Raw genomic sequence first — 202,227 nt, forward strand, 5'->3', positions numbered from 1 at the left:
GTACAAAAGGACGGAAAACAATAACAAAGGCATACAATAAAATAGCCAAAGGGCACAAAATAACTACAAAAGAACTAAAAATTACCACAGAGACATGCAAAATAAACACAGAGATTCAAAGCAACATCAAGTGATCTACAAAAGACTACAAAGGGAAGCAAAATGAGCACAAGTGAACAAAACATAACAACAGGATGGACAACACAAACTAAGGGACACAAAACAGCTGTAAAATAATTACACATGGATGTAAAACAACTCATGATAAAAACAAAATTACGCAAAATAATCCCAAATGCCTAAAAAGGAATTAAAAGCAACAGCAAAAACAAGCAATATGACAACAAAAGAATTCTGAAAACGTCTAGGGTAAGCAAATTTACCGCCAATGAAAGAATACAAAATGAATTTCAGCAGATGCAAAACTATCGAAATGATCAGAAACATGGCCACAAAGGCATGCAAAAGCTCTCCAAGAAATTTACAATAGACTAATAAAGGGACACAAAATAAGCACAGACAAATAAAAAATTACTATAACAGGACGGGAAGCAGAAACAAAGAGACACGTTAGAACCATAAAAGGATGAGGAACTACATATGTAGTATGTGCTATATAACAGGTATATATCTATTGTTTTTGATCATTTTTAAATTTTCTAATATAGCTCTAATTAATTTTTCTCGCTGGCTCTTGTGCTGCTATAACGTGAGTTTCCCCAATGTGGGATTAATGAAGTCTATGTGTTACAGTGGCAGAAAATTACTACAAAGAGATGTAAAATATTTTTAAAAGACTACAAAGGGAAGCAAAATAGAAACAAAATCATTACAAAAGGATGGAAAGTAAAAGCACAGAACACAGGAGCACTGGGTTACACAATGTTTTTCATCCATTAAACATTATATTTGTTACCAATAAATTAGTTTAAGGTGTTGATCATTCCCTCCAAATTCTTTAGGCAAAACAAAGTGGCCATCAAAGAAAATTCTAGTTTTTAGCACCAGAGGTTGCCCCAGTTTGATCAGAACAATTTCAATGCCAAATTTTTGTACCACAATAAGGTGTATCTTTTAAGTGACGCCTAGCAGACAACTAGTAGCCACACCTCTAACTATAACCCCTAACCAAAGTCAAAACGATGCGTTGAACAAAGTGGAGGTGGTAAGGGGAGTTGTTCCAAAAGGGGAAATTAGCTGCGGAGACCAAAACCATTCTTTGCAGGAGGCTTTAAACATGTTTATTTCTGCTGTAAAGTGGGATGTTTTAAAAAGCGGGTCGGTGGGGATGGACTCACTTTTGGAAGCAACCTTAACTGGAGACTAGAGGAATTGCAATTACGGACTTGCAGGATTCATTTTTCAGCTCTGGAAGTTGAAACTTGGTGAAAACTGATTTAAAAATGTCACATTAATTTCCCAGAGACTTACCCCAGCCCTTACTCTAAACCTAAACTCCCTTAAACTAGGTCTTCATGATTAAATGTAATGATTTACATCATAGGGACTCACTTCCTGACCTCAGAAGCAAGGACAGGTCTCCTTAATGAGACTGTTTAAACAGCAAATTTTAAATTTCCCTGTAACTTCGGCTAATGTCAGAAGGTAAAATGTAGTTTTAATGAAAACCTCTCATGTCACTGTGGCTCTTCCTGCCCTGCACAGCTGCTCCATACATCTCTGCTGTGCCTAACGAAGGAGCCAGCGGGCTAAAGAGCAGATAATAAGGCGATAATAAGGAGGTCATTATTTCCATTTCCCTCCTTGGCACCAGCCACCTCTGTCCTTATCTGCTCCGGCAGTGTCGGCAGCCTCTCAGACAGAGTCCAGGTCTCGGCTCGGGATACCTCAGAGACACGTTCAGTGCGACTGCAGCCGAGCAGAGGGAACAAAGAGCCCATTCACAGGAGGAAAACAGGAAACAGCCATGCATCATGCTTCCTCGCAGACTGTGTTTTTCTGCAACACATTCCCACTCACTGAATCTCAGTTTTCCCACACAGATCAGCTCATATACCAGGTGTAGTATACTCACAGTTTATTTAAAACCCAGCTTAAATGTTTATGAATTATTAGATTAAGCTCTCATGCTGTTTCCAGAAAGTAAACACTGCAATAAATTTTCTTCTGGTTTAAACCAAAACCAAATTAGTGAAGATCAACATCCTGCTTTGATTTCTATGTGTCAACTTGTAGCCATGTGAGCTGGCCTGACTCTTAATTCATAAATAAAGCCATTAAAAATGAGCAAACCTGCAGGATCCAAAGAGGCACGTTTCATATTTCCCCAGGATGAGGCCGCCATCTGTTGAGTAAATAAACCTCTGCGCTGGGTGTGAGGTAATGCAATTTAATTTGATGTAATGTGATAGTCATCTGTAGGAAATTGCTTGTGAGCATCAAAAGCCACCGAGGCATTATGAGAGAAAGCAGCTGGGTGACCAGATGAGTCTGCAGCTCAGGAGCAGGGTTCAGTTTCTGTAACATTTCCTGTCCAAGTTCTTCACCCATCAGCATGGTGTGAAATAATCACGGCTTGAAAATACTGAGATGGAATTTAGGCGTCCTTCTGTTGACTTTATCCAACAATTCAGGAGTCAGTCTGTTTGAAATGCAATGACTTTACTGACAGGAGGGATACTGGATAGCCTACATACTCACAAATCAGCTCTTTCTGTAGAAATTTACCATCAAAAAAGAGCTAACTAGAGGTTCATGCTATCGCTCGGGCCACAATCTAGAAATGTTATTCTATATATGCTTTGTTAATACAAGCAATTCATTTGTGTAGTACTTCAAAGAGATACAAAGTGCTTAAAAATTTAGACAAAATTCACTAAATTAAGGCAAGTTAATAAATGCAAACAGGCTGGCTCAGTGTAAACCACAGACTGTATATAAAAGATGGACATAGCCAGCCATTGGTTTAGTCAAGGCATAAGATGAATATTTTCACCATCGCCATCTTAGTGTCTTGAAATGTGGTGTTTTGGATGTGATAAGAGAGAGATGGATCTGACTATGAAATTTTATCAAACAACATGCTTATTGTCTTATAACTTGTCAATCGAAGGTTACTAGCCAATGAATGTACCATGGATAATTCTCTGTTCTGAATCTTAGAATGACCAAACTTGACTAACTTTCCCACAGGACTAAATTAAACACTGTAAAAGAATAGAGTCAGGTTATCAAAATTACACCAGAAACATTGCACAAGCACAAATGCCTGACCTGCTTCTGACTACAATAAACAGTTCGCTCCTGACCATGGTGGTCACAAGCATTTATTAGCAGGCTTAGTTATTGGGCAGGTATAACTAAATATATGGTTTGTGGGGTCACTCCTCAGACTGGGCAGGATTCACTAAAAACAAATGAACAAACACAGATTAAACATAAAAAGATAAAAATAACTTCGCTGGCTCAGTTTGTTAACAAGGCTGACTAATGTTGGCTAATGAGTGTTTGCAGACATTCCTTGGAGAGAACTGGAGAGGAAGTCAGGAAGTTTTGGTTTTGCTCTTGTGGGTTTTATGAATATAAAATGCAGCTTCCTCTTTTAAACTTATGAATCATGTACAGGATCATTCATCATTATTACAGCCGAAGACAGCTGAATAACTCATTGAGTGCTGCACTTGCTGTTTTTGTTTTCAGTTCCTCTTTAGTCGCAGCCTGAAGTAAGTGCTGTGGCTCTAAATAGAGCCAATAAAGTTTTGCTCATGTACCAAAGCAGCATAAATGAGAAAAGCATACCTAAATGTTGCTGTGTCCACACTGGTTGCATTTTTTCTCAGCCCGCTGCTGAGACAGGCTTAATTGACTCTCAATACCAAGACCTTCCAAAGCCTCCCCCTCCTTTCAGCGCTGACATTAAATTTAACGTGTTTATTATTAGGATTAAATGGGCCCCGTGTTGGCTCGGCCTGTGGGTTTGTGCAGCTTTCATCCTGAAGGCCACTGAGAACATTTAAGCCCACATATGTGAGCAGCTGGGAGTTTGGTTTGGCTGCGCTTGTAACACTTGTGTTAGCAGTAAGCAGCAGTAAGCTGTTTGCAGAGACGGCTGCAGGAGGACTCATCTCATAGAGGGACAAGGAAGAGGACCTATTGGTCTATCAGGAGCTAAATCAGTCACTGACTTTGACATGGACGTGATCTCCTCCACCTCTCAGTAATCTTATTTTTGTCAGTTTGTGCAGTTGCTAGTTAGCAAAAACTAAACTGAGAAGACTCTTAAATATTTAAATGAATTAAATGGTAATTTTTGCCTTCTAGTTATATTTTCTTTGTGAAAATTATAGATACTATAATTTATCCAAGAGGTCAAGTCTTATAAGAGTTCTTCCCTTATAAACTTTTATGCCAAGCAGGTGAAAAGCCCATAAAGGAGTGAACAGTAACCAAACAAAAATATGGCCAAACCTCTATTGTTCTGCTCTAAGGACAAAAGAAAAGGTCAAAACATAGACTGTATTTCAAAGATGGGTGTAACTACCACCAAGCTATTTATTTGTTTTCTGCATTTTGGCTGTCCTGTTTTTTTGGAGACACAACAACCACATTTAGATGAGAGTGTGGAGCGCTCACATAAACTCCACAGGTGCATCACACAGTTAATGCATCCCAAGAAAACCCTAGAACTTCACCCAACCTGGAGGTTTGAAGTTCTTGGATGGTCTGTTGGTAAAATTACTTTCAGACTTTCTAAAAAAAAAATTTTTAAGGCCATCATCTGATGACCTTTGGTGTGACTGTACAGGTTTTTATATTGGGGTATCATATAGTGTTATTTTGTCAGACCCTGCTTGTGCATGTAATTAATTTTACCCACTGATCACAAATGCCCCTTATTCACTAAAGAGGAAAACATTTAGACCACTGAAGACTGATACGGGCCTCCTGTTGTATCTGCCCTCACCCTGCACTGATGGACGGAAAGTGAAGAAAAGAAGTTTACTTTTCCACTTTGACAACAAGTAAATGTTGATGTACAAACAAGACTTTTTGTTTTGTGGCCTCTGGTCTTTTCCCTGAGGGGAAAACATGTGCACGCTGAATGTTAAAAAGCATTTCCAAATCCTGGCAAAAGGGTCTAAAAACACCAGCAATAAAGGGCAGTTGTCCTGTTGGCAGGCACAGCTGGCCACCAAGAGGGCACTCTTTACTGACTTGGCTGATAGAAATCTGCACTGACATTTCCCTTTCCTTTCTATCTGAAAGAGGCCAGGACTGACATTACAGCTAAATGTTTCAAAGGCCCCAGTCAAATTGCTCTTTTTTGATATGCAGTCAAGGCCAGCACCCTCGGGACCCGCAGCGTGGGGAATCATATAAAAAGAAGAGATGACAAGGAGTATCTAAGATGGAGACACTTTTCAACAAAAGCAGGGGAGGAGTGACCAGACCTCTGTGAACTTTATGAACCCAAATAAATACTAATATAAACCTGTGATGGCTTTGAAAGACAAACACTTTTGTTTCTGCTTTCTACTTACATTTTCATATTGTTCCATACATTCTGAAGAACTCTGACACACAACCATATCAGGTGTTTTTGATTTATGTGATTTATTATTAGATCTATTATTACTACTGATTTACATCAGCAGCACAAAGATGGACAATATATCCAGTTCAGTGGCTGTAGTGGCCTCTGTAAAGCCCAAACTTTAAGCTGTAATAAAACCTAAACAAGCGTGTACAGCAAGCTGTAAACATGTTTATTTCTGCTGTAAAGTTTGACACATTAATATGGCATTATGAAGGGACTGACTCGCTTTTGGAATCTCTAGTGGCCAATAGAGGAACTGCAGTTTTGTTGTTTCCAATGTAGTTAGATCTAAAGCACTTTGAAGCTGCCATTCAGCTGTTCATACTTCTGTTTCAGGTGTAACGATACAGAAGGCAATTTGCATTGACCAGAGACCGACCATCAAATCACTGCTGACGGATCCTACACTAAACTTCTCTCAACTTTCAGGTGAGTAACTGAAGCAACTAATCAGAGTGAAGAATAACCTTTTTTGACATATGACAGGGTGATAAAATTAGAGTTGCCTAGGTAACAATAGCCTAGAATATCCATCAGTACAAAGTAATGCCAGATGACCGAATCACTTCCTGTATGGATGTTCCTTTAGCCTTAAATCAGGTTATTTACCTCTTGGTTGACTCCTGAGATGATTAACTGATGACGGCTCAGTTTTATTTATGTAGAACCAATCCACAATACTTCTCTAAGGGTGAGTTATATGGCGAGGTAAACACTGTGCGATACTGGAGAGGAAGCCCCAATGATTCGATCCCCTATGGGTGACGCTTGGCCATGATGGGAAGGAACAACTTCTTTTTAAAACAACCTGGATCTGGGACGGGCAGCCATTGGAAAGAGAATAGAGTGCTTTTGGTCATGGTTTTTGGGGGGTCCAAACCCTACCCTGCCAGGACCCTGTCAGAACATCTTGTTCAGGTGTATCTCGTGTTCTTGTTATTTGCCTTTTGACGTGAAGTGGTTTGGCTGGTCAGTAGGAACAGGAACATCATTCTTTAACCCAGGGGTGGGCAACTCCAGGCCTCAAGGGCCGGTGTCCTGCAGGTTTTAGATATCACCCTGGGTCAACACACCTGAATCAAATGATTGGTTCATTACCAGGCCTCTAGAGAACTTCAAGACATCTTAAGGAGATAATTTAGCCATTTAAATCAGCTGCATTGGATCAAGGGCACATCTAAAACCTGGAGGACATCGGCCTTTGAGGCCTGGAGTTCCCCACCCCTGCTTTAGCCCATCCATGTGCATGCGTCTGTGCTACGATGCTGGTTCAGCTTGACATGAAGTACCTCTAGCTGGATGTCCAGTGTCCTGATCCTGTAGGAGTTCGAGTTTGATGACTATCTAAGGCTCTAAGGGTTTTATTTAACAGCTGTGGACCACTGATAAATGCACTCTCCTAAAAACTGTGTGTTCCAGTTTAAGAAAAGATGGTGGTTTGGGTTAAAATGAGACTGCTCAGAGCAGAAAAATGAAGAGTTTGTAGTGACAGGCTTGTCTGACAAATACCAGAACCTGATATGCCGCTAAAGGACACCTTGGCAGCTTTGGCAAAACAATATTATTGGATGGGGATGATAACAGGCTGGTTATGTAGATCCTGTCTCAGCAGATACTCGACATTATGAGTGTGGGATTTGGATCTGAAGCAAAAGACATCAGGCTGTGCCTTTTGTCTGGGCTCTTTGACTTTCAGACAAGAAGTGCCACCTCCTGCAGACTCTCTGGCTTTGAGGCTGCCTGATCTCTTGAGCCCAGAGGCTGTGCCAGCTGTTTGCTAATCCACCTGGATGTTTGATCACATCTAAAGCATGGCAGGGATATTTAAGCTGCTGTTTCTAACCTATCCCATGACATCCACACTGACGTGCTGTCTGCGGTCAGCTTACTCCACACTGCTCTCTGCTGGTCGGTGATTACTAAGGAGATCCAGTCTGTTCATACTGAGAGGACCCTTAAAAAACACGGTGCATCCTCCTGACTATTAGCATATTATCGTATTATGAAACTGTTACATCATCATACCATCCAGTGAGAGATGATGCACAGTTTTTACACCACAGAAAGACCTTAAGTCCAAGTCTGTGAGCACTCTGTGAATTAACACACATTTTCCACTTCCTTTTCATCCTTTTCAGATCTCCCACTTTAAAACCCATAAATCATCATCTTTCTCCACCTTGCTGACAGATTGCGTCATGCACTCCTGCTCCATCTTTTCATTTGCTCTGCTTCTCCCAAATGTTCTTCTTTTTGACCCAAACACCTCTGGATCTCTCTGTCCATAACACTCTTTTTCTCCCTCCATGCTTCCTCTGTCTGTGTTCTCTCTCCGGTCTTATTATTTTCCTTTTATTGGTCAGCTCTGTGTTCTTCTTTGCAGCTCTGCCTAAAAGGCTGACATCCCAGAGTCGCCTCTTCACTGTTCATGTCAGGACTGGTGTTTTGCAGGTACCATTTAATGAAGCTGGCAGTTGAGGACCTGTGAAGCGTCTCTCTCTCTCAAACTAGAGACTCAAACTCGGATGTACTTGTCCTCTTATTCCTTCTTCTTTCTCTGTTCTGGTCAGAGCCGGCATGCACTGTTCTGTGAAGGGAGTACACACCATTTGTATGAAATCTTCAGGTGTTTTGGCAGCTGGATAGCCATCATCTGTCAGAACAAGACGGCGGGATTGGTGAAGATGCAGCAGCGTCTTTAAGGACTGTGTAGAAGAACCACCTTACTCTTTGTATGACTTTTACGAGTGAAAAGAAGATGTTTGTTCTGCAAAACAGGATCCTCCACTTTTCAATCCATAAACATGATAAGGTGGATATGTGGGGTGGAGTGGTTGGCTGTGCTGTCATATTTTATTTACAATATAGAAAACATATCAGATGTTTAACCCGAGACATTTTGAACTTGATCATAGCAATGACTCTCAACAAGGATAATAGTAGACTGAAAAAGGAAAGGAAAGAAGTCAAGAAACATTTTGCAACTAACAGAGTGACCGGGCATAACAAATAGCATCTTAGAGAGTTTCTCATAAGTAAAGATGGGTAAAGGTTCAAAAGTGTGCAAAAAAAACCCTGCACCTACATGTTATGAAACAACTTCAAAATAATGATCCTGATCTAAGTAGATAATATCCATCCATCCATCCTCAACCACCTATCCAGGCAGTAGCCTAAGCAGAGAAGCCCAGACCTCAGTCTCCCCCGCCACTTCCACCAATTCATCTGGGGTCTGTCCCAGGGCCTCCTCCCAGCAGGCAATGCCCAAAACACCTCACTCAGAAGGTGTCCTAATCAGATGCCTGAACCACCTCAGCTGGCTCATTTGATGTGAAGGAGAAGCGGCTCTACTCTAAACCCCATCAAATGACTGAACTTCTCACCCTCTCTCTAAGGCTGAGCCCAACCACCTTTCAGAGGAAGCACATTTCCACTGCTTGTATCCGAGACCTCATTCTCATTCTTTTCTCTCTTTATCCAGAGCTCATGAGCACAGGTGAGCGTGGGGATACAGACCAGGACAGCATCCACACCACTCTGTACAATGCACCAACTCCTGTATCAATCTCACACTCCCCTCATTCATAAACAAGACCCCGAAATTCTTAAGCTCCCTCACTTGGGGCAGCAATTTGTTCCTGATGCGGTACATAATATCACAAGATTTTGAGAATCTAGAGAAATCTCAGTGCACAAGGCATAAAGCCAAAAATCAACATTGGATCCCAGTGATCTTCATGCCCTCAGGCAGCACTCTTTTAAAAACAGAAATGATCCTGAAATTGAAATCACTGAATAGGTTCAGAAACACATCAAGGCATCACTGTGAACACAGCTCACTGTGCTGTCCAAAGAGAAGGTCAAAGCTCTGTTGTCCAAAGAAGACGCCGTTTGTGAAAGTGATCCAGAAACAGTTTTTCTTCTAACTCTTGCTAAACCTGTTTTTCATTAATGCCTGAAAACTAAACTTCATTGTAACACTTAGGCGAGCAAACACACTGATCATTTTATTGGAAATGAAAGAATGTGGGCAAGTTTTGACTGTTTAAAAGAAAAAACAAAACAAAACAAAAAAACAGAGGAAAATCTAGAGCGACCCCTTGTTTCAGGCACCACTGAAACGAGGGGTGTTTGATTGGGACCTGCAGGAGCATTTGGATCTGTAAGTGGTTAATGACGCAAGACTTAACAAGCAAATTGCTTATCCAGATTTTATGCAGGAAACGAAGCACCTTAAAAATCCATGCACACAAATGTGGTGACACCGTGGATGTGCGGTCTGGTCACCGGTGTAGAAACAGGTTGGTGGTTGTCCAGGTGCTCCTCTGTCCTCAGGGGAAAAAATGCATCATTAAAGTTATTGAATAAAAAGAGAAAAACAGAGTTTCTCCTTTTATAACACCAATTGCTTTGAGCAGTGTAACACACACAGCGCACGCCGGGATTTTGACAGCTCCTGTGTGTGTGCCCTTTGATTGATGAGCCCGATTCCAAATGTTTTTTCATCCAAATCAGTGGGAGTTTAAGTGCCTCGTGCATGTTAATATCAAACAAAACATTAGCCCGAGCGGCAGTCCCGGTGTGAACTCCCTCTCTGCTGATTTCATCACTCATCTCTGCAAGGCGCCACATGACTCCGGGACACACTGGGATGTAGGGAAGAGAGAAAGGCGGTCGGCAGTAGAGGTCGGTAATTTTGCACACATGCTGTTTGGAGATTTCTGCAACTGTATGTGGAAGCTGTCGGCCTGCATGTGTGACCTAGGTCAAAGGGTAACCAATCAAGTTCATCCAAGAAGAACTGAGGAGCAGAAAGGTTTACAAATTTGGCAAATGTGGGTCAGGTATAATCTTACAAATTAAAGACAAAAGTCATAAAGATGCCCAAAAGCCACAGATGTGAAGGTCACAGAGCTCTCAGATGACTGACAAGCTGGCAATTAAACAGACGATAAAGGACCTTTGCATTACAACAATAACGATGTGCACTGCTAACCCTATAGCACCAAGTGCATCACATACATACATACATGATGTCATTTATTAAGGATAAGTTGCAAAAAACAAAGTCAAACTCTCCTACATCAAAGAAAACAATGACTTTTCTCACTGCTTCTCTTCTGTTTTGCCCTCTCTGAAACGGAGGATCTGTTTGCTATATCTGTGGGAAACTGAAGCACTCCATTGGACTCTGTGCAGTCCAGTGACAAACTAACTACACCATGATGATCCATGATTCAGTAGCTTGTAGAACCACCTTCAGCAGCAATAACTTCAAGTAATCATTTTCTCATCAGTCTCTTATATGATTGGTGCCTCTTCTTTACACTGATGCTTCAGTTCCTTGAGATTTACGGATATTTGTTTCTGCACAGCACTCTTAAGATCCCACTCCCACTACAGCATTTCAAGCAAATTAAGATCTGGACTCTGACTGGACCATTGCAGCAGCTCCATTCTTTTCTTTTTCTTGCTTGGGTTCCCCGTCCTTTCGCTACAAGAAGAAAGCCCAATTCATCAGGCCTCCACCACCGTGCTGACTGTTGGTATGAAGTGTTGTGTTTGGACAAATATCTCCACTTTGATTTTGTCTGTTTTGTCTGTCCGAAGGCCACGGTTCCAGAGGTCTTCTGGTTCATTCAGATTCAAATTTGCAAACCTGACCTGTGCTCTCTTCCAAACAAGCCATATTTAAGTCTTTTTCTAACTGTACTCTCATGAACTTGGTTCCATGGGCTACTCAGAAACAATACCGCATTTCAAAGAAATCCAGAAAAGGGGACCACAGTTTATAAAATTTGTTTTTGGACCCAAGAACTGCATATTGATTTTTTTCTAAATCCATACAGGACATATCTTTTACCCATTGCGCATGGGAGGGGAGAGAACAGTCTTTCCACTTGAGTAAAATAGCTCATCTTGCCAGAAAAGTTTAATGCTCCGAGTCTGGATATGGGCAACTTCACCCATTCTGTGCCGCAGCAAACAAAGCACAGAGTGGCTCTGGTTTAATCTGATACCGCAGGACTTCAGACATTGTTTGGAAAACAGAGTTCCAAAAGTTGGTCAACAAAGGACAGGACCAGTACATATGAAGTAATGTACCAGGAGCACCCCCACAGCTTCTACAGGTTGGGTCCACCTCTGGGTATATCTGTGCCAGCTTATCCCTGGACCAGTGCCCCCAATGAACCATCTTAAATTGAATGAGTGTGTGTCGAGCACACATTGATATATTGTGAACTGGGCCCAGGATAGAGTCCCACAGTGCATCGATGATATGAAAGTTAGGATCTTGTTCCCATTTAGATTTGATGGCAGCTACTGAAGAACATTGTAAGTTGGAAATTAAATTGTACAAGGCTGACTTATGTGTCCTTCTACACATAAGTCTGCAAAAGATTTTAGACCCTTTCTGTGCCAGATGTGAAAAACACTGTCATTGAAGGAACAAATAGGTGGTTTTCTGCAATTGGGCTTTGAAGGTAGAAAGCCCAAAGACCAAGACTCTTCCCAAACTGAGACCAGATTCTAAGAGACTGCTGGACTACTCTATTATTACTACTGGCAAGGCCAGAGGGAATGATGAGCCTAAAGTTGCGGGTAGAGAAATTATCCTGCTTGAAGATTCCATGGTGACCCAAACTGGTGATGCCGGGTCAAGGTGGTAGTGTCTCCAATACAAGATACACATGATATTGGCGGCCCAATAGTAATATTGGAAATTAGGGTGGGCTAAACCTCCCACAGGCTTGGGTCTTTGAAGAATAGCATTTTTCAATTTTGGATATTTACCATTCCTAATAAATGAAGTGATTCGGGAATCCAGAGATATAAAAAAGGATTTGGGAATCAGGATGGGAAGGCATTGAAATATATATAGGAATTTTGGAAGTAGCATCATTGTTACTTTCATTTACATCACTGTAAATGGAAGTAAAACTCCAATTTAATCCCAGACACCACTCAGAAACTTGTTGCACAGTTTGTATTTAACGCCATGTGTTTGTTAGAATTTAAATACCACTAATATCATTCTTTGGAGTTGATGTTTTGTGTTAAAAACTCCTCTGAGGTCAGCTTTGAAGAGGCAGCCTCCTGTCTTTTACCAGAAAAACATCCAGCCACTCAGTGTGGATAAGCAACTGGGAGCTGCCATTAACTCCCCACAGCTCCACGAAAGAAAAGCCGCATCTGAAATCTGTCTCTGAGTAGAAGCAGAGGGCTGGAGAGCTACTAATGGCTTGATGTGGCCCCCTCGCTGTGTTCATTTCAGAGCAACCCAAGCTCATCCTATCCCTACTGGGCAGATAATGCAATTACACCCTCGCATCTGCAGGGGGCTCCCTCTGCCTCCATCTCCACCTCTCCTCTGTCACTGAGTGTGTGCGGTGTGTGTGAGCAGAGAGGTAGGAGCTGCGACTGGTAGGTCTCATGCTCGAGATTTAAGTTAATCAATCATCGTGCCGCCTTAATGACACCCTGCTGCTTCCCTAATGTCTTCTGGCAGAGGCAGCCCGCCGCTGGCATGGAGCTCATGCCGGCACACATATGGTCGCCTCGAGTGAGTGACAGGACCCCTTTCATGTGTGCTGCCCTGCACGCCGGATGCCATCAGCCACATACAGCCGCAGGACTGAAATGGTGTTAGAGGAAGGGGGGGGCAAAGGAAAGAGAAGGAAGAAAGCAATGAAAACAGTGGAAGAGTACACAGAGGCCTCCCTGAATTTGAAATGTGAAAGTGAAACTCACAGCTTCTAATGCTGTGAAACCAACATTTGAAGTAGGCTGGAATGAAATTAGAGAAACTGATTATTTCCAAGCTTTTACAGACAGAAAACAAGCAAATCAAGAAAGAGAAAGTTCAATTAGAGTTAAACACATGAGCCAGAAAGCTGAAAAAGAAAAATCAGGAGGAGCTCTCTGATGAATCTATGTCTTACAGCAGCTCCAGAAACCATTACATGAACATGTTTCCCAAAACAGTGATGAAACGCACGGGTTTATTGGACCACCTTTAGCTTTGATTCATTTAAATAACCTCATCCAATATCAACATTGATTTCCATGTAGAGTTGCATTAAGCTGTCACTAAGATCCTGCATCGATGATGGGAGAGTCACACCGTTGGGTAAACTCTTCTACAGCACAGACTTTCAGTGGGGTTCGTGTCTGGACTCCGTGGTGGCCAGTCCAAGTGTGAAAATGATATCTCGTGCTCCCTCAACCACTCTTTCAAAATCCGATCCTAATGAATCCTGGAATTGGCTTCATTTCCCTGCCATCAGGGAAGAAAAAAACTGATCTGATCTGATCTACTGAAGCAAACCCAGATCCCAACACTGCCCCCACCCCTAAGGGATCTCAGGACTGTGCTGCAGGTGGCTGATGGCTGGTGTTGTAAGCCACCACTTCAGTTCACGGATGGTCATTCACTTCTTAATCCGTCTGCCTTCTCAGTCCAGAATGTGAACGCTGGCATCCTCTTCTGGACAATGATTGACTTCTTTACTAAAGAAGTTTCTTGGATGAGTTGGGAAACGTTTCTTTCATTGAAAACGTCCAGATCAACAGAATTAACTTTCTGGGATTTCCTTAGCTGAATGATTGAGCATATATCAAGCACTTTACCTGTTAGTTTCAGGTGTAAGGCCGGTCTTGTCCTGTTGAGGTGGCTCATCTGTGTTGTGCCATTTGTGTAGTGGCTTGTGTAGTGGTTTGCCCAATGCAAAGGTCCGAACACTCCTCGCTACAAAGCACCATGTTGTTCAGCTTGTGTTTGGATGTTTTGTCCTTCAGATAAATCAGAATCACCTAAAGACAATGATCTGAATGACTGAGAGCCACACCCTTAGTTGTTTTCTGTGTTTGATGGAGCAAATAAATTGAACCTTTTAGTCTGGGACCCAAGAATTTAAAAGTTTTTTTCTTCCTTCTCTTCTTGAGCATTATCTGTGTTCTTTTCTCCTTTTTAAAATTATGTTGTCAGTATTGTTTATATTTGTGTTTTTTTATGTGTTATACTTTATTCAAGTCTTGCATTTTAGGTCATCTTTGATTTGGGGTTGTGTTTGTTTGGGTTAGTGTTCAGCTTGCTATTGATATAACTTGCTGTTTTTTCATTTTGTTCCTTCCACCTCGGTGTGTTGTCTTTTGTCTTTCACTGTTCCCTGTTTTCCTCTGAATTCCCTTTGTTAAGTTAATCTTAATTTCTGTTTTATTTTGGTGGTGGTTTGTTCTCCTGTATCTTGTGTAGTTTAACTTCCCCCTGTTCACTGTCTAGATTTTTTTCAGCTGTGTTTAGTCCCCCAACTATTTCATCTTTCCTCGTTACCACTGGTGTATATATCGTTTCAGTCTTCCTTTGTCCTTTGTTGTGTTGTCTGCAAACCCATGTGGCTTCTAACTCTGTTTCTTTTGGGACTTTGTAATTCCTTCAAATGTTCAAAGATGGTGCGGCCGCATCCAGACCGCTTTTTTTAGTTTTTTTAAATGTATTTATTGTTTTGCTTCATATTCCAAAGTCAGGTTTTTCCACAGTGAAGAAGCCGTTCAGGACACATTTCACTGTGTATTGTACTTGCATGACTTGCATTTAAGTGCATTTATGTGAGAAATAAAGAATCTTGGAAGCTTGCTTTAAATTCTCTCTTGTTTCCTTCAGCCTGCATTTGACTCTCGCAAATTAATCCACATCATCGCAGGCTTTTCTGACAGAATCGACCCAGCGAATGCACACAAAGTTATGCAAACAGAGATTCTGAAAATGAACAAAGTAGGACAAGGCTATAAATATACACATGAGGTAATCAAGGGAAGTCTTTGTTTCCCTGTTCCCTACTTTCAGTTATTCATTTTCTCCTTTACTTTGGTAATTATGTGTCTCTGGTCTGTTTAGTTTTGCTTCCTCCCCAGTTAGTCTTTATTGTCTACACCCTGATTAGCCTTCTGTGTGTATAAATAGTCCGGTCTCCTGCCTAACTTTGTCTTAGTCAGTTGTACTCACCAGCTTTCTTCCATGTCTGTTCTTTGGACTGAGTTTATAGTTTCCCTCTTGGCTTTTCACTTTGTTTTGCTTTTGGATTGAGCAAATAAAAGACATATTTTTGTTACTCAGTCTGTATTTGGCTCCTTATTCAACAAGCCATCTTTGAGATTCAATCCAGAATTCTTTGATCATGATGTCTCTGCTACTACTTATATCTAACCTGTGCAGTGAACCTCTGAACATGACATTAAATACAATTAAAATAAACCTAACCTTTAAATTTAATCTTTCCAGTTTATCAAATATTGAAAGTAAGGTGTCTTCTTCCTCTCTTTCTCTGATATTACCACACATTAATCTTTTTTGTCACTCTTTGAGTGGGCAGTTTGTGTACTTGCTGATATGTTTTAGCTTTTTCAAAGATTTTAAATTATCTGCCACTTATAAAAAGTTACTGAGCTAGTCCCATATTGAAGTACGGTGTTGGTCTGGACACATCAGCACATGAATGGGATGATAATGGATAAAAGTGTGTAGGCATGACCACACGATGACTCACCTGCCTCTGTCTCGTCACCTGGAAGGACTGCCAGGCTGCAGCGCCATTAAGAATGAACTTGGTTGACATCATTTTGTATTAAATTGCCCGTCAGATTTAATCACACATTAAATGAAGGTGCCGGAAGACCATATGGGATCATTTCGGCAACAACTTTAACACCTGGGAGCGTATATACGGGGCAGTGTGACTAGATAAGTGAACACAGGTGAGACTGGGGAGGGCAATTAAAAGGGAAATGTGGAACAGGAAATGTGATAAAAGCAGGAAGTGAACCTCACAAGGGTGTAAAGTGAGCCAGAATGAACTTCAAGCAGCTTTGGCATGTGGTGGTGTGTACCACCCTGTAAATCACCTGTTATACTCTAAATGGGACCACATTTTACAAAATAAGCATCATGTTATATTCGGTAAGACTTAAAACTAGCCTGGACAGTGTTTACTGAGGTCAGATAATTTCCTTAATAGACAATTAGATTTTGGCTGAAACCAGAGTACTCGCCCCCTGCTGGCTGTTAGAGAATGCAGCTTCTTCTGGGATTTTGCAGAAGATAAAACAGGAGAACGGTTTTCTTAATGCATATGATGATGAGTTCCTGACCTGGAGACTGTGAGAATACAGAGCATGCATTAGTATTTCCACATTAAATGAACTCCACAGAGCACAGCCACACCAAAAAACAGCAGGCCTGTCACATGGAGGACTCCATGTGAGGTGACATTTATCCCAGTCTGACATGGCAGTTGCCTCTAAACACCCCCTGACCCAGAATATCATCACATCAGTGTGCAGAGCCTTTGGAAACAGTTCACAGTCAGTTCTGATGAGGCTCAAACCTGGCACAGCTCAGACCATCCACCTCTCATCCATACAGATCATCACCATCAGCAGCAGCGGCAGGAGCAGAGAGCCGGGAGTCCATTTGCATGCAGGCGGCTGCAGGAGTCAGAGGCCCATCTGTCCACTGGAGCGCTTTCTAATTTATGTTAGTTGTTGTTGTCAGCGTTGTCTTCACACCCTCCTCTTCAGGAGAAGTGACGGGGAATGAGCTCTGGAACTAAAAGAGCAATCCATCATCTGTAAAGCTCTGCTCTGACAGCGCACACAGACTGCTGTTAGGCTGAGGGGAGGGAAACTACCAGCCCAGAGTGGGTTCACATAAACACACAGCAGATATACATGCATATTAATAAAGCCTTCCTCTGTTGGCTTCATGTAGAACATCCATAAAACAAATCAACCACATTTTCAGTTGAAAACAAATGTAGTTAATTAAGGTATAAGATTATACATTTAGCACTTCTTAAATTATATTTCATTTTCAAATTATATTACAAAATATATATTATATAGATTATTATATTATAAAATTATATTATATAAACCCACTTTCTGCCACCAGGCTTCTGACTCGCTGGATTGCTGTAGGTCACTGAAGTGAAGAAGACGCATCTTATTTCTTTATATTTTGCTTGGGAAATGGGGACTAGATTCAACGATTTATTATAGCCTGTTTGTACAATTCTTGTGAGCTTGAAAGTGAATGAGCACCTTTATTCTTCGACACGGCCGGATCTCTGAGGCAGCTTTTGTAATTTCTTTAAGTGGTATCAGGAATAGTTCTCCAGGCTTCTTTAAGGACATTCAAAGCTCTTGCTTGGACTTTTCTGCCTTTTCTTCTGTTCTCTGTCAGGATTGTTTCATGCTGTAACGTAGTTCGTAGCAAAGTTCACGCTCAGTAACGTTGAGATCCAGGCTGTGGTGTGTTTTTACTACACTGACAGTGTGTGTCAGATCACTGTCATACTGAAGAATGAAGCTGTTGTCAATCAGATGCTTTCCAGATGGTTCTACATGGTGGATCAAAATCTGTTGGTACTTTTTTGCATTTATAATTCAGAAACACAAATGATGTGTTTCTGTGACAGGCTGCGATTATCCAAGTACCTAAAGATTTTGTAACTTTAGGGTTTCTTATAAGTTTGGACAAAACGCAGGTTCATCCCCCAAGTTAAGACGCCCGTCTTGGTGAAAGAGCAGCCAATGAAAGAAGTTTAGAAAGCCTGGACAAGAGCACTTTGGAGGAAAGTTTAAGGAAAGTCTGGCTCATTGGACAACTTTTGCACACCGCTGCACTTTTCAAATTTCATTTATGAGCACTCATGCAACCAGAAAACTTATTAATCTAAGAGAAAATCATGTAATAAAGGAGATATCCACAACTTTCACAGGGAAACAACACATTTAACATATTTTTAAGCATAAAAAAGTAACGATCCTGGGTCCATGTAACACATTGTTCTTTTAAGTGACATTTAATTCCTGCTTCCTGCTGGGTATCATAAGATATTAGTTTCAAAGCTGGTTGACAACATTAGTTATTTATAAAAAAATAAAATACAATAAAAACCTCCTGCTCCTGACCAAAAACCAGGTATGGTATTCTGTAACCATTATTATTAAAAAGGTAGTCAGGAATCAGATTGTGTTTAAAATATTTTATTGACCCAAAATTTCACATTCGAGGCACCGACAGTTCAAAAACACTTTTGTTCAGCGATGCTGGAGTATAAAAAGTTATGTACATGTGCTGTATAAGGATATACAGCGATATGATGCTGCCCCCTGCTGGAGGTACTGCAGTCTTTCAGTCACTTCTTCACATCCTGAAGGTATAGTCAGGCCACACGTGTCAGATCACATGCAGCCAGGTACATTTAAGAAAGAAGAAGAAAAAAAACAAAACAAACAAAAAAAAAAAAACAACACTTTATTTTAGGTATAAATGTCCCTTTGTGTCAGAAGAATAAGTGATCCTGTAAGTGTGTCTTAAATAAAACTTTAACACTGTCTTTATAAATAACTCTGTAATACAGAGAAATGAGTAGCTGTTAAAAAAAAAAAAAAAAAAAAAAGAAGTTTTGCCTCAAACATGCAGTGAGGACAAGGGGAAAACATTTGCTCCCAGTTAATCCACAGACATCTAGAAGGAAAATTGGACTGCCAAGCGTCAAGAACCTGGTTTAAAACACGCGGTCGAACTCTGTCTGGCTCGTGGTGGCCGGGTTCCGGTTCTGATTAGGCTGCTGCTGGGGCATGTGTCCTCTCCGCCGAGGTGGGGCCAGGTACTCAAACATGGACGTGTTGTGGGTGGAGAGCATGTTCTTGAGGTCTGACGGCATCGGGTCTGACCAGAAGAAGTCGTGGTTGAGGGCGTCGTCACTGTCGATTCGCTGTGCCGGGTCCAGGACCAGCAGCTTGTCAATGAGGTCCAGGGCATACGGGTCTTTGACGTAAGCTTTGAGGCGGTCCTTCACTTTCCTCTTCTGACCTTTGGGCAGCTCCATCTTCTGGTACAGCTCATACTTCTTGTCTACACCGGGCCACACCTGATGGGACAACAGAGGGTTAGTTAAGTTAACACAGAGCTGAGAAACAGAACAAACAGAGTGCGAGAGAAAGAATGAAGGCTCACCTCTGCCGTGATGGAGCCGCAGAGCTGGCTGATGAGGGTCAGCTGGTGCTGCTCCGTGTTCCCCTGCATGATCGGACTCCGTGTCCACATCTCGGCCATGATGCAGCCAGCCCCCCACAGGTCGATTGGAGGCCCGTAGTCTCGCTCACCTGCAAAAACAAAGATAACACAGAAATTAAAAAACTGCACCAGGAGTAGATTTGAAATATATTTTACTTTTTTTTTTTCCTTACCCAACAGCAGCTCTGGAGGTCGGTACCACAGCGTCACCACGCGGTTAGTGTAGCGGTTCCCCTGGCTGTTCTTGGCCAGGCTGAAGGCTCGAGCCAAACCAAAGTCAGCCAGCTTCAGGACGCCGTCTCTGGTTATGAGCACATTAGCTGCCTTCATGTCTCTGTGAAGGATCTGAGCAAAGAACAACAGATCATCATTAATATTCTGACAGTGGAATTTCATTTGGTTTAAGTACACACTGTGTCTCTGAGAGTCTAACCTTGTTCCTGTGGATGTAGTACAGCCCATTGAGCAGCATCTGCATCACCTTCTTGATCTCTGCCAGCGTGAACTTCACGTTGGCATTGCTCAGCAGCCCAGCCAGGTCATGCTCACAGAAGTCAAACACCAAGTAGATGCTGCCTTTGTACCTGTTAAACTGAGTGGCTGAAAAGGAGAACAGAAAATTAAAAACAGACCCCAAAAAACTGAAATCCACACAAAACATGCACTCGTGTCACACTAACCTTTGGTCCTGCAGATCTCGATCAGATTGACAACGTTCTCGTGCTTGAGCAGTTGAAGGATTTTGATCTCTCTCAGAGCTGTGATTGGGAACTAAAGGGGAGGAAAACCAGCTACATTATCATCCACACCAACTTTCAGCACACTGGATTTTAAATGATGCCAAGACTCTGGTTTCTTACCCCTTCTTTCTCGTTTTCCATCAGCACTTTCTTCAGTGCAACTTTCTTCCCTGTCTGTCGGTGCTTCGCTTTGAACACCTCCCTGTACAAGAGACAATTTTAGACAGTCGGCTTTTTAAACTACTCAACTCAAATGGTATATAGCCTAACCTATAGTAGGGTAGAGAAACAACACTGCTGGCATTTGTGTGGTAGACATGATCTCAGTCCACTTCAGACAAGAACTGCTTCATCCACAACATCATGTAAGTGGTGCAGTGCCGCCAGGAGTACTCAGACCTTTACAGACTAAACACTAGGGGTGGGTTTTGATTATCGATTTCCCAATTAAAATCGATTCTAGCTTGAATAACACAATATTGATTCATTAAAATCCTGAATCAATTTAAAAAAAATTTAAATGTATTTTACCCGAAACGCCAGAATCTCAGGTTAAACCTCACAGAATTTCGACAGCCACCAAACAGCTAAAAACCTAAGTGCGAACCCACCGACGCATCAGAATCAGTGAGATGTCCGCTTTCTCACCCGATGGCAAGTACACTGACACCCCGTCTGGGCTGAAAGCCGACAGCTCAAAGACTCTGATGCATCGGCGGGTCTGGATCCAAACTACGCTTCACATAAACATCGTCACGAATTCCCTCTTACTTTTGCTGTTTTGCTTCCACCACGACAAAAATGGCACTTCATGCACAGCTCTCTTCATCTCTTCTCTTCCCATCTAAAAATCTCGGTTTTCTGCATTATTCGCTTGCTTATTACGCACAAGTCTACCGTTATGTACAGCGCTGTTGGCCGCTGTTTTTTGTTTGTGTGGGGGTTTTTTTCTTCAACCGACTTCCAACAAGAAAGCCTCATTTCTGCTGTTCAATACTGAAGAAATTTAAACTTTTTAAAATTATGCAAAATTGCTAAATGTTTAGCTGTGTCTCTAATTGAACCTCTGTAACTTTGCTCGGCTTCACTTCAGCCGCATCAGGTAATGTTGATATGTTGATTCACGGTTTTCTTCTGTTTTTGTTCTACTGCAGAATATCTTTAAGGTGGTTATCTGCTATAAAAAGACAGGCGGGGAAAATCTTCATGTTTTTCTGTGTTTTATGCTCTGTTACTTTGACACAAAGGAATCTGCTGTGATGCTTACACCTCTGATAAAGTCTCACAAGTGTCAGCTTTTGGAATCGAACTGTGGATCGAATCGAATCCGGACCTTGTGAATCGGAATCGAATCAATTCTAGAAATCGGTGACGATACCCAGCCCTAGAATAAACACCCACAGAAGCATGGCACAGCATCGGAGAATCAGCTCATCAGGACAGAAGTCAAGCTGCCTCCCTTCCATCTCAGGGGAGAAGAGTTGTCCCTCATTGAGAATAGAACGCAAAGTCTTTTTTGGTGCTCTATGGATAGAGCCTGGTTTGTCTTCAGCATGTGGCTCATTTAGCCAGTCACAAATTATTCCCGTGCCATATCTTTGTGCCCTGTTGTTTCAGTTGATCGCAGCAGAAGACCATAACCCATGAAAGCTTTGCAACTTTACAAACTAAATACGTTTTAAAAAATATGTCGAAACAACAGGTATCAGCTAATGCCTTCCTTAATAAGCAGCTGGACTAATACAGGAAGGGAACTTCCGTTGTTTACTTGCTCTTCATTCACTCCGTGCGGCTAGCAGTTAGCACAGCTGGCGTTTATACGGAATTCGCAAAGCAGTTAAAGATTTAGTCAGACAACCAGCCTGCTGTGTACTACTCACCCAAAGGTTCCTTGTCCGATCTTGGCCATTTTCTCGTACTTGGAGAACTCGTCACAGAAAGGGAACTCCACTCCGTCGTAGTACTTCGACATGATGGCGGCCTCCCGATCGGGCCTGGACAAAAGGAAAATTCACGAGACTTTAAAGTGGTTACATCAAACAAGGCTTGCACAGAACGCGCCTCAAATGCAGGTGAAACAAACTAAAGCAAACCCGTTTGTTAAATTGAAAAGTAAATAGATTTAGTCTTACTTTTCAGCCCCGGTGGCGTTGCTTGTCTTGTCCCGCTGCATCTTGTCCAACTCCGCGACGCAGTTACGTGTGGAGCGTCTGCGCACGGCGTCACCTCTAGAGCTCAGCGACGCCCCGCCCACTGATCCGGGGGCGGGCTTTAGTTATTCTTTTTTTATTTTTAAATTTATTGTACCCAAAATCAAATACAAATGGGCAAAAAGCTAAAATAATCCCAAAAGAAGCGACAATAAATCAAAACAAATGAAAAATACTTAAGGCGTCTGGGAATGGATCTCAAAACTGGATTATAGATGGCAGACAGTTGGTGTCGTAAACCACCGCCTCTGTTCAAAGATGGTCGTTCACAGTGGACATAGATGGCTTCTTTCACTCCTCTTTCAAACCATCTGTCTTCTCTGTCCAAAATGTGAACATTGGCATCCTCGAAAGAGTGACCTTTGTCCTTTAGATGCAGATGGAGCTGAGTTTGTCCCATCGAGGTGGCTCTTCTCTGTTGTGCCATGCGTTTATGCGTGGCTGTTTGGTCTCTCCAATGTAGGGGTTTGAGCATTCCTCACTACACTAGCCTATACTACATTGTTAAATTTGTGTTTAGGAGTTTTGTTTTTGGGATTAACCAGTTTTTTTCTGAGTGTGTGTTGAACTTTATGTTTTTAACCACTAATCAAAACCAACGAACGAATCCTTCACTGTTCACATCAACTCTGTGGATAAAAACACCACAGTTCACCAGGGAAGACACAAAGGACAACAGTTTGCCATTTCTAGACTGTGCTGTGCACATTGAGGAGAATGAAAACTTCAACATGTTTGTTCTAAAACATTTGTTTTACAACATTTATAACATTTGTTTTACAACAAAAATGGAAGCCACCTTCTTCCCCTTCTCCCAGCACCAATCATCAGATTTGAAAAACTAAATAATTAGTTTTTTAGTTTTCACTGTCAGATCAGTCTTTTAGGTAAGATCCTTAGTATATTTCTGTCTTACCTCCCAGGGAAAACAGCAAAACAAGCAAATATTTTCATATATTGTAGTCCCAAACTCCTGAATTTTATTACAAAATGATGGCATATGTACAAAAGACTCAGGATTTTTACAGTAGTATCATACATAATCTGTATGGTGTCCAATAAAAGCAATGCACAATCTTAAAGTGAAGAAATTATCCCTCGCATCACTGGAAAGTATTTGAATGTTTCTAAATATCCTTCCCCACTCTTTTATTATCCCATTTCAAACTTAAATGACGGTCCCAGGTCTTCTTGAGAGCTAAAAGCTTCATTACCCAGTTTCTGAATCACCAGAGAAAATACACAAAGTATTTTATCAAACCGACTGTGCACAGGTGATAATGGAGGAAAATGAGGCTGTTAAATACCGTACTGAAGTAGAGCTGGAGGTTAAGTGCATAATAATAAACAGGATTTTAGGTTCTCCCGACCCCACCCATCATCAGCCAGCCTCTGCAGTATGTAAACAAGATTATTTCGTAATCCCATCAAACCTAAATAAGAAAGGGGGATCCTGAGGAGTGATGTAATGACTGGTACTAATTTTTAAGATGTTAACAATCTCAACTACTGATGAGTTTAGTGCTGCCCAGCAAAGAGAAAATGTGTGTAGTAATGGATCAAAGTTTGTGCTTCTAACCAGATCTAAAACAAATGCTTTACCCCAAAATGATCTAAAGTTTTTTTTAAAAGCTTTTATGACCTGAAAGTTACTTCTAGCAGACAAAACAGAGACAAATTATCCAAAGGATCCCCCTGAAAACCTGTTTTTGACCTTCCAATTCCTTTTTTAAAGAAAGGCAGTGAATTACTGTTCACCAGGGTTTAGCCCTGAATTTAAGGGTAAAATCTTAGAAAACCGACATAACTGTAAACGTTTGATCAAAACTATGAGTCAAGATACAGTACAAATTTGGGTCTCCTTGCTTACTAGTTTACCACCACATGGGGGCGCTCTCCGCACCAAACCGGACTGATTGATAAATTAATAAACGTGAAAATACAAACCAAGACATTCTGACGACCGCAAAGCAGCAAAAATGCTCATGTAAATTAATAAATAATGATTATGTGTCATAATGAAAACATATATCAAACTAATTTAAGGAAAAAAATACTGATACTGATCTAATCTCAGGTCGTTCTGAAAATTTCCACAGCTAAAAATGAAAGCATGCCATTTATAATCTGTAGATACAACCGTGCCAAAAACAAACAAACAAACAAACAAACAAACAAATGAAAACATTTATCAAAATTAATAGTGTTATAATGATTTATTATAAGCATATTATTGCGTATAATATATAATAATAATATAATATATTATATACTAAATAACTCCAACCAAGATTCTCAGCGGATCATCTTCCTCCATCTCACCCTGTACCTACCTACTATCCTTCACCACATCCATGGCCCTCATCTGTAGTCTTCCTCTTTTCCTCCTGCCTGGGAGTTCCATCTTCATCATCCTTTGTCCAATATAGTCACTCTCCCTCCTGTGCACATTTCCAACCCATCTCATCCTTGCCTCTATAACTTTGTTTCTAAACAACTCAATCTAAGCTGTCCCTCTGATGTACTCATTTCTAATCCTGTCCATTCTGCTCACTTCCGTTAAAATTATATATTTTATTTGCTCATTATTATTATTACTTACGGTTTTGTTCTTTTCACATTCATATTTTCCAAAACCGTAGAGTAGGTCGGATTGGAGACTGTCAGCCGATTATGCCCCCCCTGGCCTTATCGAACACGCTTACTTTATATTTTCTTTTTAAGAAAAGCTTATTTATTGTTTATTATTGTTCGTGTTTTTTATTTGTTTGCGTTTTCACGTTTTTTTTTATAAATAAGTAAAAATGACGGGGGCGTGTTCTGACGTCATTACGCTTGAAAAACGAGCCTTCCATATTTGGTGTCCCCTTCCTGGAACAGCTTCACGCTTCATGATGCTGTGCATGTCGCGCATGCTGCGGCGGGGCTCGGGCATCGCCGCGCGGCTCGCACGGCGGGACCGGGCGCTCAGTTTGGCGGGTCTTTCGTGCCGGCACTACAGCACCGAGACGGCTCCTCACATCCCGGGAATGGAGTATCAGGTACGCTCCGTGACCGCCGCCGCTCGTGCTCCAGCGGCTAACGAGCTAGCTAACTGAGCAGCGAGGCTGTTTCCGAAAGTTTGGAGGTAGTTTTTGGGCTGTTTGGAGTTTAATGGAAACATGGCTGACAGGAGCGCGCTTTGGCAGCAGGGGGAGGAGGGCAGTTAGCTGCAGGCTGCCCGGAATCTGCTGTTACACGTTAGCTTGGACAGCTATTAACAGGTCGCGATGAGACTATCAGTGTCAGTGGCTAAAAGTCTGCGCTGGCACGTGCTGTGGTATTTCTGTGTAGCCATGTTATTTCTGTTAGTTTGACTCGTGCCAGGCTCACCTGACCTTTTCCTGGATGAACTCAGGTGTTTTTGCTGTTTCCTGTAATGTTAATGTGAGTTTTCCGCAGTTTCAGAGCTGGGACTGTCAGAGCTGTCCGTAGTCTGACCTCCACTCTATGCAAAATTGAGGAGATAAGACCCTTTTTATCTCCTCTTGCTGCTGCTTTCACGAGCATTTGGAACATGAAATTTTACACTTGGCGTCCATCATGGATTTCCTTCGGCCAGATATTAAAGAGACTCAATGAATGAGTTTATTGTCACTGCAGCAAAATTATCTTTCAGGATTTTCTGAGTCTGTTTCAACTGTAGACTGTATGTGAAAGATGGAAGTAGCTGTCCATTGACCTCTTGGTGTTGTTATGAAACCCGGCAGGCTCAGGGTGGATCAGACTGCCTGCTCTTTGGTTTATGATTGACGAGGCGCATATCCTGCTTTAGGCTCCACTGTGACTGTAATAATGACCATAATTCATAAAATAAACGCCACATTTTCTTATGTAAGACTTTAAACTCCTGATTGGCCCAGTGAACTGATCAGGAATGTGTTCACTGCAGTCACAAATCAATTAATGCTGGTTTATAGAGAACCAGAGGAGTCGGAACCTGGTGGCGATTAAACAAGGTTTAAGCCACTTCTTTATTGGTCTCAATATGTAGATTATTTTTAGACACAATCTGTCATAATTCTACAGAAATAACTGCTAAAAAAAATCATTTTTTATTAAACAAATAAACTTAAGTATACTTTTTGTAGTTGCCCTCTGCAGATTTAAATAATTTGGACACTTCAGATGTTTCCAGATGTGTGCTGCTATGAAGTAAAACCCTATATAAAATTTTTACAAAAAAATTTAACAGAATATGAAGAAATGACTGCTATGACTTCATATCCTTTTTTTTTTTTGCATGAATGAGTGTGGACCAAACCACTCTGATTCATACAAAGGTGGAGTTCATGTTTTGTAATTAAAAATGTTTTCTATCACCTTTTACCCAGAAGCCTGTAACCACTAAGATTACACCCATACCTGCAGCTAAACACAAGATTTCTCTTTACATTCCTGATCTATTGCTGGACTCAGCTCCCTGGGATTCACACCTGTTGTGTTTTTGTTGATGATGATGTTGTTGTTGTTTGTTGTTTTTGTTGATGATGATGTTGTTGTTGTTTGTTGTTTTTGTTTTTTCAGAAAACACAACAGCACACCTGAGTTGTAGGAGACACCCACCTGGTGGTGGTATTGAAGGGTGTCTGGTAGCTCTTTTTTTGAAAGGTTAACGGTCTCCTGTGGCTGTTTTTAAACATTTCCTCCTTCGTCTTAATCTGTCTTTACCTCTTGTTGCTTTAAGTTGTCAGAACTCCTCCACACCTACTTTTCACAGCGCCTGTGTTTCGGACTATGGCCAGGAGAACAGTTCATTTGCATGCAGAAGTGAAAAAGGAATGCGGCGTCTGTGAGGCAGGGAAATGACATGGAGTGAAAGCTTTTCAAAGAAAGCAGTGGTTGGAGACATAAATGTGTTTGTGTTGGAGGTGGATGGGTGCATACCTGCTATAAAAGGTGATCAAGCATTATTAAACTAGAGGCAGTGATCTAACCATGGATAAAGACAGGACAGCATAACTGCAATGGTGAGCTGTAAGACTTTATTCTGCTTAATTTCCAGCATTTCTGCTGGCGTTTTTTCCTTTTTTGTTTGTTTGGGTTTTTTTTTTTCATTTCTGTGTCTGTGATTTATATTTATTGTTTTTAAAGTGGAAGGCTTGAGATGTTTTTCATGCTGTGAATCACTATCTTTTAAAAGTACTGGCTTTTTTTTTTTTTTTTTTTTTTGGCTTTTTTTTTTTGTTTGTTTTTTTTAATTGAGTGTTCGAACTCTGATACAGAGGAATTAGGTAAATGGGATTTCGGATACATGCTGAAGTTTCGCAATGTTAATATGACGTCTCAGTTGTAATTTGAGAAATCTGTGCTTGTTTTTATTTGCATATCTCAATAACAGTTCATCCGATTGGCCTTAAACTTGGCTGTTTAGTTGTTGGGGTCTTGAGTTAGCTCGGCGCTGAGATTGAAGTCATTCAGCTCTCATAATGTAAGGAGCTTGGAAAGAAAGTTCTGAATGCTTTATTTTCTTTAATCATTAGAGTGGCTGCTGCCTGCTCCACTCTGTGTGTAGGGGGAGGGACTCACCTGTGAGGACTCACACTGACATTAATGCATTCCTGAAATTTTAACTCCCAAAGTTTAACTGATAAGATTTGGATACTGAAGCTGTCATCAATTCTGCTTTCAGGTCTGATTATTTCATAGATTCCTGCATTGATTCCTGATCAAAGCAAACATTTATCTCTAAAGACAAAGAAATTTGAAATGATGTCAGAAAACTCTCCAGCTCTGATTAAAGGAATGAATGAGTTGTTAGACACGTGAATCTCATGGAGTGGACAGTTTGAAGCTGACTCTTCATTCCCATCCCATGTGACAGGATGGGAATGAATGAACATGTTGTCCAGATGAAGACGGGTGGCTTGATGCATTATGTCCCTTCGGGGTTGACGAGGACTAACTACACATGACTAGTTTAATCTCTAATAATATAGAATAAATGATACTGTGGCCATGTTTTGATCCTTGTAATTTCCATGTTCATGAGTCCTCTAGGGCCAGAGTGATGTAAATTTCATCATCAGACATTAACCATGTGGACTTGTGAAGACCTGTGAAGAAGTAGCTTTACACTACACCAACTACTGTCTACAGTGGAGCATGAGCTAAGCATTAGACCCCGCCCACACCCCCACATGTTGCAGGTATCTCTGTTACAGAGTGACAGAAGAGCTGCTGAGAGCTGCAGCAAAGTTCAGAAGAAATCAACCTGATTTATGTATTGTAATTAATCTTTCTGTACTGGAGTTCATGGCAGCAGCTAAAAATCTCACTTTTCTGTCCACACAGGTGATTTGAAAGACATTTGTTGGCATTTTAATGTTAAAAGCTCATCAGTGATAGTTGGTCTCAGCCGGTTTGCCTCACGGGTGTTGTTGGGCAGCTGTTTATACCTCTGACTCACTGACCATCTCCGCATGAAAGATTTCTTAGCTCTGCTTGTGGGAAAGTGTCATTTTTTTTATTTATTTTTTTATCTTCTGACATGTGCAGAGGAAACAAAGCATCTGCCACTCTTTAGGTCAGACTGATCCTCATCCTGTCATTCAGAAACTCTTTCCTGCAGATTACTGTGATTACATCTTTAAACATTTTTCTTTCACCTCAGGACGCCATTTGCACTCTGAACACGTTGCAGACAAATGCCAGCGCCTTGGAGCAGGTACGACGAGAGCGCAGCAATCCTCAGCTGCAGCTGAACGCCATGAGAGCCTTCCTGGAGCGAGCCGGCCTCGCGGTGAGCCAATCAGGGCGGAGAAAACATTGAGAATTACAGTGTTACAGTAGATACGGCCTTCAGTCTTATCTGATGTGTGTGTCTGTGTGTGTCAAAGGTGGACGAACTCGACCATCTCAATATCATTCACGTGACAGGAACAAAGGGCAAGGTGAGTTGATGTGGCACTTTTTTGGGGGGGGGGATGTCAAAAACAGAAAAGGTTACATAACTGTATAAAGAGGAGTATTTCTTTAGAGCTATGTTTTATTGTTCTTGTATATCAGTGTCACTCAATACTCAGTCATATCTTGAAATCAGATTTAGGTCTGATATAAAGAGGCAGTCCTGTACAAACACACCCTGTAATTGGACTTATCTTAAAAGGAACTCTATAAAATATGTCTAACAATGGGGGGGAAATAACCCTCTATTGTTAAAAAAAAAAAAAAAAAAAAAAAAAAAAAAAAAAAAAAAAAAAAAAAAAAAAAATTATAGACAAATTTAAATGGATGAAGTAAGGTCCAGGAGCTCAATATTATAAAATGCTATGGAAAAAAATAATATAGAATTTGTGCAAAAAGATCATGTCAGTATTTATAATTTATGGAAAAAATGAAATGGAACAACTTACAATGTTAAACTTTAAAAAATAAATGCAATAAAATATATGTAAATACAATATAAATTCATGTAACTAAAAAAGAATACAATAAAAAATGTAAACAAAAATTAAACATGATTAAGTTGCATGATATTAAGTCCCCTGTAAAACCTAATGGGTACAGGTGTGAAATGTGTTTTTTAGGGCTTTTATCATTAACTTGGTCTCCCCTGGGTCTTTTCCTGTGTTATAGTTCTGTGTCTTATTTTGAAAAAAAAAGTTACACGTTACCATAGCAACCAGAGAGCATTAAGCGGCAGAGAGGAGGATGTTACTCTCAGTGTTGTTGGCGCATTTCAGGAGAACGCTGATAAGTTACAATAAACTTACATAATTACACAGTGAATTTGTGTTTATTAATAAGATGATGATAATAATAATAATAATAATAATAATAATAATAATAATAATAATAATAATATTATTATTATTATTATTATTATTATTATTATTATTTACAAAATACCACAGTTTTTGTCTTGGTGCTATCATTTTATTTTGTTGTATTTGTTGTATCCGCGGCACCTTAAAGGCCGGACCGTGAAAATATTGTCTGACATTAAGCCGGTCCGTGGCGCAAAAAAGGTTGGGGACGGCTGTTTTACAGAGTTGACTTAAATTTAAGTAAAAAGTGTAAATTCAGCAAGTCAGAATAACATAAAAGGAGGTTTTTCTAAATACAAAAACAAAATTTAAATATTGGCCTTCCAGTTTTAATTAGGGTTTAATTAATTTAAGTATAACTTTTTACTTATAGTAAACTATAAGTAAAAAGTTTGATTTTTAGCAGGAAAACATAGTAAAAGTGATCAGTTTGTAACATTTTAATATTTCCTGACTCACAGAGAAGGTGAGGGACACAATTTCATAAATTTCCTGGATTGCTTTCTCCGTTCAGGGAATTTTGCTCTGTCATTCAGATGTTTCTGGTGTTTTTGGTACATTTCCTGAGTCTAAAACTCTGAATTCATGAGCATAAGCAGGCCTCATCTGTCTGCACACACGTTACCAACAGGATGTGATGCCAAAGGTTTACTGACAGTGCGAGTCCCATCCAGCCCTGCAGATCTTTGTAGGGTTTGTAGTGATGTGTGGGACTCTGTTTAACCTCGCTGTCATCTGTCCTGTCAGCACCGAGCTCTCGTTGTGTAACTTGAGAGCAGAAGGTCAAACAAACATGTTGGCAAATGTGTATTCATTAACCAGCTCAGTCGAGGGTGCTTTCGGACTTCACTTTTCATTTATTTATTTATTTTAGAGGAAATTTACAACAAAGTGCTGTTCTGTCCCGATGGAAAAACCCAGCAATGACTGTTTTGTCTTTCAGGGCTCGACGTGCGCGTTCACAGAGCAGATTTTAAGAAATTATGGCTTCCGCACAGGATTTTACAGGTAATCTAAGTGTTATTCTTATTTTGTCAGGGATTTGACTTAAAGCATCCACCATGTAAGATTAAAGATGTGATGCACAAGATTCAGCTGGGACGTACACACAAGATTTAATAAACAATAAAATCCTTAATTAGCCGTGAAGGATCACTGCCCTTTCCCTCCTGAACTGATCCTCTGAAGCTCTTTAAAATGTGATCAGGCCGTATTGATGGTGCAGGTGGGTGCAGGATTTAAAGGTGTGTAATGTTAGTTTGACTGGTTGTGTTGAAGTGTTTGTGTGTCTGAACCTGTGCGTTTGTGTGCAGCTCTCCACATCTGGTGCAGGTCAGGGAGAGGATTCGGATCAACGGACAGCCAATCGGAAAAGACCTCTTCACTAAATACTTCTGGCAGGTTTACGGGCGACTCGATGAAACAAAGGTGGGTCTGAAAACGGGAGCGCAGACAGTCACTGACCCTACTCGGGAATGAAGTGTGCGTGTTTGTGTGTAATCAGTGTCACAGGTTGTAATTGAGTTGGTTTTAAAACGAGGCTCCTCACGTCAGGATGAGCGTGAGCCTCATGTGACGGGCAGCACGTGTCGGTCACGTTACTGCCCCCTCAGTTCGACCCTTTAATGCACGCAGCTGCAGGGTTTCCCACAGAATCACAAAAGCAGTTTTATTTATTTTATTTAATTTTGTCCGTTTTATTTTTGCTTGTTTCAAAACTCCAGTTCTTAATTCAGATAAGTTTTTTTTCCATCTGCTGATTCCTGCCAAGGTTATTATAGATGTTTATTATTAATAATAATAATAATAATAATAACAACAACAACAACAACAACAACAACAACAACAACAACAACAACAACAACAACATAGGATATTGTGTTCTGTGCAATAACTGCATTACATAGCCAAGATTAGAATTATGGATCAGAAAGTTCATTTTATTATCTTTTGGCTGTAATCAGGCAGTCTTAGTCTTTCTGTCTTCGATCTCCAAAGGATGCCCACGGAGGGACGATGCCGGCGTATTTCCGCTTCCTCACCATCTTGGCCTTCCATGTCTTCCTCCAAGAGAAGGTAACTTCAGAGGCAGGCTTTTTTTTTTTTTTAATTCCTCACTTAAGTGGTATTAATGTGCCTTAAATGCAGACACCTGTGCAGTTTCTTTTGTCAGTGCGTGAAGTTTAAAGCTCTGATCTCAGATTTACTCCTGGTGTTTTCTTTGGATCTAAGTAACTCTTCTCTTTGCTCAGGTGGATTTAGCTGTGATTGAAGTTGGCATAGGCGGCGCGTACGACTGCACCAACATCATAAGGTGAGATTTTTTTCAATGAAACTCTTACAAGAGTATCATTCAGGCCACAGGGAGTTTTTATTTCTAGCACAAACTGAGCACTTGTAAAATGGGCCCACTGCCAGGCTCATGGTAAATAAACATTAGCATGTGGTGCCATGGCTCTGATTGTGCGCACTGGCGTGTATCTTTGATAGAAAGGAATATGTCTCATACAGTGGTTCCTCTTTTATCGTGGGAGTTGCGTTCTAAAAATAACCCACGATATGTGAAATTCACAAAGTAGCCAACTTAATTTTTTTACAATTATTATAGATGATTTAAGGCTATAAAACCCCTCACGACACACTTCATACAATTTTCTCACACAAGCATAAACATGTTCACACTTTTCTCTCTTGTTTAACACTCTCAAAGTTCAAACCTTCGTAGAAAAAAAGTCCATTATAATAGAATGAATACTCGACTAGACAATCAGGATGCAGAACACAATGCGCTGTTTAAAAACAAAAAAAAAAGAAAACATGGTTGTGCTGTTTATGCCTTTTGGAGGATTTTAATGCAATTATCTAACAAAGAACATGGCTACCTTGTAGTTAATTATGTTATCACAAAACGGTGGGTGACGTCATTGTTTCGATTTTATTTGGAAAATTTTTATGAAAACGTGCGAGTCTGTGGGGGATTGGGGTTTCTATTTCTGCAGATAAATTAATCCACTTGCGGTGCTCCAGAGAATAATTTCGGATATATGCATCTTGTTTCATTTTTGTTTTCAGTGGCTTCTGTTTCATACATTGAGGTTCTTTGTAGTAGGATACAGTTAGTGTTCAGAGAAGGAAAATAACAATAATACAAAAAAATCGACAGATTTGTCCATGAATTACTAAAATATTCCACCATCAGGAAGCCTCTGCAACACACACATCTCCTGGTAGAACTGTGCTCTGCTGACTATAGGAGTGTGTGCAGTCATGCAGATAATATGCTTCTGACAAGAAGTGCATTTTGTGCGTTTGGTTCATTAGAACTGAACAACAGTGCAGTGAGCCTGAAGGTAAAATAACACGTGATCGCTTGCAATTTGAGTTCTAATCTAAAGGAAGTGAGTTCCACAGACCTTAGAAAGACTTGGAGCAAAATTGGGGGCAAAAAGTAGGCTAGCCTTCACTTATACAGTTAGACTTCTTTTTCATTTGTTTATATTTAGCATTACTTTTACAGTCCATTTTTCATGAGCTAGAATAAAAAACACTTTATAGTCTCTTGAAAAAGTTTGCAGCGCTTTTAACCAGCGTTTCTCGTCCTGTGTGGTTCCACAGGAGGCCGTGGGTGTGTGGCATCTCCTCTCTCGGCATAGATCACACTCAGATTCTTGGAGACACCATCGAGAAGATCGCCTGGCAGAAAGGAGGCATCTTCAAGGTGTGTCTGTGGTTCAGCTTCAACCCGTTATTTCTTTTTAGTTTCTGTTTATTATGTTGGTAACTCTGCATTATTGTGTTTGCAGCCCGGAGTCCCCGGCTTCACCGTCAGACAGCCAGAGGGCGCCATGCCCGTGCTCAAGGAGCGGGCCAAAGAGATCGGAGTAAGAGTCCTCTTTCAGTCACATCACACACTAAAATTAAGCTTCAGTTTTATCTAACATGCTCTAACTGTTGTCACAGTGCCCACTGTGGGTGTGTCCACAGCTCGAGGACTACCAACCGGACTGTGGACCTTTGCACCTGGGCCTTGCAGGGCAGCACCAACGCTCCAACGCCTCCCTCGCCCTCCAGCTGAGTCACACCTGGCTCCAGAGGAGATGCCTACCAGGTGTGAATAACGTTTATACAAAAATCCTAATATTGAATACTGCCCGAGCCTCGTAACCATGTAGCTGAACTGTGATTTGTTTTGTGTTTTTTAAATGTAAAATCAGTGAGAGAAGGTTAGTCTACATTGTTTACCGTGAGGCAGCTGACATCAAATTGTGCTGCTGTCACTCACTGAAGAGCAGTGTTCCTGTGGCAGAAAGTAGCTGATGTCTGTTGTGCTTTCAAAAAAAGTTGCTAAAGAAGTTGGAAAAGTCTCTGAATAAAACTGACAAGGATGAAGGGGGAACTTGAGGTTCACAGGGTGAGGACAGGTTTGCATGATGAGATCCACAGTATATAACTTACAGGACCCAGATGTAAAGGTCCTGCCTGTATTTTAGCTCCATCTATCTTCACATCATCTCCCCTATCCCTGCTGTGACATCCCCACAGCATGACACTGCCTCCATCATGCTTCACAGAGGAGATGGTGTGTTCAGGTTCAGATGCAGTGTTATGTACCCACCACACACAGCATTTGGAAGTAGGTCAAAAAATTCCTGCTTCCATTTGTTTGCTGTGCTCCCTTCATGGCTTGTTGCAAACGGGACTTTCTTTAGGGTGGAGGGGCTAGGTGATGAGAGCGTTAATAGAAACCTGTCCTCTCTCAGCAGATCACAGCTTTCCCATCACCACTGTTGAAAACAACGGTACACTTCAGGCGCCTGCGTTCAGTCCCAGCCCCATCATGGTTAAAGGTGAGTCCTGCTGGGACAGTCAGCTGCCATTACAACCAGATTGTCATCCAGTGAGGTAACTGTGTGTTTGTCCTCAGGGCTGGCAGATGCTCAGTGGCCCGGCAGGACCCAGACCCTGAAGCATGGAGAGGTGACTTACTTCCTGGATGGAGCTCACACCATGCGCAGCATGCAGGCCTGCGTTCAGTGGTTCAGAGAGACTGCAGCTCAGCACGAGAGGAGCGCCAGGTGAGCAAGACTTGTTAAACTCCATGCCAAAGACCACATCAGACAGCCACGCCCTCTTTAAACCCTGGAAGTGTTTCACCATAAACGTTTGTACTTCACATGCTGATTTGATGCCTCAACATGTTTGTTTTAGTGGAGCTGTAGCCAGAGTGCTGCTGTTCAACGCAACAGGAGAGAGAGACTCGGCTGCCATGCTGAAACTGCTGGTGGTGAGTACAGCTACTTTAATACGCAGACGTTCATGTAGAGAGGAACTGACCCCTATAAATAATTCTTCTGCCCTTTTTACTGTTTTCTTTTTTTTAAATTTCTTTATTTTTTCCTCAGACGTGTCACTTTGACTTCGCTGTCTTTTGCCCAAACATCACTGAAGCCATTGCTTCCTGTAACGCAGGTGAGTACTCTGAATGGGATAGAATTTCTGAAAGGAGAATAAAGAAACTTCTTCCATTCACAGTATATTTAAAAAAACAAAACAAAAAAACATTAAAACTGTAGAAATTAACTTAAAGAAACAAGAATCCTAGAAACCTGACCCAGACCAGGGATCCCAGAGTCCCAGCATGGAGGTACGCACGGCAACTGGGCCTTAACCCATGAAAACTGAACGAGAGCAAGTCACATGGGAACAGTCATCTGTGGCAGCAGTCTATTAAAAATGACATTTGACGGCCACTCGGTACCCTTAATGACGATCTGTGACACCTCACTATATATCAATAAAGACGTGGTTTAAGAACCTTTAGGATAGTGTCCGGGTTGTTCCGAGTGTAGCTTCATAGGCAGAGACCAGCCCCACTAACTTGTGATGCACGTCCAGTCATTTTGTTCATAAGCAGCTTGAAATATAATAGAAACTACTCTATTCAGGAAAGGGCTTCAAGATTACTCCCAGTCGGCTTTCAAGGGGGAGAGGGTTAATGTTCACCTGCACAGTGGGAATAAAACTTAACACGGCGCGATCAGGAGGGACAGCCTGTGCATGCAGTTTGTCAATAATAAACATGATGTTCAAGGATCAAGGTGTCCAAAAGAACAGCAGGACACACTAGTTCAACTCTCAATCAAACCTCACATGTCTAGAACAGTCGGGTGAAAACAGGAGCCGAGCTGGTGGTGCTGTTAGATCAGGTAGTGGGACATGATGCTGGACAGGCCTGGTGTAATCACATGCTATAGTGAGGATGCACTGGGAGTGTCTCAGTCCAGGAAACTGAGTGGGACATTGAGTGACCCATGTTCCACACCTATTGCCAGATGCCAGAGATAAAAGAAGCTGTTGAGGTGAGTCTTAGTTGGCTTGTGGGACTCTGTGGAGGCTGCTGGCAGCGAACGTGGGCCAGTCTCAGGGGGAAAAAAAAACAAAACTCAGGTGTAGGAAGAGTTCGGTAAGGGCAGGAGCAAGAATTTAGTCTTAACCTCTTCCTGCAGATTTCAATACCACAGGAATTTATCAGACTTGTTGTTTCCTTCTCAGACCAGCAGAACTTCAACGTGTCCGTGGAGAACATGCTGACACGCTGCTTGGACAACGAGAGGAGCTGGCGACTTCATAACCGGCTGGGTGACGACAAAGGCACCCAGTTGCTGATCCAGGACAGTCTTCCTCGTTTACCTGAGCACAGAGGGGACACCTTGGTGTTCCCGTGCATCCTCAGCGCCCTCCAGTGGATCACGCAGGGCAGAGACTCTGTGCTGGCCGACCCGGCCAAGACGACGTTGGCGGTTAAACAGAGTGTCACGGCCAAAGCCGCTCCCCTCCGTGAGGCCGCCGAGATCCACGTCCTCATCACCGGAAGCCTCCACCTGGTGGGAGGAGCTCTCAAACACCTGGACCCAGCTTCCTCTAAGTGACCATTTGTACATGTTGACACTACTGTGGGAAACTTACCTGGACAGAAGGTTTTTCATGCTTTTAACATTTCAGACTTGGGGATTTGTTTCTCTGACAGCTAATTATGAGGACCGAGGCAGCTCTAGCTTCACCCTGAGCCTTATAGCGCAGACGCTCCAGAGTGTCTTACTTGAAGCCGGATGTGTTTACATGAGCTGTAGAAGCTACAAAGAGCTGAGCTGGTCAAACGGAATGATTTAAACTGCATTAATTGTTTCTGACCCTGTTGGGAACGTTTAATTATCACATTTCAGAGATCTTTAAAAGTTGAGAAATATTTGCACGTTTTCTTTATTGTGTCACTTTGGTTGCACAGTGTGCTCCGTACATGTGGCCTCCTTTGTAAATGTATAAATCTGGTATCAGATGGATTCACGAGTTTAAAATCAGTGTTATGTTTCTACGTCTTATTTAAATGGGCCTTAATTTAACTTCATGATCCGACTGTGATGCATGCAGTCGGTGTATTTAAAGCTAAAAGGTTAAGACCTTCAGCCATATCCGTTCAGACTCTGACTTTTATGAGCACAAAATGAACATCACTGTTTTAAGTTTCACCTGTGGAAGCTCTATGATGGAGTCCGCTCACATCTCTAAAAACTGAGCCGGTTAGTTTATGGAGACGTTGTGCCAACCATGGTTTAAAACTTTGGTGTCCTTCTTGGTCCTGCTGATGGGAAATGTTTTACAGACACAGTCCACGTCTCCGCAGTGTGATCTACAATAAAAATGGTTACAAAACAACACCTGTGAGCCGTCTCGTATTATTAATACATACACACACAATTAACTGATCTGAAGTCAGCAGGTAGCTCATTCCAAAGAACAGGACCACTTTATACTGTATGCAAGATTTGTCAATATAATCTATACATCAGTGATGTGTAGTGACTTTAACAGAGTAAGCCACCCCCCCCCGCATACACAGTTTAACAGGATGAACTAGACCAGCTTGCTGCACTGAGCAGGAACGTCTTTACCTTCACTGAAGAATTAGTGCAATTGTTAGAACTGGAGTACTAGAGGGTTTTCTTTTATTTTTAAAAACCATTCACTGAAAGAAAGCAATAAATCACCATGAAAACACCTCAATGCACACAAAACTGTATAGATATATATAGAGAGAGATCAAAAGTTTAAGACTTGAAAAATGGCATAAAATCATATTTTGCATGGTTTGATATGCAACAAGAAGAAATGGGAGTGAGACCAAACATTTTTTTTGAGCATGCAATCTATTGAAAACACGCTTAAACTGAAACAGGCTTTTTACAGCTGATCAAAAGTTTAGGACCACACTTCCAAAAAAACCCCATAAACCCCTCCAAAACAGAAATCGAAGTTCCAAACATGAACTCAGGAATGAGTTGTCCATTTTTGTAAACTTTTGCCATCCATCCCCAAAGGTTCTGGATTGGATTTAGATCAGGGGAACACGCTGGATGGTCCAAAAGAGTGATGTTATTCAGACTCAGAAGGGTAAATTAATTCAAATTAAATCAAACCGAAATAAATTCCTAAAAACAACAAAGAAACTTCTTGTAAAAAAATAAATAGTTTTTCATTCCACTGATTGATTTACTGCCTGGCTTTGCTCCTGGGATTCATCCGGTTTGTCGGGTTAGAAAGTTGCCACATAGAGTAGAGATCTGTCAGTCACTACATGCTTCCACACCTTAAACACAATAACACACACATTCTTTACTTAAGTAGAAGTGAAGATATGTGTATTTAAAAAAATGCTCTGGTGAAAGTCAAAGTACTGAATCAAGTAAAAGTGAAAAAGTACCAACTCTGAAATGTACTCAAAGTAATTACGTAAAAAGTAGCTCTTTAAATGACAATGCTATCAGACATTATTATGCAAAGCTAACTGAACCTCATGCTGTATTAATATAATAATAAAATAATATTAATGCATGGAAGTATGAGTGGGATTCAGCAGGTGGAGGAACCCCAAGTTCAGTTGCAGTAGCTCAGTGTGGGGACAAGAATCGCTGCTCAATCATTTCTACTGTGAGCTCCAGCAGGAGGTCTTAGCGCACAGCCTGTGATCACAGCTAAATTCAAAAATATTTCATGAGCTATCTGGGCTGATGTCCTTCCCCTACACTCACAGCATACAGTTAAATTCAGTGAGTGAATCTCATCATCAGCTTATGTTTGAATTCATCTTTGCATCTCTCATTCAGTGAAATCCAGCAGCTGGACCTTTAACTCGCAGACACGGTGTGGCTAATAGTTTGTGTGTTTGCTGATTTATGTTGAGCTGATAGAAACGTGCTTGCTCCTCTTCAGTGCTGTACTGCAAACACAGCTTATCAACATCTGCACAAAAAAGTGCCGTTCAGGATTGTCCCAACCTGATCCAAACCCCCAGTTTATGGTGCTATGATAATGCATAAGTTATGTGGGGGTTTTTTTTTGCCTCTTTCATCTTTTTGAATGTGAGACGCCTCACTGATGGATACACTAATAAATTTGTCTATTTATTATTGTTACCTCCTTTTAACCTCACATCAGTTTGAAGACTCACAGTAAAAACTTCCCTCAAATGAATTCAAGCTAAAGTAATGAGCCTGATTTGAAAAAGTAAAGAATAAAAATAAAAGGTTGACAGAAAAATGAATACTCAAGTAGAAATACCTGAAAATTCTACTTAAGTATAGTGACAAATTATTCCTACTTCATTTCACTACACACCTCGGGCAAAAACAAATATGAAACTGAGGAAAAAATTATGCTTTTCTAAGGTGATAAATATCTGAAAGCCCCAAAGACAGAGGCGGGGTCTTAAAGTGGACGGATGAGTGCATACCTGCTGTAACAGAAACTGTCACAAGAGTGTCAGACTGCAGCAGAGCCACCATGGATACAGAAATGGTAAGCTGAGGTTTCTTCTGTTTTAGTTTTTTATAGCAGCTGTTCTTTTATTGTGACTGTGGAGCTGCTGCTTCAAGGCAAAGGCTGGTGCTGTCCAGGGGTTTTTGTTATTGGAGAGGGACACGGCTCTCCAAAAGTCTGAAATCTGTGGGAGAATTCTGCACTGGCAAAAATGCTGGAACCTCCAAAGAAAAAAAATATTGTTTTAAAATAGAACTTTAAAAAAAATCATTATTAGTATTATTATTATTATTTTTAATTTTTTACAATTTTCCAACTTGCTGATCATGAAGCATGAATCATTCCTTGGTTTTCATTTTGGAAAGGTTCCCTTTCCACCTCCTAAAATCTAGTAAGAAAACAGAGACTTTTCCACTTTCTGTCACCGTTTGATTTTAGTTTCAGTCAGACTGTCCTGACATCCTGATTCTCAACATTTCATTAAGTTTTCTGTGCAGATGACACCTTTTTGTTTCTTTTGAACTTTTCTGTCCTTCCTTTTGCACTTTTACCACAGGACGCCATCGCCACCCTGAACACGTTGCAGGTCTATGCTGCCGCCCTGAAGGAGCTGCGGAGCAAATGTCACCTGCAGCTAAAGACCATGAGAGGCTTCCTGGAACGAGCCGGCCTCACGGTGAGCCAATCAAAGCAGCAGTGACATCAGAGATTACACACAGTTACAGTAATTATCGCCTTCAGTCTTACCTGAACTACACGTGTGTTCTTGTATGCATATCAAAGGTGGATGAACTTGACCGTCTCAACATCATTCATGTGACCGGAACAAAGGGCAAGGTGAGCTGACATTTAGCTGTTCTTTATATCAGAAAGGTCCTTTCTGTGGATTCATTAGAATTAAGTTCAATTCAATTTCATTTATATAACACCAAATGACACCACAAGGGGCTTTATACTACAAGGTAAAACCCTACAATACAGAGAAACCTCAACAATCATATGACCCCCTTTGAGGAAGCACTTGGCAACAGTGGGAAGAAAAAACTCCCTTTTAACAGGAAGAAACTTCTGGCAGAACCAGGTTCAGAGAGGAGCAGCCATCCGCTGCAACTTGTTAGGGTTGAGGGGACGAAGACAGGACAAAGGACACACATAAGAAGGACCTCATGTTTATTTACACACAGAAATCTCCCATTTGTCTTCCACAAAAAATAAAGAAAATCTCTGAAACAAATTCATGTGCTGTGTAAAAATCAGAACATAAAAGCTATGTGAGAAGAGTGTGTGGTATATAAGGTATATGGCTTTAAATTTTATATAGCACACATTTACATCATGAATCCAGACAATGACTGTTTGTCTTTCAGGGCTCGACATGTGCGTTCACTGAGCAGATTTTAAGAAATTGTGGCTTCCGCACAGGATTTTTCAGGTAAACCATGGTGCTTACTTACTCAGGTGGTTACCGCAGTGTTATTGCATAAAAACATGCTTTGTTTCAGATTTCTGTGCAGTCCTTGGAAAGGTTTAAATAAGCTATAAAACACAAATACACGCCCATACTTCTATACAGTCTTTTCTTACCCTACATTTTAATGTACCAGCTGTCCAGATGTCGGGGTTGTGCTCTTCTCAAGTAGTCTGAACAGTAAAATGGGTTGTTTAGTTTCTGTAATCAGATTACTCTGATATCTTGAGCAGTTTGAACATACACACACAGAAGGAATTGGATGTAGACACTGACTGGTAATAACAGGCTTCAAGTATTTTCCAAAGACCTGAACATGCATTCTTGGGTGCAGCTCTCCACATCTGGTCCAAGTGACAGAGAGGATTCGGATCAACGGGCAGCCAATTGGAAAAGAGCTCTTCACCAAATACTTCTGGCAGATATACAGACGGCTCGATGAAACGAAGGTGGGTATGAAAAGAGAAAATAGAAAACTAAAATGCCACCTGACACCGCCCTGTCCACTGGACCAAATGTGACACACCTTTATGGTGATCTAGTTCTGGTAATAACCTGCCAACCCGAGAACCCGAGTTTTGTTATAGGAACAATATCTCTAAAACTGGGCAAATCACACCAAACCTTTCTAAATTGAAAGGCAAATGATGTAAATTTAATTTTGGGGATGAACTGACTTTTTAATGTGGATTCAAAGCTCTTAAAGGTACTTTCTGTACCGTATTTTTCGGACCATAAGGCGCACCGGATTATAAGGCGCACTGTCAATAAACGGGTCTGTTTTCAAACATAAGGTGCACCAGATTATAAGGCGCATTAAGTGAAACAAAACAGTCAGATAAGTCAAACTTTGCTCAACTCATTCTTCTTGCTTTTTTCACTTCCATACCATTGATTCAGTAATGTTGAATTCTCTCGCAGCTGCTCTATTCCTGTGTTGTTGAAGTATATTAATGACTAACCTCATATTGTCGGTGGATTATCTCAGTTGTTCTCCTGACTGAAGTTTGGTCATTCACAGCATCCTGCCATGCGATTGCATTTGTCCCTAACCATCGGGAACCCTCATGTTCCCATGTGGAAAAAAGTTAGTGTTTATCCTCCAGCTTCACTGTATTTATGTTATGCTAACATAGCTGTGTTGCGAGCAATCACATAGCACATCATCATATACCAGCTAGCCTATGGCGTTATTTTTGTGCCACTATTCTGAGCGCACGTAAAAAAACATTTGAGCGCATGTAAAAAAAATTTGCAGGTGCAAGTGTTGCATTTTGAGAAGAAATTTATTTCGAGCGAAGAAAAGCTAAATTTGAGTGAACAAAACTCATTGCTGCGTGCAAAAAATGTATTTCAGTGTTTGCTATTATCCATCACACACAATAGCAGCCCCTCTCGCTCAGTTTTTGCATTTGCGCTTGCTCGCAATGTGTTGCTTGCGCTCTCAACATTTCTGCCCGTGCACGCTCAACTCTTTCTGTACACCGTTATATTTGTGCCACAAAACCAGCCAATCACAGACTTGGATGCAAAAAAATCTGATTGGCTGTTTTCGTCTCCAATCAGCTCGAAATGACGAAATGCAATATCTCAGAATCCATTTCATCCAAAACTCAAACGAGGAACACAGAGTGGCGGAGTTTGAAATATTACTCTTTCTGGGTCACAAAATAAACTTTTAAGATATTTTCATGTGAGAATGGTACCGTGTAAACTTCAAATATCTGCTCAATTTATCAAGACATCACATATTTCCATAAGTGCTCTAATGTTTTCGGAGATGCCTGTTACCCACCAGCTGACTGCATAGCTGTACTGGCCATGCCCGGTGGGCCGATGGTGATTTTTCATTTTTATGTTTGTTTTTGTAACGGTATAAACAATGAAAGGTGGTGGATTAGCCAATTGGTCATGATCAACTCTGGGCTGGACCAATTACAATACATCCGTATTGAGGGGAGAAGGAACACGATTCGTCCCGTACTTCAGCAGAATGAAAAAGACACAAAGCTGGAGTTATTCTGTCTTTACGCTGTCAGCTGCCTTTTCTTCTCTCATTCTCTCCCCTCCCTCTCCTGTTGCTGCTTCAGTTATGAAACTGATCGATGATCAGCTGATCGTCTCTCTTGTTTGTTTATCGCCCACTTTGCCCCAGAAAGAAGAAACCAGCGAATGTTGCGCAAAACAACAGCAGCACGTTCAAGCTTGATAAGCTGTTGTTATAATTTATTTAATATTACCTTCTAGTATCAGCTGATGTTTGCTGGAGCCACGGCTGTAAAAGCTGCTGGTCATGATATCGGTTTGGATATGTGGTGAGAGGGAAACATGAAGGTGATACAAATCATACATATATACCAACAAGACAGTGTACATCACTATCACAACAGCATTTGTTTTAGTTCAAAGGCTTTATGATTTTTCCTATAATACCTGGTGGTGTAGTCGGCCGATTTTTTTGTCAGTTCAGCATTATATATTATGTTTAACCCAAGTGACCACCCGGTCAGCTGGTGGGTAACAGGCATCTCTGAAAACAGCTGACAGCGTAAAGACAGAATAACTCCAGCTTTGTGTCTTTTTCATTCTGCTGAAGTACGGGACGAATCGTGTTCCTTTTCCGCTCAATACGGATGTATTGTAATTGGTCCAGCCCAGAGTTGATCATGACCAATTGGCTAATCCACCACCTTTCATTGTTTATACCGTTACAAAAACAAACATAAAAATGAAAAATCACCATCGGCCCACCGGGCATGGCCAGTACAGCTATGCAGTCAGCTGGTGGGTAACAGGCATCTCCGAAAACATTAGAGCACTTATGCAAATATGTGATGTCTTGCTAAATCGAGCAGATATTTGAAGTTTACACAGCACCATTCTCGCATGAAAATATCTTAAAAGTTTATTTTGTGACCCAGAAAGAGTAATATTTCAAACTCTGCCACTCTGTGTTCCTCCGCCACTGCCTCGTTTGAGTTTTGGATGAAATGGATTCTGAGATATTGCATTTCGTCATTTCGAGCTGATTGGAGACGAAAACAGCCAATCGGATTTTTTTGCATCCAAGTCTGTGATTGGCTGGTTTTGTGGCACAAATATAACGGTGTACAGAAAGAGTTGAGCGCGCACGGGCAGAAATGTTGAGAGCGCAAGCAACACATTGCAAGCAAGCGCAAATGCAAAAACTGAGCGAGAGGGGCTGCTATTGTGTGTGTGTGTGTGTGTGTGTGTGTGTGTGTGTGTGTGTGTGTGTGTGTGTGTGGTTAATAGCAAACACTGAAATACATTTTTTGCACGCAGCAATGAGTTTTGTTCACTCAAATTTAGCTTTTCTTTGCTTGAAATAAATTTCTCCTCAAAATGCAACACTTGAACCTGCAAATGTTTTTTACGTGCGCTCAAATTTTTTTTTATGTGCGCTCAGAATAGTGGCACAAAAATAACGCCATACTAGCCCAACTTCAGTAACCCTACAAACGTCACTGCTGTTTAGTTTTCTGTCTTCATTTATGTTGGAAGTGATAGCAGAGCTGTACGTTTTAATTTTTTCAGAAATCTCTGTCAGAACATGCTATATCATGTTTAGGTGGAAACTAGCGAGTTAACTTCCTGTTAACTTCTAACTCTGTTAAATTTAATAAATTCTGTTTTCATGGATGCCTGGATGTTAAACTTAATTGCTACACCTGGTAAAGCAGCAACGCTGATGATTTTATTAAAGATGAAAGAGTTTAGACAGTTTTTAACTCTCAGTGATGTTGCAGTGTTCGTTTGACTTTGGGACCTGAAGCACACGGAGTTTTGGACCCAGATTACCCCGAGTCCGCGAGGCTCCTGACTACAGTAGCCGTAATGCTCCAGCAATCCATCAAGCGGTGCGGCTTTGTAGCTTACCAAAGTCATACTAAAACATTTTTTTTGACAGATTTTTGAGTGCCGTGTACCACATAAAATCGGTTCGAGGTCAGTTAGCACAACCAGAATTCATACATAAGATGCACCAGATTATACACTGCCAATTTTTGAGAAAATTGAAGGATTTTAAGTGCGCCTTATAGTGCGGAAAATACAGTAATTACCCACCACAAATTTTTACCACAGCTTTCGATCTCTCTAACATAATACAGACATGCTTTAGATATGAAAATCAGACCAGCCCCTTCTTCACTTCTGTTACTTCTGGAAGGTTTCAAAGTATTTTTAAACTCTGGAATTTAAAATAAGTGACTTTAAATGATGTTAAGATTTTAACTGAGAGTGAGCAAGATAGACCGGATTAGAAAATGAGTGCATCAGAGGGACAGTGCAGGATATATTGGACAAAGGATGATAATATGGAGCTGCCAGGCAGGAGGAGAAGAGGAAGACCACAAAGAAGATTCATGGATGAAGTGAAGGAGGGCATGTGGAGGGTTGGTGTAACAGAGGAGGATGCTGGGATAGGGTGAGATGGAGGCAGATGATCCACTGTGGTGAACCCTGAACAATTCAGTTGAAAACAGAAGGAGAAGAAGCCATCAAGGCTTTTAATAAATTTGAGATCGTATTTGAAAGGTAACATCTTAAAATTAATTAAAATAAAACTCTCAGACGGGCCACTGATAACCTGATGTGATCATTTGGAAAAAAATAAGATGAATATATCATCTTTGGTGTATAAACAAACAGACTGATGATTCTTTACTTTTTCCTTTGACCCATCAGGATGCTAACGGAGGGACGATGCCGACATATTTTGGTATCCTCACCATCTTGGCCTTCCATATCTTCCTTCAGGAGAAGGTACACTGTCAAAAGCAGCCAGAAAATGTTTATATGGAATTTATTCCTGACACATGTTATGTACTCATTTATCTGACTTACATGCAGGCAGTGGTGCAGGTCTTATTTACTATAAACACTCCTTGGATCTAAATGGCTCTTTGTCTTTGCTCAGGTGGATTTAGCTGTGATTGAAGTTGGTATTGGAGGAGCGTACGACAACACCAACATAATACGGTGAGATTTAAACTTAGCACAGCATAAGTCTTTAGCATAACATGCGAAATATCACAAACAATGGAAAAGCTTCCAAATCAAAACACAAACTAACGCCTTTTGGTGAAATGGTACCAAGTGGACACATTTAAAAAGCCTTTGTCATAAGAATCACTGGAGTCTGTCTGTCTTTATACAGTTTTTGCACCACTTTATGCAACATTACATCTTTTTTTTATTTTATTTTTTTTTACAGTATTTACATTTCTTATTTATATTAGATTTTTGTTGTTGTTGCTGTTTTTTCCAAACATAATTTGCTCAGTGTGACTCTTTGGGTACACAGACCATTTATTTGTGTTGTACAGAGAAATTTGATCAGTGTACAGTCTCGGTTGTCACTATCATGCCTGTGTGTTTCGACAGGAGGCCGTGGGTGTGTGGCATCTCGTTCCTGGACATAGACCACACTGATATTCTGGGAGACACCATCGAAAAGATCGCCTGGCACAAAGCGGGCATATTCAAGGTGTGTTCACAGTAGTGAGTGAGTCACTGATTCAGTCTGAATGCGTGCTTTTTTTAGTAATGCTGCATATTTGTGTTTGCAGCCTGGAGTCCCCGCCTTCACCATCAGACAGCCAGAGGGCGCCATGCCCGTGCTCGAGCAACGGGCCAAAGAGATCGGGGTAAGTCCACTTTCAGTCAGATCACACAGGAAAGTGAAGCTTCAACTTTCTATAACTCTCTCTAACCTGTTGTTGCAGTGTCCACTGTGGATGTGTCCACAGCTGGAGGACTACCAGGCGGAATGTAAACCTTTGCACCTGGGCCTTGCAGGACAGCACCAGCGCTCCAACGCCTCCCTCGCCCTCCAGCTGAGTCACACCTGGCTTCAGATGAGGGGTCTACCAGGTTGGGCTTATGTTTAAATATATGTCCAAAAATAAATTAATAAATATTACAAAATAATGCAAATAACAACTGCAAGCTTTGGTCAGTGTACCTTCAATGTACCGGCCCTCTCTGAACAGATAACAGCTTACCCTACATCACTGTTAACAACGGCAGGATGCTTCAGGCGACTGCCTTCACTCCCAGCCCCATGATGGTGAAAGGTGAGTTCCGCAGAGCCAATCAGACAACAACAGGACCCAGCCGAGGCCAGCTGAGGTAACAGTGAATGTGTTTACTCTCAGGGTTGGCAGATACCGAGTGGCCCGGCAGGAGCCAGACCCTAAAACGTGGAGCGGTCACCTACTTCCTGGATGGAGCTCACACCCTACACAGCATCCAGGCCTGTGCTCAGTGGTTTAGAGAGACTGCAGCTGAGCACGAGAGGAACGCCAGGTGAGCTAAAAAAAAAAAAAAGATAAGAAGAATTTTTAATTAAACGTTTAGCCCGGTCCCCGTTGTTAACAAAATGGACCAGAGAGTGTGTTCCAGTTGTTGGTGGATCTACAGGAATATTTTTACATCAAATGCTATGTGATGTGACACTTTGATGTGTTTGTGTTTTAGTGGCCCTGTGGCCAGAGTTTTACTGTTCAACGTTACAGGAGAGAGAGACGCAGCTGCTTTCCTTAAACTCCTGGTTGTGAGTAGTTTTTTGAACCTGAATGCATTTGTGGGTATGTTGGCATGGACGTGATTGTACTTATAGAGTTGTAAAACAATTTTTTTTTGCTATTTCTTGTTTCTTTCCAGCCGTGCCACTTTGACTTTGCTGTGTTCTGCCCATGCATCGCTGAAGTCGGCACTTCCAATAGTGAGTTCGCTGAATCTTTTTGCACCTGTACAGATCGTTCTATATAAAATCAGTTTGGACACTGGATCTGAGTGTCCAGAGGTGTGCAGGTGTAATCTAATTCTATCTGATGCACATTTTTAGTTTTTTCTTGTCTGGAGTTTGTGTTGGAGTCTGTTTCCAGATGGAGATTATCCAAGAAGAGCTGGTTTTATCCAGTGAATGATTCTGAACCAAAAACTTTGAAGTTATTCTTTCACCTTATTCTTCCTCCTCAGTTCAGGAGAAGAAGTTTGACATGTCTGTGGAGGAGATGCTGAGTCGCTGCTTGGACAATGAGAGGATCTGGCGCCTCCATAACCACCAGGATGACAACAGAGATAATCTGCTGCTGATAGAGGACAGCCTTCCTCGTTTACCTGAGAACAGAGGGGACACCTTGGTATTCCCGTGCATCTTCAGCGCCCTCCAGTGGATCACACATGGCAGGAACTCAGTGCTGTCTGACCAGGCCAAGACGACGCTCCCGGTTAAACCGAGCGTCACGGCCAAAGCTGCTTCTCTCCGCGAAGCTAGCGATATCCAGGTACTCATCACTGGAAGCCTTTACCTGGTGGGAGGAGCTCTCAAATACCTCGACCCAGCTTCCTCCAAGTGAACAGAAGTGTTTTGTATTTGCACAACTGCGAGAGATTTGCTTCCAGGGAAGAGGGTTGTTTGTGGTTTTAGTTTTTCCTGACTTATTTTCCTGAATTTGATTATTTTGTCTGTGACCAAGGTATGAAGGTGATTTTACTTTTTGGATGCTAATCATAAACAACGTTTGAGTATATTTTTGTAACAGTGGCCAAAACTCAAGTTTGTAAGTTTGACTGGATTGCAAATAAATGATCTTTTAATGATCTTTTTAAAATGTAAAGTTTTTGATCACAGACTGGATAACGTTGCCTTCAAAGCTTTTCTCTTATTTGCATCACTAAATTCATCGGCTTCCTCGTTGGTTCCAAGTCACAAAGTTTTGCAAGCTGGAGTCCATGGGTCATTTTGACCTTGAGTCTCAGTATTTGATCAGAGTAAACATGAAACTGGACTATATGCTGTGATACACGGACGTAAGATGACATTCTGCTGACCTGCAAACGTTTTCACTAACCCATCCAAATGATTGAATTCAGGTGTTCCAATTATTTCCGTGACCACAGGTGTATCAAGTCAAGCACCAAGGCATGCAGACTGCATGTTCTCTGCAGTGATGAGTCAAGCTTGTCTTTTTGGAAATCTGATGTATGAACCTAAAATACTGAGCTGGTTTAAAAAAAATGCTTACAAACCTAAACTGAAAAAAGCAATGGGAAAATGAAAAGGTGCCAAACAAGTGCAAAAAAAGAAAAAAAAATGGTTTAACACGCAAGGTTCCACATATGATGTGGGGTAATACTGAGGTACAAATAGTACATTAAAAGTAGTGATGGGGAAAAACAAAAAGGTTGAAGCTTCTAAACCAAAGGAACCATGACAAAACAGCACAATATAAAACAAGGTAAAAGTTTGAAAAAAAGAAATAAAGTACTGAAGTCCAAACTTTTCATGTAGTGCAGAAACAAATAGTTTTTTACCCTGAGACGTAAAAGCAGCTTCAGAGCTGCTTGATTTGTGTCGGTTTCATGATAATTTTTAAGTTCTTGTTTTGCCTCTTGTCCTCCTTTTTTCTTTATGCACTTCGTCTTCTACCTTCTTCTACCTTTTTTTGTATTTGCACTTTGTTTTCTTGCTTTATTTTGTCTTTCATGCCCCATTGACAGATAGTTTTTCCTTTTGCTTTCAAGCACCTTTCTTTGTTACGGTATTGGTGACAGTCCCCATGAGGGTCCCTGCACATCATGTGGGAGGCCAAGGTTCAATTCTCTGATAAGGCACTGTTACAATATTAACAAATATGAATTGACTCTTGAGGAAAAAAAAATCTCCAAAACACTCACATGGTATTTGTTGCCATGTAAACTACAAGTTTAAACACAAAAAGAGAAACATGGGGCACAAGACTCTGTTAGCTTTTTTACTCCTTTGTTCTTAGGGCAAACTGTTTCTGTTGTGTATTTGTCATTGTGTTTATCACACGTGGAAAACATTCTTTGTTCAAACGCAGATGGAAACAAAGTTGGTGGGTAGCTCTAGAACCAGCTCAGTTTTCAGTGGTTTCTTTCAGTCTGAAGAACAGATTTTGTTCCCCTGATCAGGAAGCAGAGTCCCATTGAACAGACTGAGTGAGCTTAACATATCAGAGCTATTTAACAAAGAAGAGATTAAAAAATGCGAGTTTCACCTACAACAATCTGAAGGAAAGAAGAATCCTCCAGACGGGAGAAAAACCATTATCGAAAAACTCTGACCAACCTCAAGCAAGACAGCTTCTCTGCATTTCACTGTCAAATCATTAAATCAAGACACTGAAAATTATATATTATATATTAATATAATTGTAATTCTGAGGCTTTTATTTCATGGTGTCTTGGAAAGCTGTAAATAATGAGAGGTTACAATAATTATAATATTGATTATTAGTAGTAGTATTCAGTTTAAAGACGTGTTTAGAATTGTTACCTTTTAGCAGCAGTATTAAAACCGTGCTGTTGATGAAGCAGTCATATCCCAGCTCACGTTTCCCCTTAAGTTTTCTTTTTTACGTTTTAAACGTTGTTTTCGCTCAAGTGTAACTCGGAAAAAAGCGAGACAACGGTAACATTTCTTCTTTTTTTACTTCGTCTTTTTGTTTGGCTCGTTGAGTTGATTGGCTTTTGTTTGGTCCAATAGTAAGAGAGAATACCACATGACCGCGAGATCCTCAACCAATGGAAGTCTCAGTGGGCGGGGTTCCGTCCTTCGTCTAACGTAAGCGTCGTTAGTAGGAAGAAGAAGCCGATTCTGGAAGCCATTACGTTGCGCACATTAACGGAGTAAATCCTACTATTTTTGCGTACAATACGCACAATTACCTGCCGTAAAGACGCTTTTCTGCACTTATGGCATCGGTGGCCAAAAAGAGAAAAATGAATTTCTCGGAGAGGGAGGTGGAAATTATAGTGGAAGAAATAGAGAAACAAAAGCACACACTGGTTAACCACTTCAATGCCGGAGTCACACACATGGCCAAGAATAACGCGTGGATGGACATCCTGAAAAAGGTGAACCAGGTCACCACCTGTCCGCGCGAGCTGCCCGAGGTGAAGAAGAAGTGGTCCGACATGAAGACGGAGGTCCGGCGGAAGGTGGCCCAAGCGCGGGCTGCCATCGAGGGAACGTCCGCGGACTGCACTCCAGTTCCCGTCATCCTCACCGCCATGCAGCAGCGGATCTGTAACCTGCTGGGAGAGGCCACCATCATCAGCCTACCTGCGGGAGACTCGGATGCTGAGATCTCCTTACCTGTAACCGTCAACGCCGCCGCCACCGTCACTCTGACGGAGGGTGAGTGCCGCACGGTGATGTACGGAAAGTGATGCGTGCCGAAAATAACTGTGCGTGTAACACTAAAAAAAACCCAAAGTGTGAAATTGTTATAAGTATTTTCTGAAACCACTGAAAATTCAGACCAAAATAGTGAATGTAAATGTTATTAAATGTAAACGTAAGCATTATAGTTTAGTTACATGTATGTTTCTACCTGAAAAGTAAATGTAAAGGTAAAAATTGGTCTAAATTAAATATTTTCAAGTATGGGTTAATATTGCATTCAAATTCAAAATACTACATGAAGTGCAAAATAACTAAAACTACGCATTAACGACACAGGCTCAATGTTTAATGTAAGTATTTTTAAATGTATTATTACATGTAAACAAAAAAGTAATAGCTTATTAAATTTACATTTAAAAGTTAATAGGTTAATTAAATCTTTTAAATAAATCTGTGAGATACATACTAAAAAGTAGGAATTACATTCAAACTGCATACAAACATAAATGTACTAAATTCTAAATGTTAAATCTCAATATTAAATGTAAATTTAAATTATTATCTATTATTATTAGATACTTTAAAACATAATATATAGTGTATAATGTATGATTATGAAAACATTAAAATATAAATGCAAAATGTTAAATCTAAATAATAAAGACAGACTGGATACTACCATAGTTAGCTATTGAAAGCCAAGTGGGCTGAAATCAACAGCAACATTTGACACCAAAAATGTAATAAATGTTAAATCCTAGTGATTACTTATTAATATTTTAATTAAATACTAATTTGGACTGTAAATATGAAATCTGATCATATGAACATAATAATACATAACAAAAATGTAACCCTAAATGTAACACTTAAATTTAGAGTTACATTTTTAAAATAAAAACTACATTGTAAAGATTTGCTGATAGTTTCATTGAGTCTTTAGCTTCTTCCTCTGGTTGTCTTTCAGCTCTTCCAGCCGGTGCCGGGACAGTCTGTGACAACTCAAAGCAGCTGCACGGTACGTTTCATTTCTTTGTAAATGTTCATACTTTACCCGTGACACTTGCAGAGCCATCAGGGTTTCTAATCACAACTCTACTGGACTGTGTGGTGTTGAACTGCTGCGCTTTAAAAGGTGCATTTTAATCACCACTAGGGATCAAATTTTAACTTTTACTATTAAATGCAAATTTTTTCTTTTTGTCTGGTTAAATGAATAAAGGTTACACTGATTCACTGCGCCGTCTTGTGATGGTGATTGGTATTACATGACAGTACAGCCAAGCCCTAATTCCGCTTCAGCTGATATTTCTTCAGCACAGTAGAAAGATGTTTCAGACATGCATTCAGAGCAATTGTTTCTTCATGTTCTTTGTAAGGCTTTTAATAAACATCTGAAACTGTTTCTTGTTTCCAGCTGAGACGACATACCACACTCTGGAGGATGGCGGCGTGGTGGAGTACTGCACCACCACTGAGGGCGATTCCGCCCCGACTGTGGTGGCCGCGGTCGAGGGTCCTGTGGAGATGCTGGCCTCGTCTTCTGCTTCCCCACCACCGCCTCAGAGTCAGGCCAAACCACAGGAGCTGAAGAGCCGCATTGCTCTGAACTCCGCCCGCCTGCTGCAGGAGCAGCGAGTCACCAACGTGCACATCCGCCAGATTGCCCAGCACCTGGAGGGCCAGAATGAGCTGCTGCAGATGATGCGACGCTCCCAGGAGGCGCAGGCGTTTGCCCAGGAGAGGCAAGCTCAGGCACTGGAGGGCACGCAGGCCGCACTGCTCGCGTTGGTGCAGATGCTCCGACCGGCTCTCAAAGACCTGAGGAAGTTTCTGCAGAGCGGGTCTGAGGCGGCGAACGCCAGTAGCTCTGTGGCGACGCCGGCGACTGGAGCAACCATTGATGGAGCGGCAATGGAGGAGCAGAGCAGGCCCAAAACACCTCCACTTCCTACACAACAGACTGAGGAGGCGCAGTAGACTCTGTGCGTGCTTGTGTGTGTGTGTGTGTGTGTGTGTGTGTGTGCGTACGTGCGTGAACCATGATTACAATTATGCCTTATGAAGAACATGTACAGAAGCAATGGAGAACTATTATTTTTATTTTTTGCCACGACTTCATGTTATTTAATACCCTGAATCTGGTTTTCTGATCTTTTTATGCAACTATTTCGTCAGCCTGATGGAAAATTAACGGGTTGGTTTTTTTAGACCGTGGCGAGCCAGGTTTGTCCGTGAGCTGCACTTTAACCAGCATGTGTTCAGACCTGAATAAAGTGAAAAAGAGGCCAAACTCTTTATGTCCTGTCACATCTCTCCTGTCCCAGGGGCAGATGTTCATGTTAAACATGGTAAAAGAAGTCAGTGTGTGAACCAATGATCCCCATGAGTCAAAAGTTGTAAACACTTATTTTCACACAGTTTTTTCTACTGTTAGATCTGTATCATGTCATAGAGAGCAGGCTTTCTATAAAATACTTGAAACACGTCCAAAGTTCCACTCATCTCTTGGTATCGTCTTCTTGTGCAGCTCTAAATTGTTTTCGGAGCTTCCATCCGCTGCAGTGCTCTTATGTTCCTCCTGTACTGTTACTCTACAGTGTGTGATGGATCTTGTCCAGTGCGTCCAAATGTTTGAGGGAGGTGATCGTGATGGCGTGCACCACAGTTCATTTCCTCTGATTGTTCACTATCAGATGCCTCAGAGGACTTCACAGCAGACCTCAGCAATGATGGTCTCACACTGGGGGATGATTTCATGGTGCAAAACTCGTTGAATGTTCAATAAAATGACAAGCTCTTGAAGGCGTGCCTTCAGGCTGGAAAACTGGATTCTGGGTGGATGTTTCGATATATACTAAATAAAGCTAACTATGAAACATAAATCATGAAGCCTACTCTAAAAAAGCCAACAGTTTGAAAGATGGAAATGGAAATAAACAGAGCAGGATGTTTTTTTCTGCTGGCTGTAGTGCTTACAACCAGCCAGCAGAGGTCAGTGTAAGTCAGAGTTTCATTACAGGTGTGTGAGCAGTGACGTTTGAGGTCCTGAGAGGGTGAAAGGAAGGAAATCCGTCTTTTAGTATCAGTATCAGATTAACTTTCACAAATGAGGACACTGTAGTACTGCAGGGTGTACTGGAGTTTAATTTGATGTTTTCATTTAAAAACCCTTAACAAATCAGTTATTCCTGAAATAATTAAAGTATTATTACTTTATAGTTCATCATTTCTACTTAGGGTTGTTTGCTGAACCTCTTTTTCCTTTTCCAGTCATGTGACCTGTCCCTAACAAAGAGAGGTATCTAAAAAAGCCCAGTAAAGCACATTTTACTATGAGTATTCCTGAGTTTAGAGCAAACATCGGCAATAGCTCCTCGACCCTGTTGGCTGCTGACACCATAAGATGAGATCCATTGATGTTAGTTCCTGATATTTATCAGTTTTTAATCGATTTTTTTAAGACGGCGTCTTCGTTTCCTGAAGCAAAGAGGGCACGAGGCAAACCACAGTTTTGTATTTAGTTTAATTAGTTTCTGTGTTAGTATTATTGCATGGGGGGCATATGTCAGAGGGAAGATTTGGGAAAGTTGATACAGGTATTACAATAAAAACAGTTTTTAAAGCAGTGACTCGCAGTCTTGCATCCAGAGTCTCAGTAAACACGTCCATCAACGTCTCATCAGGGACGTTTTTATCAAACTACTGATGTACTAAAACTACTATATTAATAGTTTACTTTTTTCAAAGGTGTAGTTTTTATTTTTATTTTAGTCAAAATGTTTTTTCACATCTGGTTATAATAACCTTGCTTATTACATAGCCAAATGGACGGTGTTTTCTGCGTTAAACCTGGTCACAAAGTTGTTAACTTTTATAAAGCTTTAAATCTTTATATGTCTAAATGTACTTGTCTAAATCAAACCTAGCTGTTTATTAAAAGTGCAAACACATTTTTCCTTTAAATATAACACTTATGACATATAGGAAAAAAATGGGAGTTGGGCTCTGAACCAGCTGCATGTGACACCCCTAACAACGCAAGCTTTGCCCCTGATGTCATTTAAACAGGTGAGTTTTTAATAAATTCATCCCTGTACAGATGTTATGATCATACGTTCCTACAGACTGAAATAGTTTGTGTATCAGGCTGTAAAAATGTTTATTCCTACTGTAACTCTAGACATTTTAACAGGGGAGTCTACGGAGGAACAACTCACTCACTCAAGTAGGACATTAGAGGAACTGCAGGTTTTTTTTGGTGTTTTACATGTTTATAGAGGCAGGTCTGTCCACAGTTAAAGCCATTAGATCTAACTGAATTTTCAGACGGTTTGATTTAGGATTTGTTCTTATATTTAGGATTAGAGCATCTGTGAAGGAAAAAAGTGGGATCTTTTGGAAATTTCTTTCTAGAATTTTGAGGAAAAAATATCTGAATTCTGACTGTGTTTTTATACTATATTTTTTTTCTATTTTTCTAAATATTCAAAATAAGTAAATAAAATTAAAATCCAAAAGAGCCCCCATTCCCTTCCAGTGGCCTTCCGCTTCATGTTTGTTTTTAACGCCGTTCTTGGCCCCTCCTCCTCTTCACATGCGCCTCTGCCCAGACTTTGCGGACGGTCCCTGACTTCCCAGTGAGGCGTTCAGGGAGACTCACTGCCTGTCGAAGTGTGAGCAGCAGGAGGGGAAAGTTGGTGTGTTGGGAGAAACCACCCAGACCCCAGTCCTCTGCAGCAGTGTCCAGCTGTGCTGTTGTGCGCTTTTTATTTTTTTAACCATGTATGTGGAGCAGCTGATCGTCGGAGCGGTAAGCTTTGTGTGTGTGAGGAGTGGTGTGGGTGTTTGCGTGGCAGCTGTTTTCACCGCGAGAGTCTGATAATGTTAGAGAAAAGGCACAAAAATTTAAAAAATCCACAGATCTGCAAGTGTTTAAAATCACATAGTCGTCAGTTAGGAGTGTGATAAATTGTATTTAAGGGATATTTTTGTGTTGTGGGGAAGGAAAAAAATCAATAAACTTGATCTTTCCAGTTCTAAAAACCTGTAAATGAAAGCGAGAGACTTTCTCCTTCTCTTTCTGTTTCAGAAATGATTAACCTGCAAGCAAAGAAGGTTGTTCCTCCTCCTCTTTAAAGCCCGAGTGTTTGTTGTTTATTCATCTTCAACCATGAGCACCCTCCAGCACCTGGGCACCATGGCCTTCCTCATGAAGAAGAAGAAGTTCAAGTTTCAGGTGCACTTCACTCTGGAGGAGCTGACAGCGGTGCCTTTTGTGAACGGAGTGCTTTTCTGTAAGATCCGCCTGATTGATGGTGGGGACTTTGCCATCTTATCGTCCAGGTATGTAGGACAACGTCCTCGTTGTAAACCACTGAAAGCTGCACTGCATGAACTGACTGCTGTAAATGTCATCCCTCTTCGAGTCTGAGTGGATGTCTCCGCTCTGTCTCTGTTTCTGCCGGTTTTTCCACCTCAGATGAGCCTGAACAGACCTTAAACTGGCAGCCATGTGTTACTTCACCCTTGGCTGTCCTGGGAAAGTCTCCCAACTGCACCTTTCACTACACTCACACTGGGATTTACCCAGAAGTAACACACCCTTTGGTCCTTTTGGCTCATCTCTGGGGTGGTGCCGTGGTGTGTTGTTAGTTTACTGAAGGGCTCCTGGGCAAAGGGGACTGAGAAGCTATAACGTCAAAGGCTGAAAAATGATGCCAGTGTAGTGGATTCCTATAATAGACACTTCAGGTTCCAAAAATGAGACACTCCCCCATAGACTATATATTTAAACGATAGTTGTAAATAAATTCTCCTCCCGCACATTTGTTATTAAGTTGGAAAGCTTTAATTTTTTTTTATTTCTTCCCCCAACATTCCCAACCTGTCACAGCAGATGGTTGGTTCTGCCGGAGGTTTCTTCCTTTTATAAAGGATTTTTTCCTTCCCACTGTCGCCAAGTGCTTTGTCATAGGGAGTTGTCTGATTATTGAGGTTTTCTCTGTATTATTGTATTGTCGTTACCTTACAGTATAAAGCATCTTGTGGTGACTGTTGTCGTGATTTCCACGATATAAATAAAACTGAATTGAATTGCTGTAAATTTGGACATTTTAACATGGGAGTGTGTAGGGACTGATTCACCGCTGGAGCCAGCCTCAGGTGGGCATTAGAGGAGTTGCAGTTTGTGGATCTTCCAGGTTTACATCAGTTTTGAGCAGCTGAGGTTGTCATTGAAAGACTTGCTAGACATTTTAAAAAACCCACTTGGTCCCTTTGTTTCTCAGAGTTAGTTGAGTAGAACATTTCACCATGTTTACATATAAAAGGTGAGACTGTATAGCGAGCAGGCGATAGTGGAAAAGCTTGTCTGTCCAACAGCCTGGCGACCTGAAATGATCCAAACTGGTTTGGTCAGGAATTAAATCTGCCACAAACTCCCCATCAAACCACACCTATTCTTTATTATTGTGCTTCTCTGGGTGGGTTAAACAAATGAAATATAACACTGTAGTGGATACACAGTGTGTTGTATCCAAAATGTAACCCCTGGGGCTGAAAAAGTGAGTCTCTGTAGACTCATGTGTTACAGTGTCCAGCAGAAATAAACATGAGACAAAAAACTGTTTTGGCCTCTGTGGATAATTTCCCCCTTCATAAAAACTCCATGGGGGTGAATCATTTTCTAACTCTTCTGATTGGATACTGAAAGTAAAAAAAAAAAAAAAGATTAGAGGTCAGGGGCAGTAAAAGCACAGGTTTAGTCCAGTCTTGATTTATAGCAGAGTTGGAAAAGACAGAAGAAGACAGTGACATGCTAAAAATACCCCGAGCTGAGGGGGAGATGGACAGAATGACATAAAGAAACACAGAGGAAAGACTTTAACACCGAGACTTTGAACCTTTGACCTGGAAACAGGGAGTGAGCATCAGGAGGATCGACAGTTCAGACAGATATCTGGGCCAGGTGGATAAAAACCATTTAAAGTGATCTGTAAAATCTCCAGGCCAGTGCTGCAGTGAACTGAGAGAACGCCGAGTCAGCATGTTTACTGCATGCAAATAACTCTGTTACTCTGTGTTCCAGGTATTCATGTATGACAGTTGCCTAACTTCCTGTGAATGTAAATGGGTGGTGCATTAAGGCTGCAAGACAAACAACAGAGCAACAGGGCAGAAATGTTATTGTACAAATATATTCATACAGATATTTTGATTGGAGACTTTTATTTTAAAGCACTGTTTGACTCTAGTTTCAAAAGTAAAACTTTCCTTTTGAGTACCTGATTGTATGTACGGGCATAAAACTAATTTATTCTAAATTTACAGAATACAATAATCAGAACCTGCAATGAAGCGTGCAATAGTGTTAGGTTTTTTTTAGGTTTTCGTAGCACATCTTCGTGCATGTAGCCCTTATCAAACCACTATCAGGACCCAGCCTATGAGGTGACGGAAAACATGTCAGATAAACAATAATAATCTGACATATTCTCTGTTGCTGCTGCCAAAAGCCCAAAGAAGGGAGGCTTGTTTATCCTACCGCATATAAATGTCATACATATATAATGTGCATCAGTAACACATTAATGTAGGTCAGTAAAATCTAAACTCTACTAACAGTAAACAAAGGAGAATACATGGCCCAAGTTGTATGTAGCATTATTAACATGGATATCTTATCTTTGGGTTAATTTAAGCATGTCAATAGACTGCATTGGTCTGGCCCTTGATGTGTACCCTGCAAACATGGCAGAATCAGCGATGTTATCACTGACGTCAAAACTGGTCATAATGTGATGGTAAAAGCTGCGCGGCTGCTGCTGGTGTTTCCATGCAGAATAGAGGTCAAGAAATAAATGTCAATCAGATCCTTTCAACAGCCAAAACAAATGGAAATGTCTTTGTTCTTGAAATCAAATTCACTGACATTCACAGGCTTGTATTGCCGGACTTTTACGCTACTTACTTATACCAGCGTGTAAGCTTTGTGTCATTGTGTTTTTCATGGGAAACTTACTTATCTGGCCTTTCACAGCCATCACCTCTCAGCCTTCGTCAGTGACATAAACACCATGTTGCCCCCGGGGTCAGTGTCTTTATCGGCAAGCTCAGGAGGAAAGGTCAGGGTCTCCAGAGAAAAAGGTCAAGAGTTTCTTACTCTTCGCTCAGTGGTGGAGAGTGTTTTCTTTGTTTCATTTCATTCTAACTGATAAAAGGACAACACAACAACATTCCTGTACATAATTTTGCATTTGACTAGACGCAGAGAAAAGGTGACAGTTATTCAGTGCTGGGATGGTTGCTGGGTATGCATGCATGCATATGTGTAAAATCATCATGCATGGATCTTTGAAAAGAAATGTAGATATCTTTCCATCCCCAGAAAGAGAAGACTTCTTGGCTAAAAACACATTGGAGTGTTTTTTAGGTTAGACTGAGTGTGCCACAAGAATGAAGACATTTTAAATGTTATTTATAAGGAGAGTCCTTACAGTTCTTTGTTTTGGCTTATATGTGTACCTTAGGAAGAGGCACTCCTTCTCAAAACACTGCTCTCGTTCTGTAGTTATAAAAACAATTCCTTATCTAGTCCCAGGTGGTCATCCAGTAGGCATCCATCCAATCATCCATCCATCCATCCATCCATCCATCCATCCATCCATCCATCCATCCATCCATCCATCCATCCATCTTATTAACTGCTTGACCAATTTAGAGTAATAGAGTGACTCGACCCTGTCCTGGTGAGGTGAGGTACACACTGGACAGGCCAGTAAAACCATTAAATGTACACCTAACACCTGCCCACTAATAGAAAATGGTGTATAAAATGACTGCTCTTGGAGTCCTGCCACGGGATTCTTGCATGCATTTTCACCTTAAAGTTTTTTCATTATAACATTTGGGTGTGACAAATATGTAAAAATTGCATATAAAAGGTAGTAGATGTGGATCTGAGCCTAACCCTGAACAGGTGAAGGCCAACCTTGTGCGTGCGAGGAGCTCGAGGAAGCCTCCCACATTCATTTCCAAAGAATAGGCTGAGTAATATCAACCACCATCCAACAATCACATAATTCACTCATCATGAATCAGAGTAGCCATGAATGGGCCATTTTATCGCACATTTGTACATGTGTGGAACGTATTTGTATTTTGGCGTTATATCAAGTCCATTGCTCACCAAGTAAATACCTGTGGAGGTGTACTTGAAGGAGGGAGAGCATCAGTCCAGTCCGATACATGCTTTTGTCCTTTTGTGAGGCATGTTTTCGCTCGCATAACTTTTCTTTCTTTCTGTGTTTGCTGGTTTTTGAATGTATCCTCCCTCACAGAGGTGTGCCTCTTTGCTCAGAAGCAAAAATCATACACTGTTATTGATTCTTTGAACTCCTTACCAGTTATACAGAGACATCTTGTACTTGAAGGCCATTAGGGATGAACTGTGCGTGATAATCAGTTACTCTTTGTTCTTTGTGATTTGGCTGGAAATTAAATGGTTATCTGTTTGTGCCATTTATCAGCTTCCAAGAACAAAGTCAAGCTCGCATTTAAAGAAATTTCTCTCTTGTACTTTAAACAATAGAAAACAGACGTCACCCGAGACTTCAGCCAGTGTTGCACAATCGACAAAGAACCGATTTATTGAAGACCTCCAGCTCCACAGCACAACAAGTGGCTGATTTTATCAGCAGGGTCCTTCAGTGTTGTTCAGGCATTCCTCTGTGGCCTACAAGGTTAATACTCCAACACTGAGACATACCTTTATATCCACAGATTTGTTTTTCCTACAATCTGCAAAGGCACCAAATCTTTTGGCACTTTCAGCTTTACTGAGATAAAACAGCCATGCTGTCTACTGCTGATAAGAAAGTGAATTAGGCCTCTTTATCTTTTGAGCCCTGTTATGCACTTGACCACATATTCATTTTTTTACACTGCAGCAGCCTCCAAATATCTCTACACCATTGACCTGGAGTGGTACTCCCAATGCACTGCATTTCATTTAAAAAGCCTTAAAGTATCTTTAAGATTTGGTGCTATGTGTAAATTGAATTGAATTGTTTTCTAAAAGCTGGTAGGCACTTCCTTAGCATGAAAGCCAAAAGCATGGTGAATGCTTAAAAAAAAGCATAGCTATACCTACAAGCACCTCTATGAAAGCTCGTAGATATAACCATAGACTGTATATAAGAACAGCATCTACTGATTTTTGGACTGTTTGAAGGTTTGAAGTTTCTGTGACATCCATAGAGATGAATTAGGATGTTTACTGTAGTTATTAGCTATTAGCAGCTAATTCTACTTTGGTTCAGCAAGCTGCATGTGTAAACTTTACATAAAGTTTCCATCACCGGAGCACAGAGTCACCAAAGGGGAAGATTATCTATAGAGACTGAAGTATTTTATTTTATATCAGGATGCAAACATTGTTGATTTCTCCTGTAAATTTGGACATTTAAACTTTGGAGTCTATGTGGACTGACTCACTTTTGGAGTAAGCCTCAAGTGGACATTAGAGGAACTGCAGGTTTTGCCACTTCTGTGTTGGCTGCCTTTTGTTATCACTATTTTATCATGTCTCATTTGCTTTATCTGTACAAACAGATAGATTTAAAGTGAGGTGTTTCATGTTGGATTCAACTATTGACCGGATTAGTTTCAGGTCTTTTCAGGTCACTTGGCAAAAAGTCATGACTGTTGGACAGACAAACTTTCTTCTGTTTCCAGTCTTTAGCTAAGCAGAGTGCTTGCTGGTTAGAACCTTTCCTTTTGCATATAAACATGAGGATAAATGGTCTATCTAGAAAAGTGACCAAGTGGAAGTTTATGTGTCGTTGGTTGTCTTGGAACGGGATTACAAGTGCAATCAACCCAAATAAAGAAGACCCAAATGCTGACAAAACACAGAAGGGCTAGCAGAAAGGTAAACAAGAAAACGCTTCTCTTAAACATGTCACATGAAAACATATCGGCTTCTTTAGGGCTCAGTCTGATATGAATTTAATTAATTAATGAATCTTGAATTTATTGTCCCACAGCTACATTTTAGCCTGTGGTGTCCAGCATACAGTGCTGTGAGGAAACCTCAGGAGGCACGGTTTCTAGTAGAAGTACTCCTTAAAAAAGGGAAGTGTGAGCTGTCTGGTCTGCTGTGAGTCTGCTGTCTGGCTTCACTAGAAATAGTCGTTTTTCTGTTTGACTGCTCAGCATCAGGTGTGTTTCAAACTGCTGGAATACAACAAACTTTAAAGTTCCTCCAAATATGGCTGGAATTGGGAAGTTTGTTTAAATAGAGACATACACGAAAACATGTAACCGTAATAAAAACATGTACTAGAAAAAGGAACTGAACTCAGTGAGTTTAGCGTACTGGGGCCAAGCTTAGTCATTTATCATGACTGCTGTTCATAGATGATATATATGCGTTGTGTGCCGTAAAACAGGTACCTTTTACAATTAACATGGCTTTTGAAGGATGTGGTTAACAAACCTCTGTCTTTAGATTGTTTCTTCAGTTCCTCTTTTCTGTTTTAAGATCTGGAAGTCTCTTTAGATTCTCAGAAAACCCAGAGTATTCCCTGCATCACTGCACTGATACCATAAGATGTATAATCAGGTTGTGCCAATCTCGCACTTGTGCACGGCCTGTTAAACAGTCAAAATGCATGAAATACTGCGGGCCTGAATGAGGTTTTGTTTAATGTTTTATAGAGCACTGTAAATACACTCATGTGTCGGTTTATTACTTTCAAAGCAGAAATATGGCTGAAACCATGCATCAGGGTTCATCACATGGGATTTAAAAAAAAAAAAAATTCCTGTAAGTGTTCTCAGAATTTTCCTGGTTGACTGTCTGTTGGTTGGTTTGTTTGAAGATAATGATGGCTGTCATGGAGAAAAAGTTCTAGTTTGATTACTAGAAAAGCTGGGACGTAGACTCCTGTCTTTAGACACACCTTCATTGTAGCCTTCATCTGCTGACATTGGGTTCCAAGAGGGTCCTGTTTTACAAACCTACACCCATATTATGAGGCTAGAGAGGTGGTGCTGGTATTTGGCGAGAATATGGTTTAATAGCCAAGAAATATCTCGACTTTTTGTTTTGATTTTGCACTTCCCTTTCAGGATGATAATGATGGAAACCTGCATGTGGAAAAAAATAAGAAGTTGATAACTCACTAATTTCCAGCTCCATATTCTTGTGATGGAATGTGTGAGAGTAGCTATGCATGATTCACAATTCATAATAAGACTATTTTTGTTCTTAGACTGACCCACAGTTCATCTGCTGTCTAAAATCTTCTCTCTAGCTCTTCCCTCTTTAAGACAATTTTTTCCATCATCCATCCATCCATCCATCTTTTCAGCTGCTTGACCATTTCCTGCTACTTATCTGAATTCGGGTCGCAGGTATGGCAGCCTAAGCAGAGCCAAACAGCAGCCCAAACTTCACCCTGGCCACCTCCTCCAGCTAATTTAGCAGAAGACCAAGTTGTTTCCAAGCCAGACAAATATAATCTCTGCAGTGAGTCCTGGGTCTTGCCCCAGGGTCTCCTACCGGTAGAAAATGCCCAAAACATGCCTGCATCACCTCAACTAGCTTCTTTTGATGTGGAGAAGCAGTGGCTTTGCTCTGAACCCCTTTCGAATGACTAAATTCTTCACTCTGTCTCCAAGTGAGAGTCCTACCACACTTTGTGTATACAAGAGTTTCTTTCAATCTCATTCCTTAAGTCAGTACCCAGAGTTCGTGTGCATAGGTAAGGGTAGGAATGTTGACTGACCGATAAAGCTGCAGATTTGCTTTTACACTGAGCTCTCTCTTCACCACAACAGCCCCTATCCATCATCAAGTTCACGCTCCACTCTCCTGTTACTGTGAAAAAGACCTCAACATACTTAAACTCTTCCACCTGGGGTAGTAACTCATTCCGGACTTGGACTGGGCACTCCAATCTTATCCCTGAGAACAATAGCCTTGGTCTTGGAGGTGCTGAATCTCAACCACTGATGAAGTCAACAGAACCACATATCTGTAAAGAGCACAGATGAAATCCTGAGGCCACTAAAGTGGACACTCTCCAACACCTGGCTACACTCGGATATTCACCTGGATACACCTAGATAATCAGTGACACAGGAAAGCCCCGGTGGTATCATGACTGCCTCCTGAAAAAGAAAAAAATTGAACAGAAGGTGGGTGTGGCCTGGGGTGACCATATTAGGGATTATCCTCTCACTGTGACATCATACAGGACTGAAACTGAGGTTTTGACTCACAGGAATTACTTTTACATACACTGAACTCACTATTAAAAACTTTAGCCATCATTACAATGAAAACAGATAGTGTGCTGAAGCAGTGTCACGGTAGTTCGAATCCACTGACTGGTTGGGGGCCTCTTTGTGGTAGTGGTACTCTGGCCTCCCACAGTCCAAAGAGATGCTTGTAAGGTTAACTGGTGGTTCTGAATGTTTGTCTCTCTCTGTATTAGTCTTTTGATGGATTAGTCACCTGCTGAGGTCTACCCAGCCTCTTAAACTATACCAGCTGGGATCACTGAATAAGATAAATGGAAGAGGATGGATGGATGGATGGATGGATGACATGAGCATCCACCAGTGGAACAGCATATGTGTGACAGAAAAAAAGGGAAGGAAGAATAGGTGTGCTTTAAAACCCCGTCCATTGTTTACCTCAGTGCTGGGATGGGCTCCACATGTTAATACCGGCTCACTTTGTTACTCTACCCTTTTTGTTGTGCTTTACATTCCCTAACACGAAGTTGAGGTACAGACTTGCACATTTGGGAGCAGCTCAATATATCACCGCCTGTCTCTATCCCACCTTAAAGCTGCCACCACCCTCGACATACATCTGCTAACCACAGCCTGCTGTTATATAACAACCTATACATCACACTCTGCCAGGTCAAACACACTCCCAAACACACGCATACACAACGTGTCACGCTGTCTTTAAATGATTAAAAAGAAAAAGTAACGGCAGGGCCTAAGGTCAGGGTTTGTGTGCGTGTGTGTGTGTGTGTGTGTGTGTGTGTGTTTGTTGCGCTCATTTGTAACTCGGCCTCATTCCTCAGATTCTTTCTCCAGAAAACAACGACAGAGAGTAACCAGGGAGAGCTGGTTGAGTAAAGATTTTGAACCCAAGCACAGTTGTAGCAGCACTTCAGTGTTCATGGAAAACACTCGACTGATTTAACTCGACACAAGTGAGCACTTCCTGCAGTTTGTAACCAAACAAGCTGCAGTGGAGACAAGGCTTTACTGGCCTATCTGTAATGCCTCATTTGCCTCATTGTACACAGAAACTGTCTTGTAGTAAAAACCACACAAAGAAATTATTTACATGCAGCACAACAGTTAGAGTAAAATCTAGATTTATATACTTATTCATGTGTATTTCACCAGTCGCACTGACATCAAATCTTTTTTTTAAGGGGAGTCAACACATAGAAACTCAAAACAATGTCACAAATTCGATGTCAAAAATCAAGAAAAACAAAATGATATGCAGTTAATCCTACTCATGAACTCTCATTCAGACATGACAAATGCACTGAAGATGTGAGAGAGATTTTAGTGTATTTTTGTATTTTCACTTGAGCCATAAATACTTTATTAGTTTATATATGATAAGTGTCAGAGCAGCCATAGATTTGTCCTTAACCCTTTGATGCTTAGTGATCACTACAGTGAACAGCTATTCAAAGGCTGTTTTCTTGTATTTGTGCCAGTGTTGATGGTATAGTTGCACATAAACCGCTAAATTGTACACTGATGTGTCACCCACTGGTTGTTTAATGTTACTATCGATGTATGAAGTGTTTCATTGTAATTATTGTTATTTAACCCTTTCATGCATGAATTATGACAACTTCAATCAGGATTTTTTTCTTAAGTATTTTTATTCATCTTTTTATTCCTAAAGATGAATGAAAATTCTTAAGAGAAAAATCCTAATCTAGATTGTCATAATTCATGCATGAAAGGGTTAAATGTGTCAATGACTCTGCAATCATGAATTTTGTGCAGGGTGTGGAGAGTGGCCTGGTCCCCGATGAATCTGTTAACGGACCGTCTTTCCTCCAATAAACATGGCTAAGACTTAGACATGTTGACTGATTGCTCCCAGTCTCTGCACTAGGTGTGATTCAAGGTTACTTTAAAGCATCAAAAGGACTGCAGCGCAATTTTGATTTGAATTCAGATGCTGCGTGGACGCAGATATAATGCACTGAAATGTGTGTGTGTCACTCTAAGTGTTTTTATTTTCTGAACTTAGTTAGATTTTGTTTCTCCACTCTCCATATTTGTCACAAAGTGACCATGTGACCTGTGCTTGTATCTACCTGTCGTACAAAGGTGCATTTGCGAGGGCGGACGGACTGTAAGAATAGAAGCTGCAGAACCAGTCTGACCGTTTCCTGCCTCCGTCAGGCAGCCGGCTGCCTCCGAGTGTTTCATGAGCTGCAAATTTCAGGTCACCCTTCAGATAAGTGAAGTGGGAAAAGTTCCAGCGATAAAGCTAACGTGGGAAAAGAATGCCTCAGATACTGAGTCATGTACTTATCATGGTTTGCATTAAAGCAAACAAAAAAGTAAAAGTTATGTAACACAGTGTATGTTTCTCTCTGGGGCTGTTACTCAGAATTATTAGGAAGAAAGGAGAGGACAGAAACGGCATAAAATACCAAAGAAATTTGTAATGACATGTCCCAGCATGCAGTGTTATCTGTTTTTCATTTCCTGTTTGTCTAAAGTTGGAGTGGTGTTTTAAACAATTTGTTTCACAAATAGTCTATCTATAGGGATTTTATATAAACTAAACCTCAGCAGGCCTTAACAATAGATAAAATACCACTGTGTGTCCCTTAGCTACATTTTTTCATGTATAAAACTCTTATTATTACCAATATGTGAACAATAACATAACTTAAAAAGGTAAGACTGTTTCCAGCTCCCTCCGTTTGGGCTAAAGGCCAACAAACTGATTCTAAGACTTAAAAATCTAAAGGATACAATGATTTTGATGCAAGTCAGCACAACACAAACTCCATATGCAGTTAGGTTATTTTTTGCCTCTATGCACGGCAACGGGGGATACATGAACCAAACGATCAAGATGTGATTGATCAAAATTAGTGTGGAACCCATGGACGTCATTAAATGCTGTGTTTCCTCACTTCAGATGCTCTGGCAGGCCTTTATTGTGGCCACCTTCCATTGCTGCTTGTTTGTGTCCCTCTGTAGTTTTGCATATAATAACTGAAAACTGCTCTGTTACACTGAGACCAGGTAGTTGGCTTGGTCCTTGTCTGTGCGCTGCGTTGTGAGTTGCTTTTGCAGTTTGTCTGTTTGTTAGCAGTCTAGCCTGCACAGTTTTCATGATATGATTTTCCAATTTTGTGTGATGGTACATACCAATGACAGCTCAAAAATTGGGTCAAGGTCACATCAAATGTGAAAATCAGTAAAAACTCAACATGAGTACTTTGGTTGGCTTGACATTGACTTTCATTGTTAGCACCCAAGGTAAAGATGACCATAAAAAACAATTTCAACTATAGCACTTGCCCTTCGGGTGTAGCTGTGCTCTTGTTTGCACTGTGAATCTCTATGTGGAGAGTTTTGCAGAGTTTGAGTATGTGTTCATCCTGCTGCTTCATCAGTAAAACCAGTGACCTGGGTCCACTGGCATAACACTCCCTCCACCATGTTTGACAGATGATGTGGCGTGCTTCAGATCATAATCATGTTTTTCTCCTTTTCCAAACTTTTCAAGTTAATCTTGGTTTCATCAATATAATAAAATAAAAATATATTTTTTCCAGATCCATTATGACTCTTTTAGATATTTTCCACCGGAGTCTGATTGTCCTAATCTTGAGTGTAACCAGCAGTTTGCAACTTCTGGTAAACCTTTTGCATTTCTATACTATGTCTACCTTAGAAACAATTCAAAGAGCCGCAATTCAGATATGTTAGAGACGTGCGTTGGTGTGCATAAAATATAGGGAAGGGTCAGCTGGAGCTGCCTGGTTTGCATGTTCCAAAGGGCAAAAATATGGGACAATCTGTTCTCAGCAGAGCAGCCGGCTGAGTCTGCATATGTGTATGTTGTGTAAGTGGACAGATCTCATGCGGCATTTCCTTTGACATGAGCGATGCAGGGAGAGATAACAGCAGAGTTTAACTTTCAGGTTGAGACAAGCCCGGCATGCAGATGGATGGCCTGCGTGCAGAAAAGTGAGCTTAACTCATTGACTGCTTTAGTGTTAGTTTACACTGCTGCAGTTTCTTCCTCTTTGTAGGCTGACAGCGTGTCTGCACAGGAGGGGCAGTGTGGGCAGCAGCGGCTTCACTTCATAGGTGCAAAGCTAAACTACAGTAGTTAAACACAAAAAATAGAGCTGTGCTTTTGTAGACTCTCAGACATGCAGCTGCAGGAAAAGTGCATTTCTGTCACAGCAGGTTCATTCAACATTAATGCGTCCCCTTAGGCCTCATTATTGGAAACCATGTAAAGGTCCCCAAGCTGTAAAATGTACATATTTGCACTGTTTATTCACCAGGTCAACGGTGGCCCTTCCAGGTTATCCATGTGAGAACCCTATCTCATGCACTCACAAAACCCTGTGGCACAGATATTGAAGACTGTTTTTTCTTACAAAATTTCTTTGTGTTGCATCAGAGTTTGTACAGTTTGTCCAACCCTGTTTTCGCCCCTTCGCTTTGGCTTATATTTTAAGTTATTTATGACACCTATAGTGTTGTTCGACTGGAAACCGTGAGGGCAAGAAATAAAAAACAATATGCTGATAAACACCAAATCTGTTTCCAATCAGAGCAAGTGGAAACCCCCTCAGCAGAGTCTGACGTGCCACGTCCCGGGATGAGATCATCTGGCCCATCAGCTGCTCGGCCTCAAGGACGTTCTCTAGAAAAACAGCCAGAGAAAACAGTCTGTGTCGTCCTATTGATCCTGCAGATAATAACACTTCTAATATAAACACATTTGCTCTTTCACATGCTCAGCCTCCAGCATATTTCCCCAGCTGTTACAATACCCACAGTTCACTTTGTGCTAATGGGCCAATAAATCCGCTGTAGCCTTGTTTGTTTTCCCCTGCATGATGAAGGCTGGGGTTACATTATTCTGGCTGCCAAACTCTATAATGCTAGAATGCTTTTTAATCAGAGTAAAGCATCACTTTGGGGGTGGAAGGGTTTTACAGGTGGGGGCCACTGATGCTTTTTCCCTCCTCGTCTTTTCTGGCTGTTTTTTCACTCGTTTTGCATTCAGCAAGCATCAGTGTCAATGCTGGTAGCACGAGGCGATACCTGGACTCTACAGAGGTTTCACAGGTAGTCCAACTCCTCCAGGAAGGCACAGCAATACATGCCACTGCCAGAAGGTTTGCTGTGTCTCCCACAGTCTCTAACGCTTTGATTTTATCTGTAGATTTGATCCTCAGAACCATTCAAATGAAGGTCTCCAAAGATAAAATCATAAAGATGATAATATTTGAGCTACTTTTTAATAGATGTGTGGTAAAGAGAGGACCCAAATACAGGGCTGGCTGATACATAGGCCATAAACGAAGTCCAAGAAGGTGAAGTGAAGCACAACTTTATAATATTATATGGTATGAAGTCAAGAGGTCTGATTAAAGCCTTAACTCTCTGCAGTTTGGCTTGTAGGGGGTGAAAATTGAGGTAAAGGTGCAAACATTTATAGTATAAATTCCAGGATTTACTCTTTACACCTGTAGTTAGACTGTGTGACAGTCTAACTACAGCAGGTACATCTGTGTGTGTGTTTGCAGGGAGGAGGTGCAGCAGAACTCCGTCCGATGGAGGAAGAAGTTCTCCTTTGTGTGCAAGATGAGTGCCAATCCGATCAGTGGAGTGTTGGACCCCTGTATCTGCAGAGTGTCTGTACGCAAGGTAAACTACAACTCCCATGCTCCTCTGGGACATAGAGTGCCTGATTACCTCAACACAAAGCCAAACAATTTTTTTTTAGATTGTTGCCGAAAATGAGCTCTGTGGGAAATAAAACAAACATTTAGCTGACACTAAAGTTTTAAATGAACTACATCATCAAGCTTTTCAGGCGAGCAGCATCCTCCTTAATTCAAAGGTGATGCCTGCACCTGTTCCAATTTCAGCTCCATACTGGAACCATGTGATGCGTTATGAGATGGTCAGCAGGCTGAATCAGCAGTGTTTCTGTGTCTCTGTGTCTCTACAGGAGCTCAAAGGAGGAAAGGCCTTCTCAAAGGTGAGTTTATAGCCTGTTTATGTCCTAAAACTGTTGGATGAACTGTTGGACTCATAAACTTTACAGTGCACAGATTCACAGTGCATTAAACACAGTAAAGTGTTCATCTGACAGAGACATGTGACAGGACAGTCAGAGGGTGATGACTATGAGCAGTAGCCAGTAAAACACTGTGTTTACTGTCTGCTCATGTAGGTTACAGTCAGCTGTTTGAGCTACAGTAGCTGTGACCAATGACTGGAATATTGTCACCTGACTGCAGAGCCATTTTATATCTGCAGGTTGACTGCAGGGCTCCCTCTATGCTGAGTAATATGTGTGTTTATCTGTTTGGGGTCCTTTAGTCCCTCTTTACGTGGTTTAATGTCTCCCTGGGGTTGTTTTATGGCTCTTCACCATTATTTCTTGCCTTTATTTGATTCTTTCGTGCAGTTTTGGTTTTGATTTAGTTACACTTTGAAGTGTTTTGGCAGCTTTGAGATTATTTGGTGTTGTTTTGGATGGTTTTCTGTCTCCTTGGGGTGGTTTTTTGTGCACATTTGAGGTTTTCTTGTACTTCTTTTGGGTTGTTTGGTGTCTCTTTGGGGTCATTTTGTGTCTCTTTGGTGGTTTAATGGTCTATTTGGGGTAGTTTTGTGTCTGTGTTTTGTGCCTCCTTAGGTTCCTTTGTGTACCTTTGGGTTCATTTAGTGGCTCCGAAAGATTTAGTGTTTCCTTTGGGTTGTTTTATGCCTCTTTAGGGGTTTTTTTGTGTACTTTTAAGTCTTTTAATTACTGTGTGGATCTTTGTTTTGCTCTTCTTGGTAATTATTCTGTTCCTCCTTTACTGATTCAAACCTCTTTGTAGTTTTGGGCTTATGTATCTCTTTTTGTTTGTTTCCTGTGACAAACTGTGGAAAAGACAGACCAATCAGATAAAAGCATGCTTGTAGGCTGAGTGAAGGAACAACTATTTATTTGGTCTGGGACAAATATTGTTGATATTTTCAGATTCAGTCCAAGCAGAAATTAGAATTTGCGGCAGCAGTTTTGCTGTTTGTGTAAACTCACACACACGCAATTCACCACCATGAGCTGTGGCCCGTCCAGTACGAAGCAGAGCTGAGTGGGCAGAAAACAGTGAGTGAGGAGGTTAAAGGAGGTCATTGACTCGCACATAGAGTCACTCTCTCCTGTTTTCCTTCATTGACTTCCTCACATGAGGGCATGGATTGTCAGCGGCAGACAAAAACAAATATTTTTTAACCAAGTGGTAGAAGAAGAAGTCCTGCTGCTTCAGATCTGTGAGGGGAACAAATTAAAAGCCCATGAGCCACAGCTGATGGAGACCATGGTCGTTACAACATGGCCTTTTCATTTTCTGTTGCTTTCTGACGTCTGTCTGTCTGTCTGTCTGTCTCCAGCTGGGTTTTGCTGATCTCAACATTTCCGAGTTTGCTGGTTCAGGCTCGACCGTCCGCTGCTGCATCCTGGAGGGCTATGACACCAAAAACACTCGGCAGGACAACTCTATTCTCAAGGCAGGAAAACATACACACACTCACAAACACACACACACGCACACACACATACACACACACACAAACACACACACTGACCTGATTAGTGCTCAGGTCTAGTAACACATCTGGGTTTTTTTTTATAGGTAACAATTGGGATGACTCTTCTGTCGGGGGATCCCTGCTTTAAAACGTGAGCTCCTTCAATTTGTCTGAGCGACACATGTAACAATTAAAGCTGTGGCGATTTTTCTTTGTAACACATAAATTATATTTCCAGGCCTCCCAGTACGGCCAAATCCATTTCCATTGGGGATGAGGACCCCAACCTGCAGCTGGACTGTAAGGGGGAGAGCACAGACGCCACTTTGCAGCCACCAGGGGGCATCGTGGAGGGACCTCGGTCCTTCAAACCTCGACAGTCATCAGTGCGCAGCTCAGGTAAGTCATTGGTGTAGATGTACCTTGATTAATGTAGCGTATTTTTAGGGATCCTAAGGATGTTTTCACGGTTCGAGGTGTTAATGCCAGAGCTGTGTTTGTGTGTGCAGGGCTGCCCGAGGAGGGAGGGAGTGTCTCCAGTCCGGACGAAGTCTTTCAGATCGGTCATTTTCGCAGCTCCAGCTACGCCAGCCAGCACAGCAAGATATCAGGTCAGAGAGCTTTAACTTCCTCATGCTGTAGGAAACGTGCAAAACATGAAGGAAATAAACACAAATAAACATCCGTTTCCATTCTTTCCTTTCTATCTCATCCACCCTATTCACTTTACTTATTTTTTTGTTCCTCTCATCATCCCCTTCCTCTCTTTTTTATTCCTTTCCGCTTCCCATTCCTTTCCTCTTTCTTCTCTTCCTATCAATATTCTTTTTCCTTTCCACTTCCTGTTCCTTTCCTCCCTTTTTTCTTTTATTTCCAATTTCCATCAACCTCCTTTTATTTCCTCTCCTTTTTCTTCTTTTTCCCTTTGTCTTTCCTTTATCCTTTCCTTTCCTTTCTCATGTCTTTTCCTGTTCTTCCTCTGTTTTTTCCTTTCCTTTCCTTTCCTTTCCTTTCCTTTCCTCAGGTTACAGCACCGGTCACTCTCGCTGCTCCAGCCTGAACGATCTCAGTCACCACAGGAATGCCTCCTCCAGCAGTGGCGCCTCCTGTGGGCTTGGCCACCCCTCCCAGCCGCCTCCCTCCACCCCCACTGAACCGCACCACCAAGCGACCCTCACCAAGCCGGAGAGACCTCCTCCCCCCTCTGCTGCGGCCATCTTGTCCAACAGATCCTCCAGGTAGATAGACTCACACACAGCTGCACCTCAGAGGAAACCCACCTGCCGCTGCATGTTCTCAGCCTCGGTGATGTCACGGCGAGGCATGTCAGGACTGCATGGCATTGATAAAAGGCTGGAGATGATTCTCAGGCATGTGTGAACCTACATGCCTGCGATTCTCTGGAAGAGTGTGAAGCATTTGGCTGGAATTCACAACACCAATACATCTGCTACTCGGAGAACTGCAGATTTCAGCTTCATCTTGCTTGCACACACTTGCATATATCAGTTAAAAAGTTAACAAGGAACCAACCAGCTCCTAGCAGCCAAACCCTTTCCTCTCCCCACTGATTAAAAATATTACTATGTCGATTTTATTTTTTTATTAGTAAGATATCAGTAGATGATTTATGAAGGTGAAACGACAGGTGGGGCAGGTGTCACTGCAGAAGAATTACAACCCACAGAGCTCCAGAATGAATTTGTCAGTGCTTCACTGTGAAGCTGTGTTTGTGTTTCAGACGTGACTTTTTCTCTGGTTTGTGTTCGGTCCAACAAACAGAAGGAAGAAGGAACCCGTGGAGAGGCAGCCTAGCTGCGTGGACGACACCCGCATCGATGCAGACGCCATCGTGGACACGATTGTAAAGAGCCAGGACTTTGACAGCAGCAACAACGAAGGTCAGCCAGAGTCCCGCTTAGTTGTACTTAGTTTCAGCCACAGTATAAATATCAAAGCCAGTATCAGCTTCTGGCTCTAAAACATGTTTCAAACTTGCATGAAATCCTCCTGCTGGCCACCAGAGGGCGACTCCTGCAGCAGCATAAAGAAGTCAGATAGCACAGAACTCATCACTTTCCTGATGAAGTCCTGATGAGAATCAGGTTGAAGTACTGGCTTCAATATGATGCTCATTTTATAATTTAATGTCCCCACGAGCGTCCAGGAGGACAGTTAATCCGTCTGCTGCAAAGCTCACGGGATGATTTTGGTTAAGAAGTGTCTGACACTTTTACACTTTTCATTGTTACAGTGTACACCTGTAGTTGGGTCAGAGCAAAGTTGGGTTAACCTCTCAATGTACGAGAAACACCAGAGTTTGGAACTAGCTCAAGGCATGCTCCTCCACAGGGTCTTAGTGTGCTTGTTTTGGTTCACCTGCACAAGTGAGCCACACTAAGGGGGGAAAAGACCCAGAGTTTGATTTAAACTGACTAAACAGCGCAGGTGTGAAAACAGAATTTATCCTCTTATAAAAATCCTGGAAAACATTCCACTTTTGAACCAAATTTAACATAAAGGGATGGGTTTTTTTTTTTAAAGACTAACAAGTGGCCAGTCAGATTTAGCTCAGAAATCAGTGTTGAGGGACCAGTAGCACGAGGCCTGATGGCGGTGATGGTCTGTGTGGGCTCAGTTTCACTTCACGACAAAGAAATTCTTTGTGTATTGTGACCTCAGTTTTCGTGAGTACTCATTACTGGACGTTCCACACTTTAGGATATCGCCCCCTGGTGACTGTGCACAGCTACGACATGTAGATACCCGCTCACATGAATCAAAACTTGTAAAAATTAAAAAAACATAAAAAGTACAATTTTAGAAAAGATGAAAACTATTTGAAAAAGTATTGTGTTGGAAAAAAACCTTTAACTTTAGTCTTTGTGTCATTGTGGGCAAAGCTGTGGAAATATTTACTGCTATGGGGATGAGTTTTACTGCAATATCGTTTCTGAACTTTTTAAGTCTTGTTTTTATTAAAATGAAGTTTCCACCTTCATTTTAATAAAAACGTGCAAACTAAACCCAACAGATTGAGTAAAACTAAACTGAAACAAGAAAAATCACTCTGGAAACCAGGTGTGACTAAAAGGAATAAAAAAAAAAGAAAAAAAAAGAAAAAAAAAAAACTCAAAATTAAAGTTATAACACGTCTGAACTCCAGACAGACACAATGGTCCCTGTAGCAAAATAATGGGCTACTGTATGTCCATCTTTTATATGCAGTCTGTGGCTTTGGGACAACATGTGAGCGTCACCACAGTAACGTCTCCTCTGGGCTCATTTTTTTCAGACAGCAACTTGAGACTGTTTATCAGCAAAGACGGGACCACAGCCCTCAGCGGGACGCATCTGGCCAACAGGTATCATCTCACTCGTCGTATCTTTCTCTCGACCGTGATCACCTTTCATAAAAACTCACCTGTTTCTGTTCTTTTCCCAGAGTAACTCCTGGCATCTTTGAGCCGGTGGTCATCGAGACTCACTGATACCCACGCTTCTCCTGCCTCATCGCCGTCTCTCTGACGTCCGATTGTCTCCGTGCATGCAAACACGTGCACAAAACTTCATGTGTGATCACCGTGGTGCAGATGTTGAGCCTTCTAGTGTTTTTAATCAGGTGGTGGGACGGGTGTAACACACGGGTACAGTGTTTTCTGAGACAGTAGACTGATTTTAACCTGTTTTTAACCTCTAACAGAGAAAACCGGCCATCATTTCTAATTTTACTGGTTTTAAGCACTTTTAAAATGCTCCAGCCTGCTTCTGTATGTCGCGTTATGTTACAGCTCTTTTGGTTAGACTGTGCCCTCTGTTTTAAAGTGAAACTCTTCCTCATGGAGTAGCCTGTCTTTTTTGCGGCTGAAGCCTCTATTTTGCGGTTTCTGCAGGAAGTGCTGATCAGGTTTAAATGTGATGTTGAAGAGCCTGATGAGTACCGGGGGAAGCATGCACAGGAATCAGTAATTCATGCTCTGAAAGAAACTAGGTTATGGGCCTAAATCTACAATTTAACCTGTAAACCCAGCAGTAAAACTGTAACAAAAATGGCAGTGAGGCAGATATAAAATAACTAAAAGCAGATCCAGAAAACAGCTTTCGAGTGACAGTGAAATGAGATCCAAGCAACCCCAAAGAGATTTGAAATAAAACATAAAAAGACATAAAATGACCATAATAAGCAAAAATTAAAAAATTAATAACTACACCAAAGGGTCTGAAACTGCTATAATCAGCTGCACAGTTACATAAAACAGCCTCAGAGACACAAAGACGTGTCCTGATTACTACGTCAGGCTTGTGCTCAGAGGCGTGTTGTCTCATAATCCGTCCATGAGTGCAGCGCAGCAGCAAGGGAGACCTAACACATACGAGGCCATGGAAAATCTCAAAGTGAGCCACTTGGATTCAGACAGATTTCACCTGTTAAACGTTAATCAGTGACGCTGACATTTGAGAAAACCTGTTTATGTTTTCTTGACTAAGCTCGGAGGATCAATTACTAATTTGTGTGCTCAGGTTAGGTTTTATTTTTCCCTTTTGTGACTTCAGGACTTTTTCAGTTTTTACTGTGTTGTTCGGCTTTTCTTCTTTTCGTTACACTGGGTGTGTTTCAGATGAGTCCCCGAGGACTAAAAGCTGTTGACTCTGTGACATAATCAGTCACTGAACACTGGTACCAGTAAGAAGCACACCCAGTGAACCTCTGACCAGTGCTTCGTGCACACGTTACTTGAACAACACCTTAGGAACCACTGCATTCTGGGAACTGTAGTGCGACACTGAAAAAAGGGTACTTCTGTCAGCTGGTTGGGACTTCAGAGTTTCTGAGAAAATACAGGACAGAAGATAAAGTCAGACTGTGAAAGCTTCCCTTTAACAGATTTATGGTTTAGTGTTGTGTTTTAGTCACATGCTAAATAGATATATTTTCAACTTTCAGATAAAGTGTCATACACACAAGGACGTATTAGGGCTATTGGAGATGTGGAACAAAGTACGAGGCTGCTTGAGGTTTGTCGGGGTAAAATTCAGAGGCCAAACTGAAAAATTTACAGGACAAAAATGGCAAATTTGAGAAAGAAAAAGAAGGATAGATTAACAAGAAACTGTCAAATTTATAAGAATTAACCTGTAAAATTTCTGAGAAAAACCAGGCAAATACTAGAGCAATCTTGTCAAATGTAAAAGGATAAACGGGCAGATTTATGGGAAAAAATTAACAAACTTCTGACGCATTTACAGGAAGAAACATCTCAAATTTATTGAGAACAAACAAAAAAAAATGGTGATCTCCTCTGAATTTTACACCCCTTACGTTTTTGTCCCTTCAGTGCTTTCAATACGTCCCATTACATTTCTGTGTGAGAAGAAATCGATGCTAACTTAAGCCTGGATAGATTTGGGAGAGTAAATATGTAGGAAGTCATGAACAACATGTAGAGGCAGTAAACAGGAGCTGAAACATCACGTTACAGATTCACCCCTGTTATGACGCTATCTCGTCAATATTTCTGCCTTTGGATGTGATGAGGACACAAAGGTCCCCGAGAGACGCTCTTCAGTCAGGCTGAGAAAAAATCAGCCTGGAACTGAAACTGAAGCTTTTATCCTTTTATTTTAATGTTATTTGATCACTGTGTTTATACTTATTTACACTGTTTTGCACATGTGAACTCTCTGAGGAGAATTAGAAACCACTAAAAGGAAACAGAGGTGGCACAGTTGTCCGAAACAACATGAAATCTTCTGTTTTTAAATTTCTTATTTCATTTCTGTTGGCTTAATGCCTGCAGAGCCTATGTTCATATGGCTGGCCATATGTAACCATCCATCCTCTGCACTTATTAAGTACTTATTCACTTTTTAAATTCCAATGATGTCGTAAACCTGTCATAAATGTGAGGTTTTGTGGGGTCTTTACTTCCTTTCTCAGCCACATTTTATTTCCAACTTTGGCCTTTCTCAGATATTAAGTACACACAAATAAGCTGAATCCAGAATGTGTGTATTTATAAGGCAGGAGATCTTTATTGAGGGCCTGTTCTGCTCCACTGGAGTAGCTTTTAATGGTACTAGCCCCTCAGTTCATCCACTCTCTAAAAGAAATTGTTTAAGCACCTGTCTCTTTATAAGAACCCTCTTGTTAAAAGCCAACTTTCCAATGACTGGACCGCTTCTGGAAGCCTGCAGAGGGGCATATCAGGGTTTCTGAGCTGTATTGTCTATTTTGTGCAAAACTGACATCAGCACATCATGAGAGCAGAATGTTGTTTGGCTCACAGGAACTACTCTTATCAGTGTTTACCTCATTTTTGTAAAATATGTAACATTATAATATTATATATTTAACAGAAAGTAAGAAATAAATCCTCTTTAACAACAAGTGACATTACAACAAGCTAAACAGAAATTGACATTAGCAGGAAAAATGGCTATAATCACAATATTAGCATTAGCAAATGTTGCCTATTTATGCATCCATGCATTTAGGCGCTCATTCACCTTTAGAACCATAGTTAATGTCGTTTTACTTGCTCACTGCCTGCTGACGTTCTGGCTTCACACTGACAAACAAAGCAGTGTTTTTACCAAAAATATTAACTTCAATCAGAACTCTTTGCAGTTTGTAGCTTTGGACAGTTTAAGTTTTGTGCATGTGCAAGGAAAGTAAAACTCCTTTTTCCCCATTGCTTTTGCAAGGCTTGTGCAGACTTAGCGTGTTGAGCTAGCAGTGATACTGTGGGCTGGTGTTGGCTGTAGTGAGGTCAGTCCCACAGCTGCAGCAGCACAAAGCCTCTGTTGTGTGAGTACTGACAGTATACAATAGATCTTCACCCCCCCACGGGACTCATTTGTGCATTTGTGATTATGTTCATGCTGCAAGATGTGCATGCGGGCCATGCATCTCTGACTGATATGAAAGGATGTACTGTATAAAAGACAGTTTTTTTAAGCTTTCTGGTGCATCAAGTCATGCAAAAGTGTAAGTAAGTTGTAAGCAAGTACTGGATACTTGGGACATCTAGAGGTTTGTTAGGTTCACCACTCCTCAAAAGTTTGGGATTGCTTAGAAAAGTCCTTCTTTCTGAAAATAAAGTAGATTTTTTTTATTTAATATAACATTAAATTCATGTTAACTATTTTATATAAAAATTTGTGATTAATGAAACTGTTAATTATAAACCCTCCGATATTGTGTTAACCATTGAAAGTTTATCATATTAAAAAGCCTACTAATCATTAGATAAAGTAGTTAGTCTCTGGATGTTATCCACAGCTTTCATAATTTGTCGAATGTGGAAGCTTGTTTCTGTCACTGAAAGAAGAAGTTATTTTCTCAGACGTTTGAACTAGTAACTTGGATTCTTTAGATAATAACCTGAAATTCTCACTTTATCTGGCAAAAACTGTTTTTGTTTTTGTGTTTATTTTCAGTAATGGGACAGGCAGAGGTACAGGCAGACATTTTCATGCAGTCATGTGTATTATTCCCTCCACAGTAACTGGCTGTCACCAGAAAAGAAAGAGGTTCAATACTGACAAACTCCATAAGGGTGTTTGGATAAAAGAGGTGACAGGTGTTCAGACTGCAGCTTCATTAGACGGAAACCATAACAGTCAGACTGAAGGGAGTAGTACACACTGTTGCATTAGGTAACAGTCTGTCATAGATACATGTACAACATTTCTGATTAATTTTATGATACATGAATTTTTAAAGCACTTTTCTAAGTGATCCCCAACTTTAACCTGTACTATTTAATAATTATACACATACCTTTATTGCCATATTTTCCATTAACAGTCCACATTGGTGTGTGTGTGTGTGTGTGTACGAAATGTGTGATGTGGTAACCATATAGTCTATTTTCCTTTTATTTCCAGACCAGCAGGCTGGTCTGCAGCACGGATCTGTGTGTAAAAGCTTATATTTTATGGTAAGATGTGACTAAACAGTAATTATTTACAGTGAAGCCTGCGGTTACTGGGGAAAGTATGCAGTAATGGGATCTGTCTGCCACTGTGATTTGTTCTAGAAATACTTACTCTTTCTTTGTACTTGACCATATGTAACCTTGTGATCTTATTAAGCAAGTGTTTCTATTTCTGCATGTGGTGAAATGTTTTTTTTTTTTATTATTATTATCATTTCTGATTATTTGAAATTAAATTGTTGGGGCCAGGGTTATATTGCATTGGTAGCTGTGGTACTGATTTAACAAGATGGGGTTTGGTAAAGGGAATATATACTTCACAAAACACTTTCTACCATATTTTAAAACGTATTTATATTAAAGGTAAAATCACTTAATGTGTAGAAATATAATAAATGCATATAAAATATCTAATATAAGCATTAATGTTGGGTGAAAATAATTTTGTTGCATAAATTGGTGCATTTCTGGGTTTTTTGAGAAAGAAAAATCAGTTTTGTTTTATTTTCAAATGCTTTCTAACTCCATGCACACATATTTTCACTCCTTGTGTTAAAATACCAGGAAATATTTCAAGAATTCAGATGATCTGACCTGTTAATAACTACATGTAAACAGAGGAGTTGTGATGAACATGAAAACCAAATAAACTGTCAAAGTCTCTTCTTTCTTTAACTGCCGAAGATTCATCTGTTTGTTTGCACATGTCATGTGATACTACACCTTAACACAAGCGCTATTATATACAGTCACGTACATGTAAGTACATGCAATGAAAATATGGAGACAAACAAAAGTTGAACTGATGCCTTCAGGAGAACGTGGTATATTTGAACAACAAGAGGGAAACTTGACTTTCTGATCATCAGCTAAACAAAACTATTATCGTTTTAAGTGAAATTATTCTATAGAAAAGAATAACTACACCTCTGACATCACAAGTCACTTTTGCCATCTTTAGTAGAAATTACTTTTTGGCGTTTTGCATGATTGTCCACCAGTCTCTGATGATAACCTGCCAAAATCTTTCATCCACTTTTTAAAAAAAAAATAAAAAAAAAATAAAAAAATGGAAAAATTATCTTTACTTCTAGATCTGTGCTTTGAATAAGGCATTATTATCCAGGGTGCCACAAACTCACCGTACAGATCAACCCTGCAGCCAGGGAACTGTGGACCTGATTGGACCTTCTTGATTTGCACTTGGACTCTCTTTTCTCACCTACTGACCTCCTTTTTTGCCACTCACTAGTTAGGTTTAGGCCCTGAGAGTTGTTTGGTTTAGGCACGACAGCACCAAAGGACACCTTGTGCATACCTGAAACGCGCACGCAGCAATGCCAAAACGCTGTTATTTGATGCTCCAGGAATGAAAGGAATCTGGTTCTCATTCCTTTCTTCTTTTTGAGTCCTTCTTTGGTGGATTTGTTGTACTAAGGATCATTAGTAGTGTTGAAAAGTCCAGTTCTAATTCAACTTTGAACTTTCAGATGGATGGCCTCACATCACTGTTTACAGAATTCACAGAGTGGTTCTTCCTCTTAAAAGCTGTCTTTGCTCTGCAATAAAACATGTCAGCTGTTATTGTGATGATCCATCAGGACATCAAAGGCCTGGTTTTGACTTCTAGATTTACTGTCAAACTCCAGACATGGAACAAGAATGGGGGAAAAATTCATCTCATAAAAAGCATCTCGAAGAAAACCAGGGGCACTTCAACTTACTGAAATATTTAAATGGCCTGAAACCAAAGAGCTTTAATTTTCTGAAGGACAATAAGAATTTTTCTGTTGTAGCATTTCATTTGCTCCTTACTATTTTCCACTTCAGTGCAGGTATAAAATCATTATCTAATTATTCTGCTTTTATTCACATTAAAATAAAGCAAAAATTTATTTTTATAATGTCTGTCAACAGTATTTTATGGTTTGTGGGGTGATTATAAAATATTTTTTAAGATTCTGAATACAACGTGTCAACCAAATGAATTTTTTCGTTTGTTTTGTTTCGCTGTTTTTATGGTTATTTGCCTCAAACATGCGTGTGTGATGCTGTGATCTATGAAGCTGCAGTAGCAGGTAAACCACGAGAGGGCTTTACAAGGACATGGTCAAGATCATCCAACAAAAACTATTTTCCAACCATGCTGGGAAAAAGAGAAAAGAGAATTGAAGAGCTTTGGGTTGACAGAAAGCAGCTGAATTTAATTTGGACAAGATCAACATAAGTCAAACAGTACTGTTGCCTGCAATACCACCTTGGATACTCCCTGAACCAGTAGTATATTTCACACTATTAAACAAAAAGAATATTATTCTGTATTCACATACAGTGCAGGAATATATTAATCAGTATTACAGTTCTGTCAAAATCTACACAGATGCATCAAAGAATACAGCCAACCAAAGCGGGATAGCCTTTATTGTTCCTGAATTTAATATCAAGGTAGGGAAAAGGATCAGTGATGGTAATCAAATGGTGTCAGTACTGTTAGCTGTCCAGTGGATTGAAGATACAAGACCACTAAGATATGTGATATGCTCAGACTCGAGTTCATCATTGGCTAGTTTGCAAGACAGTCACTCATACTGCAGACCGGACATTGTGATAGAAATTCAGCAAACATTATTCAGAGTTACTATGATGGGGCTTATGGTCACCTTCTTATGGGTACCAGCACATCATGGAGTTAAGGGAAGTTAAATGGCAGACAGAACGGCAAAGGAAGCTACAAAGAGACCGTTGGTGGATATGGATATCAGTGTTAGGATGGAGATCAAGAGTGGAATATGGCACAAAATGAAGGAAGGGTGTCAAAGGCAATGGCGGGGGGGGTGTTTACAAAATCCAAAGGAAAACAGGAGAAATTAAAGGCACAGGAACAAACAGGAAAGATGAGATGGTTATATATCGACTTATATTTGGACACACTGGTTTGAATAGCATGTTGCTTTTAATAGGGAAACACTGTAGAGGGGACTGTGACTGCAGTAGAAGACAGGAAACAGAACATGTTTTATTGCATTGTCAGAAATACGATGCTGAAAGAAGACAACTGATGAAAAAGCTTGACAGTATACTGGAAACTGGAATTGGTTGATTTATTTTGCAAGAACTTTAAAAGTGAAAGTTTTCAGGCCATATTTTGGTTTTTAAGGCAGACTCATTTGTTTGGGTGGATTTCAATGTTCTTTTCTTTTTTTTGGTCATTTTGGTCCACACTCCACACCAGTTGTTGGCGGTAATGCACCATTTTGCTGTTTGCCAATAAACACTATAAAGAAGAAGAAGAAGAAGAAGAAGAACCACGAGAGGGCATCAGAGACCATTAGATGAATCGTATCAACCGGATTACTCAACAGGAAGAAGAGCACCAGGCTACGTCAGCAAATAACAACATTACCTTTTTGTGGATGAGAAATGGTAAGAAAGCTGCTGTGATTACTTTTAAACAGCTGATAAACGAGCAGAGACAAATTAATACTTTAATGAAATTCCGTCAGTTTAAGCGTAATTAGATTCAGAGCTAATCTTTGCTGTTTGGCTGTGACATTTATTTCTTTTAGCTTCATGCTAGCAGTTAGCTTCATGGTTGGTGTAAAACTGATTATAGGTTAACCGACCTGGTAACATTTTTCAGCCCCGAAATTACAGACAGTGGTTTTTTATTCGTATATTGCGTGTATATGAAGTTAGTAGACCGAGTATCTTTGATAATTATCAAATGAACTGAAACGGTGAAGGTTTGAATGAAGTTTGGTGCGGCTGCGCAGTGCCGTTGCAGATTAAAGGGGATTCTCTCTATTGTCTCGTTTTAATGCATCTTATTGTGGAAGTGGGGGAACACCTGGTGGCTGCAGATGCTTTTGTTGGTTTAGCTGCCAGAGTCGACGTGCTACGGTGGAGGTAGTGTTGTAGCTCGAGCTGTTAGTTTAATTGGCAGGTGCTGATGGAGTTAGTGTGAAGATGCAAAATGCATACACGCATCAATATTATCCTAAGACAACATTTAAATTGTTTTAATTTAAACAAATAAATAAACAAACCATGAAGTCTTCCGTCTGGTCTCCTAGCTCTGTCTTTCTTTCTTTCTTTCTTTTCGTAACATAAACAAAGACCCTCGAGTTTACCTGCGTAGATCCTGTTCACCTGTCAGCTGTTTAACACCTGCTGATTCAGGAAACACGCCCCCGTTACCTGGTGACAGTCACAGTTTAACTTGGGCAGCTGCTGCAATACAACGTGACGTCATGACAATATTGTGCACAAAATAAGTAAATGTAGTTTGTTTCCTCAGTGGAGAGCTGCTGGAGCTTGTTCCCCCTCAGAGTGACCGATCTGGATTAAAGATGACAAACAGGATTTAAATGGATGGAGCGATGGACCACTTTATAAGCAAACCTGTTGCTTTAATGAGAATTTGGGCTGTTTGCATATGAAATAAATAGAATTAATGACCCATACTGTTTGGATTAGTACCTGTGTACCTCAGTAATATAGCTCTGCCACTGATCTGCTGAAATGACTAAAAATCATCCTTTCAAGATCCGAGTATATTCAGAAAACTCACCAAACTCACAGCTGAATTACAAAGCACTTAGCAGCTTATCAGTCAGCTGAGAAACAGGACGTAGGTTTAAGTGTGTGTTTCTGACCTGCTGCTCAGCATCCATCGCTCCTCCTTTAAATATTGTTTGTCATCTTTAACTCAGATCAGTCACTCAGAGGGGAAAGTGGAGGTCAGCTGAGCTGATCGGTGGTGTCCTGAGAAAACGTCAGCTCGTTATTTATGTTAAAGAAAGACAGGGGTACGAGACCAGGCAGAAGACTTTATGATTAATTTATTTTTTATCAAAATCATTTATTTGTTGTCTGAAGATAATTTTGCTCTGTGTGTGCATTTGCACAAGCTGCAGATGGAGACTTTTTTTTTTTTTTTTTTTTTGCCAAGGTCCTTAATCTTGTCAAGCTGCAGACTCACTGACAGACAGAGGAGACAAATCTGCAGATCCAACATCTGGAACACGGAGAGTAGAACATGTAACCAAATCTAACCAGTTAACCTGGAGCACCAGAGTTAGTTGCAGGTGTAGTTGCAATGGTGAATTTAGATGATTAGTTGGTTTAGAGGTTGATTTAGTTGAAGATGAATGATGAAGTTGAAGCTGCTGTAGTGTCAGTGGTTGTTTTAGCTGCAAAGGTTGTCATGTTTAGTTGCAATTGACCTTGTAGATGGAACAGTTGTTTTCGTGACCTCATACTGGGGATCTTTTGATTCGAGATCTATTGAATCAAAGTCTTGTTGAGTTTTTATTTATTTGTTGATTGATGCTCGTTATTTTGATTACATGACTTCCTTTGAAATGTGGGTTTATAAAACCGGGTTCGTACGGGTGCTTGAAATCCTTGAAAATGCTTGAATTCTAATGTCGTCTTTTCAAGGCTTGAAAAGTGCTTGAATTTCAGATGTGGTGCTTAAAAGTGCTTGAAAATGTAACTGTATTTCATTCACAATAAATAGCTATCTGATTGAATTGTTTTCTTATCAGACAGAGAAATAAAATGAGACGCAAAAGCAAAATTTCCCCGCCTGGGCTGCCTTGCCTCTGTTTCAATATGTGACCCCGCCCCTCCCTCGGACAGTCGGGGATGAGTGCGCTAACATACCTGTAGGTTGCTGTTTTAATGAGTGTTTGATGGGAAAACAACAATGGCGGAGTTTACGTTCTCCAGTCGCATGATAGGTGAGTCCTAGTAAATAATTTTCCAGTACGCGTACGTTACACATGCTATTTTTAAAAAAAAAAAAAAAATTATGATTATTATTTTGCTAGCTATCAAACTCGCTGGAGAAATGATTGAAATGCACTGAGTGTGATGCAGTATGGCAGCGCTATTACGGAATATGCTGTGAACTTAGCTAACATTATTTAGCAGTAATATGAGTTAATTTACTCAAGTGAAAGCTTTAAACATTAGCCCGATACATAACTAGCTAACTTAAGGCTTTCTGATTAACCCTCTGGGGTCGACGGACCCAGAGTCTCCATTTCAACTTGGGTCGAACGTGCGGACTTCAAGCTATATACCAGTTTTTAAATTGTGTTGATAGGTCACGTAAAACCGATGTTTTTTTTTTTTTGGGGGGGGGGAGGTTCTGAATAAAACAGTGGCGTTTATGGTAAAAACGGCGTTTTTTATGGAGAGCGCTAGCAAACACGCTTTGCTTGTGAGTGAAAAAAGAAAAAACACTCCTTCCCTATTGGTGGAAAAATGTACCATGTCGACCAATCAAAAAATGATACGGCAACGTGGTATTTGGTTGTTGGGAAGAGAGAGCGAGTGAGCGAAAAAGAGAGAGAGAGTTTTGATCATTGACCAATGGTTTTGATACGTGAAAGATTTGTGATGTTTATCATGTTTGGAGTCTCAAGTTAGTGTGTTATCTTGTGTAGTTAGTGTGTAGTGTAGTCGTTTTGTTTTGTGTCAGTTCTACTAGTGAACGTCACAGTTGCTGCAAAAAAGCCACCAAAGGCAGATTGCAGTATAAACGCTGAGCGACACACCTGCTGTCAGACCTGCAGGTTTATCCCTGTGCTGTTCTCATCTGTGTTATAGTGGACACAAACTATTTTTTGGAGTTGCATAAATAATTTGTGTGCCTTCTTATTTGATGCAGCAAACCTGATTGTTCTGTAAATAGTTTTGAATGGTTATATAAAAAACGTCTGACCTTGGCTGCATTTTTAGGTAAATAGTACCATATAACTTTGTTGTTTGCAAAACTTGTTCATATTTTTTAAAAATGTCCAATTTTTATTTGCATTTCAAGTTATGAAAATGATTTGTTAAACATGCTTGTGGTTTTTACAGTCAAAAATATCACTTTCTACTTGTATTTTAAATTTTGTCTCAATTTAGATAAATTGTACTGAAGTGATGCAAATTGAAACATGCATTCTTTTTTTGAGGGGGGGGGGTGCTGTGCTGGAAAAGCTTAAAAAGGGACCTTGAAAGTGCTTAAAAAGTGCTTGAATTTGACCCTGAAAAAAGCGTACGAACCCTGATAAAAGTGCCTGTAGATAGAGATAACTATTTATATTGATCCAAATTTTCTTTAGTAAAAGTTAACCTGCAATTTTTGTTGTTATTTACTCGTGTTGCTGTTTGCCATTTGTTTTAAAAAGGAAGAATCACAGTTTATTGGTCAGGATGTGATGTAAAGTCTTAATGAGTATTTTTAATTTGGCCAAAACTGACAATTACAAAGCTAATGTTTGCCAGGGGAGGACGGTGTCATGATGTGTGCTCAATATCCAAGTAACAACAAGGAGGATCTCTCCAGTTGCTTTATGGGAAATTTAGTGTCTCACCTCTGACGACAGCCTGACGTCTGGCTTTAAACTTTTAACCACATTGTCATTAGTCTGCATAAAGCTTCAAACGACCACCAGTTCCATGTTTAACACCGACGTCCTCGTGCTCAGTTTTTCTGTGTCTGTGTTTTCAGGCTACTGGAGTGGATCAAGCCGCTGGCATGAGTCTTGTTGTCTTCAGCCTCGTGCTGTTCACGTACTACTCTGTCTGGGTCATTGTCCTGGTAAGTTCTCTTCAGTTTACTGAAATCACATCAGTCACATGGATTGAAAGGCTTGAATACGGCTCTGACAGGTTGGAAGATTAATTTACTTCAGCCTCACTGAAACTGCAGGTTACACATATGGAAGCTGGTGTTTTTTGGGGGGTTAAATTGTTGTTTTAATTGTGGTTGATGTTAAGTAGCCTGTGGGACAACAAAGCAAATTCCCGAGCTGGCGCTGCATAAACTACACCAGCACATGCTACAAGTCAAGCACCCAGCTCATGTAACTGAATATGTCACCCCAATCTTTTTATTCATTTGAGACTTCCGTGTATTCTTTGAATGAATTTAGTCAAGGTTCCAGCCAAAAGCTTTTAATTGGTGAGTTTGTTGGTTTGTGGATTGTGGAAGCCGTGAGATATAGTCGGTTAGAACAATCTCATTGTAGAGTTTATGTAATGTCCTAACTTTGCTGGGATCCTCTCACCATCCTTTTCTTTGTTTAACTTGGCTCAGCCCAGATGTAGTATAAAGGTCACCAGAGGAAACAGGAGAGACTGAAAAGAACTTTGAATAACAAGCACATTAAATTAAAGTACACAGTCATATTTATATTGAAAAAAACAGTCTGTTGCCTTTGTTAGCATTGTGATTCACTTCCATCCTATTCCACCTTCCCCCTTTTTTGATGTCCTTTTTCCATTCACATAAAACAAATACTGAAATAGATCTCCGTCTTGAGGGAATTTTTAAAAAAAAAAATTAATTTCCAGAAACTAAACAGATTTTTTTTCATAGAGTAGCCTTCTATCTGCCTTTTAGTGCACCATTCCTCGTGTTTCTTTTTGTAGACTTAGGTGTGGAACTGCGTCATGTGACTCGCAGACAGTAATTTTGACACCACATATTAACATGGTCGTTTTGGTCCTTTTTCCAGCCTTTTGTCGACAGCGATCACTTCCTGCACAAGTATTTTCTTCCTCGGGAGTACTCAGTCATTCTGCCTGGAATCGCAGCAGTAATACTGCTCATCTGTATAGGTCAGTCCACCGTGTGAACTGCAGGCCAAGTTATCTGCGTATCTAATTCAATGAACACTAATGCCTGTTATCCTCTCTGCAGGAGCCTTCACCGTTGTTGTCATGTGGAAGAATCGCAAGCCAAAAAAAGTGGACTAATGTCATAAAACATCAACTTTTTGCACCTTACAACCAAAATCCAGCCCTATTTTGTAATAAATACTCCTCATGATCACTTTTACAAGTATTTTTGTTCAGAGGAAAGCACTGAAAGAAACTCATTGAAGAAGGGAAGCTTCAAGATTTTTGCCTTGTCCTTTAGAAAATGTGACCTAATCTTCATCTCATAGTATAACACATGTAGTTCTTTGCGTTATTGAGAAGCGTTTGTGCTAACAACTTCTCTCAAGACCATCTGGAAGTTTCTCGACATTTTTAAGTTATTGCTGCGTGGACAAATGAGACAAAAAAATTATGTTTGGAGGGAAAAAGGCACCAAAACTGCATCATGACTGTGAAGCAAGGTGGAGGGTGGAGCCACGTGGAGGTCCTGGACACCTTACACTCAGTGAGAGATCAATGATTATAAAACTTTACAAAGACGTTTTCAAGGGAACATCAAAGCAGGAGTTCATGAGCAAAAGCTTTTGAGAGGTGGGGTGATGCAATAACTCAAAGACACCAATGAATAAAGTCCAGGGATGTCGTGGTAGGACCTGAAAGGGGCTGTTTGGTAGGAGGAATTGTTCAGAATTCCTCTTCATCTTTTTGCAAGTCTCATACAAAGTTACAGGAAATGTCAAAGTCCTTATAGAAGCAATTCTGACCCCTCAGCAGCTGCCCTGAAGCACCTTCGAGCACTTACTTGGGCAAAAATTGAAATAAAGTTTAAAAAGACGACCTTTTAATCTGTTGATTTGTATTTCTGGGTACAGTTTTCCATTGTTTTTGTCATGTTCCTGAACACAAGTTTTCATCTGTCTACCAGTATATGTACAAAATTATTATTTTCACTTAAAAGTTGGAAAAGTCTGCATGTGGAGGCTGGAGCAGTAGGTGGTAGAGCTGCTCACACACACTCAAGTTTGAGTCCCACATGTGAGAGATTTTACAGTTAACTTTAAATATTTAAATGATTTAAAATGCATTCATTATCATTTGGAACCACTTGGTTTAGGTTAGAAAAAAGGTCACCGCTTCCGTTTCTTTGAGGTTCATTGACAATGCCATGAGACCATGCTGCTCTGTCGTAATGAGAAATTTTGATGGAGGATGTTGTTGCTAAACAAGCAGTTATTGTGTTTAATAAAAACTTGAACAACACAGCCGTTTTTCCTGTTGTGTGATCAGTTTTGTCAGATTATGTTTGTTTACAATTCTAGCTCAGTTTGAAATCAAGGCACATTTTATGCAGAAATCCTCACTGACAGACTGAGAGAGGAGCCTTTGTGATCTTTTTGGTCAGCAGTGGTTTTATCCTTGAACTCTCCCATGTTGTTGCCCAGTTTTGCATTGTTGAATCATGAATTCTGATCTTACTGAGACACGTGAAGCCTGGGATTCTTTAATATTGTTTTAAGTTCTTTTGTGACCTCCTGGATGGGTTGTTGATGCGCTCTTGGAGTAGTTTCAGTCGGCCAGTCATTTCTGGGAAGCTTCCCCAATTCCCAGGAATGTCTTTGTAACTCTTTACAGACTGATACATGTCAGTTACCTTGTTTCTCATTTGATTCTTCTAGCCTGCTTCACTTTTTCACACAGGTTCTAGTTACCTGATTTCTTGATTCAGCAGGTCTGCCAGTAATAAGGCCTGAGTGTGTTCAGTAAAACTGAACTCGACTTTCCAAATTAATCACAGTTAATTCATGTTTCAACAAGAGGGGCAATTACTTTTTCACACAGAACCAGGTAGGTTTGGATACGTTTTCTCCCTTCAATGAAATCATCATTTAAACAAATGCATTTTGTATTTACTTGTCTAATATTAACATTTGTGTAATGATCTGAAACATGTAAGTGTGACAAATATGCAAAACACTAGGAAATCAGGAAAGGGACTAAACACCCACCACTGTAGCTGGAGGGACAAAAACAAAAAAAACCTCATCGCAGCTGCAAAGCGTGGCAAAAGCAGCATCGTGGATTGGATTGGGTCGAAGCAGCATGGCGGAAATTCCCGAGCTGATGCTACCTACGTGCCGCTCTTATCCATCAGCACATCTTACAGGTTTAAGACGTTCAACAGTATGTAACCGCCATGCTTTTACTACCATTCGTTTGTTTTGCTCTTCCCACTATCTTTTTTTGTTTACTTCCTGTGCTGCTGTACAGTTTTACCTGTGCTGACGTGTCATAAGGGATCCATCTCCTTTATTTAAAGGGCAACAATACATTTGGTAAATGGCACAAACCAAACACAGTGGGTACTGTTTCCTAACTATTTTAGACATCTTACAGACTCAAGACTTGTTGGAACTGATTTCAAAAGTAAGACCTGATTTTTATCTTTTAAAGTGTTGCACTCCTCTCTCCCCAAATCACATTAACTCTACTGGAAACAACAACATGGCTTTAACCCAACAAGTATACAAGTCACCAGAGGAAACAGGAAGGACTACATATGTAAATACCAGCTTGCTGTATTTGTCAGTGTTGTGATTCACTCCATCCTGTTCCACTGAACATTGTTTTAATGTCCTTTTCCCATTAACATGAAAAAATACTGAAGACTTCTGTCTTGAAAGGATGTTAAAAAAAATGTTCTTTTTAGAATCTGAGAACTTTTTAACCTTAGAGGAAATTCAGTTGTATCTACTCTTTTGCTCTCCAGTCCTCATGTTATATTTGTCGTATTAGGCATCACATGTGAAATCCTGAATCACAGGAAGTCCGCTCTTCTAACACCACAGTGTTTAGTTTGGTCATTGTATAGCCTTTTGTGGACAACAATCATTTCCTCAAAAGTATTTCCTTCCTTGGAATTTGCTCATCCACACGTGGCAGAGCACAAGCAGATAGCCTACACATTTTGATATGAGACAAGACTGCCAGGATATGTTATAGTTTAGTCACACTGTGTTTGCAGATAACTGATTTTGATTAAATATTTTATGTGGGAACAATGCAGAAATCCTGACAAACCAAAGACTGTTTAGAAAGAATGGGCCTAACCACCGTGACCCACCTTGTGCGTGAAGCCTCATGCTGAAATATCTGGCCATTTCATTTGACTGAGGTACTAAAAGAATTTGCATCTTAACAGACCAGCTAATGGTCTTTCCAACTTTCACTTTTCAGAAAGAATGTAAGTTTAAGGGACTTCAGGTTGAGCTGTCACACTTGGGGGCGGCCTCAGTAGCTGAAAACTGAATCCAAGGCCGAAGTGCTAAAATCTGCAGTTCCCCTGATGTCAAAAATGAGTCAGTCTCCACAGACTCCAGTGTTAAAATGCCCAACTTTAATCATTCTCTGACTCATTCATCTGGACAGCAGAATTAGGAGTGTCTGCAAGACCTCATCTACCACTCAGACATTAAACTGGGTTTTTTCACTGTGTGTGATGTTTTTGCCTCTTTGTGGTGTTTTTAACGGATTTTCCAAATAATAAGTTGGTGTTTGTGGTACAGACCAGAAGAAGTTTGTGCTTCAGTGCTGATGAGTGAAATTATTAGTTTGATTAGTTTAGCCCTTCTTGGCTGATTTGTTACAGCGCTCAGACGCTTTATGAATGCTGTCTATACCAGCGGTCCCCAACCTTTTTTGTACCATGGACCGGTTTATGTATGACAATATTTTCACAGACCGACCTTTAATGTGCTGCAGAGAAATACAACAAAATAAAACCAGTACCGGTACCAAAAAAGAAGATTTCTTCATAACACACGGAAATGACTGAGTGAAACCGAGTTAATGATAAAAACGGTAAAAAAAAAAAGTAACGCTAAAAATCCCGAAAACCATGAGTTTCACACCAGAGCCATAACTCTCGCGGCCCGGTACCAAACGACTCATGGCCCGGGGGTTGGAGACCACTGGTCTATGCTATAAATGCTATATATGTAGATGGATATAACTATCCACATGAGGTAACTTCTGGCTTCAGAAAACCGTACAGATGGTCTCACATTTGACTCTAGAATAATGTATGGTCGACTCAGTGACTGTGAGGTGCCAAGGTGTTTGGTTTTCGCCAAATGTGGCTGCTGAGTTAAAACACCGTCCACTCCAGGGAAGATTATGATACTTTCTTAACACATAGCTGAATGTGCCACAACTGCAAACTGCCAAAACAGCTGCACCGCTGATGAAGGTGCTCATGCTTGCTCATCATTGAGTAACCAACACATTTCATTATCAGCACTTGGCTCCTGCTTATTTTCTTTGGAAGCAGTAAGGGTGAGTAAGGTAATGCATCTGTTTATTATTTGTTTGTGTTACCTTCCGTAGCTCTGACGCAAGTCGATGATTCAGATTTTAAAGAACTATAGCCTTGACATAGAGAATACAATTTTCGGGGGGAAAAAGTCCAAACATTTAGATTTGTGTGTTTGATTTTGTAATTTAATTTTGCTCTTATCAGTCTGACATATGATTCAGCCCATGGCTTTCCCCTCCTTTGCCTTTTGTTGGTGCTTTTTTATACAGAAGCTGACAAGGAAAATGATTCACAAACTTTTAAAGACACCACTGGAAAAGGCCAGTAAGTTTAAAATTTAGTAAATGATGTATATTATTTTAAATTCATGCCAGCATTTCACCTGCATCCTGCTGACATGCTGAGGGCTTATGCAGTGGAAATAGAGCAGATTTACAACAGTATAAAAGAAACACAGTTTTTTTTTTCTCCCACTTATTCACAGTTCAGATCTGCATTTCATAATTTCCATTGTGCTACATTTATCCAAAACACTTCTAAAATATAAGTTTTGGTTGACAATAATAAAAAAAAAAAAAAAGGCATTTAAAAAAAAAAAATTAGTTATGTGGAATTATTCTGAAGTGGTTCAGGCTTTACAGGGTTAAGCTAGGATTTAGGCTCCAGTTACATCAGGTTTACAACATAACAGGTTACTGCATGCACATCACACCACAAACATAACTAAACTAAACTTCTTACCAAAACATGATCTGGCATCCTGACATCCATCAGGAAAACAAAAAGTCACAACCTGTACTCTCCTCCAAGATAGCATCTCAACCTGAAGGGTGTCATCTCAGTTAGAGATCCAGCTTTTCAAAACCATGCTATATAGGCCCTACAGGGAGTGCAGAATTATTAGGCAAGTTGTATTTTTGAGGAATAGTTTTATTATTGAACAACAACCATGTTCTCAATGAACCCAAAAAACTCATTAATATCAAAGCTGAATGTTTTTGGAAGTAGTTTTTAGTTTGTTTTTAGTTTTAGCTATTTTAGGGGGATATCTGTGTGTGCAGGTGACTATTACTGTGCATAATTATTAGGCAACTTAACAAAAAACAAATATATACCCATTTCAATTATTTATTTTTACCAGTGAAACCAATATAACATCTCCACATTCACAAATATACATTTCTGACATTCAAAAACAAAACAAAAACAAATCAGCGACCAATATAGCCACCTTTCTTTGCAAGGACACTCAAAAGCCTGCCATCCATGGATTCTGTCAGTGTTTTGATCTGTTCACCATCAACATTGCGTGCAGCAGCAACCACAGCCTCCCAGACACTGTTCAGAGAGGTGTACTGTTTTCCCTCCTTGTAAATCTCACATTTGATGATGGACCACAGGTTCTCAATGGGTTCAGATCAGGTGAACAAGGAGGCCATGTCATTAGTTTTTCTTCTTTTATACCCTTTCTTGCCAGCCACGCTGTGGAGTACTTGGACGCGTGTGATGGAGCATTGTCCTGCATGAAAATCATGTTTTTCTTGAAGGATGCAGACTTCTTCCTGTACCACTGCTTGAAGAAGGTGTCTTCCAGAAACTGGCAGTAGGACTGGGAGTTGAGCTTGACTCCATCCTCAACCCGAAAAGGCCCCACAAGCTCATCTTTGATGATACCAGCCCAAACCAGTACTCCACCTCCACCTTGCTGGCGTCTGAGTCGGACTGGAGCTCTCTGCCCTTTACCAATCCAACCACGGGCCCATCCATCTGGCCCATCAAGACTCACTCTCATTTCATCAGTCCATAGAACCTTAGAAAAATCAGTCTTGAGATATTTCTTGGCCCAGTCTTGATGTTTCAGCTTGTGTGTCTTGTTCAGTGGTGGTCGTCTTTCAGCCTTTCTTACCTTGGCCATGTCTCTGAGTATTGCACACCTTGTGCTTTTGGGCACTCCAGTGATGTTGCAGCTCTGAAATATGGCCAAACTGGTGGCATCTTGGCAGCTGCACGCTTGACTTTTCTCAGTTCATGGGCAGTTATTTTGTGCCTTGGTTTTTCCACACGCTTCTTGCGACCCTGTTGACTATTTTGAATGAAACGCTTGATTGTTCGATGATCACGCTTCAGAAGCTTTGCAATTTTAAGACTGCTGCATCCCTCTGCAAGATATCTCACTATTTTTGACTTTTCTGAGCCTGTCAAGTCCTTCTTTTGACCCATTTTGCCAAAGGAAAGGAAGTTGCCTAATAATTATGCACACCTGATATAGGGTGTTGATGTCATTAGACCACACCCCTTCTCATTACAGAGATGCACATCACCTAATATGCTTAATTGGTAGTAGGCTTTCGAGCCTATACAGCTTGGAGTAAGACAACATGCATGAAGAGGATGATGTGGACAAAATACTCATTTGCCTAATAATTCTGCACTCCCTGTATGCATGATTCAGCGGTGATGGTTGTGCAGATAATAAGTAAGGAGTGTAAGTGAGAAAGATTGAACTGGCCCAGGAACCAACATGACCCAGATTCCGGTGCTCCTGCTTGATGAGACTTCGTCATACAAATTCACACGAATCATTAGAAAGGATGAGGCAGAAAAAAATAATGACAACAATTGTGAAAATGTTTCTTAAGAAGTCATTTTGGAGATCTTATCTCCTCTGGAAAGTCATCCTAAAGTCGAGGACAAAAGCACAGTTCTTTACAATAAAGCTTAAACCCAGCGAAGGGTTGAACGTTTTAAAGTCAGTTCTAAAACGTAAAAGGAATCACGGGAGAGAAACCAAGACTGTGGGACGCCAACATTTTTAACCAGTTGGACTTTCAGATTATATCAGATAGGAGAGAGTTGCAGCAATCATGCCTGTAGAGGAAATGAAAGCAGGACTGCACGGCCTTGTCCCACTGCTCAGCATCCTGCTACTGGATTCACGTGAACACTATCAGAATGAGTAAACACACAGAGAAAAGTAACCACAGTTATGAAAGCACACATATCTGTCCTTGCAGGAGCAAAGATCAACAAGCTCACCACACACTCAGACATCTGAATGCGAGTGCACAGTAATCTCAGCACATTCCATTTGTTTGACAATTCTGAAGGCTCCTCCTTTAAAACTAACATCACAGGCTCGTTGTGTTGTGATTGGCTGCGCTTTGAGGGTCACCACCATTGCTAAGCAGTCATTACATTCATGCATATTACTTGCATGCTGTCTGGTCAAATGTTTGCTGCTGTTGGAAGTATTTCACCTCTTTGCTGTGATCGGTGTCAGGGTTGTTATTTTAAAAATGAATTCTTACACAGAACAATTTTCTGAAAAGTAATGCACCACGTTACTTAATTACACCCAGGAAAAAGGCATTTTTTATACTCCTCTTATGTCACTTTCAAGTTACTCTGTAAAATGACCTGAAACTGGTAATCACCATTTAATATAAACCTGAGGCTACAGACCTACATAGCAACACAAATATCTGTCCTAATGAGGCATTGGGACAGGGGCACATATGATTTTCCTCTTAATATTTAGGTATAAACACAAAGCCAACAGCACAAAGCAAAGATGAAAACTGATGACCCTGACCGTTCATCAGTTTGTTACCTGTGGAAGTTCAGGGTGTGGCTGCTGGGCGGGGTGTTGAGGTTTTTCATGCCCATACTGTATGAATTGGTACTTAAAATTCAGCTGAGGGGGCACATTGACCGTTCTGGGCAGGCCTGGACTCTGGAGTCAGTCCATAAAGCTGGTGCTGGATTGATGAGATTTGCCGACAGTAGAAAAAGTGCAGTTCTGATTTTAAGATGTTTGACTGAAGAAGTGTCCTCTGTGTAACTGTGAAAGGACTTGCTGCTAGCTCGGACTAACTCCCCATTATTTGCAGTGTAGTACCGCCAAGCTGGCTACTACTGCCGATCTGCCTGCAGGCTGAAACCAGGTTGTGGTTACTGCTGGGAATTGTCGTTTATGACTCATGAAATATAACAACGAAATTGTAGCCGGTGGTTTTATCAGATCTGACAGATGTCTTAAGTATCAGTTTACTCCACACATGAACACATTTCCTGTGGGTAGATTTCCTTGAAGATTGTATCTTTGCTTGGCTTTTGTTAGAAAAGGATATTCCACTTCAGTAAATTGGACAATTTACTGAAGTGGAATATCTTTCACTGCTCTGACTCAGTATCCTAAAGTTTCGATTGTTCATTGTGAAAATTCATTGTGAAAATTCAACTGATGAGTTGCAGGTTTTCCCCTTGAAGCGAAGGAGAACTTAATCGGTTCTGTTTGTTTGCAGTCTACAGTTTTCAAGATATATTTTTCAAATGTTGTGCAATAGTAAATATCAATAACAGCTCGAGCTGATTTAATTTGGTTGAAAATCAGTTCATAGTCAAGATCAAGGTCACAGGAAATGTGCAAGTCATTAATCAATATCAGTAAATCGGTAATATGACCTTCATTGTTAGCACCCAAAGTCAATGCTGACTATGAAAAATAATTGAGTATAACATCATATGAAAGGACATGGTGAGAGCTGCACAACACACTTTTTATTTTTCCAATATGACACCCTACGACATCACAATGACATCACAAGTTTCACAATCTCACACACACGATATGTGTATCTTTCCTTGGCTTTTGTTAGAAAAGGATATTCCACTTCAGTAAATTGTCCAATTCCAGTGATTAGTATAACTTTCTATTTGGTCTAGACATTATAATGTGACTTAATTACGTTCCATCACTGTCAGCAGTTAGCAGCACAGTGGCACAGTGGTTAGCACTGTTCCCTCACTGCAAGTTTGCCTCCACTAGCTGGTCAGGGTCTTACATGTTCTCACCGTGCCTGCGTGGGTTCTCTCTGGGTACTCTGCCTTCCTCTCACAGTCCATAGACATGCAGTTAGTGAGGTTAGGCTAAATTGCTGTGGGTGTGAGTGTGAATGGTTGTGTTTCTCTCTGTGTTAGCCCTCCGTCAGGCTGGTGACGTGTCCAGGGTGTACCCTGCCTCTCGCCCTATGGTAACAGAGATACCCCGACAAGCATAAGCGGAAGAGAATGGATAGACTGTTATCAGTGTTGGAGTTGTTAAACAAATAAAGTGATGTATTAGACATTGCTCGTCACTCTAAAGTAATGCATTATGTTACCTAATGACAGAGGCTACAGTCCCACAGAATCTCTTAATTTTTGTGTTAAAGTTTTAACACAACGCAAGGATGAAAAACCGCCCAAAGAGACTTCACAACGATCACAGCGACGGCTACAGTGCTGCAGCCTGACTGCTCATCAGTGCCCTTGTTTAACTGATGAAAATCAGCCTGTGGCTGCTGGGCTGGGGTCAGCATGCCCTCAGCTGTGACATCACTCTGGGTTCTTCCCTGGATTTGTGTTAGCATTGGGTGTAACATGTTACTTTGTTAACACGTTATGTTACACATTACATTTTTCAGTAACATTGTAATGTTAATGTTAAATTCAGCATTTACAATACAATTACAACAATGTTGTTACTTGTGTTAGAAAGGTTCTCCAGTCATCTGCGTGCTGGGTCAATATAAATTTGATTAATTGATTGGTTTATGTGTTTCAGGCCATCTTGCACAGTAATGTGAAAGTAATGTAACAAGAAGTGTAACAAATTACTTTCTGGTGGGAGTAATTAAGTAACATACTGCATTACTCTTACAGTTTTTTCTGATGGCTTGAGCACATTTTTTGTAACTATTGGCTATTTTTGCAAAACTCTACACACAAATAAGAAAACTCTTCACCCAATCAGCAAAACATTGTAGTTTACTTGTAAAAGCGAATAACCTTTGCTTAACTCACCACACCTTTGTAAAAATGGTGTTTTTGTATCAGACAGTAACCACAAGCCATCAAATTAATAAGCACACAATGCACCAACTACACACTGATGGTATGAATGAAAAACACACCTGGCTTTTGCTTTCTCTGTGCACAAGGTAGGCTATGTCAGTTTGAGGTCATACTTTTGTCATAGATCCGTAAGCATAGAGGGATCCAAACTTCAAGTACTGGTGTTTATTCACACACATCAAAACAAACACAAGTGTTTATTTCCAAGTCAAAACGAAATAGTAATTTCACTGAGGAAAAAAAAGAAATCAGTCTACATTGTGTCATCTCTGTGGATCTGGCCACAAAATTTCGTCTACATCACATGAAATGTCCTCTAGTCCAGCGGTCCCCAACCTTTTTTGTGCCACGGACCGGTTTATGCCAGACAATATTTTCACGGACCGGCCTTTAAGGTGTCACGGATAAACACAACAAAATAAAACTAGTACCGGTACCAAAAAAAAGAAGGTTTATTCATAACACACGTGAAAAGACCCAGGAAAAGCGAGTTAACGATAAAAACGATAACAAAATAACGCTGAAAACCGATAAAAACCCTGAAAACCATACATTTCATACCTGAGCCTCAACTCTCGCGGCCCGGTACCAAACGACTCACGGGCCGGTACCGGTCCGAGGCCCGGGAGTTGGGGACTGCTGGTCTAGTCCAAGGCACAGGGGAAAATATCTTCTGGAATTTTACATCTATGGTATTGTTGTGTTTCTCATTAGCATGGCAGTGCTACAAATCTTAGTGCAAAGTGACTGTACTAACCGACTCTCATTTCAAAATGTCCTTATGATGCTTGCTACAGTGTAGCGGTTCAAGTTAGACTGAACCCGCTGGCCAGCTTCCCTCAGGGTCACTCCATGGTTGATTACATGGTCCACTGTTGTAGCTCTGATGTCATCAGCAATTCTATTTCTTACTCTTCTTACCCTTCCTCTCCCCCCTCCTCGTCCTCCTCTTGCTCCTCCTTGTCCTTGTTGTCCTCTTCGTCCAACTTCTTCACCTCCACGTCCTCTTCCTCGGCCTCCTCTACTTCTCACTCTTCCTGCTCCCTCCACTGTACTCCACACACACAGCTTACCTGTATTATAGTGTTTAGGCTGATTGCAAAGTGAACTAATTATCTAAAAAAGTTTTCACATGTGACAGTGTGCCAGACAGTTGGCAAAATACTGTAAACAATGGCCATAAATGTGTATAGTTTTGCTAGGAGTGTGTTGATCCTTTGCAAATTGCAAAGCAGTGTTTGTGCTTTTAGTTTTGCAAACTCAGTGAGTGGTTTTGCTATAAGCATTAATAGTTTTAGAAATTGTGCTATAAGAATCACAGTTAGGGTTTAAGCATTCAGAAAAAACTGTAATAGAATAGAATAGAATCCCTTTTATTGTCACTATACACCTTTACAATGAGATTCTGAGGAACTGCTACCAGGTGCAGATATGTAGAAAAAAGGGGGATAAAGTCAGGTGCACCTTTCTTAAGAGTAAAGCAATGCACATGAACTGAAATCAGCCATACAAAACTGAGTGTGGAAACCAGATATTCAGAGATTTATTTATTTAAAAAAAAAAACCTTTGGCAAGGGATGACAGCACAACCAGTCTTCATACCAGCACTGATACAGAAATGAAAGAACAACGGCTCCTTTATACTCATGGGGATAATCTTTGTTTGATCAGTTGTCGGGCGTTTTCTTTTCACAGTCATGCAGGCATATGCCTGATAATGAAGAAAGTCCGTCATGGCCTTCAGCTATTATGGTTTGTTTTTCTCTCATCTTAAGAAAGTTACACTAACATACCAACAGTACAGTGAGGATAAATGAGATGAAACACAATTTCCCCCCCTTTTGATTTTAATTAATTCCTCATAGCATAACATCTAAAACCATCAGTGCTTGCACACCTGGGGTTTAAGTAAGCACCCTAAACTGGAAGGTGAAATGACCTTCCTGATGGTCACAAACTGTACAGAGATTTAAAGATTTACACATGGTCATTTTTTTTTTTTTTTGCTTCATCTTTACGATTATGATATGGAGGTATCCAGTCAGGTGCAGGTCAGGTTGTTCATTCATGAGGCTGTTTGGTGTGAGACAGATTCATCAGACCTCACACATGCCGCACAGTGTGGCTCATGAAGTTTCCCATATTCTCAAAAATCTGTCAAACTGCTTAAACGCCGAACTTCCTTTGTGATTACATTTAGATCAGCTTTTGTAAACAAGCCATCAGCTGAAGTAATGTTAACAATAAATGTAGAACATGTATCACCAAACATTTTGCACACACCTCCTTTTCCAGCTAAGAAAATACTAGAGAAAGAGTTGCCTGTGAAGGTTCTCAGTCATCCAGGTCATCGTAGTCAAAGGAGTTTGCAAAGGTCAGAACTTAGAACTTAGAACTTAGAACCTTAGAACTGAAGAAGCACAGCATGAATCTTCTCTAAGGCCTTCCTCTTTTCCTCATGCCGTGCAGCTCTATCGTCATCATCCAACTCTCCCTCCTCTGCACATGTGCAAACATTCTCAAGCTTGAGTCTTTAACTTTGTCTCTAAACCTGAGCTGTTCCTCTGCTGCACTCATTTCTAATCTTGTCCATCCTGCTCACTCCCAATGAAAATATTAAATAGGGGGTGAAATATCTTCATTTCGTTTTGTATCTACTAAGCTCGTATCTAGTATGTAGTTGTGCGGTTCACCATCTGCTTCTGTGGGAGAAGCGAAGCACCACAGGCCTTAACAAATAATCAGATACATTTTTACTTTTGGTGTTGCAGGATCAGTGACACAGAATGTGGTACCAAAAGAGTTAAATCTGAGGAGCCCACAAAGATACCTGAAGCTATAACAGCTCTTTTTAGCTTGGATGATGAACATTGTGCGGAATGACAAACACGTCATTCCTCACTATCCTGCAACAACACGTACACTGTCTGAGTGAAGGATTTGTCAGGATTTTGTTTTCTAGATTTTGTCTGCATCGTCGGTCCACAGACTGCACGTGTAGTTTATCATGTCAGTCCCCTCCCAGGTGTCATAAACAACAACGCTTCTCACGCAGGATAGTTGGGTATTAACAGACAGCAAAATGACATCAAAAACTTTGAATTCTTTTCTTTCTGATTCAGAATGGATTTAATCACTGCAATTCTTTTTGGAGAGAGAGATATTTACCGTCTAATGTGATTATGTGTCCCTGATAAGAGAGATTCTCTGAAACCCAAAAGTACTTTGGAGAGGCTCTTCTTGTGACTTTTCTAAAGACTGAGGTATTTCTTCTTCTTTTTTTTGCCTGTCCTGTTTGGATCTTTAGCCATCAGAACTGTTGTCTGAAGGCCAAGAAAGATGCCAAGCGGATTTACTTTACCAAGTGGACCATCATGGCCTTGCCATATTGGTCCATTTGATTGACCTTTATTATAATTATATATTTATTTGATTTGATTTTTGGTTGTTACACACGGGGCAGACATGACTGGGGGATAGGACAGGGAGAAAGAATGAAAGAAAGAGAGAGAGAAAGAAAAATAGACGGTAGAAGAGATGGTGAGAAAGGGAGGAAGAAAAAAAAGAAAGAAAAACAAACAAAACACCTGGATCACCTGTATGGAGATAAGAAAAAACAGAAGAGAAAACAAACAAAAAAAGAGCAACATAATAAATACAACACCATCACAATAAACTAGCTAACAGTAGATAACAGTAGATACTAAATATTACATGTTATTGTGCAGTAAGCAAGATCGACAGCGCACAATCTGCTTTGAAGTAGCAGCCAAGAAAGGTTTAGTTTGTGTCTGTGAACACCCGTGTGTACACCTGTGTGCACACAAGTGTGCATCAGCATGAAAAGCATGCTGATGCACACAGGTTTCTCCATGTAATGATCTCCAGGATTCTCCATGTAATGATCTACTAGGGAGTGTGGGGAGCCATAGCCCCGTCCCCCAGGGCATGAAGCAGGTATGGAGGAGATCCAGGCCCCAGACATCCAGAGGCCCCAGAATACGAGGACCCAAGGAGGCAACTGTGCCACCCTCCTGGGAAGAGCTGAGGAGAGCCCCAAACAAGAGGTCACCCAGCAGCCATGGAGCAGAGGCCAGAGGGGGTTGCAGTGACGTGCCCGCGGGCTCTGCCGGCAGCCAGCTGTGCCAGAGAGTTCCGGGCCTCAGGCCCAGAGGCCTGAGGGTGCCCCACCCCCCGGAGGGGGCCCAGCCGGGCCACAGGCGCCAGGCCCCGCCAATCGGCCACCAGGAGTGACTCGGTACATACATGAGCGCCCAGCCCCAGACACCAAGAACCACCAACACACCAACGTCTGAGGACATCAGCCACTGGCAGGGAGTGTGGTGAGGGGAGATAGGTCTCCATACCTCGGAGAGCCTGAGATGTTCCCAGAGAGGTGGAGTCTAAGACCCAAGCTGACATATAGACACAGACGAACAGGCACACGCAGACACAAACGTGCATTCCCACCACCATATACACAAACAAATACTCGGCACTCACCCGACGTGGAGACAGACACAAATAGACACTGTACACACATTCACACTCCCCAAACATACTCTATATCCCAGGTCCGGGTACCCCCGCCCCTAGAGGGGCAAACAGTACCTAGACCCAGGAGATGTAACCCTTCTCTCTGGGGTGGAGGCAAGCAGACCGCCTCCTTATCTGCAGTAGCAGGGAGGCCCCGCATCCCAGACCCCAATCTGACGGCCAGCACCTCCTCCCAGCCCCCCAGCCCCGACGGTTAACAGAACGGGGGTGAGTGAAGACTCCAAACCTTCCTCCGCCCGCTCATATGTAGTGTTGCTGCGTGCTGTTCTAAAGTGCATTAAAAACACAGGAGGGCATGGTGCTTCCTGCCAGAGAGCAGCACGGCTCCTCCCGAAAACCCTCAGTGTCTATATGCATTTAAAATTGAGGGTAGGGCACCAGCGCCAGAGGTGGGTTTGAACGCACAGACCATCCTCTGGACGCTGTATAATGTGCCCACCTCCAAGGTCCTATATGTATGTGTTATGAGAGTATGAGTAATGTGGATGTCTAGGCTGCGGAATAAAATTGAGGCACAGACGGCCAGAAGGGGACAGAGGGGGAGTGAGATATTTCATAGTGAGTGAAGAAGAAACACGCAGTGCACCATGGGTATCCTCCAGCAGTCTAGACCTATAGCAGAGTAACTAAGGGAGGATTCAGGGTCACCTGATCCAGCCCTAACTATATTGTTTAGCAAAAACGAAAGTTTTGAATCTAATCTTAAAAGTAGAGATAGTGTCTGTCTCCCGAATCCAAACTGCTTTAGGGAGGTACTGATTGAAAAAATAAAAAACAGCTTGCATAAGGTCCAGATGAGCACACATGAAGCAGTAAAAGAACTGCTTTTAAAATGATGCAACATTGTCATGGGTGAATAAGGGCGGAGTGGAAAGATGAAAGAGATCAGGGTCCTCATCCTGTAAGATCACTCAACTGTAACATGAGGGTTTGCTGTGTGGTTTGGAATCTCTCTGAATGATTAGAAACAGTGAGATGGAGACGGATAACTATCTTAGCAGCCTCTTTACTCTCAGCACACAGCAACAGCAACCAAACACTTCCAGTTTACAGCCCCTCAAGAATGATTCACTGGCCACTCAGAAGCCAGGAAATCCTATACTCGGATCAATGCAGGGAAGAGAACTAGATAGATTCAACACATACTTCTTACTGCTTTGTAAACATTCAGATGTGTAAACATGTAAATATCAAAACATGTAACCACCAAATGGATACATAACTAGCTCTATCACTCATGTAAACACCTCTTTGTGTATCAAATGACATATAACTTTACTTCTACACTTTACACAACTAAAATCTAAGATTTTAAACTGAAATCTAAACATGACAGGATGCCAGTGCAGAACCTTCAACAACAGGTGATATGAGAAGGTTTATGAGAGTCAGTTAAAAGCCTTGCCACCATGTTTTGGAGTTAATTGATACAATTTAAAGATGCTTTAGACCGGGGATGTCAAATGCCTTTAAAATTACAGTCCACTTTGGTCTTAAGTGAAATGTACCAGCAAAACTCACCCTTCTGTCAGTGTAAGGTGTTAACTACACATTCAATCCTTTTTAATAAAAAAAGTGACTTCAGTAGAAAGTCAGTTCCTCTTCAAAATAAAGAAATGCTGATGTAGGAAATGAAAATGTTGTCAACACAAATAAATCAATGTCTAAAATTTACAGTAAAGGTTCTGGCAGCTCATTGCCCAGGTGAGTTTGCCTCTTACTTAATTGCTTTGGTGTAGTATGACTGGCAGCGTGGGAGGTTGTAATCAGTGGGAAACCTATGAAACACAGTTAAAGGTCCAAAATCTGTACTATCCTTCATATTTTCTTTATCAGGTTTTCCTCAGAAAATCCCACCCTCGTCACGAAGTCTGTCATGGAAAAATAAACTGAGCACTGGAACAATTTATTGAAAGAAACATTTCTTACAAGCACCTTTATACGCACTGTGTGGATTCAGTCTGATCAGCTGTAGAAAGTTTTCTTCTCACAAGGGCTGGGTATCGTCACTGATTTCTATAACTGATTCGATTCATTAGATTCAATTTTGACTCAGTCAGAAATATTCTCACTCTTATCATGTATCAGTACAAATCCATATTTCTATATCTATGTATAAAAACAAAGCTGACACTTGTGAGACACTTTATCAAAGGGGTAAGCATCACAGTAGATGCCTTTGTGTCAAAGTAACTGAGGATAAAACACAGAGGGTTTTTATAGCAGATAACTGCCTTAAAAATATTCTGCAACTGATCAAAAACTGAAGAAAACCATGAATCAACATATGAACATTACCTGATGCTGCTGAAGGGAAGCAAAGTTGCCAAGGTTTTTTTTAGAGACACAGCTAAGTGTTTAATTTGGCCTCATTTGTAAAAGTTTAAATGTATTTGGTATTGAACAGCAGAAATTAGGCTTTCTTGTTGGAGGTCATTTTTGGAAAAACAAACAAACAAACAAACAGCAGCTGACAGCAAACGACAGTAGGCTGGTGCGTAATAAGCAAGCAAATGATGCAGAAAACAAAGATTTTTGATGGTAAACTGGTAAATTCATGACAATGTTTTTCAAATATGAAGTGTAGCTTTGATCTTCTTTTGCTGCTGGTTCAGTGAAGTTTGGTCAGAGAGTGATGAAACCTAAAGCTTCAGATGTCAGCTTTCAGCACTCGACAGTGTGTCCAGGTCTTCAGCTGTTTGATGGTTGTTGAAATAGTTTTGTGAGCTTTAACCTGAGATTCTGGTGTGTCTGGCAAAATACATTTATATTTAAAAATCGATTCAGGATTTAACGAATTGATATCGCCTTGTTCAAACTAAAATTGATTTGAAAGTTGATTTTTTAAACTCACCCCTACTTCTCACCATCATGCAGACACCTCCCTGAAAACGAAGACACAGGAATCGCCTTGTGACCTTGAATGCAGCTTGCAGTTTGTTTTTATACCCGTCATCGCTCCCGCTCTTTGTACAAGAAAGTTACACTCACATACTAAAAGTACAGAAGATTCTTTGTAACATAAGTAATTGTAACATAACGTAACTGCAACTCTAATGATGTGATTGTTACTGTTTCACCGAAAAATGTAATGTGATTAGTTACACACAGCGAATGGCTGTTAATACAAGTACCCTAACAGCAAGCCTGAATATTCACCAGATGATTGCATAAAAAAAAAAAAAACAGAATAAAGGTCTCAAACAACACGGAGTCAAAGGTCAGCTTGTGGCTCCAATTAGCAGGAGTGTGGCCCTAAAGCTGCAGCCGCCTGGATCAGACCAGTCAAAGTGGCAATTAGCCTTTCATTTAGTTTATAGATGCTTGTTATAGAAAAATAATGCAATTTTATAAACCTCTAAACAATTCATATTGTTTAGAAACACATTTATATCCGTTGCATAGCTGGACATGAGACTCTGCACACACTGACTCACTTTTGAGATGCTGTTTAAAAAATGCAGTTTTGGTTGTATTGTCCAGTCCGATTAGTCACTCCTTTGCTATCAGGTTAGAGAAAAAGATCTTTACCTGAGTCCTAAAAAGTGAGTGAAATCAGATATAATAAATGTGTTGAACATCAGCTCACTACAGCCATTTCAGCTCACTGAACTTCATATTTTTTCCACAAGCTGGGACTGCATTTCTCCAATCCATGCATGCTTTATTGATAAAATGGAATATGAAACGTTTTGTCCTCTGTTCACAATCAATCCCTCTTCTTCAATTAAAGCTGTAATACGCAACTATTTTAATTGGAATTGGATGAATGGCACTCTTTTATTCCCCAGCCCAGCATCTCCAAGCGTGTTCTGTCAGTTTGTCATGCAGGCGAGTGGCTATGATCTCCGAGGAAAAAGTGCATTCCCAAGGACACATTCCCTAGAATGCGTTCCCAAGGATGCATTGTCAAGGACGCCATGAGCAGAGCTCTGGAGATGTGAAGCCTGGCAGCAGGGGAATGGAGGAAGCTGCACAGAGTCAGGAGGAAGAGGTGTGAGCTCAAAGCTAACATAACCGGCAAAACCAAAAAGATGAAGAGCTGCTGGGTTTTCTCCTGACTGAACCGTGGCTCAGTAACAGCTTATCAGACTCATTTAAACTGGATACGTCCTCTCTGAACGGATCAAGATTCCTGGCTACACATGAGAGGACTCTGAGCCCACAGACCATTAGGTTGGTACATTTACTACTCTGTTATTAACCAGTATTGTTCAAAATTGTTTGGTATTTGGCTTTTTGCAAAGGTGTTGGCTCACTAATTGTTGATCCGAAGTCAAATCAGTCTATTTCAGAGGATTTTTAACTGCTAGACAGTGGAAAGACAGAAATACTGGGAAACTTGCAGATTATACCTGCAGGAGCTTTTAAGGCTTCCACTCTTCTGCGAAGGCTTCCTACAGGATTTTTGTGTCTGTGGGAATGTTGTCCATTTATCCAGATGAGCATTTGTAAGTTCAGACACTGATGCTGGATGCTTGCACGCTCCCTTCTGGTATGATCAAAGTGTTTGATGGGGCTGAGATCAGGGCTCTGTGCAAGCCAGTCAAGTTCTGCCACATCAAGCTCTTTCAGTCATGCCTGTTTGGACCTTTCTTTGTGCAGAAATCATTTCTTCAACCAGTTTCCACAAAGCTGAAAGTTCCAAAATGTCTTGGTGAGCATGATTTACAGGTGTGGTCTAATGCTTTTGTCTATAGCGTGCTATCTTCTTCATTCAGCTGGTAATAAAAAATCTAACACTTTCTTCTACTACATTTTATGAACAGGGTTTGATACAGGAATGACATTTTTCCTTCACTGCTCTGACTCAGTATCCCAAGGTTTCAATGGTTCATTGTGAAAATTCAACTAATGAGTTGCAGGTTTTCCCCTTGAAGCGAAGGAGAACTTAATCAGTTCTGTTTGTTTGCAGTCTACAGTTTTCAAGATATATTTTTCAAATGTTGTGCAATAGTAAATATCAACAACAGCTCGAGCTGATTTAATTTTGTTGAAAATCAGTTCATAGTCAAGATCAAGGTCACAGGAAATGTGCAAGTCAGTAATCAATATCAGTAAATCGGTAATATGACCTTCATTGTTAGCACCCAAAGTCAATGCTATGAAAAATAATTGAGTATAACATCATATGAAAGGACATGGTGAGAGCTGCACAACACACTTTTTATTTTTCCAATATGACACCCTACGACATCACAAGTTTCACAATCTCACACACACGATATGTGTATCAATTCAGTCCGTTCTGCTCCAGTTATCTTGGTAAAGGCCAGTATTTTCTGGTATTTGTTTTCTTAATATCTTTGTATTATTTGAGATCCCAATCTCAGTGAGACAATCGGGTAAAAGTCCACATCCGAGAGGTTTTTTTTTTCACACCCTGAAATCTGAGGCAACATTTGAACGTGAATATCTCAAAGACTTTTAAAGAAAAGGCTGAAAATTACACTTGTCTTTCTTACTATAAAAATGAATCAGAATCGATAATTTGGGACAGATAAAAGACCATTAGTGATGATCTCTGAGTTTTATGTAGTTTAATTACACAATAATGTAAAATAAACGTACTTTCATGTTAATACATAAAATCCTTTGTCACAAAAATAAAGAAAGACCCATTTTATTCAACCTTCACTGCATCCTTGAACCTCCTCTGAGGTCGTCCTCTTTTCCTCCTGCCTGGCAACATCATCTTCATCATCCTTTGTCCAGTATATCCACACTCTCTCCTCCATACATGTGCAGATCATCACAGCCTTCCTTCTCTAACTTTGTCTCCAAATTGTTCATCTGAGCTGTCACCCTGATATTTAACTAGCATCCAAAAGAATGTGCAACAAAAGAAAAAAAGGGAGAAAAAGCAGAATAAAATCCAATAACTCTGGTGTCTCCAAGTGGAAAATCTATGTTGAAGGTATTGTATGTTTGTAGATCGTCTGAGAAGCATTGGGGTTTCTTGTCTGTGGAGTATTGGGTGTGTTTTCAGCTGGATGAAGACTCGAGTCCAGTTGGCTGGAAACCCTTCAGCAGTGAGTCAGCAGAGTTTGTGCTGCAGTTGCATTCCCACCTCCCCAACAAACCTTTTATTTCTGCGCCTCTGCTCGCTTCATATTGACTGCAGTATCAGAGCTGCAGCCGCTGGCGGTCGTGTCTGCCTCGGACAGTCAGTGCCAGTGTGGGTGTGACTGCTGGATGAGCCGGGCTATGCTCCGATGTCATCACACGGTCATTCTGCTGGCTGACATGTGACACACACACACACAGTGAGTGACACACTCGAAGAGACACGGACAGGCCGACCATCAGCTGCTGTACAGAGGCAAGTAAAACGCTTTGAATCTGATTGCTTCCATAATGCATGCAGTCACTGCTAGAGATCAACTGTGTGAGGGATTTCACCCAAGTTGCTGATGAGTAGTCACCTCCCCAGGCTGCTGTGCGCAGTTATTAGACACTGTCAGCTTTGTTTTCATTACAATCATCAGATTCTCATTTAAAGATGAAATGTCCTCAATTCATTTTGAGTTGGCTGTCTGCTCACAGCCTTATAGTGACCAAATCAGTTGTTGCAACTTTGCTGTGCATGAAAACAGCATCAACTTCTGTCTGTTTGGAGGTTTCACCAAAACACTGTCACTGCTTTTGACTGCAGAGATGCCTCTGTGGCCATTAAGTGCCATAAATGTTGACCATGCATTGACAGCGTTAATGGCTTCCATCATGACGTTAGTGAGCGGTTACATCCCCATCACATTAATCGGCTAATCAATCCACAGACAGGATCTACCGGGGCTGGGATTGTATTCTGAAGATCGCATAAAACAACAAATGTAAGATAATGTGCATGCAGGATTATGGGCATCAGTGTGAAGGTTGTTGTTTCAGGCTTTGGCTTGGATGAAGTTAAGTTCTTAATGTCACGGTCCTAAGTCTGTGTCTCAGTGTTTTGTGTTGTTTATTATTAATAGCCTTCTCTTTTGAGTTATTTAAAGTTCTTAGTCTGTTGGTTTCTCTCTGTGTTCCTTGCTCTGTAACCCCTTGTCAAGTCTGCATCTGTATTATATTTCCTGTTTTACTTTGACAGTCTGTGTCTTATGTTAATGTTTCTAGTTTTGCTTCCCTTGTCTCGTCCTGCCTAATTACTCCCAGCTGTGCTCTCCTCCTGTGTCTCATTCCCCTCGTTATCCCTCAGTGTATTTAAGCCCCATGTTTCTCTTTGTCAGTGTTGTGTTCTCCCTCATATATGTCTGTGTGTTCTGTTTGCCAAGCGTATGAGGTTTATTTTGTATTGTCTAGTTTAGTTTTTCCCCGGTGTTCAGCAGTAAAGCTACCATTTTGAGTTTTAGCTTGGCCTCTGCATTTTCATTTCATGCCTCCCTGCAAACAGACCATGGCACTTAACAGGGTCGTGCTTTATTTTAGCCACATGTTAAATAGGCACGCTTTCACAAATGGAAGATGTTCCCTTTCATCCACTCATACTGGCGTCACAGATTTTCTGCAAAAATAAATAAAACTTTTGTTTTGTTTTGTTTTATAGACTAATTATTTATTAGAAGGGTTGGAAGAAAGGTTGGATGCTAACTGTACCAAAACCCTAATCCTTGATCATCACCAGTGTCATGGTAGATGTTAGGAGGTTAAAAGCCTGCAACACAATAATTCATGCAGGAAAACAGGGAAAAGCCCAAACTAAGCTGTGCCCTGCTTCTCTGCAGGTTTTACACTTTTAAAGCCATCCAGTGGGCTGGATTGGGTCTTTCAGTGGGCGAGTTCAGGCCCTCGGGCCATGTATTTGACTCAGTTGTCTTAGCATTGGGACATGATTCTGTGCTAATAAGCAAACTTTGTGGTAAATGCACCTGAGCAGTTTGGACTGACAAGAGGGTGAAAAAAAATGCAAATCAGAGTTCAGTGAGTGTATTAGTCAGGAAGTAAGCATCTATTAAGATGGGTTTATTCTTGTTGTTACACCAAAGAAATCTTAAAATATCCACCAAGATCTTGACCTGATCAGTAACACCGCATACTTACACTGTTCATATGAAAGATAATCAAAACATTTTAATGTTGATAATGATGGTTTTCAGACATTTTTATATCCTGACTCATCTCTATCAGTTTAGCTGTTTTCATTGTCATGCTGTGCATTACTCTGCAAAACATCACAAGACCAGGGAAATTACAACTGACTCAAATCCTATGATAGTTTTAAAAATTTAATTTGTTTCCTCGGTTCCCTCACAACCTTCCACCTATCATCTTTACCACAGCAATGGGCCTGGAAGCCTGGAAAAGGTGGACTTCAAAAACCACCAAAACGTGCATTAGTTACTATATTTTTTTTTAATTGAAAAGGTTTCTATGTACCATAAACCTTTTATGGTACATAGAAAAAAAAACAGTTGGGGTAAAAAATGACGTTAAAATCTTTTCTATACTTGGGTTTATAAAAACGGCAGGGTGTTTGCCAAATCCAAACTCTATCTGTAACGTTATTATTGTGGCGATCTCAGTCACGGAGGAGACAAAGGTTTCTTTGGGAGCACCCGTTTATTTTATAACCGGCCCAGAACACTGCCGCTACCTCCCTCCTCAGTGCGGCAACCACATAAACAACAAAAAAAGGCGCTCTCTCACCGGAAACACAGTCGCCGAGAGAGCGCGTCACTCGTCACCATAACAACATGACAACAAACACATAACTGTAATAACAGAACAAACCCTGAACAGCCCTGGCCCGCTACATAGCCCCCACCTAAGGGGTCAGTCGTCCCCAACAGCCCCATTACCCCACACAAAGTCCTGTAAGTGTCCGGGTGCCTTCTTCTGACGCACCAGCCGGTCTCGACCGGCAGGGGAAAAGTCACTCGGATCAGAACCTGGGGTGTCACCAGCATCCCCTGCCCCGGCGTCTGCCGGAGCGAGCGGTCGGTATGGTGAAAGCCTGTCCCGGTGCAACACCACCATGCGCCCCGGGCCTGGCATGCGGATACAGTACACCACTTCCGTTAGCCGCTCCACGACCTCCGCCGGCCCTTGCCAGTGACTGCACAGTTTGGGGGACACTCCTCTCTTGTGAACCGGGCAGTACACCCAAACCTTGTCGCCAGGCACAAAAGCCTCCCCCCGGCACTTGGTGTCATAGGCTCTTTTCTGTCGTACTCCGGTGCTGGCCTGGGCCTGGCGGGTGTAATCGTGAACCACCTGCAGCCGCTCCCTCAGCCTCCTGTAGTAGTCCATCTCTGGCCCACCGTCAATCTCCGGCTCGGGGGGGGACCCAAACACCAGATCCACAGGCATCCGGAGCTCCCGCCCAAACATCAAAGTGGCAGGCGTGCACTGGCTGGACTCCTGAACCACAGTCCGATACGACCAAAGGACCAGGGGCAGATGTCAGTCCCAATCCCGCTGGTGGCGGCTGGTGAGAATGGCGAGCTGGGTAGCCAGTGTGCAGTTAAAACGCTCAACCAAGCCGTCGCTTTGCGGGTGGAGCAGTGTGGTTCTTGTCTTCTCCACCCCCAGCCGCCAGCAAATCTCCCCGAAGACCTTCGATTCGAAGTTGCGCCCCTGGTCACTGTGGAGCTCAGCTGGGACCCCAAAACGGGCGAACATCTCCTCCACCAGCCTCTCTGCCATCGTCGTCGCACTCTGGTCCGGCACCGCGTAGGCCTCCGGCCACTTTGTGAAATAGTCCATCGCCACCAGCATGTACCGGTTCCCTGACTCCGTAACGGGGAAAGGCCCTAGGACATCCACTCCCACTCGCTCCATCGGGGCCCCCACCAAGTACTGCTGAAGGGGGGCAGTGGAGCGTTGAGTGGGGCCTTCTGGGTGTTTGAAGTTCAGGAGCCAGGTCAGAAATGCATGGTCAGTGCGCAGGTGGAACCGGCAACCGTGCAGGTATGGCCGGAAGTGCCGCACCGCTAGCACTACGGCCAGCAGCTCCCGCCGGGTCACGCAGAGTCTTGGCTCGCCCCAGGGCACGGCTGAAGTATGCCACCACTCGTTCTCCGGCCTCGCCCTGCTGGGAAAGGACCACCCTGACTCCTACATTGCTAGCGTCAGTGTCCACAATGAAAGGTTGCCGGGCGTCGGGGTAGGCCAGAACTGGGGCTCTGGTGAGGGCCTCCTTCAGCTGTGCAAAAGCTGCAGCGCAGGCATCACCCCAGCCAAACGGCTGGCCCTTGTCAGTCAGGCGGTGGAGGGGGCTGGCTATCGTCGCGAACCCCTTGATGAACCAACAGTAGTAGGAGGCTAGGCCCAGGAAGCTCCGCAGTTCTTTGACGTTCGAGGGAGTCAGCCAGTCCCGGACCGCAGCCACCTTTGCGGAATCGGTGGCGATACCTTGAGCGCTGATCACATGGCCCAAGAACGTAGTCTCTCTCGCCAACAGCCGGCACTTCACAGGGTTGAGCCGCAGCCCAGCTCGACGGATGGCACTGAAGACCTCGCTCAGGTGAGACAGTGCACTGTCGAAGTTGCCACCGTGCACCAACATGTCATCCAGGTACACAACACAGCGGCTACGAGGGATGCCACCCATGGGCTGTTGGACGGCTCGATCACCCCAGCCGAAGCCATCTCACGGATCTTTTCCTCTGCCACCTGCTGTTTGGAGAGGGGCAGCCGGTGTGGGCGCAGACGGATGGGTTGAGCAGAGCCGGTGTCGACGGTGTGCTGGACCAGCCCCGTCTGCCTGCAGTCTTTGTCACTGGCGGCAAAGATGTCCACATTCTCGTCCAGGAGGCACCTCAACCGCTGGCGCTGGTCAACGTTGAGACCTACGCTGCTGCGCTGCCACAGGTCACCAACAGCCTCGGTTGTCTCGGTCGAGGGAGATTTGTCGGGCTGAGAGGCCGGGGCTGAGGTGAGTAGAGATGACCCGGAGCCACCGGCACCTGAAATCTGCTGAGCGGCAGCAGCCCGACGCCTGTCTCGTCTGGCTCGGGTTCCCTCCGCTCCCTGCTTTTGACCGCACTGGAGGGCAAGAGTCTCTGTGCCAAGAGTGATAGCCCGCTTTGCGGTGTCGACGCATGCCCCCCAGCGGGTCAGCAGATCAAGGCCGATGATGCACTGGTCTTGAATGTCAGCAAGCCAGAAGTCGTGCACCAGCTCCAGATCCTTCACTCGGACCCGCAACGGTTTCTTTCCCCGCATATCAGCCCTCTCACCCGTCACCGTCATCAGCTGGGTGTCGGTGGGTGACCAACCCTTCACCAATGGCCCGGACGTTCCAGGGAGCACGCCAGGTCGTGTCAGGGAAATGGTGGACCCCGTGTCCACCAGGGCCTGGCATGGCAGGTCCTCAACACAGCAGCTCAGGTAGAGTCCCTTGAGGTGCCCAACTCGGCCCACCACCGTGCATCGTCCTTGGAGGGGGGCAGGAAGCTGGAGCGGTGGTCCCGTCACTACACCGCTCCCACCCCGTTTCCCTGAGGCTGCGTAGTCCTGGTCTTGGGGCAGGTGCTGGGCAGTCATGCGCCACGTGGCCAGGCTCATCGCACCGGTAGCAGCGGTCGGTCGGTCGACGGGGATGCCTCCGGGGCACTGAGGGTTGCAGCTGGCACCTGCTGGTTAGGTTGCGAGGTGAACACCAGCTCGGCCCTCTCAGCCTCAAGGAGTGCCTCACGGAGAGTTTGAGGCATGGCCAGGCGGATGTGTTGACGTAGTCGCTCTGGAAAAAGTCCTCACAGAAAAGCATGCAGGCTAACCTCCTCACGGGCTGCTGCTGGGAACTCCGGGTAGCCACGACGAGCATGCAGCAACACGTCCGCTGCAAAGGTGCCCAGGCTCTCCCCCGGCCGACGGCTCCGGTTGGTCAGCTGTTCTCTGCTCTGATCAGTGGAGTGCCGCTGCCCGAATTGCCTCTCGAGTGCTATGGTGAGGGTCTGGAGCTCATGCTGCTCTGACGGGGCTAGGTCAAGGAGTACCTGCAGTGCATCTCCTTCCAATGCTAGCGCTAAGTGTGTAGCAGCCTCTTCGTCGCTCCAGCCATTATGCCTCGTGGCTAGCCGTACTTGTGAGAGGTAGGGCTCTAGCGGGGTTAGCCCGTTGTATTTCGGTACCTTAGCTGGCGTTGCAGGCGTCACCACTCGCTGTCAGGGGCTCGGTGTGTCGGTCGACAGAGGCAGCCCATGAAGCATTGCCCTAGCGTCTGTCGTGACGGGCCGCCGCCGCGGTGCGCTCGCGCCGTCGGGACCCGTCGGGGGACTTACATGGCCGCTCGCTTCCTCTCTCCTCGATCGCCAGCTTCCCAAGCAGCAGATGCTCTCCTCGACAGCTTGCTCCAGCCTCCGAATGTCTCTCTCCATTATGGCGAGGGTGAGCAATCCCACTTCTGACACCAATGTGGCGATCTCAGTCACGGAGGAGACAAAGGTTTCTTTGGGAGCACCCATTTATTTTATAACCGGCCCAGAACACTGCCACTCCTCAGCGCGGCAACCACATAAACAACAAAAAAAGGCGCTCTCTCACCGGAAACACAGTCGCCGAGAGAGCGCGTCACTCGTCACCATAACAACATGACAACAAACACATAACTGTAATAACAGAACAAACCCCGAACAGCCCTGGCCCGCTACATTATTTTATTTAATATTTAATTCCTTTTATTTGTTTTGTATTTTTATTTGCCTGTAATTGGCATGCACTTCTGGGTTTTATCCTTTCTATTATCATCATATTGCTGACTTTTTCATCAATTTCTCATGAATCCTCCTGCTTACATTTAAACACGAACTCAATGTATTATCTACAGTGATGGGAATAACGGCGTTACAAGTAACGGCGTTACTAACGGCGTTATTTTTTTCAGTAACGAGTAACTCATTACTATTCCTATCGTTCTAACGCCGTTACCATTACTAACAAGAAAATGCAGTGCGGTCGCGTTACTATTTTTCAACAAACAGACGGCTGAAGCTGTGTTCAGCTTACCGCATCCTATAGTTGCACGGAAGTAGTGGTAAGTAATCTGGGCGCTACAGCTTTAAGCAGCTGCGCGCTCCCGCAGACGGCAAACACTTTCTGGTAGACGATCACTTTTTGGCACAACACCTGGAGCTAAGGGGGCAAAACAATCGCATGACTGCTGCTGTCGTGGTAAGCCAATCACACGATCACTTTAAGATGACAAAGCAACAAGGTGATATTTACCAGTTTTTAAATTGTGTTGATAGGCCACGTAAAACCAGAGTCATGATAAACAATATATACACGCCGTTTTTCCTTAATAGTTTACTGTCTAAGGACAGCGCTAACAAGCACTCTCTGCTTATGACCAAAAAATAAAAACAAACAAATAAAAAACCCACCCATTTCATGTTGGTGGAAAAATGCACCATGTCGACCAATCAAGAAATGATATGGCAACATGACATTTGGTTGTTTAGGAAGAGGGGGAAGTTTGAGGAGTGACGGCGAGAGAGTGAGAGAGAGATGTGAGATGTGAGAGATTTGTGACGTTTAGCGTGTTTGGAGTGTGTAATTAATGTGTAGTTAATGTGTTGTCTTGTGTAATTAGTGTGTAGTGTTGTGGATAGTTTTGTGTTGTGTGTCAGAACAATGAGGTGACTGCTTAATCAAAACAGGAGGAGTGATACACCTGCTGCAGTCAGGCTGTGATGTTCTCCTTTATAGTCGACAGAAATTTTTGAAGTGGCACAAATAATTTGTGCGGCATCTTATTGAATGCAGAACACCTGATTGTTGTGTAAATAGTTTGATATGGTTATACAAAAGGGTAAAAGGTAGATGGCTGCAAATAACTTTGTTGTTTGCAAAACTTGTGCATATGATTTTAAAATTGACAATTTATATTTCCATTTAAAGTTGTTAAATATGATTTAATAAACATGTTTGTGGTTGTTACAGTAAAAAATATAACTTTTTCTACTCGGATTTTATGTTTTTTGTCTGATTTTAGATCAATTGTGTTAATACAGTATGTCAAAATGAAAACATAACTGTAAATTCAGACACGTGAGGTTGTGCTGAAAAGGATGATACCAAACAAGGCAAAGTAAATCGTTTTTAAAGGTAAAATGTGGAGAGAAAATCAAAAGTAGTTAAACATGGCCAAATATACCCTGGACCCCAGAGGGTTAAACGTTTTAACGCAATAGTTACTTTTCAAGTAATTACTTTTAGAATCTTGTAACTCAGTTACTAACTCAGTTACTTTTTTGAAGAAATAACTAGTAACTATAATTAATTACTTTTTCAAAGTAACTTGCCCAACACTGATTATCTATAGCGAGATGTGCTGCGGCCTCTGTGACAGCTCATGTTTTGCGAATGAAATGTGTCACATTAAGTTTTGCTCACTTCTGTTGCTTTGCCACACTTTTATTTTCGTTGGTGAAAGTGAAACTCTCTGGAAGGGAAAGCTGTTATGCATTCCATTGGAACCCGTGTTTGTCACAAACAGCAACCGCCAACTTAAGGAGCAAGTCCTAACACGGTCTAATAATGCTAATTTATGGCAGGCTGGTGTGCACATCAGCTGCTGTTCTACTGAACATTATTAATTTCAGGGATTTAATAACCGCCACTTGCAAAGTTCAGACCACAACAAGCTGCTAAGATAGAGCCAAGGGAAAGTAAACCAGACAGTTAAACGGTCTTCCTGCAGGGTTTTCCAATAAAGTCTGTAGCAGAACTTCAGAGGAAATCCAGGGACAGATGTGACAGCTTGGCTAATATTCTTTTCAAGATGTGGGTGTGGGATGGTGTTCGATTACGGCTCCAGAGTCACCTTCTTTATTGGGGACTACCACTTCATTGTCCTCCAGTCTTCTGTCTATTCAGCCTGGTGTCATAGCAAAAATAGTCGCGACACAAAAAGTGACGTATTTGTTGAGTGCAATTTTAAAATAAGTGACAAATTATTTTCAATTAATAATGCATTAAAAATGGTAAAAAATGGAAAATTATGCAATGCAGCTAAGTTGTTGCATTTTGTCAAAAAGCAGAAGCAAAGAGCAGACAACAGCTGCAGGTTTAAAACGTTGTTTATTGATAAGTAGATAAAGAGTTATGGAGTTTATGGTTTGAAGGCAGTAGGTGGGGGAATTCAGAAGCATAACGGACTAGTACATGGAGAGGAGACAAGACGGTTAAGAGGAAGATATGATTCACATGAGAAAGCCAGTGGGTGTTTAATAGTCTTACTTGAGTTTGATGTCATGTGCCGACAGCTGGCAAGCATCAGAGAGTTGGCAGAGAGGCAAGAGAGGAGGTAAGTCCTTCCTGTGACAGGTTACAGGTAAGTGGTTTCAGAGCTGGTAAGTACAGCTATAAATTTCTTCAAGCAACAGGTAGACAAGTTTCCAGATAAACAAGTTTCCAGATGAACCTTCTCCTTCTGTGGAAGTTTGGAGCTCCAAAGCAAGGACAGCCACCTGCCTCGTGACATAAATGATATAGTTCACTCCCTCTCTACTAGTTTCTCTCTTGAGTGTGGATTCACACTTCCTGCAAGTTTATCCAGATCCAAATTTTAGGCTAAGTCTAATTTCTCTCCTCGGACCAGTTTGCCTTGGGAGACCTTACCTGGGGTTATACAGTTTAGGGGGTTTGTGGTGGCTTATCAGTTATTTAGTGTTTACACTTGATTGTAATGGATGTTTGAGGGTTTCCAGTCTTGCTGTAATCAAGACTGAAACGTAGCTAATGGTTCTTTTAATTAATTGAATACAGCACTGTTTCAGTTACAGTTAGATAAAGGTATAAAGGTTATAGCTTTTCATAGTTTAGAAAACAAATATCGAGATCATATGCAGTAACGCTTATCATCTACACAGCACCATACTATAAAAATTATTTGTAGGTTTCAGGAGGTCGAATGTAAAGTAACAGTTTAATGCCGGCACATCCAGCTGCCAGTACTTATTATGCTTTAACTTCCAGAAGTTGCTTAAAAAAATGGATTGCCCGTGAATCATCTCCCAAGAGATAGAGACCAGCTCTACCATCTCTGCAGCTTTAATGAGCTCAACACATGAACCAGCTCTCCACATGCTGCGCTAAATACTTTTTATAATGTTAGAAAACCCACTCTACCCAACAGACAAAGTCTCTCCAGCATGTCCTGGATCTGGCCTGAGGACTCAAACCAAGACAGTTAGAAGGCATCCTGATCAATCCACCTTAAGTCTTGCCTTTTGATGTGGAGGAGGAACAGCTCTACTCTGACTGATCTCTTTCTACCTCTGAAGCTGAGCCCATCCACCCTTCAGAGGAGGCTCATGTCTAGCACACGTACCTCACCCTCATGCTTTCAGTCTGTACGCACAGCACAGACATGGAGCGTCGATCGACCAGTAAATCTAAAGCTTTGCTTCTACGCTCAGCTCTCCACCACAACAGATCGTTAGAACGGATTCTGCAGATGCTGCACCCTCTGCTCTTCCACTCAATCCTTCCCAAGACTGCGAACAAGACCTCCTCTGTCCCGTGCTGCTGTTCTGCAGCTTCGATGAGCCTCGATAAGGTTTCAAAATAAGAGCGACGGATTGTCCACAAGTAATCACAAGACGTTGTTGTCCTCTTAAACAGATTAAAGATACATTCTAAACGTATTTGCAGAATATAGCTGTTAACATACCTAGGTGACTTACAGACATGGGCAGTAATGCGTAATCCAATTACCTTTTTCAAGAAATGAGTAAAGTAAGTAAAGTAACTTTCCCGTAAGCAGGCTTTGTTAAACCATGCTAAACCGTGATTTTGTTTGTGAGAGTGTCTCATGACAATGACATACGAGCGTGCAACATCCATGGCAGCAACAGACGTGTGTAGATCAACAATAGATAATATGGAGTGCGGGAGAGAGGACGACCATGTAGTGTTTAAAGCATGGAAGTACTGACATTACTTTGAGTTTGATTCCCTAAAAAGTGACAGAAACATTAGTGTCTACTGTACATTCGGGGTTTCCTGTAGGGGGCGCTTTGAGTGTACTGGGTATCAGGCCTGTTGTTATGGGACATCTGGTCCCTGTAGCGAGAGCCTGGTTTGCACTGCCAGCAGTAAATCCTATTTGTTGAGGGTGGGCGTACTTTATTATGTATTTGTTTACAGAAAGTTAAAGCAGAACAAACAGGAAACTGAATGAAGCAGGACACCTGTCCATTTTTACACCCTATGAAATAGTAATATGTCAGTTTCAGCATTATAAGAGCCAAGTAGGGTTTAATAGTGAATAGATTTCCAACGTTCTATAAACATCAGTTGCAACTTTACGGGATGATGTTCTACTTACTAATTATGTGCCGGTTATTAAACATTATTAAATATGATTTACTGCAATTAATTATTTTAATTTTTTTTTTACCAGTTATTAACAATGGTTATTATAAATTGTCACCATTGTTAATGACGTGCTGAAGCCGAACACTCAGACCATCAAACAGCATCAGGAGAGGCTGTGATCAGACAGGAAGCTTTTGTTTCTCAGTCAAAGTGAAGAACAGAGAGAGGAGCTCAAAAGGTCCAAGGAGCGCAACGTCATCCATGTTGCTATGGACGCGCCCAATGGCATGGCAGGCTAATTTACAAAAGGAAGGTAAATCTGTGATGTAAGTGGCGAGGCACTGTTTTCTTTTTAAAAGCACCAGCTGATAAAAATGGTAATCTCAGGCAGGTTTAAATTGCAGGATAAAGACTCTGTAATAACAGATCTTAATGTTGTTTCTAAAATGAAGGTTTTATTACTGATGAAGTGAATCTTTATTTGAAGCCAAACACAAGCATTTTAATGAAGCTATTTGTTTCTTTAGTTTCTTTGCAACACTGAGACTGCTCAGACTGACACCTCCTCACATGTAACCACATCATCAGGACCCACTGTCTTCATTGTTCACTGAGCAGATATGAAGTTTTCCAGGAGTGAATTATGACCCAAACCACCATCTAGTGTCTATTTTCATTCACAAGTCACTTTATTAGATACACCTGTTCAGCTCCATGTTAATGCAAATATCTAATCAGTGAATCACATGGCAGCAACTCAACATATAGAAATGGTGAAGATGAACTGCTGAAGTTCAAACTGAGCATCAGAATGGGGAAGAAAGGTGATTTAAAGGTCTTTGGACATTGCTGGTCAGCTGGTCTGAGTATTTCAGAAGAAGCTGAGATCTCTAGGGTTACAGAAAATGGTCTGAAAGAAAAATAGAAAGCCTTGTTGATATCAGTGGTCAGAGGAGAAAGGCCGCACAGCATGCAGAAGAGCTTCTCTGAAAGCACAGTAGCACAGCAGATGGGCTACAACAGTAGAAGACCACCCAACACACCATTTCTTTTAGCTAACAGTGAAACTAGGAGTACAATTCCAAAATTGCTTATCAAAACTGGACAACTAAGGCCTGGAAGAACTTATGAGTCTCAGTTTGTGCTGTGACATTTGGATAGTAGGGTCAAAATTTGGTGGAAACAACAACAAGGAAGGGCGGAGCCATCCTGCCTCTATCAAACGGTCCAAGCTGCTGCTGACCATGTCCACCAGCCTACCTTTCTACCTGTCTTTTGGCAGTTGTTTCCAGCAGGATAAGGTAGTGTTTTTCTACTCAGTTTGAGCTCTCAAAGGTCTTTCTTGCTACAAGTACCTCATTCACGCATTCACACATTTATACAAGTGCTTTTTTCTCTGCCTAAACGCTGATGAACACATCATTCACCATCAAAAACTTTAAGTTGCTATTTAGTGCTTTTGTTTCTCTGAAAAACAAAGGCTTAGTACTGAGTGGCTCAGGTGTGTAGAGCTCACAGGGTCAAACATTTACTGTAAAACACGGTCGACATGACCGTGCAATTAAAGTGTTTTTCTGTGGCATTCAGAGGAGCAGCATTATGGCATTATCCACAGCACAGCCCATGAAGCTTTTATCCCTTTGTGTTGGTCTCCATAGTTACTCTGTTAAAGACTCAACTGACAGTCAGCTGTCTTTTGTGTTAGTCGCTGGCCTCTCTGGCCTCCACTCACACTCTGATTTCTTTTCTCCTCTGCGTCCACAGTGGAGCAGTCACATTTTTTTTCCTCATCAGGCTGTTTTTCTCTATCTCAGATGGAGATGTCGACAGGCGGTCCGGGGATGTCGAGTCACCAGCAGCGCTCCATGAAGAGAAGGCGGTGGGGAGGTCTGAGGCAGCAGTGGAAACTTCTGGGCCTGTTTGAGATCGACCAACAGCACGAGTTCTACAGCCTGACCTGCATGATGAAGGAGGGCTTGGCTGCAGCCATCCAGAGCACTATCGATAACGCACCCGCAGTGAGTAGCTGTCAGGAAACAGTTCAGCCACCTAAACATATTAAAAAGCTGCCTGCTTTGTAGTGAAGTGGAGGCAGTTAGCTAAATAAGATGAAAGGTGTCATACCACATATACTACAGCTACAGCGGAGTAGTTGTGGGCATTTTGAAAGGGGCCCATTTAGTTCTGGGGCACTTATTCATCATAATGTCATAAATTTTACCTGTCATAAGTTTATGTTTTTGAAACTAGACATGATAAAAAAAGAGGGTTTGATCTGACTGATAAATGGAAAATACTGCATTCTCAAACAACTTCAGTCATCCTTTTTTCCTCTAAATGGGACATTCATTTATAAACTTATTAGGAAAGTGATACTGAGGTCATAAATCAAGTGACTTCAATACAGTCAGACTTTGGAAAAAAAACTTGGCGTCTCCCCCCATTAAAAATGATAAACTCTTACATACTAAAACATTAGCTTTACTTTTGTATATGAAAGATGAACAATCAAGCCTTTATGGCTGTTGTCATGTTGGGCTTTAGAAGCCCAAAGTAACCAAATTAGATGGTGAGTGAAGTGTAACCCTATGGTTACATCACACAGACAAAGATACCTGTTAACTGGTGCTGAGTGAAATTAAAAAAAAAATATAAATAAAATTTCACTCATTCGCCTTATTATTTGTCAGATAAGACAAAGTGGTCCAGTTCTAGGATTTCAATTAAGTAAGGTGAAGCCTAGCAGCTACAGTCACCTTTATCACATCAACCTCTCAGTCAAAGAGGCTGTACCTGTAAAATTGTAAACTTAATATAATCCTCCTAAAAAATGAGCTACAGAGACCAAAATTGTTCTTTATAACAGGTTGTAACATCTTTATTTCTGCTCTAAAGCTTAAAGTTTAATATTTTAACAGTTTTTCCTATTGAACCCTCTAGTGGACATCAGAGGAACTGCAGTTTGTGGTACGTCCACGTTAGCTCAGATTTCTGCTTGTTTTTTTGTTAGTAGCAGTAGTAGCAGAGTCAGTGAATCCTTGGCAGCATATTACTTGTTGTTTACCTTCCATAAATTAAAAAATAAATGCAGATTATCCAAACTGGAAGTTCTCTCGTTATATTGCATTAATGAGGCCTGATTATCCTAATCTTTTGTTTTGTCTGTTTAGTTTCATGTGAATGAGCCATAAGCCCCCCCCCCAAAAAAGCCTTATGATCCATTTATATCATGCAGTTCTTCCACAAAAATGTGCTGCCTGTGTAAATGTATTGCATTACAAGTTGGTATTACATTAAAATACCACTGAGCTGTGACGCTGGACTGTTGACACAATGTTCAGAGTGCCAACAAAAAGAGAGTGAATGAAAGCTGTTGCATAACATTTCTACATTGTCAACTATAATGTGTCACATGGCGTTATCAGACTACAAAGGTCATCTGTAATGGCATCTACAGCGACACCACAGCTGTGAAGGCATTGATTATTGGATTACTGCACAGGACCTGTGAGCTGCAAAAATCACAGCTTCATGCTCATTCCAAAGTGAGGAATGAAGGCTGAGGAATTTCACTGTGCAGATTCACACAAAAACCTAGTTAAGAAAAAAATAATTAACAGTTTAAAGAAAATATGTATGTGTAGCTCAGCGGGTGGTGCAATGGTGTAACGGTGTTCTTGGTAATAGCCAAAACAAGGCCAGGCATTGTTGTTAATGTAGGGACACCAGAGCTACAGTGACTGAACAGCTTGTCTAAACCAAGAGACAGATGAAACCGCTCACGAAAATATAAATATAATATGATGAATACTTACATAGCTGAGAAATATAAATTAATGTTTTGTTGAAGTTTAACTGAGTAACATGGGCTAAAAACGGTTAGACTTTGAATATAAAAGGTCATTTTTGTAATTACCCTCTGCAAACCTGTACTATAACTTCCACCACAGGAGGGCAGTATTGTAAAACCGAGATCTGAAATCTAAGAAAATGCAATATTGTTGAGACTGAGGTGATGAAGTGTTACCTGAAAGCAAGAGGGTTAATGGTTGGACTGTCCTGCTTGGTTTAAATGTGTTCATTTGGTTTTCCAGCTTCTCAAAGAATTGCTCAATAATGCATAGAAAGTTCAAGAAAATTATAAACTTATTTCCACTCTGAGGTTGAGCGAAAGAAGCTGACACTTCTGACCAATTCTGGGAAAAGGCAGATTTCGGAAACAAGCAAAAGGTTAAATACAAGGGAGGTTTAATTAAGTAGAAGAAAGAGGATCTAACTGATTCTAAAAAAACGGAAAGAAAGATAGGGAGTGTGGATGATGAAATCCTCTTTTCTCTGATTCTTAGAAAGACCAAAGTTTTAAAAATGAATCACGTTTTAATCAGTTTGACTCGAAATGAATGAGTCAAACCATAAAATTGTAAGAAAGTGTTTACAGAGGTCAGGGCTGATGGTTCCTTGGACTGAAAGTCGTTTTTTGAATTTATCCCTGGTGGCCTTTAAAAAGAATGCAAGCTTAAAGCATTTCTGCATTTCCTGTACTTTTCAGACCTACAAGCTAGGTCCATCTTTTATATTATATTTATTTATATATTTATTCCAGTGAGTATTTCCTCACTGGCACACTCAAACTGAGACTGGCAGAGTGGATGCCGTCATGAGTCACTGGGCCTTCTGTCATGGTTGGCTGTGTGGCAGGCAGGCAAGCAGGAGTGGTGGATCCAAGCAATCCCAGCAATAAAGCTTTATTGCTGGGAAAAACGTCTTACTTAACTAAACTCACCAAAAGACAAACAAAAACCCCAGAGGACTAAAACACTGGAACTGAAATACTAAACAGGAGCTGGAGACTAAACACTGGAAACACAGCAGCAAAACACACAGCTAGTGGAGGGTACGACGCGACACTGACACAGAAACACAGGGCTTAAATACACTGAGAAGTAATGAGGGGAATGAGACACAGAAGGAGAGCACAGCTGGGGGAAATCAGAACTGACGAGACAAGGAAGCGTAAACTGAACACATTCACATAAGACACGGACCTTCAAAGTAAAACAGGAAGTATGACAGAGACGCGAACTTGACACGGTGGAGACAGCAACTAAGAAACACAGAGACATAACCAGTAAGGCAGAGGACTCGACGAACCAAAAGACACAGAGGGAAACTCAAACATGCAGACACAGACTTACACAGAACAGAGGGGACACAGAGAGCGATGAAGGGCAAGGGATCAAAACTAGAAACCATAGAATAACTCACACAAGTACAATAATACAAAAATCACAAAGAACTAAAAACGCTGGGTCAGGAGACGCAGGACCCTGACACCTTCTTACTGTATGAAGTCATGTTGCTTGTTTCTTTGCATTTTGTTGATCAATTTAGTCATTCTGAAAGGTTCTTAACTATGTGTACACTCTATATTTTCCAATGACTACCTTTTATTTAATGCACTGGAATGTCAGTTTCCTAAATAGTAATTCAGTAGTTCGTTTTTCATGTGCTGCAGTTTGAGGCCACAGAGAAACGCTTACAAATTATGAAGTAATATTTTCCTATGCTCCTGCTCCCTCACTCAACAACCTTTTTTCATTCCCTTCATGTTGAAGTCAAAGTCATGGTTGAAATACATATCTTCAGTATCTAGCTGATTATATTATATCACTTAAAAAAAACAAAAACTTCAGAAATTACTTAAAAAGTATGGGTGGGACTCAACTAAAAAATGTATCTAATTCATTAAAGGCTTTGTACATGAATTAGTAGTGACCTGAATAGTTGTCAAGGGTTAGGGTGGGGTTAATGTTTTGTTTTAACCACAAAAACAAAACATTAACGACCGTGGCTCAGGGGGTTGGGAAGGGCACCTATAACCGGAAGGTCGCCGGTTCGATCCCCGGCCTCTCTGTCCTGGTCGTTGTGTCCTTGGGCAAGGCACTTTACCCTACCGCCTACTGTGCGCCCCAGGGTGGCTGTGGCTACAACGTAGCTTGCCATCACCAGTGTATGAATGTGTGTGTGAATGGGTGAATGACTGGATATGTAAAGCGCTTTGGGGTCCTTAGGGACCATAAAAGCGCTATATAAATACAGACCATTTACCATTACTGGTGTTGGCCAGAGGGGCCGATGGCGCGATATGGCAGCCTCGCGTCTGTCAGTCTGCCCCAGGGCAGCTGTGGCTACAACCGTAGCTTGCCTCCACCAGTGTGTGAATGTGAGCGTGAATGAATAATGTCATTGTAAAGCGCTTTGGGTGCCTTGAAAAGCGCTATATAAATCCAATGCATTATTATTATTAAACAGGCATATTTTTGGAAATTAAAAACAGTTCTGAACTCAAACTATTCAGTGGAGACGTCTTGGTCAGTTGGTTGGTTAATATGGTACCTCACTATAGCTCCTCTAAGCTAATTAATGGCTTTGGTGAGAACTGTCTCTGTGTAGGTTCTCATCCACTAAAACTAGAGAGGGTGTCTGTCTCCCAAACCAGAAGCTTGTTCCACAGAAGAGGGGTCTGAAAGCTGAAGGCTCTGCCTCCCATTCTACTCTTAAATACTCTAGGAACAACAAGCAAGCCTCCAGTCTGAGAGCAAAGTGTTCTCAGACTGCACTATAAGGTCATTAAGACAGAGCCAGATTAGTCAAGATTTTGCATATGAGGAAAAGGATTTTCTGTGCACCACAAACTGAGAGAATGTCCTGCAGTTTGAGCACTTTGGGCCAGACAGAGTAGATTGGGGTTAGTAGGACTGATTGAAAAACTAAGTGAATGACTTTTAAGTGTGTGGTTGTACGTCAATATATGGTTCTACAAAAATGTTTGAATAAACATGGTAAACACAGTGTTTAGCAGTGTTGGGGAGTAATGGAATACATGTAGTGGTGTTACGTATTTAAAATACAAAATATGAGTAACTGTATTCCGTTACAGTTACCATTTAAAAAGGTGGTATTCAGAATACAGTTACTTTGTTGAAGCTGGTGGAAACCCGAACAAAACACGCATTAAGAGGCTCTGTGTCTCAGTCTCGCGGCCCATGTCATCTCTACTCGCAGCCCGCATAATGACGTGAAGAAATATTTTTACAAATTATTATTCAAAAAATTATTTAATATGAAGGCAATAGGCAGAGTGTTACAGGCATAGCCGTAAAGAAAGTAGCCCCATGGGCAGTGTAGCCCAGTCGTAAGTAAGCTATTAAGACTCGACTGTACACTGTGTTCGTGTTTTCTTCCAAAACAATAAATTCCGTTGGAGCAGCCTTTCAACGCCTCTCTCTGTCTCTCGCTAGCAGAGTTGACCCAGACAACAAAGTAAAGTTAGTTTTCAATTAGGAGCCCAATACAGAACCCGACGTATTAGCCAGAGGTCCCTTTACTACGGTTCGGAGCCGCGGACCTGATTTTATACGCGCGGAATAGTTTTCTGTATGAGATCGCTGCAAAAAGTGCAGCCTTACCTAATGTCCATCCTACTGTTACTCATTTTATATTAAGATTTAAAAATCTAGTTGGTATTGGTATGGCGAGTAACCTTCAGTAATAGTAATAAATCACACAACAATAGTACATTCATGTAGTTGTAAAAAGCTTGATAATATATTAAGTAATCCAAAGTAATCAGAATACATTACTCTCATTGAGTAACATAACGGAATACGTTACAAAATACATTTTTGGGGCATGTATTCTGTAATCTGTAGTGGAATACTTTTTAAAAGTAACCTTCCCAACACTGGTGTTTAGCAGGCACAGTCATGACATGTAGTCATATCTAGGTTGAGAAAATATACTTTAAGTGGGAATTGCTATATTTAAAGTGCAAGAGTGGGAACTAACGAGTGTAATTCTCCAATCCAATCTTTTGAAGCTAATTTATACAATAAAATAAAAGCTACACCAAAAGTCTTACGCACAAGCCTAAATGCTTCGATAAATATGTCTAAATGGTCACAAAAATGTAAGAGATCATGCAACCTAAATACCTACAATTCTCTCTATGGATAAAGGATTTAAAAACATACAACAAAGCCTTAAAATCAATCCTAAAACGGGTTGAACTGGAATAAAAGCAGGTATAACACTCTCAAAATTATTAAAATATAAGGTTTGACTTTAAAAATAAGCTTTAGTTGGTAAAAAACGTGATTTTACAATAGAATTAATCTGTTAAATTCAAGAATGGAACATGTGAACACAAATATCAGAATGTTACTTTATGTAAATGTAATAACTTTCATCATTGGATACCTTGCACTCATACTGAATTTCAGTACTTCTTTAAAGCAGCAGTGCAGGCTGGTCAGACTGACGGTTTATGGAAAGGAGGACTGTGACTGTGAGAGTAACTAGGATATTAAAAAGGAATAAATGGAAAATGTGAAATGAGAAGAGTAAAACTTCAGTTCTATTTTCTGTCTGAGTTGGCATCCAGAGTCCTGTTCCTCATAGTTTTGAAATTTCTGTGGAAATATTTGAGTTTGGACTTCTGTGAAGTTTTTATTATGACTCTGAATGTTTAAAGTTTTGAACTTCTGGTTTCTGGGTTCTTATGTTGATTGATGTTGATTATGAGAGCTTTATTTCCAGTGACATTTTTGAGTCTTTGATTCCTATTTTTACGATTTATGATTAATCTAGTGGTGAGTTTTATTTTTTGTTTCTGTCTTTGTTTCTATTCAATTGATTCTTTGTTCCTTCAATGTATCTTGGTGTGTCAACATCTCTTCCTCCCTCTGTCTCATCTTTCTGTGAAAGTCATAACTCTTACTTTCAACACTTCACATTCGAGCTTGATTTAGACTTCTGCAAGAAATCTAAATCCTAACTTATGACATAAACTGAACCCCTCTTAACCCTCCACACTTTTTAGTCATTGTGAGCTGTGTTGATCCGATGTGTAATTATGTTTCTCGGGAGCTGCTGTTACATGGAAGCCTATGTTGTGGGCTTAAAAGGCATTCCTCGCTGCATCTTAAGTTATGAGGAACTGGAGGCCACTGCCTGATGAAGCCCACAGATCACATTGTCCATGAAAAGCAGAGATGAGTTTCTGTAGGCCACCAAAGTGGAACCCTTCCTCCACTCGGCTCTGCTCATAAATTATGTCCATAAAATTTATTAACAGTCAGTGGCAAAGGGCAGCCCTGGTGGTGTCCACCACCCACTGGGAGCAAGTCCAATTTATTACCGGCAATGTGGACCAAGCTCTAGCAACAGTTGTACAGGGATTGAAAGGGCCAGACACCCATTACTGCTGAAGCACCTTCCACAGGATACCCCGAGGGACACGAGCAAGTCCAAAAAAACACATACAGACTAGCTGGACAAACTCCCAAGCATACTTGAACATTTTCAAGAGGATGAAGAGCGGGTCCAGTGTTCCTCCAACAGGACCAAAACCACATTATTTCTTCTTCATCCAAGCTTCGACTAATACACAAACTCTCCTTTCCAGTACCCTGCAACAGGTTTTCCCAGAGCAGACCCTCATGTCCCCCTTCTTAAAGATGGGTACCACCAGTCTGTTCGGCTAATCTAGAGGTGCAGCCCCAGATCTCTGCGCAATGCTGCAGAGGCATGGCAGCATTGCACATATTTTATGTGACATTTCTGAGTCTTTCATGCCTGTTTTTACTTTATGATTGTTCTAGTAGTGAACTTCAGGTTTGCATTCTCAGTTTTGGCTCCTGTCTTTGTTTTTATTAGCTATATTTTTAGTTCCCTTAGTGTCTCTCATTGTGTCAGCATCTCTTCCTTTCTCTGTCTCATCTGTTTGTCTTTATCTTTTTCCATTGTTTTCTTGTTTCTGTCTGTTACTCTCTATGAGCTATTTTTGGATTTCTGTTTGTCGTTTTGGGCTTTGTCACCTAAAAAAACATGTTCTACATGCGGCTCCCCAAAGAATGAGTGAGATCAGGGAAGTGAAGAGTCTGCTGCTAATGTGTTACCCAAAGACACTTTTGTATACTGTTCGATAAGACTGGAGAGAAAAATTTTTGACTGGCTCAGGTTCGAGTTATGGTTGAAGTTGGGTGCATCACCAATGACTATTTAGATCACTTAGAGTGTTTTTGTGAAACTGCAAGTCGATGACCTTCAGACAAAGTGTTGTACATTTATTTTTCCTTTACAGGTTTATCTTAAAAGCTTTTCCATTTGGTTGTTCGGTAATGTCCATAAAAAGGATGAACATTACTGAACTCTTACCTTGGATGGGTAGCCAATGAGCTGCAGAAGTTCCGTGGGCAGAGTTACATAACTTTATGATCACACACTGTGTATGTTTGATGTGGAACATTCGCCCTGTTATTCATTTCTTTTTAGGCCAGAACAAGTCCAGTAATAAAAACACACACAAATCAAGCTCTGACAGTGATGACAGGCGTTTTGCACACAGAGAACATCTCATCAAAGCTAAAGTATGAATCCAGAGGTGCTGGAGGGTTGTCCCGGTTTGTAGATTCCCGGTTACAGGTGTGGTTTTGGTTTTGTGGGGAGTGCCTGTCTCATACTGTTAAAGCTTCTGAGTGAGATCTCAATTATATCCTGTTTGAGCTCCAAAACTAAAAACCTAAAATGGTAGGTTAAGCAAATGGCAGCGTTTTTCCTTCCTCATGTGAAAGTGTGTAAATAACACACCCAAAACCCAACAAGACCTTAAACCACAGAGAGCTCTGCAGTGCCTGCTGTGATGCAACCGTGTACTGCTGCTTCACCCTAATCCTGTTTAAACACAGTATGCTGGCTCAGCAGGTAGAAGTGTGACAGCTCTGTTTGTTTCATCCACAGGGTCTCATGTACTGACAGCATTTCGTTTTTGTAGCCCTTTGGTACAGGCAAGTCTGACAGGATACAGGTGTAAATGTGAGCTAAAACAGGTTGGTGTTTAGTTAGGATCATTGGTGATCTGCTAGCGGTATTACAAGAATTTGTAATACAGACATTCTAAATAAACACATATTCAAACGCTAGTAGGTTTTCCTTTCAAATAGACTCTCTAATACGCGTTACCTCATTCACCGCAACAATGCAGGACTTGAACATATAAAGAAAAGACGATAAGTCTAAACAAACAAGCTAGTAGGGGGACAGACAGCAGGGTGTGTCGTGCATACAAAGCTGTGTGAGTATGATTAATTACATCCTGTCCATAACTGATTGAGATTATTGAAGGAGTACAAATACCAAGGCTCTTATCAGTGTTAGTGTATGCGATAAGAATTTTCCTTCAACCACGGTTTGACAGCTCTGAGTTGTTCCCAGACCTGATCAGAGGACGCTGGCTCGTGGCAGGACTACCATGAAAGCAGCCCTGACAAACTGAGGTGGGCCTGTTTAAATGGTAGTCAGCATGTCCAAAAACAAATGCGTACAAATGTAAAATAAATAAATAAAAATAGTAACAATGATATCTAATAATTTAATATATTAACTTTAAGTTAATATATACTAACTAACTTATATTTTATCCATCTTTAACCGTTCCCACACAAAGAAGGATTATAAAAGTAAAAACATGAATCTAAATACTGACTGCACGAGTTTGAAATCACAGCTTTGTTAGGGCCTTATCATTGCTACTGTACACACAGAACTTTTAGTATCTCCATTTTTTCAGTTGTCCTGTTTTTCTGTTTGACTTGCTTTTGTTTGTTTTTATGCTTTAGAATGAACTGACAGATGAAGATTTCAGGTTGGAGGTCACTCAGATCCATAAGGTGGGTTCCTGTGTGTTTCTCTGACAGCACTCAGATGTATTACTGTGGAGAACGCTTCCCTGTTTGATTTCTGTTTGTGTGTAGGACTTTACAATGGAGACGTTTGCGGGCCCCGTGTTTGCCACGCTGCGTGGCTCTTTAGGAATGACTGAGCAGGAGTATCAGCAGTCACTCTGCTCTGAAAATTGCTACCTCCAGTTCATCAGCAACTCCAAGAGCAAAGCAGACTTCTTCCTGACGTGAGTTACAACAAATCGGCTGATCATCTGCCAAAATGTACACGTCTGATAAAGTCAGATAAATCTAAAATCTAATCAGGCCTGCAATAATAAACCCGAGTAATAAACTTTACACACAGGTGTGCCCAGTTAAGTAAATGCTGCTTAAAGGGGACTTATTTATGCTTTTCATCAGTCAGTTATTTAATTTTTCAAATTACTTTTGAACCTATGAAATGAAGGGATTGTAGTAAAAATGCTTTAGTTCCGCACATTTTTATCTTTTTGGGAATAAGTGTTAAGTATTAATACTTAAGTATGAAAGCTGAAAGTCTGCACTTGAACTGCATCTCTGTTGTTCCGTTTGAAATTCACTGTGGTCTTTGTCCAAATATTTCTGGACCTGACTGTATATACAGCAGTGGTGTAACAGTACATGTGTATTATCAATATGATAATACTGTAAAATAATAGCGTAAATGTTCTTGTTGGCTACAGACGCTTGCATCACCTTCATAACTTGTATTTGGGTTTCATTATTTTAAATTTTGTAAGTTGGATGAATTAGATTTTTTAAATTCTTATTCTTTTCAAATTCTGATAGATATTCAACTCAACTCAAAAAAACATTGTGATAATATCATGTTGTGTTTTGAGTCCACGTGTGTCACTGATAAGAGAGAGATATACTGACACTGTGTTTTTGAACTTTTAGGAATGATAAACGCTTCTTTTTAAAGACTCAGAACAAAAGGGAAATTAAGTTCCTTCTGGGCAACCTGAAGATCTACATGGAGCACCTGAGGAAATACCCACATTCACTGCTGGTCAAGTTTTTAGGTACCACACACACACACACTGAGAAATATCTCTGTACTGTACATCACTCAGGTACACAGGTATAATCCCCAGGGCCCGATCAAACAGACCTCCACATCACACTGGATGCTTCTATTCACAGTGTTACGGTATAGTGGGCACATTTTAAGAGTCCGAGTTCAAGAGTTTAGGTCATGGCTTAATATTTTTAATACAGTGTGTAATTCTTTCTTATGAATTGTATTTTAGCTCTGCAAATATTTAGTGAGTCCTTTACACTCCACTGAATAAAATAAACAGCAGTGGTTATTGGGCTTCTCTTATTTTTGCTCTTATTTTCTTGTGGAACCTGAGTTGAAAAAAAATGGGCTGAGTTTATAGGTGTGTGTGTGTGTGTGTGTGTGTGTGTGTGTGTGTGTGTGTAACATGTAACATGCCCCGGAGCCTACCACAGCGCTTTCTCACCTGTGCCAATATACACAAATGATAAAATGCCACCTGGGATGACATTTATAAAACAATATTAATGTTGTGTCCAATTTTAATTTGTAATACCTGCACTCATCCTTTGTATATCTTGGCACAGGCATTATATCTCTGTGGTAGTCCTATCACGGCAGAATCACTTGCAGCACACCTACAGCTTTCTGATGAATGATCCCTTTTTTCAGTGCAATATTAAACAAACTCTGCAGGGGAAATTCCACAGAAAGGCTTTTATCTTCACAATGACACATTTTTCTTTGTTGCAGTTTGACATTTTGAAATGTCAGCAACGATTAAACAACAGCAGTTAGCTCCCTAAAATAAAAACACCAAACAGTGGGCGAGTGAAAAGCAGAGACCCGTGCTATGCAGAAGGTGTTCATGTGTGTAGGAAGTAACTTCAGGTTTAAACTTATCTTGCTTCTGATGCATGCCTAACATGCTCTGGAGCAGATTAAATTCGAGACAACAGATCAGCATGAACAAAACCAAAACCAACCCAGCAACTCCACAGAAAGTAGTGTGGTGTAGTGCAAGTGGCGTAAAATCCCAGTAAAATCTGTAGTGAATGAAAATGAGTAATAAATATGAATTAGTAGAATCAACTTTATTGATTTTTCCCCTGTTAGCTTCAATTTGAAAAGTACTTCATTACTGAATAATGTGATTACTGGAACTCTGTCAGCTTGAACAGCTGGGATTTTTGCTGCCCTTCCTTTCTGGTTAAAAAAAAGGTTGTTTGTTTTCCAGTCTTACAGAGCAAAGCTCTTAAAGTTTACACAAAGTCCTGTGAATCATTTTCCTTTCACTGCTGCTTTGTCTGCAGTAGCTGTCACTTTCAGCGTATCATGTGTTTGACCTCTACTGATTTTTCTAATTTTATCCTCCTTTGTCCATGTATCTGACTGCACACTTGTTAAAAATTTGTATCTTATCTTAGGTTCGTGATTGATTGGCTCAATATTTATCATCTGTTGAGCACACTAGTTTCCATTATTGTGCTGCTTTTAATTTGTATTAACACCGCTCCAAAAGAGGTCAACTAGCTTCTTATTGTTTTAGGATCTCACGAGAAATGAAAGGAACTTTGTTTTTGGGTAGGACCTCTTTGTTCATAACTTTAAACAATAAATTTTAAATAATAATTTTTATGAAATGCTTTTCTATGCAAACATAGCCAGTGACCCAAGGAGCAGGCCAAGTTCGTATATAGATGAGAAAAAAACAACTGTCCGTGGAAAACAAGAAGTGCCTGGAAAATAGCATAATGAGAGCAATTTCAAAATAAAAGAGAAAGTGATTGACAATGAAACTTAAAAAAAACGATTCGTGTAACTAGTGAAATGTCAGCCTTCAATGATCAACCTAGACTGAACACTCAGAGGGGAAATGTACGGAGCCCTGAGGGTGAAATCTTTTATTTTTTTTGTAGAACGTAATGATAATGTTTGACGATAATTAATATCTTTGGCGCAAAAGTGTATTATGATGTCCATAAAAAATAAAAATTCCCTTTATGGGACTTTATAGTCCTGTAAAAATGTGTGTTTTGTTCACTTTTGAGGTGTAGGCCACATCCACACACAGATCTTGTTTTTCTTGTGTGCAAAGTTTTCATTTCTTCTCACAGCATCTTTGTTTTACGGGAAATGTAAGAAAGAAGTTCTTATGTTCAACCCCTGTTTTTTTTTTTTTTTTAGCTATAAAAGATCTGACATAGCACTTCTGTGGCCAAGCACACAGGTCATGTTCATTGTCTGTTCTGCCATTCTGCAGAATGGCTGCCCACACCTGCAATCAGCTCACAGTATTCTTTTGAAAAAACCCATTGGTCAGATGTCTGAGTACTGATAAATACATTCATTAATAAATCATTAATTATGGTGAATTTCCTGTCTTTAATATGGTGAATTTCCTGCCTTACCAAAATGTCTGCAACTTACAGTTAAGCCCATAATTATTCATACCCCTGCCAAATTTTGACTTAAAGTTACTTTTGTTCAACAAGCAAGTTCTTTTTTGACCAGAAATGACACAGGTGTCTCCCCAAAGATAATAAGACGATGTACAAGAGGCATCATTGTGGAAAAAATTATTTCTCAGGTTTTATTTATATTTTAGCAAAAAGTATCATGTCCAGAATTATTCATACCCTTCCCAATAATCAATAGAAAAGCCTTTATTGGCTATTACAGCAATCAAACGCTTCCTATAATTTCAGACCAGCTTTTTGCATGTCTCCACAGGCATTTTTGCCCATTCATCTTTAGCAATGAGCTCCAAATCTTTCAGGCTGGAGGGTCTTTTTGCCATCACCCTGATCTTTAGCTCCCTCCACAGATTCTCAATTGGATTCAAGTCAGGACTCTGGCTAGGCCACTGCAAAACGTTAATGTTGTTGTCTGCTAACCATTTCTTCACCACGTTTGCTGTATGTTTTGGGTCATTGTCGTGCTAAAATGTCCACTGGTTCCCAAGGCCAAGTTTTTCTGCAGACTGCCTGATGTTGTTGTTGAGAATCTTCATGTATCGCTCTTTTTTCATGGTGCTGTTTACTGTGATTAGGTTCCCTGGTCCATTGGCTAAAAAACACCCCCAAAGCATTAGGTTCCCACCACCATGTTTGACAGTGGGGATGGTGTTCTTTGGGTTGAAGGCTTCTCCATTTTTTATGCCAAATGAAGGCAACATCATTGTGACCAAATAATTCAATTTTTGTTTCATCTGACCATAACACTGAAGACCAGAAACCTTCTTCTTTGTCCAGATGAGCATTTGCAAAGGCCAAATGAGCTTTTGCATGCCTTAGAAGTGCCTGGAGAAGTGGCGTTTTCCTTGGTCTGCATCCGTGGAACCCAACAGTGTCCGTTGGACTGTCTGCCTTGAGACATTGCCACCAGCAGAGCCCAGATTCACCAGAATGGCCTTGGTGGTGATCCTTGGATTCTTTTTCACCTCTCTCACTATTCTCCTGGCCAGCACAGGTTTCACTTTTGGCTTCCGACAACGTCCTCTGAGATTTTCCACAGTGCGGAACATCTTGTATTTTTTAATAATACTTTGCACTGTAGCCACTGGAACTTGAAAACATTTGGATATGGCCTGGTAGCCCATTCCTCACTTGTGAGCAGCCACAATGCACAGCTGCAGGTCCTCACTGAGTTCCTTTGTCTTAGCCATGAATGTCCACAGACCACCTGCAGAGAGCTGCTGTTTTTCACCTGTTGAGTTGATTAAAACAGCTATTTCCAATTAATCAGGGTAATTAGGATGCTTTAGAACAGCTTTGACTATTTGGAATGGTATGGAACTTTGAATTTTCCCAGATACTGTGACAGTTTGTGAAGGGTATGAATAATTCTGGACATGATACTTTTTGCTCAAATGTAAATAAAAGCTGAGAAATATTTTTTTTCCACAATGATGAGTCTTGTACATCATCTTATTATCTTTTGTGAGACGCCTGTGTCATTTTCAGTCAAAAAATAACTTGCTAGTTGAATAAAAGTAACTTTAAGTCAAAATTTGCCAGGGGTATGAATAATTATGGGCTTAACTGTATGTAACAAATGAGCAAAATGAACAGATTGCTGTGGCCGACTGGAAACCACAATATGTTTCATAACACTACTCAGGTTATGGTGAGTGAAGTCCACACAGTGGAAAATTGAACTGAAACATGGCACACACTGAAAAAAGACCATGTTGGATTTACTTAATTCAATAGTGGACATTGGTTGCACACAATTGTTTTGCTTTGGCAGAAACTTAAACAACTTAGTTAAATCAACACAACTTATTCATATTCAATAAACCTGTGCATTTTGTGTTGATAAAACGTGATTGAAACATGTTTAGAGAAAGTAAATCGAAAATTAAAATTTTAATTTTAATTTTGTCACTTTATTCCAACAAACTCTGGATAACTTTTACCCCGATACTACTTGGTCACTTAAATTCTACATGTTGTCTTCATTTTACATAATGTTCAACAACGTCTAGAGTCTGGTTAACATAAAAAGTAAATGGATTTAGACAACTACCGTCCTCCTATCATTATCTGGGTTGCCGGGGGTTGGGGGGCAACCCAGAAGTGATAGGTTAAGAGGCAGGGTACACGCTGGACAGCTCACCAGTCACCATAGAGACAAACAACCATTTGCACTCACGTTCATGGGTAATTTACACCAATTAACCTAACTCTAATAACTGCATGACTCTTAACTGTGGGAGGAAACCAGAATACCCAGAGAGAAACCACTGCAAATTAACCAGATTGTGGCTTTGAACCCAGGACCTTGACAGGTTAAACCACAATGAATAGCGATAGTATACACGTGGCGTGTGTGTAGTTGTCTGCCTCTTATAACTCCAGTAATTCGTGTGATCTTGTGAATTTCAGCCAGCAACTAACCACTCTTACTAGACTGTATCATGTCATCTCAACAAGAACAAATTAAGTTGTTGAATTTCATACAGATCCTACATCATTTAATTATGTTCACCATAGAAACATGAAATTATTTTGTTCAAATTAGAAGTTAGACTTTGTAAATGTAACAACCATCCAGTGGCTGCTCGACTTGACTGAGATGGATGCCTTCCTCAAACCACGATCCGAAGCCCTCGAGATGAAATCCCGTGTGGTGTCGTGAGATTTAACATTGCAATATTATTGTTTACTTCACTCGAAAAAAAAAAGTATGAACAATTTAATATACCCTCTCCACATATCATATAGTTTCTACTCTATATAGTTACACTTAACTTTAAAGCAGGAGGCAGTTGTGTTGAATACACGCAAGATGCTTACATAAATCCAAGAGATGGCCAATCCCTTTTTTTTTCAGTGCACGCAGTGACATTAAATGTGACAGAAGGCTGTTTTCCAGGTCCTTGGCTCAAACAGTAACTTTCTGTTCAGTACATCTTACAACTTTCTTATTCCACTGGATGCAGAGGGCATTCATATTCAGAGTTCATAAACAAACACACTTGTAATACTATATACATTTATTGTAATGCTGACATAACAATATATGTAGATAAAAACACAAACCAAACACAATTCAGTTTTATTTATACAGCGCCAAATCACAACAACAGTCACCTCAAGAAGCTTTATATTGTAAGGTAGACCTTACAATAACACATGCACAGAAAACCCCCACAATCATATGACCCCCTATGAGCAAGCACTTGGGTGGGAAAGGAAAACTCCCATTTAACAGGAAGAAACCTCTGGTAGACTCAGACTCAGGGAGGGGCGGACATCTGCTACACCGGTTGGGGTGAGAGAAGGAAGACAGGACAAAAGACATGCTGTGAAAGAGAGCCAAAGATTAATAATAACTAACTAATACTAATTATTTACACATTATGAATGAGAAAGGCGAATGAGAAGAACAATCCATGTGTTATTGCTTGTTTAACATTGGCTCTTTTTACTTGTATGAGTAACTTAAACTTTAATAATACTGCAGTACAGAACTTCAGTGAATAATTGAAGAAAAGATTACGACAAACACATTTTTATGAACGATCCCTCGGATGAATGAGACTTGTCACCAATTCCATGCAACAGCAGCACATGGAAATGCCCTCGGATTGGCAGACTAAGGTGGTGAACCAAGGGATCATACACCTCAGGCTCCATAAGGAAGCTACGCCGCTGTCCTGGAGCACAGAGCCCATCTGTTTGTTGAATCATAGAGCAACAATGCAGTTTTCATTAGACAGGTATGTCCTATGGGGGACAATTTGCTCAAAATAAATAGTTTATTTGACATTTTCATTTCTATTCATGAAAATGAGTATCACAAGTATTGGATGTTATCATAAGTGTATTTCTGGTGGACTCTCTTTCTGTTTTACCTAGAGCTGTGATTTCCATCTCATGGTGGTTTTGTCTTTATCTCCTGTTACCTCTGGCTCTCTTCCACAGCATGTCTTTCCTCCTGTTTTCCTTCTCTCACCCCAACCGGTGGCAGCAGATGGCCCCGCCCCTCCCTGAGCCTGGTTCTGCTGGAGGTTTCTTCCTGTTAAAAGGGAGTTTTTCCTTCCCACTGTCACCAAAGTGCTTGCTCATAGGGGAGCAAGGAAAATCCATATGATTGTTGGGTTTTTCTCTGTATGTATTATTGTAGAGTCTACCTTACAAAATAAAGCACCTTGTTTTGATTTAGGGCTGTATAAAGAAAATTGAATTAAACTGAATTGAACGGGTGACAGCGATTTCTCATTTGCAATAAACAGTAGAGTAGGTTTTAGAGTGAGAGGTTTTATGTTGCAAATCCCACATCCCACTTAAAATAAATCCCACTTAAAATAAGTGTCTCAATTGAATAACTGGTTGCTTGTTTTTAGGTGTTCACAGGATCCAAATCCCACGAAGACGAAAGGTACAGACACATTTTACGCCTGTTCAGTTCTGTTGAGAATTATAATGTGAAACAAAGAATTGTAAAGTACTTTTTCCCATTTATCTGTTCCAGAAGTACTTCATTGTCATGCAAAGTGTGTTTTATCCAGATGATCGCATCAATGCCAGGTAAGGTTGGAAGGATGTCCTTTACAAGCATCCATATGCGAAAAGTTGAAGTTGACTATTGCTCAGGAACTACAAACCTTCCGATCTTTTACATAAAGACTAGCACGTGCTTGCATAGCTTTGGACGCTGATGCAGCAGGTGCTTTCCGTGACTCTCTAGTGACTTTTTTTTCACGCTTGCACTTTTTAGACATTTACTTTGTAGTGCCGTCTATGCGTTATATACCAGGGATTGGGTTCGCCTATACCAGGTAAACCTTGTTCCCTGAACTTTTGGGTCACGTTTCGATGGTCCAAGCCTTTAGCAGAACTTTGAAAACATCAAGTTATGCCTGCTTTGTGTTGTCAGGTATGACATTAAGGGCTGTGAGGTAAGTCGCTGGACAGAGCCTGCACCAGAGGGAAGCCACATCATCGTGGTTCTCAAAGACCTCAACTTTGAGGGCCAGTTCATCACTCTGGGTAAGAACATTTATGTATTCTGGGTATAAGTTCAAAAGGTAGCATTATTGCACCTTCTTCCAGGCCTGTCACTGCAGTATCTCACTGCAAACATCATGTCCATGTGCTGGAGTAGCAATTAAACACCAGTTTTTGTGTCAGTATTGTGTTTTTCGAGCTGTGCGTTGTTTAATTGTTTAGACCAGCAGCGTTCCTGGCTCCTGCGACAGGTGGAGATTGACACACACTTCCTCCGCCAGCTCAACGTGTTGGACTACAGCCTTCTCCTGGCTCATCAGCCCCTACACCATGACGAGCGCCACCAGGGCCTCTCCTTTGCTACGCTCATCGTAAGAGCCAAAAAGTAAGTTTTAGTACCCTGGTTTACATTTTTGTTGCATTTAGAGCAGCCGTTCCCAACCCCCGGGCTACGTGGGTCGTTTGGTTTATGGTTTTCAGGGGTTATATTGGCTTTTGTCGTTATTTTTTAAATTGTTTTTATCGTTAACTCGGTTTCCCTGGGTCTTTTCCCATGTATTATGAATAAATCTTCTTTTTTTGGTACCTGTACTGGTTTTATTTTGTTGTACTTATCCGCGACACCTTAAAAGCCGGTCTGTGAAAATATTGTCGGACATAAACCGGTCCGTGGCGCAAATAAAGTTGGGGACGGCTGTTTTAGAGAGTTCTGATCGGGTATTAATTTTGGGAGAATTCCAGCAATTTTAAAACACAGAAAAATGCAACTGGAAAAAAACTGGTTCCCCTTAGCTTCAGAACTGCTTCAATTCTTCATGATTCAAGAAGGTGTTAGAAACATTCCTCTGAGATTTTGGTCCATATTGACATCACACGTCACATAGTTGCTGCAGCTTTTTAAGCTCCCTTTTCAAAGCATCCTAAAGCTGCTTTGAGCTCTGGTGGCTGTGGAGACACACGGAACTCATTGTCATGTTCAAGCAGCCAGTTTGGATGATTTGAGCTTTGCTATGTAGTGGATTACCCTGCTGGAAGCTACCAACAGCACATGGCACACTGTGATCATAAAGAGATTCACATGATTAATAACAATACTCCGGTAGGCTCTGAGTATTCCCCCACATCATTACACCACCAGCAGCCTGAACCTTTGATCCAAGGCAGGATGGATCCACGCTTTCATGCTCTTTGTTGTCCAGTTTTGGTGTGATGGAACTGATTGGTTGGATCCAGATCGGTGTGATAGCTTTCAAGCTGTTTACACCAAATTCTGACCCAACAATCCAAATGTCAAAGCAGAAACTTAATCGATCACGCAACGTTTTGTTTATTTGTTTTTTTTATTGTTGCCTTCCTATCAGGTCAAAGCAGTCTGGCAATTCTCTTTGTCATCCTCATCAACAGGACATGTTTATCCAGAGAACTGCCTGGCACTTGATATTTTCTCTCTTTTCTCAGACTATTTTCTGTAAAGATATGGTTGTGCGGGAAAGCAGTTTCTGGAACTCTCAGATCAGCCAGTCTGGCACTAATGGCCTGAGACCTCTGTCTCAGCCAGTGCTCTTTAAACTAACAACCACAGAAAGTACAGAGAGTCTCATCAGCAGACTGGGTTTGGTTTGTTTCTTTGCTGACATTACGATAAATGTAATCTCTTGACACCAGATTTATCCATACAATAACAAATACCTGCAGTCATGACAACATGCAAGCATGGAGAAAGTGAAAGCACAGCATGACATCATTATGATCTTTAAGGTGTATGAAACAAAAGCTCCAAATGAACACAAAAACAATGAAAGGTGTTTTAAAATCCAGCTGCTGTATTAACAAGGTTAACACAGCAGATGGAGCACTACAGACAAAACAAGAGAAAACAATCAGAAAACATCCCGCTGGCCAAATGTGCTGATGTCACAATCTTGATTTTTTTTTTTTTCATTCCCAAGATATAAGTGGAACATCAGGAGCACCAGACACCTCATTCTAAAGCAGAAATTGTAATTTCCATCATGTGTGACTCACGCTGCTTCATCATGCACTCACATCCAGAGCAGTGGGATGGCTCCCAGACTGCATAGGGTCTGTTGTAGGACTCCTCGACTTAAGTTTTTTTTTTTTCCACTCGGCCTTAAATTAGAGGAAAACTGAGTGATTACTAAATTTGCTCAGTTACAGAGTGTAGACACAGCTATAAAATTCAGTTGCTGCTACAGACACTGAGTCATGGCTGCCTTTTTGTTTTTGGCCCACAAGTGCTTGATATCTGGCTTCCATTAAAGCATAAGCCCTGAATCACAGAATAAAATAATGCATATGGAGCTCAAACATTTACACTGAATATTTTGTATTTGAGTTGCATGCAAACTATTTGGCTACCCCTTGATATGTATCTAACTGTTATATTTCATATTTTGGGTTTATTAGAGTTGTTATTTTTGCATATTTAGGTTTCTCAAATCAATATGTCGTGCCTAAAAAGAATATTTTGACGTCCATTAGTATAAATGGGCCTTCATGGTCAGTGTCTGAGGTCTTCTTCCCCAAGCTGTAAAGCCTGCCTTATTTAGCCCTGTAAAGTCTGACTGATATGCCTCTAACCTCTTTGTTGCTTTTCTCGTGAACATATGTTTACATGATAATATAGAGCCAATGGTCTAACTAATCATTAAACTTTTTGTATTTAAAGTAAATGAAGGGTTAGTTAGATTATTTGATTCCTGGTTGAATTTATATTTTTGCTCACTTACAAAGAAATGAACAGATTCTAACTTTTATGGTACTTTCATTTTAATGAAGAGAGACAGAATATCAAAAATAGCAAAAAGCCAGAAAAAAACCCCATTACATAAAGATTATAAATTGATTTGCATGTCATTGAGTGGCTCATCCAAATTTCAATTTGTCATGTTCCTAAAGCGCCTCTGTCATTCCAACCTCTCCAACACTGTGATAAAGACCAAAGAGCTGACAAAGGATGTCAGGGACAAGATTGTAGACATGGATAAGGCTGGAATGGGCAACAAGACCATAAGCAAGAAGCTTGGTGTCGAGGGGTCGAGTGTTGATGTGATTATTTGGTAATGGAAGAAATATGAAATGACCATCAGTGGCCCTGGGTCTGGAATGTCATGCAAGATTTTGCCTCATGAAGGGAAGATGATCTTTAAAAGGTGGTGGATGACCCAAAACTTAATGAGAGGAACTTGTTAATGATCAGGTGACCACCTACACTAAATGCCTTACCTCTGTGCTTGTCAACAAGGGTTTCTGCACTACTTCTGTGGTGAATCTTTGTAGACCTTACAACATAACCTACAGTAATGGCTGACACCATTACGAGGACTCGTGCTTTTCTGTGGTGTTTTATGTGTTGATTACTTTGTGGTTGTGTCCCACAGTTTTATCTGTCCTTATATTAAAGTGATGATTGTTATTCTCTGTCTGATAAAATTAAAAGCTGCAATGAAAAAGTAGCCTGAAATCCACAGCAGCAATTGACAGTACTGAACAGCAGTTATGTTTCCACAGCAATGCATGTCAGCTTTAGTGTATGTTATGTGACAGGATTACAGCGGCCTCTGTGGTTATGATGTACCTGTGGTCTGTAAGTCCTCAGTGGTGGACTCTGCTCTTAATTTGTTTGCATTTGTAAAATGTTTCTTAGTGACTTAGCAATCAAAAATATAATGATTCTACCTAAAATACATTAGAAACATGACGTTTTGGTTTACCATGTGAGTGGTACGCCAAATGCCTTACCAGCCCCAACCCTAAACCCAAATCAACATTCACAAGCATTGTTTAGCAATTAATTTAGGAAGGTATGTAATCTCAGCAAACCAGCCCCAGCAGTACTTTCTAAATCTGTTGGAAACTCCGTCATCAGTGTCTCCTGACAATTTTTTCCAAAGCTGGTAGGGTTTGATGTGTTTTACCACAGCTGTTTAAGCCCTGACTACAAAGCACCACATAAAAGATTTAATAAGGCCAACTACTAGTTAAGGTGAATATCAAGACCTCAACTATAAAAACATGAATTAACATACCTTCCAAAGAAACTGTGAATGCGTAACTGTCTTACTGTTAAATCACAACCCACAGGTCATTAGCAGCACATTTGTGGTTAAGGTTAGAGCTAGGTTGGGTTCCCAGTTTCTGAAATTGGCACCAGTGCCCAGTTTTTGAATTATAAATAGCTTCAAGCACACATTCAGCCCTGTGTGTCTAATTTAGACACTCAGATATTGAAATTGTACTGAACTGAAACTGTAGTCTTTTTCAAGGAACCAATTTATCATTCAGTGTTATCATAAAAGCCTTATTTTTACACAAATAATGTTTAAGGCCTGGACAAGTTTGAAGCTTTTTTTCCTCCACAATGGAAAATGGCTGAAAATAAAAAGGGGTATCACTTTAGCCCGCTCCTAATTTTATAAATTCTGTGCTCAGCTTTGAGTCTCCAACATCATTAAAACGTAGCCGGCTGCTGCTCATTTTACATTTTACGCTTGTGTCTTCACTTTTTCCCAACACGATGAAATTGAATTCGGTTCCCTGTCTCTCTGTCTCTCACACCAAGTCAATTTAATAAGCCCTTTTTTCCTTTCTGATGTTCAACCAGCAGCCGTTTCAACCATGTCCACATGCCTTCGTGCATTCTTCTGTAGGAGTGGTGGATGAAATATTTGCTTTACCATCTTGACAGCCATTAGGCCAGCAGTAACCAGTGTGGGATTTTAGGTAGACTCAGGGTTGCTTTTGTTTTAGGCATGCACTGAAAAAGGCACATTTCTCAGAAACCCAAAGGTATTACCTTTCAGATTTTTGACCTTATAGTTTTTCTCTTAACATATTTTCTTATTAAGTATTTCAAATATGAATAAATATTATAAAAAATGGTAGACTGTAACCTAACCCATGCCCCAGGCTTAACCCTAAATGAGTCATCAGTTACCTGGTGTTCAGAAGTTAATGCATCAGTATAATGGCGTGAGAATTCAAGGTGTATATTCAATCTGGATTCACTTAGTCCCCTAAACTCTGTTGTAATCTGTCTAGACTTCACTGAAAGGATTACAAAAGGGCTAATTAGGGTGTCTGTACTCAAACGAGTCAGTGACTCATTCTCGTCTGTATGGCTCTACTTTACAGGTCTGTGAATCCAGGCTCCAGTCCAATCCATATGAATGCAGCCACAGTTCCTGGAGCAGTCGTGGACGAGGACCAGCTATCCTTATCTGAAACAGACAGCGGCTTAAAGAAACCACACTCTCAAGATGCATCGAGGAGCAGCTCTCCTCGAACATGTGCAAAGGATGCTGGGCCAGCGATCGCCGAGGCTGAACTGCAAGACTTCCAAGCCCAAAACCGACGTCTGCTGCCAAACTTAAAGAATCCTCTTCACATCATTGATGGCCCTGAGCAGCGCTACTTCGTCGGCATCATTGACATTTTCACAGTTTACAGTTTTAAGAAGAGGCTGGAGCATTTGTGGAAGAGGTTGAGGCACCCCGGTCGGTCCTTCTCGACTGTCAGTCCACAGACTTACTGCCTCAGACTGTGTCAGTGGGTGCAAGACCACACCAAGTAGAGCCTGAACAAGAGGTGGAAACTCACCTCCACCTCTCACCGAGCAAGTCTAAATAACCAAAGTTCAGACACATGGCGTAAAGCATGTTTCCTCTCCTCTTCAACCTTCTCATCATTGGAACTTCAGACATGAAATGTGGGCCTCACCTCTGAGCCTTTCGCAGATACCAAAATGATTTTTGCACACATGTAAATTAGATTTAGTAGAAAATGGATAGATGGCTGATTACGAAACAATGCAATGAAACGGGCTGTACGCAAACAGTAATTTCATTATTTATTTGAACATTTTCTTTGAGAAGCAGACACGTATTACTTCTTTATACTTCTTTAACCTGCCAAATAGTTTTAAGACAAGTATGCGTTTCAGCCCACTGTGTTCAAATTTCAGAATTATATTCTGGTTTTGAAGCTTCGAGCTGAATGTTTTGGCTATCTTAGCTTGCTATAACCATGAAACTAAGCGGCACTTTGTACTTGGGCCCACCCTAAAGCATAAGCTGCTTTATTCTACTTTTTGATTCTGAGTGGGACAATAATTTACAGACTAAACACCATGTTGTGTTCAAAATGGCTTAAATTGGGTGACTCTGACCACAAACTCATCAGGAAAGTGATTAGAGAAGTCATGAAGCCAAAAAAACGCAGGTTTTCTGATTTCTCTTCTATACATTCATACTTCTTTTTGCAACCAGAGGGTTTCAAAAGTAAAGCAGGTTTAAGGCCTTTAATACTGTGATGTCCTCTATCTAGCTGTTATTGTTTCTATCCACTTCTTCTTCTGTCACTGCTAATGCTACCTCAGAAATGACAGATTTAAATACATGGGTGCATTAAAGGGTTGTGTTTTGCAAACCAGTGAGTTTGTGAAGCAAATATATTTGCAGCACAGGGAGTCTCGTTCCTCAAGATCACAGCATACATGTTCTAGCATCATGGAATAAAGCTGACTTGCAATTGTTTTTTCTTTTTGATATATTTTCATTGTTATTGACTTCTGTAATGTAGATGTGGAAGACTAGAAGGTCCATGGCATCTTACTCTTACATTTGAAAAAACATTTGAGAGAAACACCTTAAAAACAGGTAATTGAATTTTCTCTATAAATTATGTTGTTCATGAGTGTGTTGGCATTCCTCAGAAAAACATTTTTTTCTCCTAACTCAGCTACGCTAATGCAGGGCCAACCCAAACACGCAGGGCCAAGCTGCACTGCTGTCAAATTCCACTCGAAAGTCATCCCCCTTGTGCCTTGAAAGCCTCTGTGCTGACGTCTTTGAGTAAACAGAATCCTAATTTCCATTTTGGAACAACAACACCTGAATAAATAAAAACATAGCGAGATGTTATAGAGCTAATAGTAAAAGAGCTCAGTGTAACTTCCAGAAAACCACTGCTGTTAATAACATCCATTAAATTAACTGCAGTAATTAATCTGGTGCTTCCAACCAATGCCAATGACTTGAAAGAACCATTGATTGATAAAGTGGAAGAAAAAGTGCTGCATGAATCTGATAAACTGACTGGAAGTTTATGGCACTGAAAGCAAAGTGAGAATGCCTTAAAAATAAATAGATGGAGGAAAAAAAGGAATAAAAAAGATTAAAAAATAATAATAATTAAATAATTTAATAGATGGGTTTATTAAGCAGCTAAATTAATTGAAAGTGCAGCAAGCAGGAAAAAAAGCTGTTAGGGAGCTGTTACTCTTCTCATGGCTGCACATTCTCTTTGTATGGCTCTGTTTGCACTTAGTGTTGTGATGTTGAATACATTCTTGATTCTTTCTCTGACAGATGAGAATACAAAGATCTCACAAATGCATGAAGGACTTAATGTGTGCAAATAAAATTAAATAAAAATGAAGACATGGGCAGCAGTAATTCACCCAATGGATACATATATGCAAACATACAAACACCCCCAACAGTGTCTGGTTTCCTTTCCCACAGAAAGAAGTAAAGTGTGCCCACTGAGCAGATGGGCAAGAGCAAAAAAAGTCAATACAGGAAGAAGAAACTGGACTGGATCACAATTTCACCATAAATTAACCGCTCCGGAGTTCGACTGTAACCGGACTAAGACCACCTACTCCGAAGGATTTCAATGCAGTTGTTTTAGTCCACACCCAAGTTTGATTACCGTGTTGGCATCTCCACAAACTAACTGCATTATGGTACAAAATGATTGAGAGTTTGAAGTAAACAGTGCAATGCCTCATTAAAGGTTGAGAAACACCACCCTTACTTCAAAATGCCTCTCAGCAAAGTCACTGGCACAAAAAAACAACGTTTTTTTGGCTACTTTCTTTGTGTGGATCTTTGCCAATCAAACCAGCCTCTGTTTCTGACCATGTAGTGTTACAGAGCAGTCAGCAGACTCAGGGGTTTAAAATGTGGTCGTATCTATCAAGAGGTCCCCCGCGGGTTTGTGAAATCCTGGGTGACACTTTATAATATAGCCCAACAGTAATTTCCCTATAATTAAATGGACTTAGTTATTTTATTTTATTTATTTATGCATTTTATTTGAATTTCAATGTAAGTTGTGCCTAAATATTTTACAGGGAAGGAAATACAAGGTATAGTGTGAGTTATTTGAAGTACTATATGAGTAATTATAATTATTGCTTAATTAAATTTACCATAAAATTTTGCAGAAAAAATTTCACCATTTTTCACTGTAAGTACAGTGTGCTTTTTGGGGTCCTTATCACATTATATTGGTAAAATAAAATAAAAGTTAAATAACAAACCATCCAGCTTGCAAATCAATAATGATTTGATATATTAAAAAGACAATAGATACTAGATTGATAGATATTTAGCGAGGCAAATGTAATGAAAAAAACAATTTAAAATTGGGAATATTTTGTGTTTTGTTTTGTTTTTTCTAAAAAAATTACCATGATACTAATTACACTACTTAAAATTACTTAAGCTGTACTTAAATGTAATTAAGGTATAATTATTGCTTTGTTTCCTGTAAAGTCCGGTTATTAACTCTGGAGCTGAAGATTTCCACTGTGGCTGAGCCAGGTGGTGAAGAATGAGCCAAGACCCAAGGACACCAATCACAGCACATAACTGATTGATTGATTGATTGATTGATTGATTGATTGATTGATTGATTGATTGATTGATCATACTTTATTCATCCCGAGGGAAATTGGGTTAAGGCTGCCAGCCGTGCCAGCGCCGTCTTACCCTTCCGACCATACATACATTACACAAACATCACATGGGGAAGACAGGTCAGAGGGGTATAACATTGAAAAAGCACCACATGAGGAAAGATAAGGAGAAAAAAAATAACTCCCCCCAGACTGAGCTCCAACAGGGAGATCAGTTTGAGAACAGAAAAAAACACCTCTGCACATAGCACATGAAAAAACTCTTAATACACCAAAGAAACACATGACAAGCAACAGGGATGGGTAAAGGGTGAGAGACAGCCGATGTAGACAGTACATCCGGGCCTGCAGCCTATGCGCTGGTCTCCTTGATCCACCGTCAGCATCGGAAGGGAATAAGCGTCGAAGGCATTTGGAGGGGGAGGGGGGATGAGTGTACATCTGCATGTGTATATATGTCTGTGTGTGTGTGCGTGTATGTCCAGAGTTCAGCTGAGACAGTGTCCTTCACCCTGCCAGGCTAAGTAAACGGTCTTCCAGCCAACCCAGGTGGCCTTGCATGGAATGGGAAGAACAGTCTAAACACAGTCGTTATCAGTGTGTTGTTGTTCAGCTCCAGCCTTGAGACCGCAGCTGGAGCCAAAGGGGTATCCGCATGAAGCAAGGGCATAGATTTGGTTTTGGCATTGGTGGGGACCGATGATTCAACCACCGAACCCTGCACTGTTTTTGTCTTTGCTTCTTGATTAAAAAAAAGGAGAAATATACTTGCCTACATATGCTATTCTACATGCTTTTAAACCATTTAAAATTAAAATTCATAGTTTTATATGTGAATTATATAATGTTAAATTACTATTAAACAAATGACTAAGTATTTTAGACTTTAGTTTACTTCAGCCATATTCCATAAAAATCAGGTATCATACAAAAATAAAAATAGCTTCAAATACAGTCATGACAATAAAAGAATATGACTTTAAGGACTTAACAACATTACTTCAGTTATAATACACAAACATCTCTTATACATTAGCACTAAGGGAACACTGAATGACCTGGTGGTTTTTGTCCATAAAACTACTCATCTAAGATTACCACAAAAAATTAAACATCTCTCAGCAAAATTCTGCAACATTTTAGGCACTATTGCCCCGATCAACTCAGTGAGCTGGGATTTTTTATTCTAAACATGAACTACTGTTACAGCAACAGACATGGACTACTGGTGCCCCACACAACAACTCAATGTCCACTATGTGAAGGAGCCAAACACATGTCTTCTCCTCTCGTTAATCTATAGCACCAAATCATCAGTCAGTCACCTGTGACCTCGCCTCTTCACCTCTGTCCGAGCTACAACATGGCAGAGCTGCCTCTGTCACCTGATAAATAACAGTGAGACATTCCAAATATATGCAGTCACACATGTGCTTCAAATACAGTCATGAACCAACAAGTCATCATCCAATTTCACCTGTGATCTTGTGTCACCATTACTCTCTGAGCTTTGTGTTGGTTCTTCTGTCACCTGACAAATAGGACATACATGACAATAAGAATAAAATGTGTAGCTGCTTCAGTGTTTCTGTCAATTTGTGCAGATCTTGACTCATCAGTAATGTTTGTAGGGTGAGTGCATTTTTAAAATAATTTGTGCAAACTGCACTACAAGGTGGAATATTTGCAAAATCATGACTACCTCATATTGTCTCAAAAATTAACCCTATGAATATGTCAGTACCATTAGGATGAAATTATTGTGTCACCAACATTTTAACATTAGACATATAATGTTAACAGCCTCTGTAAACTAATATCCTGGCTTGCTCGAGGCTGCCGTTTTCTCTGACAGTTTCAATCAAAATTAGAAATGCTACTCTGAGACTGAGGTAACTAATAGTGCTGCCTGTTGGGCAGTTAGTTTCCAAAACACGTTATTCATGGTTACATACAATTTTAGACTGATGTGGGCCAAAGCCTAGCATAGCCTGTAACGTTATTATGACGGACACATTTTATGAGTTAACTTGGCTTTAAGGGACTTACAAGTTTCTTTGAAAAATACTTTCATATATCCAGGTTCTTCCTTTTTGCTGCCATCCTCCTCTCCTCCTTGCAGGTCCTCGCAGCGCAGGCTTGCCGCTGCTAAAACTAAACAGAGCTCCCTGAAAGGCACAGCCAATCACATTGGCCATATTTGTCACATGACGTAGGACTCCAGTAGCGAAAGTAATTTAACTCTTTCTGCACCGCTGGGTGAATGAGACGTTGACAGATTGTTTTTTTTCTTTCTATCGGGTTTGTTTTTCTTTACTCGAGGAGAACAAATTATTGGTGGGGACAATTCAATAATCGCTGGATATTGGTGGGGACACGTCCCTTCCGTCCAAGCCAAATCTACGCCCTTGGCATGAAGTGAATACAGATTTTGGTGTTTTTTACTTTAGTGCGAACAACTCATATGAATTTCAAAGCTGTTCTAACAGTCCAACACTGGTCTCTCAATCTCCCGTTGGAGAGCCGTGAGCTTCTCCATGATGTTATCAAACTTACGCTCCGTGATGTTGTCATTCTTGTGCTCAAAGAGCCGATTCTGAGAACTCACGACCGCAGTGAGCTTCTCCAAGATGTGATCCAGTTTGTGGTCAGAGGTCTTGTTCTGAGTATTCACGGCAGCCTAGCGCTTCTCCAAGATCTTATCCGTGCTGCACTCAATGAGCCCATTTTGAGAAACTCACGCCTCGTCCCATCATTTCAATCCCAGCGGGCAGCCTTGTGGGGGTTTGAACAGCCGGTTCCGCTTTCTTAATTCTTCGATAAGCCAGGGCCAAGCCAGCTCCGATCAGCAAGAACCCTGTTATCATGGTTCCGAATAGGTAGATATCTTCATTACTCAGGCTCACCCGAGCCCAGACTTCTCGTTGAGAAAAGGGTGTCAATTGCATTCAGGGACCAGTTGATCAAATCCATAATTCCTCTTTAGGTTTTAGAGAACAGACTGTGAGAGAGTGTTCCAGGGAGAAGTAATAAAAAAAAACATGAGACTAGACAAGGACACAAGAGGCTAAGCAGGGAAGCTAAGGAAGAGGAGGAGAAGGAGAAAAGTCCTTAGCCAACGAGGATACCTGGAATAACTTGAATTCTGCCTGTTATTATGACCATAATTTACAAATTAACTTGATATTTCATGGGGACATATCAAGTATTGGGTCATGGGGGAAGTGTTTACTAAGATTATAGATTAAAGGAGCTGAGGGCCATTTTAGTCCATGTGATGCTGTCTGATGAACTGTTGTAACAGCAGTCTGGCAAGAAAGGAGCGGCTAGCAGGTCCAGTGGGCATGTGGTGTGGCGGTTAGCCGGATAACTCGAAGCCAGTCAGTTAAACCAAACAACAGACCTTTATTCCTTGTCAGCAACATAAGACCATACAAGCCAGGTCTCCACGGCTCTACTCGGTCCGTACATACATGTGTGAGATCGATAGTCGCCGGCGCCACCCCGTTACAACGGTAAGGTTTCTCCAGAACAGACACACGAGCAGCATGTAATGGCTGCTGCTATACTCACATACCCACTAGGAGACTCCCATAACTACTACAACAGTAGGGCAACCCCCCCAGTGGTGCTATAATACAATAAGGGTTGTTACACTGTGTTCCCTTAGAAAATAGAATTGCTTACGTCACTCTCTTCAGATTTTTATTGATTTAAACCTTTCTGTGTGTGATGACACAGTTTGATTAAATGATAATGAAATGCAGCTGCTAGCACTCATTGTGTTGTGATCCATGTTAGGCTGGTTGGCTTTGTTGTCATGTCCTCTGATTTCTGTGTTCCCTTTTTCATTGTTTTTATGTTCAGTATTTCATGTTTGGATGTTGTCATGTTTTAGTATTATTTGACTTCCTGTTGTACTTTGACCACTTGTTTTCTCATGTGTTATGTTTGCTTTTACTTCCTTTCTTCTTCCACTTCCTATGCTTACAGTTTTTGTGGTTTGTGTTTTTGCCTTTTCTTGTTTGGCTCTGGAATTTGGCTTATCAGCGCTTCAATAAACCTTCTTTTGTTTTTCTTTGTTGTTATTGTTTTTAAATTCTTATTTTGGTCTGTATGCAAGTGTAGCTCTTTATGATGCCTTTACACTCCCACTTAAAAGTCTCACTTTCTGGATCACAGAGATTGTGATTGGTTCTTTGGGTTTTGTTTTTGGGTTTTTTTGTAATAGTCTCTGAAAGTCTTTTGGGTTCAGCAGTGCAATTTTAAAATCTCATAGCAAACATTAATTCACTAAAAATAATACAGTTTACATGCCTGAGCATCAGATTAAAGTCGACCTACTAATTATGTCAATGCCAACAAACGCACCGTCAGCAGCTTCAGGAACTCTTTATTTCCTCCCCTTTTTCTACAGTATGTAGATGATTGTGTATGACATCAGCTGTTTGCACAATATGTGCAGTCAGCTGATGTCTACATATTGGGTGATTTAGACCCTGCGTCATTTTCAAAAAAAAGGTTCCATTGTTCTTTTTTCCATCAGTTTCGCATCCTCGAGCAGATGATGTGATGTCTCATTTAAAGCCACAGTGGACAACAGACTTTAAATGAGCAACTTGTGTGCTAATCTCAGAACACTGACAGTGAGATTATGCAACCTGATTTATTTTTTGTTCATCACTTTAAAGGAGGCTGTAAACTGTGATTTTGTCCAAATTGATCATCATGATTATTTTGATTAGTGACAGAATAATTTTATTGCACTTTCCTATAATATTGACCTTTTAGAAACAAAATGTAAATCTTTCCCTTCGTTCACTGTGCCTGCATGATGTGATGTGAATAAAGCTCTTAGCAGCGGTGAGACTCCTCTCCTAAATCCCCTGTGCCGTTTTGAATACATCACAGATATTTCTACTTTGAAAAAATAATTGCAGGCGATAACATATCTTTATTATCGCTTTCATTTATTTACCCATTTTATTTTTAGTTTTTGCAAAAACAGAGCAATGGCAACCCAACACCTGGAAATACAAAAAAGAAAAGGACATGATAAAACAAAGAGGACCGATGTCATTTGAGTTTCTTTGAAGAGTTGTGAGGATCATTGGTGTTTGAGTTTTGCTCCCTCGTCTGCCTTCACATATGAACTTTAGTGACAGCATATTCTTAATCCATGGGGTTTAATAAGATGCACAAGCAACGCTATTGAGAACTAGAATAGAATAGAATAGAATTCAACTTTATTGTCATTGCACATGCACAGGTACAGGGCAACGAAATGCAGTTTGCATCCATCCAGAAAGTGCTTTAGTCGTGATATAGATATATTACAATATATATTAGCAATAATATAGATGTGTAAGTATATTACAGAAATGGGTCTATTATGGTATGTTATAATGTACACGGTGTGAAGTATGTTATGAATATTCTATAACTATAAGTATGTACAGGCTGTAGTGAGTACAAGCTATGTACAGGCTATGAACAGGATATAAATATGAAATAAAAACTATACAGAAATCTGAGATATACAGTTATACAGAAATGTGAACTATGCAAGTTATAAACAGTTGTAGGATTAAAAATTATCGTATGTACAGAATGATATTTACACAGAACTATACAGTAGTGGTAAAGTGCTAGTGGTTGTGGGTGTGTGTATGTTCAGTCCATGAGTTTAACGTGGGTCAGATGTCAGGAGGCAGAGTTCAGGAGTCTGACAGCTGTGGGGACGAAGCTGTTCCGGTACCTGGTGGTCTTAGTCCGGAGGCTCCTGTAGCGCCTCCCAGAGGGCAGGAGGGTGAAGAGTCCATGTGATGGGTGACTGGGGTCTCTGATGATTTTCCCAGCCCTTTTCAGACACCGCTTCCTGTAGATGTCCTTTATGGCAGGAAATGGTGCTCCGGCGATGCGCTGGGCAGTTTTCACGACCCTCTGCAACGCCTTCCGGTCCGAGGCAGAGCAGTTCCCGTACCAAACTGTTATACAGTTGGTCAGGATGCTCTCGATGGTGCAGCGATAGAAGTTCACCAGGATGTCTGAGGACAGGTGGTTCTTCCTCAGAGTCCTCAAGAAGAAGAGGCGCTGGTGAGCCTTCTTGACCAGCTTGGAGCAGTTGGTTGTCCAGGTGAGATCCTCGGAGATGTGGACTCCCAGGAACTTGAAGCTGCTCACACGCTCCACAGCCGTCCCCTTAATGTGGATGGGTGGATGTGGGTCAGCATTCCTCCTGTAGTCCACGATGAGCTCCTTGGTCTTCTCAGTGTTAAGCAGCAGGTTGTTTGTGTCGCACCACTCAGCCAGACGATCCACCTCCTCCCTGTAGGCGGTCTCATCGTTGTCACTGATGAGGCCAATCACCATGGTGTCATCTGCAAACTTAATGATGGTGTTGGAACCATCAGCAGGTCTGCAGTCATGGGTGAAGAGGGAGTAGAGGAAAGGGCTCATCACACAGCCTCGTGGTACACCGGTGTTCATTGTGATTGTTGATGAGCAGCGGTTATCCAGTCGGACATGTTGGGGGTGGTTGGTCAGGAAGTCCAGTAACCATTTGCAGATGAGGGAACTGATGCCCAGGTCTGTCAGTTTCCTGATGAGTTGTGAGGGGTGGATTGTATTGAATGCTGAACTGAAGTCTATAAACAGCATTCTGGCGTAGGTGTTGTTGTTGTCCAGGTGTGAGAGGACAGAGTGCAGTGTGATGGAGACTGCATCCTCTGTGCTCCTGTTCTGGCGGTATGTGAATTGGTGGGGGTCCAGGGTGGGGGGGAGACGGGATTTGAAGTGTGCTAGGACCAGCTGCTCTAAGCACTTAGTGATGATGGGGGTGAGTGCTACTGGGCGGTAGTCATTGAGGCTAGATGGGTTGGAGTTTTTGGGTATCGGGACGATGGAGGTGGATTTGAAGCAGGCCGGTACCACAGCGTGGGCCAAGGACAGGTTGAATATGTCTGTGAGCACTCCTGCAAGCTCCCCAGAACACGCTCTGAGAACACGCCCGGGGATGCCATCAGGACCTGCAGCCTTGTGGACATTGATCCTGCTCAGCACCGCTCCTACATCGGTGGGGGAGAGAGTCAGAGGTTGGTGGTCTGGCGTCGTGTCTGTTGTGGGGTTCCCTCGCTCAAAACGAGCATAAAAGTTGTTGAGCTCGTTGAGGAAGGAGACATCAGAGGATGCGGGGGAGGTTTTGGTGGTCCTGTAGTCTGTAATGGTCTGGAGTCCAGACCATTACAGACTATAGGCGTGCTGTGTGGTTTAGTGGTCTTAGCAGAGGCAGACCCACCCACAGGTTTAAGGTGTAGCTGTAGCACAACCTCACATAAGTGAATTTTATATTAATGCAAATACATCACATACTTACAGCCCTGCACATCGCTAAGAAAACTATCCTAATGAACTGGAAATCAAAAAACAGTTTGTACAGTGTAAAAATGTACTTCTAAATCGCATTAGTTTGAAAAAAATGTGAGCCTCTTCAAAAAAACCCCAAAAAACCTACTGGATCAATAGGAATGATTTGGATGGATATATAATATAATATAGCATTGTTTGTATTATTTATAGTTTTCCTGTAGTATTCAGTTTAGTATCAGTTTTGTTTTGCATTCTGGTGTCATTTCTGTTAGCCGCGTCTCTCCTTTCACTTGTGTTTGTCTTCCTGTTTAATATTGGCATTGCCTGTGTCTTGCATGAAGTTTCACTTCCTTTGTTTCGTTTTTGTCCTCCCACCTAACACCTCTCTCTTTGTTGCCCGTACAACTAAGTCAGTACATTTTTATGTCATTCCACTTGGTCATGTGCTCTGCTTTTTTCTCTTTTGGTTTGGAAAAGTTCATCTCTCTCTCTCGCCCTCTCTCTACTGTAGCTTTCTCCTTATAAAAACATTTTTATTAAACTTGGCATGTTTTCAGATGAAACCATCCTAAATGTACATAATAAAAATAATTTCCTATCAGTTACTGGTTCATTTTCTTTTATTTTTTTAAAATTTAGGATTCGATCACAACAATTGTACAAATGAAGTACAAAAAACACAGTACACAACTTCTGTGCTGTAACTGAGGGTTAGTGGGGAGTGTTATGGTCTGGTTTCATGTACTTCATATACATCAGTCATAACATCACATGCCTGTTTAAAAACAATAAAAGTTCCTCTCAGTGACTAAGAGCCGTCTCACTGTGTTTTAATGAAGCCTTGTCTTCATTTTTGATGACCTAGGTGAGAGTAAACCAAGTTAAAAGTATTTATTAAAGTGTCTCAGATGTCATTTGTTTGTTTTTCTTTGTTTGTGAAAAAAGAGTATGTCTTGATAAATGTTGTGATATTTTCTGTTATATTTTAAAGCCAGCAGTTTTCATTGCCTAAACTTAACTAAACAAAAAGTTTTGTTGTTAGCAACATATTTAAAAATCATTTAAATCATATGTAAAAACGCAGACAGGTTTGAGTCAAACTTCAAGACAAAAATGCCTTTCAACCAGTGTATTCAGCATTCATGTTCAGAACAGAATAGCCCTTTAATGTCATTGTACATGCTCAAAGAAATTAAGGGCGTTCCATGCCAACTGTGCTTGGAATAAAATATAAAAGGTAAGACAGCAGGAATAAATAAACAACAGGAGAAGTATATACAATCAAGAGAAAGGCACACATTGGAGAGCAAAAGGCTTGGAAGTGGTTCAAATGGACTTGGAGTGTAGAGTCCGTGTGTGAGTGGCCTGAGTGATGAAGGTTACTCAGGCCATGGCTCAGATTGGTGAGGTGGTGGGCAGGGGTGGGGTGTGGGTGGATAGGGTTTGTTAACAATCAGAATTGCGCAGGGGAAGAAGCTGTTAGTGAGTCTGGAGGTGTGCGACCTGATTGACCTGAGGCGCCAACCAGAGGGCAGTGGGTGCTATGTTGGTAGTAATTTTAATAAACGAGAGCAGCAAGCAAGAGAAACACGCCCTACAATTAGCTGAAACATTAACTTATTTTTTTCCTGCCTTTATCATTTTTGTCACTCATATTGTGACATTTGTCTGTCCCTCACGATTTATGAAAACATTCTGGAGGCGCCCCTGTTCTCAGTAGTTGTCCCCATGTACCAAACACCCAGGGACGCAAACTAATGCTCAGTTCAGTTTTATTTATACAGAATTACAACTACAGTCACGTCTAGGTGTTCTGTAACCCACATAGCAAAATTGGTATGGCCCAGATCTGGCCCACACAATGTCCTTACACATGGCCACACACCACAAAGAATGACGGGCCTTTGGTGGCCCAGATCTGGTTTGCCAGATGTGGCCAGCACAAGGCCAGTTGCAGACACACTGCTGGCCTTGTGCTGGCCCAGAACAGTTTCAGCTCTGGCCCCAGATGTCAGCCTAATGTGTACCTTAATCAAACCATGTGATAAAAACGTGCTGGAACATGATAGCGCAAAAGAAACATGACAAAACTCTGTTCTTATATAACGCTTTTCTACTCTCCCAGATTACTTAAAGTGCTCTATTCAACATGCACCCAATCACACACTGTCTCTAAACTGAGTGCTTCCTAACTACGTTCATACACATTTACATTCTTGACATGCAGACTGGAGGAGCCAAGGATTAAACCACTAACCTTCTGGTCAGTAGGTGACCTGCTCCACCTCCTGAGATACAGCCACCCAGTGGGTAGCGTGAGTAAACCGTCACTAGGTTTTGGATAAAGTGTACACTCACAAACCTGTCAAACCTGCATTTGAAACGTTGGCTACCATAGCAGTATAGTATTGCAACATGGCATTTGGGTCTTCTAACTAAAATAGGAAAATAGGAACTTCTGACCAGTCAGTCAGAAGTGCCAGCTTGATGCTGGATCTGGGGCAGGCCTGTTTTCTATGAGCCTGGGCCACATACACCAAACCATAATCAGGCCAAATATGGCATGCCATCACATAAACAGAGCCATCTACACCAGGCCTGGCCTATATCTGGATGAAATACCACTTACCATGCCAGAGGTCAGACATCAGATCCAGGCCAGACCTGTCTGCTATGTGGAATGTAAGTAAAGACCCTACAATAATACAGAGAAAATCCTAACAATCACACAATCCCCTATGAGCAAGCACTTCGCGACAGTAGGAAGGAAAAACTCCTTTTTAGCACAAAAAATTGGGTCCAACACAAATCAGTCGATTAAACATTGTGACTACATGACAATCTGATAATCAACTTATATTGGTTAAACTGCTTTAGTAAGCTGTATTTGAAACCATATTTTTCACTTCTCTTCAAAGCTTTTCCCGCATCTCTCCTCCTCACAGTCATTATTATTCATCACGATGGCTGAGGGATTTCCCTCTGATGTTGTCACAATGATTCTGCTCTTTTCTTCCACAGAGGAATACGCTGTTCGTTGTGTTTCTGCCAAAGTATGTTAAAAGCACTAAAATAATTTTTTTATCCTTATTATGAAAAAAACTCAATTATATTTAGACACAAGTGATAACTTTCACACACATGTTTAAATAAGGACATCTAAAAAAAAGTCCTATGGGACAAGGCAAAGAAAAAACGAATTTCTGAAAATGCAAATCACCAAAAGCTTCTACAAACACATTTTTTGTCTAAAATTCACGCCATTTAAAAAAAAAAAAAGATTAATCACACAGCATGTGCTCCCGTGGATGAGGCTGTTCAGAAGATGGTTAAAGATAAGATAAGATAAACCTTTATTAGTCCCACATGTGGAAAATTTGTTTGGTCATGGCAGAAAGTGGACAGTTAAGTTAGTTAATTAAGAAAAAGACAACAGAGCACAATAGGTTAAAACAGAAAATCATAGTATATGAGAAAGTGCACTTGGTAATCTTCCACATCAGGGAGATAAATATGGTCTCTCTGCAACCGTGGCTTAGAAACAAGCAGGTGAGCATTTTTAAACAAAACTCACTCATGCGGAGCTGCAGGGGCTTCCTATAATTCTCTTAATACAGTGCAGATTAATATTGGGTTATTTATCTGATGAAACACTGAGGGGAGGTCGTGCAAAAATTACAAGGCTCATTTGAGGTTTCCCAGCCATAAGCAGATCAGTACAATATATTGCAGTGTCTCTCGCCAATGGCAGCGGCCTTTCTTAACAGGAATAATGCATTTTCATCCCATTTCCTGATGTAGCTGTAGCTGTTCCTATTTAAAAAGACCAGAGTCTAAATTTGGAGGGTGGAGATGGTGGTGGTGGTGGAGTATGTCCAGGAAACTTTTTGTATTTCTTCCCCTCACATTCATTATTATTCATCACAATGCCAGGGGAATTTCCTAACACACCAGTCCTTTTCTTGCCCCACAGAGGAATACTGTTGTCCTTTTTTTTTCATCAAAATGTGTAAAAAGAAATAAAAGAAGATCCTAATTGCGGGATAAAGTATCTCTTATTATTACCATAAAAACAATTAAATTCTCTTTAGAGACAGTTTTGCTTCCATTCACATTTGACTTTCACTTCAGTCTGTGGTTGTTTTAAAAAGACATTTGAGTGATTAGCACACAAAAGATCACACAGATGATTGCACAAAGGATGCCTCCAGAAATTCCATCTCTATGCAAGTGTTCTTGCTGACAACAAAGTACTTCTGAAGCTGTTGTTTGCTGTCCTAGCCAAAGAGGGCTTGGCCTTACTGTGACATGACAGTTTCTAGCATAACCGTTAGGGAGTGTTAGGAATACCTTCCCTTTTCTGTTGAGTATCAGATAAAAAGAGGAAGAAAAACAAGCTCAGATAATCCCAATCTGCAGCGCTGCCAGCAACAGACAGAGCACACAGCAGGAGATGAAATCAATCACCAACAGAGCCACATAAACCAGAGCTGGTGGAAAGGAAACCCATCTAGTAACTCAGTGGTGGTGACCCAAGCCAACCTTAGACACCTTGTAAGCTTAGCAGCTAAACCCATGCAACACCACAAGAGTCTTGCAGTGCAGTGCGAAGTACAAACCCTGAGTAAATATATGCAAACACCGTATGATAGCTCAAGTACAATTCAATTCAATTCAATTCAATTTTATTTATATAGCGCCAAATCACAACAAAAGTCGCCTCAAGGCGCTTTATATTGTACAGTAGATAGCACAATAATAAATACAGAGAAAAACCCAACAATCATATGACCCCCTATGAGCAAGCACTTTGGCAACAGTGGGAAGGAAAAACTCCCTTTTAACAGGAAGAAACCTCCGGCAGAACCAGGCTCAGGGAGGGGCGGCCATCTGCTGCGACCGGTTGGGGTGAAAGAAGAAAAACAGGATAAAGACATGCTGTGGAAGAGAGACAGAGATTAATAACAGATATGAGTCGATGCAGAGAGGTCTATTAACACATAGTGAGTGAGAAAGGTGACTGGAAGGGAAAAACTCAATGCATCATGGGAATCCCCGGCAGCCTACGTCTATTGCAGCATAACTAAGGAAGGATTCAGGGTCACCTGGTCCAGCCCTAACTATATGCTTTAGCAAAAAGGAAAGTTTTAAGCCTAATCTTGAAAGTAGAGATAGTGTCTGTCTCCCGAATCCAAACTGGAAGCTGGTTCCACAGAAGAGGGGCCTGAAAACTGAAGGCTCTGCCTCCCATTCTACTTTTAAATACTCTAGGAACAACAAGTAAGCCTGCAGAGCGAGAGCGAAGTGCTCTAATGGGGTGATATGGTACTACAAGGTCATTAAGATAAGATGGGGCCTGATTATTTAAGACCTTGTATGTGAGGAGCAGGATTTTGAATTCAATTCTGGATTTAACAGGAAGCCAATGAAGGGAAGCCAAAACAGGAGAAATATGCTCTCTCTTTCTAGTCCCTGTCAGTACCCTTGCTGCAGCATTTTGGATCAGCTGAAGGCTTTTCAGTGAGTTTTTAGGACATCCTGATAATAAAGAATTACAGTAGTCCAGCCTGGAAGTAATAAATGCATGAACTAGTTTTTCAGCATCACTCTGAGACAGGATATTTCTAATTTTAGAGATGTTGCGCAAATGGAAGAAAGCAGTCTTACATATTTGTTTAATATGTGCATTGAAGGACATGTCCTGGTCAAAAATGACTCCAAGGTTCCTCACAGCATTACTGGAGGCCAAGGTAATGCCATCCAGAGTAAGAATCTGCTTAGATACCATATTTCTAAGATTTTCAGGGCCGAGTACAATAACTTCAGTTTTATCTGAATTAAGAAGCAGAAAGTTAGCGGCCATCCAGGTCTTTATGTCTTTAAGACATTCCTGCAGTTTAACTAATTGGTGTGTGTTACCTGGCTTCATGGATAGATAGAGCTGCGTGTCATCTGCATAGCAGTGAAAATTTATGCTATGTCTTCTAATGATGCTGCCTAAGGGAAGCATGTACAATGTAAATAGAATTGGTCCTAGCACTGAACCCTGTGGAACACCATAATTGACCTTAGTGTGTGAAGAGGACTCTCCATTTACTTGAACAAATTGGAGTCTATTAGATAGATATGATACAAACCACTGCAGTGCAGTACCTGTAATACCTACAGCATGTTCTAATCGCTCTAATAGGATATTATGGTCAACAGTATCGAACGCAGCACTGAGGTCTAGCAGGACAAGCACAGAGATGAGTCCACTGTCAGAGGCCATAAGAAGATCATTTGTAACCTTCACTAAAGCTGTTTCTGTGCTGTGATGAGCTCTGAAACCTGACTGAAACGCTTCAAATAAGCCATTCCTCTGCAGATGATCTGTTAGCTGTTTGACAACTACTCTTTCAAGGATTTTTGATATGAAAGGAAGGTTGGAGATTGGCCTATAATTAGCTAAGACTGCTGGGTCTAGAGATGGCTTTTTAAGTAAAGGTTTAACTACAGCCACCTTGAAGGCCTGTGGTACATAGCCGATTATTAGAGATAGGTTGATCATATTTAAGATCGAAGAATTAATTAATGGCAGGACTTCTTTGAGCAGTTTTGTAGGAATGGGGTCTAAAAGACACGTTGATAGTTTGGAGGAATTAATTATTGAAGTTAACTCAGAAAGATCAATTGGAGAAAAAGAGTCTAACTTAACATCAATGGTACTAAAAGTACCATTGTACAGGCCTGCACTGCCCACCAAACCCTTCTCAAAAACCTTCAAGGCACCACACTATGCAACAAGAGCTCAAACTGAGATACACAGCACAGGGTAAAGACACACAATGCTGTGACAGCATCCTACAAAACTCAGTGTCACCTGATTAGCTCACTGAGCAGCTCTCAATTTTGCCCACCTAGCAGAGGGGAGATGTAGCTAGAATCAGAATTAAGTTTATTGCTAGTTTTATGCACAAATGAGGAATTTGTGTCATGGTGCACAACATAGTTAAATATATATAATATATACATCTCTATGTAAATATTAATATAAATGCAGTACAAGAATAATGTCTAACAACCCACAGATATTAGAATATTAGAGTTTGGTCCACTACCAGGATAACCACCAATCACAACAAGAACAAAGCTTTATGGGAACGGCGGAGCCAGCAAAAGAAGAGAAGAAAGTACCTTTAAAACCAAAACCACAATGTTTGAGTACAACTTATCGCAAACAAAAAGCACATGCGAAATGTCATTATGATACGATAGTTTTTTGGTTGGCTGGGAAAATCTTCTCTTTTTTTCTTTTGGTTGGTGGTAGGAAGAAAAATACAAGTTCTGTTAAATCCACTGTCTGCTACTCTGCTACCTTCCCAGCAGCAAACAGCACTGCGAGGCAGTCCAGGAATAAGAGAGAGAGAGAGAGCTGCAGAGCTGGAAGAGAGCCAATTCTGGACAGTTGGCCATGTCTCGAAAGTCATCCTGCTGACTATAAACAAGTTGAATCTGTGACTTGTTAAATTTCATTTTAGCTACTTGTCTATTAATCGTGTGGAAGAAAGACGGCTCTAAATAAGTGTTGATATTATTGCACTTTTCCAAAAGAAAACATTTAAGTTCATGAGCCACATCAACCAAGCAATTATTTCTGAAACCACAAATCAAAAAACTTCATAGCAACTTATATGAATTAATATTGCAGTTTGTGTGCACTGTGTTTGAGTTTAAAAACACTTTAAAGACGGCCCCGTTTTTTCCTGTTTTTGACTGCAAAGTCAAGGGCTATCATCACACTGTTTACTTTGTTGGAATCCAGGAACCTGCATAGCTGGAATTCCTCATTCCAAAATGACTGCGCCAAAGAGCAATATCCAGAGTGAATAATCATCCAACTGTGCTGTTCTCCTCTGCTTGTTAATTCTGGTTTAACGCAGAATTAACAAGCAAACAATAACCACTTCAGTGCTGAAGCTGGACCACCAGTGATGGTGCTGGATGAGGAACTGGTGTAGGCTGGAGCAGACCAAGTAAATAAAATCCTCAAATAGGAAATTCTCTGATGTAACAGTTTTACACAAAGAACCATTGGATTAAAAGCTGGCTGGCTTGATGTAGACGTAGGCATCCATTCATTATTTGGATTCCTGTTACTTCAGACCTGTGGCTGGGACTGAGAAATTTATACTATACTAATAGATACTTAGGATATCACATAATTTTACTCAAATTATGTGATATCTCCCACATAGACCTGTCTCTGTCTCCATAGAAAGACCTCACAGCAGAGCTGGGTGCAGTACTTGTTTTTCTTCATGCTTTCAGCAGACAGGCTGTCTGCATTATAATCGGTACTCAAATATGAATTAGTTTCTGTTTTCCAGACTGACCGCATTCTCACTTGTGTTAAACTGTGACGAAATCAAGCTACGTCTGTGACGATGTTGAGTCGCCCATGAATGTAAGCAGGAGGATGGGTAAAAGTTTGAGACGGCAGAGAAAGTAGTGTTCGGTTCAAGTCTACACATTCAGAGCAGCAGAGGCTGACAGGACTTCTCCGTTAGCAATTCTATTAAAAAATTCATGAACTATCACAAACATACATCTGTGCCTGTATGCATTGAAAATATACACACCTGCTATTTCATTACGTATCATGGTGCTGTGCTTTTGGCACAGATTCAACAACGTGCTAGAAACACGCCTCAGATATGGTTGCATCATGCAGTTGCCACACAGCTGCCCTTCCACTCCATTTCAGCAGTGCTTCATTGGATTAAGCTCTAGTGAAACTGGAGGCCATTTGACAGAGAACTCATTGTCATGTTCAAGAAATCAGCTTCAGATAGTTTCAGGATATTGCACCAGTTTGTGACATGGTGCAATATCCTGGAAACATTGACTAGAAGATGTAAAGTAAAGTATGATCATACAGGGATGGCTGCGGTTAGCAACAATGCTCAGCTCGGCTCTGGCTTTTAAATGATGCTCAACTAGTAGTAAAGGGCCCAAAGTGTGCCAGAAAATATCCCCCACACCAGTACACCTCCAGCAGCCTGAACTGTTGATCCAAGGCGGGGTGGAGCCATGCGTTCATGTTGTTTACATGACTTGGCACTCCAAGAATGTTGCAGCAGAAGTTGAGTCATATGAGACCAGGACTTGTTTATCTCAGTTTTGGTGAGCTTGTGTGAACTGAATGGCACCTGCTGCTGTAGCCCATCATCTTCAACATATTTTGGTTATAAATAATAATAATTTTTCTTTCTGTTTCCTTTCTATCTGCTCAAAGCAGTGTGGCAGAGAAATGCTGCCCACTGCTCACTATTTCCTCTTTTTAATGCCATTCTCTGTAAACCCTAGAGATGGTAATATGGGAAAATCCCACCAGATCAGCAGTTTCTGTAATTCTCCCAGCCAAGTCATTTATGTCTGCATTTAATCATTAATTATTATAAATGTATTGCTCTCCTCCACAGCATGTCTTTTGTCCTGTCTTCCTCCTCTCACACCAATTGGTCGCGTCAGATGGTTCTGAGCTTGGTTCTGCTGAAGGTTTATTCTTCCCACTGTCGCCAAAGCGCTTGCTCGTAGGGGATCCTATGAATGTTGGGATTTTCTCTGTTGTGTTGTTGTAGGGTTTGGCTTACAACATAAAGCGGCTTGAGGCTGTTGTTGTGATTTGGCAGTGTATAAATAAAAATGAATTGAATTTAAAGTCACCTTGACCATTTCTACATGATATCCATGTAGTATATTATATCTACATGAGATTTGTTCACAAGCAGTAGAACAGAAGTAGTTAATCCAAAGTCAGATCTGAAGTTTGTATGATGCATTTAAAACTTTAACTGCTAAGTTAATGTCCCACTTTTCTGGAGTTCGCTAAAAATATTTAAGCTTGTAGCCACCATTAGATTGGAGTGAAAACAAAGTTGTGAAAAGTAGCAGGCTCTCGTCGTAGCAGGGTGTGGCAGGTTTCCTCTCCCCAGCACACCTGATCTGCATTTCCTCATCACCTGCTGGGGATTTAAGGACCATGACATTCCATCACTCCCTGTCAGATTTTTATAGTGCTAATCAAGCATCTGTCTTGATTTTCTTCTTACCTCAAGACTAACCTCGAACTCCCGTCTTTCCTCATCCTGTAGTTCCCTCCTGTTGTGCCTGAACCTGGGGGAAAGCAGCAGCTGGAGATGGGGCCATGGATTCTTAGAGGAAAGCTTACAGGTTATACAAAATACACACTATACATGACAGTCAATAAATCAACAATAAATATACACTATCATAAAAAAATAAAAACAGAAAGGAAATAAGAATGTGTTTGCGTAACAAATGCCAGCGTACCCTGCTCAGCTAGAACTTGCTAAAGCAAGCAAGAGTAAATAGGTTTTTAAAAGTGTTTCAAAATGATAGAGGGACCAGGCAGCTCTCACATGAAAAGGTAGGTTGCTCTCAAGTTTAGGAGCCACCACTGAAAAGGCTCCATCACCTCTGCTTTTAAGCTGGGATATAGGAACACTCAAGAGCAGTTGGTTCATACACCTCAGTGCTTTGGTAAGTGTAGGGCTTCAAAAGTAAGGTGGGGCTTTAAGCTCTTGTGTCATCGTGATGGTTTGCATGCAGTTTCTGTGGTATTAAAAGTCTCATGTTAGCCTTCTTTGTGACACGTAAAAGCTTAAGAATTCATGAGTGGGGTCTTTTCTAATTAGTGTTATCTTTACCACAGTCCTTATTCCAGAGGAGGAGATCAACTCAAACTCAATTTACTCAGACTGCAAAAAATACAAACTAATTTCAAGGTTTTAAAACTCAGCAAGTAAAACCTGCAACTTTCCAAGTGATAACATTTAGTCACGTGTGGGCCAAACAACCATTCATTGTACTGTGAAACTACAGTCTGTGTAGTAATAAGTCATAACCTCTGTAAATAAAGTAATAAAGTTATAAAGTGATCATAAATGGAGCAGAACAAAAGGAATTACCCTGCATTCTGAAGCTGCAGGACATCACGCTTTGTAAAAAAGGGAAATAGCTTTGAAGGAGAAACAGATTAGTTCAGTCAAATGAATGTAATACTTTATGTGACAGGCCATAAACATGTTTACGTCTAAAGAAATTTGATGATGATGACTTTTAACTGCAGACCCGACAATCTGGACATGATTATTAACTCCTATTGTTCCATGTTTTCATCTATTATTCTTGTCCTAAGGATCTGTGAAATACTGGTGAGTCATTAATTCCAAATAATCTTTTCTTTATTAGGTTTTCATTGACATAAGATCAGGTAGAGCTGGTTGCCTGCTTATTGGAAGGTTGGTGGTTCAAACCCCATGCATAAGTGTCTTAGGGCACTAACTGCTGGACCCATTGGATTGGGGATTATTTCATAAAACACTAACTGCGATCCAGAAATTATTTAGTCTTAACCTTTATCTCTGGGATAGACAATCCTACCCAAATAGAAGAAGGATTTTTTAAGGATTTTTTAAATAGACTAGAAGGGGGGAGACTAAAAAGAAGTGTGCCTTAATCAGAAATATAAATTGGTATAGAAAATGTGGCATTACACATGGCTGCACATGACTTTAAATAGATTTGGATTTGTAAATTAAATAAAGGATATAATCCTGTTTAAGCAGTTTAACAGTAAACAATATGTAAAATCTAAATATGATTAAATAAGTCTTTTAATTTTTTTATTTTCATCCCGTTTGGTTCTTTAGCATGCATGGCAGGCATGGCGGAGATCCAGGCCCCAGACATCCAAAAAGTGTACATTTGTGTACATTTTACGGTGTACGGTGTACATTTTAGGACATCGTCAGGTCTCAGGAAAAAAGATGTCAGGTCTCAGTTTCAGACGAAAAAATGTCAGGTCTCAGACTCAGACGAGAGAAACTTGCGTATCTCTGTTCGGGAATAGCAGATAGAGCGTAGGCTCTGAGAGGAGTGCCAGCGTTTACGTTACAAAACACGACCGAGTGTTTTAACCTGACAGCCTGAGGTGTTCTTCAGTAAACTGGACTACCCGACAGAAGGACCCGAGGCCCCGCTGCACTTTTTCGGTAAGTTAAACGTGTTTGTAAGCTAATCCGTAACTACCGTCCTTAGCTAGCTCCTGAGACCTAGCTAGCTAAGATGAGCACTCGGCTGTCAGGGTTCGTTTAGCTAATCTGTGCAGGTGAATGAATTTACTAAAGAAATCAAGAGAAACGCCCCGGGCTACTCAGTCACTAATTACTGTTACTGTACTTTTATTACAAGTATTGTACTGTAAAAGCAACAGGCTGCACCCTGCTTCAGCTCCTGTGCAGAGCTGAATATTAAATATGTGCAAACAACAGCATGTTTTCAGTCTCTTGCCACATCTGTAAAGATAGCAACATCTTTTTTAAAAGCTTGTACTTCGGTAACTCCTCATTAATCAGGAACTATGGATTGAAGTACTGTAGTGTACTGTAATACTGAAAAAAATGTAAGAGAAGAACTTCAGATCCTGAATGTGTGAGGACAGAAGAATCAGCTTTATTTCAATTTTGAGGGATAAAATTTATATCTAGGTTTGATGGTTCTGTTCTCTTTGTGATTACAGGAGCTGCCCTCAGATTCAGACCTCAGCACCACCCAGTGTCAGCAGACAGATCATCCAACATGTTCACATGTTAACTGCAAAATGAACTGATAATAACAGTACAAAGGTTAAAGTACCACATGTGCTGTAGTGAAGGCTGCAGCTTTATTGATAAAGTTAAAGACAAAAAACAAAAGGATTAATCACTCATGTAACTGTGTCACTATATATCAGCATTAACAGGACCTCAGTTTGTATCTCAGACCTGCACAGCTTCCGTTTTAAACACTTGATGTACTCAGCTGCATGAAGAGAATATGAGCTTTTGTCTAACACAATTAAATAAAACCTGATGAAGGTCAAAGGTCGTCACTTGTATGTTGAACTACAAACTTGTCATCTGGAATTCTTTCACAGTTTTTTGCACATAGTGTGTTATTTACCATAAAGTTATTCAGAGTTATTCATACCAGAGTAACCAGAGAGGATCATATATTTTTAAATATATAACTTTCTACAGGACTGAATATAATATCTTTATGTAAAAGTCCAGAGCCTCTGGGGAGTATCCGAGTATTTATAACATTACACAAAGCAAAGGTCTCCATCACAGTGTTCATGAAATGCTGGGTTTATCCATCTCCTGGGGCGGGCCTACGGAGGAGTGCTGAAGATTTCCCTGTGAGGGAGCTGCTGGTGAAGATCATGAGTCCTGCTTGATCTATGCGATGAGCTTCAGTCTTCCTGGTGTTTCTTAAATTATGCCTTTTTGAGTGGGTCAACAGAACTTCTGGCACAGGACAGCTGTGATGAAAGAAAGGGAAGAAGTTTCTCCAAACCTCTGGACCCAGGAAACCCAGCTTGGTCCTGATGGTCTCCCTCACTAGTTTCTCCCCAGGGTGAATGTAGATGTTGATATAATATTGACTATTATTAAATGAAAAGAACAAATTACACTACTGAAACGTTCTGCTGATGTTTTTAAAGTTTCCATGTTACCAGGCTGTAGAGGGCTCTGAAGATTTAAACAGTTTTAGATCCATTACACTCACAGTCTTATGTTAAAATCTCAAAGGACAGCATTATATTTTTGATATTAACAGTAACTCTGGGCTTCTGTGGAGTGTGCAGATGATCTCATCGCTGTCTAAAAATGGATAAAAAAAACCATAAGAAGTGCTGAATCCTTCAATAACACAGACTATTAGAGTAGCAGGTGTGTAGCATCGCTAACTAGCTAGCAACAAGCCTCCAACACAGTGCGTATGCTAGCGGCTAATCTAGCTAACGAATTAACAACAAAGTGATTTTAGAACTATAAGATGATAAGCTGTGTGTCTTTTTTTATAACAGTGACATGGTTGTATTTACCTTAATTAAACGAGTCGTCAGTCGTGGTAAACCAGCAAAAAAAACTCGAGCAGCCGGGGCTACGTAAAAAGTGTAGAGGGGCGTGTTTGCGGTCACGTCCAGCGGGTGTGTGGGCGGGAGCGTTACACAGTCGCTCCACCTCAAGTCACTACTCCAAATTTGCAAGATGGCAGCTGAGACTGACACCTGACATTTTTTCGTCTGAGACTGACACCTGACATTTTTTTGTCTGAGTCTGAGACCTGACATTTTTTCGTCAGAGACTGAGACCTGACATCTTTTTTCCTGAGACCTGACGATGTCCTAAAATGTACACCGTACCAGAGGCACCCAGAGCACAAGAGCCCAAAGAGGACCATCGGAGGAGCAGCCGCACCACCCTCCTAGAAAGAGCTGAGGAGAGCCCCAGATGTGGGGTCACCCAGCAGCCATGGTGCAGAAGCCAAAGGAGGCTCCATTGGCAGCCAGCTGTGCAGAGTGGTCCAAGATGGGCCCAGAGGCCCGAGGTCCGAGGGCCCCCCCACTCACCGGAAGGGGCGCCAGGCCCTGGCAAGCAGCCACTGGGAATGAGCCGGTACATACCTGAGCGCCCAACCCCGGCTCACTGAGAACGACCAACGTACTAATGGTTGAGGGAATCAGCCACTGGCAGGGAGTGTGGTGCAAGGAGATAGCCCCCCACACCTAGGGGGGCCTGAGATGTTCCCAGGGAAGTGGAAACTAAGATCCGACCTGACATATAAACACAGACAAACAGACGCACACAGACACAAACATGCATTCCTACCCTCATGCACACATATACAACTTGTCCAAAGTGAAGACAAACAGAGATGGACACTGTACACACTCACACACCCCAAACATACTATTTACCCCAGGTCCAGGTACCCTTTAATATAATAAAAAAATTAAATGATCTAGAGATAACATTCATGATTTGTTAATGTGTACAGTCTCCCTCTATGATGTTGGAGTGTTCGATAATTTTATGTATATTTTGCTAGCTACCTCGACCTATAAAAATGCAATTTATGTGCAAAATAATAAGAAAGTTGTGGAGGTATGTAATAACGACATGAGAGGTCTCAGTGTCTCACTCCAACTTTATTAACTCACTCTCCAACTTCACATACAGCAAGCGCCAAAATCTCCACCCCAGCACTTCCTTTCAACTTGGGTGTGAGTGGAGCCACCTGGTGGTCCGCCACACATACCCCCCCTGAACACACAGTTAGGTCTCTATTCAGTCCAGGACCCTGGGCCTAAGCAAACGGCCCGAACGACTGAACCTGGGAGGGAGAGAACAGGCAGAGGAAGGTCCATCCTGTGAACGAGGCTGGCGAAGGCGAGCAGGAAAGGCAGGAGGAGGTTCAAACGCCGGTGGGCGGGGGTAGTCCTGGGGGGAAAACCAGAGTCTGTTAACCCCATCGAAGGAGGGCGGCCACGGCGAGGGGCCTGGGCCGGCACTACATGACTGTCCGGAAGAACATGTGCAGGTTTAAGTCTGTCAACACACACAGTCTCCCTACGACCCCCAAAATCCAAAACAAAATGTTTCTGGCCCGGTTCGATAACCCTGAATGGGCCGTCATACAGCGGCCGCAGCGGTGTCCGGTGGGCATCGTGCCTGACAAAAACAAACTTAGCAGTCTCCAAAGTCTTTGGAACAAAAGTGTCAGGCAGGCAATGGTGCACCGGACCAGGAACCCGAAGCGAGTGCAAAAGCGGGTTGAGAGATAGCACCGATGGATCGAAGCAGGGGGGAGGGTTCTCGGGCAAGAATTCCCCAGGCACGCGGAGGGGCTGACCAAACACTAGCTCAGCTGGGGAAGCACCAAGATCCTCCTTAACCGCAGAGCGCAGCCCAAGCAAAACCCACGGGAGGCGGTCAACCCAATTTCCATCATTTAAGGAGGCGCGAAAAGCAGCCTTAAGCGACCGGTGGAACCGTTCACACATCCCATTAGCTTGCGGGTTGTATGCGGTTATGTGGTGGACCTTGGCCCCCAGTCCATCAGCCATGGCCGACCAAAGCTCGGAAATGAACTGGGGGCCTCTGTCCGAGGTAATGTCCGCGGGGGGGCCGAAACGCGAGACCCAGGTTGACAAAAACGCCTTGGCCACCACTGCTGCGGTAGTGGACGCCAGGGGGACCGCTTCCGGCAATAGTCAAAAGGTGCGTAAAACCTTGTGACTGCGGCAGAGGACCCACCAGATCGACATGCACATGATCGAAACGTTTGCCGGGTATGAAGAACTGCTCCAGGGGCGCCTTGGTGTGTTTATGAACCTTCGCACGCTGGCAAGGAATGCACGCCGCCGCCCATTCCTTAACCGATTTGCGAAGGCCCGGCCAAACAAATTTAGAGCTTACCAGTTTAACAGAGGCCCGGACCCCCGGATGAGAGAGAGCATGTACCGAGTCAAAAACTTGACGACGCCAGGAAACGGGAACCACCGGGCGAGGGCGGCCGGTGGAAACGTCACAGACCAGGAGGGGACCGCCGTTCTGCACGGGTCTGTCCTCCAGTATGAGGCCCGTCTGCGTGGACTTAAGCGCGAGGATGTCTGGGTCACCGCTCTGATCGGCAGCCATGGCGGAGTAGTCTATGCCGAGAAAGACGTTAGAAACCAGCGCACGGGACAAACCAAGGAGCTCATCGTGGACTACAGGAGGAATGCTGACCCACATCCACCCATCCACATTAAGGGGACAGCTGTGGAGCGTGTGAGCAGCTTCAAGTTCCTGGGAGTCCACATCTCCGAGGATCTCACCTGGACGACCAACTGCTCCAAGCTGGTCAAGAAGGCTCACCAGCGCCTCTTCTTCTTGAGGACTCTGAGGAAGAACCACCTGTCCTCAGACATCCTGGTGAACTTCTACCGCTGCACCATCGAGAGCATCCTGACCAACTGTATAACAGTCTGGTACGGGAACTGCTCTGCCTCGGACCGGAAGGCGCTGCAGAGGGTCGTGAAAACTGCCCAGCGCATCGCCGGAGCACCACTTCCTGCCATAAAGGACATCTACAGGAAGCGGTGTCTGAAAAGGGCTGGGAAAATCATCAGAGACCCCAGTCACCCATCACATGGACTCTTCACCCTCCTGCCCTCTGGGAGGCGCTACAGGAGCCTCCGGACTAAGACCACCAGGTACCGAACAGCTTCTTCCCCACAGCTGTCAGATTCCTGAACTCTGCCTCCTGACATCTGACCCACGTTAAACTCATGGACTGAACATACACACACCCACAACCACTAGCACTTTATCACTATCACAATTATCCTAACTGCACTACTGTATAGTTCTGTGTGAATATCATTCTGTACATATGATAATTTTTAATCCTACAACTGTTTATAACTTGCATAGTTCACATTTCTGTATAACTGTATATCTCAGATTTCTGTATAGTTTTTATTTCATATTTATATCCTGTTCATAGCCTGTACATAGCTTGTACACACTACAGCCTGTACATACTTATAGTTATAGAATATTCATAACATACTTCACACCGTGTACATTATAACATACCATAATAGACCCATTTCTGTAATATACTTACACATCTATATTATTGCTAATATATATTGTAATATATCTATATCACGGCTAAAGCACTTCTGGATGGATGCAAACTGCATTTCGTTGCCCTGTACCTGTGACATGTGCAATGACAATAAAGTTGAATTCTATTCTATTCTATTCTATTCTAAACAGTCAGCCACATGATTGGATTTACCAGCCACGTGCCGAATGTCCGTGGTAAACTCAGAAATGGCTGCCAACTGGCGCTGCTGGCGTGCACTCCATGGATCAGAAACCTTGGACATGGCAAACGTCAAGGGTTTGTGGTCCACGTATGCGGTAAAGGGACGACCCTCAAGAAAAAAACGGAAATGACGAGTCGCCAGGTGGAGAGCCAGCAGCTCCCTGTCAAAAACGCTGTAATTGCGCTCGCTGTCACGTAGTGTACGGCTGAAAAAGGCGAGCGGTTGCCAGACACCCGAGATTCGCTGTTCCAGCACCGCACCCACCGCTATGTCCGACGCATCGGTGGTCAACGCAATCGGTGCCGACGGGGATGGGTGGGCCAGAAGGGCATCATTAGCTAACGCCGACTTAGCATCAGAAAACGCTTGGATGCTTTCCGGAATCCAGTCAACGGAGTCAGTAGCCTTCTTACATTTTAACGCCCCATAAAGGGGCTTCAGCAGATGTGCCGCTCTGGGGAGAAAACGGTTGTAAAAATTCACCATCCCCAAAAATTCCTGCAGCGCCTTAACATTCGTGGGACGCGGAAAATCTGAAACAGCTCGGACTTTGTCAGGCAACGGAACCGCGCCCTGGGCGGAAATACGGTGCCCGAGGAAGTCGAGAACCGGCAACCCAAACTGGCATTTAGACGGATTAATGATCAGTCCATGCTCCGCCAAACGCCGAAAAACCTGACGCAGATGGAACATGTGCTGCTCCTCCGAGCCGCTGGCCACCAGTATATCATCAAGATATACAAAAACAAAGGGCAGCCCGCGCAAGACCGAGTCCATCAACCGCTGGAAGGTTTGGGCGGCACCTTTCAGGCCAAAAGGCATGCGCAGAAACTCGAAAAGTCCAAAAGGTGTAATGACGGCGGTTTTGGGGACATCCTCCGCACGCACGGGAACCTGGTGATATCCCCGTACCAAATCGATCTTCGAAAAAACCGAGGTCCCCGCAAGATGGGCGGAAAAATCTTGGATGTGGGGAATGGGATAACGATCGTTCTCTGTGACGTTATTGAGACGGCGGAAATCCCCACAAGGTCGCCACCGACCGTCAGATTTGGGCACCATGTGTAACGGGGAAGCCCAGGCACTATTCGAACGCTGCACGATGCCCAGGCGCTCCATGGTGGCAAACTCTTCCCGAGCTACAGCCAGTTTGGCAGGGTCGAGGCGGCGCGCGCGCACAAACACCGGGGGCCCTACTGTAGTTATGTAATGCTCCACCCCGTGCTTCGTCACAGTGCTCGAGAAAGTGGGGACAGTGAGTGAGGGAAACTCAGAAAGCAAACACTGAAAAGCGTCACTCGAATCTACTGAGTTAGCATGCACCACGGGCTGGGCACCCCGAGTCAAACAGGGTAATGAGGAAAATGACACAGCATCAATTAAACGTCTGTTAGCAACATCAACCAGCAGTCCGTGAGCACAAAGAAAATCAGCGCCTATTATAGGCACAGAGCTAGCAGCAACAACAAAGTTCCACTGAAAGTCACGGTCATGAAAGCAAACAGTCACCAACCTTTCACCGAAGGTTGTGATGGGGGAGCCATTAGCCGCAGTCAGCAATGGCCCGCAGCCCTCAGCTAGCCTGTCCGAGCCAGCCGGGGGAAGAAGGCTCTTCTGTGAGCCGGAGTCCACCAGGAAACGCCTCCCCGAGCGTGAGTCCTCTATGAAAAGCAGCCTTTCCTTGTTGCCAGCGGTCGCGGCTGCTACAGAGCGCTGGCATGCCCGTTTCCCTGGGTCTGGAAACTGCAAGGCGGGAGACAGCGCCGTGCCTTCGCTCCAAAACGCTGATGATAAAAACAAAGCCCTTTTCCGCGGTGCCGCCGTGCAGCGATTCCAGCCACCGTGGACGAGTCGGAGGGCCCCTGGAGCATCGGTGAGGGGGCGGGGGAAACGGCTGGTGAATCCAGGACAATCGCCTGGACGCCAAAACTTCTGGTAGCCAGGAGGATGCGATCCGCCTCTTCCGCAAGGGAGCGGTAATCTTTCGTGGCCAATAGCGGGGAGTTGGCAAGGCCAGCGCGCACAGGAACCGGCAGCTGTCGGAGAAAGAGGTGGGTGAAGAGGAATCCTCCGTCATCCGCGCCCAGTAAGGACAGCATGCTCTCCATGAGCTCGAGAGCTGTGCCGTCGCCCAAGCCCGCGAGGGAAAGGAGTTTCTCGGCTCGCTCAGCATCAGAGAGGGAGTAACGCCGCAGCAGCAGCGCCTTGAGGGCGGTGTACTTGCCTTGGGCTGGGGGGTCCCGGAGGAGAGTCATCACGCGGCGGGTTGACAGCGGGTCAAGTGAGGCCACCACATGGTGGTATTTAGTATCGTCGGCTGAAACTCCACGAAGAGCAAACTGAGCTTCTACGTGCACGAACCATGAAGGAGGGTCATGAAGCCAAAAATCCGGCAATTTAAGCGCCACAGCAAACGCAGCCATCGGCGGAGGTGGAAGTCCGGCGCCAGCTGATGCTCCCAGGCCAGAGCTGGCTTCGTCTTCGAGCCTTAGCATGTTCGCCACAGGGGTCACCAATGTGGAGGTATGTAATAACGACATGAGAGGTCTCAGTGTCTCACTCCAACTTTATTAACTCACTCTCCAACTTCACATACAGCAAGCGCCAAAATCTCCACCCCAGCACTTCCTTTCAACTTGGGTGTGAGTGGAGCCACCTGGTGGTCCGCCACAAAGTAAGGCTTTAAATGTACTCAAGTTACTTCCCTAGTGGGCCTATCTTCCTGTTGGGTGCTGTTCGGAACTGTAACATTCATGCCTATAGTTTGTTTACTGTCAGTTGATGAGTTTGTAAACTTGTAGCTTTTCCAAGAAGCCAAGGCTACGTCCACACGTACACGGGTATTTTTGAAAACGGAGACTTTCCATTTTCGTTTAAAAAAATAATCCCGTCCACACGTAAACGCAGAAATGAAGGAAAACGCTGCTAGGAGCATGCCAAAGCAACAGGTGGCAATATATTCCTAACCGTGTAGAAATGTTGGCCAATCAGAAGTCTAGAAGCCTCGGTGGGAAATAGTAAACAAAGATGGGTCATAGAAGCAGAACCGAGTCCTATGTGTGGAGGGACAGTAACTGTGTGTGTATATGTAAGCATTTAAACACTGCAGAGAGTAAAATTAACAGTAACAGTATTGTAGAAATTCATTTCACCGAAACAATAACGTGGCGCACAGTGTGATGTTAAAAAAGGCGCACACCTTTGACGCTGCGTTTTCTCCGATTTCCTCGTCCACACGTAAATGCAAAACCGGAGTTTTTGAAAATGTCCACCCTGGCAGGCGTTTTTAAAAATCTCCGTTGTCAGTGACCGAAAACGCTGTTTACGTGTGGACGAAAGGTGCAAACGCATAGAAAAATCTGCGTTTTCAAAAATACCCAGGTACGTGTGGACGTAGCCCAAGAAAAACCGAAATCCGTCTCTTCAAGCCATGTGAGAATATTCAGTCTGTGTCTGGGGCAGCAGCAACAAAAGGAAACACAGGAAGAAGGTGCTGTGTTCTGGACTGTTGGAGAACAGAGTTTATGTTCATTGCACAGCTTGTTGCTTGTCCTGCAGACCTTTACACATCTGGTTCAGATCGGGCTCAGATCACATTCAGACCATAAACAAAGCACTGTGGAGTTCATCTGGAAATGCACCAAGACTACCACCTCCAAAGGGTCTCAGGGCGGTTGTTTTGGTCCATACCTGAGTGAGATTACTCTGTTCACACTTGCACTAACCAGCTGCACCAAGAGAGAAAACAAGAGAGAGTTCAATTTCAACTGCAGACATGAAAGCACCCTTAGAGTAATCTAGTCCAGTGCTATTCTTGGGCAGGGAGGTATTTTGTGGGAGCTAGTGTCACTCTATCCTCTCCTCTCACAATAATACTGAACATTTGTTCCTAATCTCGTCCACATTTGAAGTTTCAAATTATGTCACCTGTAAGGTGAATCTGGATATATGACACAGGCATATCATGACAGATACTACAACACAAGGCCCCATGTCTCCCAAACAGCATCTGCTAAGACTAATAATTAAATAAAAATTATAACTAATAATTTCTCAAACTAACCCAGATTAGGTCCATAAAAAACCTAATTTGAGCATTTTAACAGTCAGTTAATAGTAACACCTAACAAAAAAGAGAAAATTAACAAATTTACTCAAAGATACGCCCGTTTTACAGAGGTAGCTTACTCTCATAGCTGCACCACTAAACCATTAGATATTGTTTTGTGGTGAAAAAACCCCTTAAACTACCCAGGAGTCCCTGTATCATAGATATATTTAGTCTCTTAACACCCAGGCTTCTATTAGAGTCATAGCATAACAATTACAACAGTTACAACAAGCAGCAAAAGTCCCTGAGAGGTGCATAATAACTGAACACAAACGCTACCCTCACAGTTTTTTAAAACAAACAAATCCTAAAGAATTTCGGGGTGTGGCAGAACACAGTATTTTCCAGGAGAGGCAGCTCCCTTCAGGCAATACCAGCGTAACTGTGTCATTACTATGACTTAGATCAAGCCACACATGGGTGGAATGCAGAAGTACAGTTCATATGATTGCCAAGGTGTCATGGTCCCCGTACCTCGCCGGCTGACAACAGTCAGGCGCTATGTGTGTTGTTTATTCTCTTCTCTTGCACCTGCTCTCTCTTTCTTTCTCGTCCTCTCCCTCTCTCTCTTTTCCCTGCCGAGGCGGAGCTCAGTATGGGCTCCCGCCTCTGGCCCACGCACCTGGGGATGATCAGCACACCTGCCGCTGATTACCAGAATTAGAGTCCTACTTAAGATGGCGAGTCTGCTCTACTCGTCGCTGGATCGTTGAGCCATCAGCGTCAGTCGCCCTGCACTCTGCAAAGTTTTGCTCGTGAGTACGTCTGAACCAGGAGACTAACTGTTTCTCTGTCTGTATATAGATTCCCCCCGGACCCGTTTCCCGGTGCACTGTGATTGAACGTGAGCAAGAGTGGTTGAGGAAAGAAGAGGAGCTGTGTGTGTTTGCGAGAGCTGTATGGAAATCTCCCCTCCCTGGACTCCTGCCCCTTTCACTCCCGGACCCTGGAACCCCGGCCCCTTTTCCCCAGACACCGTTGTATATATTTCACTGTGGAGAACACTGTAAATAAATTCACTTTTGGTTTGAAGGAACTTGTGGTCTGCGCCTGAGTCCGCTCTGCTAATCGTGACACAAGGCCTAAGGTTATCCAATCGACCGACCTGTTGGTGGTTTGATGTTTGGGCAGGTATGCACCAACCTGCATATGAGATGTCTGAGATAATGACTTAGGAGGACTCATAGATAACTTTTGAATCAAACTGAAATCATTTTTAGCAAAGATGGTAAGGATCCCTTTAGACCCCTGTTAGACGTCTACTCAACAGGAAGCTTCTCAGTGGATGAACACAATGAATTCAAGTCTTCAATAGCCTGAAAAGACAGCAAGAGAGCATTTGGAACGGATCCATATTATGACTGTCTTTTGTTGCATCATCTTTATGGGGTTTTTTTTTCAGTTTGCTTTTTCATTTTTCATTCTGTAAAGACATTTTCAGCTCTCTGTTCCAAAAATTGTATAAACAGCAGTGGACACTAACTAAATCCTAACCCTAAGAGGGTCACTAATGACAAAGCAGATGTTGAGAGCTTTGAAAAAGGCGTGTGTGTTTGCATTTTTTAAACAGTGTGGTCTGTGGACTGGTAGTTAGAGTACTTTTCTAAATAATCATTACTAACAGCCTCATTCACCCAACAACAAACATATCAGTGCAATGCTTTTTATTTAATGCCTGAGCACCTTGCGTAACACACACACACACATATCTGGGACAACCCAGGGTTCAGTAGCCAAGGACATTTATGCTGACTGAATCATCAACTTTCCAATTAATAAATAACCTACTCTACCTCCTGGGCCTTCCTTCACTTGTTACTTGTGAACCAAAGTGAAACTCATTTTAGCATAGATGGTTATGAATCATTTGGACGTGTAATCAGGTTGTATTCAGTCTTTGCAGTAGCCTTTAAAAGCAGCTTATCAAATAGTGGATGCTATCAAAACCCAAACTCTACCCAGAACCAGTTAGGTTTGAAAATTTTTTAAAAGTGCCCTTTTGAAATGGGGTGATCTAGACTTTCACATTTGAAATATAAGCCTTTTTAATCTTGATGTCTGTGTGTTATTTATCTGTCTGATAACATAGACTGCATAAAGTCTTTGCAAAACCATGAAAAAACAACTTATCATCTGTGACTTTTTAACCACTTGTTGGGTTTAGTTTTAGTTTTTTTATAGACTAGAAGGCATTACCTATTAAATCATATAAATTTATTTTGGCATCATTTTCATGTTCCAATTAGGCAAACAAGTATACACAAAGGAGCAACCCTACCCTGTTCTGTAGATGAGATTAAAAAAAAAACCAAACAAACATCTGTTTTAGATGTAATGTAATAAACTTTCACTTTTTAATCCGGTTTAATCTCTTTAAGATCTGACAGTTATGTATCATTTAGACATCTGTTAAACCACCGATGAACAGAAAACTGGAGTAGGCAAAGGACTGGAATGAATTCCAGCCTTAAAAAAGACATTGGCAGACTTTTTTTCTTTTACGACTGCATGTCTAGGCAAAGAGAGACTCTTGTTTAGCACAACAGGCTGAGTCATAAATGTGAAAAAAAAATCTTTTGACTTGTTGGAATCAGATGAGGAAACAAGCTGAATGTAAAGAGCAACACATGACACACATTAACCGGACTCCAGTCCAGTGAACGTGGGTCAGTGTGGGAAGTGGTGTATGCTCCTCCTCACTCTCTCTCCTCTCCCTTCCTATCTGCATGAAAAGACAGATGAGGTAATTCCAGTTTTTTTGGTGTAGGCGTTTAGCTGCTATAAGAGTGTGTGCATGTATCAGTCAGAAGCAGCTTTATTCCTAGACCAGTCTCTCTTGGTGAAGGCATTATGGGACAGAGAGTGATGGGACCCACCGTACCTGCTGGGGCTGCCTGCGGGGATGCTTTGATAAGTGTAACCCCAGACGAGTCTGTGCTGATCCTCATAAATCACTGCCGGGACATGAAGAGGCAGGAGGCGAGGCTCCGGCTTATCACTCTGCTCCTTCTGCTCGGCTGTGCTGCACTGTTTGTTTACAGCACGTGTGCTAATTTAGGGCAGCATGGAAAATCGAGCAGACACGGGGTGAGTTCTTTTTTCCTTGGAGAGCTTTAGTCTGTCTGAAGCAGTGATGTGACAGACTTACCTTAGCAGGAATGTTTACCGTAATTCTATCAAGCTTTTTTGCATTGCACTTAAATCACAAACTTATTTAGGACCGATTGTGCTGTCTAACTTGTCTGATAAAGTCCACTCATACAGACATTGATAGATGTGCCCAGATTGTGGTATTTTATTTTGTGGTGCTATATTGTTGATTGCCGTGTGTGAGCCCTTCATGACAGATTTTATTTTAATGGTAAGGAAACTGTACTTACAGTTGTGGCTGGTATCACTGAAAACACGAGAGCTGATTGTTTTGATTTGCGCCCGATCCCTCTGAGCAACATTCCTGTGATTCTTGTGCTCCCTGCATTCGAGTTTCTAGTATTTCAGCTTCTTGGCAGACAGTTATGCATGTTTTGCTCCAACAACTGTGTGTTGCTGATTTTTTATTAATGTTTTTTTAACTGTAGTGTTAAACACATGTTCGTCAGTAAAATTCATTTTTACGAGCACAAGCCTGCCGTGGGCTCTTTTACTTACAGGTCAACATAGTTTAATGAATTTTGTGTTGCTGGACATAAATTTTCAAATTTTTGTGTGAATACAAATTTTTAAAAACAGACCATCCATGTCTGCAAAGCTCTACACGACTCAAGGTTTTATTAAAGTTAATTCTCCTTTATTCACAGAGTGCAGAAGACCAAACTCCAGCCTACTCAAAGCAAGAGAGAGGGTGCCCTGAAGGTATGTCATGTCTTTTACTCTATTTTTGATTATATGTGTTGTTACTGGGAATGCATTTATTTCAAGCTGCTCTGCTCTCCAGTCTTTTTTTGGCTAATCTCTTCAGCTGTACTCGAAAGAACACACTCACACTTGTGTTTGCTTTATGTAAACACTTTCTCAAAGATCTTTTAACAAGGGAAAACAACTAATTTCAGTTTCTCTCTTTTTCTGTCTAGCTCCACATGCAGAAACTGTTCAAAGGAAAGCGGAAACAGAGAAAATTCATCTCCGTAAGTGTCTCATGTTAGTTTACACTGTCTATGTTGTGCTTTCCATGTGTTCATAGGTAACTGTGTGAGGTATTAAAGAGCTCTCAGAGGGATATGAACAAATCCTTAATTACACGCAATTATAGATTATAGAATTATAGCTATAGATTGAGTGGGAGACTCCAGCTGTGCATAAGTACTTGAAAATCTGCAGCATGAAAAGCTGGAAAATACTTAAAGTCTAGACGAGCCTCAAAACAAATAGAAACACAATAGAAAAGGTTGTGGTGTTTTGTCAGAATTCGAATCTTTATTGTCATTATGCTTTAAGAACAACAAAAATTGTATGCAAACCCGTTCAGTGCAAGTGAAAAGAGCACACTTTTAAGAAAAACAAAAAGGATACAAATACAATAAATTAAAAAAGAATCTCAGGATGTGAGTGATTCAGTGACTCACAGGCTGATATCCTCTCTTGCAGAGTCTACAGGCAAGACTAATGGATCTTACATCACGTGGACTCCTATGTGGGGGAAAATGAACTACGACAAAGAGAAGAATGCCATTGTGATTCCCACGACTGGTATCTACTTCATCTACCTGAGGTTTACTTTAAGGTGTGATGATGATGTGGAAAAGGCAGAATTCCGGAAACTCCATATACAGCTGCAGCGCTGGAGTGAAGCATATGGTAGAGTCACTACAGAACTGGATGCCTGGGAGAGTGTCAAGTGTCAAAAAGAGTCAAAAGACTACCAGACCTTGTTTGTGGGGCAGCTTTTTGACCGGTTAGAGGGAGAATTCTTGAGCGTGAAAGTCATAGATGGCTACAACCTGATCAAGACGTCCTTTTTTGGCGCTTTTCTCCAATAATTGGTGTACGTGATCATTGTCTCATTCTTAATGCATTTACTTTTTAAGTTAATATAACTTGGTGTTCTATAGGGTTAGGGTTGTGTTTGGTTTGGTTTTAGCCACATGCTAATTAGGCTAATTTCCAGAATCGAGACAAGTTTGCCTTTCAGATGTATTATCGTATATTCAATGAGGCCCCATAATTTGAAGGGCATGTTAATTGCATCCCAACCCTAGATGGGTCACTGATAACCTGGTGGATGTTAAGGTTAAAATTTAAACAGTTGTATGCTCTATATTTTTAATCCTGGAACTTAAAGTGCCCTTATGCAAGCCCCTCAGTTCGTCCTGAACCATCCAGTTTGGGGTTTCAGTGTTTCTTTGTGGTTCAAGAGGCAGGTGCTCCACATAAGGGTAATTTCATTTCATCAGCTTTAAAGACTGAGCATACAAAATGTGTGTGTGTGGTTATTGTTTTAAATTTGCACTGAAAAATGGTTTAAAATATTTAAAGAGAGAAAATTGTTTATTTATTTTCAGATTACCCACTCATTTATCAATCTTACATGTTTATCCTAAGTTCCAGTTTGTTATCCCAGCCATTGCCATGTACTTTAGCATGAGATGCTACTGTTGTTTAGTTCTCTTGTTAGTCTTGCATCAGCCTTTTAAATAAACCTCTTAGATTTTTCATACATCCCTAATAACTTTTGTAAGTCTTTGAGTGTGTGTGTGTGTGTGTGTGTGTGTGTGTGTGTGTGTGTGTGTGTGTGTGTGTGTGTGTGTGTGTGTTCAAAAGCCTAACAGGCATATGTTAATGTTTAAAGAAGCCACCAGACCAGATATAAACAGACAGGTTTTTGTATTGCTTGTACTCAGGGACGCTTTGGGAAACAAATGAAACTCTACTAATAAAAGCACAAAACATACTGACGCTTGTCTCTTGCTTCTTATTTTATTCATATTGTATTGTTAGTCTCATAGTGGTGATTTTCACACTGCATTTTTTGGATTAAATGACTTTAACCAGATATTTGTTGATTAAATATGCTACATTTCTGGATGCTTCTGGCAGGCTACACTACAAAGGTTTTTTCTTATTATAACTGTTTTTAGTAGACTGCCTGTATTAATCCTTGTGTCAGATTTGTGAATTCATTCACTGACTTTCATCTGCTTATGTAATAGTAAACTTGATGAAACTTGGAAGTGGGAGGAGGGAAATTGGAGAAAGCAGGAGTAACAACAACAGGATGGGGCAACCTCTTAAACTGAGGTTAGTCACCTCAGTTTAAGAGCTAAAAATACATACTGAGTCAATAAATATAATGAAGTGATGTGTGGGAGCTGATGACATGAAATGTCAAATGATGGCGAGCCTTTGAATCGTGAGATAATGGCACGATTCACTCATATAAACATGAAGCTACACTTCAAGCTGAGGAAATTCCTCTGTGTGAGTAATTCGTTTATCCACACCCTCTTGCATCACAACTTTTCTACAGTAGCCTGGAGGGTTTTGAGCTTTACAGTGAATAACTGATGGCAGCAATGATGCAGCTCTATTTATTATTAGTAACTTTCCTGTTTGACCTGAGGAACAACAGAGTAAAAGCTTTAAAAGGCAACACTACCTTAACCTGGTCTTTTATAGAAACGCACCTCCAACAACATGAACAGATACAGCTTAGAGGGATTATCAATGTTATTTCTTTATAAAAATCAGCCTGGTAAAAGGTTGGAATTAATTCCAAGTATTTTCCTAAAGAAAAGTGGATAAGGCCATCTTCAGGCTGCAAGAAAAAGGCAGAGACCATCAGATTTTTGTACTTCAAGGAGGTTTACACTGACAGTAATACAGAGGAAAGCTCAACAAGCACTTAGCAACACTGGGATGGAAAAACTCACTTTAACAGGAATAAAACTTGCAGAACCACGCTCAGGGAGTGGTAGCTATCAGTCGTGACTAGTTGGGTTTCCATTATAAAACCCACATCCAGTATTCTAACAGCACTTCACTCTCAGGAGGAAGAGCCTGCAGGTTTCAATCACTGTGTGATTATACAGTAGTATGCATTTAATCATTAGGTATTATTGTAGGGTCTTTACCTTACAATAGTAGTGGCCTCAAGGTGTGTTATATTATGATTTGATGCTAAATAAATAAATCTGAACTGAATTGAGTTGAAACTGTAAAGTAGTTTTAAACTATGTTTTAAAAAGTGCTCCAGGCTGAGTCATGTCCTGTTCCAACAGCTCAAGTAGCTGTGACATTCCTGCACCTTCCTCTTTTGACATTTCACTGAAAGTAGAGTTTGGCAGTCATGCTCAGTTCATGTTTTATCAGAGGAAACATATAACTACAACCTGCTGTCCAAGACACCACATGTATTACTGTTATTAGTGTCTGGATGGAGACAAGACGCAGTACAGCAGATTTTGTGTTTGTGTCAGGGTGATTTGCAGAAATGCTTTCCCCTTTTTTTTGGTTTAGTGAGCTATTGGTATGAATGCACTGTCTGGAAGATTAGGGGTATTTTGCTCCATATGCGAGGTAATATGGCATAGATCCACATGAGTGTACTGAATTTACCACAGAACCTACCTATTTTGTAGTCACATGTGTTAATTATGAGGTTCAAAAGAAAATGATTGTTACCAGCATGGGCATCTGGTCAACCAGTGTTTCAGGTTTATTTGACTTTTAGATCAAAATTACTTTAAATGAATAATGGAAAGACACCCATGGACTGTGAAACCCCCAAAAGGGACAAAATAAGGTTAGACTTTAAATCATCAATTTTCCGTAATCAGTCATTTTTTGCTAGGTTATTTAAACAGTAAGGATGCTGCAGTCATAAATATACATGCATAATCATGTAATTACATCTTCAACAACTTGATGAATTTTCATAAACCGTCAAGGGACATTAAAATTTGTGCCTTCAGACTGAAGATATGATGGATTATTCCTATATTTTATTGTTGGAGAATGGGTCCCCTTCTCCAAAGAAGCAAAAATGTGAAAGAAAGAGACACTGCAACTGATGTCTTGACAAAATGCCATCCTCTTGCTAGTCATTATCTTATCTCCCAACCTTAAGTCAGGACTCTAACACACAGCAATGTGCATAAGCATTCTTATTTCATCCCAATATTGCCATAGTTACATATTAAGAACAGATTAGACATGTAAACCTCCTATCTCTGAAAATCTGACAAGAGATAACTAAGTAGAAAGCTAACATGAAGCCAGCTAATTTAGGCGTGTGTGTCCTAAAAATCACACTTTCCCACTGATAAACCCGTTGATTGCATTCTCACATCATATGAGAGTTTATTCACCAAGCGTCAGAATCCAATGTCACTTCAAAGAAAGTTTAACTAACACTTAACTTACACTTACCGACAGAAAATTTTAACAACTCACCTCAGTATGGCTGTCATTGGCCAGAAATGAGCTTCACTGACTCTTTGAACCATGTCAGACTCCTTTCACGAAGTTTTATAGCCTCTTCCAGATTAATAAAAGTTGGATGTTTTTCATCCGGCTTTGACAGCTGAGGTAAACAGTGGATCGATAGCCAACAGAACTCAAGGGTGGTTCTATTGCAATTTGAAAACTACAGATGTCTGGCAGTGAAAACTTTACACACTGAAATTTGAAATTAGCTCTGGACAACGACAAAATAGACACTTTAATGGTTTCCTATTCCAGAAATGAAAAGAGTGAATAGAAGAAATGAAGAGAGGTGAGGTCAGTTAAGGAACAAAGGAACACAGGAGCCAATGAGTGATAGGGAAAGCCAGAGCAGGAAGTGAGGTAAGGGAAAGAGTAAACAAATGCTACAGTGGATGTTAAATGTTAAAACTGCAGTTCTGTGATTTGAGGTTCTCATATGAGCGAATGCAACTGCCCAAATGCCTGAATGCATGACTTTGCCTGAACTTCTTGCAACAACTGTGTTGCGAAACTCACACAGCAAGGGGAAGAGTAGAGGTCAGTGTTGTGTAATGTTGAAATAATTGGGTGGAGACAGCCTTGCGTGCAAAGCAAACACAGTAATTATGAAACAGTTGTTCAGTAGAGGGGTCAGCTGTAAATTAGCCCAATGTTTAATGACTGAATAAACACACAGTTGAAAATCATTCATTTCTCATTAGGTCCAGGAGCAAAGGAGAGTGAAGGGACTTTCAATTATGGTGTCTAACTGAGAAACAGCAAAACTCTGTGCTCCAACCTACATATGCTTTAACTGCATCACCCCCACAGTTAAAATCACCTTTCCATTTGTACTTACCTTGACGCAAATTACTATTCACTTCCGGTGCCGTCTCAGATGGCAGCCTGTCTGGCATGTTCTCTGCATTTTAAGCTACATTCCTCTTTCTTTCTTTTTCCTCTTATTTATTTCTTGTTTTTCTACTTAGTTTTTTCAGTCTATACTTCTTGCATAGTCAAGTAATTTTTTATCCGTTTGGACACGCAATTCTCCTAAAACTACAACTCCTCTGCGATGACTGAGACGCCACACTGCACCTTTGTCTATAGGGCTTTGGAGTTGACGTCATGCCGCAATGTATTGTGGGAGCGCGGTGCCATTTTCCGGGTCCACAAATCAAAACAAACACACTGTGTTGGAAAGACGACCACAAGAAACATGCTTAAAAGCAGCTGAAAAGAAAACGGACGGTATAGAGACCAATTGCGTCCAGAGGCGAAGCGGCGGTACTTGAAAAAAATACAGTGGATCGCAAATGTGGACCCATATGAAATACGGCAGTGGAGTAAAGACCCCGACGACTTACCGCCATTGTCCTACCCCGATATCTTTACGTATCTTGTTTGTGGAGTAAGCGCTTACACTGCGAACCAGTTTCGTAATTACAAGTCGCTGGAGGCACACATCCAATTTACTAACGGCTGGGTGCAAGATTTGGCTATTTTCAACCTGTGAGTACATCGTCATTCAAACCAAGGTAAGTCAGCTGGAGTGCATCGAGTGTAATAGCCATGGTTCACCCCCTACCACAATTAATGTTATACATTTATCAATGAACTGCTAAAATCTCGTTGTCATATTATGTGTCCATAATTGTAAAGTTGATGCAAACAACCACATTGATAATCGGGCAAGATATTACATACATTTCACAGGCAGGCTTCCCTACAGTTGTGCGAAAGAATTAGCGAATCGTTACATAGCACGTATGTCTGCAAAGTCACTCAATTTGATGCTTGTTCGCAATTTCTATAACCTCCGAGACCACCAACGATAATATTATTAAGCTATAAAGAGTGATCTGAACATATATAGAACTTACCGGAGTGAAAATGTCCGGTAAGTTAAGTGATATCTGGAGATGGAAGCGAACTGGATATCAGCTCGTCTCACGGCTGCTATCCAGGCTAGACGCCTTCGTTTGGTAAGGTCCGCCATATGAGCTCCCTCATGTTGCTTCCAGGTTGGGAAAGAATGAAAAGACAAACCCTTTTTAAGCTTATTCCTGTGCCGGTCGTGCAATCGAACATTGCAGCCGACCACACAGCAAGTACGAACGATGGCTGTTGTGTGTGCCTTCGCTCCTATTTTGCTTGCGCTTTGTTTGGACCCGGAAAATGGCGCATCAGGCCAAAATCCTTTCCACGCCCACCCCCGTGACATCACGCTCCAAAGCCCTATAGCTGAGGCCAGCTGCTGGGACTCCGACAGCACAGCCGTGCCGGTGTTCAGCACGAGATCCCTGCGGTGTTCAAGAGGAACTACCGTGGCTGCAGAGCCTAAAAAGCACAACGACTGAAGATGAAAAGATTTTGTCCTGCTCTCCCGTCAGTAGTGACTGGTAACATCAGATCGCTGTTAAATAAGATGGACGAGATTGCGACGCTAACAGGGACAGAGAAAGTTTTCAGAGAATGCAGTGTTATGTGTTTCACGGAGACATGGCTGCATAAAAACATCCCGGATCAGGTGATGGATCTAAACGGATTTACGTGGGTGAGAGCAGACAGGGACCCTGGCAGCAGGGCAGCTTTATGTCTACAACCACTGGTGTTCCCCCAGTCAGGTTAAGGTGTGTAATAAACACATTGAACTGTTAGTATTATTATTTATAACATTTACTGCGAGAGTTTTTCCTTGCCACAATCATATTTAAGAAGAATTGTGTATGTTTCTGTTCTGTGTCCTGTGTACTGTTTGTTTGTATATGTGTCTTTTTGGCTGCTGTTACAACCAAATTTCCCCTTGTGGGACAATTAAAGGATTATTCTATTCTATTCTATCATCATTGTTTACATCGCAGCTGATGCTAACGCGGTGCAGGCGTATGACGTCATCAGCACTGTGACAGTGGACCTCCTGAATCGAAGCCCGTCCACGTTTGTAGCTGTAACGGGCGATTTTTACTACACAAACCTCCCCACACAACCCTCTCCACTGTTCTACCTACGTTCAAGCAATATGTGGACTGCAAAACAAGAGACGATACAACAATACAACAAGAAAAAGAGAGCTTTCAGAAACGGTATCAAAGAACAGTTGAAACTGGTGCAGAAAGCCAAGATTGCAGAGGGAAAAGAGTCCTACAGAAGGAAGCTGGAAACCAAACTGCAAGAAAACCAGGAAGGTGTGGAATGGAATGCGGGCCATTACTGGCCTGAGACAAAAGAGGTGTGTTGGGGTGGACGGGGAAGTCGAATGTGCAAACGTTCTAAATCTGCACTTCAATAGGTTCGACTATCTTGCGTCTCCATTTTCCTCCCCCCTCTCCTGCCCCCTCAGCCTGTCTCACTCTGTCCCTCTCAGCAGATGATATCAAAAGGGAACTGTGTGAGACTCATCCTGAAACACCTGCATCTGGGGTGGAGCCTTGGCTGGACCCCCTACAGTTTGCTTATCGACCCCGTATCGGTGTGGAAGACGCCATCATCTACCTGCTGAACCAGGCTTATTCTCACCTGGACATTGTTGGGAGTACTGTGAGGGTCATGTTCTTTGACTTCTCTCATGCTTATAACACGATCAGACCATCACTGCTGAGGAATAAGCTCACGGAAATGCAGATGGACACCCCACTGGTAGCTTGGATTACGGAGTATTTAACAAATCGACAACAGCATGTCCGGCTGAAGCGCTACTGCTCGGACAACATCCGGACAACCGCAGGGGACTGCCCTATGACCCTTCCTCTTCACCCTCTACACGTCTGACTTCAGGTACAAGTCTCCGTCACGTCATCTACAGAAATTCTCTGATGACTCTGTCATTGTGGGCTGTATCAGGGAAGGTGGTGGACAGCTTTGTTGAGTGGTGAGTTAAACCATTTACAATTTAACATCACAAAGACAAAGGAACTGATCATAGACTTTCGGAAGCATGCTCCTCCTACCCCTGTCACCATCAGAGGGGCTGACATGGACGTTGTGGAGGACTACGGTACCTGGGGGTACACATTGACTGTAAACTAGACTGCAACATATGATTTTTTTTCCTGACCTGTTGGGGGAGGTTCAGAAACAGCGGAAACCATATAACCAGGTAAAACAGCAGCTCCTTGAACTAAATATAAAATTGGACTGATCTTCTCTGGAATGATGAGGATTTTCCCTCAACCAGCATCTCTTCCACACACCAGCGGAGGTGGAAGAATTCATACGAAGAAATGGACAACAAAATGACAGATAAACTCACATTGACTCCAGGTTATAGCAACATCTGAAAGGTGCGGTTTTGATGAATGATCTCACTTCGGAGCAAACAATATGCTGTGGTCATAGATGTACAGTTATACTACAGGTGGCCTTAGTCACGTTACATTCAACTAATTTTATTCTGATAAATATTACTTAGCCACTGTTTTCTGTTAATATGATTGTTGTGAAGTTTAAACCTTTAAGTCAACAACAGGGTGTTTTTTTCTGCTCCTTGTAAGAGACCAGCAGTGTAACCAAGTTGTAATGAGAACGGGCAGGAGAACTATAAGATTTCCATATGTTGGAAATCCTAGGATTGTTTTTTTTTTGTTGTTGTTTATAAGAGTTCATTGTTTTCAAGGTGCAGTGTTTTTCTGGTTGTAATTTCAAGCTCCAAGAGTTAAGATAAAAAGCAGTCAGGGTTAAGTTACTAAGGGCATTAACTGAATGAGCAGTGACTCCAATCTTGAACAAATCTCTGGAATGTAAGAGGCAAATTAAGTAATAAATAGACTCAAACAATATCACCCACTCACATGTAGGTGTGTTTATTCAAGAAACACACCTACATGTGAGTGAAATTACTCGGCCTAGTCAGGTGTTTTCAGGCTCCTTCTCTTCACACAATACTTATTCATAAATCCTTACCCATATGTATAAAAATCATGTTAGACCCCACAGGGAGGTTATGGGAATGTATACAGTGGCTTGCAAATGTATTCGGCCCCCTTGAACTTTTCCACATTTTGTCACATTATAGCCACAAACATGAATCAATGTTATTGGAATTCCACATGAAAGACCAATACAAAGTGGTGTACACGTGAGAAGTGGAACGAAAATCATACATGATTTCAAACATTTTTTACAAATAAATAACTGCAAAGTGAGGTGTGCGTAATTATTCAGCCCCCTGAGTCAATACTTTGTAAAACCACCTTTTGCTGCAATTACAGCTGCCAGTCTTTTAGGGTATGTCTCTACCAGCTTTGCACATCTACAGACTGAAATTCTTGCCCATTCTTCTTTGCAAAACAGCTCCACAACTGCCCTGTGACGGCCTCAGAGGTTGTCTAAGAGAATATTAGGAGCAACAACACCATGAAGTCCAAAGAACACACCAGACAGGTCAGGGATAAAGTTATTGAGAAATTTAAAGCAGGCTTAGGCTACAATAAGATTTCCCAAGCCTTGAACATCCCACGGAGCACTGTTCAAGCCATCATTCAGAAATGGAAGGAGTATGGCACAACTGTAAACCTACCAAGACAAGGCCGTCCACCTAAACTCACAGGCCGAACAAGGAGAGCGCTGATCAGAAATGCACCCAAGAGGCCCATGGTGACTCTGGACGAGCTGCAGAGATCTACAGCTCAGGTGGGGGAATCTGTCCATAGGACAACTATTAGTCGTGCACTGCACAAAGTTGGCCTTTATGGAAGAGTGGCAAGAAGAAAGCCATTGTTAACAGAAAACCATAAGAAGTCCCGTTTGCAGTTTGCCACAAGCCATGAGGGGGACACAGCAAACATGTGGAAGAAGGTACTCTGGTCAGATGAGACCAAAATGAAACTTTTTGGCCAAAATGCAAAACGCTTTGTGTGGCGGAAAACTAACACTGCACATCACTCTGAACACACCATCCCCACTGTCAAATATGGTGGTGGCAGCATCATGCTCTGGGGGTGCTTCTCTTCAGCAGGGACAGGGAAGCTGGTCAGAGTTGATGGGAAGATGGATGGAGCCAAATACAGGGCCATCTTGGAAGAAAACCTCTTGGAGTCTGCAAAAGACTTGAGACTGGGGCGGAGGTTCACCTTCCAGCAGGACAACGACCCTAAACATAAAGCCAGGGCAACAATGGAATGGTTTAAAACAAAACATATCCATGTGTTAGAATGGCCCAGTCAAAGTCCAGATCTAAATCCAATCGAGAATCTGTGGCAAGATCTGAAAACTGCTGTTCACAAACGCTGTCCATCTAATCTGACTGAGCTGGAGCTGTTTTGCAAAAAAGAATGGGCAAAGATTTCAGTCTGTAGATGTGCAAAGCTGGTAGAGACATACCCTAAAAGACTGGCAGCTGTAACTGCAGCAAAAGGTGGTTCTAAAAAGTATTGACTCAGGGGGCTGAATAATTACGCACACCCCACTTTTCAGTTATTTATTTGTAAAAAATGTTTGGAATCATGTATGATTTTCGTTCCACTTCTCACGTGTACACCACTTTGTATTGGTCTTTCACGTGGAATTACAATAACATTGATTCGTGTTTGTGGCTGTAATGTGACAAAATGTGGGAAAGTTCAAGGGGGCCGAATACTTTTGCAAGCCACTGTAGAAATCCAGAGTTTTTGGAAATAAGTTTTTAATGGATTTTTCACATATTTCAAGTGTTAAGCTGAATGTCCTAAACTATGTAGGTTATCTTATCCCACTGAAAATCAATTAAGCAAAGTTCACGAAAAAAAAAAACACAATCTATTGATCGTTACAGGCAAAATACAGTATAGACAAATCATGGAAATCCATTAACAGACCACATCTGAAAGCCTGTTTGTCTATGTTGTCCTTAGATCTGGAGAAACTTAGTTTTATGATTAAGGTTACTACACCTTTAAAAAGATGTGGGGAAACCTTGTTTTTGAAATGTAAAGAAATGTAAAGAAACATAAATATAGTCATTTAATTTATATGGGAGATGTATTTTGTTATTTCTATGGAAAACTCAAGGAACCCAATAAAAAGTAAGAAATGGACTTCATGTGTTAGGTGCAGGCTGTGTGCAGACAGGAATAGGACCCAAGGTGCAGACTCCAGAGACCAAAGGTGAACTCAAAACAGCTTTAATACTGAACTCAAAAAGGGGTAACATAACATGACTGGAAAAAATCAAAATAAACTTAAACCAGAGGACTAACAGAACACACAGCTAAGTAAACGGTAGAACGCGACAGAGAGCACAGGAAAACACAGGGCTTAAATACGCAGAGGGAGTAATCAGGGAATGGGCAACAGGAGGGAAACACAGCTGGGGCAAATCAGGACTAACGAGACAAAGAAGCGTAAACTGAACACACTGAGAAAAGACAGAGACCTTCAAAGTAAAACAGGAAACACAACACAGACTGAACTTAGACAGACTGACTGGACACGGGGATATAGCAACTAAGGATACACAGAGACGCGAACTAGACAAGGGGATACAGCTGACAGGGGAGACAGAGCAACTAGAGACAACAGAGACAAAAACCATAAGACAGAACTCAAAGAAACCAAAGACTAGAAATTATAAATAATATAACAAACTCAAAAACCCTGGGTCAACGACCCAGGCCTCCTAACATCATGACGTTAAACTACCCAAGATTGACGAGGAGACTGTTTATTACTGCAGCCAAATTAGCTGATGCCTCTCTAATGGACATCTACTCTGAATTTTTCGACTAAATTTGGGTATGTATATATCCATATATAGTTAAAACACATCCATAAACACATTTTGGGAATTTAAAAAAAAGTGAGAGTGAACAAACGTTTTGACCGTTGTAGCTACATTACCTTAGCTCAGATATTTGCCAGGCATTCAATCCAATTGCCTCTCACTCAGTTGGCTGCAGTGTTAGCAGTAAAAGGACAGTTAGCACCGCTCTGAGCCCTCACTCTGAACCACATGATTGCCAGTCATGGACATCAGTCCATTACACTTTAAATGGCACCCTGATGCTGACTTACCCATATTTATTACACTAACACAAAATTAGTCTCATGCAGCACATTGATTTAATTGCTGATGTGTAATTGATTTTATGTTATTCAGGTGAATGTTATGTATTTAACAGTAAATCATGAACCATCTCAGAGGACTGTGCATTTTGCATGAAACAGGCTTTTTAAAAATTGGTTATTTAATTCCCAAATTAAGAAGAAGAGCACAAGGCTGGGCTGAAAGTGTCTGTATGAGCTGTGAGCAAGTGAGCAGCAGTGAAGGTTTGTGTTACAGAGATGTCAGCACAAGCACAGAAACAGCTCAGTGTCTTTTCCTTTTTTCTTTCTTCCTTTGATTTTTACTGCAACAGGTCCAGGTGAAAACATTTAACTCCGACTGTGGGTCGTATTATCCAGTGGCCAATGCAGGAACTTGGAAAAATCTCCTGTGCAAATAAAATGTTTCTTTGTTGTGGCCTAATGCTGTGGAAACTGTAGAAGTGTGTGTATTGTGGTAATACACTTTAGTGTTGGTTTGGATTAACTGAGTGATGAGATTTAAGCTGTTACTAAAATATTTGGAAAAACTTTTTTAAAAGAATATAATGTGAAATAGAGACAAACATCGAAACATAGGAGTAGTGTTTCTTTATGTCATTTATCAATTAATTGGCTTTATTGTTATTGTAAAGTAAGGGAGCACAACAACAAAATTACTTTAGCACGTGCAAGACATACTCCACTGTATTACATGTATTATACAAGTATTATTTTGCACAAGGTAGAAATACTATATAACAGAGTTTAGCTGTAAAATATATAAATACTCTGAAAAATAACATTTTGCAGTGTATTGAACTTATTCTTTTTAGAAATTTGCTGGATAAATTTAAAGCATTAATTTTGTTTTTGAATCAAACTCAATTTTAAACCACACAAACTTGGAAGAGTTGGCCAGAACTGAAACAGGCAGAACTAATGCAAACGCTATATTAAAAAACAGAATTTCATATAAAGAAAAATGAAAAGCGTATTCTATTAGTGCCAAAGTGCCTGCTCATAAGTGTCATATGATTATTTGTTTTCTTTGTATTATTGTTGGGTCTTTACCTCACAAAATAAAGCGTCTTGAAGCAACTGTTGTTATTTTGGCCCTATATACAATATATAAAAATTGAAAAAAGTGAAACTAAATAACGAGATTTTATCATTTCCTTCCTGTAAAAGTTTTAGGCCTGTACTACGAAGCAGGCATGGTCTCATCCAGTTAACTTCATGAATAACCCTGGGTTTTCTCCACTATGAAGGTTTTTCACTTCTTACCAGGGTACATCACCATGCCAACTTAAGCTCCAAACATAATGAATAATAAGTTCTCTGGAAAACAGTGTCACCATTCCTGGATGGTCTCTCAGACATCTGTGCAGAGAGTAAGCAGGTTTTTTAATACTGTTTAATGTCTTTGTGTTACACTCATCAGTAATGAATAGAAATTCTTAGATGCAACTTTATTCCTTGATATTTTTTTCCTGTAGGTTGAATTTATTCATTTTTGCTCTATAAGCATTAAGTTATATTCCTAAAACAGAGCACTGTGTACTTTACTCTCAGACTCCACTGAGTCTGCAGCCGTAAGGATAAAACACAAAACTCTCTTTTAAACATTCATTTAATGAAATACTTCATTAATCCATCAGGTTCCCTCATGTCTGGATGGCAGAGCTGTGGTACTGATGTCTGTTAACAAACTCTGGATTTTTGCCAGCTTTCCTTTCTACCTTCAAATAGAATAAACTTTATTAATATCCAACAGAAATTTTAGGTTATCAAACCTTGGATCTGTCATATGTTGGGAAAAAGCATAAACATCTACACTATGGCGCCATTCGACAGTCACCCTGCCAATATAGCCCACTCAGAGGGAAATATGTAAAAGGTTTAACTTGACGTTACCTCATTAGTTATGCTAACATAGCTGTGTTGCTGTGTCGCACGTAGCACATCATTATATATCAGCTAGCCCAACTTCAGTAGCCCTACAAACGTCACTGCTGTTTAGTTTTCTGTCTTCATTTATGTTGGAAGTGATAGCAGAGCTGTACGTTTTAATTTTTTCAGAAATCTCTCAGTCAGAACATGCTATATCATGTTTAGGTGGAAACTAGCGAGCTAATTTCCTGCTAACTTTTAACTCTGTTAAATTTAATAAATTCTGTTTTCATGGATGCCTGAATGTTAAACTTAATTGTTACAGCTGGTAAAGCAGCAACGCTGATAATTTTTATTAAAGATGAAAGAATTTAGACAGTTTTTAACTCTCACTGATGTTGCAGTGTTCGTTTGACTTTGGGACCTGAAGCGGACGGAGTTTTGGACCCAGATTACTCCGTGAGGCTCCTGACTACGGTAGCCGTAATGCTCCAACAATCCATCAAGCGGTGCGGCTTTGTAGCTTACCAAAGTCATACTAAAACATTTTTCGACAGATTTTTGAGCGCCGTGTACCACATAAAATCGGTTCGAGGTCAGTAAGCACAACCACAATTCATGCAAAAGGCACACCGGATTATAAGGCGCACTGTCGATTTTTGAGAAAATTAAAGGATTTTAAGTGCGCCTTTATAGTGCAGAAAATATGGTACATCTTTTGTCATGGTTAGTGAACAACTGTATGGAGAGAAAAGAAAGCAGACCCAAGTGCAGGCACTGACGACAGCGTGACGACAGCGTAGCTATGAGTGAATTTATTTACTGAAAGACAAAATGCAAACAAAAGCAGGGGGGGACTTTAGACTAACCAAACCTAAACTGGGATAAACTAACAAAAGAATACGAGGAAAGTAGTAAATGTTACAAAAACCTGAACACCGGGACCAAGGAGCCTGAGACATAGACACCAGGGATGAGATTACACGCAGACGAACCAGCAAAAAACGACACAGGGCTTAAATACACAGCGGGACAACGAGGGAAATGAGGCACAGGAGGAGAGCACAGGGAGTTTTCGTACATGACGAGACCAAGGGGAAGCAAAACTGAAAACATTAACATAGGACGCAGACTGTCAAAGTAAAACAGGAAACATAAAACAGAGACGCACACTTAACAAGGGGACACGGCTGACAGGGGAGACAGAGCAAGCATGGAACACAGAGACAGATACCAGAAGACTAAAGCTGGGCATACACTGTTTTTAGTCGCGTTATTCAGCTCCTGCTCAAACTGTACGATTGAATCTCAGGGTTTAGAAGTTCGTCGGTCACGATGCAGGGTCTCACACTATACGGCCCGATGCTCTGATGCGACCTGAGTGCTCACACTGTGCGTCCATAACATGAAGCTTATAACACAAAATCTGTCTCTCGCTCTCCCTCTCTTTCACTCACACTTACTCACACAGACACACACCAACACCATCAACTTCAAACTAAATTGCTAATGAAAAACATTGACCAGGCAGCTGCAATTGAGCAGCAATGTTCATCACGGTTGTTGCAGTCGTGATAATTTTGTGAGGCCACATGGAAAAGGCGCGGATGAGCTTGCCAAAGTTCTACAAGTTGTGCCTCCATCGCTTGTGTCCAGATCACACGCTGCACTGCCGTGCTACTCTGTCTTTTTCACTTCCATTTCTATGTTTGCTCGTGCGCAGTGTGAAAGGCTGCGTTTACCTAGGAGCAACAGGATTTCAAACAGGTTTCATTTTCTTGCAACCATACGATTGCTGATCGGGAGCTGGTCATGAGGTGTTAATCGCTTCTCATTGCCCTATGTATACTACACGATGCATGACACACGATTAAGGCGAAACTCAGGCTGATCCCCAAAACGGTCGCACGACTGAAAAATCGTCTCAAAATGGGCCAAAAATCGCACAGTGTATGCCCAGCTTAAGAACTCTAAATAACGCTGAAACCAAAAGACTTGAAATTATAAATAATGAACTCAAAAGACTATATAATAATTAAAAATACAAAACCCTGGGTCACTGGACCAGGACCATGACACCTTTAATGACTTTAAAAAGCAAGTGTCAAAGTACACTTACACTTCCACATACATTTGCTTAAAGGAGGTGGAGGTGCAGAGGTGGGAAGTAACAAATTACTTTGTTACTGTACTTAAGTGCAGTACTTAAGCAGATTTCTCAGGTATGTGGGTATTTTTTTTTCTGACTGCTTTTTATCTTTATTCCCTGCATTATTAAACATATTTGTACTTCTTACTCCTTACATTTTCTAAACTGGCTTGTTTAACATATATTTGAGGGAAGTTATTATTTTTGTCACTGCAAGCCTTCAAACATCAAACCGCTTTGAGCCTAAACAGTAACATGAAAGGAATCCTCTGTGTCTTATTCACTGGGGATGTTTTTTTGTTTTTTCTTTTCTTCTTTTTCTGGAACAGCACTTGAATGACAGTACTTTGTTCATTCATTATCAGTGTTATTTGGAGCTTTGTGATTTGTTCTGCTGGTTCTCTTCATCCTCTGTACTCCACGTGAAGAATTATTTCTCTGTAGTTGGGGCTACAAAGGAGGCTCACACATGATTTACTGGAGACAGGCAATGTGGCATCTGACAGCATTCGTGTAAGAATGAAGTGACTTAGTCACATAGACACGATCAATTCTCAGAGCCGCTGATTTCATAGTTTAGGAGAAAGCTTTTGAGTAATAAACGAGTCATTTTCTCCAGTTATGAGCATATATTATGCTTTCAGTTGAGGAATGTGTAAACATATTCATTTTCTGGTAAAGATAACATTTTCCCAGGAAGTAATTTTACCTTTAAAAGTAACGTTTTGGAATATCTCAGGCATACAAACTTTTAAACACACAGACTGAAGCTATTTGCAGTAATTGTTATTGTTATTATTGTAGGGTTATTGGGCCTCACAGCTCTAGGCAGTGAGGAAAAACTAATGTTTTTGTACATGTTGTTCACTGTTTATGGCCTTTTTGTTCCGGGATGGATTACCATGTCATGATAGCTGTTGCGTTTATTTTTGTTCCATTTTCTTCTTTTGGCTTTTCTATCATTTTACTATTAAACACCAGTAGACTAATTCTGCTACACCTCCTCATCTCTTTCTAGAATTCTAACACAGTGTTTTTTTGTTATCTTACAAAAAATACTCAGTTTGGGACATTGTGAAATCAGTGATGTCTGGGAAACATTTTAGAGAACTAATTTAAAAAGTTGCGAGCAACAAAACAAGACAGCGCCTGAAAGTCTGGAATCCATTTGCACACACATGGTGAAACAGAGCATAGTAGCTCTTTAAAAAGATATTATGTTTGATTTTTACAGAACAATATGGGGTTAGTATTAGGATGAAGTTTGGAAATCACATATGTATTTCATGCATCTTATTTGATTCCTAGTGTCAGGATCTGGAGACTCGACTGGAAAGTTCTATCAGGCACCTGAGTTCCTTGGTCTCCACCCCTGGGCGGAGCCATCATCCCTGCTGCAGTCCTGCACACCTGAGACTGATTCGGGGCAATCAGGTTGAGGATTTAAGGCCCCCTCAGACTCTCCGTCACCGCCAGTTTGTCAACGACCTCACATTTCCTGGACCTTCTTTGTTATCACCCTCAACCCCAGCTCTCCTTGGATTATCTTCATATTCAGGAAGAATACAAGGACCCTCACCTGCCTGCCCTCCAGCCTCACTCACCACCTTGGACACAGCGGAACTCAGGTCTGCCAGCCTTTCCACTACTCCCCTGGACTATCACCGCCTCTCCCTCAAAGCGAGGTTCACGCCGGTCACCAACGCAACCGCTCCGTACCCGTCGCAACCTGTTAAATCCCCGTTCACTCCCACTGACCCACGGCTACATTGTTAGCAACACCTTGTCACAAATTCACCTGTTGACTAAATAATAAACACTGCAAAACGTTTGAGCCGTTTCTGTTTGTGGTTATCTGCAATCGAGTCCAATTTAGCTATCGGCCCGTGGCCATTGTGACACCTAGTGCCTGTTTATAAGCTCTGGACTCCCCTTTCACAAAAGACTACATATTCATGTTTATAATGGCGTTGTTTTGTAACTGATTTGTGAATGAGCTTAAACTGAACCGTTAAAGCTGACCAAGCTATTGGTCGATCCACTGGTTGGCGACAAATTAATCCTCGCCAACCATGAGTCCACAGTGCAGTGTTTAAGCTACTATCAAACATCCAGCTTCACTATATGTACTTTGGTGTATTGAGAAGTCCTTTGGTGTCCCATTGTTAGGGCTTGTGTGTCAGAGTGCAGTGATTCAGTCTCTGTCTGGAGACACCATGTTTAAGTTTAAGAGAAATATCTTGTGCAATTAACATGCTTGGTAATGTAATATATTCAGAGTGACACATGAGAAGGAT

At 41.3% G+C, this 202,227-nt stretch overlaps 8 protein-coding genes and 2 long non-coding RNA genes across 19 annotated transcripts; 8 read left to right on the forward strand and 2 right to left on the reverse strand.

The window, feature by feature from the left end:
• Positions 1-18,588: 18,588 nt before the first annotated feature.
• On the reverse strand, positions 18,589-22,667 carry cdk9 (cyclin-dependent kinase 9 (CDC2-related kinase)). The gene is made up of 8 exons (XM_003440162.4): positions 22,513-22,667; positions 22,261-22,374; positions 20,501-20,582; positions 20,321-20,411; positions 20,074-20,240; positions 19,814-19,985; positions 19,581-19,729; positions 18,589-19,494 (listed from the first exon to the last, which is right to left on the reverse strand). The coding sequence occupies exons 1-8, from the start codon at positions 22,551-22,553 to the stop codon at positions 19,129-19,131; spliced, it is 1,182 nt and encodes a 393-aa protein (XP_003440210.1). The 5' UTR covers positions 22,554-22,667; the 3' UTR covers positions 18,589-19,128.
• Positions 22,668-25,379: 2,712 nt separating this feature from the next.
• On the forward strand, positions 25,380-38,111 carry fpgs (folylpolyglutamate synthase). Of its 2 annotated transcripts, none has more exons than XM_005470546.4 (15): positions 25,380-25,631; positions 29,243-29,371; positions 29,469-29,522; positions 31,342-31,406; positions 31,712-31,826; positions 32,397-32,474; positions 32,651-32,712; positions 34,014-34,116; positions 34,202-34,279; positions 34,359-34,506; positions 35,159-35,245; positions 35,323-35,473; positions 35,607-35,682; positions 35,801-35,867; positions 36,951-38,111. In XM_005470546.4, the coding sequence occupies exons 1-15, from the start codon at positions 25,395-25,397 to the stop codon at positions 37,325-37,327; spliced, it is 1,827 nt and encodes a 608-aa protein (XP_005470603.2). In that variant the 5' UTR covers positions 25,380-25,394; the 3' UTR covers positions 37,328-38,111. The 2 variants fall into 2 exon arrangements, with proteins under 2 accessions (XP_005470603.2, XP_003440209.3); XM_003440161.5 differs by having other exon boundaries at positions 35,162-35,245.
• A 507-nt stretch (positions 38,112-38,618) lies between these two features.
• LOC100705922 (folylpolyglutamate synthase, mitochondrial) lies at positions 38,619-49,910 on the forward strand. Of its 5 annotated transcripts, XM_003440160.4 has the most exons (15): positions 38,619-40,250; positions 40,768-40,887; positions 40,995-41,048; positions 41,579-41,643; positions 42,014-42,128; positions 46,387-46,464; positions 46,619-46,680; positions 47,086-47,188; positions 47,271-47,348; positions 47,427-47,574; positions 47,694-47,777; positions 47,859-48,009; positions 48,181-48,256; positions 48,367-48,427; positions 48,685-49,910. In XM_003440160.4, exons 1-15 carry the CDS (start codon positions 40,236-40,238, stop codon positions 49,062-49,064), a joined length of 1,590 nt encoding a protein of 529 aa, XP_003440208.1. In that variant the 5' UTR covers positions 38,619-40,235; the 3' UTR covers positions 49,065-49,910. The 5 variants fall into 5 exon arrangements, with proteins under 5 accessions (XP_003440208.1, XP_025764811.1, XP_013124009.1 ...); XM_025909026.1 differs by having other exon boundaries at positions 40,768-41,048; XM_013268555.3 differs by having other exon boundaries at positions 47,271-47,574.
• Positions 46,993-47,847, reverse strand: LOC112847379 (uncharacterized). The gene is made up of 2 exons (XR_003220893.1): positions 47,706-47,847; positions 46,993-47,580 (listed from the first exon to the last, which is right to left on the reverse strand). It is a non-coding gene; the product is annotated as an uncharacterized LOC112847379 (long non-coding RNA).
• Positions 49,911-51,025: 1,115 nt separating the features above from the next.
• On the forward strand, positions 51,026-54,774 carry naif1 (nuclear apoptosis inducing factor 1). Of its 2 annotated transcripts, XM_005470548.4 has the most exons (4): positions 51,026-51,871; positions 52,827-52,877; positions 53,277-53,844; positions 54,460-54,774. In XM_005470548.4, the coding sequence occupies exons 1-3, from the start codon at positions 51,427-51,429 to the stop codon at positions 53,837-53,839; spliced, it is 1,059 nt and encodes a 352-aa protein (XP_005470605.1). In that variant the 5' UTR covers positions 51,026-51,426; the 3' UTR covers positions 53,840-53,844; positions 54,460-54,774. The 2 variants fall into 2 exon arrangements, with proteins under 2 accessions (XP_005470605.1, XP_005470604.1); XM_005470547.4 differs by having other exon boundaries at positions 51,027-51,871; positions 53,277-54,774.
• A 1,709-nt stretch (positions 54,775-56,483) lies between these two features.
• Positions 56,484-81,333, forward strand: LOC100701617 (protein FAM102A). Its single transcript, XM_003440146.5, has 12 exons — positions 56,484-56,672; positions 56,952-57,205; positions 70,720-70,840; positions 71,148-71,177; positions 72,581-72,697; positions 72,823-72,869; positions 72,957-73,117; positions 73,228-73,329; positions 73,743-73,956; positions 74,501-74,619; positions 76,014-76,083; positions 76,164-81,333. Exons 2-12 carry the CDS (start codon positions 57,033-57,035, stop codon positions 76,207-76,209), a joined length of 1,200 nt encoding a protein of 399 aa, XP_003440194.2. The 5' UTR covers positions 56,484-56,672; positions 56,952-57,032; the 3' UTR covers positions 76,210-81,333.
• A 2,595-nt stretch (positions 81,334-83,928) lies between these two features.
• Positions 83,929-90,584, forward strand: dpm2 (dolichyl-phosphate mannosyltransferase subunit 2, regulatory). Its single transcript, XM_003440143.5, has 4 exons — positions 83,929-84,081; positions 88,169-88,258; positions 89,178-89,280; positions 89,363-90,584. The coding sequence occupies exons 1-4, from the start codon at positions 84,079-84,081 to the stop codon at positions 89,416-89,418; spliced, it is 252 nt and encodes an 83-aa protein (XP_003440191.1). The 5' UTR covers positions 83,929-84,078; the 3' UTR covers positions 89,419-90,584.
• A 17,391-nt stretch (positions 90,585-107,975) lies between these two features.
• On the forward strand, positions 107,976-148,123 carry pip5kl1 (phosphatidylinositol-4-phosphate 5-kinase-like 1). 4 transcript variants are annotated; one of them, XM_005470550.4, is made up of 10 exons: positions 107,976-108,262; positions 123,163-123,366; positions 133,027-133,077; positions 133,162-133,316; positions 134,011-134,135; positions 140,967-141,001; positions 141,095-141,150; positions 141,500-141,612; positions 141,793-141,955; positions 146,725-148,123. In XM_005470550.4, the coding sequence occupies exons 2-10, from the start codon at positions 123,163-123,165 to the stop codon at positions 147,161-147,163; spliced, it is 1,341 nt and encodes a 446-aa protein (XP_005470607.1). In that variant the 5' UTR covers positions 107,976-108,262; the 3' UTR covers positions 147,164-148,123. The 4 variants fall into 4 exon arrangements, with proteins under 4 accessions (XP_005470607.1, XP_005470608.1, XP_005470606.2 ...); XM_005470551.4 differs by lacking the exon at positions 107,976-108,262 and adding an exon at positions 109,236-110,408; XM_005470549.4 differs by lacking the exon at positions 107,976-108,262 and adding an exon at positions 122,430-122,649.
• A 30,621-nt stretch (positions 148,124-178,744) lies between these two features.
• LOC109203032 (uncharacterized) lies at positions 178,745-180,411 on the forward strand. The gene is made up of 2 exons (XR_002063001.2): positions 178,745-180,212; positions 180,295-180,411. It is a non-coding gene; the product is annotated as an uncharacterized LOC109203032 (long non-coding RNA).
• Positions 180,412-182,185: 1,774 nt separating this feature from the next.
• On the forward strand, positions 182,186-185,377 carry LOC102075609 (uncharacterized). Its single transcript, XM_005470553.4, has 4 exons — positions 182,186-182,577; positions 183,288-183,342; positions 183,561-183,614; positions 184,075-185,377. The coding sequence occupies exons 1-4, from the start codon at positions 182,341-182,343 to the stop codon at positions 184,464-184,466; spliced, it is 738 nt and encodes a 245-aa protein (XP_005470610.1). The 5' UTR covers positions 182,186-182,340; the 3' UTR covers positions 184,467-185,377.
• Positions 185,378-202,227: the final 16,850 nt, after the last annotated feature.

Source organism: Oreochromis niloticus, linkage group LG7, assembly GCF_001858045.2.
Source record: "Oreochromis niloticus isolate F11D_XX linkage group LG7, O_niloticus_UMD_NMBU, whole genome shotgun sequence".
Lineage (NCBI taxonomy): Eukaryota > Metazoa > Chordata > Actinopteri > Cichliformes > Cichlidae > Oreochromis > Oreochromis niloticus.

What these genes read in the sequence shown, in the direction of transcription:
- LOC100701617 (XM_003440146.5), top strand. Translation starts at nt 57,033, where the DNA reads ATGAGCACCCTCCAGCACCTGGGCACCATGGCCTTCCTCATGAAGAAG. An exon ending in AGGACAACTCTATTCTCAAG is followed by an intron (nt 72,698 to 72,822) that starts GCAGGAAAACAT and finishes TTTTTTTTATAG; the next exon opens with GTAACAATTGGGATGACTCT. An exon ending in CCAGCACAGCAAGATATCAG is followed by an intron (nt 73,330 to 73,742) that starts GTCAGAGAGCTT and finishes TCCTTTCCTCAG; the next exon opens with GTTACAGCACCGGTCACTCT.
- LOC102075609 (XM_005470553.4), top strand. Translation starts at nt 182,341, where the DNA reads ATGGGACAGAGAGTGATGGGACCCACCGTACCTGCTGGGGCTGCCTGC. An exon ending in GAAAATCGAGCAGACACGGG is followed by an intron (nt 182,578 to 183,287) that starts GTGAGTTCTTTT and finishes CTTTATTCACAG; the next exon opens with AGTGCAGAAGACCAAACTCC. An exon ending in AGAGAGAGGGTGCCCTGAAG is followed by an intron (nt 183,343 to 183,560) that starts GTATGTCATGTC and finishes TTTTCTGTCTAG; the next exon opens with CTCCACATGCAGAAACTGTT.
- LOC100705922 (XM_025909023.1), top strand. Translation starts at nt 40,833, where the DNA reads ATGTCACCTGCAGCTAAAGACCATGAGAGGCTTCCTGGAACGAGCCGG. An exon ending in ATATCTTCCTTCAGGAGAAG is followed by an intron (nt 46,465 to 46,618) that starts GTACACTGTCAA and finishes GTCTTTGCTCAG; the next exon opens with GTGGATTTAGCTGTGATTGA. An exon ending in GAGCACGAGAGGAACGCCAG is followed by an intron (nt 48,010 to 48,180) that starts GTGAGCTAAAAA and finishes TTTGTGTTTTAG; the next exon opens with TGGCCCTGTGGCCAGAGTTT.
- naif1 (XM_005470548.4), top strand. Translation starts at nt 51,427, where the DNA reads ATGGCATCGGTGGCCAAAAAGAGAAAAATGAATTTCTCGGAGAGGGAG. An exon ending in CACCGTCACTCTGACGGAGG is followed by an intron (nt 51,872 to 52,826) that starts GTGAGTGCCGCA and finishes GTTGTCTTTCAG; the next exon opens with CTCTTCCAGCCGGTGCCGGG. An exon ending in CAACTCAAAGCAGCTGCACG is followed by an intron (nt 52,878 to 53,276) that starts GTACGTTTCATT and finishes TCTTGTTTCCAG; the next exon opens with CTGAGACGACATACCACACT.
- fpgs (XM_005470546.4), top strand. Translation starts at nt 25,395, where the DNA reads ATGACGGGGGCGTGTTCTGACGTCATTACGCTTGAAAAACGAGCCTTC. An exon ending in ATGTCTTCCTCCAAGAGAAG is followed by an intron (nt 32,475 to 32,650) that starts GTAACTTCAGAG and finishes CTCTTTGCTCAG; the next exon opens with GTGGATTTAGCTGTGATTGA. An exon ending in CATTGCTTCCTGTAACGCAG is followed by an intron (nt 35,868 to 36,950) that starts GTGAGTACTCTG and finishes TTTCCTTCTCAG; the next exon opens with ACCAGCAGAACTTCAACGTG.
- dpm2 (XM_003440143.5), top strand. An exon ending in CTGTCTGGGTCATTGTCCTG is followed by an intron (nt 88,259 to 89,177) that starts GTAAGTTCTCTT and finishes TCCTTTTTCCAG; the next exon opens with CCTTTTGTCGACAGCGATCA. An exon ending in AATACTGCTCATCTGTATAG is followed by an intron (nt 89,281 to 89,362) that starts GTCAGTCCACCG and finishes TCCTCTCTGCAG; the next exon opens with GAGCCTTCACCGTTGTTGTC.
- cdk9 (XM_003440162.4), bottom strand. Translation starts at nt 22,553, where the DNA reads ATGCAGCGGGACAAGACAAGCAACGCCACCGGGGCTGAAAA. An exon ending in ATCGGACAAGGAACCTTTGG is followed by an intron (nt 20,583 to 22,260) that starts GTGAGTAGTACA and finishes TCTCTTGTACAG; the next exon opens with GGAGGTGTTCAAAGCGAAGC. An exon ending in GCGGCTCCATCACGGCAGAG is followed by an intron (nt 19,495 to 19,580) that starts GTGAGCCTTCAT and finishes TTGTCCCATCAG; the next exon opens with GTGTGGCCCGGTGTAGACAA.
- pip5kl1 (XM_005470549.4), top strand. Translation starts at nt 122,476, where the DNA reads ATGAGTCTCAGTTTGTGCTGTGACATTTGGATAGTAGGGTCAAAATTT. An exon ending in GGGCCAGTTCATCACTCTGG is followed by an intron (nt 141,613 to 141,792) that starts GTAAGAACATTT and finishes TTAATTGTTTAG; the next exon opens with ACCAGCAGCGTTCCTGGCTC. An exon ending in CTCATCGTAAGAGCCAAAAA is followed by an intron (nt 141,956 to 146,724) that starts GTAAGTTTTAGT and finishes TCTACTTTACAG; the next exon opens with GTCTGTGAATCCAGGCTCCA.